At 37.8% G+C, this 266,800-nt stretch overlaps 1 protein-coding gene and 2 long non-coding RNA genes across 18 annotated transcripts; 1 reads left to right on the top strand and 2 right to left on the bottom strand.

Moving 5' to 3' along the window:
• Positions 1-564: 564 nt before the first annotated feature.
• Positions 565-7,342, bottom strand: LOC124510589 (uncharacterized). Its single transcript, XR_006961760.1, has 3 exons — positions 7,279-7,342; positions 2,932-2,993; positions 565-587 (listed from the first exon to the last, which is right to left on the bottom strand). It is a non-coding gene; the product is annotated as an uncharacterized LOC124510589 (long non-coding RNA).
• Positions 7,343-23,805: 16,463 nt separating this feature from the next.
• MEF2C (myocyte enhancer factor 2C) lies at positions 23,806-176,087 on the top strand. Of its 16 annotated transcripts, XM_047088862.1 has the most exons (11): positions 23,806-24,156; positions 79,980-80,175; positions 99,362-99,565; positions 133,843-133,986; positions 134,046-134,183; positions 143,189-143,375; positions 145,445-145,492; positions 162,291-162,463; positions 164,930-165,059; positions 165,654-165,789; positions 171,346-176,087. In XM_047088862.1, the coding sequence occupies exons 2-11, from the start codon at positions 80,122-80,124 to the stop codon at positions 171,665-171,667; spliced, it is 1,536 nt and encodes a 511-aa protein (XP_046944818.1). In that variant the 5' UTR covers positions 23,806-24,156; positions 79,980-80,121; the 3' UTR covers positions 171,668-176,087. The 16 variants fall into 16 exon arrangements, with proteins under 16 accessions (XP_046944818.1, XP_046944791.1, XP_046944812.1 ...); XM_047088835.1 differs by lacking the exon at positions 133,843-133,986 and having other exon boundaries at positions 23,807-24,156; XM_047088856.1 differs by lacking the exon at positions 133,843-133,986 and having other exon boundaries at positions 23,813-24,156; positions 171,442-176,087.
• Positions 60,221-73,997, bottom strand: LOC124518991 (uncharacterized). The gene is made up of 3 exons (XR_006963962.1): positions 73,881-73,997; positions 65,057-65,096; positions 60,221-60,489 (listed from the first exon to the last, which is right to left on the bottom strand). It is a non-coding gene; the product is annotated as an uncharacterized LOC124518991 (long non-coding RNA).
• Positions 176,088-266,800: the final 90,713 nt, after the last annotated feature.

Raw genomic sequence — 266,800 nt, 5'->3', positions numbered from 1 at the left:
CTCTCTCTCACACACAAAATAAATGTTTTATTTTAAATCGCTGTAAACTTTAAATTCTTGGTATATTTTTAGCTAATAATTCTGTCTATAATGTTACTGTACTAGTAATATTATTAAAATATCATGATGCATCCTAATGTTCACTTTTACTAAATGCTGAAAAAGCCATGGGAGCATGGCTTTAAGATATGATTTAAAATCTGATGTGTGCTTTGAAAGCACAATCAGCTTTGGGGACACAAGGCTAGTGAGCATTTTTGTAGACTGGTTACGTTTTGTACTGCAAGATGTATTACAGAAATTGTAACTGAACTTTTGGAAATACTTACCACCATTGTTAGAATGTTCATTAGAGTGTTCTTCTTTTTAGACACAGTCTTGCTTATAATGTCCATTTTAAAAGTTGCTAGGGGCGCCTGGGTGGCGCAGTCGGTTAAGCGTCCGACTTCAGCCAGGTCACGATCTCGCGGTCCGTGAGTTCGAGCCCCGCGTCAGGCTCTGGGCTGATGGCTCAGAGCCTGGAGCCTGTTTCCGATTCTGTGTCTCCTTCTCTCTCTGCCCCTCCCCCGTTCATGCTCTGTCTCTCTCTGTCCCAAAAATAAATAAACGTTGAAAAAAAAATAAAAAAAAAAAAAGTTGCTACCCAGGCTTATAAAACAAAGTTATAATGTCTTCCCATCAACAGTATTAAAAACATTCATCTCTCAGAAAGTGTTATAAAGAAATTCCACTGCAATGATAATTCAAATATTAAAGTAAATATAAAAAGTGATATATTGTATGATAGGATACCAAAAGATTAGAAATTCTTCACAGGACTCTATTTTAATTTCTGATAAAAGCAAAATACCAGTATAGTAACCAGCCACTAGTCATTATGTCACCACTAGTCACTAAGTAAATTTAAATCAATTAAATTTAAATTATGTTTAAAATTCAGTTTTTCCATTGTACTAGCCACATTTCAAACACTGCTACTGGTTACCATACTGGACAGTGCAGATATAGAGCAATGTCCGTCATCTCAAAAAGTTCTTAATGAGTAATGAGAACTCACTCATTGTTAGAGTTTGTTGGAGAAAACATTACTGAGGAAAGGATGTGCATGTATCAATTTATTTCTACCAAGTCATTTCTCCTTTGGTATAGGAGGCTGAATTAAACCTGTAACATTTAAACAGTTTTTCTGAAAATCTATATTCTCATGCAAATACTTAAAATTGTGCCACAAGCAGTGCAATATAGATTTTTTTTTCTACTCTTGCTATATAAGGAGAATGGAATTTCAAAAGATTCCACTTGCTCAAGATAGGGAATTATGGCATTAGCCAGTGTTCTTCCCTTCTGATTCACATTTTCTTTCTTTATAAAGATCTATTCTAACCCTGCTCTGCTTCCAAGTTTACCCAGCAATAGCCGAGCCTTTATTTTGTGGCAAGGAATTCCTGTTTAGAGGGCAATACCTAATGCCTCAAACTACACACTTGTAGAGTTTGTTATCTAGCGTAAGAAAACTCATTTCCTAGCCAGGTCCTCCTACCAGGAGAAGAGGCTCTTACACCCTTCCAAAGTACCAGCAAATTCCTTAGTCTAACACAACTTCTCATCTGTCAGTTCAGAAAGATGCATTTCGTAACATATGTAAGCAGACAGGAACATAGAAAGGCTAACTAATACCACACTGTCATGTGGGAAAGTGAAATGCTCCTGCAGGTAGATATTGAATAGGAAGGGTCTGTCTAATTCAGCAGAGAAACTGAGTGAGATCATCTCTACCATTTACGCTTAGTAAAGAACCATGCTGCAAAGGAAAGACAGAAATACAAGAGGAACAAAAATACATGAAAATAGTATGAAAAACTTCCAAACAACAGAGCTAAACTTGAAACATTTAAATGCAACTCCTGAAAACCTTGATGAAAAGAAGTATGTCTATACTTAAAGGACTAGATGGAAAAGAAAAAAAAAAAAAAGACTAGATAAACCACATAGCTAATCCAGATGGTAAAAAAAAAAAAGCAGTCGATAATTACATAAGTATAGAGTTTTAAGTATTTTCACAAAACTAAATGAAAATGAATAATTATTTAGTATTGAAAATAATTTGACTTTAAAAGTACAGAGTGCAAAAAAGAAAAAAAAATAATAAAGTCCAAGTAAAGAAATACTTAGTAGAATATTCCAAATATTTATAAAGTGGATCTTTGTCCAGAATAGTGTGTTGTTTGGAAACAATTTCTACAGTAGATTCAGTAGATTCCATGGTTCTGAAAATTAATTAGAACGCTAAAATTAGCTACAGAAATTAGCTACAAACTAATGAGTTAGGGGAAACAAAAATAAAGAACACAATATGCCAACTTTCCAACCCTTTCTGCAAACAGATTTTTCACATTTTAAAAATTACACTTGTTGTCAGGATTCCTTACATTGTTTAAATCTGTAACTTCACCTTTTTGCTCAGTTGCTCGCTCCCTAAGGAAGTCTAAAACCGAATCAACTGTTACAAATGTTTACCAATAAACTACTATTTTCCAATCAGTTTTTTCTTAATTTGTAAAATTTAAAAAGTGTTTATTACAATTAGGTCACTACTCCTGGCACAAGGCCTCTGAAACATTGTTTCTCAGACACTAATGGGTCTTGGAAAAGTTTGAAACTCTCAATTCATTACGACTTTGAGTAGCTGTTTTGTACCTAAGAATGAGAATTGATGGAGAGATTGCGACTAAACACATAATTTTATGAAACATGATGAAAAACATAAGGGTTTTGTTATGACGCACATAACAATCAAGAACCTGTTTCTTTTTAGCAAGCTCCTAAAAAGTACCTCCCGTATAATTATTAAATAAAAACACTCACTTATTCAGTACTCAGCTAGCTTTTAAACTCTGAATAAGAGAAGTACACAGTGAGAGAGGTACTTACATGGTTTCCTTGGATACTGGATGATGCCATTCAGGTCTATGTTTTTATCTGAAAGTGGTGCCCTGCGGAGAAATGAGGCTTGGTGAGTGGCTGTTTATACATAGTAAGTAAATAGGAACTTTGTTTATTTTACAAAGCATTTTTTATTTTGACCCAGATTTCTTTTTCTCATCACACCCAGCCCTTGTAAACAGCAATAATATGGTAGAACAGGTACTTTGCACAATTCTTTTTAACACCACTTAAGAAATCATAATTATTAAAGAGAAGCTCAGAATGCTTTGGCTAAACACAATACTCTTTGGGCTACTTTATATATGTTAACTACTGTATTTATGCCGGACATAGCAATGAACACTGCCTGCCTCTCCATTTTCCTTCAAAAGGAATTGTTCTCAAACTGTCAGTACAGCAATTAATCTAAAAAATTTACATAAACGATAAATGTCCTTACCTTAATCAAAGAGTAAGAGACCTCTAGCTTTACCAGTTCCTAAACGTCCACGGTTTTCCACAAACATGAACAGTCATTTTAAATGTAGTAGTGGGGTCCTAGATTCTCAGTAGTTTAAGGGCTACGAGCACACAATTTGACATTCAGTCTTTCAGAGCTACATGCTGTCTAATTTTGGTAGGATGATTAAACCGTCCTATGTGATAAGTTTTAACGTTCTAATATTTCTCTGGATTGAAAAGAACAAATGAGCTACAGCAAAGAATGGCAACTAACTTTAAGGCTTAACACAATTTAATAATCTGAAATGAAGTAAGTGTGTGCTATGTTTCCATTAAAAAGTTTCCAGCCACAATTAATTGAACAAAAACTTGTCTTGTTCCAAGATTATTCTTGGAAATGTAATTTTAAAGTCTGCGTGAAATGAGGAAACTTACTTTTTTACCATATGAAAGCAATCTCATTTTTTAGGAATGATTTTTGGATAGACTTCCAATTTGATATTTTCCATTTGAACTAGCAGCATTGGGGCTTGGAAGGGGGAGGGGAGCGAAGCAATTCTGTGTTCTTTTGCCAACACTGACAAAGGTCTGGTTGTCAGTGATACCTTTACAGCTAAATTTACCCCAGAGTGACAGGAACAGGTGCACCTCGGCCTGCCAGACACTTGTGCACAGGGATCACGCATCTTACGGCTTGACGATCAAGGGGGGAAAGCCTGGGTCTTCATAGAAAAGGAGAAGAGACAAGCGCAGCCCAAACTGGGGGGTTTCTCTTCAAAGCCAGCTGGTCTGGCTTTATTCTACAGGAATTTTTTTACCTGTCAGAGTTTGGACAACAAAGCCCTCAGCAGGTGCTGAAGGGTACAACTTCCTGGAGAAGCAGAAAGGCACTGGTGAGTTTCAATTGCCAAAATATATTTTTTAATCTTTAAAAGTTGATTTTGTTATCTTGGAAGAGGCACTGCTGAGGAACCTACATTCAGAAAGCTGATGAGACCCACTGGAATCAGAGCCAACTAACTCAACAGTGGGTTTGCCTGGTGTAGAAAGTAGAGCTGTTACCATTTGACAATTTTTTACATTCAAAAAAAGTTTTATAGGAAATACTTTATATTTTGAATGTCGGTCTCTTTCATTACTATCTCCAATATCTGAAAGATGCAAAAGTAATTACACATATGCTATTGGACTATTAAAACAAACACATAAATAACATTTCATCTCTTTTTTATCTAATTCTGTCATAATCTATTCCGAATAAAATGTTATTTTTCAATAAATCAAATAAAAATGTGAAATGGTACATGCTCTTTTCAAACGTTTCATGCGCTACTATTTTTTATGGGTGCATGTGACAGGAATATGATTAAAGAGAATATGAAATGAATTTTATTTATAATACAATTTAAAAACATGTATTGAATAGAATATTTAATAATTAAAAGTGGCAACATCTTCTCATTACTTTACAAAGAGTTTCTTTGGAGAAAAATCTTTGGAATAAACATCGAAGACATTACTAAAGCATGTTTTTACGTCACTGATTTCCAAAATTAGTACATTTATATATTTGGTATTTTTATTTTGTGAATTCAAAAGTTTAGGCAAAAATATTTTTTTCAGAATAGGATTTTAATTAATACAAAACATGGAAAAATAAGACCACATGTCAGGATATATTTTTAAAAAATGATTCTATTTCAAGGACTCATTCTTTTAACTATGATTCACAGCATTTCTCTACAAATTGTTGTATTATACAAATTGAAAACATTTATTTAAGCAAGTAAGGAGCTCAAAGCTAAAGACTATACATAGTAAACATATGAAACCATTTTAACAACCAAATTCCATATTCACAAGCAACATGGGCTAATGAATGTAAACGACACACAGCATACACTGATCAAGAATGCTATAAATTATCAGCCATAAAATCAATTTTCTGGGCTGTGGGGGGTAGAATTGGTGCTTAAGAAGAGAAAGGCTCCTACCAGTATAAATTACTAATATTATGAGGCAATTGTTTTATTCTGATGATCTCATAATAATTTTCAATCTACATGCTTAATACATAGTTCTACAGTAGGAAAATAATAAGATCTGACTTTTTTTAATGACCACTTCATCTAAAACAATTTTCAAATCAATGATGATATGGATTAGCCACAAATTTATAAGTATCATACTCTTTTAGACTGACTTCGTTGCCGTTTTAAAATTATTAACTATTTGCGGTTTAAAAAATTACCGGAAATGATCCTCCCACCCAAAAAATCTAATATTTTTAAAACATAATTTAAAAAGTAAAACCCAAGTCTGATTTTCATTGTAAATTATTACATGCAGAATATGGTTCATAAAAGTAAAGTATATTTTATTTTTTAGAAAGGAATATAGTGTGGTGTCAAACTGCTATTTTTGTGTGATATTCTATCATCTTCATTATATTGATTCTGGCACCTAAGTAACTCCAGTCACTGCACTTTTTAGATAACTTCATTAGTCTCTTAAAAAATGAGTATGTACTGCGTGCACTTGATATTTCTGTTATTTATCTAGTCTGTTAAACTCTATATTCCTAAAGAATCAGAGCATTTGCTTTTAGAGACAACTACTGCAACACTGAATATACACTCTTAAGTCAACTTTAGAATTACATTTGTTAAGTGTTCATGTGCATTACTATATTGACTATAATTAATATATTGTTTGTCATGAACACTAAATATAAGCCATACAAAATCTTCTTCCAATCTCTTTTTTATGACTCTTGTGAATTATTTAAGTGTGACTGAACCTATTAGAAACAATATTAGGTATAGCCCAAATATTTCTAAATAGCCAAAACTTGTCATTTTAACCATGCCCTGAACTGTGAGCGTAATCTAAACTTCCATGTTTTTTTTTCCTGTAATTATGAAAAGAAGCTTTAATTCCTAGATCAACATGCAGGTACACGTTCGTCCTTTCTGGTAAACCCTCAACTCTTGTGTCACAAAAATACCTATACCAACCCCCTCAATGTAAGGAAATGGTTTCTTTTAATAAGTCTTAGTCAGAAATTATGACTGAAAGTTGCATTGACTCATATGTGTACTAAAAGTTTAATTAAAAAAAATTTTTTTTTAATTTTAAGCCTTATTTGCAATATATCTTCAAATCTTAAGGATGGCCTTTTCTATTTATAGTAGAGAAAAATTAATTATTCTCCTGTTTCAGAAAGACATTTGAAAAACATTTTGTTTACCCATATATTCGCAGGGAAAATTTTGATTTTCCCAGCAACTAACTTCAACAAATTATATTGTGAATATCAATCTATTTAATTTCAGGACAATGAAGCTTCCAACTAAAATGGTTTACTTATAAGTATTTAAAGAAACAAAAATACTTTGGCAGCTTTACATGTATCTCCTCATTGACCAGCCACCTGACTGACAGCTGTCAACTGTCTGTGGGCCAAATGTAACCCAGTAAAGATAAAAATTACATATTACTCATCCCTGTTGATAATACCTGGTGCCAGTAAGGTTTTCAAACAGGAATAACTAGACCATAGATATAAAGAAGTAAAAAGGGAATCATTTCCACCACCTATCATTCTGTCTTTGTCATTAATTTATTTCCCCTTCTTTTTCTATTTACCCCACTTCTCTTGATGACCCTATCTCACACCTACAAAGAGTTAACTTCCTTAAAGGGACTTCAGATATACGGAACAAGTGTGTGACCATGAAAATACTGGGCAGTCAGGTAATGATGCCCACACATTTCTTTCAATCAAATCTTTTGAGCTCATGGAGTGTTTGAACTGTGGGAAAGACTCTTTGATGCTTTCAACTACTCGTTTTTAAAAAAATGAAATGGAAGCACAAAAATAAAATTTACCCAAGGTCACCAACATGAGGATGTAGATGTAGACTTGGATCTATCTCCCAACTTCATATCCAGAGATTTTTTTTTCTATTAGACTTTAAACATGCGGACAATGAAACTATAAGTAAAAGAGAGCACATGGAAAATTAATGTGAGTGACATTCCTTTGGGGAACTATTTTCAGCCACCAGACTTAATACCTTATTAGAGAAATACAGTTTTATCAGAGCATATTAAAATGTTGCTTTTAAAAAAAGAACATAAACACATTAAAATATCTATAGTACAAATTCTTTTTTAGATTCTCTTTGCTATTTAAACTGATTTCCAAACTGAAAATATTTATGGTGTATATGAAACAGCAGAAATAAAAAATAATCAATGACAGTGTATATGTTTAGAAAATGAACACAGAAATCAGAAGTTCAGGTTGAAAATTTTTTGAAATATTAGAAAATAATTAAAAATACAAAATGTACCAAAGCATAAGCATACGCACATTACCTACGTACAGAACATATTAAACAGTTCATATAAGTGACTCAACAATGAACTAGCACACGTGTGTGTGTGTGTGTGTGTGTGTGTGTGTGTGTGGTGTATGTGTGTTAATTACAAAACCTTCTAGACCCCAGAGGGCTCATCAGCAAGTGTTTCCAAACAGCTTAGAAATTCTATGACTCAATAATCCTATATTAATATAAGTATCTGATATTTATTCAAATAATTATTATATTAATATCTTATATTGCTATAATATATTGTGTTGACAATGCTGCCCATCATACGGATTCGATCAAGGTCATGAAAATATATTCACACTAAATACTTTATTCTTTTCTGACCCTCTAGAAAAGAAATCATTTAGGAGATAACTACCATGTTCTGAATTTAAAAGGATTTATTTTAACCCAGAGCTTTGGAGCTGTATCTGCCTGTGACAAGTGTTTGCTTTAAAGCCCGGACAAGCAAATGAATTTTTTTAAACGGGGGAGGGGGTCTTAAAACATTGCTACAGGATATGGGAGGAAATCGTGGACAGGATTTCCCTGCAAGGGATTGGTCTAAAATAACCTCCAACAGCTCTATGATACCAATTAGCAACTAAATTATACAATATATCTAATTTTACAAATGTATTTGCTTATTCCATTACATTTAGTCCAAATCAACGTTAGTTATTAATCAGCAAATCATTTAACAATATGCAACAACAGTATGCAAAGCAAAATAATCAGTAAATGATGTCCATTTCTAACAATTGTGAAAGGCAGGGGTGTCAAAGCAAAATATGCAAAATCATAAGACTTTTAAATAAATCCAGTCATCTCCCTACATCTCAAAGGGGTGTTAGTGAACGTGAACGACTTGTTTCTCGTTTGTCTTTGAAAGATCTTAAGTGTTTTCTTGTTAGAGCTGAAGAGTACTGTCCAAAGAACACCAGGGCAGAAGTAGGCAGCTGTGAGCTGTAATCTCTATTTCACTGCTCAGTAATTTTGTGACTGGAAACAAGTCATGTAATCTCGGGGAGGATACCAAATGGATGTGACTCTTTGCTGGGCTATGTGTAAATCATCGCAAAAACAGTTCTAGTTATCCAGTAAAAAGGTGTTACCGCTGCTTCATGTGAAGTCCCAAAAGGATTCTGCACAATATTCGTGGGTTTTTGTCTACACTGGCATGCCCTGCCCCCTCCCTACTGCTGAAGAAGCCCACCACATCGCTGCATTCCAAATAATTAAAACTAGCACCAGTTTTTAGCTTCTGAGATGAGTAGCGAAGACAAAATCACTTTATAATACATGACTGGTCAGCTAGCCATATTTTTTCCCACTTAGGTACCCCGGTAGCAAAATATGAAAGGCCTCACCCTCAAAATTATATTATCACACATAGCTTTGAAGTTTTCAGTACAATCTATAAGGCTGAGTTGACACAAACAAACTTAATCGCCATTTACATTTAATGTTTTTAGTTTTATAAAATGGGACATTTTAAAAAATGAAAAATAATATATATATATATATATATATATATATATATATATATATTCACCACACTTCGTGCTGTAAGCCAGCTTGAGAACATGTTTGTTCGTCTCAGAAAAATGCTGGAACAAGAAACAGGCTCATCAGAGAACCCCTAACCTGGAGTGTTAAAAATATCTGGATCCAAAAGAGGTTAATGGCAGCAGCTGGCTATGCAGAGAAGTTAAAAGGCTGGGAATAGGGATCCCCATGTTGCCTGGGATGGCAATGGTGTGAAGGCCCTACAAGATTGCATGGCAGGCAAAGGTACTTATCAAGATGATAAGGAATATTTGTTTTAGTTGAAAATCTTTTTAGTGAAAAGCCACATTTCTCACGTGATTGTGAACAGGGATTGTGATTGTGGTTGCAGGGAATCTAGGCTTATTGAAATAGGAATGGGCTCGCAGCTCAGGTGTCACTAACAGTAGAGGTCACTGGATCTGGAACCCATTTTACAGGTTTTGCTAAGATACCAGGATCTAAGAGCACAGTTCATCCAGAAAAGATAAACACTACCCCTCAGATATGTAAAGATGAAGAAAGGCACAGAAATTTGAAAGTATTAGGTCCCCATATTGCTTAATGGGTTTTCTAATCACAATGGGCAGAATATACATGGCATGTCTTTTTTGATTGTTTACAACATGAGCAAAGGGAGGCAAAAGAAAGAAAGATTCCTATAATTTTGACCTCTCATTGTTACTATTTTGAACGGTATTCACTAATTTAAAGGTTCCATAAAACTTAAGATTAGTTGAGAGTGTGGGAACAAATAATGGAGAAGGTTATGGAATTAGAAGACTTTGCAGATCTTATCATCACCCTCACCCTTAGGCAGTGGCTGCAAACAAAATAAATGTAAGAAACACCTGAGGAGCTAGTTACTATGCAGATTCCTGAGGTTCTTGCTCAGGGTATCTGAGGTGAAGCCTAGGAATCTGAGCAAATCTGAGGCCCTCTGAAAAGTTGTTCTCTAGAACAAGAAAATTGTGGTAGATTGTTCAGTCCTCATTAGAGCCTTCTTCAAGAGGGTTGGTTCTCTTGCTCTTCGGTAGCAAGAAAACCAGCACCTAGTGATCTCAGGTCCTGAGAGATCAAACGAAGCATATGGATACAGCCACAGAAGTTTTATGTCCATTTTTATTTACTGTCAGTTACATTTGCACTTAAATAGTTTAATTATTTTTATGTAGATTGGCAAACGATAAATTTCACCCAACACCAGAGATAAGCCAAAAATCATTCTCAAGTTCTACTTGAGTTTCAGGCACTAAATAAAACGACTTGAAATATGAAAAATGGCTTGAATTGACTCTTCAGAAAAGTCATTTAAAAATAGCACAGACAGTGCCTTTTATGAGAAGTATATAAGCAAATACATTCAAGTTTTAGAAAACTCAGATGATCATCCCTGACCCAGGGAGTTTAGAAGGCTAAGGCCCAGCAATAATGTAAGGGAACCCACAGGCTTTATTCTCCAGTGTGCAAACTGTTTCGTGGCCATACACTACCCAAACTAGAATCTCACAGGTACGCAAGGATGAGGTGAGAATGTGTGGAATGTGTAGATGGATGAACATAAATCCTTCAAAAATAGATAAAGAGCACAAGCACATACCTTATTCGCTGTGAGTTAATCATTATTGTAATCAGAGTAATTATAGTGATTAATAACAAAAAATCATAAAAACTCTTCTATGACCATATTATCTGTAGCACACATCATCAATTATTTAGAAATAAGTTCCCTTGTTAGCAGTTTTTTTTATTTTGAAGTTATTCAAATAAATAGGAAAGTATTATTAATAATATTCCATGATTCTGAAATAGAAAATGTAACTTTCCAAAGCACGAAAAAATTTTTTGATTGTTAATAACCAGTGGTGTGTGTTTATGTGAGTGTGTGTGTGTGTGTGTGTGTGTGTGTGTATGTTTATGGCTATACTGACTTTATAACTGAAAATAAAAAATTTACAACTGAAAATGAAAAGAAGGAGCCGAAAAGATGAAGGACAAAAGGGAACGACATGGAAAAGACAGAATTAAATCTATTGATTAGCTATTTCACTATTGCTAAAGGGGTCAAAGGGAATAAAAAAAGAAGATTGTAGAATGTTTCCTACTTACCCTTCTTTAAATAGTGCTCAAAATCTTTCACTTAGAATCAAATTTCTTCATTTATGAATTTCTTCAGAATACAATATAAAGTACATTTGATATGGATGTTCCATATTTACAGGTTTAATGCCATACAAAGTTGGGAAATATTTAATTTACATGATTCATCTCTGCCTATAGGAAGATGCTTTATCTGTGATTTCATAGAAGTGATAAAGGGTAGAATGTATGTTGTCCTCCAACCCTGAACCTCTCTCCACCCCTTCCAGATTCTAACCTTCATCCAGGGACCAAAACACATTCTCATCACAGGGTTCGTATATCCCTTTCAAGACATTTTTGGAGAAATAGTCACTAATTACACCTCTGATGACTTTTGGGGGCAGAAGGGAGTGCACAAAGGGTGAGACCAAGTGACAACATGGTAGCTATGGCACAAGGGACATGCAGCAACTGTGTGCCTCCTGTGCAAAGAGAGAATAGGAAAAGAGACTGGAACAACAGGTACTAAAGTGTTATTATATTTCTTAAAAAAAATAAGTAGACAAATTTTCAAGGAGCATCATGATACTTTGCTCATAGAGAATTCATCCTCCGATCACAATCTCTTCAAAAAAATAAAATTTTTCTTCAAGTAAGAGCCAGGCTTCCCACTTACCCCAGGGCTCACTTACATGTCAGCAAAGTGGGAGGGACTTGAGACACTCAGAAAGTCTCCTCTCTAGAGCATCTCCTGACCAGCTGGGCAGGGAATGTATGGAATTTGTGTAATCATGGATACTCCTTTGGATAATGAACTCCTTCCAGAAAACTTTTGAAGAGAAGTTCACGGAAAGGAGGAACACACTGAGAGTGTGTCATGAGGTGAACTGTTGGAGTGGCTGGCTTCTTGGATAGAACACAGTCCAGGAGAAGACTGGAGCATAAAGAGGCTGCTGAGGAATCAAAGGATCTTGTGGGTCACATCAGCGAAAAGCTGTGAGGAGACAGAGACACTCAATAAAGAGCTATTATTGATTTTAAAAATTGCTGCTGGGTGAATGGTGTATGCCAGAGTGAAAGAGGACAAGTTGAAGGTGAGTCTAGGGAGGCTGGTGACACAAAGACAAACTTCAGCGACCTTACAATTTTGCCTATACCACACACATAATATTGATCAAAAACACTTAAAAACTCAGATTTAATAAGAAGCTACTACTTCTGTGTATTTATGGGAAGCCTCTTTAAATTTAAGTGTAAGAATATGTCATCAATAAGCAGTCTAGAAGATGTCTGACATAACTAAAAAATAAAACCTTGGAGCCTTATTCTGAGCAAAGTCTGATAAAATCAAACATGTACACACACATATGTTTCTCTGAAAAGAATACCAAACAAGGCTAATATAAATTGGCAACCCCAAAATGTAAGGCTTCTTGGTATAAAATATATTGGTTTAATCAACATACTATCCTAAATGTTGTATATTTATTTCAAATATAAAAAGATGTATACTGAAATAAAAAATGCTTTAAGCATGTAAGCTGACAGAAAAGGAAACATCTTCTAAAACATCATTAGATAAATGAGACATTGAAATGTTTTTCAGGAACACGGAGCAGTCCTTGAAAGTGAAATAATATAACATTAGCTAACATTTATTGAGCAATTTCTACATGCCAGGCACTAGGTAGGACTACACCTCCTCTCAGCAAAATTATCATCCTGTGTAGATCCTGCCACTTTCCCTATTTAATAACAAGGGCACTTAGAAAATCGAGTCAAATGGTTATTAAGTGCCTGAGCCTGGATTCTAATCCAGGGTCTCAATTTACCCTTCTCTGCCTGTTGAACATTCCTTGAAAAGGTGTTTCCCAGGATGTTCATACATAACGTGTAACTTCGAATTAGTGTAACTAACTTTTTTAAAATGTATCTGATTTAATAGTGCTACTTGCCAAAATGTCTCCTTACAGGCTACACGTTCACATCAGAAATACCATTGTAAATCCCCTTTTGTATCTACAATTAGTGTCAATTTCTGTGCCAGATAACAAATAATCTGCTTTATAATCACATCATAGTTTCCATGAAGCCACCTTGTTCACCACTTTTGGTTTGGATTTAGTTTCACCAACAAATTCATCATTAATGATAATGATTTGCCAACAAGCAACTGTTAAGGCTGCATAGCAAACCCCTAGAGAGATTTCTATAGCGACTGATGCTAAAGACATCATTACTGAAATAAGCAAACAACCTCCTAAGCTGTCTACCTTAAAGAGAATGACATGTATTTGTGAAATATTTTCTGGTGGGAAAAAAAAATCGATTATATCACCCCCTGATATCATCATCCCCATAAATGAGCAAAGGTTATAAGTCTAAGGAAGCAGTACGGCATCATAGCTAAGGGCATCTAGTGGAAACAAACCAACCTAGGTTCATGTCCTTTGTCTGGCACTTATGACCTATTAGACCCTGAGCAAGTAATGTCACCTCCTTAAACTTAAGTTGTTAAAATATGTAAAATGGAGAAAACTGTAGTGTCTATCTGAGAGGTTGTTGTTTGGATAAAAAGAAAAAAGTTTATAAAACCATTAATACAATTAAATCAATTAAAGCAGTTAATACAAGACGAACAAATAGCGAATGGCCATTAAATCTTAGGCACTTTAAATTGATTTCTTTCAACTGTCATTCTAATAAGATAGTATTATTTTTGCACATATACTACAAATAGCATTGTATTACAAATATGAATATTATTCACATTGAAATACTTAACTATAGATTTAGTAAAAAAAAAAATATCTATAGGAAATCAGACCTCTTTGGTTTGGGTCTTTGTCACAGTGAAGTAGAATATACTGGTAAAACAAACTAGTGTTAAGCCCTGACTTAAATTTAAAAGTTCTATTGCATTTTACTTTTAATTTTCATCATAGTCCAAAATAATTTAGAGAGACTTCATTTCTAACGATAATTAATTCTCTTTTTTCCTAGTAAATTAGAATATGGATATAATTACGTATCTCCTTATTTTCAAAGCTAGTATGATTGGGAAGCATTTAATCTATGCATGATCTTGTCTTCTTGAAAAAAATTGTATTATTTTCCTTACATTAAAATTTTAGGTAAAAAAAAAAATATTTAAGAAGTAACTTTAAAAGCTCTCAACTAAGTAAAATACCATCTTTCAGAAAATTACCCAGAGAGATAAATAAAACAAGGTACATTTTGCAGTGAGGTGGCTTTATTCTCTCCTTTCGAGATTTCTTTGTCTTATTTTGGTGTTCTTAATAAGTAGAGTTAGCAGGAATAGGAAATACCAGATATAAATTGTTAACTGTTAACACTTTCTGAGTCCTTTTTTCTTCTTTAATACATATTTACACCAATTGAAATCAATAGAAATCATACACATCCCAAGTGGGATTTTATTTAAAACCAAAAATGCAAAATGTCTATGGCGTCCGTTTTGCCAGAAGCAGCAAACAGGCCTCTAGACATAGCTGTAATGTTGACCATGCATCCAAGAGAGAACAACCTCTAGGTCTCTCTTGAACAGAATGCTCCATTAGGCATTCCATGGGCCCCCCCTTCCCGGAAGGCCTCGGCCCAGCCCCGTTGCCATAGATGGCCATCAGACATTTGGAATGACATCAGGAGATAATCTGAGCAGGCTCTGCCCTAAAGAATTCAAGCTAGCAGGAGACTGAAGATATCAATGTCTTCTTGGCTGACAACAGCATTCCAAAGGTCAACCAGGGTGAAAGAGGATGGACTTGGAGTTTCTAGTGCCTTTTCAACAACCAAGCAGCTAACAAGTAGAAAGAAGCATCCCTTAAGACAAAAAAATAATAATAATAATAAAATAAGACAATGCAAGTCTGGAAGTATACTAAAGACACCATGCCTATGAAAGGGAAATAAGAACGTATACCCCTTTGGTCAGGGAATTTTAGGACTGAAGAGATCTCTACCTCTTAAAAATAACACTGATGAAGTTCTCATCCTGAACTTGATGGTGTAGAAGTTGAAATTCTTCACAGGAGAGTAAGAATGGCTTTTAGTACAGTTTGCCAATTTCCAGTCTTGTGCTGTATGTTGGGTGGCTCATTGAATCCTCATAACGAAGTTTAAGACTATGTTCCACATTTTATACATGGGGAAACTGAAGCAAAGGGAGGTTCCATAACTTGCACCTGATAATATCTTCATCGAACTTGAGGAAGCTATGCTTTGGTAACAACCCTCACCTGACACTTCCCCCCCCCGACCTTAAGAGTGCTTTTTAGCTCATACTTTAAAAGGATAATTCCATTTCCTCAGAATTTTTTAAGTATAAATAAGAACGTTAATCCAACTAGTCTCTTTTAGAAGACGTCATATGAAACTATGACGCTACCAAGAATATATTTTTAGTTTGGGTGACAGTGCTATTCCCTCACACACTTTATTCTTACTAGAATTTCTTCCTAGAGGCGTGCTTAGAAGTATTTTCTCTTCTAAAAGGGTACTGCTGTGGAAAATCTTCCATCAGGCCCCTTTTCTGTAGGGTTCATTTGCCTTAGCCAACCCCAGGCAAGGTGCCCTCGTCTGGCGCTAAGTGTACTAGATAGACCCGCTCTGGTGACCTTATCTTTTTTCTAAATTTATGGCATCGTTTGGGGGTGCATCTCTTAACTTCTCCGGGCCCCACTTGTTTTCCCTGTGAAAAATTAGGTGCTTGTGTTAAATGTTCCCTAGACCTCTTTCAGCAAGAAGATACGGAAATTCTGACTTTAAAACTTTCCACACTGGTGCCAGGAAATGCAAATGCCAAGAGTGTCCTAAAATTTGGCTGGTATCATAAAGCAGATTCTTTCTTTCTTTTTTTTTAACCAGCATTCATTTAAAACTCTAGAGCAGCACATTCCAATAGAACTTTATGCAATGATGGCAATGTTCAACATCTCGCAGTCAAATAAGGTAGCCGCTAGCTGCCTGTGGCTACCGAGCACTTAAAACGTGGCCAGTATAACTGAGGGACTGAATTTTAAATTTTATGTAATTCTGATAAGCTTAAAGAGCCATAGGCGGCTAGCGGCTACCATATTGGTAGCAGCTTACAGCTTCAAGAGCAGGACAATATAAACACTTCACACCTTTGATTTATTCAGCTGAGTACTTGACAATGCCTTTGGAGCATTGATCTTTCCACCACTCTTGCTGCCCTTGATACAGCTCCACAGGCAGATCAAAGGACAGCCGAGACATTTGCATTTCGTGATGGCATTTCTGCAAGAGTCCCCGGCACTGCTCTCACGTGCTAACAAATAAAGGGGACGGCAACGGAAAGGAAGTTTAGGGGGTTTCGTGTCTTTTCTCCCTAGACTCCCATTTGTCGTGTAGCTTGCGGCCTTTCCCTAGCCAAGACGCGCACAGACCAACGAGGCAGCTGAACTACCAGAGCCAGCAGTTGGCTGTTAGTTTTTTTTTTTTTTTTTTTTTTTAAATAATCGTGTAGACCCTGAGAGATTGGGCTATAAAATCCAGCTCTGAGACCGCGTCCTTTCCTATTGGTCCGTCAGGTGAAAAACCGGGCTGACTGGCGGGCCAGGGGCGGCGGCCGGACCCGCGCCTGCCGCGCTCCCTCTCCCCCAGGCGCGCACACCACTCAGAGCACGCGGGGCGGCCAGGGCCGCCGGACGCCGACCGCGTGCCACCGCTTTGTGCACCGTGCGTAGGTGGGTTTCCTGGGCGCCAGGCTCGGGACTCAGCCCCAGCTCTCCGGGGTCGTCTTTCTCCAACCTGGGGGAAACAGCCCCACGATCCCCAAACCAGATGAGCGCGGCAACTCCCCAACACCGCCACCGAGCGTTTCTAGGGCCCACCCACCACCGTGGCGCCCTCCTCCCATTCTCCACAGCCCACCACGCGGCCTCGCCGCCAAACCAGCAGCCGCCTTCCCCCGAGCCATGACATCCCCCTCAAGACACAAGCCGGCACGCTCCCCGCCGAGACAGCCCGCCCCCGCTCCGCGCACCCAGGCCCACAGGCCCCCGGAGGGCCCGGAGCCCGCCTCCTCCTCGCCCGTGGCGCACGCACGTGGCGCACTCACCCCCTACTAGCTGCCTCGGAGCTCTAGAAACACTCCCGGGAGGGAGCCCCCGCCCCCTCGGCTCCGTCCGCTCGGAGGAAAGTGGGTGGGGGGAAGCGGAGACGGGCTGAGCTGGAGTAGGTAGGTCGGTCCGCTCCAGAGAAAAGTGGGTGGGGGGAAGCGGCGATGGGCAGAGAAAGGAGTATATAGGTGGAGAGCGGTGTTGGAGGGGACGACCGACAATAATTGGATGGCGTTGCGGCTGTTGCGCCCCTGTGAACGCCCAGCCAGCGCGGATTCACTTTCCACACAAATCACCCGGAGGGATTGTTGCTGCCTGCAATCAATAACTCAGCGGAGTGAGCTGCTGAAACCAGAGGCGTCCTCTGTCTGGGTCTTTAAGGGGCCGTCCGAACTGAATTCCAGCCCTCTGCTTCCCAGACAAAGAAGGGGGCACCAAAACGCAAGACGAGATTTTTAACCCCCACCCCCACCCCGATCCTGGATAAAAATCTTTAAAAATTAAAGGGCACACACACACACACACACACACACACACACACACACCGAAGTATCTAGAAAAAATAGTTAAAGGGGGAAGTGTGACAATCCATTCTTTGAAGGTTTCTGTGATATTTCGAGAGATGGGATAGAATCAATGTTCCGATGAACATTTAACGATTTTGTAAGTGAAGGTAAAGTCCATTAAATTTAACCATGCATATGGATACTTTTTAATCTGCCACACATTTGCAAGGAAATGACTGATCTAGCCTTATTTGGGCATACTGTTCTAGGAAAAGGAAGAAATGTATCATAATTTGTAGTGGCATTGTTAAAAGCCTTAGCATATCTTTCGGACATTATTCCTTGAAGATTGCATTTCTGTAAGACGAAAAGGCCCTGGGAGATGTGTATTATGATTCCCACTTAGCAGACTGTAAAACCAAGCAGAGCTGGGAGAAAGGGTATTCGGCAGGTCACCAGAATCTCACTACCAGTCACTAAATTTAAATTAACTCACTGTGGGCCTGAGTCTTAAAAGACTAAACTCGGCTAACACCCCTAAAATAAAAGTAGCCAAAATTCATTTTTCCTTCACTGAAGCAATTTAAAAATAAAAATAAATCTTAGGGATGTCAACCCAAATATAGAGGCTTTATAAATCTTAATGAGTTTTCACTATGAAAAGTCTTCTTACTAATACAAATGGGTAAATGAATATCGACCATCGTGGTCTGATATGTCTCAAGGTTGGGAGGAGTAGACCCACTCTGAAGCCAAGGAGAAGTTCATTTGTGCACTCTAAGTCATAGAAAGCTAGTTTCAAGCAGAGACTAGAACACAGGAGTATTTGTCTGCGCTCAGTATAGTCAAACTGCTGGGAAGGAAAAGGTATTATTGGTAATAGAATTCATAAAGGCGACTGAATCCACACCACTATTCCCAAAGTATTTAAAATTGGCCTTTAGGCGACATATACAATAAGCCCTTTCAGCAACTTCAGCTGCAACTTCATTATCCCAACTTGACAAATTTGGTTAGCTTGGGATATGATGGATTTGAGTTTCTCCTTTGTAATTCTTAATCAGATACAAAATTAAAGGTACAAAAATAAAGATAAATATAGGCTCTTTAGATATGAGATAAAGGATATGATTAAACCTTGGCTTGGAATAACAAATCCTTTGCATATTGCAGATTCTCAATCACAAGCAGTCCATATGGTGTATACTGTGCATAGGCTAAAGCTGTACCTAAAGAATTTCTGAAATTTAGATATTTGGCACTATTTATGTTAAAGGCTATAAGTATTTTCACAATTAATGGTAATTTTAATAATTTTGTGTTTAATATACATTCATGTGGTTTAAAATCAGAATTAACACTAATGTTACTTCAGATTAGAAGTTTTAGAAATACAGTTATTTGGATGTACTTTAATATCAACACTCTTAAAAAAAGATTTTTTTTTAATTATGTACCTTGTTGTACTTACACATTTTAAGGTGCCAAAGAAGAGTTGCAAACTGTGAAGTAACTTCTATGAAGAGATGAAGTAAAGAATGGAAGGCAAATGACTGTATGTGTATGTGGTGAGTGCTTAACATTTGTTATATCATTTACCACCAAGTTAATTCGTAAAGGTAAAATTGCCAGACTCTTGGCCATTAGGTATTTGTAATGTAGGCACCTATAAAAGTGATAAAGAGTCATGTGACCATTGTATGCTTTACATTATAAGCAATAGCATGTCATTTTGTTTAAAGCTCACATGTCACCTTTCAGGGCCTACCTTTGCAAGTCTTTTTTACAATTAATCCATTTCAGGGGAAGTTATGTGTGTCATCTGTACTGTAGCTATAAAAAGATATAACATTTTTAATGCTATTGGAATTTGTATCTTACTACTTTTTATATTTTTCTGAACTTCTATGTTCAATTATGTTTGTGTTGAAAGCATTCTGGCTGAAGAACAAATACTACACAGTTGAATAATCTTGAGGGGTAGATTAATCTATAGCCTCTCTTCATCTTAGGGTGGGTTGCTGTGGCAACCGCCCCAGCTTACTTTAAAATAATTTTTTAAAGCTCACTTCAAGAGCTACACCCAGCGTGGGCCAAGCTTAAAAGCAGGCATACCCAGTGAACAGGGTTTTGGTAGACTGCTGATTTAATGTAGGGAAGTAGTAAAGAGAGGAGGGTGGAGTAAGATGGTACACAACCTTGAACAGAAATTAGAAATTAGCTTTCCTCAGATTCAAGACCTCAGGATTATGCTCTCTGGAACTTCTGTGGCACTTAATGAAATAGATTGCTAAACAATTCTTTTTTGGGGGGAACGAGTTACTATATATTTACATATATAATAAAACACAATAGTGATTTCATGAAGGAAATATCCGATGATTGGGGAAAAAACCTTATTTAAATAGTACATCAATCTCAGACATCATTTTATCTTAAATTATTTGTCACCTTTTATTTAACATGATAGGCCACTAGCATCCAATTGACTTACAAGGTATAAGAATTTTTTACTTACCAATCATAGAACTGGAATAGATCGAAGAACTCACTTAACTCACTTAATGAATAAGCAAACTGAAGCCCAGAAAGGACACACTCATTAGTTAGGCACAAATCTTGAACCAGAGAGTATGGGCCTCCTAACACCTAGCACAAGCTCTTCCCTACACCAAAAAAAACACTATGATACTAGCCAAGTACCATTAGGTGGCAAAGATCAGGGTGATTTTAGTAAAAAACAAACAAAAAACAAACAGAAAACCCGCAGAGTATTAAAGAAGAATACAAAGCACATTTTGGATTAACCACTTTATGGATTACCAATGAATAATTTTAAATCTCTGTGACTTTCCATTGTATATTTCTGCACAACCTCTTTTGTTCTGCTTCAACTATAAAGGCTCATGGGAAGGAAACTAATGCTAATATTAACTTAGGTCACACATAATTAAGAAGCTAAATCTGCTGAGGGGAATATCTTATATTTTAAAAGGCCAACTGTGATACCTTCCAGATCCAAATTATTTCCAAATTATCCACAGTGAGGGGTTATACGTATTTTTCAATGCTTGTACTACCATTGATAATGATGGGTTTATTATAATGTTTATTATTAAATAATTTCTTAGGATGTTAAAAGGTAAAATAGTTTCTTTTTGAAGGAAAACCATCAAAATCTGAAGGGCACTGTGGTAAATACAAATAATCTATAATCCATCAAAAATAGTATGGTGGAAAGTCATGTATCACCTATGTCCATTTGCTCATGTAAAATAGGCTGTGGCAATTCATTGCATTAATTTCAGGCCTTATGAAAATACACTTAGATGTTCCTATAAATGTTTTGCTTTGTCAACGCATTTGTGAATCTGGAAAAAAATAAATTAATTTCATTTTTACCACCATATATAGACATATCTTATTATTTAAAATGACTATGCCCTTTAAATTTTGGGATTCTTTTTTTAGAAATTGTACCTTAAATAAAAACCTGATATAGATTATCTCTGCCATATTATTAAAATGAATTCATGATAGTAGTATGAAAAACAAACAGGCAAATAAATATACTGTAGATACTAATCTGCAAGAAATAATACTATTTCAGATGGCTTTTGCTTTGTAACAGTATGCCATGCTTTCCTATAATAAAAGCAAGAGACTCATCTTAGCTGTGCTGATAGTCACAATGCTGATGAGCCAGAAGCCTGAAGATTGTTCAGATCTGGTTGTACTTGCCTGTAAAATCAGCCTTCTCCTTTCAAGTGAAGCCTTGGGGCAGACACCTGAATGTTGAGCCTGCTCTTCTGAGAAAAGCTACTCACATCAAATAGCCCTTACAATGAAGCAGGAGGCTTTTTGAATCACACTGTCCTCATGCATTAAAATAGTCTAGAGGCATAGTGCAGAACTTAACAGGAAATGCAACTAGTCATTGGGTTAAACACATAGTGCTAAAAGGAATTTTTTAAAGTGAGGAATTATCTTTAATTAGTTACAGTATACTCCTATTGTCTACCTCTGTATGTTGTGTTATTTCCCCAATTTCTTTTCTTCCTTTCACATTAAAAAATTTTAATTTGGTTTAAACATTTTATATGATCTATATAGTTGTACTGGCATGCAATCTTGTATTTTCATGGTTTGTGTACTAGTTGGTGTATTTTGATTTTTTGGGGTGTGGTGTAATTGGCTAGAAGGGAAGTGCCCAACCCCTAGTAGCCTTTCCTAAATCTTGAATATTAACCTTTTTTTTTTCCTTTTTGTCTTTTTTTTTTTTTTTTTTGGTAAGGTCAAGTATTTACTGTGCTTCAACCTTAACATAAGTATCTTCCTTATCAGTCTCTATTTCTGCTTCCTGTGCAGCTGAAACTCTTCAGGATAAGTGAAGTCATCAGCTATCGGGATAGGGAAGCCTAATGCATTTGGGAAGTTGGTTTGGTTTACATGCTAATGCTCTGGATAAAATCCAGTAAGGTGTGGAAGAGATAGAAGTAGGCGTTGGGAGGGGGGAAATCTCCGAGGAAGCTGCCGCCTCGGTAAATATTTCCAAACTGATTAGAAAGTTCATGGCCCCGCGATGAAGTCGAGATTTCAAATACTGGTAATTATTTTATTATTTTTTACATTACTAACACATGAGAAGTATTTCGGCACGCTTTTTAGCCCTCCAGCCTTTCAGGGCCGAAAACCGCCTATTCTGGGCGTGCAGGAAAAGCGCGCTGGAATCGAGTGCTGCAGACATCCTGGACGGTGGCTTCTACGCGTGAGTAACAGAGGAGCGCTCGGACCGGTGGAAGAAAGAAGTGGTTAACACGTCTCCAAACCGGGGAAAAGTCACGAGAGCAACTATTAGGGTCGCGCTCCTATTGGTCAGAGGAAAGATTCCGACTTTAGAAGGACTTTCCTGCTGGCTGGCTCGCAGAGTCCCCGGGGAGCGAGCGCGCGGCAGCCGGAGATGGTTCTCCGAGCGTTCTCAGCGGCAGCGTGGGGAGAGCGGGGAGCCGCCGCTCGCGATGTTGTCTTCATTTCGTGCAATAAAGAATTGTCATTAGGTTTGCGTATGGCATGTGCCATTACCCCACCGTAAAACTAAAATTAGCAAAATGTCAGGAATGGAAAGATTGATTCACCAAGATGCAATTATCATTTAAAAGTGCTTGATTGAGGTACTGATGTTCAGTGATTTATTCTGCATACCATATACATAATTAAAGTAGTGTAGTGGAGTAATTTATCAATCTAGTTGAGACTGGAGGGGTGAGGAGGGAACTGCTGTATGTTTGTTTTATTAAAATGCTCCGAGGTCTAGTCCCGCCCCCCTTTTGAGAGAGTGAAACTGATGATTTCTCTAGCTCGCGAGGAGAGAGTCAACGGTTTGGGATTGTGAGGGAGAGAGAGACGGAGAGGAAAAGGCAGCGCGAGGCAAAGGCAAGGGCAAGGACAAAATAAAGGGGAAAAAAGAAGCAAGAAGCACTTCTTAGGACGTGCTGCTTAGAACCCCAAGCCCGTCTGCTCCGTTTTCCCTGCCACCCCCGTCTCCCCTCCCAATATCCTTCCACCACTCCCCTCTGCGCCCCCCCCCCCCGCCTTTTTTACGCGATGTTTCAAAGGCTGCGAGCGGCTCTCCTTTTCCCATTCGTCTTCTGTCACTTCCTTCCTGGACGCAGTTTTCTGGACGAGTCTGGTTACTTTTAATCCGGCCGGCTGCTGAGAGCTACTTTCTCCTCCTCCTCCTCTTCCTCCTCCTCCTCCTCTTCCTCCTTCTTTTCCTCCTCCTCTTCCTCCACCTCCTTCTCCTCCTCCTCCTCTTCCGAGCGGCCTCGGAACGCGCGAATGCGCGACCCCGCGCGCGCCTCCCCCGCGCGCGCTCCCCCCGCGCGCGCACACACTTCGTCTCCAGCTCTCTGCTCGCTCTGCTCGCAGTCACAGACACTTGAGCACACGCGTACACCCAGACATCTTCAGGCTGCTATTGGATTGACTTTGAAGGTTCTGTGTGGGTCGCCGTGGCTGCATGTTTGAATCAGGTGGAGAAACACTTCAAGGCTGGACGAAGTAAAGATTATTGTTATTTTTTTTTCTCTCTCTCTCTCTCTTAAGAAAGGAAAATATCCCAAGGACTAATCTGATCGGGGCTTCCTTCATGTAAGTACCCCTGACATTTCTCGAGGAAATAGAAATAGCCTGGGTATTGTCTCTCAAATCTGCATCAGTATATTCCACGGCATTGAGTCTGTTCCTCTTTGAAGGCTGAAGTTGAGGCTTGTTGTGCATTCTCTTTTTTAGATTATGTGATTTCCTTGTCTGTTGCTAAAAGTAACTTTTTAGATAGTCTTATCCGTTTGCCATCAGTTATTGAAATCACTCCTGACTCGTTCTTGTCACACCAGTGTGTTTAAAGTTTCATGAAGTTAGTTCACGTCATTAGCATGTTTGATATGGTGGAGCGTGTGGAGCCTGGTGGATTTTAATATTTCACAGAATGTTCTGTGACCTTGAAGTACATACCTTAAGATTTAGCCGCTAGTTTACTGTGGAAAGATGCTCCTGTGAGTCCCCCCAAAGACTCTGATTTGCTTTGGGTTATGCTTCTGAGCCACTAATTCTTGGGATTAGTTTCAGCTAAAGCATGGCTGTCTGTCAGAGTATACCTTTGTGCATCTCCTTCTCTTACCAAAGTGCTGGCTTAATAGAGGGCTTCTCAGTTGGTGTGGACAAAAAGTAATACCCTGGCCATGGTAGTCTATACATTTCATAATTTGTATTGGGGTTTCAAGTATATGCATTGCTGTTCAGGTCAAGCCAAATGCATAGCTATTTAAAACAGAAACAAGGTTAAGTCACTTTAATTGCCTTCTGTCTGGACTTTGGATGAAAGTTACCAAACTCAGTGATAAAGTTTGGCACAAAGGCAGTATATATGTAGGCATAACACATTGTTTATTGTATTATTAAATACTATGCAAGGATTTAAATTTAATACTAATGTTATCTTCTTACCAGAATACGGCTATTAATTCTTAAAGGAAAATTTACATCTGAAACATTTCGGACTATTCTAGGTCCAGTGGGTACCATGTTTTGGAAAAAGCTCTTTTCTTCACATTGTAGGAATGTGTGTCTTTTGTATAAAATACCTTTATATGTAAATGCTGACAGTATAATAGGTAGAATCAGGCTCTCTGCCAGTTCTTTAACTGGTCCTCAGTAGAGAATTGCTTTGACATAAAGTGCATTTTACTATTGTGAATCTGATACTAACTCTAATAGTCACTGTCTTGTGAAATGGTTAGTGACTGCATATATTTTCTAAGTGCTGTAAAGGGAACTCCAGCCACCTCATTATACCAGTCAAAAAAAAGTGACCAGCCTCTTTTTCACTGGCACCTTGCAGTGGAATTGTGGTTGCAGAGTAAAGATGTTTATGTAGGGTATAATAACTCCAATCCCTAGAGACTTGGAAGGACATGGAAATGTGACCACCTGTGAACCCCGCTTAACCTCTGTATTGCATACTAAGTTTAGCTTTAAATAAATTAACAATCTCCATTTCTCCAATTTGAAAGTAAAACATCGTATTTAATTTTTAAAATAATACCAGTTTGGGCTAGTCTTTGAAAATGTTCAGCATATACCAATAAGACACAAGCAGTATTTTTGTTTTTCCATCAGTTTCAATTAAATATAATGCAATTAATAAACCATATTATTGTCTCCCAGTGTATGCATAAAATTATTAAGTTAAAAGAAGTAGTTATAAAGCAAGGGGATTCAGAAATTGACAGGTAAAATGAAATATGCCTATCTAATATACTATCTCAAGAGAAAAAATATCTTTAAATCAAAATTCTCAATCTATTTGTAGGAAAGTACATTTGGCTGTATAGCAGACTACAAACTCAATTCGGAAAGTTTTCATCAAAGCACACTTTAAACTCAGTATTTAAAATATGGTTCCCCAGTCATGTTAAGGAGACAATAGTTGGCAGTTATCTTTAAGTTTTACTAAACTTTATAAAAATCTATTGTTATTTGCTACTGTAGTTCACAAAGCTTTGGCATATGTGTGACATATTTTCCAGACTTCTTACTAAAGACAGTATTTTCCTTCACTCATTAATTATGCTATTTACATTCTGATTGCTGTGTGTCACATCAAAGACAATATTAAAGACCTAACTTTTAATAAATATTCATTTGTTTCTTTGGTTTAAATAAGAAATAAATACCTTATAATAAAAAGTCAATTTTCCACCTTTTGTGAGCTGTTCATACTTTAAAAGTATGCAATCACATATAATGTTAACTTTTCAGACCAGGAACACATAACATTAAATACATGAAATTTAAATAACAAGGACTCTATTGTACCTTGCCTCTTTTCTTCTATATATATATATATATATATATATATATATATATATATAACTCAGTTTTTTAAATTTGGTGGAAATGGTTTATTCCAATAGTGAAAAAGACTGTCTAATGATTCAAAGTTGAATCCTGAAAAAACATCATGTTTTATATTTTTCAGATTTCTGTGTATTTCTTCCCTGGCCCTCACTCTTACACCGAATCAATAAATTGAATAACACTACAACCATATCTTTGTAATAAATGACCTATTGTATTCAATTTATATTATAAAAAGCTGAGCTAAATAACTCCTTGGCATATGTTAACATTATATTTCAAAACTTTCTTCTGTTTATTGTAGTATGTTTCGTGGTTTTATTTCCCAACACTACGTGCGGTATATTTTGAGTCTATGAAATCTCAGAAAGTGACAAAAATAGGGAAATATCTGTGCAGAAACACTTGTGCTACATAATAACAAAAAAAAATAGTTATTAAACAGAGAACCCTGGCTTCAGGGACAACATGGGAGAATTTCATGTGTAATTAGGGGTTACAGAGTGGACTTTAACGAGATTATTGCTAAAGTTCTACTTGTTTCAAAAGCACATCCTCAGAGAACACACCAGGCAGATTAATATCTAAAATTTATAAAAATGCACATATTCATTTTATGACTATAGCGATTGCCTGGGCACAATGAAAATATTTAATCACTGATGTTCACTCTGTGTGCTGCCTGTGGAAGGATAGGTGATTAAGATCCCCGACCTCAGCACTGTACCTTAATCTCATGGGCGCGTGGACTGCCCTGCACTCAGTAAAGCCTGACTGTTCACCGAGATCTGTCATCTTTAGGAAATCAAACCAGATTACAGAGGCGATTCACAAAACCAGGAGCAACAACAGAATCTGTGCACCTTACAAAAGGCGGATTACGCAGTTCACATGTTATTTTGATAGGTCAAAGATAAAAGCTGATTGTTGAGGAATAGCAAGACACTCCAATTTCCAATGATTGCTAGATAAGTATACCACAACCCTGTTGCTTCACCATTATGAACAACGATTCAAACAATAGAAAACTCAGTTTTCAAATGACAGGCTTCCAGTGGTGAAATAAGAGAAAACATCCTTCACTTATATACCTTCATTGCTTAAATTTTAAGTTCCGTCACTTCTTTATGAACAGACATCAAGTTGTGGCTGCTTATGTGAAGCAGTTATCATAAGACTTAATTGCAGTAGACATTTTCAGAGGCGTTGTAGAGAGCACAAAACAGAATTTGCCAGAAATAAAACATACACTCATGGTATTGAATAACTGAGCAGAAAATGCATAGTAGTCAATAGCCACTATGTTATTCTGTTACCAAATATATTCCTCATAAAAATGTGTAATTACATAGTTATGAATCAATACATTTGAAATATATCTTGATAGGTGTTTATTGGTCAAATTACATGTATTTCATGAATGTTATATAGAGATTATTCTTTACAACAAAATATGATGTTTTGAGAGTTTATTTCAGAGAATAAAGTTTTGGTTTACATAATAACATTTTGAAAACCCCAACTTCTTACACATCCACTCTACAGTAATTTCTTGCTTCTTTAAAAATTGAAGTCCTTTTTTACCCAACTGATGCCTCCTAGTGTTTCACACAATAAAACACTAATGAGTCACCCATAAATGTAAACATTGCATTTTCATTGCCTACATTTTCTGTGATACATAAAATTAATATTTATGTGTTTAATTTTCTGTGCATTATTATAAGATAGGAAGTTCTATTGAATGAGATGTTTCATCTGAGTGGATTTGTGGCACACACTTGCAGCTTTTCTTTGACCATAACAATATCTTACTAAGTTTTAATAAGTTTATTATCTTCAGTTCCAGTTTATATATTCACTGTTTATATTCACTCTTATTCCAAGTGAAAAACATAGGCAGAATAGCAAAGCTTCCATTTTCTAGGCCTGGAAACTGGATAGCTGAGTTTATCGGGGAATGCCTGGTGAACAGATTGCAAAGGGACTGACCATTTTATTTAAACATGAAATGCTTGAAAAGATATAAAATTTTGCCTACTTGTGTCTTTATACTTGCAAATTTCTATGTGCAATGGAATAAAGAAAAAGAGCATTTAGAAAAAATAAAAGTAAAGATAAATGCACAGATTTTCCACAAATACGGAGTATATCACTTTATTAGAAAATAACCAAAAAACGTGCCTGGGGAGTGTAGTATTCTACATAATAGAAGGAAGACTTGTTAGAACATAACTTCTCATGATCAGCAGATTGTCTTAATGAGGTCGAAGTTAGTGGATACCAACTTTGGTGTGAGTTTTCTGTCATTATGATGAGTATAGACTTTTGATACTCTTACACTCCTGAGATTTCAAACAGCTTTCTGATTGTACTCACTAAGATTAATACATTAGTTTCTGAATATTTTTTCTTTAAAATATTTATGAAAGGGAGGGGGCATTCCCCAAATGGGTCTAAAATACAAAGGATACACTCAAAAACCTGTAACATTTATGGGCCTCTTCCTGAGTTGTCATACAACATACATGTGCACAAAAACATTGGCAGATTTCTTCCCCTGACACTTACAAGTGTTTTGAGCATCCAGATGTAGATACTAGAGTGAACATAGTTCATTTCTGTTACCTATGTATGTGTCATTAGTTCTCGTGATTCAAAACACATAGCATTTTAACAATATTTGACTCTCATTTAAGATTTTCTAATTTGGTCAATAATACAGTGCTATTACAATTCTGTGCATGTTGGACACATTTCAAAGAATGTAAGGGGGTGTGTTCCTTTCGTTTAAGGAAGCAAACATGTAGAAAGGGGTGGACTTTTCCCACAAGAGCCAGACTTCTTCCCTTGGAGAATTGAAGCAAATATGCAGTGTGTAAGTGAATAACAGCATGAGAAAGAAAATAATTTCTAATGGTTTGCTATAGTTACTGAGCAAAGAAACTGTCAGATTTTTTTAAAGCAGTTCTTATTGATAAACCTTTCTCACACTGAATGCTGAAAAAAGGCTATGAAAGTTTTGTAATTTTAACACTAAATAACTTCTGTAAAGTGCACTAGAATCAATTTTGCTCAAAACAAGAATTCAGTAGTACCTATTGCACAGATATATTGAGGCATAAAGAAATAACGGGAGATAGAAGTACCTACCCCTCTCAAGAACAAGTAGTTAACATCAGAGTTCTTATGTTAGTTGTTTTTGTCTGTGTAAGAAAAATAATTAAAATTCTACAACAAAGAATACTGTTGTAAAAATAAGAGATAATATCTCTTATCTCTTATTTCTTTGATATTATTTTAACATTAACTGCAAAAAGGGAAGTTATGTTACTATTAAGCATGGAAATTATATACCCTTTATATAAATTTGTGTTTTGGTTTCAGATGATAATATCAATAACATTCATTTGTCATCACCATAATGCATTTTTTGTACGATGTCACATTGTCATTATATTACTGAAGTTAAATCTCTGTATTTATTTTTACAATATAGCCAATGTAAACAAAATTCAAAGTACACATGAAGAGAATCTTTTGAGGGCATTATAAAGAAAATTGGTGATATTACAAGCAATAAAAACAGTAAACCTATTACAGGCAGATTTTTGCAGGAATCATTACTCTTTAATAATGCAGACGTTATAGAAACTTTATTAATTCTTAATGCGGTAAATTTTAAATGAATGGAGCAATGTTGTTCATCCTGCAAGTGGTTGCGATTCATGTAGAATGACAGTGCAAATCTCGTAATGATTTAAATGAAGTACCTTAAACTTGTTTTTAGAGAAGCTGTAGAAACTGATCTCGGAGGCAGTCCCTGGTGAGAACCTGCTTTTTCCAAAAAACATCCTGAGCGTAGTCTGGTTTTCCTCTTGTATCTTGTTGTCATAGATAAGATGTACATGAAGAATTCATAAAAATTGTTCTCAGATACTATGGATCTCTAGCATACCGGATTTAAAAGGCGATGGATATGGTCTCATTCTATCACTAAGAAGTGGTTTTTAAAACAGCTAACAACTACCTCTCTTTTTTTTCCCACACATCTGTGATTCTTTTAGCAAGTTAACAATGATAGCAAGAGAATGCATCTTTCTCCGAACCCCAAAGATAGGCAGCTTGGGCTTAGATATGCTTATTTATCTGCAAAATTAGAAAGTCGACTTACTAATGTAAATAAGTAGGGACAAACAGGAAAATTAGTCTACTATTTAATGCAGTAAACATGACTTTTTAGCCTCCTAATTAATTGTTGACCATGCATAAGGTGTGCAACCAAGGTTTATTATGGAAGGCTGGTATTATTGCTTAATGTAACATGAAGCATTGGGATTTCTTTAAAGTAATTTTGAAGATGTGATTATTTAGCAGAAATATTCACCAGAGCATTTTATTTTTAGAAATCATGGTCACACAAGGAAGCCTTTATAGGACCGACTACCTAATTGCAGTAAAAAATCTCTTTAATGAATGAACACACACTCACACACACACACACATACACACACACACACAGGGAGAAGAACACAAATTTTAAGAAAATAATGGCCCTATATTTTTCAGTTATTTTGCCACATTCTTTATATCTGAACAGAATGTATGTCTAAGCAGATGTTTTAGGTTATATCCTTCATGTAGGTGAGTCTGTAAATGTACCATTTAACTTAAATGGCTTTGTGGGAAGGTAGTTTGAGGAGTTTAAAAAGGAAAAAAAAAAAACCTCCAGTTACTATAGTTTCAGCTCTTTCTTTTTAAAAACAGTAATTACACTCAGGATAAGGAAAGAAAAATAAACTCTTTTAATTCTTTGTAACATCCCCAGTTTCTGAGGCAGAGCCCTGGTGTATTTTTATTTCTGAATATGCAGGCAGGTACTGGCAGCAGAGATACAAAATGAAAACTTCCTGGCTACAGACCAGATACAGTGCACAGTGCCACATCATAAACTTCCCCTCTTCTGTCTCGGAGTGATTTCAGCCCGAAGTAATGTCCTTTTTTCCCCTTGCGTAGGCTAAGGAGCAGAGGGCCTTCTTCCTGGGCAATCGCTTTGGGAAAGGAAAAGCATAATGTTTCCCCTCTTTAACTTGAAAATTCTGCCTCTTAAATCACTAAGACATTAACTGCAAAGTGGATTCAGTATGTTTCCTTTTTCTTCCCATATAACAGTTTAGAATGCACAAAACAATAGGTGTAAGATAGAAAATGAGACCTCTTCCCCAATCCCCTCTTGCAGCACATGCAGGCCCAGTCAGATATCAGTATTTTTTTGTTTTGCAGAGAAAAATATAATGGTTTCTTTTCAGTAAGCCCTGTGCATTATATTCCAGATATGTTAGGTCATTTTGTGATGCAAATTAATGTTGAGTGGTTTTTTTGTACTTATCTCGGGAAATAGCAATGTTCTGCCACAATACATGGCACTACAGTAATTTTTATTGATAAACATTCACGCTTTTAATGATTACTAGGTCAAAATACAAAGTACAAAGAGAGAAAATACGGGCTTTAGTTTTCAGATTTGGTTTATGTCCTTCATTTGAAAAGTACAGTGTAAGTAATGTGCTTATTACCATACAACATAAATCAACCCCCAAATATCTGCATGAATATTCTCTGCATTTGAAACTTCAGTCTGAAAACTCATACTTCTCCTTGTAAAAATAAACAGTCGTTAAAACCAGTCTTTAATCCTGGCTACATTTTCAACCAATACCAATGTGATTTTAAAAAATCTTATTAAAAAATCATTTCTAACAGCCATGGCTCCTTTCAGTTAGTAGCCTAATTCTCATTTGTGTAAAGTAGACAAATTATTGCCAGAACACATCCCTAAAACTAGCCTCCTCTTGTAGAAATGTATTAAGTGGGAGTCTTCAGTAGAAAATGTAACCATGTAAGAAAAAATTTTTCCAACTTTATTTTTAAACTAAATTATTAATTTAACAGTATACAAATAGTGCATAAATGTTAGTTTGGTCATTAAGCCACTTAACGAATTATTAATTGACTATATAACATTTACCAAGTCAGACCAACAGTTAAATGTAGTTTAATTTTATTTCTGTTTAAAGTAAAATAGATAAGAGATCATTTTAATTATCTTTAAATACCTAGAAACTATCTTTCTGTGGCTGCAAGTGTTTCCTTAAAAAGTAGCAAGAAATTATCTTAAAATGTAAAAAGTAGCTCATAAGAGCATGATGACAATGACCTATTCTTGCCAAAGGTGTTATGAGCAAAGGTCCTGTACCTGGCACACTTTCAAGGCCCCTTGGCAAGGGGAAAAGATGTTAAACTTTTTTTTGCATATAGTAATATACATAGGAGTCAGTAATTTTCTGACATTTATTTCTTACAGAATTAGGCATTCTATTTAAAAATCCGCTTTCAGTCCAATTTAGGACATGGTATGAGACTTCTTTATCTCCTTAGAATTATCCCGGACCATAGGATAATTTGAATCATCACCACTTGATAAATATTGTTAGACACATTGTAAAGTTTCAGTTGTTTAATATGTGTACTGAATAAAATTTTTTAAATAGAAAATGAATTATTTTGCTCTTTAAATAATAAAACTATGCCTGATTAAAACGTGAATCTCTTGGAGGTAATTTTCTGATCAAAAATTTTTAAAATTTTAAACTGCCAACCAATAAATTACCAAGTACTTTGTTAAGATATCTGATTTCTATTCACATTTGAAGAGCCTCATTAAGTTTTGGGTGGCCTTTAAGTAAAGGTTCAATGGTTCAGAAAGTAGGTCTTTTCACCCTTCTTCTGTAACAGCTAAAATGTTAAAAAGTTATAAATCCAGTCCTAATTCCATCAGGATAGTCTAAGTGAAGACTAACAACCTGGCTATTTTTTTTTTAAGTGTGTCCATTTAATCATTTCTAGTATTTATCAAAAGACTACTCAGGGTCTTGTATAGGTTATAGGTAAAGGAAAAAAAAAATTTGACTATCTTTTTCTTTTCTTTCACATTTGAGTTTTTCTCCCCTTACATAAACCAAAAAGAAATCTATGACATTAATATATTTGCAAAGGGCTGGGCAAGGTACTCAGTCCCATTGTTTATTTTCCTACAGCCCTTTGGTTGAAATGAATGGTCAGTGTCCCCTTTAGGACTGTTCAATCTTTCTTGAGTTAGTGTGAGCTCTATGTGATTCTTTTTTTTCCTTCTCTCATTTCATAGCTGAAAAACTTAAAGAATTCTTGACTTCACCCTTTTTTCCTTCATTTTTTTTTGAATCCTCTCCTGAGTTCCCTTCTTACTTCAAAACATTTGGTATTGTAATAAAGTATACTTTCAACTGAATTTGACTATACATGTGAGATCGTAGAATGTCTTCTTACACTTGAGAGATTGATGTGGTTCATCAAGCCCAATGCCGTGTCATGAAAGAGCTCTAGACACTGATCTTGAAACAGTGAAGGCCACAGAATGGTATCTTTGTAAGGAGCCACCGACAGACTTAGAGCCAATGGATGGTGTATCCACAACAAAAACGCACAGTATTGTGAAGTCTCAGGATGTGGTAAGGTTATCGAACTAGTTGAACCAAATTATGGCTTTCCTCATATTTGTGATGTGTTGGGCCAAAACCCTAAGATGTGAGTGTGTGTGTAAAGGGAAGGGTAGATGGAGGAGAGCAGAGAGAGTGAGAGACAAAAAGCATGGGAGAGTGAGGATGAACGCAGGAGAAAGAGAATATCGATTCTCTTGATTTGCAAGCCTAAAAAGTTTGAAGACCCAGTACCATATTCATATCATTTGTTTAATTTTACACATCTGAGCTCTTAGGTAAACGGGTCCTTAAGCAATAGAGAGTAATGGTTAAGAGAAAAAACCAAACTGAGTTAAAAATCCAGCCTCCCATTTACTTGTTAGTGGCTTTAGGCAGGTTATTTAACCACCAAAAATCCTCATTTGCAGCGTCTGTAAAATGGGGATAATAATACCACCCACTTCTTAGAGTTGTAAGAATTAAACAGGATGTTACATATAAAAGCACAATGTTAGCGATCAGTAATTCGTGAATTATCATAGCGCTACACTATATTTTAATCATTTTATTTTCCTCCCAATGATGAGCACTTAGAAATGCTTAATGGGATCATTATTTTGAACTTTTTTTTTTTCAAGAATACTTTCATACCACTATAATTGGGTCACTTTCAGGGCAAAGCACATTCCAGTGCTTTGTTAGGTCAATGCTAATAATGACTGCTAAGAACAATATACTTTTTCTCCAAGAAATTCAGAACCCTTCACAGATCACAGATATTTATGTTCAATAAATACCATATTATTTTTAGAACCAGAAATGGGACCAAAGAAACAAAATAATTCATCTGTGAGTTTTAAGTCACTTATTGAAAGTTCTGAATTCCAGATAGATCATGGCTTAGTTTTGATAGAAGTTCAGTTTGGAGGAAGTGTTTGTTAGGTGGTTTTAATTGAAAAGATGCTCTTACCAAGAATTCTAAACTTTTTTTTTTCTTAGCATTATTAGTATTATCCACTTTTGGAGGATACATTAGTATTCTTTACTTTTTTATTAACCATTTTTGATTGCATGTGGAGATAGAATTAATTTATGAGGGTCATTTTACTCATCTTTCTATTCCTTCACAGTGACTCTTGCCTATGATAGGTGTTCTGTAGACATTTGTTGAATAAATTAATGAATTGTCTTTATTTGTAAAAACAAAATGCATTCTTTATCTGAATAGTTAAAAAATTTTAAGTAAATGATATTCCTACCATGCTTTTTTGTTCCAGATTTAAGGGATCATTTATTTTAATTACAGTTTGTCAACTTTGAGATAATGAACAAATGAACTTTTCGTAATTTGGGTAATTTTCTACATGTGAGAAGAAATATAAAGTAGTAGAGAAATGCAGAATTTTACCTGAGGATTACACCTTTTGATAACACAAGTAAACAGGTTTCGGTTGGATGTGGATGAAAATGGAAATGTTTCTGGTCTCAGAGTCTGTCTACCACCTTTTTGTTTAGCTTTTGTATTCACTTAATTTCTCAAAGAAATTCATATTTTGGATGACAGGTAATGTCGATGAGGCCTGCCCACTTAGGGAGCCTGTGGAGTTGCAACCACTTGGAATTATTTTCACGCTCTTGAATAATGCCCCTCTAGTGTGCACCTTGCATTTCAGCTTTCTTTTCTAGCCCTGTTATAATGTAGGGCTAAAGAGGGCTCAGTGCAAGGAATACTTACAGAGTGGACTTCCCTATGGTAAAACAGCATGGACAGCTCCCAACACTGCAATCAAGGATGCCTCTAAAAGCTTTAATTTAAAAATAATAATAATAATAATAAGTCTGCATGAAGATGATGGAGCCCTCTAAGGCACATGGGCTTAGAGAATTATTCCCATCTGCAACCCCCTCCCCCTGCTTAGTAGCCCTTTCCAGGGTTATGATTACTGGAAAATGGCTGTTAATCACCAGATTTTTTTTTTTTTGACTGCAGCTGCTTCAGTCAGACTACTAATCTATTAACTTCGTCTCCAGTTTAAAATGTGCATTGTATACTGTATAGAATAAATTTTCATTGTAATCAGAGCATCCAAGAGAACTTCCTGATATGATTTATAGAAGCACATTTGTTTTTATGGATGGACTTCTAGTGTCATTGAACCGACTGTTTAAACAATACCGTGGTTGGTCAGCATAAAATAAAATATTATAGCACTAGTGAGTATCAGCAGCATTTACAGTAGTCACATTTGCAGAAATTTGAATTGTGGCATCTCTAGCACTTGGCAGTGTAATTCCCACATAATTCAAAACTTAACCTAGATATTTAAAATTTGACTTCAACCTGAAAGTGTTTTTAGAAGTTTAACATTCTTGTACCAGACTGTGGTAGAGTGGTTTGGCCTCTTTTTCTACCCTAATGCTTATTACATTTGCCATAATTTGAAGAAATAATCTAAAACCTGAGTCAATATTTAGTGCTAAAAAAGGACAAAACAGCTCTAACATACAAAAGACCCTTTCAAAACACATTCTTCTATGTAAAATTGACAAGCTACAAGAGGTGGTTGGATGAAGTTCATCATGTTGGAAAGAATGTTTCAATTAAAGTTGAGCACTTTCTCTTCCAGGTCTTTTTTTCTCCGTTTTTTATTTGCTGTGCCAAGGTATCCATGTGCGTTTTTCCACTGTCATCTGGCTCATTCCCAGCAGATGCACACAATCTGTTCTGCTGTCACTAACAGGGTTCGGTTTATGAAAAGAATGTGTCAGAACATGCCACTATAGTCACTTTTACAGGTTTTTTTTAAGAGTAACTGAGAATATATGCATTGCCCTAGTTTTATTGTACTCAGCCTTTAAGAGATTTCTAAGAAACTTTTATAATACTCATAGACCTTAAAAGCTTTCTTCCAAACATATTTTGATCACGTATTTACTTTTTCTTAAAAATAAAATTTCTAAAGTTCAGAAACATCTTTAATGATGAACTGAATGTATTGTATTTAAATTAAAGAGTAGATTTTTTGGAATGTGTAAAATAAAACAAATATTTTTACAAAAAATCAAATTTCCAATTACCAAATTTATTTCATAAATTATTACATACGTACCTTATACTAAAAGCAAACCTACTTCCCTAGTCTAATCAAGCTTTATTTTAAAAATATTGTGATACATTATTTAGGGTATGGTCATAAATACCAATTATTTGACTCGATAGATAATCCTCGTTTTCATAAGTCTTTGAAATCATTAAATTATACCAAAGGAGTTAAACTATCAAATAATTCTTATTCTGTACAGAGACACATTAAACTGTAGTATCTCAACATAATGTGACATTTTTGTTTCGTAGATGTTCACATCATTCTAAAAGCATGGTAGGTAAATATTTCCAAACTTAATTTTTATTTATTAAGGTGTCTCTATTCCTATTAATGATTCTAAATAAAAATTCATTTTTTTATTGTCTTCATAGAAAGCCATCTCTCTGCTTTTATGCAAATAAAAAAAATTCTGAGCAATGGAAACCTGCATTCATTCCTGATATAAAGAGCTTAGTAAGTTAGCAGAATTTGAAATTTTAGGTATATATGTGTAGAAAGTACATATTGCATATATATGTACATGCAGGTACATAATGGACACATTTACTTTTTGTATACAGATCATGGTATTTAAATATCTCCCAGAATAATATTTTAAAAATGAACTTAAATGATAGTTTTAGATTTTTTAAATAATTTTTGATATGAAAAGCAACTCAAAGTTCAGGAGAATTAAACATTTTTTAATCAAAGTTATAATTCACTTGAGCTACAGATCAAAATACAGAAAACGATATTAATGAATGATCACTTATACAAATTAAGCATTAATCATATGTATTTATATAGGAAAACTAGTTCTTAGATTTCTGCATGCATAAAGAAAATTTATGAAATACATTTTAAGACATACTTTCTGTCAGAAAATCTTCTGAGTATGAAACTGATACATTGTCACATGGACAACTCAAGCAATATAAATTAAGAGACTTTTTTGCAAACACTTTACACATTTAGCAAGAAAATAATTTACTTGGAACTCATTGGCTCTCTTGTCACATCCTCTTGATTAATTGCTAAATAAATTGTCTTTCTAGAGTTGTATTAAATGATTGTTATAGAAAATTTTCATAAACCTAAAGAAAGAAGAATCTTTGTTCATTATATTTCAAATATAGCGATGTATACATATGTATCATAAGTTGATTTTGTAATGTGTTTGAAATGTGAACAGGGCACACATATTTAAGATGAGTGATAAAGGACAGTTCTGCAGTTCCTGCCAACATTTTAATTTATCCATGACTTTATGTGTCAGATAACTTTACTTTTTACCTAGTCTAGGTACTTGAATGGTTTTGTTTTGGTAATTCTGAATATTTGCCCTTGGGATAAAAATGCTACTTGACCCCAAGAATCACAGGTGGTGAACTAAAAGAATGTTTGGTCAATTCCCATGGGATGTCAGAGCCTCTTCTCTTCCCAGAGCCATCAGCAGTGGGGCTGGGGAAGAACTGCTGTTGCGTATTACAAAATGGTAGACTTGGCCTTGCTGATAACTATCTACTGGTATTAGGAAAAAAGTCACAGTGATTAGAAAACGACCAGAATCTTTTCTTTTGCTACAATTTGATTGTATGTAAGATTTTTTTGAAACAAAACTCCATGGACAAACTTAATTCTACTCATCCTGAATGACTAATCTTTAAAATCCTCTGTTTATCGCTCAAAGTGTAAATATAATCCTGAATTTCATTAGGAATGAAAAAAACTTGCTCCTCTTAGTGAGAGTCACAGAACTTAAAGACTATTTGGAAATAATGTTTGCCTTGTGAAATACTTTAAAATACCAGATCTTCTAAAAAGGTAGGCTCTTTTACTTAATGATGACTTATAAAGAAATCTGGGGGCGCCTGGCTGCTCAGTCAATAGAGCATGTGACTCTTGTTCTCAGGGTTGTGGGTTCTAGCCCCACCTTGGGTGTAGAGATTACTTAAAAATAAAATCTTAAAAAAGAAAAACAAAAAAAAAAAAACAAAAGAACCTGATTTTTTCCCTAATTTTATTTTTAAAAATTAAGAGAAAAAATGGTTTTGAAACTTAAAATTTCCCTAGTTCTCTAGGACATGAACTATGGGGCCAATTTATCTCAACAAAATTTTTTTTTTCTTAATTTTACCAGTTGCCTCAATTTCTGACATGGGTGCGACCCTCCTTTGTGGTTGGGAGGTAATGCTTTCTTTGCATTTGCTTAGTCATAGGTCTTTTTGGAGCAAAGACAGATTATTTTTGTGAAGTTGTCCCCAAAATATGTATTATTCATAGACTAAGAAACCCATCAAAGAGTTTCACTGCACGGGTAATGATAGGTTGGACTGCAGTGACCAGAAGGCTCTCCACTCTGCTTTCTTTAGGGAATTTAAAGACAGTTGTATCCTTTTTCCATCTGCATCAACATATGTTGACCAGTTGGTTTTCAATTCTTGCTGGCTTGGTGGTTGGAAGTAAGACTGATCTTCTATAAATATAATTGATACTTTCAACTATGACTTAGGAATTCCACTTTTAGCCACATCACTACTAAAGGTATCACTAATAATTCTAATAACTTTTATGATATGTGTAAAAAGCTGTATTATTAATTTGAAAGTAATATTAATGACAACTATTTGTAGGGAGTAACGATCACGGCTAACATGTTTTCAGAGTTTATTGTATATTTGGGCACTGTGCTAAGGGCTTGAGGCTTTAGATACATTAACTCATTTATGAGATAGGCGCTGTTACTATCCTTGTTTTATAGATGAAGAAACTAAGGCAAAAAAAAAAAAAAAAACGAAAAACTAAGCAGCTTGCCTCAAGTTACCACTTTGTTAATGGCAGAGCTAGAACCTCCCCCATATAGTCAGCCTCCAGAGTCCACTCTTTTACCTACTAAGCCAAAATGTCACATACATGATCTCAGCAGTTAGATAAGAAAAAGAAAATGACTCAACTATGGAAAGCTAATTTTGCATGGCATCTTGGGGGAAAGGTTTCAGTAATCCTAGAATGAAATGTTCATAAACTATGTTTATATGACATGTTAGTACTGTTTTTAAAAAGAAGTGAATTATCGGTCTGTGGTATAGTTTTGTATTGTTAACCTGGAAGAGAAAAAAAATGTACTTTATCAACCATTTGGTAGATCTTCTTTTGACAAACATTGTCTTATTCCTGTTTGTGAAAATCTATTTTTCCAGTTACAATAATAGTTTTCAACTGTAATGTGGATATCTAATTTCACGTTATCAACCTCCAGTTTGCTTCTCACTTTTTAAGCTGTTTTAATTTTTAATCTTTACTTTCAGGAACCATAGTAATTTGTATAGTTTTAATTTAAGAATGTGAGGTGTATGACAGAGTCTATAAATGGATTTTAAATGGATTTTAGGAGTTATCCAGCTAATTAGTGCAGATAGGTATTTTGGAGAATGTGAATTAAAGCACATCTTTTAATTTCTTCTTTGTAGTTAAAAAAGAGAACAAAAAACAAAATCAGAGATAGATGTAAAATAAATACTGACAAGCTAGAACAACTTGCATTATATTCGAAAACTAAGAAATGTTATACCAAGCTTATTTATGTAATGCACGGCTTTGAGTTTTTGACAATATTTTTGTGTTCAGTAAAAGGCATTTTGAAAAAGGAAAAGGGATCACTTTTACAATTTTTACTATGAAGAATAGTACTAACTTTTTTTAAACAGTTTTCTTATTTTTTTTTTCATAAAAGCATTACCATGCTCTTGACTAGATGTGAGGACACAGAGGCTGTTCAGAGGTCAAACTAGATTCACATTTCTGAATTACCAAACGTATATGCTTTAGACTTCAAAATGAATAGCTACCATAGTTTTACAGGCATAGATTCCTTGCCAAATTTCCAGTGCATTTTAGTAACTACATTCGGTACTGCTTTATTTCACTGTTAAAGAGAATCAAATGCTTATTTGGAGTACAGTATAAACCAGTACAAACACCAAAATAACCTGTGTTTTCTGTATTTAAAATGCTTTCATTAGCAATGTGACTTGAAGATTTGGGAATTAGGTGTGTAATTTGGAATTAATTGGTTACAGTGATACATAGCCTTCATGTCATTTTATGGTGCCCGCTGATAAGGGGAGGTTTGCGTGCTTTATGCAATATTAAGTGCCACTGGTAACGCTCCGTGTTCATTCCTGCCTTACTAATGAAACCACTGAGGCTAGTTATGCCTACTTCCTAATGTTATTTTGACTACAGTTGTTTGAATTCCCTCTTTGGAACCTTCTAACTGTAAAGCACACTCTTAAGACTTCATGAAACACCAGATTTATATTTAGTATCCATTTGAGTTCTAAATATACAGGAAACAAGTAGTCGCTATAAAGGCCTGCATTACCCAAACACTGAGGAGGAAGTCATAGCTGTTGGTTAATTCTATAAAAGATAATTACATAAGGTTGTTAGCAATATTTCCGGAAGAAGATTGTGATATAACTAATATTGCATTTCAAAAGCCTTTAATTTTTTTTTGATCAACCAAGGACTAATATCAACTAATAATTTCTTACAAACAGAATCCACTCAAAAACTGGGAGAGTTTGGGTATAGTAAAGTGGCAGAGTCATGGTGTAAAACATTGGTTGTCCCTTGTACCGTTAATTTAGAACAGTAGTTCTCAATCCTCTGAGCTTTTGAGAAGATGTTTTTTTTTAATGTTTTTAATGTTTATTTTTGAGAGAGAGAGAGAGAGAGAGAGAGACAGAGCATGAGTGGGGGAGGATCAGAGAGAGAGAAAGACACAGAAACCGAAGCAGGCTCCATGGTCCAGGCTGTCAGCACAGAGCCCAACATGGGGCTCAAACCCACAAACCGTGAGATCATGACCTGAGCCGAAGTTGGGCACCTAACCGACTGAGCCACCCAGGCGCTCCGAGAAGATGTTTTTGTAAATACTGATGCCTGAGTCCCATCTCCAGGTTTGGATTACATTGGGATGCTGTTTGGTCATTGCTGTTTTTCAGAACTGCCAGGGTGATTTTATTTTTTATTATTTTTTTATTTTTTAAGTTTATTTATTTTGAGAGAGAAAGAGAATGAGTGAGTGAGGGAGAGGCAGGCAGAGAAGAAGAGAGAGAGAGAGAGAATCTGACTGCACTGCCAGCTCAGAGCCCAACTCCGGGCTCGAACCAACGAACCATAAGATCATGACCTGAGCTGAAACCGAGAGTTGAACACTTAACTGTCTGCGCCACCCAGAAGCCCCTGGGTGATTTTAAGTGAGGCCTGGGTAAGAACCACTATTTAGAAGAAGACAAATGTGAATCTTGAGCTTAGTCATAAAACTACATGCATTCTGAAAGTTTAAGAAACAAATAAGCATATAACTCTGTCTATAAAATGTCTACTGCTATTTCTCAACATTTCCCGTTGCACATCAACTACAAATTTATTATTCCACCGGTGCATTCAGCAAGTGTTTAATGGGAGGTGGCTTGCTAGGTATTAGGAATACAAAAGCGAAAGATGGAGTCCCTGACCCTGAGAAATTCAGTCTGATGAGGGAGATGAACATGCCAAGCTGCAATTATGAATGTAATGTGATAAACACTACACTGCTGGTATGTTGAAAGTAAAGTGGGTGCTAGAGTAATGGAATATTCAATGGAATATTGGGAGATCTCTGGTCAGGCCAGTCTTTAGTAGAAGAGAGGACACCTAAGGTGAGACTTAAATGATGAGTCAAATCCCGGCAATATCCTGGAAAAGGGAATTTTCTTGATTCATCTCCCCTCTCAAAGCGTAACAGACCTTTATGGGTCTTTTATATGGCCTGAAAGATTCTCAATTTTGCCTCCCCATTTGGAGAAGCTGCCCAGGTGATGTCCAGGAATTTAGGTTCTGTTGATATTGGGAGCAGCTGATGAAGCTACAAGGATGGTACCAGACGTAGGAAGAACCTCGCTAATCCCCTTTCCATTCTCTGGCATGACAGAAAAACCTCACTGTTACGGATCTCGAGGTAACTTGGAGGACCTGCTCCTCCTCCACTCCCACTCATGCCCTATTTCCTAGACACAGCTGAAAGGAAGGATGGCCTGATCCATGTCCTCCCCTGCAATTCACTGTTTTGACAAGGGATGTTAAAGAGCACCAACGGTGAGGTACCACCACAAGGATACTTCATATAGTGGAGACTCAACTTGTATCAACTATTTTACAAAAAGTAATTTAAAAAGAGAAACTTCAGGTGGTATTTATCTTTATTTCCCCTTATTCTGAAAAAGCAAAAGTAGGTAAATAAAAGTACTTCAGGGATATCATACCCTTAGAAAAAAATCTTATGTACTTTAAAAGCACTTCTATTAAAAGTATCCTAATAGAAGGGAAATAAGTATGTAAATCATAGCAAACCATGGCCTTGGAGGAAATACAGAATCCAAGAAATTGGACTTGGTTTTTCTATATTGCCAAAGAGACATAACACACGCACACACACACGCACACACACGCACACACACACATGCATGCACACATACACACACACCAGTTTCTCTGTGTATGTCAGAAGACAGAACTAAGGGAAGACAGGGTGAGAAAATAAATATTCTGGTTTCATAAGTTACATAGAAAAATGTTGCGTTATTTTCATAAGAAGCTTTACTGTAAAGTGAGACACATGCAGTTTTATGTAAGGAAGGTTGGATGGTGGTCTTGGTTATATAATGGAATAAAATTCCAAATCTATAAACAAACTTCTCATTCCAGCTATTAAGACCACATTACCTCCGCAAACCAGATTCTTCATGAAACAAGCCCAATTTCATATTGGGAGGAACGAGGGGGGACAGGGCTGCACTGCTTGATTGTATTATTTCCCATTGACTGGAGTAGAGAATTAAATTAGTTATGCAAAATGAGAACTTTGATCTAAGGACTTGACTTTTTGAAAGTCATAAAATGTACTGAATTTGATCTCAGATATTACATTAACATCACATGTACAGTTAGAAAATTATCACCTTGCGTAAATTAAGCATACAACATTGAGTTCAATTTGCGTATTATTAGAGATTTACAAGTCAGTAAATATCATAAGGTAAGATTAATTTTTTTAAATGCAATTGGAAACCCTGGAAAGACTCAGCAGCATCTAGGTGAAAAGGAGTGATTTTAAGCCTTTGAAAGTCGCCAACGTTGGTTTTGCAGGAGAACTCTTATCTCAGAAGGGCAGAGTGTTCTATGATTGCAGGTTACAAACCTGCTGAGAATCAGTGACGTTATCCAGATGAGTTTTTCTCTCATACCGTGATATAGCTGAGAAGCTCATAAATGGATAAACTAGTAAACTTCAAGAACATAGTACATTCCAATTAGAGAATACCACAACATATCTGTAATGCACAACATATCTGTAAATTCTAAAAGAATTTTACACTGTGGATTTCAGATCTGGCTTCACATTTGACTTCTTAGAGCAACTTTTAAAAAAATACTGGGTAACCTGCTACAATGATTACGATTTCATTGGTCTGGGATGGGGATCCCAGGTACCAGTATTTAAAAAATACTTAAAATGATTCGAATGTGCAGTCAGGATTAAGGACTACTGTTAACATTCAAAATCTTTAGAACTTTAAATCATCATTAAATGCTAAGGTAAAGTAAATATGGAACATTAGCATTATTTCCTTCAACTATAAAATTGAGAAGAGAATAAATTGATTTCTTAAGTTACGGCAGGAAAATGGTCTCTTCCATAGAATCTTCCCTTTCCCAGTTTCTGAGACCAGCTGTATCATTCCAGTTTTTAAATTATTGGCATTTCTGAAGATGAAGTAACAGGGGAAGTGATCAACTTTATAAATAGATTGTCTAAACTATTTGGCAGGAGGGGTCAAGATGTAGGCGAAGCTGGAAAAAGACTTTAGTGTGTGTATCAGCCAGAGGCCAGCAGTTGTTGAATTCCCTAAATTTCCTTAAGAAAGGAAAGAGCAAGAATACCTTTAAGAACATAATTTTTTTTTCCTCCAGTGTGTAGTCAGTAAAACCCAGAGGGGGAAAAAATGTACCTTTCAAGCCAAAATTAGGTCATGCCAACCACAGCAAATTGGAAGCTCTACTTAACATGTAGTCTTTCAGGATTGCTGTGGATCATCTTAATGTCATGCACGTGGTGGGGCTGATGCTTCCAGATCATGGCTGCAGGGCTCTGCTAAGCAAGCCAACTCTGCTGACTGAGTCTGACCACCCCATTCAGGCTGCCATTGGCATACACACGTGACCTAAAGTTGTGTCTGAAAGGTGTGCTCTGGAATATGGCATTTTTTTTTTAAGATTAAAAAGTTTGCACTTCCTAAAAAACAACGAATCACAATTTATTTTGCTTTATGATTCTGGGGTTGGAGGGAATGTTCAAGGAAACAAGGAATGTACCAATCCAGCCTAGTGGCCAGCAGGTATGACTTCCTGGTAATTAGGAGAAGGTTGCCAAAGAACTACCTTACCATTAAAAGAAGAAAGGGAAAAAAACCCCTACAAAGTAATAGTTTCATTCATTTATTCACCTGTTCACATTAGAAGTGTCAGGATTGTTCTTTTTCCAGCCTTGAGGGATGTGGAAGAAAACCAGAAGGCACTTCATTCATTTCATTGGTACTTATCATTATTAGAATGTTGAATATACTGTAAAATGCAATATATTTCCGTTATGTAGAAGAAACTGCTGCTTTTTTTCCTACTTTCACAGCATAGTATTACATTGGTGTTTCTATTCATTATTTGAGTGTTGAATTGGCCGTAAAATGTAACTTATTTCCATTACATAAAGGAAATTTATACTTTTTCCTTCTTGGAGAAAGTATTTAATGAAATGATAAGACCTGTAAGGTTAAAAAAAACTTTATTGTGGAATGTACTCGAAAACTTGATCAAGTTGTGTAAGGGGAGTATTAATGTCTGTTATAGTGTCCCACACATTTGTTCTGTTCTCAAAAAAACTGAAGTATAATCTTTTGTTGAACCCGACTAAATTTATTCCCACCCAAAATAATCCTCAAATTTTTGGACTTGTTCCTAAATACCATTTCCAGCCAAGGCCTTTGTAGCCATGAGCTTTACATCTATGTCATTATCTATCTGCAAAAAGTTTTCCTCTTCCAGCCTAGCTTTGCAATTGTATCAGCCTAGTTTCCAAATTACTGGTATCTTTTAGGATGAAGAAGCAGTGGATATGTAATATTCTATCTTCTCTGAACTTAACTGGGATATTATTCAGGAGAGTGAAAAAACAAACATTTTCTTCTATAGAATATTGCATTCATATAGGGACTTTCATGCATTAAACAACGTTGTCCTTGGTTTTTCTTGTATGCTGGTTTTACATTTTCTGGTAACACAGGAAATAAAAGACTCAATTGTTACTGCATAAGGATTCTGGAAATAATTCACAGAGGAGAAAACACTTGAGCTGGATCTTTAAGTAAGACCTTGAATATGTCATGTCTTGTCACTAATGCCGTGCCTTTTGAGTATAGACTGTAGCATACTATGCACCCAATAATACAGTCACATCCCCAACTTATGCAGAATTTGCTTCCCAAAACTCTGCTTTAATACTGGGAAACCCAGAATTTATTTTTCATGGAAATGTTTTTTAATGGTGATTAGCTTCTCACATGAGCCCACAAAAACCCCTGTACAGTTACAATAAAATTTTTAAAAATAGTAAGAATCCATACAGGTAGTACAGATAACTAAATTATATTGTTCACGTTGTCCTTAACCAGTAATGCTTAGCCAAAGCACTCTTTAACAAGCAGGAATTTATGTGGAAATAATGAAAACAATTTCTAGGTTGGCTAGAAAATGTCGTTGGCTATGTACAGACCTCAGAATCCCATGCACTGTTCCTTCAAAATGCAGATTTACCACCACCACCTTCCTGGAGAGACCTTTCAACATGGTACTTAAATGGTTAGAATATTCATTGCCGTTTCAAGATTACTGCATTAAGACTGCAAGTATTCTTAGTTTATAATTTCTTCTTAAAATAACTTTTTCTGTTCCTTAGTGCAGGTATATAGTGCATTCTAAATATTTATTAGTTATGGTTAGTTAACATGTGGAACATATAAGAAAGAGAAATCCCCAAGGGTAATTTTGAAGAAACTAAAGAAGAGGACACAAGGGGATTAACAAGGATGTGCACGTACATGAGAGTGACTGAGGAGGATTTGACTAAACAAGCCTTGGGACGCAGGCACTCAGTTGGGCTCCAGACTCCATACCTTATCTGCTGTGCTATGCTGCCTGCAATGTTCTCTGATAAACTCTTACTGGACTGCCTCTTCCAGGAATGCCTCGGGCTGACGCTGAGTTTTAGTGCCCGTATGTCCAAAATCTAGACTCTGCCGGGCATATGGTTAATAGACATTTGTTAAATGAATGAGCAAATGGATTCAGCTACTCATTTCCTTCTGAATTATAATCTCTGTGGAGTCTTGTTCGTTTTAGGGTCCCCTGGTATGACTAGGAGAGTGCCTCCAACATATTGTAGGTGGACACTACACATGAATTGACTTGAATTGAGGGGAAAAAATGGTGGAACTTGAATTTAGAATCTCTTTTAAGCCTTGGTCATGAGGTGATTTGCGTATCTAGGCAAGTGGAAATGTGTGCATTAAGTTTATTTGAATTAGACATTCACAAGATGGTTCATAATTAGGAAATTCATAAGTTTGTGGAAATTGAGTTTATAGAGAGTACTTTGCTAAATAGTTTTATGAGTCTAAAAACAATACTTCCAAGTATTTAATGGAAAGAGTTTTTGTTGGTAATAATTAACTTCGTTGTTTTTAAAATCTTCCTTTGGATTTTTCTGTGCACTATCTAGACTTGGACCATAATTTGTATACACATTCAACTACTTTATAGGAAATATGAAGGAAGGGAATGAAATGAAAATTCATACAACATGAAGTGCATTATTTTATTCACTGCCTTTTTATGTTATTTATCAACTCTACTAAGTGTTATATTTTATATTAGGAAAAGAGTCTGAGGGGTGCCTGGGTGGCTCAGTTAGGTAAGCGTCCGACTTCAGCTCAGGTTATCACTTCACGGTTCATGAGTTCAAGCCCCACATCGGGCTCTGTGCTGACAGCTCAGAGCCCAGAGCCTCCTGCAGATTCTGTGTCTCCCTCTCTGTCTGCCCCTCCCCAACTTGCGCACATGCATGCACACATGTGCGCTCTCTCTCTCTCATAAATAAACATAAAAAAAAAAAAAGAAAAAGAGTCTGTGAAGAGCTAAGGAAAAAAATCCAACATTATTAAAAAGAGACGTGTCATCTCATTTCTATATGTAGTACTGTCCTTAAAATTTTAATAATGCTCTTCTAAAAAATGAAGTAATTTGTTTTCAGGACAAAAATATGGTCAGATTATTTAACGAAATAAACTTGATATTTTAAATGTTTCTCCAAGTATTCTATATAGCATTTAGTAAGACTCTTTCAAATCCCAAAATATTAATAATGGCGATTAAAAATAGGGGCGCCTGGGTGGCTCAGTCAGTTAAGCATCCGACTTTGGCTCAGGTTATGATCTCACGGTTTATGAGTTCGAGCCCTGCCTCAGGCTTTGTGCTGATAGTTCAGAGCTTGGAGGCTCCTTTGGATTCTGTGTCTCCCTCTCTCTCCCCACCACCCCCCGCCCCCGCTCATGCTGTGTCTCTCTCTGTCTCAAAAATAAATGACTATTTAAAAAATTAAAATAATATGTAAGTCCTTTATAAATATAAACTCCTTTATAAATTTTTGTCTATTCTTCAGGTTTCTTCACCTTCTAGGGTGCTCCCCCTGCTTGCCCATCTCCCTTTCTATTCATAGAGCCATTTTAGAAAGTAAACCACACATAAACTGTTCTAGAATGGGTCATTCCATTTACATAAATACTAAAATTAGAATGTGTTCCCAGAAACAGAAAAGTGAAACCCTAAAGACTCTGCTGAAGACAATTATGGTTCATTGTGGTCCTTTTTTCTTATCAAAATAGAAAGAATGTCAACCTTTTTGTCTTCAGTAACCGTGGTTCTCACAGGTTTATGAAGTGGCATCATAAAATGGAAATACTGTACAACTGTAACTTAACCTTAACCCACAATGGATTATAAACTCTTTGAGCTTGGGGATTGCACCACTTTCAAATATCATTGTCTTCTATTTTGTGTAAATGAATCTGTTACGCATAATATATATCCTATAAATATTTGTCAAATTAAATTGGAACAAGTGAATGAAGTGTAATAATTGTCAAATGAAAAAGACTTAACTTTGAGAAGTAAAAACCCTTCCTTAAGTGCTTTCACCATGAGGCTTTTCATGTTGGGAGTTACCTTGCCAAATCTGACTTGTGGAGGACTTTATGTATACCTATGTTATGGTATTTATTAATTTCTGTCTTGTGCTAAAGCTAATATTTAAAGTATCTTTCCCAGTTTGGTAAAATTTAAGTTCTTTGGAAGGCAGAGTTTAGGTTTTATTGACTTTTGTATTCAGGATAATACTGCCTAATGGATTTTATAATCTCTCAATTAACAAATTACTTTTTGCACCAGATTTGCTATACCACCTGACTGACTAAGCAAGTTGATCTTTATTTGAGATCTTTCCTTTGGGGAGACATTCAGTTCCTGTTGTAAGATGCTATTGCCCACTATTCTGTGATCCCATAGTAATAATATCTATTTATTGTATACTACACACATTTTATAGGTGGGAAGACTCAAGTTTAGAAGTCACATAGATTAAAACTTTTGTCCCTGATTAGAAAATATGGTTCTAATAGCCACAAAAAGCTGCTATCAGTGGCCTTTATTTAATTTCATTTCATTTGCCAGTAATAGGTGAAGAATGATTTTGTATCATTCTTAATTTATAATATTATGGGTCTTTCTCAGCCCCCCCCATGTAAAATTATGAATTTTGTGGTTCTTTTTTATGTCATGAGTGAAAGTCATGAGATAATACTGTTGTAACTGATAAAACAACGTTGAAAGACACATTTAGGATTCATTAAAAGACATAGTGTATCTTATTGGCCCTGTTTGGAGTTTAAGTTTTATTTAATCCATTCATGAAACTTGAATTTTTTTTGTTTTGTGTTAAGCATCTGACTAGGTTGATCTCTTATTCCTTTAAATATATGAAGAACAAAGTACATTTAAAAGGGTTTATATCTTTTATAAATCCATTGTGCAGACATCTAACAAAAGCTAACTCAAGTCTTTTATCTATTCCACTAGTTAGTATCAGTATATGAATAAGAAAATAAGAATTTTAATAAATAAGAAAAACAGTATGAGAGTCTAATCATCATGTTTTACTATTCACTAGCCAATCTCAATAGTATATTTGTTTCAATATTATCTAAAATGATAGTTCTTTTTATTTTGCACAAATTTCATTTCATCAGTTTCTGATTACCCAAATTCTTTTAAGTGTAGTGATTTATTACTCTTTTTAATTTATTGAATGTCTAGGCATTATGTAGCTAACAGAACATTTCTTGTTAGTGGTCCTAGTGGAAGATCCTGGCTACCAAGTGTACCCAGCTGTTTGATAATTGACTCTTTTTCAAGGGTACACTGGTCCAGCCTCACCCTCCTTATCCCTTAGGTACCCACCTCAGCTAGAGCTACATTTTTAATACTACATTCTTAGGAGCCACATCTGTAACATTTTAATTATCACTTGGAAAATATAATAATTAATGACAAAAATCCTTGTTAAAATTGTTTTCTTGTTGTACAAGACACTTATTTCAAAAGATGGTTAATACAACCAGAAGCCAGTGCTTAAATAAATTAAATGTTGCCTTGAATGTTCTTCTATATGAATTCACTTCAGAATATATCCTGACTACCTTCTCTCATATTTCATGTGCTTCTTCAACTCAAATTTCATCTCTACCATTGGTATTTTTAGATATATAGACTTCTATATTTATTAATAGAAATAAAAATAGCCTTAAAATTAACTTTTCAATTATACATATTTAGAATACATAGTAATGTAGGTAAACGATGAATCATGGGAATCTACCCCTGAAGCCAAGAACACACTGTATACACTATATGTTAGCTAACTTGACAATAAATTATAAAAACATAAATAAATAAAGTAGAATACATAGTAAAAAGGTGCACATTTTTATTTATTTTATTATTTATTTTATTTCTAAATTTTATTTAATTTATTTTTTTAATTTACATCCAAGTTATCATATAGTGCAACAATGATTTTTGGAGTAGATTCCTTAATGCCCCTTAACCCATTTAAACCATCCCCCCTCCCACAATCCCTCCAGCAACCTTCTGTTTGTTCTCCATACTTAAGAGTCTCTTATGTTTTTGTGCCCCTCCCTGTTGTTGTATTATTTTTGCTTCCCTTCCCTTATGTTCATCTCTTCTGTGTTTTAAAGTCCTCCTCATATGAGTGAAGTCATGATATTTGTCTTTCTCTGACTAATTTCACCTAGCATAATACCCTCTAGTTCCATCCACATAGCTGCGAATGGCAAGATTTCATTCTTTTTGATTGCCAAGTAATACTCCATTGTGTATATATACCACATCTTCTTTATCCATTAATCCATCGATGGACATCTGGGCTCTTTCCATACTTTGGCTATTGTTGATAGTGCTGCTATAAACATTGGGGTATTTGAAACAGCATACCTGTATCCCTTGGGTAAATACCTAGTAGTGCAATTGTGGGGTCATAGGTTAGTTCTATTTTTAATTTTTTGAGGACCCTCCATACTGTTTTCCAGAGTGGCTGCACCAGTTTGCATTCCCACCAGCAGCGCCAAAGAGATCCTCTTTCTTCACATCCTCACCAACATCTGTTGTTGCCTGAGTTGTTAATGTGAGCCATTCTGACAGGTGTGAGGTGGTATCTCATTGTGGTTTTGATTTGTATTTCCCTGATGATGAGTGATGTTGAGCATTTTTTCATGTGTCGGTTGGGCATCTGGATGTCTTCTTTGGAGAAGTGTCTATTCATGTTTTTTGCCCATTTCTTCACTGGATTATTTGTTTTTTGGGGTATTGAGTTTGATAAGTTCTTTATAGTTTGTGGATACTAACCCTTTATCAGATACGTCGTTTACAAATATCTTCTCCCATTCCTTCGGTTGCCTTTTAGTATTGCTGATTATTTCCTTCACTGAGGTGCACTTTTTTTAAATACAAATTTTGACTTTTGCTAGAGAATATTGAACACACACTTTAGTATATAGTTCTAAAATTGTTTAAATTGTGTTATCATACCTAAGAAGGTACCAGTAAACCTTTTGTTTGCCACTGTAGTGCTAAAGAATGTAGACAATTCTGCATAAATCACTTCCATATACACTTGTAGTCATTTAAATTTCTATTCGTCATTATGGAGATGTTTCAACCTAAAATATACAGTTTGATAGTTTGCTTGTATTTTATGTATCTGAAATACTTATGGATTGAGTCTGATTGTATCAGTTACATTATAAAGCTTCAAGTAATTATCATTCCCAGTACATTTGTAGTATAATTAGAATGCTTCAATCTTTTTGAGATGCTGAAAATTGATTTCATAATTTCAAGAACTTAGGATAAATATTATAGCCTATTTATATAACTATAAATATATAAATTATTTTAATATATATAGAGAAGTATACATTATTAAATATTGAATTTTTAAAGTTTTTTTTTTACCATTTATTTATTTCGAGAGACAGAGACAGAGTGTGAGCAGGGGAGGGGCAGAGAGAGAGGAAGACACAGAGTCTCATGCAGGCTCCAGGCACAGAGCCTGAAATGGGGCTCAGACCTACAAACCGTGAGATTATGACCTGAGCCAAAGTCAGATGCTTACTCGACTGAGCCACCCAGGCATCCCACTAAATATTGAATTTTTACAACTTAAGTTAACTAACTGGCCAGTCAGAATGTGAAATAATTAGCATAGCTAGTTTATAGAATGTTAGCATGTAGAAGTAAAAGTTAGCCAAATCTTAGCAGATCGGTATTCACTAAATCTATATCCAATACTTGTTAAGACAGGTAATAATATCAAAATGTGTGAATGTTACTGGAAGACAGAGCACAAAGTCTTGGCATTATTCTAATAATGAAATAAAGTGAAGTTTTTCATTTAAAAATATATGTATTATTTTAAAATTCATTATGTGTAAGTTCTTAATGATATTTGGTTACATACATACACATATATACACATATGTGTGTGTGTGTGTGTATCAGTGTATGTTAAAGAGATCAACAAAGTCAGGGTGAGTGCTTGAGGTCTAGAAGTTTTATTTGCTGCTCCTTGTTAAGATGAAGGGCATCCTGGACATCATGGTTCTCCTAAAGTTCAGTGGCCTTCTAAGGTCTGTGTCAACTCTGTATTCCTCCATTTTCTCACCTACCTTGTCAGTTACCATTCAGTAGTTGTGTTCTTAAAATAATAAATCATTTTTTATTAAAATGCTGTTATTCTTTACTATGACGTGAAGAGTAGACATTGGAGTCAGATTGTGTAGGTTTCAATCGTAAAGCCATCATTTACCATGGTAAGAGAAGTCCACTTTGCCTACATTTCCCATATGTAAAATGTATGTAATAATGCTGTAATAAGGTTATTATGAGAATCAAATGAGTTAATATATATCAAGTAAATAGAACAGTACTGGCACAGAATGAGGATTAACAATCATTAGCCTTTTTCAACTTTCACAATCAAGAAATTTTGCATTGAAAGGTTTTTGGCTGGGGTACGTTGGTGGCTCAGTGGCTTGAGCGTCCATTTTCCACTCAGGTCAGATCTTGAGGTTCGAGAGTGCAAGCCCCACATCAGGCTGTCAGCACAGAGCCCGCTTCAGATTCTTTGTCCCCCTCTCTCTCTCTGCCCCTCCCCTGCTTGTGCTGTATCAAAAATAAATAAATAAATAACATTAAAATTAAAAATAAAATAATTTTAAAAAGAAGGGGTTTTGGTTTTTGCCTTTTGTGGAGAAAGTCTAGGAAATAAATTTTGTAATCACAAATGTTCCCCTCAAACTAAAGTCATTAAAGGTGACTTCACTATGTGATTGTATCTTGGCATTAAAAAAAATTCTTATGGTGGAATTTTAATACTTCCGGTTCATAGTAAATTAAAAATAGAACTAGGGAATACCAGATTTACCAAATTCTGGAATTCTCTGACTTTTGAAATATTGATTAACAATAGATAATTTCCTGAAGGAATTTGCAGATTCATCTCCCTGAAACATCAGAGAAAACGGAATCTTAATAGTGGTCAACCACTAATCCTATTGATATAAAGCTAAACATTTAGACACAAATCAAATGGATAAATGTGATCAAATTCCTATTGTACATTTTTAAATTAAGCCCTAGGCAGCTTTGTACTAGCCAAATATCACACTTGTTTTTAGTGTATTTTATCATATGTGTATAACCTTTTTTTTTTAACAAACAAGTCTCACAATCCTTGTAGAATAAATGAGAGGTTTTCCATAGAATTCAGTAGAATAGCCAAAAATCATGTGGGGCTGGCTGTTAGATATGTGCATCTTAAGGTTTGGGCAGGTGGAGCATGTGAATTTATGAATGCCTTTTATTTTCAGAATAAATGAAACAAGTAAACTAAATATATTTAAAGTGCTTGGAACCATCATTCTTTTTAAAGAAATACTGTACTTTACTACACTGAAGAATTTTTTTATCTATCTGAGGAAACAAAATACACTCATGTGGTCCACCTAGAATTCTAAATAACCAGTCCATTGACATAGGACTGGTCTTACCCAGCTCTTGCACAGAGAACAGTGACATTAGTAAACAGAATTTTTATCCCCAAGTATGTCAGTTTTTGACCAAAATGTGAACTTTGTTTTTTCTCATCTGCCCCAACCATCAGCGTGGGGGATGAACTCATAGCTTTTTTTTTTAATGGGTTTACCCAAGTGGCAAATAACTAAACAGCATGGAGTAAGTTACACTGCTTGTTTTTAAAATATGTCTCAGTTTATCTACCCTATTGTGACTAAAATAATTACAAGGATTAAATAATAAATGTAAAGCACTTAGTATTGCCTATTATTATTACTATGTAGAAAGAGGTAAACGTGTGTAAATTTTTATCTTAAGGAGATGGTTTTCGTCCACATAAGGCTACCCAGTATTCTGCAAAGTAAAAGATATTACATCATTGGAAAGTTGTATCCATTCAGTCACACTTCTGGAAGTAGGTTTGTTATTTTCTACTCAACTGTTTTTGGCCACAATAGCTTTGGATTTGCAAATACAAGTCATTATTAGGTTTTTAAATCATGCAGATTCTCTTCACTACCTCCTTCTGCTATTTGCCTTTGGGGAATTTTTTTTAAATAGCGAATTATTCTACATCATCTTTATAAAAGTTTTAATAATACAATTATAAATCTCAGCTCAAGTATTATATATGAATTTTAGTTACATCACCCTGTGCCAAATTACTGGTTATAATTGTTAAGTTTGCAGAATGGAATTTATTTGCATTTTGTGTATTGCCGTTTTTACTCATGTACCTTATAAATGCAATATATTTGAATCTAATTTTTCTAATTTAGATAATATTTGTATTCAGCTTCAGATTTGAGAAACTCCCTTGTAATGCGTTTATGATCCAAGTCACTACCAAAAATAAAAATGACACAAACAAAATAGAAATAATGATCTTTAGTGAAAGCTAGATTGGTGTCCGATCTGGTCTCCTAACTAATTATGCATCTAACCAGCCTATTAAAATTCTATCTAGAGGTCCTGGAATTATTCTCTCTCTCTTTTTTTTAATGTCATTGTTTTATAGATGAGTTACTAAATGAAAAAAAGAAAAGTGGTAATAGAGGAAGTTGGCATGGAGAATTGTAGCTGTATTCAGCTCTTTTTATCTTTTTCTAAATATAGTTATAAAATATTGTTCAAGTCAGCTGATGTAAGCAGTGAAGTGCTTCTTCATGTCTTCTTTCTTTCCCAATTATTTCAATAATGTTTTGATGAATTAAAATATATAAGTGAAACAAGGAAATCAGCGCCAAGTTCTAATATCAAATTGGGAATTGAAATTGCTAATTCCCCAGATATTTTTAATATATTGCTAATCTCAAGACCAGGACTAAATTGGTATTCCAGGACTAAAGTGGTAAATTTTTAATAGAGATGTCTCTTACGAGCAAGTCTTATTATAACATACTAGAATATCATTTATTCTTTGGAGGATGTGATTTATTCTATTTAAATATAAGCCCTGTAAAGGAGATGTGTTAATCTATTTTTACTCTAAGTACATAAATATGTCTGCTACACTCTAGTCAGTAGATGTATTCAGAAGCCAATATGCCTACACTCTCACATTTCTTCTGTAAATGATGAATAATATTGATAAATGAAAATTACAAATCTGCAATAGAGCTTAACTATTGAATACTAAATCATTCTGTTACTAACTCTGTGTTCCAATGACATTTTCTAGATTAAAAAAATGTCATTCCTACATTTAAAAAATATTTTGTGCTTTTACAGCAAAGTAAGCAAATGTGCATTTGAAAGAAAATTCACAATGCAGCCACAAATAATTCCCTGAGAGACTCAAAGTGCCATTTTCAAAAATGGTTCAATTTTCAGAATAGAATATTTAAAACCTCTTTCCTGCCAGACTTTACATTCCACATGTTTGGTACAATTAAAATGGGAGAGTGGTGGAATGGAACTCTTCCATCTATATTTTGGAAAAACATATTCACTCACCTCAATTTGTCAGTGTGCATTAAGAGGTAGGTCATTATGCAGTAGAAAAAGAAGAAGAAGGCAGCTCTAACTCATGTGACTGACATATACTGAACATGGCCATTAATACAACTTGGCAGTGACCTTGGCAGCATTTACAGGTAATCTCTTAGCAGGGATAAACTATTTGAATGATATTTCTACTATGTTAAGCACAAAGAGAGTTCTCTTTGGAACTTTACCACTTAATTTTCTTATATCCTAACAAAAATATTTTTTAATTGGTCCCTTAATGATTTTCTTTTTACCTTTGCACTCTCAAATGACAGTTTACTCCAAGGCATTGTTGCTGTCATTTTTCTGTCATCATGGGGACTGCTATATATTTGGTAGCACTTTCATAAAGAGTTGAAGTCTGTTTTATTTTTTATTATAGGTATAAATCTGTAGTCAAATTTTATTATACCGCTCATAACCCAAGTTCTAAAAAGCAGAAAGTATATGTAGAGAAGATAATAGGTTGAAAACTCAATGTTGAAGAAAATTCTTTATTATATATTTCATAAAAACTCTCAGCACCACAATTATTATTATTACCATTTAGCATTTATTTAGAGTATATAAATAAAACATATGTTTTTACCATAACTTATTAGATTTTGTAGTAGAAGATTCAAGTGCATAATTGCTTATTCCCTACTTCAGATGAGTTTTTCACATAAGAAGTGAACTGTGGTGCATAGAAGATTCAGGTAAATGAATGGAGAAGATCATGACAAATAGTTAAGTTGTTATCTTATTAAAACATTCTACTGCTATTGTAATCTCATATTTAGTCGTAATTTGTACTGAAATGCCTATAATAAAGAAGTTTCACATAATGGAGATTGGGCTTACTAAAAAGCCTCTAAGAAGGTCTTAATTTCTTACACTTCCTTCTACGTCATATTTCAATACAGAAAATGGACAATGACTATAAAGGAAGGGCATTTTTTTTCCATAATGGGGACCCATTTTTAAAAACTGTTCCTTCCTGAATTGTTTCTGGGGTGGTTTTTGCACTTTAAACCCGCTGTTGATGGCAGCATTTATAGGAGCCATTGACACTGGAGGACATGGCAGTTTCGATTCAGTGTTCATTATTTATGATGTTCATTCTAGTTTAAACTTTTACAAGCAGTCCAAATTAGTTAATTTCTGGAATTAAAGCAAATTCACTGGTTATTAACATTTTGAGTATCACAAGTATATAGAGTATTAGAAAACTGCTTCCAATTAATAGGTCATTTTAGGTGTAGAAGGTGAATTATTTTCATACGTAGAACCTCAAGAATCATTTGATAAGAAGGACACAGAAATTTATGAGGTAAGGCATGTTCAGTAAATTACAGCATACTGCATTTCTCATCAGTTCACCTATAAATTTAATCTTTACCAGTGCCTATGTCCAATTTATTGTCAAGTTGATCTATATAATCAAAATCACTTATTGTGTTTATGTTATTAAATAGATTACACTAGTAAATGCATTACACCAAACAGAAAATTAGAGGTATCTTATCTCTGGCTATAAATTATAAGTATAAATTATTGCTAGTAGCCTATAACACTATTTGAGTTATCCTTGAAATAACTTTAAATAGAAGCATATTAAGGAATATAATTTAAATCAGAGAAAAACTTAGTATTGGGGGTGTATTATATTCAAACTACAAATAACAATATATCTTAAGCCCGATTTTTTTTTTAATTTTTTTTAACATTTATTTATTTTTTAAAAAAAATTTTTTTTTCAACGTTTATTTATTTTTGGGACAGAGAGAGACAGAGCATGAACGGGGGAGGGGCAGAGAGAGAGGGAGACGCAGAATCAGAAACAGGCTCCAGGCTCTGAGCCATCAGCCCAGAGCCCGACGCGGGGCTCGAACTCACGGACGGTGAGATCGTGACCTGGCTGAAGTCGGACGCTTAACCGACTGCGCCACCCAGGCGCCCCAAGCCCGATTTTTAAGAACAAAGTGGAAAAGCCAAAAGAAACAAAATGAAACACTCTAATCTAGTAAGAATCAAATTTTGAGGTTTGTTTTTAGGAAAAGCTCAGATCATTAATGCATTGAATTATATATATTTATTCTCAGGTGATTTATGACTTTAACATAAAATTTAAAAATTAGATGGTGAAAATAGTTCCTTAAATTTCATCAGGCTTCCTAACACGTGTGTCAGTATAACAGAGGAATGAGAACCTGGAATCTGGAGTCAGGCTTCCTTGTCTCAAAACCTAGTTTTACTACGTATGTGCAGTAAAAAGTTGGGCAAGTTTCATATATTTTCTCTACCTTGGTTTTTTACCTGAACTGAAATGTAATATGACACATGATTACAACCTTATCCAAGAATAACATCCAATTGAAATAATAGAAATAATATTCCTGGGACATGTTCATTCAATGTTAACATCCTCGCTAGGATGATTAAAAATTGTTTCACAGAAATAAAATAGCAGGGGCACCTAGGTGGCTCAGTTGGTAAGTGTCCGACTTAGGCTCAGGTCATGATCTCGCAGTTTGTGGGTTTGAGTCCCACGTTGGGCTCTGTGCTGACAGCTCAGAGCCTGGAGCCTGCTTCGGATTCTATGTCTGTCTGTCTCTCTCTCTCTCTCTCTCTTTTTCTCTTGATGCCCCTCCCCCACTTGTTTTTCTCTCTCTCTCTTCAAAATAAATAAACATTTTTTAAAAAGAAACAAAATATCAAACATAAATTAAGACTCCTTTACCAAAATTCCAAATTTTATTATACAAATCTTTTTTTCTCCAAGTTTCCAACCTGAAATAGAATCTCCCAATATGATAGTTTTCTGGATTAAAGAAAATCACAGATATTAGTTTCAATAGATCATAGATCATAAAATATGTTATTAGACATAGAAGAAATATGTATATTACCTAGTTAATACAGCTTAGTTGGTAGAAACGGAGTCTTAGAAAAAACTGAATTAAATACAAAAATTGAATTTCACAAATACTAATATTATTTAAATGTGATCATGTAGCATGCATTGCCTACCTAGCAGTTGGTATCGTTTTTGTACAATGTCTCAGTAGAATTCTAAACTTTGATTTTTTTAAAACTTAATTCTAATTCCAAAAATTTGTGGTTCACCATTGATTTTTCAAATAGAATTTAAATAACACACACACACACAATATTTTAAGTGATGGAACATGTCTATGTTTCAGTGTTTAAGCTTCAAATACAGTTTTGAGGAAAGGCAAATGGCTAATGGAACAAACAGACCCAAATACGAAATGCTTTTCATGGCATGATTTAAAAAAACCTTAACAAAAACACACAAAAAGCAATAAAGAGACATTTTACAAAGTCCTGAATTCAAAAAAGAAATGAGATAGAGGAAACATTAAGGTAAACCAGGCACCACTGCCCAATATATTAGAATCTTCTAAAATAACCCTGTCTGTTGTATCTCTTAGCCACTTGCAATGGTGTGCCTCTCTCTGCACCATACCTTTTTCCAGTTTCTAGGGCGGGGTTAGGAGAGGGGTGAAAGTCTCTATGGGTAGATGGCTGAGCATTGTCTTGTGCCTTCTCAGTTCAAACATTACACTGTAGGATGACACCCATTCCTAATTTCAAGCCTCCTACAAAAGGAAAAGTTGCCTTTCTTCAGAAGCTAGTGACATCCTAATCCAATATATTACCTTTGAAAATATTATTATTATTCAGGTTCTCATAAATACATGTAAAATTTCCCTAGGAGCTGACATATTGGCATATATCCAGCTGCATATCAGAGCTGTTTTCTTTTTTTATCTATTTTCTCCTCCTGAGAACTTTTTTCAACATATTTAATGAAAACTAAAATAGTGACAAATAAATCATCACCATATCTCCCACTTCTTTATTTACTATAATTCTGATGCCTGATGCTATATTCATAAATTCTTAGGAAAGGATTTTCCTCACCATGTATCTTCATATTTTCCGTGTGGTTTATTTTTGTAATTGCACTCTATTTCTAATCTGTTATCTTTTATTATACAATAGGGAATCATGGATCACTTGCTTTCATCCTAGTATAATAGAAATATCTAAATATTACACTCACAGATTACCCAGGCATATAGTTAAGAAACAGGAAAGTGACTTGGCTTTCTTGATTTACTAGGATTTTTTGTCTTTCAATAACACTAAGACAATGTTATTCATTAATTAATGCTGTATCAAACCTAGTGATTGGCCAAAAATTCATAATCTCTTAGGATCTAGTCACAAGCAAGAATTAAAGATCTGAAGAATTCTTCAGTATAAAAAGGTGATTATTAATGGAGCATATTTCAAAGGACTTGGAAATACTTTTAAAGTATTCTTAGAAAATTTTAAATGAGGGATTGCACAAGTGATCAAATACCACTTCATCTTGTATCACAAGCATTAAAGAGGAAAGAAAGTATCTGGTTGGCTGAAGAAAGGCCCATATGAGGAATGGAAATTATAAAAATATTATGAGTAAAGAAGAAATTAAAAACAGTATGGAAGTGAAAGTTCTAAGAAATAGTAAAGGCTTAAAATTTGATAAGGAGAATCACAAAGTATGATATTTACAAATTCATTCAGTTTAACCAATAAGAACAACGACAGCAAAGGATAAAATCAATGGTAGCCCATTTTTCCACGTGGAGGTGAAAGTAAATATAGATAATACCAGGAATATTGTAAGTTCCACAAAGGCATGAATTTTTATCTGTTTTATTCTTTGGTATATCCCTTAAAATTGTTCCAAAACACAGTAAGTACTAAATCACACACACACACACACACACACACACACGCACAAAACAACAACAAAAAAACCCTACTGAATGAAGGAATGAATGAAATGTTTCTTTGCAGCAAAATGAGCTCATGTTTGTGGTCACATACACGTGAAATGTAACATACGTACCTACGACCTCTGGAATCAAGATACTAAGGAACAAAGAAAATATCATGGAATGCCTGGACAGGTCTACCTAAAGCTAAGATAATTTTAGTAACAGGAATTCTTATAATGCAATTGCAGGGCTACAAGATACTAGTCCTAAGAATTTTTCATTATTTTTCTTATTCTGAGAGAAAGAAAGCACAAGTAGGGGAGAGACACAGGGAAAGAGAGAGAGAGAGAGAGAGAGAGAGACAGAATCCCAAGCAGGCTCCATGTTCTCAGTGCAGAGCCGGATGTGGGGCTCCATCTCACGAATCATGAGATCATGACCTGAGCCAAAATCAAGAGTCAGACTCTCAACCGACCCAGCCAGCCAGGTGCCCCCTAAGAATTTCTAATTTTTTATTTATTTATTTATTTTATTTAGAAGTTTTAAATAAAGACTATAAGGTAACTATCAGGGATGATATTTTTAAAAGAAAGCAAAGGAAGCCACTGTTAGTAACTCTCTTATTTGCAAACTTAAAATAGATTAGGAAAAATCACAGATTTGTTGTACATTTTGTATACATTCTCTAACACCCTGGTGTCAGTATGAGCCAACACAGCGTCATTAAAAACGGGTCCTATGAGGACTTTTAACCTGCAGTATAGAGTGTGAAGGAGACGAATTAGGTATAATCTCAACTTTCCAAGGCTTTTGATTTTGTTCTGTGTGACATTCTCATTCATAAATTGGAAAAATATCCTCTAAACCACACATATTTGAATGGTTGCTGAAGGAATAGTGAAATAATTTATTCACTAAATTTAAAAATATTAAGGGCGCATGGGTGCTTCAGTCGATTAAGCATCTGACTCTTGATTTTGGCTCAGGTCATGACCTCAAGGTTCTTGAGATGGAGCCCCTTGTCAGGCTCTGCTCTGACTTTGCAGAGCCTGCTTGGGACTCTCTCTCCCCCTCTGTCTCTGCCCCTCCCCCACAAGTGTGTGTTGTCTCTCTCTCTCTCTCTCAAATAAACATTAAAAAAAATTACACATTAACGAGTCCTATGTAAACGGTGTAAAGTCTGACCCTTGGAAGATAGGATCGGAAGTCAGCATGTCCTTGATAAACTGAAGAAGTGGTCAGAAATCATGAAGCTAAGGAGAAACAAATAACCTCTTCACATACAAAATGTGGAAGAGTTGGCTAGAAACAAATCTGGCAAGGGAAAACAATGCACAATTGAAATAAATGCAAAGATAAACTTTGGCTTTACATTTTATGCAGTGTGTGGATAATTAAAAATATGTATTTGATAGGAATATACAAGAGCCTGTTTTGAGTACTATGTGTATTTTTAGACTACAGAGTTAAAGACAGATATGACTTGAAATGAAGATCTGCGAATATGGTGGGGGCGGGGAGTAAGGATAACAAAAACAGATATAATTGGGGCGCCTGGGTGGCGCAGTCGGTTAAGCGTCCGACTTCAGCCAGGTCACGATCTCGGGGTCCGTGGGTTCGAGCCCCGCATCAGGCTCTGGGCTGATGGCTCGGAGCCTGGAGCCTGTTTCCGATTCTGTGTCTCCCTCTCTCTCTGCCCCTCCCCCGTTCATGCTCTGTCTCTCTCTGTCCCAAAAATAAATAAATGTTGAAAAAAAAAATTTAAAAAAAAAAAAAACAGATATAATTCAGTATACAGTCTTGAAGTGTATAAAATGAGGCCATGATCATCAAATGTTGTTCTCTGTCCAGAGGGTAGAACAAGAGGAGTGGGCATAAAGTATTCTGTGAGGGATTAGCTATAAGTCAGAATTTCCTGAGTGAGAGTTGTGAAATATCAAAATAGGTTACTGAGGAAGGTTATGTTGCTCCTTTTCCGGAAGGCCTTAAAAATAGGAGAGGTGGAATCTTTGTGAAATAATTTGGGGATGGTATTATCTGAAGGAGGAGAAAACGGTATGACCTTGCATGGCCTCTGCCAGCATTAATATCTGGCATGTCTACTCTTGCCTTGGTTGAGTGGAAATACAGATACATATTTCAACCAAAAAAATTGATTATTTTGAACTTCTCTAACATGGCAAAATTTAGATAAATTTTAAAGTGGATCTCCTAAAGATCCAGTTTAAGGAAATTAAAATTTCTAATCCCATCCTGAAATTCTCCATAATAAGTTTAGAGAAACATTTATTAAGTATTTATCCTACCTTTTTAAAAGGAAATGAATAGAAATTGCTATATTCATTGTTTTCCAATTCATAAGATATATAAGAGAAGCATTGTTGTATAATTTTTAATTTCAGAATTCTCAGAAGAGTAGGCAAATAATGATTTGGTATGTTAACTAGTTACTTGATGGTAATGTTCATTTTTCTAGCATCTAAAAGTGATGTCACCTCTACACTTATCAGAACTCTTTTATTACCAGACCCACCTACAAGCATGAGTGACCCTGATATAAAATTTATTCCAGACATCTCTTCACTGTGACAGGCAATATTTGCCAACAGGCGCTTTCTTAACGGATTAGAAATTTCAGAGATTTCCTGTTTACCGTCTTTAAGTGCATGGGCTATAGAAGCAGCCATGTTGAGCTTTCACTTTGCCTAATCAGCAGCTCAGCATCTTAAATTGAATTCAGGCTTGAAATAATGGGTCATTGTGGATTGTGAAGTTTTTGAATGGCTCTGGCCCAGTTTGCTCATCAACCGGTAAAATAACATATGTGAATACATAAATGAATATATATGTACCTCTGTACCACAGTGCTCTCCCTATGAAAGTAGGAGAAAAGTCTGATACACTAAAAATATACAAACTATTACTTCCTCATACTCTGTAGGCTGTGACAAAGCCAGGCTATATGATACATTGTGGAAAAACTGATGTGAACTTCTGTAATACACCAAAGTGTATTATTTTTCTTCAACAATTATAAATATATTGCCAATTATGTCAACTGTTTTTATACAATTAATAGTAAATTTTATTAGGTGTGTGACTTATAAAGCTGATCTACATAAAACTACTTCTAAAATAATGTATTTAAAGAGTGTGAATTGCATAGTTATAGCCAGAAGTCTCAAACACAAAGAGTTCTAAAGAAGTAGGTAAATGTATAAAATTCTGAAGTGGGAGCTCCACTGCATAAAGAAGAATATTGTGAGAGGCTATAATTTGAGGAGATGAAGGAGAAGCACAACGGGAAGGAAGAACAAGAGGAGGAACAGAAAGGGGGTTGGGAGTAATGATCAAGGTAAAACCAGAGTTAATTAGATCTGGGTTACAAACTTACCCAAGGTCCTTTGAAGAAGAGCAAGGTGACTGTCTCAAACCTAGAGACAAAACAAAAACAAAACAAACTCTAATACTCTTTGTAATTCTCATCTTAATAATCAATGAAGTTGATGCTCCTGACCCATCCTCAGGAAGGCTCCTGTTTTCACATTTTTCCCAGGAGTTCATGGTGAATGTATGCTGATTCATAGACATTCACCTGATTTCCCTTGTGAGCAACCAATTCGTTTGTAGAAAAGAAGGGGGAAACCCAAGGATGCTGATGAGCCAGTAAATCCTGGTACTCTAATAACAAATATCTAACTCAGGTTTCATTCCCTTCCCCTACGTGGCACAGTGAAGTGAGTTCTTTTTTGCCATCAAGAATAAGAGAATGTTAGATCAACTAAAGAACTCTCTTTTAAAAAGTGCTTCTTAGATTACAGGGTGCCTGGGTGGCTCAGTTGGTTAAGCATCCAACCCTTGATTTTGGCTCTGGTCATGATCTCACGGTTCATGGGATCGAGCCCCACATCAGGCTCTGCTGACAGCATGGACCCTGCTTGGGATTCATCCTCAATCTCTCTCTCTCTCTCTCTCTCTCTCTCTCTCTCTCAATCTGTCTCCCTCCCTTGCCCTCCCTCTGCCCCTCCCCCACTCATGCTCGCACATGCTCTTTCTCAAAATAAACTTTAAAAAAATACTTCTTAGATTTCACTAAAACCTTCTGAACGTAATTTTCTGCATAGAATTTTAACTTGAAAGCCCTCTCGTGAATAGTACCTTGCTGCGTGGAGAATTAGCAGAGTATGCAGTTCGAGTAGAGTCTGGGACTAGATTTATATATTTTATAACTATATATATTCTAACACTAGCTTTGTGACCTTGGGCAAGTAACTTAACCTCTCTGTCCTGCAGCTTTTTTTCTGTAAATTGGAAGTGATGAAATAGTCTTTCTCATAGGCTGTTGTGAAGATTGGAGTTAACATATGTAAAGCTTTTAGTGTCATAGTATTTTATAATTCATAGCTGTTATTTATTAAATTTCTAAATGTGATTAGTGGTCCAAAGTGCATAATGTAACCTTAGTCTTAACTGCTTATATTGCTTGAGGCTGAGGTGCACCAACTTTTCAAAGCAAGAAGTGTGGGGAAAAAACAATGTATATATCTAAGGACAATGAGACTCAAAGCAGTTGACTGGCAGCTCATGGGTAGCAGAGCCCAACCAAGAGTCTGGTTACAAATACAGCCTTCTTTTCACTCCACTCCAGCACTTCTTGGTGCTTTAGAACTATGTTGCACTAATTGCTAAATATTTTATTCATATTTTTACTTTAAAAGAACAGCAATTTTCTGCACTTGATATCATATTTATACCTCTTTGTAAAGGTGAAGTATAGTTTTCCTTTGTTTTATCAATTATTCAACAATACTATTATGTTTTCCTTGAGCCAGGCACTAAGCAAAGTGTTGGTTTAGGGCATTTCAGCAGTGCAATGTATTCAGTAGTCAGAAAAAGCTTATTCCTTTCTTTAAAGCTAGCATTTCCCAAAACATATTCTGGATACATTTGGAAATACTCCAGATTTTGGCATCTAGCATACTGAAGAATATGAAAAGTCCTGCAGCAAAGAATTTGCTTTCCTAATTTTTTTTTAATTTCCTGACTTTTTTTTTTTTTTTTTTTTTTTTTTTTTTTTTTTGAGGAATAGCTTGTCATAATCCTTAGGAACCACTAATCTTTGGAATCCACTCTGGGGTTTCTGATGAGAGTCATGAGCTTGCTTCCACCAGTGGGTGCTTTCTTTTAAATCTTTTAGAGAATGGGGATTAAAAAAAAACTTCATTTCAGTAAATTTCTGATCTGCAATAGCATAGTCTTTTTTACAGGGGAAGTACTGTAATACTTTCCATGTATTAGTATCTGCCAAGGATGACTTGGGCTCTCCTTGAAAATAGCCTGGGACAGGGGCGCCTGGGTGGCGCAGTCGGTTAAGCGTCCGACTTCAGCCAGGTCACGATCTCGCGGTCCGTGAGTTCGAGCCCCGCGTCAGACTCTGGGCTGATGGCTCAGAGCCTGGAGCCTGTTTCCGATTCTGTGTCTCCCTCTCTCTCTGCCCCTCCCCCGTTCATGCTCTGTCTCTCTCTGTCCCAAAAAGTAAATAAATGTTGAAAAAAAAAATTAAAAAAAAAAAAGAAAATAGCCTGGGACAGAATGTGTAGACAAGCTGAGATAAGGAGCCTCCTGCCAGGCCTTCAGCGTAGGAACCGACTTAGTTTACCCTAGGCCCATGGCGGGTATGCTCTGAAACAAACTTGCTCTGTCCGGGTATATGGAGGAAACATTCTCTTCATCTGAGAACACCTCTATTCCTAGCTCTTTGACAGTTTCACTTTCCATATCCCCTCAGTTCTCAACATGTGGAAGAAGAGATAAAGAAAGGTGATGAAATGAAAAAATGGAGCAGGCAGCGCTACAAAGAGAGAGAAGAGACTCAGATTTACATGCCTGCTTTGCATGCAATTATGACGGGGTTTTGGAGGGGGAGGCAAGCGTCCTTCGAAGGTCACTTTACAATATAGGCAGGGAGGGAGAGGAGTTTGCAATGTGAAATACTGGTTATCATTGAGAAGAGTCAAACACTATGCTGATTTTTATTAGAATAAATATCTATAACATGATTCACAAAGGAGAGGAAAGAAGACTCTTTTGATTCCAAGAAGAAAAAAAAAAGAAAACCTTTTCCAACTTACGATTCTTTTTCAGGGCACTAGATCCATTATAAATGAAAATAGATTAGTGTAAATTTAGGCTTCATGGTAAATTATACAACTTACCCTATTTTAAAATTGGTAAAGTATGTTCACCAAATAGGAAATAAAAAGAAATTAGTACAATAAAGGATCAAATTTATACTACTCCCCGAGAAAGTGGCCGGGTAGGGAGAATTGAAAGTGTATACCTGTCATTTCTTAAAGTTTTGTTGCATAGAAAATTTTGACCCTCTCCTTACTTAAAATACTAGTTTTTCATTAGACATTTCTGTTTAACAAATTTTAAGATTAAAATGTGTCTATTGCTTTTTACTCCAATTTTTATTTATTAAAATTTGTAATCCTTAATTTTTTTATTTTTTCTTCTTAAAATGCTTTAATTTAAAAAATACTCGATGATTCAATTTGTCTATTCATTCCAAGTTGGAAATTAATCTGTTTGGCTGGAGGCTACATAGCTTACTCTCATTAGATGGGTATGTCCAAAGATACGTGAACATTTCCCATTCGGTGAGACACTGGGATTTTCAAATATCACTGAGATCTTAATCAAAACTGTTCTGATTGCTTGGGAGTTGGGTCCTGTGAGAGAGGAAATAAATCAACCTACCCTAGTGACTCAGGTACATCAGTAATGTTGTAAGATTGTTTATTTCTAGAAGAAAAGAGGCATGATTTTAAAAATATAATTCTGTATTTCACACTTGCAGAAGTTTTTCATTGTATTTGTCAGATAGCTCATGGTGCTGTGCATATTTAACACCGTGAAAAGAACTTCTTTGCCCCAGAACTAGTTCAGTCAGTGGACACTGATTTAATGAAACACCCACATTTCAAGGGAAGAAGCACCTTTGGATTCACTTCATATCAGTTTAGAAACCGTTTGCATTATACTATATTGTCAGTGCTTCAAAGTGTTTATAATTTTTATGAAATTATACAATATTGAAGTGAAGGAAACAAGTTGACACAATTAATTTATGAAATTGAGTTGCATCTAACTGAATTTTTACAAATGAATGTGGTGCTGTTTTTTATTTGAGCCTCACAGCCTTATCATAGAATATATATATAATTATTCCTATTCTGTAGATGAGGAAACTGAGGTTTGGGAAACTATGGATTAGCCGAGTTTGTAGCAATAGTGACAGGCAGAGTATTCATGGAGTGTTCAGGCTGGAGTAGGCATCCTCCAAATACTGCCTGCCTCCATCTGTATTTTAGATCTGTCCTCAGATGTCATCTGCTCAGATATCATCTTCCCTGAGAGCACTGTCCAGCTCTGCTCTTTCCTGTTTAGTCACCCCCTCGCCTGTCCTAGTGTGGTATTTTCTTTCCAGCACTTCTCTATCTAAAATCATCATACTGGTGTACCTGTTGATTGCCTCTCTCTTTCACACTTTAAAGTGTAAGTTTCCTCAACACCAGGACCTTGTTTGTTCTGTTCACAGTGGTGTCCCTAGGACCTAGCATCATGCTTGACATATTTATGTCTCTGTAACTAAAGATCAAACTTTTTCATTGATATCTGTAATATCAAGCATCATGATTTTGGTGCACGGTCTCCGATGATATCAATTTAGCCAAGATTTGATTTGCTCGCTTGGTCCACGCTAAAGTTTCATTTAAATCTCCGAGGAGAGTACCCCCCGTACATTGAGTTACGTGTAGTTCATCTGCTCCGAAGCTGTGGCAGGTGGCCTGCACTACGTCATGTTAGAGGATCTGTACTACACACATGCACCATAGTCTCATTTCTCACATTGACGCGTTGTCTTTCCTGACCACCAACCCTGACAAAAGTTCTCAAGTGTCGAAACCTTGAGTCACACAGCCCCAGTGTGTTCTACAGCAAGCAGGACTGTCATGTCGAGTCCTCTTGTCCTGGAGTTCTGCACAGATAAAGGGAGGATATAGTTTTGAGAGGAATGCTATAACTACAAAGTGCATCCTGAAGGCTATTTAGCTCACAATGAAGGTCTGTGTTTTAAAATAGCACTATAACAAAGTAACTACAGAGTTTTGGCAAGGGCTTCAACTATTTATAGAACTAAGTAAGGCATAGTAAATAATACCACAGTACCCAGTTCTCCCTTGCCATAACCCCAAACTTATGAGAAGCACTGTAATTATATTTTTCTCCTTTAAAAAAAAATCATAGTAGCCATTATCAGTTTAACCGTACGGAAGCTCAGGCTGAGATTTCTTTTTTAAATGCATAGTTTTGATTTTCAACAGCTGCACTGGGTCTTTAATCATATATTATCTTTATGAAGCCTTTTTCTAACATATGTTAATTGGCTGTTTTCTGTGACAAATTATGAGCTCTTACTTTGATGAGGTTCAATTGCAATCATGTTGAAGTCGAGTACGTAGAGTTTCCACCCCTGCTGGCTCCTCAAACCACTACAAACATCCGCACGTCACTGCAGTGCTGAGTAATGGCAGGATTTGGGCTGGCTGATTTCACTACAGATTTTTTTTTTCCACAGGATATTTTCAGCTTCTTTGTACTAAATCTGTTGCAGGGTTTGCCCTTTTTAGCAGAAGCGTGCTCTAAAATTAACATCAAACCTTATTGGAGATTACTATAATACAGTGAGAAATATTTCATAATGCAACACCCGAGCATCTTGTTTTGCTTTGCCAAAATTTTAGTACATTTATTATACATTTTTTAAGGTCAATCAGCTGTTAGGCTGTTAGTATTTTCTAAATCATCAGCATTTTGTAGTAAATATTTTGAATTTTCCTCTTCTGAGGAGAACTTTTATTGAGTAGACAATTATCTATTTAGCTATCATAAAGAAAACACGCATAACTATTTTTCTAGGTGTTTCCAAATGTCAATATGTTAAAGATTCTATTATATTTTCCTTTTTCTTTGTAGTTACATCTGTTGGTCAAGGAATAAAAAGAATTGCCATGCTCCATCAAGGTTAATGTCCAATAAGATGCATAGCATCCATTTCAGTTTTCTATCCTAATGTCAGTTTTTAATGTATGATTAGGATGAACAGATATGTTCTAATCCATCTGCTCTGAGAACTGTGACAGATAGCCTGCATCAGATACCAACAGATGATCAGTGATAGCTATAATTAGAATAGATGTAAAAATACAGCACATTTGTTTTTATTCTCAGAAAAGTAGTCAGGATAATTGATTAAGGCCTTCAGAAACTGTGTCAAACACCAGTCATACTGAGATTAATCTAACTGTGTTTCTGCCCTGACGTCGAAGGTAAAGGACTCTGAAAAGTGCGGTGCTCCAAAGCCAGAGCTAGGGGTCAAATTTCCATACAGGTATGAGAGTTTAGAACAAGATGAGCCAGATGTGAATAGGAGCTACTCCTCCTCACGAGGCTGTTTTTAATCAGCCATCTCCCTGGAGTAGCACACAATCAATGAGCTCTAAATCCTGAGGCTACCTGCATTCATAGGAAGGCCTGCGAACATCATTACAGAACTTACAATTGAGCATATGTGAAAAAAATTAGAGCAGAAATTAAGGGTAAGAAAGGTTAACTTCAGAAGTCTTACTTTGGAACTACTCTTTTAGCAGCTCTTAAAGAGACAAATGCTTTAAAAAAAAAAAAAAAGGATGTTGAGCTCTACCAAATGCAGATACTACTCTATTAAAACATCATTGTAAATAAGCCAGATAGAAAGTTGTTGTTGATTTATGTTAGCCACAAGTGTTTGAATATGTGTATTATTTGATAAGGTACATGTATCACTTTCAGCATGGGTAAGTAAATTTAAAGTGTTGTGTTTTTTTGTTTTGTTTTGTTTTATTTTCATTAATAGCACTACAGCTAGAGAGAATGGCTTTAGGAGCCCTGTGTGATACTTCAGTGTGACTGCAAAGTCAATTGATGCACTGTATCTTAAGCTAATGTACACAAGGAAATTTAGTTCCACTTGATAAGACACATACTTAATTGGCTTTAAGAAAATAAACCAAGGTAAAGAATGATGTGCGAATGGAGCAGAGAACTTGGCACTTGACTGTATGGAAGCCCGTGAGCCATGTGGCTTAATTGGGGCCAGTTGGGATCATTTAATGATTGCTGTCAGAAGATCAGATTTAATTCTCCTTATAAGAAGACCACAGTGGGATAGAGTTAAACAAATTGTCATCAGAGGTTTCAGATGAACAAAGCCTTAATTAGGTTGATTAGGATGCTGTAAAAGAGATGAAGAGAATAGAAAAATTGATGAATCACTGGTTTCCATGTTGAGCCACATAGAACAGCAATATCAAATATCTATATTTTGAGAGACATTATTATGGCATTTTGGCTATTATGTATATTAGATGAAAGGCTTTTATGTAAACTTTATAAATTCCTGAGGTTCGACCAAAGACAAAAAAAGTAAATGACATTCAGTGTAAATAGTGGGTGATTTGTCAAGCTTATTCTCCTTAATGTATAACAAAAACATTGGCAGGAGGACAGTAGTTATTTCTTTCTATTTCAAGGTCATCTTTAAATATTAACTAAATTAGGAAAATAAAAACAGAAGCAAATTATTTTTAGGACATAATTTTCAATTGTTTAATGTAATATTTGAATACAGAATAATTACCTAGACTGCCTTTTAACCAGTTATATCACTTTCTTAGTAATATTGTGATTATTTATTGTGATTATTTGGTGATATTGTGATTCTTTGATTATTTGGTGTGATTATTTAGTAATATTGTGATTTCTTAGTAATATTGTGATTATTTAAGACTACTCAGGTGTCTTAGAATGTACTCTTACTGTTTTATCTTCACATTATGAAAGACTGAAATGGAGCTTTTCCATTTGCTGCAGGTTTGCACGAAAATGTTCTCCCCACACACACCCAGACACACACACCAATGTATCAGTAAGGCTGAACATGGTGTCTGGTACATATAGGCTTTTGAGAAAGAAATTTATAGAGTTTTTCCACTTTAGTGATGAAATATGATATGAAATTCATATGAATGAATTCATATGAATATGAATTTCATATGATGAAATATGATAAAAGATTAAGAAAATAATGAACATAAAATGTTTTTCTGAAAGGATTATGAGATGCCCAGGAACTCAGATTTTGTTATAGTAACACGAAAACGTATAACAACATCTCCCTCTTCAATCCTAGCTTGCTTTGAAGGCTGGCAATTTTGTTTCACCGATACTGGTGTTGTGTGGTGCTTTACTTGCTTTGTTCAGTAAGAGCGACACAAAATCCAGCTGCGTGTTCTTACTGAGAGGTTACAGCTGGGGAACAGAACGTAATCTGTGATGCCAAATAGTAGCTGTTGCTTTGTGATGACGCAACGCAGGGGTTACCTTTGTGGTAAGCCCTGGCACATCACTAAGTGGCTTTTGAAAGAAAAGGTGGTGGCTGTACTGTTGGGAAAAATTAGGAAAACAAAGACATGATAGAACCCTGAATTAATTACTTAATATGATGTGGAAAGGCAAAAAAAAAAAAAAACTGTGATGTGGTTCAACAGCATGAGGCTCTTGACATATTTAGACCATTTGGAGTTTATTTTGGAACGGGGAATTAAGAAGGCTGTTTAAGCTGCAGTGTGAAAAAAATGTTCAAGACAGAATATACCATGGAAAACCGTGACGGGGAAGGTATGCTTCCCTCGTGTTTATTAAATTGTTTATAATGCAACACGGTTGTTTGAAGGTATGCGTGTCTCCTAAATTCTAGAACTGTGTAAATAAAATGATTTATGTCAGTGATAACGGCAGGTTAGGCCCACTTATTAAATTAATTGCAGAGGTTTTCAAAACGAGTTCCTTTTTAGCCTTATTATATTTCTGACATACATTTCATCTCCTTTTGTCCTTGGGGAAAGATATTAAAGTAGGACTAGAAGCATTAATGTAGAGTTTTCAGCAGCCATGGTCATTGGGAAAATTGATATATTTCCCTAGTTATTTCTGCTTTTGCAGCCTGAAGCTCTTCCATGACTGATACTTAAGAGAAACTTCTTAATTTTTATAACACTGTAAATTTTTTTCTTCATATAATGATTATTGTTAAGGAATAAATGAAGCATTACCTGTTAGAACTTGCTCATCATTAGCTCTGGAAAGTGAAGTCTTCACGGTGTACGTAAGGACTATGATTCGCTTGGTAGCCTCGTTGTATAACACGACTTTTGTTTTATGCCTCAAAACTGAAGCAATCTTACAAGTAGTAGGTCATGTCTGCAGTGCTGCTGTGTACCCACTTTGCATACAGTACCACACCTAGTGCTCGTAGCCATCCTGCACGTCAAGAAGTTTGTTCCCAGCTTGTTGTAGGCAAGAGCAAACAACAAGCTCAAGTTCAGACCTGAGCCTCCTGACTCCAAAATTCTTTCCACTTCGACTTCGGGTTGTGAGTTACTCTTATTCCATATATGAGATGCTATATAAATATGACAGAGGATTAAATGAGGTTGTCAACTTGCTTCTGTATAAGCAGAAATATGAAAATATTCTCAGGAATAGTCATTAAAACTAGCAACTGAAGAAGATACATACCTGAGAGGTGAAAATCTTAAATTCATTAATCAACTGAGTTACCGGCTCCTCTGATGTGCCTGGCAGTGGGGTAGATAATGTGATTACGAAAGTGACGCAAAACAGAGTTGGCCCACAGATGTTGAAGAAGACAGGCAATTTCAGTTGTGACAAGTGCTACAAAGAAAGGCATGGTGCTGTGAGTCCTAACGGGGGATTTGTTGTGATCGTGAAAGGATGGAGTGCTTCCTGAGGAGGTGAAATTAGAGCTAAGACAGAAAGGAGAGGAAGAAGTTAAGGGGGCACAGAGGGGAAGGTGGAGCATTCCAGGCAGGGGGGATTGCATATTCAAAGGCCCTGTGGTAGGAAGGAGTGTGGCATGTATGAGGAACTGACAGATGACATTATTATTTGTATGTGACACTATGTTACTGAGACTTGGTGACAATTCCAAATTCCATCATATTGCCACTAAATTGAAATAAATTGAGAAGATAACTTTGTATTTGGCATGATGGTATGTATCCAGAGGTAAATAATAGTGGTTTTTTAAGTACCCTTAGGAAGGTAAGTTTTGACTATGTGTCTTTAAAATGAAATCAGCTAGCATTCATAGCTAGGGTAATACAACATCATAAATTTACTTCAAGAGACATAGAATGACTTTCAGGACCAAGGAAGTATTCCCCAACTCTTAGGATATAACATAGTTGAGTAACAATGAGAATAATAATAATTGTTATGTCTTTCGAAGTTCAAAATACCTCTTAAGCAGAAAAAAAAAGTAAAAGTTCTACTTGTTCATTTTAACCAAAATATAGTTACATGCCTCATATGTCTTTCAAATATGTCCTAAAGGAGAAAGTTAAATGTATCTCTATGTACCATAATAAGCAAAGTTTTCCACTTCAAATAATAATGAATCATTTACTTATTTGAATTACTAATACCAGGCTTGCAGCAACTGGGCTTAAGATCATTTTCGTCTCCTACTAAGCATCCGGTTTGTGTTTATATGACAGTATCATTTTTTGTTGGACATAGTGTGCTTGGTTTTCAGCCTTTAGTTTTTATAAAACTCTGTATGAAGATGCTAGTATTAGTGAAAATGTAAGACAGCGAAGAAGTTATTTGCTAATATGAGTAAAAGAAAACCAGAATTCTTTCTTTGCAGATTGACATCACATATTTTAATGTTTGATCATTTTTCATAGGTTGTTTTTATTTAAGTGACTGCATTGTGCTTATTGTAGCAAAATACATGCTTTGCAAAGATAAGTTTAGCAGAAGAGAATTAATTTCTTCCCACATCTTTTAATGTGGCATGGCAGTCTCACTCTACGATCAAAACACATAACTGAAGGTTGTGTTTAATTTCTAAATCAAAGTGTTGTGGGAAGATGATTGAAATCTGAAGATGACTCAGATCCACTTGATATGTGGTTTTCTTCCTACAGAAACCTTATGGTAGACTGCCATTTCCATGTTAGAAGGAACCTAATAGCGATGAGATTAAAATAAATAGTTTCATTATATACTGAAAGTTTATGTTAGTTTCTTTGGTTCTTTGAATTTTTTGGACAACTTTGAGAACTGCAATAACATAGTCATCTATTCCCCCCACTCACTATATCTTTTTTTAAACTATGGTTGCAAAGAAGTAATGTGTTTTACTAACAAACATTGATTTTTTTTTGTTTTTTGGACAGCTTTTGTGATTCTATTTTTTACCAAAAATATAATTTATCCAATTGGCTCTTTGTCTGTATAGAATTCTTCATTTGCCTCGAAGGGTAAATTAAGATTATACGGCTGTGTTAGCTGTGTCAGATGACTTCTGCGAGACATAGTAAATGGTAATTGTGATGTATCTCCTCCTTGACCAAAGTGAATTCGTTTTCTTGTTCTTATTCCTTAAAGCAATCATACAAAAGATGAAACTAGACCTGAAATGGATTTTTCTTAGGTGCTTTAAAAATAGAAATACAAAATTGTGTCGCCATGTCTGCGTTTCTGTCATTGTCCCTTATCTGAACCTCTCAAAGGCCTCTCTGTGTGTGGCATGCAGCACGGCACACTCAGACAGTTCTGCTCAGAGAAGGAAGTGAAGAGTTTTGGTTCCCATTTTACACTTCTGGAACAGTTTAGGGAAGGAAGCACCTTTACACCTTTTATTGTTCGTGGTTGCTGACATCATATCCTTCCCCGACCAGTCTGTGCGTGTTTCCTGCCATTCTGTCAAGATTCTTCTGTGTGAAGGGGAGGGATTTTGTGGGAGGGAGGGAGAGAGGGAGGAAGAGCGCAAAAAAGAGTGAGGCTGGGAAGGGGGGAGGCGGTGTGTGTCACTCAAGGGAACTTGTTTGTAAATGAGAGAGCTGGGGTGGGAGAAGGATCTTTAGCATCTGTCCACAAGATATTCTTCTCTACTTGGGTCTCAAAACCACTCTGCCTTCATCTGTCTGCTTATGCCAAACTCAAAGTGAACAGAAGCCTGCCATAATGAAGTTCCCCTTTTTAGTAAGCAGCTTGATTTTATTTTTCTTATATTTAGGTTGACGAAAAGAAAAAAAAATGCAGAAGACTGTAACTCCATAGAGTGTAACTGTGGTAGAGCGTTTCTTTTTCTTCTTCTTTTTTTAATTACTGATTGTTTCTCTGTGGCTCTGTCATTTTCCAAGAATGCTTCTTTCATGTGGAGAGAAGTTAGCAGCAGGGCTGCTGGAATTATTTTAAGCTTATGGTTGATTGTATGTAATGAAAGTTCTCAGCATAACTTGAAATTCTGCTACACAGAGTTTAGCGTTTAGCGATTCTCTTCTTCGTATACATACAAAACAGTTTTAAAAGCTACTAAACTTACATAATCTCTTTCTCAGCCTCTCTAGTCCTCCTACAAATTAATACTCGAAACCGACTTTGCAAAATAATTTTTGCGTAAAAATCAGCTTAGAAAAATAGTTATGCTAAGAAAACAACTCCTGAGCTATTGTTGACCTTCCTAACTCTGAATTTTTACTGGCAGCCCTGAAACGTGGTGATCCATAATCAAATGTTCTAAGCCACATCTCGTGACATATTTTACTTCATGAAAACGTCGCATCATCACTGCGTAGTAGTCTGCATGTGTACATAATAATATCAGATTTCGTATTTTAAAAATGTTCAGCAGGCAAGACTTCAAGAAATACTCATTTTTATGGAAAGCAGGAAAATATCTTAATTTTTACTGAAATTTAAGCTTGTTTGTCTTTACCTTGCGTATTTCAAAAGGGAAAACATATCCGGTGGTGTTCTGACCATTTTATATACATGTTTGATATATACATATAAATTTTCTCAGGCAAAATATTTCCCATCCTTTTTCACTAATTAAAATCCCTGCCCTGCTCTTTTTCAAAAGTGTCTCTCGTTTCAAAGTTGTGAAATATGGGGTGGTGATATGTAGGAACTCTTCTAAGTTTGGCTCTGGAGGAGCGCTCCCTCTGCCTTTCTGAAGAGACTTTTCTCCTGGGATGTTTCTCTACTTGTTTGGTTATTTGTATTTTGAAACCAGGATCTGTAGAAGTTCTCGTCTTCCCCGCCTTGTCACCACACTCTAATCTGTTCACCCTGACCTTCCACCTTAAAGTGAATAAGCGCTTAGGCAGGCATAGTCCTGTAAGCCGATAGTGCCACCGGCCTCAGCTAAACGAAAAGAAAGGAAATTGTCCCATATGCATTTGCTGTGGATTCATGGGTTGGCTTTTCTGTGATAGAGGAAGCCTGTTTGTCTCTTTGGGGTCTTGCACATGCAAGGGAAATATCAATCTAACGTGCCGCTGGCTTCTAAGGTAAGACTATGGGAAACACAGGAAAGTTGCCCAGTTGAGTGATATTTAAGACTGTTTCTAAAAATAGATAGATGGACAGTGTTTGGCAACAGCGAATATATAATGCAATTGTGCTTCAAGAATGTTTTCTATTGTAATGTGATTTTAATGTGTTATTATAGCTAATTTTTTCATGTGTATTTGTCAAATGTGTGTTGTTTATATAACTCTTTAAAACTTTTGAACTACTTCCAACATTTAAAATTACCACTGGAGTTTTTGATGAGCACTGTGTGGTCATGATGTTACTCAACATATATAGTATTCTCAGAGGCACAACTGAGCCGCAGTTTCGTAGAAAGGCATTGGGCAAAGGAGAATGGATGGTCTTAGTATTTAAGCAGCGCTTAATCCACCAGAACTAATTATATCATAATAGCTTCTGCAATTAGATAACCACAGAAAATTTTAATTTAAAGAAATTTACTCAAGGTGATAAAGAATTTAGAAATTAAATTAAAGAAATCAAAAGACAGCTGATGATCAGACCAAGTGTATAACAGCTTTCCTGTTCCGATAACTTTGAATTGGAGCCAAATAATCTATTAAATAGCCAGGACATTGGCTTAGCATTACATAATACATGTGGGAATTTTTCAGGTCCCTTGTCAGACACCAACTAAAACAGGGAAATTCTGAGCCATGTGTAAAGTAGTTGCATTCTCTGACATAAGACTGGATAGGATAATTGGAGCTGTTGCTTGCAAATGAAGAATCCATTGTGGAATGCTTTCTGGTTAACTTCCACATTTCACGGCAATTTATTTTCATTACTTTCAAATATTTTCAGGTATAATTTAAAACAAAGTAAAATACATACTTTTAATTCTCGGGTTCTCTGGGTTTATTTTATATTATGGATGATCCTTTCTTTAATTTTAATTCATGACCTAAAGATATCTAGTATATATAGAGTATCAGGCTTCTGTAATTTTGTATCTTACTCCCCAAGGACATATGATATGTCTTTTTAACATATTTAAATTTTGAGAACTGATGGCTTATTATAAAAAGTGTAGTTATAAAAAAAAAGTATCATTATAAATGGAGTAATACTCTAATTTTTTCCCACCATTTCTTTTCTGTGAATGATTATCTTTTTTGATTCTTGTGTTCAATATATAGCTTAAGGGCTTTCAAGAGGAAAAGGGGATCTCAGTGCTGATAGCTGCTTATTATGTAAGATTAAATATCCCATATTATTTTTACAGTGTTCTCATAGCAGTGACTTTTTAAAAATAAGATTAAAGGATTTAGATTTAAATTAGTTGACATTTACATATATCAAATAGCACTTTCATAATAGTCCATCCTATTTGCATAACGAGGGACGTTATCACCTCTGCTGTCAAAACACGAGATTGTTTTCCCTTCAGAAATGAATTAGCTGCCCTACTTAGCATACACAGGTACATAGAGGTTCATTAACTCTCTGATTCAGGTAATTTTTCATAATAGAAGGGTGAAAATAGTCACCTAATTTCATTAAAAAATATTAAGAAACTCGTTGCAAAAGATACATTTCAAGTGTTGGGCTTTAAAGTACAGTTTTTGTCATTTAAATGACTTGTTATATTACTTATGAGATTATTTTAACTGTAAAAACAAACTGTTCCTATTTGATATGCTCCTGCATGGGATATACCATGTGCTTTGAGTACATATTTTCATTCATTTGATTGGCTTACTTCCATATAGTTTTCTTTTTTAAAAAATTAGAATACGATAGTTCTTATGAAACTGACTTTCAGTTAAAGTGGCATTTAATTTTTCTTTTTTGTCCAGCAGGAACGAATGCAGGAATTTGGGAACTGAGCAGTGCAAGTGCTGAAGAAGGAGATTTGTTTGGAGGAAACAGGAAAGAGAAAGAAAAGGAAGGAAAAAATACATAATTTCAGGGACGAGAGAGAGAAGAAAAACGGGGACTATGGGGAGAAAAAAGATTCAGATTACGAGGATTATGGATGAACGTAACAGACAGGTGAGTGGGTAGACTTTTTCTTGTATCATTATTTACATGGACTATTTATTACATTTCCCCAGGTATATTAAAGGTACCCTGAAAACATTCCAAACTTGTGAGCATACATTAAGAGAAGTCTTAGTGAATTAAATGTGGCCAGTTTAAATGCTAATATTCTATCATATGTCAAGGGGGAAGAATCACCTTATCTGTTAGACAAGTAGCTTACATGATTATTCACTTTTTATTTCACAATAAATTTTGAACGGGAGCTATCCCTGTATAACATGAATAGCTTAATAATTAAGAGTTAATAAGCATAACATTGCTGCACTGCACGCATCATCAAACAAAGATATTCCTATATTCATGGGAACGAGGACTTTTGTGGTCATGCACTTAAAGTTTTAGGATATAGGCTTATAAAAATGGCTTTATTTGTGTTCACACTAAAAGAGACTTTGAAATGTCTCTAAAATATTTAGCATTGTGCTGACAACAACAAACACCCTCACGAAATATTAGTAACTTAAAACACGTAGGCAAAAACTATTCATTAATTCATAGCATTTTCTTTAAACCACGAATTTTGTAAACAAAGAGGCAGATGATGTTACCATTTTTTTCTGCGAGTGCAATGATAATACTGTATGATACCATCAATTTGTTCTAAAGATTTTATATCTCTAAATGTTCTATTCGACAAAGACTTGTATATCATGAATATTTGTGATTTGACTATTTTCCTTCACACTTGGGGAGAGTGCATTTGGTTAGGTGATACAAGGATAGTTGGGTGGTTTGTATCCATTCTAATGTTAACTAACAAATTGTAGTACTGCCAGATCCCAACCATTACAAATGGATGATGGAACTTGCAAAACTGGCATTCATTCCTTGACCATGGGAGAGAGGAATGTTTTGCCTGTTGCTCATTTATTCTGGGGAAAGTTAAGAGGATAGCCTTTGGAGATGCCCTCACCAGACTAATTTCCTCCAAATAAAGACACTCTGGTCTGTCTCCCCTTCTGTCTTCTTGGAACTGCAAGTGAGACTAGAACTGATTTCTGGTTTAAGTTTTTTCCTATGTTTTTTTTTCCAGTTTTATTGAGACGTAATTGACATACATCACTCTATAATTTTAAGGCGTCCAGTGTGTTGGTTTGATTTACATGTATTGTGAAATGATTGCCACAATCAGTTCAGCTAACATCCATCATCTCATATAGATATAATAAAAGGAAAAGAATAAGGAAACAAAGGACTTACTCTTAGCAACCTTTCTGTGTATCACACAGCAGTGGTAGCTGTAGTCATCGTGTTGTACGTTACAACCCTAGTACTTATTTATCTTGTAACTGGAAGTTTGTACCTTTTGACCACCTTCCTCCATTTCTTCTTCCCCCAACCCTCCACCTCTGGTAATCACAAGTCTGATCTCTTTGGGTGAGTTTGTTTGTTTTTTAGATTCTACATATAAATGAGATCACACAGTCTTTGTCTTTCTCTTTCTGACTTATTTCACTTAGCATAATGCCCTCAAGATCCCTCCATGGTGTTGCAAATAGTAAGATTTCCTCTTTTTTATGGCTGAATAACGTTCCATTGTGTGTATATGTGTGTGTAACAACTTATTTATTCATTCATCCATTGATGGACACTTAAGTTGTTATATGTGTAAATGATAATGAATACAAGTTGTTATTTATGCCATCAAAGCCAGTATGTCATTAAGAGATAAAGAAACTTTAGATTTCCAAGTTTATACTCCCTTAAATTATTATATTTAAGGTACATACACATGACTTGAACTATTTTTGGCTGAAAATTGAGTTAAAGGATAAATAAAGATTTTTGATGGATTTCTTCATTGTTTTCCTACACATTGTTTATTGCTATCGGTCAAGCCAAAAAGTAATAATTCTGTCAATATAAACCACAGTATTTTTTTGTTGGCTTACAGCTTGAAATTGAAATTAAGACTGAAATATTGAACACCATGTACCATTGACTGTTTAGACCCAGTTATTTGTTCTAGAATCTATTTTGAGTGCTGTCAAAAATTTTAGGAATTAGCACCTAAGTTCGTTGATAATACCAGGTAATTTTTAGGTTCATGAAATTCATAGTATCTTCCTTTTGCCTACAAAGAAAGGAGAAAATTTCTGCAGGTTGAATTCATGAGCTTTCATTATGCTTTATAAAGGAACATAAAACTCACACAGGATGGAAGAATTTTAACACATACTTTTGAGCTAATAATCGAACATCTTATCTTAATTTATATATGCTGCATCTATAGTTACTGTTATTCTCATCCATGTTAGAAGTCATGATAATTGTAGGAGAAGAAAAATTGTTTAAATTCACTTCAATTTAGATGACTTTTTTAATCCTGAAGATGAATTCCTTGGTTTTATTCTACAGAATTTCAGATCTGTGTAGTCCTCTCCAACCTTTAGGTATAGCAGGTCCTTCACTCATACTCTTGAATTGGTAGAAGTGAAAACTGCCACGTTTTAATGCATATTTCAGTGATTATTTTAGTGGCTATTGACAATCTCAGACATCCATCTTATTTATAAATGTTTGTTATGTGCACCACTCACCTACTACGAGAGTGGACATGAAAGCTTACAAGATGTAGGTCACTTCTAATAATCACCACCACTAGCGAATCTGCAGGAGCCAATCATCCCAAGTGCGGAGGCTCCCCCAGCCTGGGCTTCCTTTAAACTTGGTGTTCACATGTGGAAAAGAAAAATGTTAACTGCTTTGCCCTTTTTGAAGCTTACCCCACTGCAGACTCCATAATAGAACCTCACACAATGGCTCACTGTCATCTTTTCTTAAAAGTAGTAAAAGCCCACTCTGCCATTGCAGGTGTTTATTTGGCTATACAGAGAACACGGTGTGTTTTTACAGAATAAGAAGTAGAGACTTAAAAGTGTGAAATGAAATATTACAAAGCTGATGTATAAGTTGAATATCATTAGGAACTAACACTGCTGTAAAACAGCAGCTAACTGTTTAAATTTAATTTTGCCCTTACTCTACCTTTCATGATGGAAGTAAGGAGAACAGCTAACACTCAGAAACTCCAGTTGTATACATAAAATAGTTTAGAGGAGGAAAAAAATGAACAGCTCATTTTATTTTTAAAAATTTGTCCAGCTTTTCTGAGTTTATGAAAACTACTTATTTCTCAATTTCTTACTTAAACTACATACATTACTTAAGCGAGTATGTAAAAATAAATAAAATCATGAATTGTTAATTTGTCTTATAGAAATTTCCAGATAACTTAATAAAAGTAGCAACATGTACCAAGAATTACGTATGTGTTATTTCATTTAATTCTTATTAACCCCACTTACAGGGGAATAATTCACTTATTTACTAAATCAACAAATATTATTAGATTGCAATATGCTTAACATTAAGAATTCAGTGGTAAACCAGACGAATCTCATACAGCTTATCATCTGCCACAGAGGTCAGCAAAGTTTTTCTGTAAAGGGCCAGATAGCAAATATTTTTGGCCTTGTGAGCCATACAGTCTTCATCTCAACTACTCAGCTCTGCCCTAGTTGTGAAAGCAACCTTGGACAAATGTGTAAATGAATGAATGTGTCTATGAATAAAACTTTGCTGACAAAAATGAGATGGGCTGTATATGGCCTGTGGGCCAGAGTTTGTAGATCCCTGGCTTAGTAGGATGAAGCAGACATGAGATTTGCAAATATATAATAAAAATGTTATAAATATGTGTGAATGAAATTATCAAAGCGCTATCAAAGTATAACAAGAGGTGCTTTATTTAGATTGGGGATTGGATGAAAGGCCTCTCTGAGGAAATGCTAAAAGATGAGAACTAAAACATGAGTCAGAGTTAGGCAGGTGACAACATTCCAGATGGAACAATATTTGCAAAGCTCCTTAAGAACGGAAAGAGCTTGCTAAGGAGCCAAGGGAAAGCTTGTGGAACTTGAGTCTGGTATGTATGACTTTGGAGAGATGAGAGAAAAGATTAAATGCTAGACAGGGCCCAGATCATGCAAAGCTTTCAAGTCAGAGAGTTAATACTAAGTGGTGGCCAAAATTTGGAGCCCACACCTTTCAGATTAAAAAAACAAAACAACGCATGCTTTTCTCAACCATGTCAGGCTACATCCTGTATAATATAATGGCTAAGAGCATGGTTTTATGTGTTTGCTTTTCCCAATTACATCATACTGCATCCAGTGTAACATAATGGTGAAAAGCATGGGTTTTAGACACAACGAACCTAGCTGTGATCCCAATTCTGCCACATACTAGCCCCTCTGAGCCTTATCGGTTTCCTCATCAATAGACTGAGGTTTAAAAAATAGTACCCACCTCAAGTCATTGAGATAATTAAATTAGGGCATAAATTTAAAGCATCTAACATATAATAAGTGCCCAATGAATGTACGTATTAGCTGTTCCTATTAAGACTCATGCTTTTCAAACCATTAGCTTTTATAAGTTAATGTGACATCCATTAAAACAACTCCTGAGCTGTGTAGAACACTAAAGAGTGGTACCTGAACCTCATTTCAAGAAGGTTCTACCTTTTAAAGGCTATAAGGGAGCTGGAAGAAAAATGGAATAGAGCAGAGCAGGAGCACAAAAGGAGCCTTTGGAATCTCACAAGGGGTGAGAGAATCCTTTCAGAGCAGGAGTGGCTGATAGCAGAGGATGGCTTGTGGGCTGGAAGGAAAATCACAGACATTTGCAGGGCAGGGCTTGTGACAAGGATGAGAAGGAGTAGTTTTCTAAGTTCTATGCTTGCAGCTCTTATTTTCAAATATATGTTACTGACCAAGTTATTTTGAACTACTTGTCACCATTTTTATCAACTTCCAGCATCCACTTTATTCTAACACTACGATTTCAGTGTCTCCTTCTGCATTTCTTATTTTTACCCCCAAAGTACCTTCAGTAATCAGGCAATAATCTTACCCTACTTCATATGGTACCAGTAAATATGCTCCTGAAAAAAAAAAAAACAGATTTTTAAAGTGAGTTTTACCCTTGTCTCACTCTTTTTACAAAAGCAGAATATACTTAGAAATCTGTTATATCTGTTGTATCAAGAAGAAAGATATACAAAACATAAGCTTGTTTAACCTAAACCTGTTTATACTTGTATGTTTGTATTTTAAATTTTCAGTTTCCCCACTTTGAAATGATAGGGGAGGTAAATCCAAATGTATTTGTGTGACTTGTTATAAAAGGACATTTAAATATTTGAATAACTGTAAGGGAAAAATATTTGCCAAATAACACAGTCAGGACCTAATATAGTAAGCTAAGGGAAGAAGATTTTTAAAAGTCTTAAGTTCTCTTCCATCAGGTCTGGCACACTAATAGTTTTTGCCAGCAAACAAAATTTCATGTAATTATCAGTGCAATAACTGGAGCACAAATTAAAGACAATTAGCAACATTCTGCTCTTAATAGAACAAGAGAATCCCCTTATGACTAAAAGGAATTCAGAGATCATAGTTGTTAAATTTTCTAACTTTTTCTCTTTTCTTAGGTCCCTATGTCAGTTTCTTTTTTTTTTATGTTTTTAATGTTTATTTGCCTATTTTGAGAGAGAGAGAAAGAGAGAGTGTGAGCAGGGGAGGGTCAGAGAGAGAGCTAGAGAGAATCCCAAGCAGGCACCAGGCTGTCAGCACACAGCTGGACAAGGGTCTCTGTCCCACAAACTGTGAGATCATGAGCTGAGCTGAAATCAAGAGTCTGATGCTTAACCATCTGAGCCACCCAGTCAGTTTCTTTATATAACTTATAAATTATTTTAAATAGGCTCAGAAAAAAAGAACTCGGAGAAATATGTTCAGTGTTGATGCAACCTGTGAACAGTTTCTACATAAGGATGTTTTTAAACGAAATCTAATCTTTTTTAAAGTGAATAAAAGAGGGGCGCCTGGGTGGCTCAGTCGGTTGAGTGTCTGGCTTCAGCTCAGGTCATGATCTCACGGTTCATGAGTTCAAGCCCCACATCGGGCTCGGTGCTGACAGCTCAGAGCCTGGAGCCTGCTTCAGATTCTGCGTCTCCCTCTCTCTCTGCTCCTCCCCTGCTCACTCACTGTCTCTATCTCTCAAAAATAAATAAAGATTAAAAAAATTAAAAAAAAATAATAAAGTGAATAAAAGAGATTTATTGATTTCATCAAATGACTCTCAAAAGAAACAAGCATTATTCCTTACGTTCTGCTACTTTCCACTATTTTAAGCTGTTCTTAGAATTTTAGCTAAAATTTCAGTGAAAATTGTACTGTAATGTTCCTTCAAGGTGATATCCAGAATGCCAGTAAATAAAAGGCTAATTACAGTTCTAAACCTGAGGGTAAAAACCTACTAACCTACTCTTTAAATGTGAGGAACTTGATAATTTAGAAAGACAAATAAATGGCTTCAGGAAGATAACTTTGTAATTAATTCTAAACCATGAGTTGAACAGATTATTCCAGTCATACTTTTTCTTTTGTCATCTGCACGAACAGAACTTACAGATTTGTCCATTGCCTGTATGCATACCAAGCAAGTATATAGTATCTGAGAGGAAATTATACTTAAATTGCTATCGAAGAGTTATACATGTTAGTCCATGAATATCTGGAAGCTTGTTTTAAATCAAGTGAATCAAAAGGTTAAATAGGGATGCCTGGGTGGCTCAGTCAGTTGAGCATCTAACTTTGGTTCAGGTCATGATCTCCCAGTTGGTGAGTTCGAGCCCCACATGGGGCTTGCTGTTATCAGTGCAGAGCCTGCTTCAGATCATCTGTCCCCCTCTCTCTGCCGCTCCCCCGCCTTGCATGAGCACATGGCACAGTCTCTCTCTCTCACAAAAATAAATAAAAGCATTTTTTTTAAGTTTTAAAAAATCACAGAAATGTTGATTTAAATCTAAAATAAATTCACAGATAACTGATATTGGTGATTATTAAGCCTTTTTTACTCTCAGTATCATTTCTTAACAGCTAAACTGCCTCCCTAAACTTGGTATCAATAAATAATTAGAGTGTATCATAGTAATGAATTAGGGCATAAAACATTTCAGAATTGAATTATAAGTATATTGATGCATCCTGTGGGCTCCTACTTAAAGGTTCCCCAGCATTTAAGTTAAATCATTCTTTCATTAATCTTAAAATCACCAGGGGGAAAAGTTTTTGTTCAGAGAGCTGGAATTACTGGTGATTGAAGATACTGAAAAAGGAAACCAGAAGGAAAAAAAATGTATTTTGTGAGTTTCCAAATCAAAGAGGTAGCTAGAGTGTTCCGATGTACATTGAGCAGCTATGACATCAGGCCACTCATTTCTGTTCTGTTCCTAGCAATTTAAAAACAGTTCACAAATGGTCTCCCCAGTATATGGGTGAAACAGAAATAGTGCGCCACACATTTACTATACATCCCATACGTGTGAGCTATTTTATATTTATATCCACTAACTCTATTCCTTGACTACCAGAGAAGTATTGTCTCAACTGCCATCAAATTCATTCATTAGGTTTCCTTTGATAGGGAATCCAAGAGGTGCCAAAATTTTCACAAGGAATACAGTAACAATCTGCACAAACTGGAGGGCTTCAAGACGTCTTGTTGTTTCAGTTCTAGTTTGTATATCTCATTCAATTTTCATTTAAAACTATAATTTAGAGAAATTACCACGTTTGTGTTCATTGTATCTTCATCGGTTTGTGTAGAGAGTTGGCACTGAGTGGCACCTTCCACCTCTGTGAATGCATGCACACCCCATTCTGTTTGCAATAAGTCACCTTTTGTTTTGCAAATGCACAAACCAAAGTGTGTGACATTGTATTACTAAGAAACCAACCCTAAAAATATTAACATTATAAATAGACCACATAAACCCAGAGGTTTCTTCCAAACTGTAGATTAAAGAACGTGTTGCTAATTTTCTCAAAAGCTCTGTCCTTTGCAGTCTAGACTTCCTCTAACATTATAATTTATTCGTTTAAAATAAGCTCTTTCAAAAATTTGATGCAAGTATTTTTAAAGTTTACATCCCCCACATACTCTTATTGAAGACAATATGGCAACTCTCCATCCCCACCCCCAGAATAATAACTTTGGTCTAAAAAGAAAAATAACGTAATTAACTTGAAGTAAATGAAATTGCATAATATGGAATATATATTTGCATTTCTTTTGAAATATGTTGAACCACTAATAGGAATAAGAGATCCACTCTAAATGTTTGGAAATTTGACTTTTAATTTTAAGTTGGAACAGTTTAGCTTAAGAAATCACTAACATTTAAATAACATTTCAACAAACGCAACTGTTTGGAAACTACAACGGAGACAGCCTCCTGCCTTCTGTCTTGTGAGGATTGATTTGGAAGGCCCTGAGGGAGAAAATATTGGAGTTAGGAGGTAAAACTGAAGCCATCGTGGAAAGGAAGAAGTTACACTCTTCCTGTTATGACAGGAAACGTAGACAAATGTGCTTCCTGAGCATTTGCTCAGCAGGGAATGAAGTAGTCTTTGACCTTTACCTTAGGTACATTTTGGCTTTGTTAAACTAGTAAACATGTTTTTGCCCCCAAAATATTAATCTGGTTTATTTAATTTGTCTCATATTCAAATATTTTGTACATATATGGGGTATAGAGAAATAGATAGAGGTATTTATTTTATGGCTGCATTTACAGATTGAATTTAGAACATAAATCAGCCTTTTAATGAACCAAGGAGACCTGAATAGCACATATAAAAAATTAAAAACATACTGTGTTATAGTCATCTCTTTAAAATCCAGAACATTTTTAGGCTTAAAAATGGACTACAACAAAATCTTTTAAATCCTGGTAATTTTAATAATTATAGATCATCTTTCTTCCTTTTCCTCCTGGAGACAGATGTATCAGAAATTAGCTATCACAGTTTTAAAACCCAGACCCTGTGAGTCTGTGAATAAACATTCAAGTTTATTCATATACATTCAACTATTTAACTGTGATCTAACCCATTGTTAATTATTTTTCCTCAAAACAGAGTGCAGTGCACAAAATTTTAAATTTTATTTTGGGGCTTGGGGGTTGGCTTAGGGTGAGGAGATGGTAGAGTTCTAAATTCCACACTCTCAAACCCCTGTTTTCATTCTTTTATTCTGTTCAGAATTTTAGGAACTACTCCTTGCAAACCCTTTGGAAATCCTGCTACACTGCAGTGAAACGCGGCTCAATGCGCTTGAGGCCAACGAGGACAATAGTCCTCTTTGCAGCAGAACACATTGCTGTCTCATCCTCGCAAGTTGTGCTGGAGGGTTACAAGCACATGGTAGCAGTCTGCTTAAAAGAGTCCCTCACTGCTCTTTAAAGAGCCTTTCATTTACGATGGCAGGCCCCGTCATTGTATAAAGGAGCGCTTGTCTAACACGAGTCTGCAGTGGCATTACTTCCTCCCACCGAGAGTAATCATCAAGCCTAAAGCTCGCAAGCCTTTCTAATGACAGACTGAATTAAACAAAATAAAATTGAAGAGGAATAGTGTAGAACAGTTGTACCATTACTTACTGTCAGAACAAGCCAGGGGAAGAAAAAGAGCATTTAAGAGGGCATTTCCCTTTTTTTCAATTAGAGATTGTCGTTGCAGACTCTTGACTCCATCCCTAACCCATTAAACACATAGGAAGACTTCGTGGCTCTGGATTAGAGAGGGCATTGTATCTATGAACTGTCCGTCTTGTCCTTCATTAGTCGCTCCATTTCCTTAACCAGGAGGAAACTGAGAAACTATGTTGGGAGTAAGGCGGAATGGATCTAAATCTAAAATATTTTCATAGGATGCGGGTTATATTTCTCGTGACTCTTATTGGACAACAACAACAACAAAAAGATAAAGCCTCAAAACTTTGAAAGTAGAATTAGTTGGGTATATTAGTCCCAAATATGTTGTAAAACAAAGAAACTAATGTCACTTTATGAATTAAAGAATTGAACAAAAAGTTTTCCACTCATTGAGCAGTTCAATTAAGATTCAGCTGACAGTGTTCTGGGTGGTGGAAAGAAGTATCAGGGACCCATAGATAAAGTTATTGTTGCTTTCCTTAGCAATGCATCGAAGGTTCTAGAGTTCAGGACTCAGTTATTCTCAGAGATGTGAATAGCTGCTGTTTCCAAAGGTCTTTTCTTTCAATTTTTCAGAACTCCTGTAAGATACGAGGACTCTCACAGTTTATATGGCAGGAAAGTTCTCCTGAGGTAACTTTATGTGAACAGAGCCCAGATTGGGAGGGTGAACGGAACAGGCACACATGTGGCCGGGAGACTCATTATTAAATGCCCCTTCCATTACACAGTAGTCACACTAATATCCCTACCCTGTAGGAAATGATACAGGTCTTGTCCTCTGTTTTTAGAACTTGATATTTACATTGCTGTGTGTAAATCAGAGTCCTACCTTTTTTATTCTGGCTGTAAACAGAGCTGTATTTGCTACCAACCAAAATATTTCTCATTTTGTGAAATTTAAATAAACATCCATAAATATAGAACTAGTGTGTGCCCACTGGTGCATGCATGTGGTTCTCACTGGCTTTAGTGGGAATGGCTGGAGGTCCTGAGGGCAGAAGTGGCTGAAGCACCCACACAAAAGGAGCTTTGGTTTATTGTGAGAACATAGAAGCCAACTTCTTCTTAATTTCTGTATTATTATTATTTTTTACTTTAACCTAGAAAGCTATCCTTACATGAATTAATAGTTCATGCACTATTCTGCTTGTACTCATCAGAATTGCTGACAATTCTTAATGTGCCTGTACACTGCTCAGTGAACAGTTGATGGGATTCATACTGTGCCGCCCGTCAGCCCCTGAAATGCATGGCCAGCTAGAAGAGGGAAAAACAACTAGAGGAAAGAAGGATGAATTTTGTGTGAAAGGGTTGTATTTCTAGCTCATCCAAGGACTAGTTTTTTGACGCTTTATGTCTTCATTTACAAAAGTATCATCTGAGAAATGGGGATGGTAAGCTGTGCCGTATGGTAACTTAAAAGCGATACCGTCAAATGTGGTGAGATAACTTACTATAAAGTCTTTAACTTCTTAGAAAAAAAGTCGCCAAATGAAGTCAACACTTAACAAAAAAACAATCATAAGAAATATGATAATTTCACCAACAAACCCATACACAAAATTTGGCCCACTCCAATTTCTGTCCTGAATTTCAGTTTTACCAAAAGCATATTTTCCCCATAAGTTAATATGGCAAAAAAGAAAAAGAACTATGTGAAATTTTCCTCTCGGTGGCAAATTTCCTATGTCCTATTAACATAGTTTGAGCATGCACTGAAATTCATTTTTAGCCATTCATTTTGGGTGGCAAAAAAGGTGTAATTGCTCCATGCATCTATCCTTTCATTCATTCAACAAATATTTAGCCAAGTTTTGTTCTGGGACTTCAGGACATAAGATTGGAAAAGAGAAGTTCTGAGCTTCCACGGAAAGTTCAAGGTCTAGTTGAGAGAGAAACTCTAGCCTAGACATAATAATGTTAACCCAAGTTGAAAGGTTCTAGGACAGCAGTCTTTTACCATATGTAACAAGAACTAACTGAGCCTGATGCATCAGAGAAAAAATACTACCTGCCTTGTAAAGTGTTTCACAGTCAACAAGTCACTTACACTTTTATTATGGCCCTCGGTGAACTCTCATGACTCTGCAAGATGTCCATTATAACCTCCACTTTGTGGTTGAAGAAACCAGGACTCAGATAAGTTAAACAATTTACCCAAGAGCACACAGCTCATAAATGGCAGAGCTCCGACTTGATTTTCAATTCCTATATTTTTGCTTCTATACCACACTGCCCCAGTAATGATGCATATATACTACTTCTTTAAAAATATCTTAATAGTGTGAATTTTCTATTTTATCAATCTGGACAATTATTTTTCTGTGCATTTTCAGCACTGGCCATAATTTAATATTGTAACTCAAATTCTTTACAGTCTTTGTATCTCATCTAACTATAAAAAGAAAGTGACCCTGTTTTACTTCTTGGAATATGGAAATTAGAGGTGATTATGATAATATATTGATGAGATTGGATAACCAAAACACAGGCATTTTATAGAATGAAATTACAGAAATAGATTCTTGTTTTCAACCATATTACCATTCAGTCAAATTTTCCCCTTGACCTAGAAGCGTGTGCTATCTAGGCATAGAATCTGAACATCTAAAATCTGAAATAAATATTTTAAAGGTCTCTGGTCCAGCTTCTGCTTAATTCAGGAATACCTTCTGTACCTTCCTTGGTATGCAGCTCTACTTAAACATTCTCAGGAATGAACTGCTTCCTACTTTGTCAGACTAGATCCACTCTTTGATAGTTCTCCTCCCTAGATGTTCTATTTTGAGCCTCTTTAAAAGATTTTCAGCAATGCTTTCTAATATGTAGAGTAAAACAGAATAACTCATCTGCCTCTTTACATGGCCAGAAATCTTCAGATCTTGGAAAGTGTTTAGCAAATCACTTTTAACTCTATTTCTCTGGATTGAACATTCCAGATTCCCTTAATGATTTCTAATGCAAAATTATTCTTACATCCTACATCAACCTATTTGCCATCCAATAGACACTGATTTTGTCAGTGTCATGGTAAAATGTAATTCTCAGAACTGAATACAGTGCCAAAGATTAATTAGTACTAACAAAAAGATCATTAGAATAATTAATTCCCACTCTGGAACACTACAACTTTAGATCCTTTCCCCCATATCAGCCACCACATTAATTTTCCACAGAATTGTTTTTTTAAAAAATATGAACAAAGACTTTAAAATTAACTTTTTCATCGTATTGTTTGTGACCAGCTTTCTAGTCTGTAGAGGCGGCTATGGATAGACACTCTACCAGATTTATTTTTATATGCAGATCTTATAAGCATGCCTTCTACATCTTCATCTAATCCAATGATAAAAATTACTACCAGCTAGTATCAATTCTATAATACCGTGATGAGGACTTCGTTGAATACTTTCTTTGCCAAATACATGTTTTTTGAAAATCTTAGCTCATTGGAAAGTTCAGTGAATTTTTGCTCAAAGAATGCATTTTGCAGATCCTCTCCCTTTATCTCTGTATCTTGTGACTATAAAATTAAATTTTTATCTTCACACTTTTCCATCCTTCATGATGAATCATCTAGGAAAGGAATAAAGACCATTTTTCTCTGAACTTTTTGATATATATTTTTTCTTGAAATCTAGAGCATATGTACACGTGTATTTCTCTCTAGACACTCTCTAGCTTCTCTAAGATTCCAAAGTGGTGTAAGTCTTTGTCTCAAGATTCCTGTCACTAACAGGTGAACTTTTTAGTAAAACAAATACATATATCCAAAATCTATTATTTTTGAGAGATTAAATTGTCAAAAAGTCAAGTAAAAAAAGGTATATACTTTTAGCAGAAAATTATATTGACACGTTTAGACTTTATTATTTTTCTCTCGGGAGCAAATTTTTATTGAAATCTTATAAAAACAAGCTTTATAAGAAACCAACATAATTGAAAGTTGGTTTCTTCCTCTAAAACCTTGAGTGTTCAAACCTTCAAGTGGTTAATTTGAAAGGTAGCAAACAAAACAATAAAACCCCTGTAGCAGATCCTGTTGAAATACTTTTTTAAAAATCTAAATGAGCTTAATCTTTGCAAAAGCTATTTTAGCTCAAAAGCTATAAAACAAAGTTATCTTATTTCTAAAAAAAAGGGAGAGGGTCTTTGACTTCATGCCACAATTTCTTTAGAACCTCATCTTTTTCATCAAATTTGGCCACACACCAAACATTCAGACTTTAAAATCGACTATTTCCATTCCATAATCCACCAGCTCAGCAAATGTTCTTTGAGTGTCCACTGCCTAGTTTGTATGAAGCCCAAGACAGGATCTTTGGAGAACTCAAAGCCAATAGGAGAGGCAGACTCCTAAACAACAAACTCTATAATATTAGAATAAGTCTCATGGTAAAGGTTTGTAAAAAGTTCTAGAGGACCACCATGAGGGAAAAATGAGTTCTATCTGAATGTAACAATGAAAGCTTCGTAGAAGAAATTGACATTTACACTAATTGAAACCTTGCAGCTTGATGGGAGCCTGCCAGCAACCAGATGGAAATGGGGAGGGGCATAATGCCACAATCATCTTTCACTAAGAACAAGATAAGAAATAACCAATATGGTAGGCTTCATTTCATATTCACCTGGTTGGGTTAACATCTACTGTTATCTTTCTTGTTCGGTCTAGAGAAAAGGTTGGTCAGAAAACACAAACTGAATTCACCCAACTCTAGATAAAAATGTGAAATCATTACACATGACTGAAAAGATAATGCTATTAGCTAAGTAGTGCATTTTTTTTTCAAATAAAGAAAATCGCTTTTAAGCATTAATGAAGTAAATGACTATTTTTCTCCAGCCGTGAGGAAGAGACGTGAACTCTTCAGGAAGATATATATGTAATAGAAGGCCCAGCATCTAGCACAAATGTCTGACATGGAGAATAGTCAATAAATATTACTTCACATCTGGCATATAGAAAATGTTCATTCAAAATTGCTTGAATTATTTTTGTTTCTGTGAATAGATTTACCAAATTTCTTTATAACTGAGTTGTATGGATCTGTATGTTTAATGAATGTGACTTTTCTCAATTTCAAATTCTAATTTCAATTCCTGATTCATACCTAGTAAGTTCTAAAGTAATTGTAAATGTAAGATGTGTGATGCTTGCCCATATGCTAGGATTTAAAACTCGAGGTTACTGAAACCTCTTACTACAACATCATCATTATATTTGAGGCTGTTTCCAGAAGTAAAGAAAAAAAACATAAAATGGTCATTGCTTACAGACTAATTTTGTTTTCCATGCATATATTACATATTAAATCTCTTTAATTCTGAAAACTAAATGCCGAGTTACAATGTCCACTAAACACTACTGGCTTTATTCTCTTGTCAGTGCACCTTGATTGATGTAGAACACTGGAAAAGAGCATCTCTTTGCCTAACCACTTATAAAAACAGTTTTCCATCTCACCTAAGGTTACAAATATGTTATTTAAATAGAAACGGACTTGTCCCCGTCACAAATTATTGTCAAGTTATGAAAATGTAATCATTACAATACATTATTATATTTAAGTATAAAAGCTCTGAATTGCAATCTTTGTCACTGAGTGGCATATTTTAAACGAAGAGTAATATCCCGGGTCTCTTTAGAAAGCTTAGTGCTTAAAAAACAGTTTTATCTAACTATGCACAATGAGAAAAAGCATTATAAAATACATTTTGAGTATGCTATGAAGAGCATGAACATAATACAGAATTAAATTTAGAGCAATTAAGAGTAGATTTTGAAGATATTTTCTTAAATGCTTTAATACAGTCAGCACCATTTCAGTTTGCAGTTTTAATGAAAAGAAGCTATATGCACTGACTCTTTTGATAGGTATTATTAAATAAGTATGCATTATCCACTAGCCTACTTGCTTACACAAAAGTTGAGGAGTAACTCAAAGTAAACACAAATAGTAGCTTTAGTGATATTTCTGTGCTGAAACGTACTTTGATGGCGAGTGTTGTAACGTGCTAAATTCTGAGGTTTGAGTACAACAGAAACCATACTGTATTGAGACATTCCACCTACAGTTTGTGGTTATGAAAGTCTGATTAAAAGTGGTTTTAGATATATGAAAGTATTTTGGGCCAGTGCCGTCTGCATTGAACCTACTCTGTACACTGTTTCACTAAATAAAATACCCATGTGCAAGTACATTTGCACAACCGAATTTCATCTAAAATAAATGTTAAAAGATATTTTGTATGTCTATGTAATTAATTATTATGATTCTTTATCCATTCCAAAAAGATAGCCTTTTTTTTGAGAGATAGAGAGAGAGAGAGAGAGAGAGACTGACAGAGAGCGAGGGAGGGGCAGAGAGAGAGGGAAAGACAGAATTCCAAGCAGACTCCACACTGTCCGTGCAGAGCCCAACGCAGGGCTCGAACTCACAAACTGTGAGATCATGACCTGAGCCAAAACCAAAAGTCCAATACTTAATGAACTGAGCTACCCAGGTGCCCCTCAAAGAAATAGTCTTTATTTACCTCATTATTAATATGAATCATGACTCATCTGAATGTACTAGAATAAAAGTATCTAAAGTAGTATAACTAGATATGAAATAAAACACTAGCTATATTTTATTAGAAGCGCTTTAGAAAGACAGTCAATAAACATAAAACAAAAGGTGAGACATTGGCAATTTTTACAAAGAAAAATTGTCCCAAGTTGAAATGTAAATAACATACCTGAGTAGATAATTGACTAGCTGATGTGGGCTGATAAATACCGTATTTTCCAAAGAAAGATCAGTATGGATTCCATAGTTCAGCTTTATCTTTGTATTAGGCATAATAAGATCTTCAAATAGCCTTAATCAGTAGACTCTTCTAGTCACCAACATAGACATACTTCGTAAGCTCTTCTTCTTCTTGTGTAAATCAACCAAGTGAGGAATGAGAAGTAGTTCTTTTGAGCTTCAGTGTTAAGTACTGTGCTTAATACTGAACATGTGTTTATTTTATACAGTCCTCACAGCAACTCTTAAGAGTAGGCATTCTCTCCGTTTTGCAGATGAAAAATCAAACTCAGAGAAAAATTCAACTGAAAGAAATTAAGAGAATTTCTCATGACTAGTAAATAGCAAGTTCCACATTCAAATCCGGGTCCTCTGAATCCAAGCCCCATGTTCTTCCCTTTCTACCATGCTGCCTTTAATGCAAATGTGATAAAAACAATATAATCATTAAGTATAGATTTTTTTTTTAAATTCTGCTTATGAGTTGCCAAAAATATTTCATGGGAAAAGCTATCACATAATTTTAGATAGCGTCCATCAATTTGATATTTCTAAAAACTTCACATAGAGTTTTCCTTGTTTGAGTTTTATACTGTAGATTTTTACCATGAGCCCATATGTGTCTGCTGTTCCAAGCACTGGGCATTCAACAGTGAACAAATACAAATGGCATATGGCCTTGTGGAACATGCACGGTAGAGAAGGAGACAGACATTAAATAAATGATCACACACAAAAATAAACAAATTATAAAATGTGATAAATGCTATTAAGGAAAATATAAAGGGTAATAGGTAAAACAGTTAGTATTAACAAAGTGTGGAGGACTGAGGAGACCAGGTCAGGTTTTCTGTCTGCTCACCCACAGTTCCTGTCAACACATTTATTTAGGTGTGTGGGATGGAGCAGGATTCAAAGTTCACTCTGAGGTCTCTAGTTTGGGTGATTGAGTTTATTGTGAGATGGCCAGTCCAAAACGGGGAGCAGATTCGAGGATGAAGATAATGGGCTTAAGCTTTGGAGGTTTGAGAGATTACTATGACGTTCAGATAGACGTAGGACTGGAGGAGATCCACTGGGTGTCTGCAGATGGAAAAAAAAAAAGCGAGGATTGGGAATCTAAATTTGGGAATTACACACAAATAGGTATTAGATAGAACTGAGCTGGCCTCTGCAAGATGGGTTGGATTAGAAAGCAAGAAAAAAACTTAAATAGTCCCTTTAAAAATCAGCTGAATTAGGTACACCTGGGTGAGTCAATTCAGTGTTTGAATCTCCATCTTAGCTCAGGCCTTGATCTCAGGGCCATGAGTTCCAGCACTATGTTGGGCTCCACACTAAGCATGGAGCATACATAAATGCATACATACATCAATGCATACAAGAAAAATAAATAAAAATAAGCTAAGTTAATTTATTCAGCATTTCCTGGAGCATATGCCTCAAAAACCTAGCTTTAAAAAATGATAAGAAGTGCCCCTGTAAATAAATAAATAAATAAATAAATAAATAAATAAATAAATAAGCAGAGAAACAAACATTCTGTCAGCAATAGGTTTGGGCAGCAGATTAAATAGTTTAAAAGACATTTTCAGCCTTTAATCTTTCAGTGTGCTTCATTTCCCAAATGCATTGGGCCACTAAACGTTTTGTCTTATGGGGTATCTTATGGGGTATTTTGTAGAAATGATATTCCACAGAAGACTTGCTGGGAAATGCTGGACCATATAAAGTCTTACAGTGAAGAATGTCCATGGTTTTTGGTGGGCAGACTGGAGTGTAATCAAGAGAGGAATGAAATTGGGAATACTGAAATTTTTATTTACGTTTGGTAGCCCTGCCAGGTAGGAAATAATTCGAAGTCAGAAAAAGGGAGCTGTTGCAGAGGGCACATCAGGAGAGAAAGGCAGTGTAAAGAGTGGGGTTTTGAAGACCGGGGATGAATTGAGGAGGGAATGATTTCAGACAGGGAGATCATCTAGGACAGGAAACCGATAAGGACAGGAATGATAGAGCCGCCTGGGAAATAGACAAGAAAGTGTGAACCTGAGAAACATTTCAAGGGAAGGAATTGTGGGACTTGGTAATAGATTAGATTAAAAGAAGAAAAAGGCAAAGATAACAATACAGTTTCTGGCCTGAGAGAGGAAGAAAGATACACAAAAGATTGAAAACAGACCCCTAACAGTATTATGGCTAACATACTTCCCAACTTTCTGCTGTAGTTCTAGAAAACAGAATACAATACTGTCTGAAAGCATAGTCCTATCCCTTCGAATGTTTTCAATTAAATGGCAAGAAACTAAACAATTTTAAGAATTTTTGAACACACACACACAAAGACTTTCTCAACACACATCTAAAATGCTATGTTCAGTCTTTAAGTGGTCAAAAATAAGCTCCAGACTTATAATTGGGAATGATGTTAACCATGCTGAAATTAATTTTCTTAAATCTTAAATTGCTCCAAAAAACATGAATAGTTCTCTGGTCACTTTCATTAAAATCCCCTACATTAAATCTGGCATTTACAGTTTCACATTCAGCAACAAGCTAGAAATCACACTTTTCAAATTCTAAGCAGAAATTAGTTTTAGATTTATTTGCTTTCTTTCCAAATGTGTTAGTGCCCAAGGGCTCTGACAATGACACACTTTGTTTCACAAAGGAAAAGAAGACTGTTAAAAAAAAAAAAAAAGAAAAAAAAAAACCTATGTGTTTTCTTTTCCCAAAAAAAAAAAAAAAAAAAAATCCCTGCCTGCTTTCTATTTTCCAGGTGACATTTACAAAGAGGAAATTTGGGTTGATGAAGAAGGCGTACGAGCTGAGCGTGCTCTGTGACTGTGAGATCGCGCTGATCATCTTCAACAGCACCAACAAGCTGTTCCAGTATGCCAGCACCGACATGGACAAGGTGCTGCTGAAGTACACGGAGTACAACGAGCCGCACGAGAGCCGGACAAACTCCGACATCGTGGAGGTGAGAGCGCATGCGTGGTTGACGAACCAATAATAATGGCGGAGCCGCGTGGTCCTTGAACCTCTTGAGCACACCCCTTCCTTTTCTTAAGTTGTTTGTATCTCCACAGATGTCCCCGTGGTTATCATCCCAACATTACCCCACCCTTTCTATCCCCACAAAACGGAAGTTAGAATGATAGGTGATAGGGACAATGTAAACCTGGTCCCTTCTAGAAATCAGGCACCAGTGTCAGTGTATTGACCTCATCCTCCATAAGTCATCATTGCCCACGGCCGTGTGGGGACAAAGAAATTGTCCTGTCCCAGACTTGGGAACTGTGGCCAACAGAGGGCTTTAGAATACTTTTGATCATTTCTTTCAGATATAGACTAGTTTTACAACACAGTCAAAAGAAAAAAGTGATCTCACCCCAGCCTTACACTTCAATTTTTAACTTTGTCTCTTCTTTCTAATTCATTCTTCCTAATGCATTCTTACTGCAAAAGTAAAGACAGTTATTATGCTAGAAATGTTTTCCCCCAATTATATGATTTAGTGTAGCATTGTTCATGTACAGGGAATCAGAAATCTGATGAAATGAATTTCTAAATGTTAGCATGGTGTTTTAGCAAAGTCAGATTTAAAACGTTTTATTGTGCCAAAAGTAAATAAGCATCACATTAAAACTCAAAAATGTTGTTTATGTTTTTGATTCATATTAGCATAAGTAGCATTGCCATACAGTTTTAAACACTTCTTGCTTTAAACACAGTGTTTAAATCGCCTTAGAGTACACTTCATAAGCACTGAATACTAAACCAAAAAGGACACATAATGAAGACTGTCCCCATCTGTCTGTTTTCCTCCCCTGTCTCCCCATGGTTTCTTAGACTGTGATTGCTTTTCCAGAATTAAGAGAAAATTAATAAGTGTTACAAAAGTATGTATTCAGAGTCAGTTTGCCAGAGGACAAGTTATTCTTGCCATTACTTGGACCGTTCTATATTATAAAAAAATCTAGCACTAATCTTGACCAAATTAATCAACCTATCACCTATCTTCTCTTTACCTGTTATAATTCCTGAAACTGATTCTGGTTTCTTTGCCTTTATTGGGAGTTTTTTAAAAGTGTTGAGCTCATCAATTTTTTTAGTGTTTTGCCTAATAGGTTAAGCAAATAATTTCAGAGAAGCAAAAGTGAATAAGTAGACTTCATGTGGTATATGTTTAAAATACTTGCACATTTGCTTTACTGAACATCACTTTGGTTTCTCATTGACATGATTTTAATTGTGTGCTTGCCTTGATTCTGAAATTTAAGGTTATTTATAAAACTTACCTACTGTTATTTCAGATAGTATTTTATCCATGTGTACATGTAACTGTGAAAATACATAAACAAACATTAATATGAACAGAACTAGTTGACTGTCAAATCTCATAGGTGCTTTTGTGTGTGTGTGTGCATGTGTGTTCACACACACTTAACATAAGTCCCAAACACAAAACAACTCTATACTCAAGACTCATCTCATTACCAAAACCATCACAACAGACATTTCAGGGTAACACAGAGTTGAGTTGGAATTTGTCGTTAGATCTAAACTGCTCCAGTCCTTAACATGCTGTGAAATGCAGTAGAAATATAGTAAAGTAGTTGAAAATTTTGTTGACTTTTAAAATTTGCTTTCTTAAAGGAGTTTAAAAATCTAGAAAATTCATCTTCTGAGAGCATTAGTCAGGATGATTTGATGGTGACTGAGAACTTCACATTCTCGAGACTTTCATATTCTTGGACAGATGGGTATCTGAGCCAGACTTTTTTTTTAATGTTTATTTGTTTTTGAGAAAGATAGACACAGCACGAGAAGGGGAGAGAGTCTAGGACAATAGAGAGAGAGGGAGACACGGACTCTGAAGCAGGCTCCAGGCTGAGCTATCAGCACAGAACCTATCATGGAACTTGAACTCGTGAACTGCAAAATCATGATCTGAGCAGAAGTCAGATGCCTAACTGACTGAGCCACCCAGGCGCCCCATGAGCCAGAGATCGTTAAAGGCCATGAGAAGTGCACTGGATTGGAAGTCAGAGGGCTTGCATTTGAATGCTTGTCATGCACAATCTTGCTATGTGACAAGTTAGCTATTTCTCTAAAGTTTTCTCATCTTAAAAATGAAGGCATTGAATTTCAAAGTCCTTTGTAGCACAATTCTTTTTTTTTTTTTTCAGCGTTTATTTATTTTTGGGACAGAGAGAGACAGAGCATGAACGGGGGAGGGGCAGAGAGAGAGGGAGACACAGAATCGGAAACAGGCTCCAGGCTCCGAGCCATCAGCCCAGAGCCCGACACGGGGCTCGAACTCACGGACCGCGAGATCGTGACCTGGCTGAAGTCGGACGCTTAACCGACTGCGCCACCCAGGCGCCCCATGTAGCACAATTCTTTTAAAAGCAATACTTTTAGGGGCACATGGGTGGCTCAGTCCATTAAGCGTTCGACTCTTGATTTTGGCTCAGGTCATGATCTCACAGTTCAGGAGCTCTAGCCCCATATTGGGCTCCATGCTGATGGCACAGAGCCTGCTTGGGATTCTCACTCTCCCTCCCCCTCTACTCCTCCCCCCCACCTCAAAAATAAATAAACTTAAAAAAGAAAGCAATACTTTTAAAAGAGAGTGAAGCAGCAGCTCCATTATCTTGCATTTAATATCAGTAAATTAAAGCTCTGAATCTCTCGAAAAGGCATTCTGGGGCTCCTAGACCAAAACTAGGGAAGGCTTGATTCTTTGAATGAAGAGAATATAAGTCAGTCCTGCTCAACTACCTGAATCACACATTCTTCACCTATTTGGCTTTTCCAGTTTAGTAATAACAGATAATGGAAGAAGAAGTAAAGTGGGATCCCTAAGCTTGATAAAATTTACATTACCCCCAAATAGAATATTTTTGAAAGTGCAGCTCATTGAAATCACTATGCTTGAAATACTTGGTGGAGAAGAAGGAATCTGGATGGAGAGCTGCATTTATAACTGGTTTCACAAGTAATTCTTATACACACTAAGTTTGAAAACCTCTGCAGCACTAAGACATAAATCGTGTTGGAAGTTAAGAACCTGGGATACATCAGGGACTTGAGGAATCCATTCTAAGAATGAATCTAACACAAAGTTGGGAGTTAAGGTAGTTTACCACTTCTGGGTAAAATTTTAAATCCTATTTATTTTAATTTAATGGAATACATTTAACTGAGTAAGTTTAATGAGGAGCATAATATGTTTCATGAAGGGTCATTAGTTTTATATTTCCCATTTGGACTATTACCTCTCTCCCTTAACCCTCCAAAAACAGTTTACTCACAAGAAAAAAAGATTGGCACTGAGAGAGAAATAATATGATTCCCAGCATTTAGACCAAAATATAAATTTGAGGCCATACCAGAGTAGTGTTACAGGGTCATAGGAAATTGTGCAGTGCGTGGGTGCTGTAAAAGATTCCTTCTTTTAGCAAAAAAGCTCTGTGTAATTATCATGTCTTTGCTTGATAATTAGCCCTACAGTTACAATGGCACAAAGACTTACAAAGACTTAATAGACAGACTGAGATAGGTTTTTTTAATTGTTATATTATAATGCAGCTTGAATATCTGTTTAGATACAATATATAAATATGCCAGATTTAGTAAATGTGTTAAATTTTTAATCCATTGGTTTAAAACAACAAAACCAGTTACTGTATTAAAAGTGCTTCCTTTGAAGAAAGTGCATTTTATTTAACTATGTGACAAGTATACTGGACATTTACTCAAAATAGTAGCTTATGAGGTCATTGAAATTCAGCAGGGATTCTGATGATATTAAAGAACTGTCCATTTCATCTCTTCAACTGTCTTAGCTCCTCCACTTCTGGTTCTCTTAGCTGCTTTCCTCCCCTCCCAGTTGATGTTGGGCTCTATTCCTGGAAGAAGATGTGGTGTTGAGCACTTCAAGATGACCTGAAGAATTCAAGTCCCACAGGACATGCTTACAGGCTGTCTTTCTGTTAGCAATAATTTAGCACATATCAGCTTACAGTCAGCACTGTGCAAGGGATTCTGAAACAGCAGAAGACAGGCATTCTTGTTAAGGATGTAGAACATATAGAAAAATCAGTGTGGGAACAGTTGGAGGGCAGGGGAATAATAACCTCATTAACGTAATAGAAGCTACTGAAAGGAAAACATAAGCTAAACAGTTTAACAAAACTCATTCAAACAGGTCAGTGATCACCAGACCATTTCAGGTGGCCTTTGGAGTGACAGAAGTCCCAGACAGGTTACCTCCATATCCAACACATGTTTTCTAACCACAAAACCCATATGAGAGTGTCACTTAGCACCTGGCCAGGAGGGAATGTGTCACCCTTCAGTGATTCAGTGATTCTCTTGAGCTGCTCATCCAGTCTGGGACAATAGTCAAGTAACTAAGTGTAGAAGGGGAATGGAACATGGCGTCCTCTGCTGCTCCCTAGGAAATCAAAAAGGTGGACCTAACTCCCGCAGAAGAAACATTTGATTCACAACTGACTCAGTGGAGCATTACTGGTTTGTTTTTTAGATGTGCAAATGGGCAAGATAGTGTGTGTGTGTGTGTGTGTGTGCGCGCGCGCACGCGTGTGTGTGTGCGTGTGTAAGAGAGAGAAAGAGAGAGTAAAGTTAGAGATAATGTTTACATAAAATTTTATTTTCTGTTATCTGAATCTTGTTTGGATTTAAAGACTTCTAAGAACAGTTGTCCACAAAAATGTTTCCTTTAACAGTAGTAATTAAGGGCTGAATTAGGACTGGAAAGATGTTAATAGGTTATAAACTTTATTGTTTCGCAGTGCTCCTGGAGGTTATCAATAAACTAACTACCTTTACATAGTATGGTAGAACTTCGTGAGTGTAATTTTTGTTGAAAAACAAATGCAGCAAATAGTAGAAATGGACTTTTTTACAAACTGTATGATCAAATTCGGGAATAGATATAAAATATGAAAATATGTTTATTTTACCTGAGCTTTCATGATGTCTAATTAAATAGGTTCCAATTTTTATTATAAAATATAGATATATGAAGTTATTTTTATGCATACCTGTAGGTATCTATTATACAGGCGTACTTTTTCCTTTTTATTATTTTTTTTAGTTTTTTGCAATGAGGTAGCGTGTGGCTCTTTCCATAGGCTTCTTTTTGTTTGTTTCAAGTCTTTATTTAAATTCCAGTTAGTTAAAAAATAAATACATAAATGAATTTAATTAGTTAGTTAAAATTCCAGTTAGTTAACGTATAGTGTACTATTAGTTTCAGGAGTAGAATTTAGTGACTCACATATAACACCCAGTGCTCATCATAACAAGTATATTCCTTAATATACATCATAGGTACTTTTCGTAAGAATAAAAGCACATTCTCTTATTTGTTTGGTCATTTGTTGTATTTTTATTTTTTCATGCATTCACTGAATAAAGATTGGTTGAATTTTTGTATGTGCTTTGGAATGCCCAGAGATACAAACATAAACCAGGCCCTCAAGGACTATTGGTTTTTAAGATTGCTCACAAGGCTATACATGATCTGGCCCCTGTTTATATGTTCCTCTCCAGCCAATCGCCTTTGCTGTTTCCCTCCCCCCACCGCTGCCATCCTGTATTCGGGCCACCAAAACATGTTTATATTCCTCAGCTTTTCCAATCCTGATTTGTTTTGTCTTTAACACCCCTTACTAGGCCTTTTCTTGGCCTTTATTTATCCTTCATTCAGGTCAAGTCCCAATTTATACTTTTGGAAAGCCATCCTTGTGTTTTTTCTGTATTAGAGTTAGAATTGTATTTTCTCCATCAAAGCACCGTGTTATCCAATTACCTGTTGCACACTGGATTTTAAACTCCTGGAGGGAAGGGACTATGCATATGTTGTTTACCAGAACTATCCTATCTCTGTTGTTTACCTACAGAATATTTGGCCCTCAGAATATATTTGTAGAATAAATAAACAGGGGGAAACAATTATAACAGGATATATACCAGTGATTATCATGCAGCATAATGTTACTCACTTAAAGTATAAAAAAATGTTTTTATAGCTCCAATGAAACAGTTCGTTAAAATTTGGTTTTCTCAAAGCACAATCAAGAAACTAAAATAATCCAAATCTGTGTTAATACAGTAACCACTGGCCACATAATGACTATTCACATTTTTTAATTTTTTTTTTTTTTTTTGAGAGAGAACACATGAGCAGGGAAGGGGCAGAGGAATAAAGAGAGCGAGAATCCCAAGCAGGCTCCATGCTGTCAGCACAGAGCCTGGCATGGGGCTCAATCTCATGAACCGTGAGATCATGACCTGAGCTGAAATTAGGAGTCAGACACTTAACCAACTGAGTCCCCTCGGCCCCCCATGACTATTCACATTTAAATGAATTAAAATTAGGTGAGATGTCCAGTTCGCTTCCCCATTGGCACTAGCCACATTGCAAGGGCTCAGTAGCCACATGCAACTAGTGACTGCTGAATGGGACATGGAAGATGTAAAATGCAGTGATCATCACGGAAAGTTCCATGCATCAGCCCTGGTCTAGGTTAAAATGTGAAAAGGAGGCATTTAATCTAACAGTGTTCTCAAATTCACACCAAGATTAGTTTTTCAATATAAAATCTGAGAAGTGCATTTCAAAAGTAAAGAACCGTGGAACCGTGGATTTTAGAATCCAGAGCATAAATGTTCACTATGAGAGACACCAGTTGAGAACTAAACATTCAGCCTAAAACTAAAAACATATTTTACCCCTAAACCAATAACCACAGAGTCGATCAGTAAACTTATTACCTAGTCAGAAAGCACTTGCAAGTTGTCCAGACTGACAGAGAGCTAGGCAATGTGTGCTGGGTTTTTTTTGTTGTTGTTTTTTTTTTTTTTTTTTAAGTGCAAAGCTTGTGAACGGAAAGGGGGTAGATCTTTCTTGTTACTATTTTAAAATTACTTGAAGCAACATGAGCCAGTATTTAACTTTATAATTAGTAATTTCATTTCTTCAGAAAAGCAGGGTTTTTCTTTATGAAGGAGCTCAGAAAAATAATATTCTTGAAATACATTAAAAATTCTTCTTAGGTTACTATAAAATATAATTAAAATAGTTCTTACTGTGATTAGCTCAGTAACTCTGCCCAGTCCTCTGTTAAACCAAGTATATAATTGCTTTTCAATAGATAATACTGAAAAATGAAGAAAGAATTAGTATATTCCAGACAGATTTAAACTTTCATTGTTGAGGCTTCCAAGGAAAAGGGGAAAAAATGATTTTATGAAAAAAAGGTTTAGTAAATTTCTGCTTAATTTTAATGTTCATTTTTGCTTATGTATCTTTAAAAGACTTCTACTAGTCCCTATAAATCACACTTATATTTATTCCCCAAAGTCTAAAAGAAGAAATGGGCCTAAAAATGTATTCATATTTGTCATAACTACCACAGTGGATTTTTACATATCAAATTTGAAGATTCGTTTCTTTTTTAAAAATAATGCTCTTGCTTAATTTACATGTATTTTGTTAACATGAAAAGATGCTTCACATCTCATTTATTGAACAGATCATTGTTGAGCACATAAAGTGCATGTTAGAGCACTAAAGTTATATGCACAAGGCAATAAAATGGAATTTCCTCTCACCTGTTACTACACAGCTCTAATGGCTTATAGGCAGTAGTACTAACACAGAGTCGACAGAAAATTATTTAATAATAGTAGAAAAGACAAGAGGTTTCAAAATACAGCCTTTTTCTCACTGATGTAACCGTTTTGTCATTATTAATTACCACCACTTTATCATCATCATTTTGCATGATCGTTCTTGACCTAGTAGAAACCAATGTCTTCACTTTTTGTTTTTTCTCCCCAGTATATGAAAGGGAAAGGGGGAAAATATTTAGCCTGGATCATTATAGTCACTTTTTAATGATATTTACAGATTTCATGGCATATGGAACTTGGTGCTGGACAGCATATTTGAACCATTTGTTAGCCGTTGATAACACCTCAGTAAAAGTAGTATTGTTTGGCTTTAAAGTATCTGGCTTTAAAGTATCAAATTAGATACCAAAGAGTAGAACATCTTTATGTCCTCAGGACTGGTTACTGAATAGCACTGTGGAATATTCAAAAGTGAAGTTTTAGGAACAATTCCAGAGTCCTGCCTAGAGTAGAATAAAAGATGATAAATCTTTTAATGAAATGATATTATTTCACTTACCTCACTGAATTTTTAAAAAGTTATTATAAATCTGTTTCCCTTCCCTGAAAGACATAATGATGTTTTATCTACAGCTCTAACTCCAACTGCCATCTCAATGAATGGGACATTGTAGACATTCAATAAATATTACATATATATATATATATATATATATATATACACACATACACACATGTATTTATGCATATATGCTTATGTGTATATACATACATAAATTAAAAGAACTTATCATTATAGTATAAATAAAATTAAACCTTGTCAAGTTTTCTTTGTTGAAGTCAGATATGTTCTAATAGTAATAAAGGTGAGAATCTTTCAAGTGAACCTGAGATGAATAAAGTTGTTGCTGTGTAAGAAACAAATAGGCACAGCAGACCACATAGAAATATTACCTGTAGTAATGGTGGAAAGTAAAAAACCAATATATGTAGGTTTCCTAGGGAAGAGAGAAGCAACCTGTTGGTACTTTGGCCAGGATGTGACAAGAGGGATCAGTGGGTCTCAAACTTCATCATTTCTGTCCTGTGAATTCTCTTTGGGCAATTGAACCAGGTTTCAGATTCTAGTCCAGTCTGAGTCACTGGGGCTCTTGCTGAGAGGCTGATTGGGACTCACTGGTACGGGGCAGAGCCCAAGACTACATTTCCGACCAGTTCCCAGGTGCTGCTGATGCTGCTAGTTTGTGGACTGAACTTTGAGTAGCAAAGACTCAGACTTCCCTTTCCAAACATCTGTTTTCCCCAGCATGGAGTTTGAAAGTACATTTTTAAAAGAGAGAGAGAGAGAGAGAGAGAGAGAGAGAGAGAATCCCAAGCAGGCTCCAAGCTCAGTGCAGAGCCTGATGTAGGGCTTGGTCTCATGACCGTGAAATCATGACCTGAGCTGAAGTCAAGTGTCAGATGCTTAGCCAACTGAGCCATCCAGGCACCCCAGAAGTATATTTTTAAACACTTATTCTTTATAGCTTTACTGAGGTCTAGAATCATACCATAAAATAGATTTTTTAAAAGTAATATTTGGTAAAACTAACTCTTGAAAGCAAGTGTGTTAGGTTTCCAGAAGCATGATGTAAAAGGCCTGTGACTACTCAGTAAGGTGAGTGACCCTGTCTGTGGTGAACACGCATCTCCTGACCTGGTCTCTGCCCTTGTGAGTGCCTGTCAGTTGGCAGTGGCTGCCTGTAGCACGTGTTGAGGAAGATTCTGAGCCTGAAAGCAGACTCGGCAGGCACGTGTGATGTGATTGGGTAGGCATGTGTGCCAGGGTGCACAGAGAAGTGGAAGCTCTGTGCTTTCCTCCTTAACTTCCTGGTCAAATAATCCATAGGACATTCTGGGAGAAGACTCCAGACTTGATCACTAAAAGGACTGGAATTAGGCAAGTGCTGCATATGTGTACAACAGATTGGGTGGGTAGATTATATTATTGGAAATATATCTCATTTTACTAATAGCTACTTTGCATATTATCCAGTCATGTCTCAATGGCATTTAGCGTATTCTCTGTTACCCTGAAATTTAGCCACCCAATGGAAGTTTCTGAATAAGGGGAAAAAAATTTCCTGTCAATTATTTCTAAAGGTCATAAAGTTAATGACTAGCTGGGAGGTTAATTAGATTCTCAAAGCCTCTTCATATCAATTAAATCTCTTATCTTTATGTTTTAGTAAATAAACTCGATAACTATTTAGAGCTACTGTTTTAAGATAAGAAACACTGTAAACAGTAAACTGTACAACTGGTATTTGGGGTTTTTTCCTCACATCTAAGAAAGCATGGTTACAAAATAAACTAATACATGAATTAATGGTAGTATCTCTTATTCTAGAATTTCTGAATTAAATAATTTACTTTTCAAAATTACATGCAAATGACTCCTTAATCATAAACAAATACCATCTCTATGACCTTGAGAAAACTGTTTCAGAGACGAAAAACTAAGGTCAGAGTTACCCTGAAAATGAGCTACTAGTAAAAAATCAACTGCACTCTCAGTGGTTCCAAACACCAAACTCCTTTCAGAGTTACTGTACACATTTATAAATAAGTGATATATTTAGTGCCTATAGCCTAACAATTACAAACTCAATCACTTCTGTCATGTAATTTCTCTTTGGATAATAGAAGCAGATTTCAGAATGAAATGATATTGATGTGCATTAATCAGTAAGGTAGCCACTAGCTCTATGTGACTATTTAAATTTAAGTTAAATAAAATAAAATTGAAATGAGCTCTTAGTCTCACTAGCCACAAGCAAGTACTTGATAGCCACATGTGACTCGTGAATTCCGTATTGGTGAGACCAGTAGAGAAATACCCATCACCCTGGAAAAGTTCTATTGGGCAGCACTGATGTAGGAAGTGAAACTGGTGAATCCAGTGCTCTTGTTCATGAACTAACTAGCAGGACAGTTGATGGATACACCTAATAAAGAGCTTGTCAACTGGAGGGGATGCAGGCGGCCATTTCACCTTTTGCTCCTAAGCATCTACTCCATGCTCATAGAGTGTCAGGGTCTGGGTCAGGGCACAGAAACCAAAGCGGGAAAGCTGAGCCACTCAGTCAGTGTTTCCTCCCAGGAGTAGAGTATTTGTTAAAATAAATGTGACTTGGTGGAGTGAAGGGAGAGGATAGAGGGAACACTAAGGCTTGAATTGCCCCAAGGAAGAAGAGAAAATGGAGGAAGGGATAGGTAAGAAGAGTCATAGGGAAGCAGAAACAAGGTAGGTCAATTCTGGACGTTCCCACGAGGAAGGAAAGAGCACACGTGCACACAATTTCTGATTTTTCCTCATTGGAAATGTGAGAATTCTGTCTTCATCCAGGGTTCATGACTGGGATCTCCTTAAATTTAGTGGTTCTGAATTAATACTGGGGGGGAGGGGGCGGGGAGCAAAGCTGCAGAGTGATTTTCCCAAAGAATGTTGTTGAAGCATTATCATGAGAGTTTACCTTTAAATTTTTACATTTAGGAAATAGAACTTCAAAAGCCCCACAGATTTGGAGAGAAATTAACTTCTAGTTATAGCAACATCACACACTAGCTCTCTAACCTGGGGCAAGTTATTTAACCATCTTGTCTTCGGGTTCCTGCTCTGAGTCAGATATTGTCCACCCTGACCCAGCCTTCTTCACAGGCTGTTGTGATGATTACAGGCTATAAAAGATGTCAGAGTCTATTGTAAACTGTTAAATCATATAAGATGTTTTCATTTTCAACATCAAGGGGAAAGTTTAAGTAATAAAAGTTGTTTAATCAAAAGAGAGAGAAGAAGCAAGTTCTTAATTTGGAAATAAATCTATAATATTTTATATTAATAAGTATATTAAGTATACTATTCTTATATAAATAATGATAGTATTTTATATAAATTAAGATCTGAAAAAGCCACTGAGTTTTCTTTTCCCCAAGCATTTGTGAAATATTCTCTTTGTGCAAGATGAGTGGGACAATGATGATGTGTCCACCACTCTCCAGGGCTGATAGTCCAATGTAAATGAAACATACACAGGACTTGTTGTTTCATTCCGCAGATATTGATGAACATGAAGACCATGTGCCAAACATTGTGCTAGTTATTGGTGACACATCTGTGACAGTCCTACCCAATGGTCCAAACCATAAGACTTAGAGTACAGTGGGATATCTGAGGCAAAAGAAAATAATTGCAACTGAGAGCACCTGAAAACATCTCATAGTGGTTATAGATGAAAGCATGACTTTGAATGATAAGTAAAAAAGTTGATGGGCTAAGCCAATCTGCAAGTCATTTATTCCCATTTAAAATAAAAGCAAGACTAATAAAGGTAGTGGTGTGTAGACATATAAACGCATAGATACATATATTATACACACACACATATACACACACATTTATGTGTATATGTATATTATGTAGCAGCCTTGATTCTGGTTTCTGGTTGGCATTGGATTTTTTAATATATGGTTTCTCTGTAAACATGTGGTTATGATTTTTAGAGAAAGTCTAGAAAATACAAATGTTAGAAAAATGCACTGAATATAATTGCCTTTAAGTTTGATAAAAGGTTCTCTGGTGCTAAGAATGGAAACCTCCGGTTTACATCCCACCTCCCTGGTATAACTTTACAATGAGGTTTCCCCTCATCTCTCTGAATTCTAAAACATGATACAGCTGGCTGAGAGGCTGGAAAATTGTTACATGCCTGTGTTACATTCTTATAACCTAATTGTTCTACAACTTTTCTGCAGTTTAATCATTGGAGAATGTTCTTTGTTTTTGTAGTCACTGTTTCACATAGTAACAGCTTGTTGTATTTTGGTCTGTTTGCCAGAGGGTAGGTTTATTTTTAAAACCCTGAACTCTGAATTTTTCTTTATTTTTCCAAGATTGAAAGCAGCTGAAATGCCTGGAGTTACAGGTTGAAGGCTGCTTTACAATATGTGAAGGGAAGCTTCTTTCCCTCCTCCCTTTGTGTGTGTGTGTGTGTGTGTGTGTGTGTGTGTGTGTGTTTAAATTTTTTCCTAACAAATGTCTTCTAACTGGTAGTTGTCTAAAAATAGAACACTGCCTAACTAAAAATAGCCTGGCTCTCAGTCGTGCCAAGGAAAATGGAGAGGAATAGGCGTGGAATAGAAGGCTGAGTAATCCAGTTCTATTCATTCAGAGAAACCTTTGAGAATGCGGGCGATGATAAAGTGCCCTCAAAAAACCACAGGCTTGACTCTCTCTTCAGACTTCTAGGTGCCAATAAACATTCTAGCCCCAGGATACATTTTTTTCTCATAGGTTGTAAACATTTTCTGAAAGACAAGGCTTTGTTTCACAGGACCTGACAAACTGCCATAGCTAACTAACTTTCCTAAGGTCTTAAAAATTCATAATTGTAAGAGATATTTTAAAAGAGCATCTTAAATGAAAGTATTGTAAAATAATGTACATCATGTAATAATTAGGAGAAAACTGTTACAATAAAAACTGCGTACTGCTTGCAGTTAAACTCAGAACTTTAAAGTTTTGTAGAAAGTTATTCCTGTGACTCACTATAGCTAAAGAGAACAGCTGACTTAGTTTAACTCCATTAGACACAAAATTTTCTTAAGTGTAGATCCCCTTGATGTGCCAGTATTTAGTGTCTTTCCCACAATTATAATTTTCACTCAGGCAGATTTTCTGTTTTAATTTTTTAATTGGAGTAGAAACTACTTTGAAAAATAACATTTCAAGAGTAGGATGACTTGAAGTTTAGAGAAAGGGAATTTTGAGTAAGTCACAAAAAAAAAGACCAGTTTCACAATAGTAACTCCTTTTTTTTTTTCAATTTTGTTTTGCTTAAGTAATCTGAATAATCAGGTCAAACATAGCAACAGGGTGTGGAAATGTCAGCGCAGTTCACGGGGTTATACGGGACTGAGCATTGTTATGTTCAGTTCCTGTAATGATGCTGGTGATAAGACTCTTGAGACAAAGGACTATAATTGATGGAAAGAGCCTTAAATCATTGCTAGAAGAATCAAGGTCCTTGTATCTGTGTACATCGACTCTTCTGGTCTCCTTCCGTCTTGTAAAGCATTTTGTCGTCTTGCATGGTGGCCCCCTGCTGCTCTTTGTAATAGATGCAGACCACAAGTGATTCCTTCATGCAGCATACAGGGTGTAATTGTGTCTGTGTGGTGTATTAGTAATTACCAAGCTGAATTCCCATATTGTATCTTTACTGCAGGCATGGAAAAATAGGACATACAATCCTGCATAGACATTTTCAACCTAGATAGTGAACCACTTAGAGCTACATTCCAGGGACAAAGCCTTTTACATGCACACTTTTTGAACAAAATTTTCATTGTTGAGTCATTTGTGCTATGCAGGATAAATTCAGTTTTGGAAATAATTACCTCTGATATAGTCATTTCTGATTCTTCAGCAAAACCTTTGTAATACGGAAAATATTTGCTATTTTTCATTGCTAAAAAATCATTTTAATATTGCTAGATAAAGTAGTGATATGAGATGTAATAATTATTATGCTAGACCACCTTGTACAAAGAATAGTGCATGGATCACTACATATAACAGATTATATAGCATTCATAAACATTACATAATTGTTTTAACAGCATTTTTAACATCAAATGGATATTTTCATACAATTCATTGATTTTGGCTCAAGCATTGTTAAACTTCAGAAAAAGCTGACAACGAATTTTTGTTACAGTAAACAGATATAAATTAATAATTAATTTCTTTTCTATAAAATTTGCATCCATCCTTTATGTATTATGTAGCTAATATTGATTTGACTACCTCCTAATCATTGGGGATTTGAAATGTTTACAGTATTATTTATCTATAATAGAAGCTAAAATAAGGCAAGCAGGTTGGTTTAAACAAGAGAAGGTATATTTTTTTTCAAATAAAATCAAATGCTTATAATGACAGCTAAAAACTATTAAATGCAATAACAGAGAAATGAATATGGCCATTTCATTAGCAATAACAAATGACATTAGATTTATTTTGTGAATTTTTAATTAAAGCATGTAAGATTTTGATTCCATTTTTACCTTCAAATTCAAAAATGACCTGCCAATATGTATATTTTACAAATTTACTTCCACTTTTGTCTATGGATAGTTTTATTCTAGCAATAATTATTAGATTTCTAGGATGTACAGAACTTTATAATGATGCTAGAAGAAATAGAACTTTGAAAAATACCATCAGTGACATCACAAAACTTAACAGTCTCGGTAAGATAGAAAATATACACGCGCATCAAAAGGACAAAACAACATAAGAGGTACTGTAAGATATTTGAGGGATAGCATAGCATAGTTAGAACATCATTCTGGAGCAAGTCTGCATGAGTTTTTATCCCATCTCCCCTGCTTATTGGTTGTATGTTTCCAGACAAGTTACTTAGGCTGTCTGTTTCTTACATCGTCATTTGTAAACGGGGTTAATAATAGCACCTAGTATCTAGTTATCATGAGAATTAAATTATTGAACATTTATAAAATGCTTGGAACAGGGTCTGGTGCATAGTAAGGTTGTTGGTGATGATGATGATGATGATACCCCGATACTTATAATCAAATAATAACCTCTAGGAGGTTGAATTTAAAAAGTCAGGAGTGGGGCATCTGGGTGGCTCAGTCGGTTAAGTGCCTGACTCTTGATTTCAGCTCAGGTCATCATCTTATGGTTTGTTTGTGAGGTTGAGCCCGATGATGGGCTCTATGCTGACAGGATGGAGCCTGCTTGGGATTCTCTCTCTCCCTCTCTCACTCTCTGTCCCTTCCAGGCTCATGTGCATGCTGTCTCTCTGTCTCTCTGTCTCTGTCTCTCTCTTTCTCAAAATAAACTTTAAAAAATAGTAAAAAAAAAAAAGTCAAGGGGCAGTGCCAGGATGACTCAGTTGGTTCATAGTCCAACTCTTGATTCAGGCTCAGGCCATGATCTCACAGTTAGTGAGTTCAAGTGCCACATTGGGCTCCATGCTAACAGTGCAGAGCCTGCTTAGGATTCTCTCTCTCCTTGTCTTTCTGCCTCTCTCTCAAAAATAAATAAATAAACTTTATATAAAAAATAATACATATATTTTTTTTCAGGAGAGGTGAATGTTGAGTAATCATTTTTAGTTTCATACAAATGAAGTTCAGAAATATGGATATAAGTTGATGAACAGGATGTGGGCAAATTTTTCAAAAGACCAATTATGCAAAGATCGACAAGAAGAAATGAGCAAGGGCATGATATGAATAGAATATTCACATACAGAAGGAGCTTTAACAAAGATGGCAAGGTAAATGGAGAGAAGGGAGACAGACAAATCAAGTGCTTAAATGTTTGGTGTAGAATTAGATGCAATACAATAGGTATGAGAAAGATACTTCATGGCCTCAAGCAGTAGAATAGCGAATGACAGTCAATTCTTGAGAAAAATTCTAGTGGAAAATATAACTCTCTAGATAGAAGCAATTTAGTTGTAAAAAGTGGAAATGCCAGGATATTTAATTTTTATAAGTAACATGTATATGTGTGCATGCTAAAAAGCCTAAAACCTTTCATTATATTTTTAAACTATTTATATCTGTAAACATCTAGGATTATATTAAAAAACAAGTTGTTTTTGGAATATTGCATACAGGGGCATCTGGATGGCTCAGTCAGTTAAGCACTCCACTTTTGACTTCGGCTCAGGTCATGATTTCACAGTTCATGAGATGGAGCCCCACATGGGGCTCTGCAGTGACAGGCGAGAGAAACCTGCTTGGGTTTCTCTCTCTCTCCTTCTGTCTCTCCGCCCCTCCCCCTGCTCGCTCGCGCTCTCTCTCTCTCTCTCTCTCTCTCTCTCTCACACACACACACACACACACACACACACACACTAAATAAACTTAAAAATGTTTAAAAAAATATGCATACAATTTCACTTTGCTCTGATAATATGCACATGCATTTTTCTGGCTAAGGACTATTTGTCATATATAGTGTGTTAAAGGAAGAAATTATGGAGACCTCGGGAGGTATATATAATAAACTATATAACATTCTCTAGATTAAATTGAAGAAGAAATCAAAATCTATAAATTTAGAAGTTCCTAATGAAGTCTGTGTGTTTTCAATGACCACATAAATGGTCAGGATTCTGGATACAGTACTTCAAATTATAAAATCTCTACCCTCACACTTTCAGGTTTATAATCTAAAAGTCCGGGCTTTTCACTGTAAGACAGTCTGGTATAAGAAAAGAGGCAGACAAGTTTTAGACTCTGCCAAGCCTGCTTTCTACAATCTTCATAAACTCCGTGCTTTGGGGCAAGTTTCTAAACCTCCACAAAATCTCCGCTTTCTAAGCAGTAAAATAGTGATAATAAATCTCACTTTTGGTCTTTTTGTAAGAATTAACTTACACCACGTACGTATATATCCACTAGCACATGTTGGGCACATGTGCTCATAAACATGTTATTTCCCTGCTTCTCCTTCCTACAGGTGTAAATTTAGGCAAAATTTTCATTTTTTACTCTTTCTCACACACATACATACATACACACCTTGGACATTGAAATCTTTGGCTTGTTTTGTGATCACATTCAAACAAAATGTCACATTTTATAAATTGTTACATATATGTGTAACTGTATCTTGCGTAATGAGGTTATGAAATTCTTTAGAGGTAAAATTTTGACTATACAGATTTTAAAGCTACAGAAAAGGTAGAGAGAGGTAAAAATTTGGACTCTATTAAGTAAAGTCAAAACAGAATTGATAAAAATAGGTGGAACCCTGTCAGAGGAGCTTGCCCAAGTTCTGCTGGTGAACTCTGGTATATAGTTAGGATATAATTTATTCCCTGGTGTTCCCTTTGAACTACTATGTATCCAGGGAAGAGCCCAGTTAGACAATGAAAGGGAGGGCTTGGGAGAAAGAGGGAGGGGGGAGGGGGAAGTTGATTAAGATTTTAAAGCAGTGAAAGTAATTAGCAAAGCAAAGATAAGAGTGTCCCTACACTGCCAGTTCTTCTCTGATCAAAAACAAATAATTGATTTTATTAAAATACTAGCCAGCCAACAGTGTCTAGTATGATGATATTGTTAACAATAAAATATATCTATCTTACATTTCTTCTAACTTGTATCTTTGCCCTAGCTCCCTGCAGTATTTTGATGGCAGTAAGGATACATGCTCTTGGAAATGAGCCAAGCACATACTAACGCATTATACATTTGGCTTGGTTCCAAGTGAACAGGTGTTTTAAATATTCCAGTCACATACCCACAATGTATATTGCTACTGAGGAAAGGATATCATTTCTGAACCACTGATACTTGTTTGACTCTGTTCTGAACCACACCTATTTTACACCCTGAAGATGTAGCAAAGATGAACTGTGGTTTGAGAAAAGATGACCATCAGAGCCCTACTTTTACTGATAGTAAGTGCAACAAATTTATAGTTCTGAACTCTGCACCCGATGTCTGGCTATGGAGATCAAAGCACTTGCTGATCAACATTAGGAGGGAAACATTTTAGTGCTCTCCACAACTGAGTTCCTGAAAACATGAGAGATTTTATTCATATTAGACAAAACATAATAAACTATATGATAGAAATTGTGTGTTATATTATGATGAGGGGAAGAAATTTCTTTTCCTTTAGAAGCCAGGATTCAGTTTGCAGACATACCGCAATAAAACAACCTGACTTTTCTGGGGTCTAAATTACAAAACTGAAATACTTCCTTATGGAGAAAAAAGATAAAAATAGCTATGCAGAAACATATCTACCCAGAAATAATTCTGAAGATCCTTTCAAAATTAGCTTCATGCTGTGCACGTGCCTGCACACACACACACACACACACACGCACACATACACACAGATATGTACACATACAGATGTAGTTAATGTGAGATTGGCAGTTTCCAGAGATGAACTCAGATATATAACTTCCATCTCACTCTGAACAAGTTCCTGTGTCCAATCAACAAAACTTTCATTGCTTTCTGTCCCTTTGGCTTCAGCAATAAAATAATTCAAGAAGGTGGAGGCGGGGGTTGCCGGTGGAGGGATTCTAACTTCTCCCAGCCACCTGCTTTAACTTCATATTTCATCTCGATATAGATTGGATTCCTCTGGCCATTAGTCAACAGTATGCATTACCTCATGGAAACAGTCTTTGAACTATGTTTTGCTTCCTCTTTTAATGGTACTGTTTCCCCTCATCTTTTAACCATGGTCTTTAAAAAGAAGTGGGATTCTATTCAGAATGATGGTGATGGCTGTTTGGGGCATTTTAAAACTATTAGGTGGTTAATGTGTGGTTCATATTATTTATTCAACAGAAAATTGACTTTAAACCCATGTAAAAAGCCAAGTATCATAACTGTAAACTTCTTTTAAATGTTATACAACTTTGTTTAATTTCCATTTTCAAAAACTTCAGTTTCCCATCTGAGAGATTCATGTATTGGCCAGGCTGGGGAAGCCTCCAGAGAAAACAGGGCAACTCAGCCACTGCGGAAGCCGCGTCGGTGACTGTGGGTGGCATTTCTCTGCTGAGTCACGTTTGTGCCAGGCCTTCCCTTGGTTTTTACCAACAGTGCGGATTTTCTGACAAGATGCAAAAACCCAAGTCTTGTGGTTCTTGAAGCTCTCCTACAGTTCTCCCCTGTTCCTTGGGACTCGGGAAATTTTCCCTTTAGAAGATTCCCATCCTTTTGTGTCTTCCTTGTAGCTGTTGAAAACCTTGGGAACTTTTGCAGTCATTTCCTTCACCTCTCCTCCCTTCTGGCCTGTAAAGTAATACAGTATTATCAATCTCATTTTGAAAACAAAAGAAAGGGAAGAGCTTCTGTACCTATGTTTTAAAAGTGGAAATTTTATAGTTCATACATGATTTCTCCATGGTCCCACAGTATCGGCCAAAAAGAAACAATAGTTTCTCCATCAAAGTGTATGTTTCTTCTCTTTTTTCCCCCACCTACCCCCACAACCCCAGCAAAATGTTACCAGCATTGGTATCCCTTATCTGCCAAAACAAATTGGAGAGCTGAGCAGTTAGCTTGTGAATCTGAAGAATATAGGCACTGAACAATAGAAAGCAAACGTTTTCTATTAATAGAGAGTTAAAATTCTTGCTAGTATTATTTTAATAATTGTGACAAACATACACTTCATTTTACCCAGATATACAAAATGTTATTGCAGAGGACTTCCTTCCTTGTCCTAAAAACGTAGGAATGGAAAAACTTAAGCAGCCTTTCTTTTCAACAACTTACACCTCATTTTAACTCCATAGCTACCAACTAAATATTGAAGAGGCCTTCCCCTCTCTTCAGTGGATATTACAATAACACAATAGGAAAAACATTTTAGATAAAATTATTCATCAGAGGGGCGCCTGGGTGGCTCAGTTGGTTAAGCGTCCAACTTCAACTCAGGTCATGACCTCGCAGTTTGTGAGTTAGAGCCCTGCGTCGGGCTCCGTGCTGACAGCTCGGAGCCTGGAGTCTGCTTCAGATTCTCTCTCAATCTCTCTCTCTCTCTCTCTCTCTCTCTCTCTCTCTCTCTCTCTTTCTCTCTCTCTCTCTCTCTGCCTCTCTCTGCCCCTCCCCTGCTTGTGCTCTCTGTCTCTCAAAAACAGATAAACATTGAAAATAAAATTATTCATCAGAAGGTGAATTGTATTGCAAATATATCCCTTCATGAAAAAAATAAGATTTGTCAAACATTTCACCAATTTCAGCTGGGAGTAAGTACTCAAAGAAAACATTGGCTGGATTTAGGCAATCTTTATAATTGGACGACTTGCAGAGGGAGAATAGTGAAACAGCTGTGACAGGGTAAACCCTGGAGCTCCTATGTAGTTTATTAACTTGGTTCTACCATTTACTATAACTTTGTAAACCTCCGCAAGTGCTTGGACTGACCACCTTGCACCCCCTTTTCTTCATCTGTAGAATGCCAATCATGGGGAAGAGTAGTTACGAGGGCTTTAAAAAAAATCCATGCAAAGCTGCAGACTCAGTTCCTGGCACATAGGAAATACTCGATTAATGGGAGGTGTTACTGCTGAGGAACAGATTCAGTTAAGGGGAAAATTAATATTTTGATAGTGCGGGAAGACTGGTTTAATTTCCTTTTCATGCCATAGAAGAGGAAATGTTGTTTTTATAATTACCTAATGAATAATATGGAAGAAATTATTGTGCAAATGAAAAATCTAAGTTTGCCACTGAGCTAACAAAATCACTGGGAATTCATAAGGTATGGAAATTGAAATACCAAACTTAGAAGTCAGGTTGCAGTACATTTTCAGTGATAATGCCTGAAATTATTAAAGCCCTGGTGACTACCAAAGCCGATAGCTAACGCCACGGGGACCGGGAAGCCAAGGCCACAGAGCCTCCCCAGAGAAGGCTGTGTGGGGCTGGAGGACAGAGCAGTCTGTGGGACTGGCAGCCACCACTTGGCCTCATTGAGTTAGACAATGGGTGCCCAGCTGCCGCCAGAGTTGGATTTCAGGATGAGCAAGACTGCTGATGGCCCCGTGAGAAAGCTCTATGTAAGATCATAAAGTGCTGAATCCAGGCACAAAGAGAGGCCAGCTTACCTGCTGGGGGATCAGTTGATGTGCTCACTGAATTATTTTTCCCTCTCCCCTTCAAAAGACCCTCAACTTCTCTCTCATTCTCATTCCCTTCCTCCCTCCCCATCCATCTATCTATCTATCTACCACCGTCTTATCCTCTCTTTCTCTCTCTCCTTCTTGTCCTTCCTTTTCTTTAACATATACTCTCCATACCTCTCTGTTTTTCACTTCTCAGTGCTCTCTAGGTTTTGTAGCATCGTATGAAATCCAAAGTGACAATGCAAAAACCGAAGAATGTTACTTATCTGTGTAATGTATGAAGTCATGGGAAATGTGATTTTGTGAAGGAGTTGCTCCAAGATTCAGGGACCATGGATTCATCATATATGCATAACATTCACAGCATAAGGAAAATAAATTAAAATGAGTTTGATTTTAATTATTAGTTAATTTGATTTGGAAACATAAATTTAGAAAAATTTAAACCTACACATAAAATAATAAGGTAGCTTAGCCTACGTAGGCTTTGATCAGCATTTGACATTGATAATACTAGCCTTTCCAAAACATTTCTAATGAATTACATTTTATTTGAAAGTATTTCATCTAAGAGACAGGATCTCAGTTTGCCAAAACGGACTGCATAGTAGGTGTTTTCAGAATCTCCTTTGTAGATAGTTTGTGTCCTATTTATTTTCAGTGATTATGTTCAATTCAGTATTGCCTGTGCTAATGAGAAAGGACCTTTTATTCCTTTTAACTCCAGCATAGTTAACATACAGTCTTATATTAGTTTCAAGTGTATAGTCTGCTGACTCAACAATTCTATACATTACTCAGTACTCATCATAAGTGTATTCTCAATCCCCTTCATCTATCCACCCACCCCTCCACCCACCTTATTTCTGGAAACCATCAGTTCTGTATAGTTAAGAGTCTGTTTTTTTGGTGTGTCTCTTTTTTTCTTTGTTTTGTTTCTCAAATTCCACAAATGAGTGAAATCATATGGTGTTTGTCTTTCTTTGATTGGCTTATTTCACTTAACATTATACCCTCTTTATCCATTCATGTTGTGGCAAATGGCAAAGTCTCATTCTTTTTTATGGCTGAGCAATTTTCTATCAGACTGGCCTCTGACCAGTGACCATCTCATTCATTGTATCTTGGGCACTCTTTATTAAACAGGAAGTTTTCCAGTGGGGGGCGCCTGGATGGTTCAATCGGTTAAGCGTCTGACTTTGGCTCAGGTCAAGATCTCATGGTTAGTGAGTTTGAGCCTTGCATTGGGCTGTCTGCTGTCAGTGCAGAGCCTGCTTCGGATCCTCTGTCCCCCTCTCTCTCTGCGCTTCCCCCACCCTCTCTCTCTCAAAAATAAATATTTTAAAAAATTTAAAAATCTTTAACAAAAAAGTTTTCCAGTGTACAACCAATAAAATGAAAATCCCAGGGGATTTTACATCAAAAGACACAAGTAATAAGGCTAGAAACCAAGGCTGCTAGCCTTTGGCAGACCTAGCAAACATTACTGATGTTGAAAGAAGAGAGAAAAGGTGCAATGTTAAAGGAAAGGTAAAGCTTGGATCCCCACTAACTTTGGCTTAATATTTCTGAGCCTCCTTATTATATGTCATCAGGCTCTCCTTGGCTGTCCAGAAGAGTCAACCGAATTGTTGCAGCATTCTACCATCAGATACTGCCCTAGTTGCTAAGGATAGAAAGCTCTCAAGAGATACTTCTTGTCTACAGGGATCTTATAATCTAGAAAATGAGACAAGAAACAAGAATGCAGAGAGCAACATTATGAAATGTGAATTACAAAGCTCTGGAGAAACACCAAAGAGCGACACATTAATTCTCTTAACTCTGTAGTCCACAGGATTCTTTCCTTTTATAATTTAACTTTATGTGTGAGGCTGGGAGAAGTGGCATTAAAGAGAGTGGGTGGTGGAGGCAAAAACTGCCTATACTCTGAGCACAAGTCCAGCAGCTGCTGTCTGTGGCTTTTCAGCCTCCATTGTGATTCCATCTTAAATAAGAATCTCTGTCACTGCAGCCTTGTTTTTTTTATGCTTTACTTTATATTTGAAAGACAAGACAGAGAGAGACAGCATGAGTGCGGGGAGCAGAGGGAGAGGAAGACACAGAATCCAAAGCAGGCTCCAGGCTCTGAGCTGTCAGCACAGAGCCCAACTCAAGGCTTGAACTCACAAGCTGTGAGATCATGACCCGAGCCGAAGTTATACACTTAACCAACTGAGCCACCCAGGTGCCCCTCTTTTACTCTTTTATTAGCAACAGCAGTTTTGGTTGGGTGTCATTCATGGGTGGGACACAGCTTTCAAGTTGCTGTAGATAAAAAGGAAAAAGACAATGTTTCTGCTCTTGTGGAGATTTATTCTAAAGCACCGAGGCTCTCCCTTCATCTGGTAGCCACAGTAGCTGTGATGTACATATTGTTCTCACACAATCCCTTCAATGCTCTGGGGCCCTGATCCCTCATGGTCACACGTCAGAGCAGTATGTGCCTTGAGCAGTGTGTGCTAACACAGTTGTGGATGTCACTCTCTCGGATGGCTCATCCTTCAGAATTAGCTTGTAGGCTAGTTTTCTCAGGGCATACTCACAGGGTGTGCTAGCTGGGAAGGCAAAGGCTAAGAGGCCCTTTCCCATCATTACTATCCAATCATTCTAGAATAACCAAAATCAAAACTTTTCCATCTGAAAGTGTCTATATAGAATGGCGTATAGCCACTCATTGGTGAGCCAGCTGGTTTATCAGGAGAGAGATAAATCAATTAGAAAAAAAATTGTTTGAATGTCTGGTACTATGGGGAAGGAGTTGAAGATTCCATAAATAAAATCTGTGTTCACAATCTAGAATTGGTCCCTAAAAATCTCTCTGCCATTTAATAAACAGAGGGATAGAACAGAACTTGGGGAAGTATTTTCAGTCATATCCCAGGCTGAAATCTATTATTGGTGCATATAAGACCTGGAAACTACAACAGCAGGAGTGAATGGCAAACAGGAGTTTCCCCCATCAGTCCAAGGGCCAACCCAAGAGAGAAGTGGACCAGGGTCAAGCCCGCTGGAACTCTTTACTCTCTTCAGCCTGGCAGAGGCCTAGGGTAGGAGATTGGTGTTAGGAAAAGAAGCAATTTAACCTTCATCTGGGAGTCCCTCGCTATCTCAGAAATGAGAATTTGGGTATCTCAAGTACAATTCTCAGGTGTGATCAAAACTGTCATGACACAAGTCAGTCAGTTGTGAACCTCACATCTTCTGTGTTCCCTTATTGAATGCTCTGTGTACACTCTGCTTTTCACATAATCTAGTGATAAACTGCAGATCCCAACTAACAGATTCTTCAAATCACATCAAAGGTAATGCCCTTTCTCCTAAAGGAGAACCTAGAAATAGAGAAGACAATCCCCAAAAGCACCTCTTGCAGTACTTTCTCAATATGTTATGTCTTCCTGGTGGTGACTGAGAGTACCGGGAGCTGGAAAGGAACAGCCCGTCCTACACAGAACTCTGAGCAATCGTAAACACACACACACACAAACATGACCATTTGCACCCCCTATAAAATAGTCTCTGTGTCACCTCCACTGTTTCCACTGCCAAAAGGATATTCTATTGCCACAATCATGAAGTGATTTTAGAACTTGCTTTAACTTACCAGAACTTGTGTTCTGTGCATTTTTCACTTAATGTTATTAAAACAAATAAATAACCCTGCCATCTTAGGAGACTACCCAACTCATTTCAGCAAGTCTGACAGTGTTAGAAAGTATGACTGTCAGGCTTGTTTGCTTGTTCATTTATGTGGTAAACAGTTACGAGAACATTTACTGAGCCCACATGTATTACCTCAGCCCTCTAGCAGGAACCAGAGATACCCAACTCTTACAGAACTCACTACCTAGTGGTGAAGCAGACATGTCAGTAGATAACATGAGAAGAGGGTCCCCAAGTGCCTAGACAGAGCTTCACGGGGCAAGTGATGGCATTAGGTAACAGGTGGCCTAGGATGACTAAGGTTCGTATATCAGAGAGCAGAAGTAAACATATTCTAGACAGGAATGAATGACATATCAAAACAGTGTTATTACAAGACCTACCTGACTTGGGAAATGGTAGGAAGTTCCCCATTGATGAAACCCAGAGTGCTAAGGGAGAAGAGAAGGAATGAGGCTGGAGAAGAAGGGGAGGACTTGCTGTGAAAACTAGTGGTTGTGGCCATTGGGAGCCACCATGGTTTATAAGGAAAGCACTGCTACAATTAGATTTGCCTTGTCAGGAGACCCTGCCAAAAGTAGGATGAAGGATTGACTGGAAAGTGGGATCAGAGGACAGACTGAGGATGGGAGACCAAACAGAAAAAATAGTAATTGTTGAGTCAAGAGATGGTGGAGTTAAGGGTGGCTTCTGGATTTCCAGCTTGGGATAACTAGGTTGTGAGGTTTTCCAGGAAAAGAAAGATGGGAGGGGAATGGATGAAGGGATAGGTTATACTCAACAACATAAGTGGGGAAATAAATGAGAAGAAGAGATCGTGGGAATCCTGTAGAAATGAGGAAGTATGGTGACTGAAAATGGCAGTCCTGAGCTGATGATAAATATAGGCAGTAGGGGCTACTCCCACATCATGACTAATCATGCACTGACCCAACTTGAATAAAAAGGCATTTACAGCTAGATAAGAGCCAGCTTGGAAGCAAAAATAATGATTTAACTTATGTATATACATATACATCTTCTTTTGTTAAAATAAGTCATTAATGGTTTTTAAAAGATGCTTCAACGTGTTATTTTTAAAGAATCAGTGCTCCCAATATTCTTCCTTTTTTGTCCCCGTAACCTATTTGCAAGTAAAATGCCATAGTTGAAAAAGGTTAGTAGGTGAAGTTACATTTATATTTTAGACTTTCAAAAATCCTCCTTCCCAATCTTTGTTAATTTACTCCTCTCATCTCTTTCCCAACCTTTGTTTAATTTGTTAGTTCTGTCCTATCTTTTCCTTCCTTATTTAAGAAGTCAGTAACATCATTCATTCTTCAAACCCACTTCCAATTTAATTCTTCATATGCCAGCCTTTTATTTTTTTATCCCATCTTTTATTTTTTTAGCTTGCTTTTAGAAAGACTATTAAGATTAACTGCATATTTTAGCATGCATTTCAATCATTATATATTAAATGTTCCCTGCTTAGTACTTTACTTCAGATCTCTCTTGGATTCAGAATATCAGGGAGCATTTCATAGCTAAGTGTGCCAAACTTCTCCATCTCAATCCTTTTCCCGTCCAGCCTCATGATGCATGCCTTGTCCAGGTTCCAGAAGAGGTGTGGTGGAAGAATTCCTAACAAAAACATCAACCCACTGACCTATCCTGAGGCAGCCTGAATCATCTGATTGGCCCTAAAATCACCCTGATTTTCCATGAATCCTCCAGGCTAAGGTTGGCCCAGAATAAGATGAATGTCAAAGCCCGGGAGAATAGTGGAGCAGTAGACCAACATCCAAAAATGGGGGAAAAAGATGAACTTTGCCCAAGAATTTTAAAACATGCTTATTTCAAATTTATAGGATCTGATTCACATTCACAAAAGTTTCCCCATGCTCTTCACTATAAAGTTTCTGTTTTTGTTTTTCTACCCTTACACATTCTGCCTAGAATACCACTCCCTTTTTTTCTTCCATGCTGAATTCTGTGCCCTCTCTTCTGCTACTCGTTTCAAGGGCTGAGATTATATGATTATGGCTTTTTTACCTTAAAGCTTTCGTGAATGCATAGTTCTTTCTGACACTCTGTATTCAGACCAGTACTCTAATTTTTAAGTGTTTAATGATATAAATCTCCTGAGTTATAATCAGCTTCATACTGCATTGTTTTCTCACTTAAAAATGATACTTTTCAGGTGGCGTGTGGGTGGTTAAGCATCCAACTGCAACTCAGGTCATGATCTCACGGTTTGTGGGTTTGAGCCCCAGGTCCGGCTCTGTGCTGACAGCTCAGAGCCTGGAGGCTGCTTCAGATTCTGTGTCTCCCTCTCTCTACCCCTCCGCTGCTCATACTCTGTCTCTCTCTCTCAAAAGTAAATAAACATTAAAAAAAATTTACAAAAGTGATACATTTCAAAAAGTAGTCGATTTATAATAGTTACTTTAAAAGAGCAAAATAATAATGGAGTTTTAACATAATGTGAAATAGTAATATAAAATGGTGAAAAAGAAATGACAGTTGAAAAAATACACACTGAGACTCCTCTGCCTCTAGTATCTGAGCATTCTTTCCTGTTGTGTTCGTCCATCCATTCAGTCTCTCATTAATGCTGCAAACATTTATTAAGCTTCTCCCATGTGCCAGGCCTTTGCTAAGTCCTGGTGATACAAAATGACTCGTAAACAATCCCTAAGCTCCAGGAGTTCACTTATGGAAAGAAAACCATGTAAACAGAAATTCTTAATCATATCTTCAGGAATGCATCTCTGTATCCAGAAGACCTCACGTAACACCGGACACATAGTAGCACTTAGTAAATATATATCAAGAGGTCTGGATCCCACTGCCATTTCTGCCTCTGGCCGGACAGACAGCTTTGGTCCAGTCTTGAAATATCTGCATACACTAACATTAAAGTGGAAATGTGTGTTCTGTTCATTCAACAAGCATTTCTTAAGCATCTACAAGTGTGTCAGTCTCTGTTCTATATTGAAACTCCAAAAGTGAAGAAAGGAAGGCACTTTGTTAATTGCTTCATGAGCTAGCAAGGGAGACAAAACATAAGTAATAATATGCGATAAAGGCTCTAATAGGAAAATGTATACAATGAGTGAGTACATGAATGAGGGAGAAATCCATTCAGCTCTGGTGATCAGAGAAGTCTACAAAGAGGAGCTAATGTGTTAGCTCTGCCTTGAAGGAGGACTGTCCAAATCCAAGGAACAATAGTGGGGGGCTCATTCCAGAATTAGAGTACCAGTAGTTCTAGGAACTATCACCGTCTGATTGTTTTTATGAAACAATTTGTGGTTATTAAAAGGCATGGGTGGGTGTTTATGTTGTATACATTAAAAGTCTTCAAATCTTTAATTAGTCCCTTTTATTTCTATTATTTAAAGATGAAGAATTGTTCAGTGAAAAAAATTTCAAGTCCAATATTACGATTATCTTTTCAGGAAAGGAATAAAACGAAGCAATGAAAATCTCCAGTGCTTCCCAGCCTTTCCTCAGTAGGAGTTAATATCTAGTTAGAATGAGCATTAATTACCTAGAGGAAATATACTGTTAAGGTTTATATTTTCAATTTTTTATTAATATTTCACCACTAATGAATAAGTTGGGATAAATTTTAGTTTTTTATAGTCTGTACTAGATATGATTTGCTTGTCTAATTAAAGTCTACCTAGTGATTGTAGTAACTTTGCAGTATTTTAATGTGTCTTTTCATTTCTATATTAAGAACAAAGAAGAACTATGGAACAGGAAAGATAGTGCAGACAATGCTTACAGTTTTGGTAATTAAAACCTATGGAGAAATTTCTTTCTATCTGATCTTTCCCCTGTCTAAGTAATCTGTGCTAGAAATCACACACACACACACACACACACACACACAGCACATATTATAGGACAGTTCAAAGATTTTTAATTTAAATTTGTGCTGCCTGCTTCTCTAAAACATAAGTGCACCAAACAGTGTCTGTGTGTAATAGGTTTTCACTAATTGCTGACGGTATTTTAAGTGAAGGAAGTCCGTGCGCACAGATCGCCCTGATGGCCACTCCCCACGGGGCTCAGGGCTGCTGGGACTAACAAGGCACTTGGGAGCAGCACACAGCTGTGCTGCTGAAGCTCAGAAACTTCACTTACAGGCAGTGTCCACTTCAGCTGCACCTCCTTTTCCTATATGGATTTACTACTTTCTACAGATTATTCTGCTTGCTAAGAGCGGATGCTTATTTTCATAAAGCTATGAAAGACAAGCGCGAAAATGATTTAGAATGAAAGAAAAGGAAACTACCTTTTCTAAGTTGATGCCTTTTTTTTTTCTTGGCTTTTGTGTGAACATGACATTCATGCAACTAGCAGAGATAATTCCTGACACATCAACCCTCTGAAGTAAGGGTAATGCTAGCTGTACAAGAAAGGTTGATTATTTGGCTTTTAAGAAAATTAATGAGTATTTTGGGGCTTTTAGCAAAAGGATTTGAAATGCTGCTGTAGAGCAGGTAGGTACAAAGAAAGGAAGATGATGAAGATATATATTCTTGAGGACTAATACTGCAGGCATGGAAAGAAGTTGAACGATTGGAAGCTTTAATCTGTGATGGTGGCTCTAAAAGAAACTTAATTTTATGTAGATAGCAAAAATATAAAATATATAGCTTCATTTAATTGAAAAAGACCAATAACTTAGTTATTTCTGTATTACTAACAAGAAACAATTAAAAAAAGGGAAATCAGTTTTAACCATTGTATACAGAAGGGATTTGATAACATAATGCCTAAGATGAGAAATGAGAGCTCCATGTGGCATTCTTTTTCATTTACATTCCTTTCAGTAACGAAATGGAATCTGTTCCCTACATCTATTTCATTAGAATTTTTGAAGCACCTGTCACCTATCATCATCAGTTTATATGTATTTCAAGTTGTCTTGATGAACAAATGTACTAATGCAGGGTCCATATGTCCACATGTCTGGGAGGGGAGATTCCACGTGGTTTTTGGATTACCTGTCTGGACTCCTTTTCCCGTTTATTGTTTGGAGTATGTCACCTTCTGTCAATCTAATTACTTCTCTAAGAAACGGCTGTTCTCAGCTCACTGCATGACAATCTCTGCCTTGTGAAAACATCCCAGAAGCCTCTGCAGTCAATTGATCTACCCCAAAAGTGTCACTCTCACATGGAAAGTTGAATTCAGTGTACAGACTCACTCAAGATTTACAGAGTTCTCTGAGGGAAGATTTTCTTTAGATACGTAGCCAGAGAAGCTGGTTTCAGTAGATCTCTTGCCTTCTCTTGACATACAGAATAAATCTTTTCAAAACGTAGTCAGCTGACACAATATATACAGCCAAGACTTCTAGCCCCTGTAATAATAATGATGATGATGGTGATGATGATTTAAGTACCTACATTACCTGACCAATAACATTTGTAAAAGATCAGAGAAGCTTTCAAAGACCAGAGGCAGAGATTTTGATTAAAAAAAAAAAAAAAAAAAAAAAGCCTGAAGAATAATGCTTATTTACCCAGTTAGCAGTCCCTTTAGTTTATACTGACTGTTTATTACTGTGATAAAGACAGACTTGGCTGAATCTAACAGTAATTCTTTTGCCATCCCCAAACAGCTATAGATTTTTAATATAATAAAGATAAGACTGCCCATACAGTTCCACATTCACATGATAGTATTTAAGTTTGTGCCATCGCATCCATTTTCAGAGCTTTGTAATTCTACCATAATCATCTGTTCTTGGCAGAAATGTGGTCTACAAGCTCTCAGTTGAGGATAATATTTTTGAACAATTTTTTCAGTGTTCTAGTTATGTGATTATGGGAACTTGGAACTCAGCATTAATTTGCTCTTGGATTTTGTATTTCTATATCTCAGAATGCCCCCCTGTTTAAATAATGCAATTTAACTTGAAATAAGACTGCAATACACCTTTCCCTCTTAGAGATATTTCATTACTTAAATACTGGTGATATTCAATGAAAGATAATGTAATTAGATACAAAAAGAATTTATTAAGAGAAAAGGAGCCGCTGTTACCCTTCTCCCTTACCGTTGTTTCCTTTGTGACTTCATGGCATTAGCTTTGTTTGCTTAACAGTTTATGTAATTCTTTAGGTACAAAATGAGCTCTTGATCTAATTGATTTTTTAATCCAAAAAACTGATAAGTGCTTTATTGAGTAATAAGCATTCCCACTCTAAAATTTGACATCTAAGAAATACCAATATTTTAGCAATATTCTCATTCTTAAAGTTTTCCCACAGCCTAATTTTTAAATTTTTCTGCCTTGGGGTGCCTGGGTGGCTCAGTTGGTTGAGCGACCGACTTCGGCTCAGGTCATGATCTCACAGTTTGTGGGTTCAAGCCCCGCGTCGGGCTCTGTGCTGACTGCTTGCTCGGAGCCTGGAGCCTGCTTCAGATTCTGTGTCTCCTTCCCTCTCTGCCCCTCCCCTGCTCACGCTTTGTCTCACTCTGTTTCTCAAAAATAAATAAAATGTAAAAAAAAAAAAAAAAAAATTTAAATAAAAAAATAAAAATAAATTTTTCTGCCTAATTTATTTCAGCGTTCACTCTACTGCTATAGTCACATATGAGTGGGAGACATCTATTCCACATCCCTCACTTTACGAGTGTGGGAAAGGCTGGGCAGGGGAAGGTGGCCCCACGTCGCTCACGGCAGGAGGCTGAAAGGCCAGTCATGCTTGGCCATGCTGGTTTGAGACCCGGCATGAGGTTTCCCTAAACTCTTCATGAAGCACTTGTGAGAGATAATGAGTTAACATTTGTGGAGATCTTTCAATGAACTGTAATTGATGTTTGAATTTTTATAAACCGAATGCAGTATCTCCCCTCAAAAGCTTCATAAGAATATTTAGCACACATGTATGTGCCAGATGGATAGTAATGACAGTTGATAGGCCTCTCCTAGCCCTTGCGTTCTGTTGTCAAAAATCTGCACATCAAAACAACTATAATTTTTACAATAAGATTTATTGGGTAATTTTTTAGGGTGCACATTGAAGAATCTACCGTCTAGATAAGACTATAAATTAATGTTCTATAAGATAAGATTTTAAACTGAAGGTTTATATAAGAATATTCCTATTATGCCTTATAGAAATATAGGCAGATTTTAAAAATTCTCAGATAATATTTTCTTGACCTGACATCTTTCCCTACAAAGGTGAATTTTTATGAAAAATATGTGGAGTATGATGCAAAGCACTGCAAAATTATTCTTAAAAGCTCAAGGATATATGGAGATCAAAGCAGAAACATCACAATATAACAAATAGTTATCACCCAGAAGAATATGCTTGTGGTTGAGATAATGCTAACAAAACAGCCTAAAACAGGAAATTAAGTTAGTGAATAAAACTATTATTGTAATGTATTGTGACATTCTTTGTAATATTATTTTAAGAACTCTCCAGAGGTATTTATTCTGGATAAAAATGATGGCTGTAGATCTGTGGTAGGGGGACAGGTGGCCCCACCAATTATAAATTCCCAAAGATTATAAATGTATATATATATATTATCATCTTGTGTCAAAATACTCATTTTAATATTCAAACATTATACCACATAATAAGCTGTAACCATATGTTTATTTGTTATATTATACCACAATAACATTAATAAATATTTACAGAGCTGCAGTGTCTCATAGATGTATTAGAAATTGTAGCTCTCTTAGTTTGATTTTAAGTGAAACTCTTTAGTGCCTCAGAAAAAAACTAATTTTAAGTGTTACATTTGTTACACATTGATAAGAGCCAAGGAGTTTAAATTGTTAAGACTGACACTCCCTTTATAACTCATGTTGTTTTATTTATTTTCCCCAATTGCATGAATTAAAGATGGAGTGTTATCTCAGCTTTGAATTCCTTAGCTTGATGTCACAGCTTTTGCTTTATTTGTATGTGAATTCTGTCTTTAATAAAGATGAGCTCCACTGAACTTTCCATTAATGAGAGACACTTACGTACCCAACTCTTTAAAAACGATTTTGGTAGTACCAGGAAAATTCAGAAATGTTGCCAGTCTATTAATAATTGACACGGCATGCTGTGTGATTAATCAGAAGTTTTATGATCTCTAAAAACATAACATTTTCTTTGTAAATCAGATGATGTACAATTAACTTGACAACCATCAGTTAAAAGGAAAGAGAGAGAGAGAGAGAGAGAGAGAGAGAGAGAGAGAAAGAGAGAGAAAGTAAAACTCAGGACTCCTGACTCATACTTTTTCCATGTTACATACGTATTTATCCTTCTGTGACAGCTGAGACTAGACCAGACCTACATTCAGGAGACAGGAGGTTCAGGATAAGGCACCGACTTTTCACTTTCATGTGTCAGGAGACAGTCTCAGGGTGACCTTACTCAGCTGGAACCAGGAAGAAGTTTTGCTAGTTTGATAGTTGTTGACTTAGGTACCTACTTTCAGCATTCTCTGGCTTCCTTATCCAGCTGATGGTAAGCTAAGCTCAGGTGTTGCGACTTTTCTTTCAGCCTATGTTTAGGCAGGTAACTTCTCAGCATTACCACCCTCAATACATATTTTCACAAGTATAGAACTCTAAACAAACTACACAGAGGTAATTCTCCTTACAATCACAGCGTCTGAACATTCTCACTGGGTACTTCGTGAGAATATGAGCTGGGTTCTCTTACGGCATTTTGCTGTCAAGTGCATATCCTAAGGGGGTGGCAGGACACCATGAGTACCAACAATTACGCTAAACCCGAACTAGAGCTCTGTTTCTGACATTTCTGCTTTTGTCGTGATCACAGATTCTGAAATCATTGTGTAATGCCCTAATTTCTAGTTTTCCTGTGGGAAGATAGTGTTGCAATTTGCCACCTTACTCGTATTCTTCTGTAATTGTCTCTCACTGGATGTTTGAAGCGTGTATGAATTCTGTACCATGAAATTTCAGCCCTCATGCCATCTTTGTTTATTGACTGAATTTGGTTGTAAGCGGAATATTGCCCTTTTATTTTTCTGTAACTAGCAATGAGTGCACTTTTGAAATCACTCATGGGTTCTCTCTATGGTTTCTTTAATGTAAAAAAGTGTATGTAATAAAAACCCGAAATACTGGACAGCTTGAACTTCTATAACACCCCTGAATGTCTCTTACAGCCTCTGTCTAGGTTTGAACTTTCCAAATTATGTATTTCAGACGTTGAGAAAGAAGGGCCTTAATGGCTGTGACAGCCCAGATCCCGATGCAGACGATTCAGTAGGTCACAGCCCTGAGTCTGAGGACAAGTACAGGAAAATTAACGAAGATATTGATCTAATGATCAGCAGGCAAAGATTGTGTGTAAGTACTCGGAACACCCTTCATTTTTTTTACTCTTGATATTTCTCTGAACCTGGCAGGCCTTGAACAAGAAAGAGAACAAAGGCTGTGAAAGCCCCGATCCCGACTCCTCTTATGCACTCACCCCACGCACTGAAGAAAAATACAAAAAAATTAATGAAGAATTTGATAATATGATCAAGAGTCATAAAATTCCTGTAAGTACCAAAGGTAGATGGCTGGTCTGCTGATAACCGCTGCAGTAACATACCTTAACCCTTTCAGTGATGACTTTCTGTAAGAAGCATTGGAAAGTCAAACCAATAAAATAGCCATCTCACCCCACAGGGCAGTGCATTTAGAAAGCAAACCCCGAGGGATGCTGAAATTATGTAATCTAAAAGAGTTGCCATCCAGAAGTTCATTCAGAGGTAGAATATTTTCAGGAAGAAGAGAAAGATCTATGCAACATGCCCTGAATTTACACAATCTTTTAAACACACAGCTCACACAAATCACAGTGCACTAGTAAAATGCTGGAATGTCCTTCTGAACAAGCTTGAGGATTTACTATAGAACATACGTATATTTGTACTGAGACCAGATACATGATGGGAGCCACAGTTCTCTCATGTAAACTGGCCATCAGCCCCCCAAAGAAAAGCTTGGTTCCAAATAAAGCTTCTTCAGCCCCTCTCCCTAAACATGAGATTCAGCAACAGCACTGAAGGGTTAAAGCTAATGCTCGCTGCAGGGAAACAGACTGCATGAAAACCTAATGGTAAGATTTCAACATGTTTGTGTGCTGGGGTGATTTTAAAGCTTTATCAGAATATTCGCTTTGCCTACACCAACATTTTCCATGCTTTAACATTTGGCTAAATTTTGTCTTAACCAAGTCAAAAAATTTCTAACAATCAATCATATGCCTTGCCAGATATTTAAGAGAAATAACTCTGCATGTATTATTTTGTTTGCCCACAGAATGAGGGGAAACGTACATACCTTTTATTATATTCTGTCATCAATCAAATGATGTTAATTTTATGACATAAAAGTGATGAAACTCAGAGGCTCACATGCTTTCTGAATAACCAATGTTAGTGTCTGAAACCCTCATTTTATACGAGCTCTTCAGTGGGTAATTAATTGCTTTCTCAAAAAAAGAACATTTTTTGTAAGTTAGCAAGATACCCTAAACTTGAGGGTTGGGAAAGATTCGGCAGTGAAAATATGCCTCAGCAATTATAAGTGCAGATATTTGGGGACAAGAGCTCTAGGCTAAGTCCACAACTACACTCACAGGATAAATTAATGCCTTACACATAGTAGGTGTACAACCAACCTGTGTTGAATTAAAAGGAACACTTTAAAAGTTATTTATAAAATGTATGAACATTAAACTTTCTATCTTCATCAGTATGTCTGCTTCTTTTGTTAAGTGAAATAATGTCAGCGGAAGAGATTTTGTTGAATCATTATTAATACATTGTATCATGAAAGAAAGCTTAAGTGCCTTAAATTCTTAAAGGTTTCATAAAACCGACTACTGTATACAACACACCCACAGTGGGCACTTTATTCAAAAATAACCTATTTCCCATCAGATGCAGTCATGCATACCTGTCATACCCAGAATTCTTATGTGATAAAATACCCATTGAGATTTTATTTTGCCCAGAAGAAGGAAGAAAGCAGTTCCCTTGAGCCAGTTTTTTAAATGTTTACTTATTTACTTTTGAGAGAGAGCACAAGCGAGGGAGGGACAGAGAGAGAGAGAGAGAGAGAGAGACCTAGAATCTGAAGCCGGCTCCAGGTTCCCAGCGGCCAGCTCCGTGCCTGACATGGGGCTCGAACCCATGAACCGTGAGATCATGACCTGAGCCAAAGTCGGACACTCAACTGACTGAGCCACCCAGGTGCCCCTCCTTTGGGCCAATTTTTAGTTCTTACAGGCTGAGTTTCTCCAGCTATACAATACACTGTTTAGAGCTGCCAGGCACAAAGGTTTGTGAATAGAAGATTGTTGGTGTCTGCGACAGGAGGAATCCCCTGCACAGCTAGGAAAGAGCAGTAGTATGTGTATTACAGCGGATCACTCTCCCTGGCCATGTTCTTAAATGAGTATGAGGCTTTAACCCCCGAAGCTCTGGGAGAATGCCCATATTTGCACACTGGATCCTTTTTCCCATGCTTTAGGAGTAAGAGGTGTGATGCATACCTCAGCTCCCTTGCAGTATTTCATCCCGTCCTGTAAAGAGTTCAAAATCAGGATACATGATTTCTTAAGAGGTGCAGTGGTGTGTGGTGGGGGATGAAAACCACATGAGAGTTTAGAGGTCGGGCTGTGAGAAGGACTACACAGCTCCTAGCTGTGCCGCTGAGTCTTCCTCTCTGTAGTAAGTGCTTCAGCCTCCACGATGAAAAGCGCAGTTTTCGCACATCGCTTTCAGTTGCTGGAAGTAAATTTTGTTGAAAGTTTCCACAGCTGCTAAAACATTTACAGCAGGGCAAGGACACTCTGCCCTTTGTATGTAGGGAGTGTCTCCACCTCTTTAAAAACATTACAAGTCTGTTTTTCTATTTCAAAGACCCGGTTTGAAGAGTTTCCCTTTTAAAATAGAAAATTTAATATTGCAAGCGCCTGTTACGATATAATTTATGCCCATATTCCTCAATTACATGAAATAATCCATGGATGATTTGGAATCTTGTTGACCAGCATTTCCTCACGCGGGGCTTGCCACGGTTCATGCTGGGCATCACAGCAAGAAAGAACAGTTCCATTTGAGGAACCAGGAATTAGGAAATGGGCTGAAGGAAGGAGGGGTGGTTGCAAGATTGGTTGAGAGAGAACAGGAAGGGAGGAAGTGGAAGGAGTATGTGTTTTCTTCAAATAGCAGACTGTGAAGACCAGGAAACACTGCTGTAAGTAGGAGCAAGGAAAGAGTTAAAGGCCTGGAGATTATCTGCAAAGGAGGAATGCTCCAGGGAAGGAAAAGATCAGAGGTATCAGCGATGGAGGTAAAATGGCAAAGCTACTCCAGGAAGGGGAGGATGGGATCAGAACAGGAAGAGCACAGAGTTACAGGTAGACCCGTGACCTAGTTAAGGGGGTAGATGGGCAGAGTGAAGCTGACTGTACCACCACCTGGTGACTTCTCTGTTTTGTATTGAATTTAGCGTCTATAGATAGTGAGGTGGGGCACTAAGTGCTGAGAAGAGGACCAAGAACGATGAAGGTGTAGACATTGCGAGAAAGCGAGAATGAGAAGGGAATGAGCAAGTACAGGCCAGAGTCGTCAGGCAACCTTGCGGAGATTTGGATATCAGCAATTAGTAGTCACTAGTCAGCAGAGTTGTGTGATTTGTTTTTCTCCCCCCAGTTCTCAGCAGCGTGGGAATGGTTGATCGAAAGGTAAGGGAGTGTCATTCATGGCCCAGTAAAGGGATTCAGTTTAGCCATTCACATTAAATAAAAAAGGGCCTGTTAACTAAAAATATTTTATTAAAAATATTTTATTTGACTTTTTATTGGACTTTTCCTTGTGGTAAGTTTGGGAAAATAGTGGGTTTTGGGTAAGAGTTCAGATACCTTTCTGACCACGATGACTCACTTCAGCAACCATGATCAGTTTGCTCAGGGATAGACACTAAAAGCTTTTTTTGCTGTCATGCCTGTGTCTCTTATGCAGGACTGGCATTGTGGGCATGTGACCTGTGCAGTTACACAGGGCCCTGCCCTCAGAGGCTTTGCCATCACCATCTTGAAATTCTTCATAATTTTTTAACAGGAGCCCTTCATTTTCATTTTGCCCTGAGCCCTGCAAAGTACATAGCAGTCCTGCCTACAGCATTTTATTTAATCACCCCAAATTCCCTCTTCCTTCCTGTCTCAAGTATTGTAAAATTTGGAGCCTGGCCCTGAGATATTTGTAAGTTTGGAGTTCTTAACTATAGTCTAGCTTTCAATTTTTAGACAAAAATATTTTAAATAGATGCTTCTAATTTCCCTAATTTTGAAAAGTCAAGAAGAAAACAAGTAATGACAAATTCCTGTAAACATTTATGCATTATTGTTGCCTTTGCATTCCCTAAAACATTTAGAGCTCGTTCATCTCTTTATGTTTGTTAACACTTCATGTCTCAGATCAGGTCAAGGGAGATTAAATGACTTGCCTGGTTCAATGGCAATTTATTACACAACTAGACTACAACTGAGATTTCTGATAGAAAGTAAGTTGTTCTTTCTGAGTCTCTGCATTGTCTCCTTAGTGTGCTCATTTTTAAGCTTATAATTCTACTTTAAAACTGTGTAACCAGTTCCTAATACAGATAAAGAAGCAAAAGAAACAAAGCAAAAGGTTTAATGCAAAAGGTGTTAGCATGTTATTATGAAGTGTGATTTTTTGAAGTATGCTTTGATATCAGAGCTCTACTGACCACTGTGTAGCTATTCACAAGAGAATTTTATACTTATCATCGAAATTGTTTACAGTTCAGAATGCTGGAAACTGAGTAATTCTTTGGGATGATGGTCAGAGGAAGAGAGGAGTAAAGAGATTTTCACTGAACTGGTTATTAGAGTGGTTCAGAATTTATTAAATAATTATTAAGAATCCTTTTTATTTTGGATGTGCATGTAGTGAGGGGAAATGGGCTTTGCTCTCTACAGAGATGCAGTCAACACTCTGTAGAATGTTCAGGGGAGTAGTTTGATAGCAGATCCTTAAGTACCCAGCAATAGATAAACACTTAGAAACACTAATAGTGAATACAAATTAAAACACTCGTAACTAAAAAACAGCTTTAAAATACCAAACCTGTGGGGCGCCTGGGTAGCTCAGTCAGTTGAACGTCTAACTCTTGATTTCAGCTCAGGTCATGATACCAGGGTCTCAGGATCAAGCCCCACATTAGGCTCTGCACTGGGTGCGGAGCCTGCTTAAGATTCTTTCTCTGTCCCTCTGCCCCTCTCCCCTGCTCACATGCTCGCTCTCTCTCTCTCTTTCTCTAAAATAAAAATTAAAAAATAAAACTAAAATAAAATACCAAACCTGAGTAAATATGGAAGAGGAGGAGTCTTTAAGGTTTATTTTTTCCTAAGCACAGAGCTCACTCCAACAGGGATGCTCACCCACATTTCATAAGAACCCCATTTTAGCTCATTATTTTCATGGTACACAAATAAGCTGTTAACATGAAGCCCATACTCACTTCACAGTATCATTTCTGACTGCAATATTTTATTTCTCTCCAAAAACTTACACTGTGTTACACAATGATTTAATTGAAAAAGCAATAGGCTCAGTCACTTACTAGTTAGATGATCTTGGGCCACTTAATCTCATCTATTTAAAAAGGAAAGGATTATATCTTACAGTGAAGGGATGTTGAAAGTGTTGGATCATATAATGTGTGTGACTTATATAGTCCAGTGTCTGCTTGGTAATAATACACAGTAAATTGTAAGCTTGTATTTTCATATTAGTATAGTGTCTTCCTAAAAACCCTCCTTTAATGAAAAATAGTCAATTCATATAACAAATATTAGACTAGGCTCTGCATTACCTTGCAGCAAAAGAGCTTTAAGAGCTTGATGAAAGGGGACATTATTTGGCCAACATCATAAGTAATGTTACAAGGGAAAGAAAAGCAAGAGAAAGAGATCAAGAGATGGATGGTTGGTTGGTAGGGCAAGCTGTATGATTAAATAAGGTGGTCAGGGTGGGCTTCCTTGAGAAGGCCAGATTTTGAGCAGAAAACTGAAGAGGTGATGGAGTTAGCCATGTACATGAGGCAAAAATGAAGGAGGGAGGAAGAGGACAATAGGAAACCAGATAATGAAGCCTAGCGAAAGCTGGAATTTATAGGTCCTTATAGAACATTGGAAGAACCTGGGCTTTACTACGAGTAAGGTGGGAGCTTCTCAGGGTTTGAAACAGAGGGGTGTTATGATCTTACTTGTGCTTTAAGGGATCTATTCAATTGCTAGATCAAAAATAAAAAGGAGAGCAAGGATAGAAGCAGGCAACTCTTAAGGAAGCAACTGCAGTGATCAAGGCAACAGGGGATGATGCTGGAGACTTTAGAATGAGAGGTGGTTGGAAAGTGGGTATGTTGGAAGTTAAGCCAATAGGATTTCCAGATGAACTGGGTGATGGGGAGAAAGTGAAGATTCACGGGTAACTCCAAGGATTTTATTCTGTGCCTTTGGAAGCATTGAGCTGTCATCAGCTGGAGATGAAGAGAGGTGTGAGTGGAGGTAGGTTGGAGTTGGTTTTGAGATGTCTATTAGACTAGACATGAGACAAGTAGAAATATTGAGGTTGTTGTTGGATATGCAAGGCTGAATCAGGAGAGAGAGCTGAACTGCAGATAGATAAAGGACCATGCTACTCTTAAATTCAGAGAGCAGGGAGAAGAGAAAGAACCAGCAACAAAAACAGAGAAGGAGAGCCATCGAGGTCAGTAGGAGGGAAAGTTCAGGGTCTTGAAAGGAAAGGAAGTTTGTCAAGAAGGAGTGACCAGCTGTGTCCCAAGTTGAGGCCTGAGGACTTACCATTGGAAAGTCAATAATGACTATGACAAGAGCATTTTCAGTGAAGGGGCAGAGGAAAACATTTTAATGGAATGAGCTGAGAGAACACACTGCTGTATTTCAACCCAAATTATAAAAACAGAACTGCCATTGGTGACATGAGTTTTCAAGATGGTGAACAATTCTTAATGAAGTTCTTTACAAAACGAAGTTAAATATTCCCTCAATGCACACAGTAATTGCATTTCTGGAAATTTCAGAGTGTAATAAAATCTGTGTTTCACTGTATAGAAATACCTTGTGTTCGTAGAACAAAGTTACTTCTGACTCACATCATTGGAAATGGGTTTTTTTTCACACATGAATGTGCAGAGGGGCTTTGGAAAGTTGAATGGGGTAAGAGATGTTGTGTTGAACTGTCCCACATATAATAGGATATACATCATATCTGCCTACCTACCCAGAAAATACCAGCCACACCCCCCCAATCATTGTGACACCCAGAAATTGTCTCAAAGATTTCCAAAGTGCTCCCTAAGGAGATAGTCCACCCCTGAAGAGTACCACTATTCTAGATCTAGAGAGTCACTATTGTGGCTCTGGTGGGAAAGGTGGTAATTGAAGGGAGTTTAGTAAAAGGATTATTTGTCGATAGGTAGCGTTCCGTGAAACCCAAAGGAATAGTGAAGTATATTAGGGCTTACAACCTGGAAGCTATTAACACATCTAGGCCTGAAGAAGAAAGAGGAGAGAAAAGAAACCAGAGCACACAGAGCAACACCTAAGTCTATGAAGATGGGACCCAAAAAGAGGCATGACCTTCACTAGTCCACCCATGGCTCAGCAGGGAGGGAGCTACAGTAGAAAAACACCATGATTGCTCTCCTATTCTCCGCACTTCTGCTGGTCCCTCCACTGGTCCAGCTGAAGCCAGAGGGCGAGAAGAGCCAGGCAGATGCAGGCTGGAGAGTCAGCCTCCTGGGCCCACAGCAGTGAAGAGGGTGGAGAGTGCTTCTGGAGGGGCAAATGGAGAAGACCTAGCACAGTACTTATCTTTGTTTCCTTAGGTATTCTAAGTAATTCCTATGTGGCCTTTGACTATAGGAATACAGTATTTCATTCATTGTCAGACATATATTTTACAGCATACACCAATAGTTTTTGTTGTTTAAAAGGCTCTAGAAATTTGGGGATATATTCATTCTTTGATGTGTTATCAAATGTTTATATTTCATTATATGACAATGTTTATCCAAAAGTATTTTTGTTACTCTCTTTAAGATAGTGTCTTAATAAAGAATGACTGTTTTAATAAAGCATGTGAACATTTTTATTTTCCTCTAAAATAGTGAGGAATCAAAGACATGTAAAAGAGTTATGAAACATTTGCTTCTGTCAATATTGACATGTCCAGATCATGGAAAAAAAGAAAATAGGACAAATAAAGTATAAGAGAACATAAGCATAAATAGAAAGTAGTAGTGAATTCACCATCAGGATAAACAGCTTCTGCAGAGTATGCCATATGATGCAGGCCAGCCAATGAACCAGTAAAAGAAAGTTGATTTTAAGATTACTGAAAAAAAAGGTAAAAAAATAAATAAAAATAAAAACCTTTCAGTCACATGCACATGTGCTTTTAAACTGACACAGTGGCTTATTTGAGAATACTGAGGGAATGTTCTATATAAACCCTGTCTCTAATATATATATTAGATACACACATAAACACGCACATAAATCCATTTTTTAGTAAGAATGCTGTATGCTCTGACACCATGAGTCCTCTGGCAATATATTCAAACAGTGTTTTCATTTATAATGTTAATTTTTCTTTTAGAAAAAAGGATGTAGGGAGTTGTAAGTATGATTATCTAGTACAAGCAGAAAAATAAGCAAGATTTTGCTTAAATTGCTAAAATAATACCAAAATATCAATAATTAGGACCTGATTACTCTAATTAGGTACCCACACAACTTCAGGTCCCTAAATATTTGCTCACTTTCTCACTTGAGATAGAGGTCTTTCCATTTGTCAGTGTCAGTATATCCCAAAATGTGAAGTGTAACATACATTATGAACTATCATTTTAAAATATGGATCATTGAATGATACATGCTCTGTTGAATTCTGGATCTTAAAATGTCTATTATCTTTAGAGTTACTATCAAAAGACAGACTTCTAAAAATAATAATTAAAGTATATGTGCTATTCACATGCCTGGAGATGATTTTATATCATTAAACTTCTGCATAAATATGCTTCAATAAGCAATTAAACTGAAGACTCTGGTTTGCATTTTAATCCTCCTTTTTCTCTGTGAAGTCATCACAATCATGTACCTTTGATCTTGCAGTCATTTCTGGCACCAGATTCAGACATCACAAATGAACAATTATTACTTAATAGAATGGAATTCAAAGACAATGGGGTCTAATGAAATGGGGCTTTGTTTTAAACAAAAGTGAAACGTTTTCTAATAGTTGCAAAGAAAGAGTTCTAAGCCCATTAAAGAAATCAATTTATGATCTGAACATGTTGAGAGCTCTTCTTAATGGTCTTCTAGACACCAAGCAGCTTGGAATTTAAAAATTTTCTAGGAAAAGTAAAGGCTGCCTGTCCTTGAGGGCTTCTGTTTCTCTTCTTTCCTTTTACACATATTTTTTTTCTGCTCCTACAGGCTGTTCCACCTCCCAACTTTGAGATGCCAGTCTCCATCCCAGTGTCCAGCCACAACAGTTTGGTATACAGCAACCCCGTCAGCTCACTGGGAAACCCCAACCTTTTGCCACTGGCCCACCCTTCTCTGCAGAGAAATAGTATGTCTCCTGGTGTAACACATCGACCTCCAAGTGCAGGTAACACAGGTAGGTCCTCATGAGGACACAATGTTAGCAAATCAGTAGAAGGAGCCACTCTAGGCAAGATGTTGACTTTTTCAGTTTTCCATTTGTTATGTTCCTTCGTTGCTTAATAGCCCTATTTTAGGTCTTTAACCTCGTTAGCCTGTCTTGTGAGATCTTTCATAATCTGCTGTTTATCTGTTCAGACTATCTATCACCAACCTCTCATGTGGCTATATTTTAACCACATGCTTTCTCAAACAGAAAGTAGAATATCCTGTCTCCCGTCTTTTGCTTCTGCTCTTCTCCAACCTAAAATGCCATTTTCCCTTTTCCTCTTAGCCAGATATCACCCCATTCTGTGAAATCTTCCCCTCTGTCCTCTGATAACATTTGTGCCATTTAGTTATTTATTATTTTGATCAATTTTTATTACTTATACAGAAACTTATACCACAAAGCATTTAAAATGGAAAAGAAATGTGATAAAATAGCGTAACTTCTAAGAACTGTGAAATAAAAATAAAAAGAAATGAAATTAAGAGCCCATCATAAGAATATATACACCTGCCACAAATTCGTCTCAGTGCTTCTAAGAAGTCCCTACTGTTGTGCAATTCACAGTGTTCCAGAGAAAAGAAATCAGTGCTCAGAAAAAGTTCAACCATTCTTCATACTCAGATCAAGCAAAACACACTATGATGTGCTATATTGAATATGTGTCTGTTTCCCCACTGGATTTAAAGAACCTTCTTGAAGGGAAGAAAGTCTTCCTGATTTGCCAGCTTCACAGTTGGAACTAATTAGATGCATATTAAATACAACCAAACAATTCCTTCACATTTCCAAAAGAAGCACCAAAAATAATTGTATTTCTAAATCATACATAGCAAACCATTATACATTACATGTTATTTTTTAAAAAGCACTCTGTAGGAGAAGTTTAATATGTCTCAGGCACACATAACTCTATTAAAAGCAGTTTATTCACAGAAGACTTTTTCCTTGAGAAAACTTCCATATCTGCCTTATAATTAAAACTAAACATGTATTACTACTTAGTACGGAAACCTTATATAGAAAATGTAACCAAAATAGCCAAATAATAAAATCTTGTTAAATCTTGAGTCTGAGAGATATGTATAAAGGACTTCATTATGCCATTCTCTCTACTTTTGACTGTGATTGAAGTTTTTCATAAGAATTTTCAATAACTGTATGTTATTCCTTTCACGTCATACTCAAATGCAGTTGAATTTCCTGTTTGATAAACTCATGCTCATTTTTTTTTGAAATTTCATACTTTATTTCCAAAATATTATTTGTTTGGAAATAATAAACATTTCTTAAAACATAATGAACATTTTCTTCAAATTCCAAAAAAAGAACCAACAAATAATTATGGAGTATCTCTTAGAATCCATTAGAAAATAACCTAGTTGATACTCTGTTCTTTTGGCTAAATCTTGTTCCTTAAAAACTAACAGTAATTATTATTTTCAATATCTTACTGAAACTTCCCAGCTCTTATATTTTAACACAGCCAAATGTTAATGTACTTTTTTAAGTTAGCAGTGAATAAGCATACCTTTCTAACTTTTTAGCCAATGAAACCTATTTTATGGTGTCAGTAAGGAAAATTCAGGCAGTAAATGAGGTCATTCACTGTGGGTAGGTTCATGAAATGACCAAAGTTCTGGACAATTAGCATTTTACAAAACTAATTATAGAAAATATATTTACAAAGAATTAAACATCAAATATATGGTTATTTAAATATATAGTAAACCTTACTCTTTTTTTTTTTACTTTCAGTAAAACATCCAAAAATAAAATTTCAGAGACCATTAAACACTGGATTTTTAAAATGTAACCTTTGTTAGAAAGAAAGATTCTGCAAAATGTCAGTGATTGAATGTAGGTTTAATGTTTGAGCACAGCATGTCATAATAAAACAAATGTCAGCCTTCCACCTTATTTTACAAATTTAGGACTCTTGGGAGAGCCAAAATACTGTGGTTGCTAAAAGTAAAGTGTGTTGTTTTGTGGGCCTTTAGCCTTTTCTCCTTTTGATCTTCCCCTTTAATCCATAGGTGGTCTGATGGGTGGAGACCTCACATCCGGTGCGGGCACCAGTGCAGGTGAGTAGACTTCTGTATTACAGCAAGTATCATTGTTCAGGGTTCCTTTACTGGGTGATTTGCAGGAAGTAAGTCTTTTGAACAAAGTAGAGAGATCTGTGAGATGCATGGAAAAATGGCCCCAAAAATTTCTAAAGCATTTTTATGAAGCAGGAGGGGATGGATAGTAACTTAGAAGAATACTGTTAACCAGAACTTTTCTTAATCAAACTTCAGCTAGTCAACATAATCAGAATTGAAAGCTCTGATCAAACCAATTTAATCCTGGATGCCATCTCTGGATGCAGAAGTACCTTCAGCAAGCCTTGCCAATTGAATTCTGTGTTAATCATTTCACATTTAATGTGAATCTCTCTCCACCCAAAGAAATACCAAACTCCTGTACGTTTACTTCTAAAGGAGAATACATTTTTAAAAGGAGAAAGTGAGATTATAACCATTCAACAATATTGTTAATAAAATAAAGCCAGTTTTGGCATTAAAATGAGCTCCTAGAGAATAGGAATACAGTGTGCCCCAAAAAAAGCTCTTTAAATATATTATACTCTTAAGAACTTCTTCCACTAGGGCCAGTCACACTTCTCCACAGTTCCATATTAATTCATACTATTGTGATTATTGAGATTGATGTCATTTTCAGTGCAGAGATAAGACAGCACAGTAGTTTTTAATGCTCACTGCAGCTCACTATTGGCATAACAAGTAACCATGGTAATTCCTGCAGCTGTAACATGCTGTACATTTAAAATAGTACAAGACAGGCATGAATGACACAAGGTTATGTTTGAAATGTCAAAAACATCCAAGCTTATTGAAATATCCATGGACAACCTAATTAAAATATTTTGCCAGGGTCAAATTTACTAGCCTGCTAATTTTAAGAAAGAAGATAAAGAAAATCAGCATACAAAAACATTTTTATAAATATATCCACTTGGGGGTAATGTTTCTCCCTTCTGATATTGGCTCTGCATTAATTCAGTGACTAATGAAGAAAAAGTACTAGAACTACACAGTGAATTAACAAACAGAATCAATGGCACTAGCCTCCTATTTTATCTATCTTTTAAAAATTAAGTAGAGGCAAATTAATGAATAAACTCCATATACTATCTTGCTGAACAGTGAAATGAAGTACTCATTTTTCCCCTGAAAAATACTTTGAGGTTTGTAGCCTCAAAATTACAAAACCAGATCAAAGCCAGACCAGTGTTTCTTGGATTCAAGCCTCTGCCAAAACTATGGTTAGAGAGAATGTTGGGGACTAAGAATTGGGGCTGTCACAAAGACCAAGAAAAAAGATAAATTTAAAAAATGGTTTAGATGTTATGATATTTTATCCAGTATCTCGATGCTTTTATAGGAACAGCCAATAGTGGTGATTAAAGTTATTAGAAGTAGTAAAAAAATATATGGGGGGGATGGGTTACTTCACCTTAATGGAAATAGACTCTTGTTTCTACTTAATAGCTAAAATGCTTTAGGATTCTCTATTGAAAATAAGAAGTGTTTGGTTGTTCAATTATGCTGTCATTGTCAATTCTCTGACAGCCCACTAAGTTTAATGGCCCTCCAGGGAGAGAGAAGATACTCAATCCTGTACGTGTAAAAGTTAGCCACATGTATGGCTATAGCGTCATTGAACTAAAAAAATCTTACGAGCTTAGCAGATTTATCTTCCTACTTCAGGACCTCTGCCATAGACAGAAGAATCTTCTGCTTCAAAAATAGAAGGAAACAAGAAGGATTGCTCCATCCTGATATAATAAACATTATATCTGGATGAGTGTATCTCGTAGGCATGAGCATGTAACTTTCCCAGTTACTATAGACTTCTGAAAAGGTTATTTCCCCACTTTTCAAAAATAGAGGAAGCAGCCCTTTGTAGCTCTGGTTCCACAAACACCTGTTGCAGATGCCATTTAGTAGGCTTCAGCTTAGCTGTCATGTCCTGCTACAGGCTCAACCATCTTCCCCTTCTTTCTCAAACCCGCCAGTATCATGTGTCAAAGCTGAATATATCTGTGCTGATGTCAGAGAATCACATAACACCAGGGGAAGCAAGGCCAGCCAGAATGTCTCTGCATTTTCAGAAAAGAAAACTAAAGCAAAATGACCAAAAGGTATCTTCCAAATTTTGAATATTGTCATTGAAATTCAAGGTCTCAGATAAAGTTAGAAACTCTGAAGCCAAGTGTACATAATTACTTTTCAGTCTTTGAAATTTTTATTCAAAATCAAATCATCTCAACCTGTAAAGAGGAGAAAATACCATGCAAAAAACTCTGAAGCCAAGTGTACATAATTACTTTTCAGTCTTTGTAATTTTTATTCAAAATCAAATCATCTCAACCTGTAAAGAGGAGAAAATACCATGCAAAAAAGAAGTAAATTTAACATTTAGTGTGTGCTTATAAATACCAAGAGACCAAAAAGATAAGCATTCTCTTTTTTCAGCTCAGCTTGATGATAAAGTATAACATCTTTCCCATCCAATCCCCGAGCTATACCTCTCTCTCATTCCATCATCCAGTGAATCAAGTCTTACAAACTCAGCCTCCAAGGTATTTCCTAAGTCTATTCTTTTCTCTCCATTCCTGTCCCAATGCCTTGGTTCATGTTCATAGCAACATTCCAGGGCTGTTTCCAGAGCCCCCTAATTTGTCTCTCTGCTTCACATTGTACCCCACTCCAGTCTCCCCATGACTGATTAGCCTTTCTCATCATTCATGTGCCTAAAATCCAGCAATGCCATCCCATCTCTTTCAGAATTAACCATGGGCCTCTTATCTCTGGCCTAGCCCTCATCTCCATTCTTAAACTTTTCATTCTGCCACGGCCAGCAAGAACCCTGCACTCTAATAATAGCAGACATTTAAATTGCTCTTACTATGTGCTTTATAAAAAGTAACTCATTTTTTCTCATTATGGCTCTTTAATGCAGATACGCATATTATACCCTTTCTATAGATGGGGACACTGAGACACAGAGAGGTCAAAATAATTGCCCAATATGGAACCCAGGCAGTCTGTCTCCAGAGTCCATACTCTTAACCACTTCATTGTGCTGCTGCTTTCCAAATAGCGTGGAGGCCACCTGCCTTCATGTGTGCATTCTTGTGCTCCTTCCCCTCAACTTCCTCTTGATCCTGAGCATTCCTTGTCATCCCTCAGAATTCAGTCCAGCCATTCAGGAAATTTTTTCTTCTGGAAGGAATTATGCCTCTCTTTTCTTCCATGGCAGCCTGTGACCACATCACTTACCTCATTGCATTGCAGTTGCATGTCTGGGCATACATCTTCTTCTTTTTGTTTTAATGTTTATTTTTGAGAGAAAGAGACAGAGCATGAGTAGGGGAGGGACAGAGAGAGAGGGAGACACAGAGTCTGAAGCAGGTTCCAAGCTCTGAGCTGTCAGCACAGAGCTTTACCTGGGGCTCAAACCCACAAACCGCAAGATCATGACCTGAGCCAAAGTCAGACGCTTAACAGACTGAGCCACCCAGGTGCTCCTGGGCACACATCTTTCCCTGGATTCTCAGCCCTCAAGGGCAAACTGTGTCTTTCTTACTCAGTTTGGATTCCCAACACAACACATAAGACATAGTCTATGGCAGATGCTCCATTAATGGTTGTTAGCTGAATAAAGGAAAAAAATGATCTACTGGTTATAAATTGTAATCATGTTGATGCAAAAAAATGGAAGAATACTTCAAAGAAATGTTAATTTTAAATATGAAAAGATAGACCCTTGATCTGTAGTTTACAAAAATAATGTATTCTTCTGATACTTATACAATGAATAGTGAATTGTTTGATTAAATGGATGAGCAACATTGACCAATAAGGTTTTACTCACTTTTCTATCATGCTAGAAATCTAAAGAAATGATATGCTGCAGTAAATGAAATGTGTGTTGGTACCTCAGACCATCACAAATCACCTCTTAAAAAAATTAACCTCTTATCTCTTAAATTGAAGCAATTTCAAAGATAAAGGCAAATGGTAATTAAGAAGTAACAGGATAGGTTTGCACTCTTGGTATAGGGGAAGTATACAGCAGGTCACTATATAATACATTAGTAGTAGTGGCATTTCTAGGTTTCAGTTCAATTATTCATCCACTACTTAGTCCTTTCCTCTCAACAACCAAAATCGGAAGACGCTGCTTTTCAAATTATATTTTGTCATATCTCTGTGTATTAAAACCTTTAACATGCTAATCTTAGTGGTTATTGAGGATTGTTAAAATCGAGCTCAGTTGAGGTTTTATAATCATTAGATTTGGGAGAAATAAGAGGTAAGCATTCTCTTTTTCAGCTCAACTCGATGATAAAGTATGGCATCTTTCCCACTCAGTCTGTGAGCTACATCGTGTGTTGGCTCCGCCTCAGGGCCTCTTGTGCACGTACAGACTGATGTGGTACACACACAATAATGCCTTGTGTTGGATTATTCACTATCCTATTAGTACCCTTTGTTTTCACTTTGATAACATAGTTGCTTTTTATTGTGTAGGAAGTACCAGTATGCTCAAGGATTCATGATTGAGACAAAAGAAAGAGAGAAAGAGAGAAGGGGAGGGATAGAGAGAGAAAGAAAGGAGAACCCTTTAGGAATCTCTTTGAAAATTTAGAATTTTACAATTTACATAGCTATTTGACAATAAGGCAAAGGAGATTTATGTATATTGGTTAATAATTTTAATTGGCATTTATTGTAAATTAGATATAATTTTATAAAAAAGAAACTAACAGCTGTTTCCTTATTTTGATTGTTAATTGTTTACTATTTTATGCATTTGGTTGTCAAGCGTTGTCACTTCTGGAATGCTTAATTTATATCAGCTAAATACATGGAGACTCGATGGTGACAGTGTACTGCTGTGGATGAAACACTGAGCAGTGAATAAGGAGCCCCGGCTTCCAGGCTTTGAAAAGACTCCATCTAGCACGATCTTACGCTGTGACTTTGAACCTTTGAACTCAGTACACATATTGGGGATAAGATACAGATATCTTTAGCGCCTTCTTACACCCAATGTTTTATGATTATATGATCATAGAACTTCACTTACATGACTTTCTTTGTAATTCATTTAGTATTGAAAAAGAAAAATTTAGCATCTTATAAAATAGAACTCAGAAAAGGAAAAAAATCATACAATGTTTTAATTATCCTGTACCAGTACCATTGTTTTGCAAGTATTTGTTTTTTGAGAATACTTATCAAAAATTTCTTGGCTGACTTTCTTATCAGCCAAAAAGACTTCTCTGCAATTCTTACTCAGTGATTTAAAATATCAGTAAAGTAGTTAAAAATTCAGTCTAAAAGAATTGGCTTTAACAAGTTTACATTTTTGTAATCTAACAATACACAGATTCAGACTGTAATATTCAAGAAAGAGAGATGGATGCCATTTAATTGCTTTCAAACAAGAAAACTACTTTTGTTAGTATAAAATACAACTTTATATTACTTTTTTTAAATACTGTTAAGCAGCATGTGAAAAAAATCCAAATTAATAGTTGGATTCTTGTTTTGAAAGTATTATTCTGTTAGTTTGAATTATTCTGAATAAAAATTCTAAATTCATTTGCAGTTTTACCTTGGGAGTTCACCCAAAACATAAAGATCCAACAGCATTGCTTTATTATTATCTGTGAAATTAACTAACAACGATATTTTTAATCCAAACCAAGGTTATCTAGAATTATTGAAAAAAAAATACTTAGTCCCCTAGTTGGATAATCTACATCAGGTGATACTTAGCCATCGCCAAGAAAATCAGTAGTCACTTTCCATATACAGGACCTGGAAAATTATAAACTGTACCTTGACACCATTCCTTAGGGGCCAATGTTGAAGTGGGAGAGGCAAGTCAAAGAGACAACAAATGAATGTTACAGGCAAGGTTAGGATATCATAAAATCTGCTTTCAACCCCTTTAGTTTAACTTAGTTCCTTGTTTTAAATTTTTTAAAGTTTGTCTATTATTGAGAGAGAGAGAGAGAGAGAGCAGGGGGCAGAGAGAGGGAGACACAGAATCCAAGGCAGGCTGTAGGGTCTAAGCTGTCAGCACAGAGCCCGATGTGGGGCTGGCACCCACAAATTGTGAGATGGTGATCTGAGCCAATGTTGGACGCTTAACCAACTGAGCCACCCAGGCACCCCTAGTTTAACTTAATTCTTAAGGAGTTTGATTTCTGCAGAGAAAAACAAAATTTCAAATTATAGCTCCCTAGATGAGTGTTTAGCAGATTTTAGAGCCCTTAGGGTATCATGATTTCTGTCCTCACAATTTGTATATTTTTTATCCCCATCTTTCTATTATATTCAGTAAAGCAACGTAAAAATTTGTCTCTTCACTAATATCCCATTGATTTAACCTGATAGTGTGACTAATAATAAAACTTTGGTCATTTGTAATATTAATACAAGCGGTTTAATATTTCCCCCTAAAATACTACTTTACTCAGCATTTGTCTTTCTTTCTTTTAACAGTTCTTTTTCCTCACACACGGTTGGTTTTTCTTCTCCTTGTTTTTGGCATCATCGTAAGATTTTATTTGGGGATACTACAGAAAGGAAAGCTCTTTTCAAAATCATTAGTGATATGAAATTGTGCATCCATGGAGGGGAGATGCTGAAGAAGGGATGTGGTTAAAAAAGCCCCTCTTTTGGAAATCAGTTTTTTACCTACCAGGGACTTTCTGGGGCTTCAAGGCTGTTGGCCAAGAGTGTAATTTGCTGTTTTTAGACAAACTTTTGCCAGTCACTTAAATTTTAAGTTTAAAATTCGAGTGTGTTCACTGGACTCTCAATTCAAAGAGTGTTATAGTCATGATACAGTCTCGTTTAAAAGAGTAAATCAAATACATTCCTTTAGTTTACTTTTTTTTTTTTTGCTTTTTTTTTTTTTAATTTTTTTTTTTCAACGTTTATTTATTATTTTTGGGACAGAGAGAGAGACAGAGCATGAACGGGGGAGGGGCAGAGAGAGAGGGAGACACAGAATCGGAAACAGGCTCCAGGCTCTGAGCCATCAGCCCAGAGCCTGACGCGGGGCTCGAACTCACGGACTGCGAGATCGTGACCTGGCTGAAGTCGGACGCTTAACCGACTGCGCCACCCAGGCGCCCCTCCTTTAGTTTACTTTAAAGGAAACTGTATTGTACCAAAACCTGGACAATTTCAATTGATAACCTATGGAAGTGTCCACAGGATGCTTTACTATTCACTGTGTTTATTTATTATTGTTCCATTTTAATTGTTTTAACTGAATTTTTTACTCGTTAACTGTTTACTGAACACTGTGCCCTCCTGTCACAATTTCTTGACCTTGCCCTCCATTTACAACCTCCAATTATGACGAAGAACTGATTATGCTGTATTGGTAGTGTAGGGAGAAAACAACCTGTGATACTATTATAGGTTATTATAATGTAGTAATAATGGCAAATCTAAATCTGTGGTCAATTTCCATATTCAAAGATCATAACATTAATTTTCATAACAATCATGAAAAAGGACCCGGGTTAGTTTAACCTTAAGCAGCTCAGAGAAATCTACAAGATGGTGGAGCAAATTCTTGCGCAAGCAGTAATTGGGGGAAATATTCCTGAGGCAGATATTCCAAGAAATAAAATAACCAATGAAAATACACGATATGCCTAGGATGACGTTACTGCCCTTGGGAAGTCTGTGAACTCCCATTTTATAGGATTGTTGTGAAAATCAAATGAGGTAATGATGCAAGGCAGCACCTAGCACAGTTTGCGCACCAGAGTAAGTGCTTGTTAATAAATGTGAGCACTGTCAGTATTACAATTATCTATGTTCTCGATTTCCTAAGCAAAAACTAAAGGTTAGTTTAATGTATTCGCAGTAATAGTAAATGTTCAGTAAGTGAGTAATGCACCAGTAGGCTTCACAGAGATGTCTGCCACGGCCCCTACCCTCAAGGGTGGGAATAAATAAGATATATTAATAAACCAAAGGCAGAATCAGAGTGCAGTGCAACATACTTCCCTTTGAACATTATCATCTTCTGATGTGTTTGTAGCAGTTGTGTAAATGTTAAAACCACAAGTAATTATTCTTTCTCTTCTGTCACATTCTCTCTAATTTGTACTGTCTCAATATTTTTGTTTATAAAAATGACTGAAAGAATGAGCGATTGTGTCAATAATGAAGACACCCCCTCATTTTTAGCAAAGAGACAGCCCCAAAATCTCAAGAAGTGAACAATTAAGTGAGTCATAAATCTATCATTCATTGTTAAGTGCAATTTTTTTAAGATAGCAAGGTTCAGTATCATTTTTATGGTGCAATTAAAAACTATCCCTTCAATAAATCAGTAGTCAAAGTAGAATGATATTTTGAGTGCCTTTGTGCATTGAAAACATCAGGTTGTCAGATTCTTCCTTATTTGCAAATGGAGCTTTTATCCCGAGAAATACAAGGATGCGTTCTAAATCTGAAACATCTGGGTTTTGTAATAATGTAGTAGAATCAGCTTGTGTTCTGGATTCAAATAAAAACTGTCCCACTTACCGACAAGTCACAGAAGCTCCCTGAACCTCAGTTTCCTTATCTGTCAAAAATTGAGAAGATATTGTCTGACCCACATGACTGTTAGGACAAAGGAGAGAGTGGTTCGCCAAAACAGACCTGCTTTGTGACAACAGACTCTCAATCTTTGGAAAAACAACTCAGTGAGAAATAAAATTTCTTTACTTCTGCCTCACAATCCAGAGCCTATTGTATGTGCTAAATGTTCAGTGCTCAGTATCTAGTTGGCCGATAGACTGTTAATTTCACAAAAGATACTAAACAATACACATCCAAGAGACATCAAGGACAAGTGGGGTAGATATGAAACCCGTGAAGGTCTGGTTCAGCATCAGGGTGACATGGTCAAGCAGAAGAGGCAAGCTCTTTTTAGAATGTCTACTGCCCTCTAACTGGTACAGCCAAGAATAGTCTTGGCTTTTGTGTATTCTTGGAGTATTTTTCTAAGAATACACCACAAAAGACACTGAGGTTTTACAGGAGTTTCTTCATAGTCTAACATTATGCATTATTATATTATTTCCCTAAGAAACCCTCAGATAGAGTGGAGACTTTATTTTATGTTTAAAAATCTGTAATCAGGAGTCTTTACCAGGATAAGAATCAGAAAATTTGCTTTGCCCCTATTCCACAGGAGGCATATTGAAATTTTCATCATTCCCAGATTTCTGACCTCCAAATGTTTTGTGGTTGCCTTTTGCCTTAGAGCCATCCCATGAAAAAGATCTCCTTTTCCCTCAAAAAAAAAAAAAAAAAGATTGTGATTCACAATAGCTGAATAACATAGTTTCTAGCACTTTTAACAGGGTTTCAGGCATTCAGGGCACAGTGAGTGTAAGACTGAAGTCTAGAAGGTCATAATATTTTTCTACTAAACTATTTTAAGTGTATAGCTTCCAGTAGAGCAGTGGGTTGTATGAGCAAGTTTACTGTATACAATTTAAGGTAATTGTATACAGTAGAAAGATGTATGTTTGAGATATAAAACAATGTCCTGATATTGGAAACTAACTTATCTTAAAACCCTTAAAAACTCAGATATAAAATTAATTGATTGTAGTGAGCATTATTATCTATGTGGCACCTTTAGTTTAACGAGACTGTATGCTGTAAATGTTTTTAAATTGTTCTAATGCAAACAAACAAACAAAAAACAAAAACCCATGTTGATAAACAAAAACTTTTGCTGAAGTAAAAGCAGAAAATAAATATCAGAGGTTCAACTTAATGCTTTTCTATGGCGGTTTGCCCAAAATTCCAAAAAAACAAAAACAAAATCAAAGATACCATTAACAAATTACTAAACAAAGTCAGTTTGATACACCTATGTATTAGAAATTATTTTCTAGGTAACAACTAATAACAGATACTATAAAATACTGAGCATTTCACTATCGTGTTAAGTGGTTCTGATGGAAGCTGGTCTCTTAAATTGACAATAGGTACATAAATGTCTCTATCCTCCATTTCAGGGAGATTATTGACTAAAATATTACAAAATCTGCCTTTAAGAGCATATTTAATCATCCACTTGAAATAGCACACTGAAAGTTAAACAGTTGTTCTGGCATTTAGTGTTGCTAAACCCAATATTTCCTATTTGTAAATATTTATTTATCCAGGAGACCAGAAATGCGGTTCGGAACATCACCATTCTGTGCCTCTTTGTATAAGTTCAGCATTTTCTGAACCAGCAATGCCATTTATGATGGCCAAGTTGACCATGTTCCTGAAGTTCTCACATCACCTCTGGCTTAGGAAGACCCTGTAGGTCTCACCTCCCAGGTCTCAGACTTGACTTGTTTCCTCTCTTCCTTTGTATTCCTGTAATTATAGGGTGAGATTTGACACAGAAGGGTTTTCAAAATCCCAGAATGTGACCAATTCTCAGGGAACAGGGCTCTGCTGTGCTTCAGAGCTTGGACTCTGGACACACTTCTGGTTCAGTCAGGGCTCCACCAGTTAATAGCTGTTTGACATTGGGCAACTTGCTGGACCTCTCTGTTGTCATGTGTTCTCATTATGTAACACAGGGATACTATTAGTACCTGAGGGGGTTGTCATTGCAAGGATTAAAGGTGTTTTATATCCATGTAGAATTAACAAACAATTATATAGCAGTTACTAGGTGCCTGGTACTATTCTGGGTCCTCAATGTGTATGCTTGATGTTGTTGATACTATTGGTAAATAATACTCTATGAAGTATTTAATATTGTTAATATTATTGCATGGTCATATTGGCACTGGCTGCCTCAGGCAAGTGTGTGAGAGTCTCTGATTCAGATTACTTTTATGCTTCTCTCACACTAATGGAATCATTACCTAGGGCTAAGAAAACTAAGGCTCAGTATGGTTGAAGGAATTCTAAATCCAGAACCTGGGTTTATCTACTTTATCCTCTTTTGTCCTTGACTCCTGTCTGCCTTGCAGATCTTTCCAACCTGGCTGCCTTACTCCTCATGTGTTCTGTGGCAGATGAATCCTAACTAGCATCCCTATAATAGTCTAATCTCTAATCTACCCCTTCCGTGGACACTATTTCCCTGTCACACGGTTAAGGATGTCATTTACCACTCACAAACTAACTTCTCCATAGTATAAAGTTTAGTAAAAGTTTAGTGTAAAGTCTAGAGTATAAAGTTTAAAGTGTAAAGTATAGAGTATAAAGTATAAAGTTAACATGATCTGAGAGGTTTGTGTTAGTCAAGCCTACTTTTCCAGCTTCTGAAGGCTACATACTCTAAAACCACCAATATTGTGTCCTCATGGGAACACTCATCTCTCTCCAATACAGTTGTGACTGGGAGATCTGTTATGCATTCTCTCTCTCCAGAAAGTCTCTCTCTGGACCATCTAATAAAATTCTATTCACTCTTACTTACGACCCTTCCACCGTTTTTTCCTAGGATATCATGCAGTCCATCTTTTGGAGGAAAGCTCTGTATGAGTAAATTATTTTTGAGAGTTATAGAGACAACCTATGGCAGTAAACATAAGCACTCATCAGTATAGAAGAAAAGATGCAGGGCCTCAGAGTTCCCTTTTTCATCAGGGAAAATTTCTACTTTATTTGAGTCTACCACTTGCGTTTAGCTAAGGTAATGTCCTGTGAAATGATTAACAGGTGCAACAAGTGAAGACACAGCTTTCAATTAACTCTCTATAAACAAATTTAGTAGTTGGGCACTTGCATGACTTCTTGACTTCAATATTACATGGTTGATGAACAGTTTGTCTCAATGGTGTCCTTGGTCATCAGCGTGCAATCATTACCTCAAATAAGAAATGTTCTCAAGTAGTGCATAGAGGAGACACCCTCGATATTTGAAATTAGCAAGTTACATATTACATTTTCAGTTCTCTTGTCACATTCCCTCAGTAACTTAACTTTAAGTGCCATTCCTGAATAATTCCTAATTTTTCCAGCATAGTCTGTGTATATGTTTTGCAGGCATCTGAAACACTTAAAGAACTAGTCTTCTGTGTGTATCACTGAAGATTTCACACTACACTACTACTAATTGCAGTAGTGTAGAAGGGAATGCATTCAAGGTGGGCTGCATTGTCTGAAAGGCTGTCTGAACTCTCATGAAAGAGTTCAAATTCATTTAAGATGAATTTGAATTCAATGGGAGAGCAAACACTGCTAGAGCAAAGACTCAGGCATATCCAGAGGACTGCGAGCTTGGCTGTGGACAGTGGAAATTAGGTGAGATAGAAGGGGTCAAACTATGCGTAGTTCTGAGAGTCAAGCAGGGCCCTGGCCCAACAGTGTTAAGTATGGACGGAAAAAGTAACATGATAGAAGCAGCACTTTAAAAACATTTTTAGAGAAAATCTTGAGATCATACATCAGATTCATTATCACACATATGCACAAAAGTTGGCATACAGATTTAGAGGAGCTTACAGTGTGAAGCTCATCTTAAGTCCTGGCGAAGAACCTTTCAACTGGAGACCAGGGACCCTGATCAAAGACTTAGTCAAATGGTGATGAAAGCCTTACCGAGGATGGTGGCAGTGGAGATGGAGAGAGGCGTTTCTCAAGAAAATTTAACAAGATTTGGTATCTGATTGGGTAGGGAGCTGAGAGATGAAGCTAGTCAGACATGACAATTTGGGAGACTGAAAAAAAAGATTTTGCCAATGAAAAAATTAGCCTCGGTCCATAAAGACTAGTTTCTGTTTTGTGCTTATTAGTTTTTCATGCTTGTATTTATAACTGAAAGTCCTGGGAGGAAAAAGAAAAGATTCATGTCTAAACATCCAAGTAAGAGAAAGTTTTAGAACTTTGGGCTCAAAGAGAGCTACATACTCAATTGAGCTCTGTGAGACAAGGCAAAATGTCCTCCTCACAACATCTTAAGCCAGGAATATGTTCTTTGAATTTACAACTTCTTAAAATAGGAGTCAATAAAAAAAAAAGCAGCAAGTGTTTTCAAGTTAACTGGAGAGAAAAAAATTTTTTTCTCCTAACACCACATTTCAAGTTTTGTATATTTACACTAGTTTTAATATGCATGTTTAGAAACGTGTAACCAATCGAGGTAGATTCTGTTATCCTTCATACAAATTATATTGTGCTTAACTTGTTTCATTTTATGTGAAACAATATTTTTAATCAAATCAAACTATAAAACGAACGGACTCTAAAGTTGGTCTGTTCTTCATTTTCTTATAATCTATAATCAGGAAATCCATTCACTCACGCTTTATAATTTTTGTGCTTTTAAAGTGGTCAGGAGAATGTGACATCTGCATACAGTCACATCTGAATTGATCATTGTCCAGGCAGAAGGTAATTTTAAAACATGGCATGAGGAAAGGTTGAATCTGAATATTAGAACATTACCGAGAAATTAACTTGAGTAATTTGCCACCTCCCTGACCCCCGACTTTGAATGAGACCGTTCTCTTTGGTGAATTTATCTTAAGGGAGGACAACAGCCTCAACGCAGGCCACAGCGTTCTGAGCGAGGAGGCCCGTGGTTTCCAAGCCAGTTTAAATGCAGGCTCTTCTTAGCAGTAAACCACACGCATGTATTCATCATTGATTTTCAAATGATAGGTTTCTATATCGCTGGTTTAGGATCCACAGTCTTGCATTCCTGAATCTATATTATGCCAAAAGAATAACAACTTGGTGGCTGGAAACAGAAATGGTTATTATACGGCTCCAAAATGCTAGCTGGCACAATATGCTAAAAACAGCAGAAATTCACCGGTAAAAGGCAGAATTTATTTGTTCTTAAAAATAACTTTGTGCTCTAAAAATATGGATTTAAGAAGTGTCATCGTGGTTCAAAATATTTTATATTCAAAATGTAAACACCTTAAAATATGTGACTAATCTTCTAAAATGGTATAATTTCCAAATAACAGGAAATATTCCAAGAGAAAAATAGAATGCTTTTCAAATCCATTTTTGAGGCATTTATTGGATGAAAAACTATAATATATGTTTACTTTTTTTTTCCTGCTGCCCTAAGTCATTGTTTAAAAATGTGGGCAGAAAGATGTAGGCTTTGTTGGAATTTCTCAGAGTTTACTGTAGAAAAAAAATTTTTTTTTAATTTTCAAAAAAGAAACCTTTTCTCAGAGCCTCTGTGAAGCATTTCCATTTTCACACACTGGCCCAGTGTTTGTCATATCACAGGACAACACATTTCACAAAGCGGTTTTACTTCCTTTTAGCAAAATAACTCCTCCATGCAAACCAGTATTGGCATCTACCAAGCCAGGGTTTTAGTTTCTTCTGATCTATTCAAGCTTCATTGCACTGCTTAACTGACTTTTTCCCCCCTTCTTTTGAAATTACCCACCTAATTTTCCATTTAATTGTTTATTTAAACCAGATCTCACGCAGGCTTAACAGATAAGTGACATATGTATTGAGTGTATCAGACTGAACTTCAGCTGACAGGAAAGTGTAGTGCACATTTTGTCTTCGTTCTCTCAGTCTCTTTTTATCCAGTAGAATATCTTAATTAAAACTAGAGCCTTAACATATTTGCAAGAATGATTCAATTAAGACACATTAAATATAAACTATTTTGTCAAGAATTTTTGTAAGTGAACATGTTCTTTGTATCTCTCCTAGTGAAATAAGGTAAATGTAGTTGTTTCATATGATAACTTTTGCCACCAAAAACTATCCAAATTAACTGGAAAAGAAAATTTTGGCTGTTGACATATTTAGCTGGCTATAGAGGATTTAGCTTCTTTCAATGAAGTTTTCTTATAGAAGTAATTTATATTCAAATTCAACCAACATTTCCTAAGCAACTTCTGTGTACTTGACACGTGTTGGGGGGGGGGTTCATTTATTTTTAATCCCCCCCCCCCAGTAACTTGGAGAATTTTACGGATGATCCGATTGACAGATTTAATCTTGTAGTTATTTGTTATATATTCAGCCTGTTTATTCATGCATAAAATGAGACAGGTAAATGAATGGGATATGAAGAACAAATGTGCTCTACACAGTATGCCTCAAATGTATTCTAATTCAAAAAATGTTTCCCTAAATATTTCCTGAAATATGCCTGTGCTTTGCCTTCCCAGTCCCTCATCACCTCTAGCTCACACCATCAGTGCCCCATACTCCCAGGCCTTTCTAATTACAGGATACGCCAGGGCCAGTAGATCTCTCTGTCCACTTAGAGGCCTTTGTCCTACTTCTGCTCTGTGACCTTCACGGATCTGCATTGCCACCATTTACAACCAAGGTGTGTCGGGCTGGAATCCAAGATCTCCACGTCCCTCCAAGGTCTTCGACACTCCTCTCTTTTTAGGAGTTCCCTTCTAGCCAGATTGCTCACAGTGCCCCCCGACTCGTGCTCTGTAATTTCCCACCTCAACCCTTTCCCACAGCCCAGTCACAAGCCCAGTGTGTCTTACTGTCCCTTCTCTTTTTTCAAGGCCCATATCAGTTCCTGCCTCTTAGGTGAATCTTTATTGGATAATCTCTTCCCTCCTGGGAACTCAATAACACTTAATCTGGATTACTCTGTGGGCATCTCTCCCTAGGCTGCCTTGTCTTGGTTTGTACATCTCACACATGTGCGTATTGGATTACCATAAAGGAATTGCAAGGCCTTTGAGGACTGGGGCCACGTCCTTGCCTTCTCATGGGGTAGCACACAGTATCATTCATCCTGGAGTAATAGACACTTGTGTTTTAGGATAATGATAATGATGACCAACCGTAACAGCGAGGTTTGATTGTCTCCTTTAAAGTGCTTCAGAAAACAAACATCTAGTTTTACAGCCAAGGATTGTAGAGTCGGGTAGTGGGTTTCTCTTATTCCCCAATCAGAGGCCATGAATGAAGCCAACAGATGACATTCTGCCTCAGTTAATGTTGCCTCAACTCCTTCCGTAGCTTTTCCTGTCATGGAGCAGTATATTTTGAATTATGAGAAATGGCATCCTTCAGATATCCGTTTCTGTTAGTAGGGCGTTGAGCATCAGAGATCTAAGAAAACCCCTTCACTGTTCACATCAGATGACTATCCCTGTGCCTTGGTGAAGCAGTACTTTTGGAGGCATCAACCCTTCATTTCAGCTCCTAAGTAGGAGTCCTGCATTTTGAAATTCTGTGTGAACAGGAAAGCAAGCTGTCAGGGTCATACACGGAACTTGTGAGGAGAGCAAACCCGACATAAGAGGACCAGAGGGAGAAACCACTCAAAGAAAAGGGGAAGTCAACAGCAAACTGTGGAAGAGCCTACTGTCCCTGCATGTCCTCGAAATGATAGTCTTACTGGTATGCCCTCTCTTCACTTAAGGACACACAGACACACAAAATAAAACCCAAACCACTGAACTGAAAGAGTGAGTCACGCCAGCCCAGGCCTTTGCCAAGCTAGTCAATTAAAGTGCAGGGCAGATTCTGTGCTTTTCTTAGACCCTGAACGAAGACGGTCTGACTTTCTTCCCAAATTTTTTTAATGGAAAAAAAGTATATGCTGATTTCTGAGCAAGTTGGTATAGATTAGCTGTCTTCTCGTTAAACATTTTTAATCTTCCTTTAGAGAATGTTTAAAAAAAAAAAACTAACTGGGTTACCTTCACGTGGAGGCTAAGTTGGTCATCCCACAGACTATTTTATAAGTCATACCTTGTTAAACTTTTATTTTTCATCTCATATAGTGTATCCTGTAGAAACATTCTTGAGTCTAGATTTCTCCCTGAGGGCTTTCATTGTTTTGTGTTAACAGGGAACGGATATGGCAATCCCCGAAACTCACCAGGTCTGCTGGTCTCACCTGGTAACTTGAACAAGAATATGCAAGCAAAATCTCCTCCCCCCATGAATTTAGGGATGAATAACCGTAAACCAGATCTCCGAGTTCTTATTCCACCAGGCAGCAAGAATACGATGCCATCAGTGGTAATGCGAAACTACATTTTAAATAAATGTTGATAATGTTTTGTATATGTTTTGCTGTTTTTGTATTTGTCTAACATTTTGAATTACTTAAGTGCTCCTAGAAAATTAACATATCAATGCTATTGCTGGAGCCCTGTTTGTATTTAGCCATTATTTCTGGTAACTGGTTCGCATTTCCCTTTTCCATGTTAAAAAAAAACAAAAAAAAAAAAACCAACATCCAATAAACTTCACTATAAAACTGGTGTTCTGAGGCAAAGAAACCATTTCCTTTTAAGCTCTCCAATTTATAATTAGAAAAAAATCATTGCTTATTACTCTGCTTATGTTGCATACAATTTGACCAATGGTAGAATCAAACTCACAGAATAGGGAGTTTCATAACAGATTTTATAATGTTGATCTAGTTATGTCCTCAAGGTACTGACAACCAAAAATCTTTTCCATAATTTCTACATGAACATTCTCCTGTGAATTGGCCATTCTTTTCTTAGGTATATTGCAGTGATAATGCTTAATACATCATGTGCCTGTGCTCTGCCTCAATTCATATTTCCATATATGTGCTTCATGCAAATAGCTACCTCTCAAAAGCAAATTGTTTTAAAATCCTACGCATTATGAGAACAAAGGTTATATTTTACAACAACAAAAAAAGTTGACACTGTAAGAAAAAATTAAATAAGAAATAAATAAATAAGAAATACAAGCAACATCCCCGGACTCCATCATTTGTCTTTCTCCTGGGTCTGCAGGCTAAGATGAAGATAATGATTGTGGGGCCAAATTCAACAACAAAGAGACTTACATCAGTGTTCTCCAAATTAGCTTTGCTTAAGAGCGAGAACATTTAAAACCAAGATTCGGTAGACAAATTTAGACCATTCTGCAAACACATTTCTCTTTTTTTCCTTTCTGTGCTCTGTGGCAGGCTTCACGGTAAAACAGTCCTGCAAGCTGATTAGTTTATTATGGCACAGTGCAGATTAATTTTGAATATCAACCCCCCCCCAAAAATCACATAATATGCAACATTCCCTTCGGAAAGGACTGAGTCTAATAAATAAAACCTCCCACGGGGCCATAGCCAAGCAGTGTGGGCCATACGGGGCAGGCTGTCTCTATCAGCAGGTTTATTCCAAGTTCCTTAAAACTGATGTTCTCCCAGGAATCCTGTGAGTGGTCAGTACAGCCTCTCACTGGTGGCCAGGTGCAGGTCCCCCCCACCCCCGCCTCCAGTGCTCCATGAGTGGAGTCTCAAAATACAAGCTTTTTTTTTTTTTTTTTTTTCCAAAACGTGGTACTGAAATAATGAAGTTTGAGACACTGACCTGTGCGGAAAACTAGATAGATTGTCTTCACATTTGAGACAAACCGCTCATTAAGTGAAACAAAGAATGTCTTTGTAAGGAGTTATCTTTAGAGTCTGGGTTTTAAAAGTGTTTAAACTGTTGTGTCTATCAGAAGATGCTTTGCCTTTTGTTGAAAAGGTTTTGCCCAGTTATAAATATTTACAGACACTAATTAATAAAACTCCTTCCCCATGCTCTCAGTCTGAGGATGTCGACCTGCTTTTGGTAAGTAGAAAGAGAACTTCCCTTAAATGATACATGTAAGGAGAAACCCAAGGTGACTTTTAGGTGGAGTGGCTCTAGCAAAATGGGAAGATATCGGAAGTTACCATAATATGTCAACATTAATTCTGTTTCGGGGCCATTAATTTCAAGTACCACACACAGGTGAAAAGAATATCAGGGTATTTATTTTTCTGTCTCAACCTTTGTAAGTGAAGACCATGTTTTCAGTTTATTTTAAGACCTGATTTATAGTAAAATTCAAACGAAAATAATTTCCTTAGTTATTTAAACCACGAAGATACTTATTTTTCTAAGAATTAAAGTCTCATGATCTTTAAATGTATGTGAATCTTTAATCTTCTTGCTGTAAGTAGTTAAATACACATGATAGCTGGTTTGCCATGTAGTTCTGAGGGAAGTTTAGAAGAATCTGAAAAAAGTGGTCAGAGCACCACCTGCTGGTCAGAGTATAGCATGAAATGTGCCCATCTGCTCTGCTGTATATAGAACTGAACATAAAAACTACCATGGTTGATTTTAATTTTTTTTTAATTTGCATTTGAATAAAAACTGAAACAATGGAAGTACAGTATACATATTTCATCAGTTTTCAACATAGTCTGTTTTTACTCATAATAAAGCTTATGGTACTTGTTACTAGTTCAGTTGCCTAGGAGATACTGATGTAATGGGTTACTATGGCAACAACTGGTCTCTTGAAGGATTGTAAATGATAGGGTTGGCAGAGTTCATAGAGACACATGTTAAACGATTAATTTCAGGAGATTTGTACCAAGTTATCTCGTTATGTGCAAAACTAATACTGAAATCTAACATTTTTAACTTTTAAAAAATTCTGTCAATAATGTCTCTTTATTTACTTTAAAAGAATCAAAGGATAAATAACTCCCAGTCTGCTCAGTCATTGGCTACCCCAGTGGTTTCCGTAGCAACTCCTACTTTACCAGGACAAGGGATGGGAGGATATCCATCAGCCATTTCAACAACATATGGTACCGGTGAGTAGCTTTGCCATGTTCAAATAGTACATTAAATACTTTTTATTAAAAAGCAAGATGAAAAAAGATACTACCTTTCAGTCTGTTAGGAAGCTTCAGGTAGTACCTGTGGCATCCAGAGACTGTATGTTACCTATTTCTTGCTCAGACAAAATAAATATCCATGTTTTTCTTTCTTAAGTGAAAGTTTTTATTAACCCAACCTGAATTCAATATAAAAGACCAATTTCAAGGAAAATGAGCCATTATTTCTTGATGTAATAGAAAGCTCACTTTCTTAGAATTGTTTAAAACAACATTTCTAGATCATCAAATATGTGTATGCTGTAATGCCGGATTGTACTTCTAATAAATTAAAATTTCAGGCGGTTGTCCTTCAAAGCTCTCGTGGAATACTTATTTTTCAGTATATGATATGTATCTCTTTTAAATCAAAATTGCTCCTGATGCTCTATCTCCTTCTCCCCCCCAAAATGAGAGAATTTATAATGATCATTAAATAGCACTAATAGAATATTTTTAATTGGAAATGTTTATTTACCATTTTATAATTTCCAAATTAAGTCTTTTCCCTTATTTTATTTGTTCATCTAGAGTACTCTCTGAGTAGTGCAGACCTGTCATCTCTGTCTGGGTTCAACACCGCCAGCGCCCTTCATCTTGGGTCAGTAACTGGCTGGCAACAGCAACACCTACATAACATGCCGCCATCCGCCCTCAGTCAGCTGGGGTAAGCAATATTATTTCTCTCATAAAACACTTTCAGAAGGCATTTTTAAGTGACAAATGGCAATCTCTAAATACTGCGCTCTAAGGTCCCATTAAAGGAGGTACAATCCTACTTTATCGAAATCGGAAAGCAATGATCAGATAGGTATCTTTCAAGCAGGTTTAATATTACTTGGCTTATTTTTTAAGAGGAGGGGAGCCCTGTGATAATGAGGTAAATTATTTCCCTATTGTTTTAGGCTATACTGATTTCCACTTGGGTCAATGACAAAATTTCATTTAGTTAACTTTTCATGTAGCTCATGTGGGACATAAGAAGGCACTTAAAAGTTCTTAACATTTTTGAGATATTTGGGAATCCTTATCACTTAACGTAAACCATATAGTCATGCTAACATTAACCTAGTGCTCACAGGATCTATTATTCTATTGATATACAGATTTCATAGAGTTATAATAATGCATTCATAGTATGGTTGTATATTTGTAGACATTGTATAAATAAAAATGTATATGTATGTGTACATATATATACTAATTACCTAAATTTGGGTATAAAAATAATTTCTGTTGTTTTCTGAAATCAGAATATGTGTATTTCTGCCCCCTTGTGGTAACTTTGAGAAATGTCTTTATCATAGAAATGACTCCTGTCATTTATCTGTAGAAATGTGCAAACCTTTAAAAAGCACTGACTTCATAATTCACACTTTGTGTCAAACAAATAGCTTTCTTAAGTTTAAAACATGAATCAAAGATCTGCCTTTCAGTTGACATAATAACTCCAAAACTGCAGTTCATCTTCAGAAGAAAAATACTAGGAAGATATAAAATATTGAAAGATAAATCTTTGTATTTTAGAAACATTCTGTGTGTCTACCTCACTTTTTCCTGCTGAGCCATTTGGTTAGAAGATCTAGTTAGTTCTATACTTCTGTTTCTAAAGAGATAATGAGTCTAAAAACACTGATTACAATAAAAATCACTGATTGACATCACAACCGCATCTCTTACCCCTCGCTGCCCTCCTAGCTTTCATATGGAATCTATTTCACATAGATTAGTGCTCTAGTAATGGAGTCTTCCCCCATTCACTGCCTGTCTGTATCCTGCCCACTAATCACTATTGTTGAAAATCTAAACTTTCATGTAAACCATAAAATAAATTCACACGACATTGTTGCTGTGCTTTCTTAAAAGATTGTTAGCTTTGAAGATATATTAAATATTGATATAGGGTTTCTCTTTTAAATTAAATATTGCTAAAGGGTTTCTCTTTTTAGGACTTTTTAAGTTTTCTCAGAAATGTTAACTATGCAAGTAGACATTTATTGCAATAACTTTTTAAGGTAATTATCCCTAAGTACATCGTACCATCATGGCAATCTTAAAATACATACAGGTGACATTGCTCTGCTATGGCTAAGCAGTGAGTCCACTGTATGTGCTTCTTGACAAAAATCAGGGTAGTTGTTTACTTCTCACTTTTCACAAAATTCATCCATTAGAGGATTGGATTTCCTTAGAAATTATCAATGTTAAGAGCCACAGTATTTGCTTTGAATGTGGCTTTCTTTTGTTATTAGTAACACCTGAAAATTTGCATTTTATATATAAAACACACTTATGTGTTTTAACTATACCATAATTTTAAAAGTCCCTTTTTTTGCATGTGAAGAGTCTGATTCTCTGCTGCCCTTAATAAAGGCTTTAGTAAATGAGAAAGGAGAGGACTGGCCTAGAGAGGAACCGAATGGCAACAGCCAAGGATGAAGCATTTTGTTTAGTTCCGGTTTCTTTCAGCAACGGTTATCATGGTGCATAATTAGGCTATGAGTTTTTATTGTATTTAATCACTTCCCTTATTCCTCAGATAGAATACCCCCTTCAGCCCTTCTAATCTTGGATGGCCCTCCTTCTTTCCTTCCTTCTTTCCTTCCTTCTTTCCTTCCTTCTTTCCTTCCTTCCTTCCTTCCTTCCTTTCTTCCTCTTTCTCCCTCTCTCTCTCTCTCTCTCTCTCTCTGTCTCTCTCTGTCATAACACATACACACACACAGGGTAGCTTTTTAAAAATGGGTCCCTTCAAATGGACTAGCCCATGTTTACACAATTAAATGTTAAACTGTTTTAAAAAAAAAACTCCCAAGTTGTAATATTTATATTAATAAATTATATGGGGTGCCTTAATTCCTTACAGTGTTAATTAATTTAAAAAATAAGTATCTTTTTAGGCTAAAGTAGCCTCATGCTCTTGTGTGGTGAGTTCACATTCCTTTGGACAGATAACAGTGTTCAAAGTAGATACTGCCTCCAGAGTGGCTTGGCTATTCCCAACAGCCCAAGATGGTCACCACAATTCTTTCCCAAAATTAAGAGTATAAAAGGACTCTTCTGTTTTGTTGATGGAAATGCCTTTAACTCCGAAACTGTACTTCTAACACTGTCTAGCATCTGATTTTATCTAACCAAGGCAGATAAATGGCATACATTGATTTGATGTAGGAAGCAGAGATGATTGGCCGAAGGAACTTGGCCCTCAAGGGTTAAGTGTCATTTGAATATGGAGATTTGAGAAAATGACCCTCAAATTTTTAAGTACTTTTCTCATATCACCTATAAAAAGGAGCAACGTGTTTTCTGGAAACATTTCTTTACATCATCGTTGTTGATGTGGGTGTTTACAGACGACTTTTAAAAGGTTAGGTTAAATATAGTTCGATAGTTTAATTTCTGGGCGGAGGCAGTACAAAATTTGAACAAAACTATCCGGTTCTGTTTCACTTCTGAACAATCGTGGGGAAGGGTAGGTGTTTTCCCAGTTGGAAGGCATCTGTAATAGATGTAAACTTGCAGCAGGATTTGATATGGGCAACTTGCACATCAGGCTTCTGTCTCCCACCCACCTCTTTCTCACCCACACACATGGAGCATTTCACGATTATCTGGGCCTATAAAGATTTTGTTCTCAAGAGCAAGCAGACCAACATGCTTGTATCTGAATCTAGCATGCGTACCACTAAGTGATTTTTTAATGCATTTTCTTTTCAAGATAATACTTTGGTAACAGACAATAGCCAATTACATTTCATGCTATTTGGAATCCTATACCACAGTATACTAAAGCTGAATCGAAGTTACCACGTACATTTCGTTACTGTGGGTTGAGTGTCCCCAGAACTACTCAAAATGCTTCATATATGCGTTCAGTGTCAAATGAAATGCCACCAAAAAGTAAACTTAGGGACTAGCCTATTTGTCTACGGAAGGCATAAACAATCAGTATTACATCTCTTACGGGGAAGGCCTGCAGCAGAACCCATCTGAGCCAGTTCACAATGGGAGATATAGTAAATAAGTAGGTAATGCAGCTTCCAAAAGCTGTGTTAAAGAAGCAGCATTTTGATTATACTATTTTTTGCTTAATTTTTCCAGATTAACTGCTTATACTAACTAGTCCAACTCACCGAATTTTTTTTTCTAATTGTCCATGTTTCTCTCCCTGTGAAGAAGCTATCTAAATGTCAGAGGGCAGTCAAAAGCATTTGTTGATATGCCACTTTGTTTTCAGACTCCTAATTGACATTCATTATTAAAGAGTTGTGTGACTCGTAGTAGAAGCATTTAATTAAATTTTAGTGAAATAGTCTTTCTTATCCAGAGCCAGGAAAATTCTTTCTTCCAGAAATCAAAAGATGATTTCCTCTGACATCAAAATGAATCACTAAGTAACTTTGAATCAAGATAAAATAGTCCACCATTACAGATCCTTTTGAAATACAGGTGTCACCCCCCACTTTAATATCTTCTTGATTTGAAGATTATTTAATTAAAACTCTTAGAAAATTAATATGCTAATATCGACTGTAAAAGAAAACCTACAAATAAATAATGACAAGTATAAACAGATGATTGAAAATCATATACACTCAATGTTGGTAACTTCATGTAAATGCTAAGACTGTTTTAATTCTAACACATAAAAGCCAGAGAAAGAAAGGCTTACTAAGGAAACAAATAATTCTCCTTTATGTTATTCTCGACATTAGCTCATCTATTAATAAGAGAAGGAAAGTAGTTCTTTGCCAGTAGGTGGTGCTTTTGTATAAAACATCACTCAAAGATAAACTCATTTTGACTAATTTTATATCTCTATACATTTTGAGCCTGAATCACATCTCCCAAAAAGCCGGCCCCAAGTTATTCCACTTTTTCCTCTGAAACATATACCCATTTTCTCCCTGCTCATAATGACTTTTTAATGTCCTCTAATTCTCTCCATTTGAAAGTAACGTAATCACATACAGGAGTAGGTAGCCTGGCTTTCCTTTGTTTAGAATGGGCGTATCTGGATAGATTATTCTTTCCTGCAGCTCCTCCTCCTCACTAAAAAAGGTATCTGCACTCCCTTGACAACATGGGCAAGTAATGCTGACTCTAGCCATGAATGTCCGTGCAATCAGAATGTGAGAACAGTATGAGCATCTTAAAATTGATGTCAGCAATGTTCTTCTGGTTTATCCTGATCAAAGTCATTGTGATTGCTAATCTACACTAAGGGCTTAATGCTTTTCCCTCCAGAGTTTCAAGTATCTAAATTCTTCCACATTTTGGAAGATCTCCTGGAATAAATGAGGATTAAGGCATATAAACACGATAAAATCACACTAGATCGTTCTTTACAACAACGTTTCCTTAGACAAATCCAGATTCCTCAACTCATGCCAATTATAAATATGAGTGATACCCTACTAAGCACCCCAGCAGGGAGAGATTCACAATAATAAAGCTGAAGCAGTTGTGGAAAATAGACAGCAGTTTCATCCCATGTAACTGACAAACAATGGAGAAAGTCCTACTGTTGATCAGTTTTAGTAGGGTAGGAAGTCTCAGTGTTTTTAAGCCAATAAACTGTTCTGCAGATAACTTTCAACCTCCTTCCCCTCCTTCTCTCCCCTCTTCCAATCTTTTCACCAGATACAGTTATAATTACATTTACATCATTTACAGCTATAAATGTAGCATTTTGTGCATTTATTCATTTGAAATGTGAACTTTCTTCACTTTGTCTGAAGACTATACAACTTAACGTGCATGTGCTTATTACACAGAGGGAAACATTTATATCTATAACTAGCTTTTTACAGCACACACACATTAGTAAATCAAAGGCGTCTAATTCAAAGGCTAAACACTGTATCTTAAATCTTAGCTTATATTTTGGAAGTAGTCTAGGGAGAAATTCCATGGACACAGAAAATGCTTTTTCCAGCATGTCATGTTAAGCCTTTCTGAGCCAGTCACCTGTATGTTTAGGGAGCCTGTCAGAGACTAGAGGTATGATTCATGAGGCCCAGACCAGTGAAATGCTGTAATTACTACCGTGCATCCTAAATGGCTCTGAGAAGGCAATGCCCCTAAGTGCTTCGAGCACGCTCTCCTCCCTCTGGGCATGCTCTGGTGTCTATGCGAGTCTTGAAGCTGATGTGTTATGTAATTGTGAGTTCCTGGGGGCTCCAGGCCTCCTCCATCTGTAACTGGGTTTCCTTTCCTCCTACAGAGCTTGCACTAGCACTCATTTATCTCAGAGTTCAAATCTCTCCCTGCCTTCTACTCAAAGCCTCAACATCAAGTCAGAACCTGTTTCTCCTCCTAGAGACCGTACCACCACCCCTTCGAGATACCCACAACACACGCGCCACGAGGCGGGGAGATCTCCTGTTGACAGCTTGAGCAGCTGTAGCAGTTCGTACGACGGGAGCGACCGAGAGGATCACCGGAATGAATTCCACTCCCCCATTGGACTCACCAGACCTTCGCCGGACGAAAGGGAAAGTCCCTCAGTCAAGCGCATGCGACTCTCGGAAGGATGGGCAACATGATCAGATTATTACTTAATAGTTTTTTTTTTTTTTTCTTGCAGTGTGTGTGTGTGCTATACCTTAATGGGGAAGGGGGGTCGATATGCATTATATGTGCTGTGTGTGGAAAAAAAAAAGTCAGGTACTCTGTTTTGTAAAAGTACTTTTAAATTGCCTCAGTGATACAGTATAAAGATAAACAGAAATGCTGAGATAAGCTTAGCACTTGAGTTGTACAACAGAACACTTGTACAAAATAGATTTTAAGGCTAACTTCTTTTCACTGTTGTGCTCCTTTGCAAAATGTATGTTACAATAGATAGTGTCATGTTGCAGGTTCAACGTTATTTACATGTAAATAGACAAAAGGAAACATTTGCCAAAAGCGGCAGATCTTTACTGAAAGAGAGAGCAGCTGTTATGCAACATATAGAAAAATGTATAGATGTTTTGGACAGACCCGGCAAAGGGTGGCCATTGGTAAATGTTAGGAACACACCAGGTCACCTAACATCCCGAGAACGCGCTCACAAACCTGCACGCATATCATTGGCGTATGGCACTCATTAAAAAGGATCAACGACCATTAAACGAGGACCATACCTATTTAAAAAAAAAAAAAATGTGGAGTTTGAGGGCTAACGTATTTAATTAAATAAATAAATAAATCTGGGTCTGCATCTCTTATTAAATAAAAATATAAAAATATGTACATTACATTTTGCTTATTTTCATATAAAAGGTAAGACAGAGTTTGCAAAGCATTTGTGGCTTTTTGTAGTTTACTTAAGCCAAAATGTGTTTTTTCCCCCTTGATAGCTTCGCTAATATTTTAAACAGTCCTGTAAAAAACCAAAAAGGACTTTTTGTATAGAAAGCACTACCCTAAGCCATGAGGAACTCCATGCTTTGCTAACCAAGATAACTGTTTTCTCTTTGTAGAAGTTTTGTTTTTGAAATGTGTATTTCTAATTATATAAAATATTAAGAATCTTTTAAAAAATCTGTGAAATTAACATGCTTGTGTATAGCTTTCTAATATATATAATATTATGGTAATAGCAGAAGTTTTGTTATCTTAATAGCGGGAGGGGGGTATATTTGTGCAGTTGCACATTTGAGTAACTATTTTCTTTCTGTTTTCTTTTACTCTGCATACATTTTATAAGTTCAAGGTCAGCTGTCAAAAGGATAACCTGTGGGATTAGAACATATCACGTTGCAACACCCTAAATTGTTTTTAATACATTAGCAATCTTTTGGGTCAACTGACATCCATTGTATATACTAATGAGTTTCTTTCATGCTATTTTTTGTTTTGTTTTTGCATTATTATCAAATGCAGGGCCCCTTTCTGATCTCACCATTTCACCATGCGTCTTGGAATTCAGTAAGTGCGTACCCTAACTTGCCCGTATCTTAAATTATCTGGTTGGTTTTCAGCCTAGAATTTGATACACTTTTTAGAAATATGCCCAGAATAGAGAAGCTATGTTGGGGCACATGTCCTGCAAATATGGCCCTAGAAACAAGTGATATGGCGTTTACTCAACGCATAAGTTATAAATTCCCACAGAAGAAAAATGTGAAAGACTGGGTGCTAGACAAGAAGGAAGCAGGTAAAGGGATAGTTGCTTTGTCATCCATTTTTAATTATTTTAACTGACCCTCAACAATCTTGTCAGCAATATAGGACTGTTGAACAATCCCGGTGTGTCAGGACCCCCAAATGTCACTTCTGCATAAAGCATGTATGTCATCTATTTTTTCTTCAATAAAGAGATTTAATAGCCATTTCGAGAAATCCCATTAAAGAACCTCTCTATGTCCCTTTTTTTAAATTTTACAAGAAATAATGATGACTCTTGTCTGATACTCGTCTATAAGGGATTAATTTTCAGACCCTTTAAAAAGTGAGTGCCATAAAAAAAAAAAAGTTGATATATATTGTTTAAAAGAGATTTCAATCCAGGAATGATTTTCCTTCTCTTGGAATGTGAAGATCTGTCGATTCATCTCCAATCATGTGCATTGACATACACAGCCACGAAGATCCAGACAGGAAGAGCGACACTGCTATAGCACGTGTAGGACATTTCTTATCCATTCTTTTCTTTCACTTGCATAGTTGCTGTGTGTTTCTCACTATAAAAGGCTGCCGCTGGGTGGCAAAAGCCGAGACCTTACTAACTAGGCTGTATTTTCTTAACTTGATCTGAAATCCACAATTAGACCACAGTGCACCTTTGGTGGTATCCATATAGGATGCCAGCCTGCCTTGTACTAATGTTTTATATACTGAAAACAAACAAAAAAATCTGTCAACCTTTTCCTATATCCCACTACTCCAGGTATCCATGGAACATGAAAGAAAAACATTTACGCAGAGGAAAAACAGAAAATCATCCCTGAACATAAAACAGACACACACAAACACACACACACACGCACACACACACGTTGACACATGGGAGGAAAAACTAAGAAAGTCATTTTCCTCACCGTATACTTGATCCCATCCTTACAACCATCCTTGTAACTTGATGTGTATAAAATATGCAAACATGTCACAAATGTTGTTGTCATTTCAAAACACTTTACCAATATCAGCAGAGATTTATCAGTGGGTGGGAAAGGGTCATTATGTGAAAATACGAAAAAATAGCCATATTAATTTTTTACCTGCAATTTGCCTCCGCAACAAAGGAAAAGTGAATTTATAATGCTGAACAGAGAGTAAGCTAAAGTACCAGCAGAAGCCTTGGCTATTTATAGCAGATCTGACAATAGTTTTATAAGAACATGAAAAGAACAGAATCACTTGAAAACGGATGCCAGTCATCTCTTGTTCCCACTACTGAATTCATATAAAGTGGTAGCAAGATAGCAAAGGGATAATCTGAGAATTTTTTTAAGACGACTTAATGAGAAGAAGCACAATTTTTATTGTGATGAGTCACTTTCTGTAAACAATCACTGTCTATCTTTACCCTTCTACCTTATCTGTAATTTACCATTTATTGTATTTGCAAAGCTAGTATGGTTTTGGGTTTTTATCACAGTAAATCCTTTGTATTCAGGAGTCTAGGGCAGAGCCCTGAGGGAGTTATTTTACATACCCCATCCTAGGGTAACATTTTAGGCAACATTCTTCATTGCGAGCAAAAGAACCATAAACAGCGTTTTACACAGCTACAAATATTGTTATAGCTAATCCTATTTTAAAAGATTTTTGGTAATATTAAGCTTCAGTACTGGTAACACATGCAAGATACGCAAGCTGCACCACCTGTATATTGTATGCATTGGTGAGTGGAAGGCTGTTCATTTCAACCTTTTTTAAAATTGTGTTTTTTAGTAAAATGGCTTATTTTTTCCCAAAGGTGGAATTTAGCATTTTATAATGATGAATATGAAGATACCTGTCATCCTCAGATCGTTTTCAGGGTGACTAAAACAAAAAAGTTCCAATACACTTTTTAAAAGAATGTCTGCCCTCTCACACTTTGATGTGTTTGTTTTTCTTACATACCCATCTTTGAATTTAGAGATAGCATTTTTTTTTTTTTTTGCCCCTTATCATGAGCTTTTGTTTGTTTTTCCGGAGGGTAAATGTTTTGTATTTTCTTTCTTTAAAAAAAAGTTTTTTTTTTTAAAGAAGCAGCCACTTGAACCCTCAATAAAGGCTGTTGCCTAAGCATGGCATACTTCATCTGTTCCCATTTGTGCCATCTGCTGTGATGTCACTTACATGGCGTTAATTTCCTGCCACTACAGATCTTTTGAAGATTGATGGAATACTGGTGTCTGTTAGAACACTTCAGACTACAGATGTAATTAAAGGCTTTTCTTAATATGTTTTTAACCAAAGATGTGGAGCAATCCAAGCCACAGATCTTCTACATTCAATTTGTCCATTTGGGTTATTTTCATAATCGGGTATTGCATTTTGCCTTCCCTATTCATACCTCAAATTGATTCATACCTCAGTTGAATTCAGAGAGGTCGGCTAAGTGACAGATTCTGTTGTGGTGTGAACGCAGTACCAAGTGTTCTCGCGGAGCAAAGTAGACCTGGGTCACTGTAGGCATAGGACTTGGATTGCTTCAGATGGTTTGCTGTATCATTTTTCTTCTTTTTCTTTTCCTGGGGACTTGTTTCCATTACATGACAGTAATTAAAATAGCTTGTAAATGAGGGCATACAAGCATTTGCAACAAATATTCAAATAGAGGCTCACAGCGGCATAAGCTGGACTTTGTCGCCACTAGATGACAAGATGTTATAACTAAGTTAAACCACATCTGTGTATCTCAAGGGACTTAATTCAGCTGTCTGTAGTGAATAAAAGTGGGGAATTTTCAAAAGTTTCTCCTGCTGGAAATAAGGTATAATTTGTATTTTGCAGACAATTCAGTAAAGTTACTGGCTTTCTTAGTGATGCAGTGTCCGTGGTGCGTTTTTTTAATCAATGTTTTGCTGTTTAAATTTATTCCACTTAATCATGTTTCTTAAAAAGCAGCTTCTCCCACAAATGCAAGTGAGCATTCTGAATTTTCGGCTCAAAATACTTAAAAAAAGGGGGGGGGAAGGGTATAAACTGGATCACCTTTCTTGGAGTGATATTTGTACTCAGCCAGTGTGAGAAGTTCAAGGTTCTTACCAAGGGGTTCCACTTCTTTATCACGATCTTGAATAACTTGCCTCAACACAGAGAATTTTCCAAAAGTCATTCTGAGAAGCACTGCCACAACAAGTTAAATTATTTTTTAAACTAAAATGTGTAGGAAGCATTTTCAGATTCATTTATTTTTTTCATCGAAATAGTTTCTTTACCCAAAACAAAACAAAAACAGGAAAGCATAGGCTTTTATCTAAATACTTGAAAAAACTAGTAAATTCATACATTTTTAGAAACTAAAAAATCTATTACCAAAATTCAATAATAATTACTAAAGGGAATGTCTTTAGAGACACCAACGTAAAGACTAATGTCGGAACTGAAAAGGGAAACGAAGGCACTGGCCAGCCACCTGGAGAACTTGGACTATTGTGCTGACAGTCATTTCCACTCTGCTGGGAAAAGAATGCAGCTTGGGGAAACATTACATGTGGCTTGAAGATAGCAGTGCTTTTCTGTCTATTCTTTTTATTTGTTGTTGGCAAACGTTTATTATGTGCAGTTCACGTAGTGCGTTCTAGGATGAATGAAGATGTAGCCCTTGCTCTTAAGAAACTTACAAACTAATGGGAGATTAAAAGATTAGTGGCATGTAGAAACTGCTCTCAGAAACTTCTGCAAAGTGCTAGGAAGGAACCACTTGAGTCATCTTTGGAGCAGAGCAGAGCATGAACACTTCTTAATTTGCCGAGCAGAGACAGGCTTGGACTTGTCTTTGGAGGGTGGGTAGGAGGGAGAAAGGCCCAGATGGATGAGGGCAGGACTGACTTGTGGACATGTGACTCTGCAGTCACACATGACACTACACTTAGTTTCATGTTCTACTGTCACCATCTTGATAATTTCTTTTTTATGTTTATGTACTTGGGGGTGGGGGGGTGGGGCAGAGGGAGAGGAAGAGAGAGGAATTCCAAGCAGCCTCCAGGCTGTCAGTGCAGAGCCCAACGTGGGGCTCAAACTCACGAACCATGAGATCATGACCAGAGCTGAAATTAAGGGTTGGACACAATCAGGCACCCCCATCATCTTGATAATTTCATCTTTGAACCTGTGTTTTGTAAGTGAAGTTTGTGCGTGTACAGAGGAGATACACAGAAAAAAGTGCAAAGCTTTGATTTTAGTGACTTCAGGGGCATCTTTTTGCTGCTCTTTTAAAAAAAGTACATTTTCTTGTCACACTGAGTCCCACAAATTATGGCTCTGGATGAGGGCATTCTACAAGGAGGAAAATAGGTATACAGGCACAGAGATGGGAAAACGAGAAAAATGGACAGGAATGGTGGCCCATCCTGTTTAAATAAAGTATAGCCATGTATAGGTGTTGGAGGAGGTCATCAAGAGGACATGACTGCCCGTTGACCTGCAGGTTGGACCCGGGCATTTGGAGCCTCCTCACCCTCACCCCTGTCCTTGGAAGTACACTCCCTGTCCCTCAACCAATCCCACAGTAGGAGCCATTTTCAAGGATACAGCCTACAGCCTGGAGAAAGCAATGTGTTGTTGAGACCCACTGGATGGTATATATGACTGCACCCAGTTAAGGCCTCTATATAGACTCTTAAGAATCTGGCAGGCTGGTGTGGAGATGTACTAGTCTTGGAACCACCAAAGACCAGACTCACACTTAAATTCCCTTCCTTAAACCTGCCACCTACCAGTCTGGAGTCATCTGCCTCTTTCTTCAGTCTCTTCTTGCCTGTGTGTATGGAAACCAGTTTCAGATTGCACCCAGGAAGGTCCCAAGGTTTCAAACCAACAGCAGAGGAACAATAAGAGATAAGACTGGAAGAGTTGGTTGGGATCTGATTATATAATTGCAAGTGAAGAAGTCTGGAGTTTGAGCTGTCAAAATTCAGCAAAAGATTATATTAATAATGGTAGGAGTGATGATAGAAATTGTTAGCATTTACAGTTTTGAGCTTAAATAATTAGGATCATAGTAATGTCTAGATAGGAAATGGAGAGGTCACTGCTGTGTGAGGAAGGTAATTAATTCACTTTTCAGCATGTTGGGCTTGACTTCTATCCAAGTAGAGTATGAGCATGTTGTAAATGTAGGCTTGAACTCAGGATACCATTTGATGTTGAAGATAAAGTTTTGGATGTTCCTGACAGAGAAGTAATAATAGTGAACACCATGACCGTGAAATAAACTTGTCAAGGGGAAGGTCATGGGTGAGTGAAATAGTAGATTTAGAAGACAGTGTTGAAGAGGGCAGACCTAGAGAAGAAAGGACCCGTGAAGAAGTCAAGGGGCTTTTAGACAGAAGGAAATCCAAAGTGTGCTGTCAAGGTAAGAGGTTCCAAGGTAAAAAAAAAAAAAAAAAATGCAACAGTGTCAAATGTTTTACTGAAGTCACAAAGGAGGAGATTGGAGGAAGGGACTTTTTCTGTGGGTGTTATCTGAGAATCAATTCAGTAACAGGGTGTGGCAGAAAGAGGTTGTCTAGCAGATGTTGTGAAATTTCAGGCAGCAAGTGTGAACAAACCTTTCACAATGTTTGTGATTAAAAGAAGAGTGCTGGGGGCGCCTGGGTGGCGCAGCCAGTTGAGCGTCCGACTTCAGCCAGGTCACCATCTCGCGGTCCATGAGTTCGAGCCCCGCGTCAGGCTCTGGGCTGATGGCTCGGAGCCTGGAGCCTGTTTCCGATTCTGTGTCTCCCTCTCCTCTGCCCCTCCCCCGTTCATGCTCTGTCTCTCTCTGTCCCAAAAATAAATAAAAACGTAGAAAAAAAAATTAAAAAAAAAAAAAAAAAGAAGAGTGCTGGTGTGAGGGGCCAGCAGAGTCAAGGATAAAGGGAAAGGTGGTTAAAAGACCAGGTAGTCCCGGAGCATGTTTATGGGTCAGGAAAGACCTAAGGGAGCAGAACACAGACGTGAACCATCGTAACCAAAGGGCAGACAATTACATTTTGTGCCCCTCGGCCCCATTCCTATGTGGTTCTTTCATTTCAGTGATGTTTGGGAGTCTGATTAGAGTTCTTGAATCTAGTAAAGGAAAATTATTCAGGCAGAGTGTCTGAGTTTTCATTTTGTGAATTAAGTCCTTCTTCCATTTTGTTTGCCTATTCCTACGGCATCTTTCCGGTACATTACCCTTACCGATCAACTACTAAACAAGATTCAGATGAAAGAGGAAAGCCAAGTTTGCTCCCCTACTGTTGTCTCCCTTGGATGCCCACTGTTCTTATTTCCTGAGAGAAAATGTCTCTATCAGCAAAAATAAAGCTATTCCCTTAACCTCTCCTCTCCCAGGCAGAGGTTACAGTTAGAAAAACACATGGGAAATGTTCAGTTTCTGGCCCTAGAGTGGTATTTCCTGGTTTTTGAGGGCCAGCTCCATCACACTCAGTCTTGACCAGCTTAGAATTAGAGAAGAATCTCTAGTCCTGAAATTCTCATGTCTAGCAGCCAACTTCTACTGTAGGCCAAATGGAGATGACAATCACCCTTTGACTCAGGTAACTCATGCAAGGGCTGGGCTGAAAGGAAGGAAACATGAACTACCAGGGGGACAATTCCACACTGAGCAGAAAGTACTTTAAAAAGTACTTTACCCAACACTCTACCATTAGAAATGTGGGATCCATATGAGTTCCCATGCCCCGCCTCCCCTCCATGAAAACAGCACCAATGCCCTGAAGGTTGGAATGGCCCAGGGAACCTGAGAAAACAGAAGCTGAAGCTGGTGTGTGAGGGAAGGCAAGATGCTAACATACATCGAGTTCCTTTCTGCAATGGGCTTGACCTACATTATCTACCTGCTCGATGACACTGGATGCAGTTTTTCCAGAGGTCATCCAGTCTCTTGGTTGCGAATCAGCCCAACTTTATCCCACCCAAGTAAAGAAGCATGTGTCAAGTTATCTAAGTATCGATTTTGTCACCTATCACTAAACTCACAGGGTTGCTCCGAAGCCCAGTTAAGATGTGTATAGTTGCTAACCACTAAAAATATCAGATCTCTACTCCCCCACAAGTTACTCAAAATAAACATGACTCTGCTCTCTAAAATAATGGTAAAAGAAGGCAACAAAGTTCTGATTTTTCCTATGATGACTACAATGTGCTTTTTTATTTCTTAGCAATTATCACATTCTTTCCCAAAAGACAGTGTGGTGTGCTCCCGCTTTGCTGATGCCCAAAGCACATTTTCTCCTTACAAAGAAAGCTGTGCTTGGGGCACCTGGGTGGCTCAATTGGTTAAGCATCTGACTTTGGCTCAGGTCATGATCTCACTGCTCCTGAGTTGGAGCCCCACATCGGGCTCTGTGCTGACAGCCCAGAGCCTGGAGCCTGCTTCAGATTCTGTGTCTCCCTCTCTCTCTGCCCCTCCCCTGCTCATGCTTTCTCTCTCTCTCTCTCTCTCTCTCTCTCTCTCTTTCTCTCTGTCTCTCTCAAAAATAAATAAACATTTAAAACAAAAAACAAAAAAAAAAAAAACAAAGAAAGCTGTGCTTTGCAGTATTCATCCTAAAGCTTCCTACTAATGGTGCTAAGTATATCAACACAGAGAAACTTTTCTAGAAGCAGTAGTTACAATAAGAGACCATATCCTCAAGCATTTATTCCATAAATATTTGATATGGTATGTATTTGCTTCTCTTTATAAAAAAAAGAGTGCTTCTCAGATTGGCAAACCTATTTGTATGCAAAAGTTTATATGTGTAGTATTTATGATTAAAACATTGAGAAGGTGCCCATTCATAAAGGAATATTTAAAAATCTTGGGGTGCCTGGGTGGCTCAGTCGGTTAAGCATCCGACTTCGGCTCAGGTCACGATCTCATGGTCCCTGAGTTTGAGCCCCGCCTCGGGCTCTGTGCTGACAGCTCAGGGCCTGGAGCCTGCTTTGGATTCTGTGTCTCCCTCTCCCTCTCTGCTCCTCCCCCGTTCATGCTCTGTCTCTCTCTGTCTCAAAAATAAATAAACATTTAAATTTTTTTTTTACGTTTATTCATTTTTGAGACAGAGAGAGACAGAGCATGAATGGGGGAAGGTCAGAGAGAGAGGGAGACACAGAATCCGAAACAGGCTCCAGGCCCTGAGCTGTCAGCACAGAGCCCGACACGGGGCTCCAACCCAAGGACCGCGAGATCGTGACCTGAGCCGAAGTCGGACGCCCAACCGACTGAGCCACCCAGGCACCCCTAAATAAACATTTTAAAAAAAATTTTTTTAAATAAAAATCTTGTGATGCATCGACACAATGAAATACTATGCAACAGTATAAAAGAAACAAAACAGAACACAACACAACACCCTCTACATCCTGATATGGAAATTTTCCAAATGTATTATGAGATAAAAAAGCAATAATGAAAAAGTGTATATAGTATGCTATCTTTCTGGTAAAAATATGGGAAGCAAAAACATTTGTGTAAAGAAACACTGGAAGCATACACAAAGAAACCAACAAAGGTACCAAAATAACAAGGGGTTGGGAAGAGGGGCCAACAAGATGGAAGCAAGACTTGACAGAATATACCTATTAATATTGTTTTGATTCTTGAACTATATGGATATGCTTACTTATTGAGAAGAAGAAAAGTTTTAGTAGAGAAGAAAAGGCCTCCAAACAAATAGAAATGCCACATAGAACAGACTTTTAGAAATCTCTCCTAAAAAGGCCTTTGGGAAATGCTAGCAAGTAGAGCAAACCTCGGGACTGGTGAGATTGCCTTGAGGATTCTTCAGCTGTCACTTTCTGCTGGATGACAAGAATGAAACCTTAGAGTTAGGACTTCGCTTCTGCAATTGACCACACTGGCCAGGAAAAAGCCTTACTAAAGCAAACAGTCTCCTGTGGTTAAATCGCAAATATTCTTTTCTTAGAATATTTCCATTTTCTTTGCCATTTTCCAAGTCATTACCTACCTCTATTTTAATTCGTTCCATAATATTTAACTTACTCTGCCTAATCAGAATATGTATATCCTATCTAGCCACCTAATTTTAAGACTGCAAAAATCAGAAGGCTTTGGTTGGATTTCCACTGAACTGACAGCTGCCTCATTCATTGTCACTATACACTGTCCCCACATGTAAACAATTCAGCTAGAGTACTAGAACACACAAAACGTGTCATCCTAACCAACTTCTGCATCCATAACAACCAGCTGAAATAGCATGGATATTATGTGATTTTCTAATTCATCAGCTAGATTTCCAAGTAAGATTTAGAAGGCTCAAAATAATATAACTTTTTCACAATTCCCTACCTTCTTTTTCTCTGCATTTACTATCTTGGTTTATGTTCTTTGCGTGCATAAAACTCTACCATTAAAACATGTTAAATAAACGATTTGGCCAAGTCAAAAAACACATCCCCTACTTCAGAGTTCTACTGACAACAAAGGGTAAGACTTTCTACTACCTCTCCCCCTGAAGTCTCAATGAGTGATGTCCTAACTTTGAGTCCTTTGAGTTCAGTTATTAAGAAAGGATTCAGAAGAATGGTTTACTTCATCTACACGGTGCAGCCTCTCCAGGATTCTCTTTAAAGATACTGACAACCACATGAGAACATATACAACAGCCCTTTTAAGTTCACCTACCTTGATAAAGCCCAGTTTTCTTCTGCCTTTAACAACGTGTTTTGTAAAATCTGGGAATAGAAAAGAAAGTTACTGTGAAATACAGAATCAAGAAATATGAGATAAAATAAACTGAATGTCTGAATTAAGAAATTTTTACATGACTAGTTATTAGATAAACCAGAATGCAATCCATGTTGGTGCTAATTGTAATAATTATTAAAACATCACTCATTAAAATGTGTGCAAAGATTATATTGAGCACAAAAGAGAGCATGTTGTATAATTCTATTTATACTGCACCCTGAGAACAGAAAGAACTCATGTACAGTAAGAGAAATCAGAACAGCAGTTGACTGTGGAGGTAGAGATTGACTGAAGGGGCAATATCACTGGGGTGATAGAAATGCTGTATATCTTGATTGGAATACTTTGTCAAAATTCATCTCCTTGCACATTTAAGATCTGTGCAAAAAAAAAAAAAAGATTTGTGCATTCTATTCTATAAATTTTACCTCAATTTTTAAAAACTCCTCATGTGAGGGACCCCTGGGTGGCTCAGTTGGTTAAGCGTCCGACGTCGGCTCAGGTCATGATCCCACATTTCGTGAGTGTGAGCCCTGCATCGGCCTCTCTCTTGTCAGTGCAGAGCCCGCTTCGGATCCTGTGTGTCCCTCTCTCCCCGCCCCTCCCCTGCTCTCTTTCTCAAAAATAAAATAAACATTTAAAAAATGCTATGTGAAGAGAAATCTCTAACTCAGAATATGATGTGGGAAAGAGTAGTAAGAGAAGTCACCCCACAGTGCCTCCTATTGAGGTGTAGTGGGGCCTCCTTCACTACAGATAACCCTCACACTTGCATCAAGCCTCAGTTCAAACCAAGATGAGCTGGTCAAAATTGTTTATTCTCTTAAGTACCTTCAGCACACCCCCCCCCACCCCCCGCCCCGGTGACAGTCATTGACAAAGATTCACAATGTTCCTAGATAAAGGGAGATAAGCTTCAGTTCAGTCAAGACCAAATGATCACAAATGCTAAAGGAGTCAGGGTAAATTAATATGATTACACTGTGACTGATGATGTAATACAACAGTGCACATCAAATAAATTGACTACTTCAAGGATGAAGGCATTATGTATTCCAGACTATTAAAGGACTTGACTCTTTTGCTGTCCAGGGTCTTTATACCACATTCTTACCAAGTCTTGCTCAATATAATGTTAAACCTCAGAAAAGAGAGTAAGAAAGCTGGGATGTTCACCTTCTGTCTCTAGACTGTCCAAAAAGAGACTTCATTTGTTTTTCCCCCAGGGAAACTATTTGAAGCCGCAGTACGTGTAGAAACCAAAACTGATAGTCAACGCAACTAGTAATATTAAACCACTTTTCCATAAAATTGATCATCCACCTACCTACCCAGCCCTTGAGGGTTAAATAAAGGACAACACAAATGAAAATTAAAGGCCCAGGTGCATTTGGAGCTGCACTTAGTGAAATTAAGTGCAAGGCTTATTTGCTTAAGTACTCTGGAGCTATAGAGGGGAGGACATTGCCTTCTTCTCCTAATTATAAAAAAAAAAAAGATTTTTGGGGTGTGTGACTGGCTCGGTCAGTGGAACATTCTATACTCTTGAGCTTGCGGTTATAAGTTCAAGCCCCACAGTGGATGTTGAGATTCCTTAAAGTAACATCTGGAAAAAAAAAAAAAAGATCCTACAACATGAAAACATAAAATATTTTTCATAAAGTATTAGGGGCTATTTGTTTTTATGCATTTAACCAAATTCATATGTATAACTGATTAACATTCAGGATTTACACACACAGACACACACCTGCATATATACACACATAAATAATGTAGAAATAGTTCATGCACATGAATCAGAATGATACAATAAAATAACAGAAAACAGGCCTTGATTTGATCTACATGAATATCTTTCTAAGAATATAAACTCTATGAGAGCAAATATTCCCCACCCAGGCCTTTGCTCACCCTCCTCGGTCTGTCTCCACCACAGAGCTGCGCACACCCAGGCAGCCTGTCCTTGTTGGAGGGCAAGCAGAGGCATAAGAAATCTGCATTCTGCAAAGTAGGTATTTGGACCTAAATTATAAGGTCACTGGCTTCCTGCTCTGTTTTTCCTGGGTAACATCAAAGAATGATTCTTGTATTACTTCCCAGTGTTCCTTCATACTGAAAAAGAGGATGTGGAAAAAGTGCACTGTAAAAGTGCACATGTGGAAAACGGTGAGCAAGCAAGGATCCCACAGAAATACAAAACCACCAACTTTCATCTTATTATAAACTGTCATATAGATTAAAATAGTCTCCAGTGTCGGTGTTATGCTATTTGAAAAATCCTTATACATATAACTGGGTAAATACAAATACACATTTATATTGTTTTTATACACAATTATATGTGTATATATTATGTATGTGAGTATATAAATGTATATGTGTATGTATATATGTCATGGATGTGTATTTGAGTATATATACACATCAATCAGGCACTCAGTATTTATTTGATTAGTTTAGTGAACTATGTAATATATATATTCACAGCATCTTAGTGAAAAATAAATATACCTCCAACTGAGCTGAAAGGTTCCAGAAAGCAACTGGACACAGTAAATGAAAATTTTCCTTATCTGGAACCAGCCACTAACAGTAATTAACTAAACATTAAAGCTTAAATTAATTATTCATGGTTTTTAAATTAAGGTCACTCAGCAATGGGGCCAAAGGTCCAAGTATTCAATGGCTAGTCCATGCACCTAACCATTCATAAACATTTGGTTTGTAAAGGCTTTTCAAAAGTCAATCCAAAAAGATTTCTAAAAAAACCTTTATTTTTTAAGTTTATTTTGAGATAGAAAGAGAGAGAGCATAAGTTTGGGAGGGTCAGAAAGATATAGAGACAGAATCCCAAGTAGACACTGCAACATCAGTGCAGAGACCGATGTGGGGCTTGAACTCACAAACGTGAGACCTTGGCCTCTGCCAAGATCAAGACTCGGATGCTTAACCGACTGCACCACCCAGGTGCCCCAACCCAAATAGATTTCTGACTCCATCACATTCACTTCATTATACGTTAGTCAGCCAGTGTGATCGAGCTGCTCACAGAAAGTTTTCATCTTCTTCTGGCTGGCTCTTGGAAAATGACCAGAACAATTTGAGAGGCTATAGGATACCTATTTGGGAAATTTAGAATTCCACCCTGACCATTACTGGGTACGATACTACTTTCTTTCCCCTAATACCAACCCCAGGCTGACCTAACTGGTACATCCTCCACGTGGCAACCTAGCCAAATCGGGGCTTTATCTGTTTTGTTCACTGTGACATCCTAAACTGCTAAACAGGAACTTGACATAGAATCACCTCTCGAGAAATAATTATTGAATTAGGGAACAAGTGATATGAGTAACAAACTATTCCATAACTTTTTAGTTATTTAAAATAGGTAAGAATACTTTATATGTTTGTACATGCAGATCTAGTTTATTCATTTTAACTCCTAATACCATTTCGTGTAAGAACAAATGGCAATCTTTAATTCCCTCTACTGATGGATAGTTTGCATGGATCAGCATGGAAAAATCTTAAAAACATAATTTTTGGAGAAAAAAGCATATTTCTGGAAATATAAATATGTAGTAAAAGATTTTCATGATGCACAGAAGAAATACACACTAACTGCTGGATAGTGGTTACTTCTGGAAAGAAAGGCAAGGAAAAAGGATTAGTAGATGGAGGGACAGCTAATTTATAATTTTGTTTTCTTTTCTTAAAAAAAGAGAAATTAAACAAAAAATTAAGATCTTTCATATATGGATGGTGGTTATAAGGATCTGTTATTTTGTTTGCATTTTTCTGTACATTTGAAATATTTCATACTCAAAACTAAAAAATAATTTTAAGAAGATGATAGGGGCACTGGGCTGGCTCAGTCGGTAGAGCAGGAGACTCTTGATGTTGGGGTTGTGAGTTCAAGCCCCATGTTGGGCATATAGCTTCCTTTAAAAAAAAAAATTAAATAAGTAAATAAATAAATAACAAAAAGATGATAATATTTTCTGCCTCTAACAAACTCTTTGAAACATAAAGACTTAAGTTCAAACAAAGAGTACACTAACATAATTAATGCTCAAAATGAATAATTTCTAATAAAACAAACAGTTTTATTTTTATATGCATAGAGGTAAAATTAAATTAAAATTTTTAAGGAGAAGGGAGCCAGGGTGGCTCAGTCGGTTAATAGTCCAGCTGTTGGTTTTGGCTCAGGTCATGATCTCATGGTTTGTGAGTTCTAGACCCGCATCTGGGTCTGTACTGACAGTGCAGAACCTGCTTGGAATTCTCTCTGTGTCCCTCTCTTTCTGCCCCTCCCTTGTTTTCTGTGTCTGTCTCTCAAAAATAAATAAATAAGTAAAACTTAAATTTTTTTTTAATTTTTAAGGAGAATTACCATCACATTCTCCCATTATATTTATAATCTTGTATTCTTTTTTTTCTTTAAAAAAATTTTTTTTAATGTTTATTTATTTCTGAGACAGAAACAGAGCATAAGCGGGGAAGGGGCACAGAGAGAGAGAGACACAAAATCCGAAGCAGGGTCCAGGCTCCTAGCTGTCAGCACAGAGCCCGACGTGGGGCTCGAATCCACAAACTGTGAGATCATGACGTGAGCCGAAGTCAGTCGCGCAACTGACTGAGCCACCTAGGCGCCACTATAATCTTGTATTCTTATAAATGCACTGTTAGTATAATTTCTCATATCCATTATTTGAGTGGCTAAGAGTGACCCATTCCTAGTTAATTTATGCAGAATTTCCAAATAAACTTTATTATACAGAGGTATTTAAGGGTTATATAATTTTTGTGTCTTTGTGACATCTAGTTTCTCCACTCATACTTCCACACTCATAATTCCACAGAAACAATTTCCTCCTTACTACCACTATACTTGTAACCTAAATCATTTAGACACCAGGATTGCATTTTATGTACAAATCCAGTATGCTTTTTTTTTTTTAAGATTTTTATCTTTAAGGAATCGTTACATCCAATGTGGGACTTGAACTCACTACCCCAAGATCAAGAGTCGCATCACTCTACCAACTGAGCCAGCCAGGCTCCCCTGAGTCTCCTGTATATTGTATCTTGTTTTACCTAAACCCCTCTGGAGACTTGACTTATCTGAAAGAATTCTAGCTAATTTAATAATGTAAGTCTGCTATACCAGCAAGAAGTTACATCTATAAGCAGAAAGAAGTCAGAGTTCTTTAAGTTGGCTAAAAAGAAACTTAACCAAAGCAAGTTTGAATCTTCAATAATCTTAAATTGAAAAACCAGGTACTATGTAGACAGCTTATAATTTTGTACACTATCATGCCAAAGAAATGTGAAGATGAAGTAAGAATAAGAGGAAGAAACAATTATACGTCATCATGTGCTTTTGCATTTTTTCCCACAGATCAACATCCCGCAATAGTGAATTTTAAGGAATTTTTTTACCTTATTTTTTTTCTTTTTCTCTTTCTTTAAATTCTAGTTAGTTAACATGCAGTGCAATATTTGTTTCAGGAGTAGAATTCAGTGATTCATCACTTATACACAACACCCAGTGCTCATCACAACAAGTGCCCTCCTTAGTATCCATCACCCATCTAGCCCATTTCCCAGCCCACCTCTCTCCATCAGCCCTCAATTTGTTCTCTATTATTAAGAGTCTCTTGGGGTTTGTTTCCCTCTCTTTGCTTTTTTTTTTCCTACCTTTCCCATATGTTCATCTGTTCAGTTTCTTAAATTACACATATGAGTGAAATCATATGGTATTTGTCTTTCTCTGGTTGACTTATTTCCCTAGCAAAATACATTCTAGCTCCATCCACATCATTGCAAATGGCAAGATTTTGTTCCTTTTAATGGTTGAGTAAAATTCCATTGTGTATATATACCACACCTTCTTTATCCATTCATCAATCAATGGACATTTGGATTCTTTCTATTATTTGGCTATTGTTGATAGTGCTGCTATAAACATTGGGGTGCTTGTACCCTTTTGAAATTGTATCTTTGTACCATTTGGGTAAATACCTAATAGTGCAATTTCTGGATCACAGGGTAGTTCTATTTTTAGTTTTTTGAAGAACCTCCATACTGTTTTCCAGAGTGGCAGCACCAGTGTGCATTCCTATGAACAGTGCACAAGATTCCCCTTTCTCTGCATTCTTGCCAACACCTGTAGTGTCTTGTGTTGTTAATTTTAGCCATTCTGACAGGTGTGAGGTGATATCTCATTGTGGTTTTAATTTGCATTTCCCTGATGATAAGTGATATTGAGCATCTTTTCATGAATCTGTTAGCCATCTGGAGGTCTTCCTTGGAAAAGTGTCTGTTCGTGTCTTCTGCCCATTTCATAACTGGGTTACTTGTTTTTTTGGGTGTTGAGTTTGAAAGTACTTTATAGATTTTGGATTATCATATATATCGTTTGCAAATATCTTCCCCATTCCATAGGTTTCCTTTTAGTTTTATCGATTGTTTCCTTCACTGTGCAGAAGCTTTTTATCTTGATTAGGTCTCAATAGTTCATGTTTGCTTTCATTTTCCTTGCCTCTGGTGACACATCTAGTAAGAAGTTGCTACAACCGAGGTTGAATAGGTTGCTGCCTGTGTTATCCTCTAGGATTTTGATGGTTTCCTGCCTCACATTTAGGTGTTTCATCCATTTTGAGTTTACGTTTGTGTATGACGTAAGAAAGCTGTCCAGTTTCATTCTTCTGCATGGTGCTGTCCAGTTTTCCCAACACGATTTGCTGAAGAGACTTTTTTCCATCGAACATTCATTCCTGCTTTGTCAAAGATCAGTTGATCATATTTTGAATAGTGAGCTGATGAATTTCTCATTCGTCCATTATAAAATACATATATTCAGGAAATAGGACCAATATAATGACAAGTTTGATAAAACATGTACAAAGTTCTCAAGTAACCAAGCATGTAAATTCATTTAGACTTTGACAATGTGTTTTTCTTCATTGAGGAAGATGGTGACTGAGCAAGGAAGGATAGTCTTTTCAGTCATTTGTGACCAAAGGACACAACTGAAAGATGGCTGTGATATTCTCTGTTTTTCCCTTCACTAAGCAAATAGTTATTAAATCTTGGGTTCAGACCAGTGGCATTTTAGGTGCTTTGGATAATAAAATAATTTTTCTAAAGTATAAGCCTTGTTTTCAAAGTAATTTGAAACTAGAATGTCCTTAAGAGTTGAAAATATCATCTGTTGCTGTGGCAAAGAGCCAAGCCAACCAGTCCCTAATGGACAGAAATCCAACCAAATATCTTGGCTTGTGTACTCCCATCCTCTGCCAGCTGAACCAAGTGGTTTGGTGACAGGAGTAGTAACACGTGGATTATAACATAAGCAGTATAATCAAAGTGGATCTCTAGATAAAGTTAAAATATATAGTACTACAAAACTAAATGAGAAAGGCAACATGATAACTACAAAAAACTTATCATCAAGGAAATACAGGTCAAAAGCACACTGAGATACCACCTTACACCAGTCAGAGTGGCTAAAATCAACAACTCAGGAAACTACAGATGCTTGGGAGGACGTGGAGAAACAGGAACCCTCTTGCACTGTTGGTGGGAATGCAAACTGGTGCAGCAGCTCTGGAAAACAGTGTGGAGGTTCCTCAAAATATTAAAAATAGATCTACTCTATGACCCAGCAATAGCACTGCTAGGAATTTATCCAAGGAATACAGGAGTGCTGATTCAAAGGGGCACATGTACCCCAATGTTTATAGCAGAGCTTTCAACAATAGCCAAATGATGGAAAGAACACAAATGTCCATCAACTGATGAATGGATAAAGATGATGTGGTTTATATATACAATGCAATACTACTTGGCAAAGAGAAAGAATGAAATCATGCCATTTGCAACAATGCGGATGGAACTGGAAGGTATTATGCTAAGTGAAATAAGTCAGTCAGAGAAAGACAGATATCATATGTTTTCACTCATATGTAGATCTTGAGAAACTTAACAGAAGACCATAGAGGAAGGAAAGGGAAGGGAAAAAAATAGTTACAAACAGAGAAGGAGGGAGGCAAACCATAAGAGGCTCTTAAACACAGACAACAAACTGAGGGTGGATGGGAGGGTGGGGAGAGGGGAAAATGGGTGATATGCACTGAGAAGGGCACTTGTTGGGATGAGCAGTGGGTGTTGTAGGGAAACAATGAACCACAGGAATCTACTCCAAAAACCAAGAGCACACTTTATACACTGTATGTTAGGCAATTTGACAATAAATTATATTTTTAAAAAAGCAGGCTTTTTAGTGAAAAATACTACAAGCTATTTTCTTTTGCTTCAACTAAATAAGTAACATTTTTTTCAAGAATAAAGGCATCAGTTAAGGAAAACTTACCTGCTGTAAATTAATGATTATATTATTATTTCTCATGTTTGGAATTGTATTTATATATCTCTTCTAACTAGTTGTTTCCAGTGTTTTGTTTTGTTTTTTTTCAGTTCAGAATGCTAGAATTGAATTTTAAATTGTGACAGTGATGATTTTAGGGGGTCTGGGAAACACTGCAGTCCTGGAAGGATATGTTTTTCTGCTGTGTTTATTTTACATAGAAATAATGAGTGTGCCAAGTGGAGAAGTTATTTTAACCCCACTTTGTGAATCTCTCTGGGCAAATCTCATGTATGTTCCCCTCCTTCAGTGCCTGGGTGAGCAGCGGGAGCTCCCTTTCCTCTTAAGAAATGTCAAAAGGAGGAGGGGCAGGCTGGATATTGTGACACTATTGTACAATGATGTAATAGTGAGTCCCTAGGCTTAGTGTTTCTGGAAGCTCCATAACAATGTGGAATGTTATGCTGTGTTTGTCTCTGCCGGTATTTCTGAAGTCTGTGTGTGTGCGCACACGCATTGTGTGGTGACACAGATAACTGTTTGGATAGGTCTTGATGTTAAAACCCTCACTTTACCTTCTCTGCATCACTAATCTTGCAGCTACCTCTCTCTCTTGAGGAATAAAATTGTATTTTATGTAGACACCATCAAGACCGTGTAGTAGCATTGCAATTACGTCTTCAGACCAAAAGGACGAGACTCAACAGTAAGCTGGAATACAGGCTTAATATATTAAAAAAAAACAATGTGGCAGGCAAGAGGTAACCAGCCTTGAAGTAAAAGCCAGAAGTGGGAGACAGTACTTTTTTAGGGTAGGACGTCAACTGGAGATGTCCATATATAATGTGGAATTACAGCATTGGTTCCAATGAAAAGCATAGCTCCGTTAAGGCCACAAAATGTCTTTTAGTAAAAGTCACTAAACCCTTCACTAAACCTCCCTCTCTTCAGAGTCGTTAATAGGCAGTGCTTCATGGGAGAGTTTAGTCAGAACATTTGTCCTGAACACTTGTCAAGGGCAGGGCACAAAGCACTTGGCAGTGAGGATATCATGAGGTTGAGGCCACACAGCACTTTCTTTTGGAGATTCTCACCTAGGCCTTAGGAAATGCTGTGCGTCAGGCCGTTCTTACCCGACTTCTGGGGATAAAAGCCAACACATGCGTGTCCATTTCCCTCTAACGTCCAAAGAAACAAATTCATGCCACCAAAATAATAACAGCTGACACTATACAAGTGCTTATTGTATGCCAGAAACTAAGTGCTTTACGTGTGTTAACCCAGTGAATCTTCACAACAGTCTTGTGAGGTAGGCACAATCGTTAAACGTTTTCTACAGGTAGGAAAAATTGAGGCACAGAGTAGTTCGGTAAATTGCCACAGAGTCACCCAGTAGGTAAATCGGGAAGCCAGAATGTGAATAACACAGTCTGAGCATATCACCCTTAACCTGTAAATGCTGAGAATTAATGCACCAACCCTTTCTAGGTGCCTGCCCATCCCCTTATCAGTGTAATGAGGTTCATTCTAAAGGTAAGAATTTCAGCTATTATATCACATCAGGGTGGAGCTTTACCAGCTAGTGGAATTATAAACTCCATCATTCCTTCATGAGTCAGCCAAGGGACAATGTTGTCATGAATTAGCTAATTCAAGAACTCTTTCTGAAGTTCATTTAAAAATTGAATCTAGGAGATTTGAAATAAATGTTACAAAGAATGATAATTCTTTGCAAGTCATTAAGTCCCAGAACCCACATAATTGTAATAAAAGAGAGAAACAGGAAAATATCCAAGATGTTTTACAGGATTTGAAGGGGAAGTCCGTATGGCAAATGTACTGATTCAAGGCAAGTGTTTAGGCAAAGCCTGTGTCAGTTTCGGTCTTTGTGACAAGGCATGGACAACTAGTAAAAGTAGTTAAAGTGTCAAATATGGTGCACAATGAAAATCAAAGAGGGGAAAATGTGAGAGTCAATGTTTGGACAATTTATATAAAAAAAATATGGGTACAATATGGCAGAAGGTGAAAGAAGGTGGCCTCCCCTACAAATGCAATATGCTCAATGAAAGAATGTTTTATTTGGGCATGTCAACAGTCAGCCTAATCTGAAAACCCAACCATCAAGTGCCAGATGAGGGGTGCAAAAATGCCAAGAAACATATCAAGAGGTAAAGAGAGCCAATAAAAAAAACTTCCATCTTGTGTCAGTTTTATGAAAGGGATTTACATAGAAATCAAGGGCTAATAATGAGAGCACACAAATTACTGTGGAAAATGATGATTAGTGATAATAATTGTTCTAGAAAACATGTGTGTCACCTGCCTCTAAATGGTAATTTACGTTTGACTAATGAATAATTCAAGTTCCTAGGCTTAGGACAGGCCCTGCTGTTGTTACTAACCAGTTTCCTAGTCAGGCTAAGGGGAGAGGGCGGCAACTGAATAGACCCCCAGAATTACCTATCCCTCACAGGCAATTTCTTCATTGCCTCTGACTGCCTGGTCAGGCTGGCTGAGGCCTGAGCACCTTTCTCTCCCTCCCTCTCCAGCCCCCTCCTATGCCTGCTTGTTCATCTTGTTCATCTTCAAAGTCTGAATAAAACAAAGAGCTTATAACCTCCAAGTTTCCAGACACCTAAGAGGCTTTGTGTATATAGCATGTAAGACTTTGAAAGAAAACATACAAAGGGATAATCTGCTTGGCAAATTAGAGGAAGACATTGTCTGAATATTGACCCCAGTGCTCAGAAAGATGTTTCATTCAGTTTCTCTGCAAACTCATGTTCTAAAATATAAAATGTATCAGGAGTGTTGTTACAGATACTATTTAAAGATTGAAGAGACATTAATGGAACAAAGAAGTTACTATCAACAATCTTCCCAAAGGAGAGGTATCAGGATATGACCCTCAAAGGAAGAGGGCTATTATTTAAAGAAAAAGGGGAATAGGCCTGCTACAGTCCTAATGTTTGTATCCTCCCAGAATTCATATGTTGAAACCTATTCCTCAGCATGATGGAATTTGGTGGGGGCCTGCAGGAGGTGAAGAGCTCATGAGGCAGAACTCTCGTGAATGAAGTTAGTGCTCATATGAGAGAGACCCCAGAGAGATTCCTTGCCTCTTCTGCCTTCTAGCAAAAAGACCAGAATCTATGAACCAGAAAATGGGCTCTCACAAGACGTTGAATCTGCCTTGATCTTGGGCTCCTCATCCTCCAGAACTGTGAAGAGTAAATTTCTGTTATTTATAAACCACATAGCCTATGGTATTTTCTTATAGCAGCCTGAAGGGGCTAAAACAAGGCTCAAAGTTATAATTTTAAATATATTTGGGTGGTGTTTCCATACCTCTTATTGTCCTCAATGAAGGGTCTATATGAAATTTTTAATTACCTGAACACAAGTTAATTTAGTAAAAATTAGCTATTAATTCTCCATAAAATATCTTTGCTCAAGGTATAGAAATATTCAGAAAGCATTTCACTGTTTATATGTATGTTTTTGCGGTGATGTTTTTGCAGATGCAACTTTTTTACAACACTTCCTGCGTCTTCTAGATTTCTAGGGAAGAGAGAGATCAAGAATGAAGAAGGAGAAAGAGAAGGAAGAGGAGAAGGATCAGGAAGAGAAGGGTGAGAAGAAAGGAGGAAGAGAGGAAGAAAAGGAGAAAAAGGGAAGAAAAAGAAGAAAATACACTAAAAATATCCTCCCTCCATGTGTTAAAAGCATTGCAGAAACTTTTACTTGGTTGTAGAAACACCCATGCAGTCTTACCTGTTAGATCTTGCAGAAAAATCCTTTTGTTGTTCAATGCCAAGTTCTCAAAGTTTACAAATAAGCAGAGTAAGCAGTATCCTAGGTAGAGTGATTTCGAAGACACTGACTTTAAAAATAATTTTCTTGGGGCACCTGGGTGGCTCAGTCAGTTGGGTGTCTGACTTTGGCTCAGGTCATGATCTTACAGTTCATGAGTTTAAGCCGTGCATCGGGCTCTGTGCTCACAGTTCAGAGCCTGGAACCTGCTTTGGATTCTGTGTCTCCCTCTCTCTGTGTCCCTCCCCTGCTCCTCTCTCTATCTCTCTCTCTCAAAAATAAATAGACATTAAAAAATTTAAATAATTTTCCCTCCGTTCTGGTTTAGAAAGTCCACAATTAGAGAGGTGTTCTATTTTGTTTACTTTGTAATTGGATACAATGTAAATATCTCTAGGAGACAGCAATGTAGATCCTTTACAGTTTAGTATGAAACTTTCTAAGATATTTTTCTACAAATGATTAAAGAACAAGGAGAGCCTGATACAAAGGGTGTCCTAAGAAGGGGAAGGAAGTGAACGCAAATGAAGAAAGGATTAGACGCAATACAGTTAGTTTTCCCTGACTTGGCAGTTTTGCCTAAAAGGATGGTGACCAGCAGTATGTTGCTCTAACCTCAGGAAGGAACCATGTCAACTGTCTTTACATGCAGAGCACCAGCCATAGAGTAGCCATTCTATGGATGTTTACTGAATTAATGAATAAATGAATGCAAGTATTTAATGGTTAACATATTCTTGATATTTTTGTATAGTCTATACACATGATCGCTAGCCTCTAGAAAATTGCTTCCGGAGACAATGGCATACATAGCAAGTATTTTTTCCAAGCACCTACTCCTCTGCATTAATTTCTAAACCAGGTTCTGCCTTCCCCCACACCATTTTAGTTCCCAATATGGAAATACCTTATATTTTCAATTAGCAAAGCAGAGCAGGTACTTTTGCATAGATATTATAGCGAAAGATGGATAATGATAGGGATGTCCAAAAGATGATCTATATTACAAACAGATATATTTCATAATTTACTTAATATTTACTGAGTTACCACGTGTCATGTGAGTAAGGGGGGCAAAATCTCTGACCTCTTGGAGTTTATATCCTTGTAAAGGGAACCAGACCAAAAAAGTTGTCAACAAATATAGAACATGTTTTTGTTCAGAATGCTATGGGTTCTATTTTAAAAAGAGAATAAGGCAGGGGTGCCTGGGTGGCTCAGTTGGTTAAGCGTCCGACTCCGGCTCAGGTCATGATCTCACAGCTCATGAGTTTGAGCCCCGCATCAGGCTCTGTGCTGACAGCTCAGAACCTGGAACCTGTTTCAGATTCCGTGTCTCCCTCTCTCTGCCCCATCCCACTTGCATTCTGTGTCTGTGTCTCTCAAAAATAAATGAACATTAAAAAGATTTTTTTAAAGAGAATAAGGCAGAGAAAGACTGGTAGGGTAGTAGAGTTGGCCTGGAAATGCTACCTGAGAATGCATTCAGAAAGCTGGAGCCATGTTAATTTCTGGGAGAAGTATCCAGTGTGGAGAATAACAAAGGCAAAGTCTCTAGGGACAGAAGGGTGAGTATGGTTTTAACATAGGAAGAGAGGAGTCTTCTTTTTAACCCAAGTCCAATTAAATTGTGATTGAATGCTCTTTAAAAATTAATGCGTGGGTTAGTATCCAAAATCTGTAAAGAACTTAGCAAACTCAACACCCGAAAAACGAATAATCCAGTGAAGAAATGGGCAGAAGACATCCAGATGGCCAACAGACACATGAAAAGATGCTCAACATCACTCATCATCAGGGAAATAGAAACCAAAACCACACTGAGATACCACCTTACACCAGTCAGAGTGGCTAAAATGAACAACTCAGGAAACTACAGATGCTGGTAAGGATGTGGCAAAATGGGGAACCCTCTTGCACTGTTGGTGGGAATGCAAACTGGTGCAGCCACTCTGGAAAACGGTGTGAAGGTTCCTCAAAAAATTAAAAATAGAACTACCCTATGATCATCAATAGCACTACTGGGAATTTATCCAGAAGATATAGGAGTGCTGATTCACAGGGGCACATGCATCCCCAATATTTATAGCAGCACTTTCAACAATAGCCAAATTATGGAAAGAGCCCAAATGTCCATCGATTGATGAATGGATAAAGAAGATGTGGTATATATATATATATATATATATATATATATATATACAATGGAGTATTACTCCACAATGAAAAAGAATGAAATCTTGCCACTTGCAACAACATGGATGGAACTGGAGGGTATTACGCTAAGTGAAGTAAGTCAGTCAAAGAAAGACATATCATGACTTCATTCATATGTGGAATTTGAGAAACTTAAGAGAAGACCATGAGGGAAGGGAAGGGGAAAAAATAGTTACAGAAAGGGAGGGAGGCAAACCATAGAGACTCTTAAATACAGAGAAAAAACTGAGGGTTGGTGGGAGAGGGGAGGAAACACAGGAAAGTGGGTGATGGGCATTGAGGAGGGCACTTGTTAGGATGAGCACTGGGTGTTGTATGTAAGTGATGAATCATGGGAACCTACTCCCAAAGCCAAGACTACACTGTATGTTAGCTAACTTGACAATAAATAAATAAATAAATAAATAAATAAATAAATAAAATTTGCATTAAAAATTAATGCTTAAAAGTTAGAAACGGATCTTCTAAACCAGTTTCTAAATTCTATTTTTGTCTTTGCCATTTTTTTACTCAAAAGTCTTATGTTCCAGAGAGGTATGTTCTTTCCTGGGCTTTCTTCATCATTGCACTGATGAGTTTAAGCATGAAGACGGGCCAGAATTTAAAACTTGAGCTTATGTGGTGTGATTATGCAGCCATGACTTGAAGTTAGAAAAGAAGAGTGAGTGCATCCCCTGCAAATACACTCATCAGAATTTACATGTGAACTAGGGCACATGAAGGGACTGTGGCCTGAGATTTGGACATTCACACATTTATAATCATCAGTACATGAGCATGGGTTCATTTTACCATGTGATCTAATCATTGCCTTGGAAGGGAAAAGGTAGGACCCTGAAAGACTAGAAGAAAGAGCTAAATTTGGTTGATGAAGGAGAAAGGCAGAAAAGGCTCAATACATGAAGACAAAGTTATTTTATGCTCCTAGATAGTGGTTTTTGAGTATTATTTTATGTGAGAGTATAAACGTTTCCTTGATGCAATAGAATATGTGAGACAACAAAGCAAATGAACATTTTTTTTCCTACACCTATGACGAATTGCATCATCTTTGTGTGTGTGTACGTGTGTGTGTGTGCGCGCGCGCTACAGTTGTGGCCACTGCTGTGTCTCACGAGATGTGCTTTATCTTTAATTTTTAAAATGGTTGCAGTTCTAAATACATGACAGTGGTAGCTTGAAAGTGTTAATTTCTAATATTATGGTGTCTATTTTAATTTACCATTACCCTAATAGTATATCCACTGTAGCTGTAAAGCAACATCTTTAAAAACAGCTACCACAGAAGACCTTCTCTGGAATTGCACTTGTTGTTCTGAGTGTCTGCAACAGTCAGAAATGGTTCCTAAACTGGCATATCAGGGGATAATTTTTCTTTCTTTTTTTTTTTTAAATACCATTGGAAGGAAAAATAAAGAAGCTCATTTTCTTGTGTGTCTCAGAAGTTGATTCCAAGGACAAAATGGGTGTTAGGAAGTAGAGGGGAAGAGAAGAAGGAAGAGAAAAAAAAGGACAAAAAAGAGAGGAGAAGAAAAAAGAGAAGGAGGAGGAAAAAAAACAAATCCAAATATATTGTAGGAAGTGACTTTATTCAAATAAGCACATAATCTCCCCAAGAGGAATACTTTGCGTGCATATTTTGACACATTTATTTAAAATTTTTAAAATTTACTTTATCATATGTCATAATGAATAGAGAATAATCTCATAATTTTATCTCATTTTTCTTAAATGAGGTACATAAAAATACAGATACATTAAATACCAAAATTTTTTTGAATACAAAGATTCTCCATATCAGAACTAATAAAATTAAAAGTAACTTGTTTAAAAACCATGAAATTTTTTAAACTATCATTTAATTTTCTCTATGTGTTGGCATTATCACCTCAAACATCGAGGGACTAGCTCCTTTATAATCTTTATTCCTGGTGTTTGTTTTCCTTCTTTATATCATTCCAACACATCTTCTACAACTCTCACCACAAGTTGTAAAACTAACCCACCAAGGAAAGTGGCAAAATGTTTGAGTTTCTTGCAGACGTCTGTGGGAATGACCAAGAAGAGATCCAGAGTGCCAGAATTAACACCCCTCAAGGTTTGACTCTGCCCCTGTGAAGAACACTGACTGAATGGAGTGGGAATGTAAGCCTGTTACAAGCTTTCTTTCCTAGAAGGCAAGCCAGCTTCGCCTTCCACAGCTTCTAGTCCTGCTTTTTCACCACAGCTTTTCCTTTTAAATGGGCAACCAAGGACCACAGGTTGGAGGGTACTAGAGAGTAGCGGGGAGGGGGGGATGTGGCTCCCCTGAAAACCTTGCTGACTTCACCTAAGACCTTCCGTCTAGGGTCCCATAGATGTGTCCAAACTCCCTCTGCCACTTGCGAGCTCTGCATCTGTGTGAAAGTCATGTAACTGTCTCTGCACTGCAGTTTTCAAACTGGAAGGAAAGGAAGGGACGAAGAGAGGGAAGCAAAACTACCTTATGTGGTTGTTGTCAGACTTCCTGAGAGAAAAATCTATAAAGCATTTAGCTCAATTCCTAATGCTCTAAAATTATTAAATAAGTGGTAAGTACATTACTTAGCTCATCAGCCACATACTTTCCAGATATGCTTTTTTAAAAATCAACAGAAATAAAAATAAAGTTAAAAAACACGGTTTTCCCCCCATCCAGAGAAATATATGAGCAGGTAAATTCTGTTTTATGTATAGTTTTGTGAGTCTTTTAAATTAACCCTGAAGAGAGAGAGAGAGAGAGAGAGAGAGAGAAAGGGAGAGATTTCCCATGTTTTGGACGGTGCAAGGGTCCAAGACGTAGCGAGGGTAAGGGGAATCACTTTAAAAACAATAAGGCTCCTTTAAGTTCTTCTAAAGCAGATGGGAAACTGAGGCCAGGAGGAGATTACCCCTCGGCCACGTTCACGGCGGCGGTGGAGCGATCCTTCGGACGTCGCCTCTGCTGGAGACCCACCCCACCCTTCTCTCAACGCTCGAGGGGGTCTGCGAGAGTACTCGGCTCCCCGCCCAGGCTCCACGGTCCTCAGATGCCCCGAGGCTCAGCCCAAGGCTCACCCTCCCCGGGCGCGTCTTTGAACCGCCTTTGAACCGTTCCATTCCGGGTGTTCGCCTGCTTGAACAGCTCCAGGGACGGGCTTGGGAAAACGCACGTAGAGGAAATGGAACGGGACGAAGTCGGAGGGTCAGGGAAGGTGGCTGCGCCAGGACGGGGGTGAAATGCTCTCTGGAACTTTCTGAGGCGGCTCACAGGGGTTCCAAAGGTGCCATTCCCGAAGGCAGAGCGAGAGGCACCGCTTTCCTCCCTCCTTCAAAAGTTTCAGGACAGGAATCCAAGTTCAAGCTGTTGGATTCCCACGATTTCCCCAAACTGCGCGGAGGACCAGCAAAATGGACTTCTATTATCATCATCGTGGTGGTCGTCATTTAAGGTGGAATGAGACATTGAGGGTAGAATAGGTAGTGAAAAATTCACTTGCAGACCTTGGGTCCCACACCTCATTCTCCCGGCGGATCTCCCTCCCTCTTCCCTACTCTTCGCCCAGGCGCTAACATTTTGCAATTTGAGAAAAAGGAAAAATAGGAAAAATACAGGAGAAAAAAGAGCGCGACGCTCTTCAGGTTCTTAAAAAATATGTAGAATGGCTTCAATAGCTCAGATTTATTTTCTAAATTGTTTCACACATAAAGCCTATAGCCAAAAAAGAAGGTAATAGCCGGGATGCGGGAGAAAGACCCAGCACGGTCCTTGAGCAGAGCTCCCGCGCGGCTGCGGGCTGGGGGCCACCCGTCGCCCACCCTCTCTGGTCCCAGAACTCACTAGGCCTTGGACGCCCTGAACTTGCGACACCGACTCCAGGGCCGCACGTCACCAATCATCTCGAACGCCAGATTTATTTTTATTTCTGCAAATTTTCCAAATGCGCTGTTTGGGAAAGGTCGTCGCTCCGACTCGCAGCGAGGCAGCCGGAGGACGCCCGAGAATTGGGTGGGAAGGGATTGCCCGGCCTTTGAGTCTTTACACCCCCACTAGGGGCCGGGGTCGGGTGTGGGGGCGAGGTGAGGAGGAAGACGGTGGCCACTCGCTGGCCAAGTTCTCAGAAGTTCTAAGGGCCAACTCTTCCAGTCCAGTCTTTTCTAAATCTTACTGGGGAAGAAAGGTCCTGCACGTGCACCATACGAAAAGAGGGCGACCTCTTTCATAGCAGTACCAGGTTGCTGGTTATTCTAACTTGGGAAACAAGGTCTGTCGCCGCTACCCTGGTGGAGACGTGCCAGAGTTGGGACAGTGGCCTGGGGCTCCAGGGCCTGCCAAGCGCCGGAAGCTCGCTGTTTTGACTCTCCTGGATCAGTGTGGGGCTAGTCCTCACCGCTGCCCACTTGGCAGTTGGCTGAGGAAAGTGCTGTGAGCGCCGCCAACAAGACCTGAGACCGGGTCCCTGGGGGCCTGATGAGCTCAGGTATGCCCTTGGTAAGTCCCAGTTTACAGGGAGGAGAGCGCTCATTGTGTCTTTGATAACAGGGCAAAGAAGGGTGCTACGTGGCCAAAGGTAAGTCAAGTTCCCATGGGCCCCAAACAGGCAAGACTCCAGTTTGGAAACTACTCTAACCTAGGCATAGACCCCCACCTCTGGCCCCAGGTGTGCAGTCGCCCCAAGTGGTGCCAAGAATGATTTGTGCCATTTCCTGGGGGCACGCAGCTTAAGCAAGGAAGGCAGGAACGCGAGTCTATCCATGCTTGGAGCGCTGCAAGTTTTTTTGTTTTGTTCTGTTCTGTTTTTTACTCCGAAGTTGATGGGGTTTTCTATCCCTTGGTTAGAGGGAAGCCTTGCGGTGAGGTGAGGGGAGGTCGAGGAAAATGTCTACCACCAGATGCCCTGCTGCTATGCGGGTCACGTCTGGGCATTTTAAAATTGAAAATTGTTGTTTCCTGGTCAGTTTACTGATGAGAGCACTTGAAAAACTATTACAACTCGCTTTTACCTATTAAAATCTATTATTTTATTATTGCATTTTTGTTGCAACTGATATTTTATATTTGGGACTTTAAACGCTCATACTTCACTTAAGCAGCTCTCGATCCTGCCTCTTGGGTCTGCAATGAAATACAGCCCTTTGAAACCTTCGGTCTCCATGGGTTCATTCTCATCGCGTATTCCACACCCTGATGGGGTACCGTCCACCCCACGCCAGCCCACCCCACGCCCGCACTGCACTCTGAGAGTCTTGCCCTGAGGGCAACCACCGCACACCCTGTGGCTTCCTTCCGGCTCTGGACGGCCCCATTCACAGGGGCCCGTTCACAGGGGACCCTCAACGTCTCTGGCCGGAAAAGGAGGGGATGGGAGCTCCCTCTCTCGGCGGTGCTGAACCCCCCATGCCCAGGGTCCACTCGGAAACTCGGCCACCACCCAGGGCGGGGCGGAAGGTGGGGTGGGGGTGGGGGGGAGGCGAGGCCTTGCTCCTTCCTCAGCCTTCCGGCCTCTGCGCCTTACTTCCAGGACATCTCCGAACGCGCAAAGGGGAGAGGGGGAAATTCGGCGAAATAACACTGCCCTCCTCCCCCGCCCAACCCCCAGTCCTGCTCTTCCTTCCCCTGAGGTCCCAACTTTATTCTGCCACCAGAGGAGACTGCTCCCCGACCCCTCTGTCCCTCCCAAAGGTTGTTGTCCCCAGCTATAAGGCCCCAGTCGCGTTTCTAACGGTACGTGCGGGCGCAACCCGACTACTGTTCTCTGGGCGCAGATCCCCAGTCCAGGGCGGTGTGAAACCAGCCCCGAGCCGGTTGCGCTCACGGTGTGAGGAGAGAAAAATGCCTCGGCTTCCCCATATCAGCACCCCCCCCAACCCTTAACGACAGATTCGAACACCTGCAGACCAGCCTGGCACAAAGGGAGGAGGGCCCGCGACCGGCTGGAAGCAACCCCGGGGACGGGGTCCCCGCCACGTTCCTGTGGCGAGCAGCTCACCATTCGAGCTTCGGCCGGCCCTCGGGGGAATAGTGCCTGTAAGGAAGGAAGACTACGAAATCCTTAAATGCCCTGAGGGCAGGACCTGGGAGGCAGGGTCCAGGCCAGTCCTCTGGGTCCGCAAGGTTCCCTCACTCACTGCCAGGGGGCGGAACCCTGAGCTCCGAAGTGGCCGGTCGTGGGATTTTACCAAGGCCTCACCAGCTCCTGCGTTCTACTGAGGTGTGCACATGGGGAAAGCTAAAATGCAGAAATATATTTATTCCCCCCAAATGAGCGTTCGGTCTAAATTACTACGGTCCATGCTTTGCCTTTGACTCGTACAGTCCTGGAACGATCTTCTCCGAAACTTCTACACTAGTTTAGCTAACTGATTAAATAAATGGAGGTGAGACAAAACCAGGTCATTTCATTCTCCTCGCCTTTCTCTTTATTTCTAAGATGTGAAAAGGCTTTTTTGTGTTACCGTTACTAGTATTTTGGTGGCGTTTGTCTTCTAATTTGCCTGAGGAGTGTGAACTCAGAGGCATCTGGACTGTTCAACACGTCATTTGCTCTTTTGCTTTCCCCTTGTTAGCCAAATAAGCATCTTTTTAAAAAATTTTTAATAGCAAAAACAGGTCACGGGAGTGCTGAGGAACTTTGGTTACAGAAACACATTCTGATTCCTCTCCCCGACTGGATAAAGGCCCCCTGAGCTTCGAAAGCTCTGCTTTCCTGTAGGTTCGGAAACCAAAGTTCTTGAAGCTCACTTCTCAAACCCCTTCCGCAGGATCTCCCTCCCTTGCTGAAAGGAACTGTAAACAATGACTTGTGTTTAGAAATAAAAACACGTTAGGTTTAGAGTTCAGATGCATCGGAAGGGGGAAAGCCCTGGATCGGCATCCCTTGCTGTGGGTTCTCTTCTCCTTAAACTGGAGACCCGTGTACCTCCCTGTCGCTGGGTTCAGAGGAAACGCCAGGCGTCCGCGCACGCAGAAGTTTTCTCCGCTAAGGAGCCCCAAGTGCAGACTCGCTGGAGCTGCATATCCCCTCGTGTCCACTAGAGGTCACTGGCCCCTCGCAGCTCACAGCGCCGCCGGCCGCCCCCCGCTCCTTAAGCTCAAATTAGCCGCGCGTTAATTAACACCCGAGTCCATCAAGGCGCGTTCTTCGGTACAGTACTCCGTCAGGGCTTATATAGGCAACCCAAACCCAGCCAAAGCAAACCTCCCCAAACCCAACACTTCCAGCATGTCCAAAATGGGAGACAGGCGCCTGAGTAACCCGGGGCAAGGTATAGTGCCATCACGCTTTAACTTTTGTTCTGTGGGGCTTGCTAAATTGCTGTAAAGATAACATTCTCTGCTAGCGCAGGTTCGGCGGGGCAGGCTCTGCGCTCCAGCTTTCGGAGGCTGGGCAGCGTGCGTTCTGGCCCCTTTAGCACACAGGTCCTCCGGGCGGATTTTTCCAACTCGGTAGCCACGGGGGGAAAGGGGTCCAGGTCCACACCGTCCTAGGCGCACACGAATATAAAAGAATGTTTATTTAGGGCGCGGAGTACATAAAAATGCCCAGATGTCTTTGAAATTGGTAGAGCAAAGAAAAGGAAACGACGCCGTTTCTCATGCGTATTGACGCGGTCTGGGGGAAGGGGTGGGGTGGGGTGGTTGAGAGGGACACTAGGAAAGCGACCCTGGTGATTTTAACCTGCGAGGAACCGGGTGCCTGCAAATGTCCAGGGAAGGTCCCTGTCTCTTGCTGAGTGTTCGTGGGGTTTTTTTGGTTGTTGTTGTTTTGTTTTGTTTTAAAGATACACACAGAGCTTGAGACCTAGCTTTTTTTCTTTCTTTCTTTCTCTTTCTTTCTTTCTTTCTTTCTTTCTTTCTTTCTTTCTTTCTTTCTTTCTTTCTTTCTTTCCCAACTAAAGCCCCCAGAATATTTCCCACTATGGACTGAGGAGACTGAGTCATGTCTTCAGGGCCTCAGCTAAATCCCTAAGAACGGCATGAAACGAAGCTCAGGTTTATTCCAGTAGCGCTGTCCAAGTTTATGATATTTGTAAACCGCCACGACAAGTGCCTTTGCTACGGTGTTCTGGTGGGCGGAAGGGTCACCTGAGGAGCTCATAATTCTTTTGGAGAAAAATTTGGGGGACATTAATACTGGTTTTGATAGGAGTTTACGCGGTCGGAGGTCTTTCGCTTTAGCGGGGAAACAGGAGGCTTGGGAAGGAGGACTGTGGATATCCTAGCAGTTTGGGGACCGACCTTTTGCACGGAGTCATTGGTGCAGACCCCAAAAATCTGGACATTCAGGTCTTTGGGAGAGCGAGATTCAGTGCATTAGCCACGGTTTATCCAAACTGCTCAGTTACAGGCAAAAGATACCTGCCGTGCCCTCATTGTGGATAGGGCTTCTCTTGGGTTGGTTTAATGATGGCCGATTAATAAAGCCAGTAGTCCGCTTTCAGTGGGAAGGGACCTCCCATTAGGCCACGCCGTAGCTACCTCCAAGGTCAGCATCAATAGCACCCAGGGGGCGGGTGCAGGCCAGTAGAGAGGGCTCTCGGAGGCCCCGCAGCAGGTGAGTATCCCGCCCTTACAAAGGTCTGAGGGGGCGCCTCAGGTAGCTCACTCTAGCCTGGAGCAGCGAGGGACAACAGATGTCCCTGGAGAGAACTCTGGAACCTAGAAACTGCGGCTTCGATTTTGTGTGTGTGTGTGTGTGTGTGTGTGTGTGTGTGTGTGTGTGTGTGTGTCTGCGAGGTACTGAGAAGCCACCCTTGACACCTCTCCTCCAGGATACAGTTCCCACCTCCCTCCCCAGGCCGAGGCGCCGCCCCCCAGCCCGAAATTCGTTCCTCTTCTCCTTGGCCTTTGGCCCGGGCGCTGCCAAGCCAACGTTCCAGGCCCGATCCGCCACCAGAACCCGATCCAGCTCAGCACCCACACAGGTGTCAGCTTGAGCTGACATTATATAATGGATTTGGCAGCCCGGGCTCTTACCAAACGGAATTAAGGAGGGTAGGGTTTTCTCTTTTCTTTTCCTTTTTCTTTTGACTACATCTGGTGTCAGGTGTACTTGATCCTCGGCAGCAGGTGTTTTTTTGCAGGAAAAGACCAAGCGGAATGGCGGCTCAGGTCAAAGCACTCCCGGAGAAGGGCCAGAGACAGGCCTGGGAGCCCTGTGACCAGCCTCCAAGCTCCCCTCCCGGAGCCGCTCACCTGAGGTTGTCCGGCGGCCGCAGCCTCAGCGAAGGGTGGCCTGAAGTCCAGGCGGGAGGGGCGTGAAGGAGGCACCCCCCACCCCCGGCTCGCTCTGTTTTCTGGCGAAAGCATATGACTCTTTGCCTTTTATTAGCCTACATAGCCCCCTGCGAGCCTGGTTGAGTGTAAGATAGGACGCAAAATCAGGAGATTCGAGGTAAACTACCTTCGCAGGTGACAAGGAGCCCAGCCTTCATCTCGGTAGTTTCGCCTGAAAGCAACCTCGGGCAGGCACAGGTCTCTAAAAGTCAACCAGAGAGCCAGTTCGAGACTCTTTATAAGACGCCAAGATTACGAGACTCTTGCCCAATTAGAATTTTAAAAATATTTTACCAATTTTGGTGTGCTGTAGAAGTATATTTCATAAACCGCCAGCCCCCATTTTATAAGACAGACACGAAAGAAAATTTAGGAATGGGGAGCATCTCCCTCTCCAAACCTTCAGTTTACTTGTGGGCACCAAATAGTTGTCTTCATGGATTTCAATGTCAAGGGCTGGTTCGAACTATTAAAGACCCAAGGAAGGGTTTGTGCTTTAAAGAGCCAAATGCTCAATTTCGGGTAATGGGTTTAATTTGGAATGATAACATAGGAAATAATGTTTAAATGACCAACTGAAAGGCTAAATTTAAGTCTCCGTGTTCAGTCACCAATATCATATCATTAAAGGTGAAGTGAAGGCTAAAAAACAAAGGCTGGGAGAGTTATGACAGTAACTGTAAGACAATGGCCAGGGGCTGGGTGTCCAAGTGGTTATTTACAGATTTGGACATGTATCCCAACTCCTTAATTTGGACTGGTGAGTTCAATTGAAAACTCACACTTACAAAGACTTGAGTTGCAAACGACACAAATAAAAAGCTCTCTCCCTCTAAAGTAGCTCTCATATACAGAGGTAAAGCTGGCAAACCTTTAACACTGATATTTTCATGACCCTGAAGTGTCCTGTACCCCTATGTTAATTGTAGCACCAATGATTACCAATAAATAATTTTTTTAATCTTGTGAAGATAAGCAGGGAGAAGAGTAATATCTGCAGAAAAAAATTAAAACAAAGTTTAAACTAGCTCCATTGATATGCACTGGTCAAAAATGTTTAGTCGTGAATTATTGCTTCCTTGGTGCTGTGGAAGCCATGGATGTTATCACAGGAGCTCTTAGCAAAAAGAATCAGGAAGCAGCACCCCACCCCCACCCCCACCCCCCACCCTGTTTTGAAATGCACAGGAGTTTCTTCACGAATTCTGTTTGCTGGATCTCATCTTCCAGCTGAAGATCCTGTAGTGATCTGGGAAGGGACCAGCCCTGACATGCAGCCGTCTGTTCCTGGGAGGAACTTGGAGATAGAGCTATACTTTCATGCCAAAAGGACAAAATGATTTTGCCCAGAAGCAGGTTGTGTTTTCAAGTTACCTTTCCGGTCTAATCACATGGTGCTTAAAAGACTGATACACATAGAGCACACTCATCAGTGCAGTCACGAGTGAACCAGTTTCCATTTGGGGTTTTCCTCGAGTCCTCCTAAAGGGTCCCAAACCTTCCAAAGGGGCAAGCTGTACATCGTTGGGGCATCAGTGGCTATTGGGTGTCGAATTCAGACATTTCAGGGCATTTTGCTAGTAAAGAAGATGAAATCTCTGAGGTCATCATAGACAATTCAGTAGGGGTAAAAAGGAATGCAATTCATAAAGTTGACTGTTTAAAATACAAAGAAAAGTTTTGCACAATGTTAAGCCTTTTTAAATATAACCGAAATTTCTTTTGTCATCTTCTACCTATCAGATAATCCATTAGTTTCTTTTACCTTAATTGTTCTGTATTTCAGAGCTGCACCTTGTTGAGCCCCCTCCCCTTCCTCTGGGGACCCTAATCCTGAGGCCTCAGGATTAGAAGCAAACAGCAGCTAATAATTTCAAAGAAAGAAGCACGTTCTGTAAAAGTGTATTCAATAAGCAGAGCAGTTTAATTATTAAGCAATTGTTAAATAATGAAAAAATGACTTCTTTCTCCATCATACCATTGTACTCTAGCCTGAACGTTGCCCTTATACAATTGCCCCCTTGTAAATGTGCTACTGATCCACGGAGACTGCACTCTCACCCTCAGAAAACAAGCTCCAAACCGCGCGGGTGCGCGAGGACCGGGGTGCTGATGCGCGCGGTGTGCGCTCGTAGCGTAGCGACCCAGTGGGGCAGGCTGGGCTGGGGTCTGCGTGCTTCCTACTTTCTCTCCTATCACGGCTCTCCAAAAGAATTTTTCCAACTCCACTTTGGATTGGTAAAATACGGTCCGTAATTAACAGACTGCACACCGGCTCCTTTTGCTGAGGGGAAGTAATTTCATTTGCCTACAACGAACAATTTTTAAAGAACAACTTCGTTTGTTCCATTTTCCTTCAAAACTGGGGTGGGCACACACTAGCGATATTTTACCATTCTTATTCTTGAATGATATCCGGCAGGTAAATGGGTTCTAAAACATGCCAGATGTTGAGCAGTTTAACATTCAGGGACTTTTTTATGCCACAGAATAGGTCTACAAGTCTATGGCAATACTAATCCCTTAACTAAATATACAAATGCATCGCTCACCAAACCATCCACTGCAGTGGGAGAAGGAGGATGGTTACCGTGACATCATTGCTGTTATTTAAATTAAACTGCTATGGCAGAATATAATTGTTAATAAAAGCCTTCTTCTCCCCGCCCCTCAAGGTTTCCCCTCCCCCTCTGGCATTTTATGACGTGCCACCCACGATAAATGTAAGCAGAATTATGTCGATCCCGGTAGCTATTCTATAACTGTAACGTCGCAGCTACAGGTCAGCAAGGAAATGCAGAGGATAATTACCTTATCTGAGGAATAGTTTGAGAAAATATACTTTTTCATGAGTTTGGGCTGCTGGTGTTTAAACTTTTCTCTTTAAGTGTGTGTGTGTGTGTGTACCCAGAGAATTCTAGGAACGCTTGTGCGCACCTCTGTACTAACCCCATATTTGTACATTAAAGGCTGCCATGTAATCATTCCATTGGGCTGGCTTAATGCATTTAACAGAACTAATGGGTCGTCTGTGCCGAAAAAGCATGCTCCTATTTTTTAATCCCGTCACGTAATAAAACGGTTTTGTACCAGTCTGAGCCTTCCACCTTTATCCATTATAGATGCTCTTATCCAAGAAAACCATTTCAACAACTTTTGGATCCTGATAATTGCTAAAATGTCCCCCTTCCTTCTATGCAACTTTTTTTTTTATTTTTAAAGCTTATTTTCGTGTTTAATAATAACAACAACAACCAATCCTTGCTACATAGAAACTCGGTTGAAATGATCCGGTGAGCTCCCGCCTTGGTCCTTGCTGCTGAATCTCAAATACTGGATATGATCGGACTTGGTCGTGGTCTCCAAGCTGCAGGAGACCGAAGCTACTTTTTCGTGCCAGGATTTCACCTTCTTTCTAGCCTGGAGTGTGCGCGCGCTAAACACACACACACACACACACACACACACACACACACACACACACGCCCCTCCGTAAAAATAAGCTGAGGGGGATGCCCCAGTTGTGAACAGAGACGCAGGACTGAGGCTGAGCCTGGGCGGTGGGGAAGCCGCCCGTGTGAGCGTCGCCCGCACCAGGGGCTATGGCTAAGGTGGGCGCCGGAGATCAGGGTGAGGACGCGCGGGGACTGCGCGGGCTTCCATTTCTTGTCTGAGACGCAGGCGAAGATGGCTAGGCGCCCGAGAATGAAATCAAAGTTCCGTGGAGCTTGGAGCCCCTAGACAGCCACCCCTGTCCGGGCGAAGGAGAGCCCTCCGCGGTCCGAGCTTAAGCGTGGAGCGGCCTCCGGCGCTCAGTCGGCTTGGGTAGAAGCCTGCGAAGGGGGTCCCGCGGCGCTTTTGTACTGCCCCGCCTCGGCCAGCCGCGATCTGACGCACCGGCTCCCCCGGGACGCTGGGGGCGTCGCACTGCAGCTGGGTGGGGAGCAATTTATCCCTCGCGTCCCATCCCAGCCCATCTTCGGTTACTCCACCCTACCCCTCCCATCCCTCCACCTCCTCCTCTTCCTCCTCCTCCTCCTCTACCTACGCCTTCACTACCTCTGATTCTCCACCTCCTCTTCATCCTCCATCCTATTTCTCTCTCCCCCTCTCCTCCCTCCCGCCTCCCTTCCGTCTCCCCCCTCCCTTTCTCTTCTGAATAAGCAAGCTTTTGCCTCTAAAAGTCACAAGTAATCCTCGTGTGTGACAGAGAGAGAGAGAGAGAGAGAGGGAGAGAGAGAGAGGGAGGGAGAGACCAGCCTGCCGAGAGGAGCGGCAGGCAGGAGGGGAATCTGGCACAACGGCTGGGAGAGGAAACTTGACGCTTCTGGGCCACCATTTGCCAGGGCCTCGCTCGAGGTAAGTACCCTGGGAACAGCGGAGTTCGATTCCAGGCAGGGTCCAGCCTTCCCCCGTAGCCCAGGCCCGAGAGACGGGCACAATTACCTGGGGCTACCCAAATAATGATGAAAATGGAGGTGGGGTGAGGGCAGGCGGGCGAGGGTGGGGGCGCGGGCAGGGTTCCAGTCCGAGGGCGGGAGCCAAGAGGATGCGGTGCGCGCCTGGGAGGTTGGACGCCGGCTTCTTGCCCTGGGGCACCCCGTGCGTCCTGCCAGGGTTCCAGGCGACCACGGGAGGTTTCCAGCTACCCGATTTCCCACTCTGTGCTGCGCGGTCCCACAGCTCCTTCTTTTACACATTTGCGTGCAAATGAGATCCTGCTCTGTCATGAAGTGACAATCTGCGCCTCGTTCAAACCTCAGAAAGGGAAAGTTTGGCAAGGAGGGGACTGCGCAGCTCTGCGGTTCCCTGGAACCTAAATTGGGAACCATAGATTTGCGCAAGGAATTGATAGTTTTCTTTTTTTCCTTTAAAAAAATTACCCTTAACGAAAAATTGTATGTATTCAAAAATATTATTGGATTACTATGTCTGATCAGCTGCTGATTACCTACCAATAAGCGTTTTAAACACACACGCACATTCGCGCTCGCTCGCGCGCGCACACACACACACATACATATACACACCAGGGGCTATGTGCAGTCGGGAAGGCTATCATAAGTAACCAAGAATTCATAGTCGCGAGGGCTTTTAAATGTGTAAAGAGTGTGTACGTGTCCTCCCTGTGTACAGAGAGCAGAGGGAGGGGACAGAGGGAGCGCGCGTTGGCTCGGCGTTTTCTCTGTGCCTGTGTGTTTCGTGTGTTGTCAGCTGGCTCTGGTTTCTAAGCGCTGAACGCTGCCAGGGGCGGGGGCCGGCATCCACCATCCACCTCGGCACCCTAGTGGCGAAACAGGACTCATTTGTTTGGTGCAGAGCGGTGACGACCTAGAAGAGACTGAAGTGTGGTTAGGTCGGCACCCTGCCATCCATTACACCTGCGGCAGATGGCTCAAGTGGTAGAATGGTTTTGTTTGCGGGGAAGAAGAAGGGAGGAGGGGGAAGCTAGAGCCTCGCCCCACTCTAAGGAAGTACCATAAAGAACCAAAGACATGAAAGAAGCCATATTCGTACCATCAAAAGCAATAATGTCGCGGTCCATGAGTGAACCTGGGACATGTTAGTGACCTTGGTGCCTGACACCAATTGATGACATGGCAGAATTTTAGGATCAATATATTTTAAAGGTATTTGTGATGAAGCACCTGCTTCTTCCCTACACACACACACACACACACACACACACACACACACGTCTCCAACCAGATGCACACAGGTGTCCTTGGAGCTATACTCCCTGTAACCAAACGTCATTGAGCCCCTGTGGATTTCACCGAAGCTAAAAAGGGAGGCCACTCCCAAGGCAGGGAGCCTCTCCTCTCCCGAAAACAATTTTTTGCAATCAGCCTGCCAGCTACCACACACAAGCCTCCCCTCCCCAGATAACCAAATAGCTGGGATTTAGTGGGGTTTCTAATGTAACTGTCTCTTTTTCACAGGCAATGATGTGCCTTTCTGAACAATATTCTCATCCTTGCATCCCTTTCTTCCTTCATGCTCCTTAACAAGCAGGGAAGGAAGTACACACACACACACACACACACACACACACCTCCTCCCAGGCGAGCCCTGAGGAGGGCAGGTGTGACAAAGGAACACAGATACAGTCTAATGATAGCTTAGCCTGTCTTCATTCCTTAATTTTCTTGCTAAGAAAGAGGAATTAAAAGAGAAATATATTAAGGAAGACCTAAATAGAATGAGAAGCCTCATCTCCACCTTTAGTTCACATACACATCACTGTAAAACCCATGGATATATATCTGTATATATCTGTATACTACATTACATATAATATAATGGTATGCATATATTCACATTTCTTGTGGAATAAGAAACAATTTCGCTGGCCTAATTTTCTGTTCCGAATTTAATTGGGGTTTAACATGATTATGCTTTGGGGGTGATTAGGTATACAGAGAAATTCCACCATTTTGACACATAAGTTCTATTTCTTTTATTTTCTTTAATAATAAATTAACAATTTTTAGATGTCAATAAAACCAAAGAATATCAAGCAACAATGAAAAATTATTCTAGCTAAGATTTTCAAGTCACAAATGAAGCTACATTCTAGAAACCTAATGCTTCCCAAGAAAGGAAAACATTTCAATCCCTGAATTTGCCAAAGTGCTTTCAATACACAGAGACCTCTGAACTGGGTTTGGTTGATGGGTGCTTGTCGTGTGCCCATGTAATTTAATTTTCCTGTAATCATTTTCTTTTTTTGGTGAAGGTTTCCATTTACAATGAGAAAGTTGACTTTGATACGCAGTGGGGTGCAGGACTCATTGAGAGAAATGCCATTAAGATATAGCTCTATTTTATTCATTATTAGTAATACAGGTTTTATTATACATCATACAAACTGCTAAGGGCCTGCTCTGAGATGTGAATTCACATATTATCAGAATATATTCAGAGAGACTTGCAGGATAATTTTTAAAAAGAAGAAGAAAATACTTGCAAATAGTTGAGGGGCAGACTTCTAGAGCATTTTAGACTTTTTTAATAAAAAAAAAGGAAGGAATTGGTTCTAAGACTCTTGACTCTAGGGGCACTAAGAGATTCCAACCTTATTTAAACAAAACAGAATTAGCAAAACGTTGCAATTGTAGATAATGCAGACAAAAATTTAGCCCTAACAAGAGTCCTTTCCCCCTTTTCCTCAAAACACTTTATTCTTAATTTCACCTTATTCAACTTTGCTTGCTTGCTTATTTATTTATTTATTTATTTATGTATTTATTAAAGTAGTCTCCGTTCCCAATATGGGGCTTGAACTCACCACCCTGAGATTCAAGAGTCCCATGCTCTACCTGCTGAACCATCCAGGCACCCCTCAAATCACTTTAGACCCTAGTTTCAATCAGTATCTAAAGCTAAGTAAAATAATTTCCAAGATGAACTCGAACTTTCTATGAAAAGTTTTTTTTTTTAATTCTGGGATTTTAATGAGTAGTATTTTAAATGGAAAAATCTCAAGGATTCATATTAGTTCAGATACTCCAATCTTTCAGGAGAAGAAATATATATTTTTAATACTCAAGCAAGTTAACACCCGAATCACACGAAATCAGGTTTCTTAGGCCCAGGTGAGACTCAGAACCAAACACGGGAAATAGGAGGTATCTGAGGGAGAAAAGGAGCCTAAGATCCCTCTTTCCTCCACCCATTGCTGGGACCCCCTGCTTTTCACAGGAAATGGCTTTTCTGCTTGAACAGAAAAGACTGATAAGAGAAAGTAAGTCTGGAATACGTGAATTGGTTTCTTTCTGGCCTCCTACTTCCTAGGTTTTCCTCAGGCCTCGCCATCCCGTGGCACCCTCTCCCAACCTTCCCAACCAAAGCCAACAATCGAAGCATTTACATTTACATTTTTAGAATCTGTATGTGCCCTTAGGTCTCGAAATATCGCCATCACCCCAAATTTGCCTTTACTTCCGGCGTAATTAAGAAGATCATAATCCTTAAAGAAAAACCACCCAATCTCTATCCCCGGCAACGGTGACAGCGCGCTTAAGGTGCGCGGGGCTGGCGAGCATGAAGGCTAGGCTGGTCTGCGTGCCAGCCACTGACTGTGAGCCTATGTCCTTGACTCGCACATTTCTCCTCTTAGGGGAGGATAATGAACTCTCCTAGGTTCCTCATTTGCAAAGATATCATCTTTAGTCAGCACTGAAATGGAGGTGGTGGAGAAGAGGCCTGGGTCATGAACCCGAAGAGGTCAGGGTTCCAACCTCAGTCTGAATCTCTCATAAAACTAGGAAACGGTGGCCAACTGCACTGCGGGTCCCTTCGGTACTCAGAAGAAAGAACCTCGGGCTGGGAAGCGTGTGTGCCCGCGTGATTGTTCAGTCTCATCCTACAACCCCCCGAGGAGTCTCTAGAAGCTGAGGCTTTGTCTTCCTGGGGGCAGGCGAGGCCTAGAGGGGCAGGACGAGCCCTGGGCGCAGATTCCTGTGGCCTCCCAAGCCCACGCAGACGAGCACCCCCAGCCCAGGGCCGCCCCGACGGCCACGACGCGGTGCCCGCGTAGCCAGTAGGTGTCGCTGTTCCCCTGCTGGCCCGAGCCAGGAGCCCCGCGCTGGCCCCCCGCGCCACTCAGCCTGCCGCGCCAGGCAGGTTCACAGACCTACCAGAGCTCCCGAGAGAGGGCCGCTACCCACCTGGGACTCTCCTCTCGCTCACCTGGTCACGACCGCAGCGACACTGGCCGGCCTAAGGGAGCGCCTTGGGGGAGAGAAAGAGGAGAGTGGGGGGTTGTTGGGGAGCAACGCGGGGCCCCGACGGAAGCGGCTTGAAGCCACCAATTCTCCCTCCTTTCTCTTCTCTTCACGTGCTGTGGGCAGCGACCGGGCATAGGGAGCATCTTGGTAGAATCCTGAGCCGGGAGATTCAACCGGGGCTCTACAGTGGCTTTAAAAATAAGAGGTTGAAATCCCAGCTTCGTGGGAGCTAGCCACACAAAGAGTGGATTGGTTTCAACTTCTTGCCTCAAAAAAGAAGAAAAAGAAAGAAACCTGGGCCTGGCCACATGCGCGATCTGCATACCATCTTGTACACACATCTGCACGCAGAAATGCCGGGTAATCGCGACCGCCCCCCTCCCCTGGCCCAGGAAGGAGTCAGTATTTGTATGTGGTTGTCTTCTCCCAAAGCATCGCTTGCCAAATATTATTCCCCTTCGGAAACCTAGTAGTTAGCACGTCTCTGGGCTCTGTATTGAAATTCTAGGTATTGAGAATTCTGCGCCCTTCTCTGGCGTCCTGCGGTTCCCTGCCTTCGTCCTCGGCCTCGGTGTGCCGCGTAAGAGATTATTAATCAGAAGCGTTCTTTTTGTGTGTGTCTCAAAAGGAGAAGGTTTGGCTTATGAATACTGAAAGGGATATTTACACTGGGTACATCCTATAGGTAAATGGAGATTTTCTTATGATTCTGATTGTTTTATACAGGAAAATCACTGTTCTGATTTGTAGATAGTAAGGGGGAACCGCACTGAAAACGCCAAATTCAGAACTTCGAGTTATTGAGTTAGCATTCAAAATGGAACTGGCTATGTATTTAAACTAACGTTTAAAAGCCCTATCTTCTTTTAAAATGTGGGAACATTTTGCGGTAAAAAATTTTAAAATCCCACACTTGATCTATATTTTTTGATAAACACAATCAGTTGGTGAAGAGGAAAAATGTATCAATCAAATATCAAAGAGGATGAAAGAAAAATTCTTATTTAAAGCCCAAAATATTTTGGAACACGTCTTCTTCCTGACTCTGGGCCTTGGTCTTACTATCTTGGAGGACAAGGCTGGGCAGGTGTCTAAGTATTCAAGGGAAGCCTTAATTTTTTAACAAGAGGTGGCCAACATCATCTTTAAATGTCATGCCTTTTGCTATGTTTCACAAAATTGGCTCCTTTATGTTAAATCTATATCTGTTATACAATTCTAAACAATTATTTCTGATACTGAGAGGGCAAATTAATCATTTGGTTATGTGGGAGGGGGGAGAAACACGTGTCTAATTGGAGGTTCTGAAGTTCAGTGAGGTGATATTTTTAGCTTGGAAAGTCCAAAATCAGATATTTGGGTATCTTCCCCCCCTCCCATCTTTTCCCCACTGCCTCCTCATTTTACTTTTATTCACCCAACCCTTTGGGCTCTCTTTTCTGTTTTCTCCCACTTTCCTTTGCCTCTGTCTTCCTTTCTGTCCTTATCATCCCACCCCCCACCCTCACCACCACAGCTCCTTTCCTCTTTCCTCTCCCTTCCCTTCTTTTCTCCACCCCCCCCCCATTCCGCTCCCTTTCTTCTATGTTGTGTGTATCTCTCTCGGTTTCCGCGCCCCCCCCCGCACACACACCCCCCATTTATCGCCTGATCCTATCAGTCAAGTTAATATAAAAGTAGCAAGTGGGAGGCCTGGACACTTTGGGGAGGTGTCGGCCGCTGCCAGGTTACCGGACGGAGTGGTGGCCCTAGATGCAGGGCACGCAGCTTGTGGAGGAGTTGGGGTCTGCCCGAGGTTGCGGGGCTTATTCAAATGCCGCCCGCTGCTGCTGTGATTCGCAGGGACTCGGCCTCCATATGGTAATGCGGGGCGGAGTGGGGGGAGGCGCAGAGGGTAGAGGAGGGGAGGATGGGGGTGAGGGCGGGGTGGGAGGGGGCTCCGGCACCGCGCGCTCGGCTGCCGGGCTGGGACAGAGCACCCGGACCCGCGGCGGCGGCGGCAGCGGCGCTACCCACCCTCCGCCACAACACCCACTGAACCAGCGAGCCACCGAGCCACCGGCCCCCGGGGTAAGCCACAGCGCGCGCACGGCAGTGACGGTGACGGTTCAGATGCTTCAGGTTACTACCATGAGCCAATAAGGGAGATTAGAAACAGAAAAGGAGATTACTGAGAGATCAGAGATAAGAGGTGTACCTCTCTGTGTCCCTTGTCACACAGCGCGCGCGCGCACGCACACACACGTCTGTACACACATGCATGCACAGACATCCGTACATGCACACATTCCTTGCTAGTACCATCTAAATATATGCACCGCCACTCTACGCCCTGAAACGTGGCGGTGTATTTGTCCTGTTCCCTGCATAAAGGCAGGCAGGTATGTTAGAGAGTCTAGGCAGGAACAAACCGCCACGCACGATTGAACTGCAGCCAAACTGGAAGAGACATTTAACCTGCCGAATTGTTTCGCTCAGCCAGGTGCCCCCCAGAAACCGGCAATTCTGCAACCAGTTGTGAAATTCTGCAACTATTCATAAAATGTGCTGAAAACGTACTTTAGGAAAGGCAATCTTGCTATGTATGGCAAGGTAAGGGCAAACCTAAAGGATGAGTGTGTTTCCGTTTTTTAATGTTTTACGTGTAGCCATCTGACCACTTTTTATTGGGTGACATATCATATGAGCACTTTGGTGTAGGGTTGGAAAAACTACAGCCAGAGGTAAGGCTGGAAATGCCATAAGAATTAAGCGTGCTAAAAATGGATGCTGGATAGTCCAGCATGAAAGATGGCATACAGCTGTAGGTTTAAAATGGGAGAAAATACATCTGAATATTTATACATGAAAGCCATTGGGGAGGGCCGAGTCTTGCCCTGAGTATCTGTGCAGGTAAGTTATTCATAAGAAAACTAATTACCTGTGCATGTACTTGGATTTGTTTAATTGAATAAGCTGCATGTGTGCATACTTGCTGTTCTTGGTGGCTATGCAATTATGGATTCAGTCTTTTAAAAATGATAGCTTTGGGGGAATCTTAAAAGTGGACTTCATACATTTTTATTTCCAAAAGCCATTGTGCTGAATAGATACGTTGCCAGGAAGGAAAATCTGACCCTATGAACGAGATTACCATTGCTTGAAATCTAACTCAAGGCCTGTATATTTTAGGGTAAATCAACTGACTTAATATAGTCAGTTGTTTTGTTCATTTGTTTTCATTTCAAAATCAGGAATTAAGGATGCTTTTCAATCGAGATAATGTGCCTGTTTCCAGTCATATGAGATAAAAATGAAACTCAGTAAATTTTGAGTGTAGCAGATAAGGTACAACATACAACATGGTTGAAAATGTCTTCCTTGCAGAAGGCTGTCCGTTGCTGTGTCTACACATTTTAAAATAATTTTTTTTTTACAGTAAGAAATGCTATAAGGCTATAGGGTAGCGAATGCCGCAACTCTCAGGCAATCAGCACAAAAATTCTTTAGAATCTTTGGAGTCACTTCCCTTTTTACATACATTATCCCAAACACACTGGCCCGAACTGTGTTTTTGCTAATATGAAGTTAATTAGATAATCAAACTTAGAGCCTTCAGCGATGGACATTACAGCCGACCAAGGGGGTATGTCAGGAAAGAAAAAAAAAAAATGTGTCTTTTCTTTTATGACCAAAGCAGGAGGTTATACAGCTGGCATTACATACATGACAGATGTGCATATTTGGAGCCTTAAATACACAGAAGCAGAGAGGCAACTGTGCATATTATCTACCAAGAGACAGCAGCAGACACTCGCCAAAAAATACAGACAGAAAGGGACAAGAAAGACAGATAGACATAGTAAGATAGCAAAAAAAGGAACGGAGGGGAGAATCAATAAAACGATACAATCTGAACTTTTCGCGAATTAAAAAATGCAAATATATCTTTACATATGCATCAGTATTAAAAATAATACACGCTGGAACCAACAGGAGCGGGAGCAGGAGGAGGAGGAGGAGAGGTGGAGGAGGAGGAGGAGAGGAGGAGGAGGAGGAGGAGGAAAGAATGGAGGCGCCGCGGAGCCCTGATTATGCATGGGCTGGAGCTGCCTCCTCTAACCTGTTCTTCTCCGAGCCCGGCAGCCGGCGGTCCTCAGCCGCCCACAGAACAGGAACCGAAACAACCGTTCCCGAAGGCTACAGCGTTTATTTTTCTCTTTTGGGGGTTTTGGCGGTTGTTTCAGGGGCTCGCCAACTGGCCCCTTTAATTAAAAGCTTCAATAAAAGGCGATCGCGCCAGGAATGCACCGGCTCCTCTCCGCGCAGGATTTGCATATTTTTTTAATGCCCTAATTTCCTTGATGTATGTAAATGTAGCCGGACGTAGAGGGAGACAGGGAGCTGACGTCAATGGACGTGACCTCGCAGCTAAACCTTGAACGTGAAGCCGGGATGGGGGAAAACACGGAGCGGCAGCCGGCGGAGCCCGCTAGTGCGGGCGGCGGCAGCGGCAGTAGCCAAGCCCAGGCCGGAGGAGGCCAACGGGCCCCGTCCCGACCCCGGGGAGGACGAGACTCCGTCTTCTTTCGCCACTGCCTGGCTTCCAGACTCTCCAGCCTTCCGGCCGCACACACAAGCTCTTGTCTTGCGCCTCCAACCCCACCAAATACACGTTCTTTTGCTTCCCTCAGAAAAACAGCACACTCAAAAACAACAAACCAAAATCAACAGATAACAAACCAGATCAGATCCCCAAATGTTATAAGACCAATGCTCAGGTAGCTTATTAGAAAGAAGACTGACAATGGAACATAATTTTTTGTTTTTTTTCGTTTCTTTTTGTGGGTTTTTTTTTTTTTTGGCTTCTCTCCACAACAAGAAGAGGGGGCGACCTCAGACAACAGCAAATCATTCCTAAAACATGATAAGCTACACGTGTTTCCAGTAGGGAGAGGTAAATCGCCCAGCCGACTGGTGGGAGCTTCTCTTTTTGGTACCTATTTACCTGTGCACTCATTAAGCGCGTCAGCTTCATTAACAGGCATGCTGTTAGCCTGCGTTGTAATGTGATGAAGTGTGCGTGCGTGTGCGTGTGTGTGTGTTTTAAAGGGGTGCTTGGGCTGGTGAGCACCAAGGCAGGGGCTGCGAGCGAGATGAGAGAGAGATTGGTGATTCTCCGAGACCGCCTCTGGGATTTATCTGCGGGGCCATCTCAGCCAGAGATCCTGGGCTGGAGTTCGAGTTTCACCCATTTGGGGAGGCAGGGTGTGCTGGTCAGAGAAGGCTCTCTCTCTGAACAGCCAGGCCTTTCCTATTACATTGTGTGGGAGGAGGGCTTTTGAGGTGTAAGCCGTTCCGTGGTCGCAGCCCGGGGCGCTGCCTCGCTGGATTCAGCCTGGTGTGTTTTTATCTTGGAGCTCAGCAGCCTCGGCGAGGAGGTAGCGACTCTCGGCTACCCGGCAGGGAGGCCTTCACACTACTCCCCACCCCCGCCCCTCACCCAGCACCGCGCGCCGGCGTGTGCGTGCCTGCGCACCGGGCGGGAGCCACTGGCACCTCCCAGTGCACATCCGCCCCCGCTTCTGCTCGCTCCCCATTCCTAGGCAGCTAAGAAACGATCCTCGGCCTTCTCTGGGCTGGGGCCGTGTGAAGCCCCGGGCTGAGGGCAGAGCCGCTGGCTGGCGAGGAAGGGGCGCCGGAGGACGCGGTGTCGGCTTCCCAGTCCTGCCCTTGGCCGCCACAGCTGCCGTTTCTTCGTTTCACCTCGCAACCTTAGCTTTGTTTTCCTGACACGCTCGTGGCTACCGGGCCCCACGCCTTCGAGGGGAGTGTATGCGTGTGCGCGGGGGGCGGGCGCGCGCGGCGGGCGGGGGCCCTCCCGCCAAGGACACGCATGGCTGTCTGTCCTCCGGCTGCACTTGGCGGGAAAGCTGGGGGCAGCCGGCGGGTCTTTGCGCCGGCGGCTCTCATTACCACCTCCTTTCTGCCCCCCCCCCCGGCCGCATTTACATACGGGCCACTCGCCTGAATTTTTATAGCCCCCGTTCCGCCCCCGGTCGCACGCGCGCAGGCTCGGACCAAGTGCCCGCGCGCGCAGACACCCGCGCCCAGGCTGCGGCCGGCTGGGAGCGCAAGCAGGCCCAGGGGTGCAAGCCGCCCTCGGCGAGACGGATTCTTGCACCCTCCCTCTCGTGCCTACACCCCTGACAGCCTCCCGGCTCGTGTTCCAGGAAGCCCACTTTGCCCCCACCCTTCTCTCCCTGCACACTCCCACCCACACCCTCCCACATCTCTTTGCCTCTTTTCCTGGAACACACACACACACACACACACACACACACACACACACACACGCTTTTTCTTCCCCCTCAAATAGATAACCCCTATGGCGCGTCCCTGGTACCTTTTGAATAGCTCTGGAGTTTAAAGAATAAAAATCCTTATAATGTATTGCTTGTCTTCAGCCAAACACATTTGACGACCACAACAAAAAGAGAAGGAGGAGTGAGGAAAGGGGACTTGAACCAAAAGACCTTTCTTTTTTTTTTTTTTTTAAGTCCGCAAGTCAAAAGGTCATTCTCCAAGTTTGTAAATAAAATTGCAAAGGGAGTCCTTAAAAAAAAGAAAGGAGAGGAAAGAAGGAAGGTAGAAAAGATCCACAAGTTACATAAAATGGTGCATTGGAAAAACAAGACAGGCCTATTCTTTAAAAAGAGAGAGAGAGGGAGAGAAGGTCTAAAGAAATCAAGAGGAAAATAGAAACTGGGGGGGGGGGAGAGAGAGAGGAGAAAATAAAAGATAGAAAAGGCAAAAGAAGTTTCCAAAGAAATGTGTGCTTTGCATCCTACAATAGGAAAATGTAGCCATTGCCCTCCTTCAGACGAGACATTTCTAATTTGTTCCGTCTGTCAGGAGGGGACTATGAGAGGTTTGGGTGCAAATTCATTATCTCTGGCAACGCAGAACGTAGTGTGGGGACTGAAAAAGACCGTGGCAATGGATGAACAATAGGGCTTCAGTTCATCAGTAACAAAAGCAGTGGGGAAATTGGTTGAGTTTCAGAGCACGTCCTCCTCGGCAGAGGGGGCTGGACTAGACCTTGGACAGCCCCCCCAAAAACTTGCCGAGCCTCGCACACACCACTTCACTCTCCACTCCGAGGCTCAGGGAGCAAGTGCCTGGAGTGGGGGGGAAAAGTTGGCTTTTTTCTTCCTTCGTCTTTTGCGTCCTTCTCTCTCTCCCAAGAAGGGAAGATCCGTTTAAACTATTTTAGACGCAATCAAGCAAGAATCACCGTGTGGAATTGAGCGGCAGTTTTAAATGTGCTAAGGAGAGGAATGATCTGAAAAAAAATTTTTTTTCTTTTTTTGAGACGCCGAAAGGAGCATGCTTTTGCACTGCGGCCGCCCTGTGTGTGACTGACTCTGGATCTTGTCTTCTGGCCAGCGCCTCGATTCCTGCTCAGCTGGATTTGGGGGGCAACACTGCCTCGCGCAGGGAGGAGAGCAAGTGAGTACCGTCGCGGCCCGCAGGCGGCAACTCGGTCGGCGGCACAGGGCCAACAGCCCGCTGCAGCCCGGCGCCCGCGCTCCTCACCTCGTCCTCCAGCCGGTGACCGCAGAGCCCCGCTGCGGGTCGCTCCGCGGGCCAGTCCGGGGCTTTGCTTCAGCTAATTGATTGTGAGTCTCGGATGCTAAACCTGTTGATCTCTTGAGTTGTCTGAGCCAGAACTGTTAATTATCCAGCGGTCTGACCCCCAATTGCAGAGAGATGCCAGGAAAATTTCACATGGGAAAGAGGAATTTTGTATGTAATTTTGTGTTGTTGGTGGGGGGACTTTTTTCTTATAAACCTAGAGCTAAGTACAATCGTATTTTGCGTTCCTGGATTCAGGATTTGCATTTTGTTGAATAAATCTTTTAACCACCTCAAAGTTGCAATCACCTGGCAACGAAGTGAGGCTCTGACTGGATTCTGGTGTAAACTTTATGTACACTAGCTAACTAGACCTAATGGATTTCCACTTTCTCTTTCTCTTGCCTTTTGAATTCTGGGAGCCGAGAGGCCGCTTTACAGGGTTATCCTAAGTTCAGATTCATCAAGATAACAGCCACCATGGTTAGTTATTGGGACTTGGAGCATTTCAGCTTCAGATGCTTCTGGTATCTGAGCGGATCCCGGTCCCTGCAGTTTGCCTGGAGCCCAGACCCCGCGGAGGGAGGCAAGACCTTCCTTCGGTGGCCTGGAATTGTCTGAGGGAACACGGGGAGGTGGGAACTGTATTTGCATAGGTGTCTGCGGCGTTTTCTCTTGCAAATGTACCGGCGCTGCTTGAATGGGGGACTGTCTTACGGGGTCAGGGCAGCAGTGGTATTGATCAGAAGTTAGACCGGAGGCCCTGTCAAGTCACGGCCATGGCCGGAGGCTCTTTTGGAGCCGTGGCTGCCGTGGGCCCAGAATGGCAGGGTCGGATCCAGTTTCCTCCCTCTTCTGGTGCCCAACTCTTCCCAGCACCCTTCTTTCCCACCTTGCCACAAGTAATTAGGGCCCTGTCTCGGGAAAGGAGCTCTCATAGTCAGCATAATTGAACCAGTGGAGTACTTTCATTTTGCAAAACCAGTAGCCCCACCCCACTACTCCAAAATAACAATAAGCATTAAAAAAAATCATAAAAGAAACGCAACCTATTTTCGAGAGAGTAAGACTTCTTTAATATATTGAGTCATGGAGGAATGGGGGAAGGGAATAAAAAAATCCACCACTTTACAGCAATCAGGTTTTACATTATTCATTGATTTACTGAAGGAAATAGCCAATCAGGAGCCATAGATATGAATGCACATCTCACCGTGCAGTGGCCTTACAGTAAACTATTTGCATCTTTCTAATGGATTAGATATTTATCTAGGGATTCCCATTGTTTGAAAGGCCTGGAAATCTAGTTCCTTAAACATTTAGAAAATATGACTTTGTTCCAGTCTTGAAATTCTTACATGGAAGAACTCTCCTTCGTCTTTTGTATGGCAGGTTATAGTGTTCAAATCCCTAATGTTTTTTAAGAGTCCCACTTCTTCCAAGCTAAAAATAAAAGAAAAGAAGAAAGAAAAAAATTAATTTCCTAAACCCCTCCAGATTCTGCATATTTTGCATTCCCATTATCATGCATGTCTCCATTTAAATGCAAATTAGCATATTTAACCCTGTGGGTGCTGAAGCCCAGCATACATTGTACTGAGGTTTTTTGGAATCTCTTGGCATTTAAAGGGATCATGGTAATTGTGATACTTTAAAATGAAGCCAAATCTAAACATGATTGTATAGATATATGTATATATTAAAACTGTGATTATTTGTTTTCTTGACTGTTTTTCAGAAGAGACTACAAAGAAGCATAAAATGAATAGACAATACAACCAGCCAAAGGTAATTTAAATTTTTACATTTGGTAAAATAAAAATGACGTACAAAGTCCAAATAGAATATCATTTGCTGGGTGGTAGGTCTGTAGTGTATTGCATATGTCCCAGTTCATGTAATAGGTACAGTTCCAGAAAAATCTAAGTTTCCATATGTGCAGTTTTTTCCCCTGTATGTAGCCTTTGTATACTATATATCAAGGATAATGCAAACATAACCTGTAACTGCCTATAAAAAATGAAATTCGGGATACAGAAGACATAATAGGACACTTTTTTTAGAAAGTAAGCCAGACAAGTACCTTGCCTGAACTATACAAATCACTGTAAATTAAATGGCTTTTATGTAGAAAATGGTAGTGTTGACTGTATTAGTGGACTGTGGTTTACACACATAAGAATCTACAAACTCAGTGTTAAAAAGGGATTTCAGTAATAGGCCAATTTTTTATATACCATGCAGTAGTCTGAATAGGATTCAGAGAGGTATTATAAATATTAGTAGCAAACCTGATTATTTGCATTTATGGGATAGCATGAGTCTGATACAAATATGTGGAAAATCATAACTTTTCACTTCTGACTTAAGCAGAGATTGTTTATTCCCAAGAAAACCAGGATGTTTCAATTCATGTTTCAGCCATCTGGAGACCTATAAAAAGATGAGAAAACAAGCATGACAATCATGTCCTAATCTACTGGCCATTAATGGGAATTTATTAGAGAATGAGCAAGCAAGCCATTTGAATTCAGTACATCCTTCAATATGCAGATTTCAAAAAGGGTATTCTGTAGCTCAGATAAATAGCTTTCTGAAAAACAGAAATATCTGAAATATAAACATGTAGGTGTTAATAGTTGCTCATAACAATGCATGGCAGGCATTTCTGGGAATCAGCACAATTGTTTCAACTGTTTCAAATCCCAAGTAATAATAGAGTCCTTGAACTGTATATGATAAACCATGGTATGGACGTTGGCAATGTTCAAAATAATCAGGTGTTCAGTACTAAGCCTTGCTATATATCTTTTATTTCTCCATACCTTGAAAGAGGATAGAGAGGTAAAATATTTGATTGGCTATATGGCTAATGAGCACACTGCCCATAATCATTATGTTAGCCATTTTCACTTTTTGGAGCTCTCACAATGAATCTACAGTATATGTGGCATGCATGGGGGCCAGTCCTGGAGTCAGCTGATATGACTATGTGGCACTGCTTTAGAATATGCTATTTTAAGACAGTATTTTCTGTAGCTTCTAAGTGTAGAAGCACTTCAAATGGTCAGTGTCTTGGCTTTCATGATAGTTACTTGGGTTCAAAAATGCATTTAATTTTTAAATGTGGAAATGTAGCCACACTAATTTGTGAATTCACACAAATATGGACTGACACACAGAGACATACATGTATCACATCTCTACTTTCACCACCCCCCACCCAGACATATGTAAAGCAAAAAGATATTCTAAAAATATCTGGCATTCCTTAGGGTTTTGACTTAAAGAATTGAATTCATCTGATCATATGCTTGCTTTATGTAGTACATGCCAAATCACTAATGATTCTGCTTCGAAGTCTTGGAAAGCAAAGCCAAAATACTCTCAATCTTCCAAGGCAGCAAAGCTCATTATGGTTTTACATAATGTCAAAGTGGCATGTGCCTCAGTGATGTGTTCAATTCTATCCATTAGTTTATGTTGTGACCTCGTAGTTCTAGAAGGAGCAGTAACTCTATGGGAGTGTGTTTCTCTGAATTACTTTGTAGTTTGCATGTACGTTTTATATGTAACCCAATGCAGCCATTTCTGATCATACTTCTTGTACCAAGATTTGATAAGAAAGATACATATACTATTTCCCCAACTTAGACTTTTCTAGATAATAAGAACATGAATGCTCACCAAAAAAAAAAAAGTAAATAAAAATCTAAGGGAAATTGGCATCCATGTTTCTAAATTGTATCTTTAATTGGTGTAATATTATTGTTTGAACTCTAGATTGGGGCTTAGCAATTTTGGTTTTCTTTACTTGTCAGTCTTTTCTCTGGATTTATATATGTGTGCTCTGTATGTAATTTGGTAAGCATATTCACACTCATGTCTTAACATGAATAAATTTCTGAATTAATGGAAGAGTATATATTAATGCTGAAAGTGTTTTAGTCATTGGGGAAAATAGTCAACCTAAAGAAATGAGAGTATTGTGATAAACTAGTGATGTGTGAAATGAATATGAAGGTTTATAACATTCGCTTGTAGCATATATTTTAAAGAACAGTAACACCACCAAACAGGACTCCTAATTTTGGAAAACAATCAGTAAAGTTCACCCAGGGTGGATATGCACCTTATGTGGGTTGCACCTTAGATATTCTGTTGTGGGGCATCTGACTCTTAGAACTGTACATATTATAGATGCATTAAACATAGATTACCCATTACGAAGGAGGAGAAGAAAAGAGCTTTTTTAAGTGACCATATTTACACTTTGAAAAGTCCTAAGAGAGGAAGGAGGCTAATTAATTAATAAAACAATAGTCCCCTCTAGATAGAAGAAAGGTGGGGGTGGGGAAGGGGAAGGAGGGGTGGAATTATGCTCTTACCACCCAGGTGTTTTGTCTTTTTCATGAGGTAACAATACTTTTTTCATAATTTCATAAGGAATACTAGTGTATTTTGTCCTTCTGTACGAACATTGATGTTTGAAACTATAAACAAAGGCTCAGCATTTTTATTACAGCAGAGTTGTGTACAACAGTAGAAACTAATGCTGCAGTGCTTACCTGTGCCAGATTCTAAGGCACACACCCTATACAGTCATTAAAACAAACAAACCAAACAAACAAACAAACAAAACAGGATGAAGTCGGCCTGCTTAGAGCATTCCGTTTGAACTTACAGAGCAAAATATGCTGCCCTATCGCCATGGTACATAGATACAAAACATGACTGAGCTGTGAAGCCATTAAAAACACACCACCAGAGCAAATTGTCAATGTAATCACACATCGACTCACTGCGTAATACAGATCTGATTCCCAGCCCCAGAAAGCAAGGCCCTGCTTTAAGCAATAGCAAAGTGCCTTCCATCTGTCTGCCCATGCAATCTGCCAGAAGAGAAACGCAGGCAAAGACGTTCCCCAGATCTGAAATGCTTTTATCTGTCCTTAGAGAGAGATTTCTTCCAGTCTTTGGATATTAGAGCGATCTACAGTAGCACCGAAGAGGTAAAAGGCCGCGGGTTGCTTTTCCTGGAGCAGTCGGTAGTGCTAGCGGAAGAGATGTTGATTGAGAAAATAGGGCTTGTAGCGATGCTGCCGCTGCTGCTGCTGCCGCTGCCGCTGCTCGGGCAGGAGGCGTGGGGCAGTTGGCTGATCACTGATGCATATCAATAACCATGTACTTGAGATTTCTCATGACATCATCATTACCTTGGTCTCCCGCGGTCTCGAACCTTTGACCTTGCCGGGCTGGTCCACGTTTTGGCTGTGAAAGCCCCTCCAATGATGGCCCTTTTCTCCTTCTTTCAGACCGGGGGCAGCAGCACACCAGCAAGACGGCATCTTCTCTTCCCCAGCCTAGAAGCCCTGTGAAATCGAGGATCTTCCCCCTAAAACACACACACACAAGATATGTGCAATCAAGCTGCCACCGCTTGGTAAAAAGCTCATGGTGCCTAACCCAAAAGGATCAGGAGCAGATCCCTGAATCAGCTGTCACCTCTTCTATAGAATGGGATGTTTTTTTTCCTTCCTCCTTAACCTGCGCTGGAAATTGCCGTTGGCTTTATACATCTCTATAGAGGGAGGCTAAAGAGTCTTGCGTGAGAATGAAGCAATTTACAATGCAAATAGAGGCCTGTGGAGGGACGGATGCTGCTGCACACTCCTAACCGCCCGCTGCATCTTAATAGCTGGTTTTATTTTCTGATATTAATAGATGAATTGTTGGCTAACGCTGCCGGAGATTACTTGCTGAAAGGAAAAAAAAAAGTTCGGAATAAACTTTGAAAGCAACAGATCTCGTTTGGATGTTTTAGCCGCACACACAAACAGAAACCAGGTCATATTCACATACAAGAAGGAATCTTGTGCACGGCAAGTGTCCTGGAGGACTGCTCTTCGGTACTGCCAGAGAGAGCGGGATCTGGAATCTGGCCAGAGGAAGACAGAGGCGTGTGAGGGAAGCGAGTTGTTATCTTTGGTTATCTAGCTGTATGAGTGTATTGGTCTTCATAAAGCTAGATAACCGAAAGTAAAAACTCCTTCAAGATCGCCGGGGAGCGTGTGAGAATGAAAGACTACAACCAAGAGACAGTAAAAACCAGAAAGGTCAGGAATACTTATTGAATCTAACTTTGCTTTTGTTTTTGTTTTTGTTCTTTTTCCTTATGTTAGAGGTGGGATTAGAAGAAATTAAGTGACACACAGATGCCAAAATAGAAAGGTGCCAGCTACTTTGAGAGGTGTTGTTACAGCTGCCGAGGAGAATTGTATAGTGCTAATCAGTAAAGATGCATGTATAGTTTTTAAGGCCAAAGTTTATACGAGGTCCCCCCCCCCTTAGAAAGCTGTTGTAGAGACGTCTGGTATCTAGTTTAAGAATGATTTCATAATACATAGACTTAGGCTATTTACTTCTGAGGTCTCCCTCCCCTGAAAAATTTGAAGACTGTGTTTGGAAACTACATGTACTGGGGTTGTATATCAAATTATATTAAATTAGACTTTCAGAAAAGTTTATAATGGAAGGTTAATAATTTGTAACTACTGAGGACATACAGCTAGCAGAGAAAATGCAAAACACACACACACACACACACACACACACACAGCAAAGGCTGATTTTTTATTCTTCTATTCAAAATACAAGGACAGATGCTTCTCTGTTCCAAGAGGGTTTCCTTGAGGAAGCTACTGAAGCAGAAAGACATGATGGAGACGAGATCGCCTCCCCTCTTGTCAAAGTGTTAAAAAAATGTTCTGTCTTACTCTGCGCCTAGCATTGGAAATGAAAGTGACATTTACGCCACAACCCACGTGTGCGCCTCCTCTCTTTTTGTTTAAGGATGATCAGGTCTATCCAGGAAACAGCTCTGGCATCCCAAACTGAAATAATTAGGACGTATATAGACCTGACAAAAATGGAAAGGGGGTGGGGAATCTGAGGGTCTGTCTTGCCTAATTGATTCCGATAAACGGAATGCAGGAGATGTGAACGGCAGGACGCTCCGATTCCCACGCTCGGGGGCAAGTGGTAAAGCGGGCCGGCAGCCTATGACAGACAGCCCTGTTGGGGGGTGGGGGTATGAAAAAAACATCAAGCGCACACACCATACTCATCTCCATCGCTTAAGAAAGTAGAGGCATTTCCCACCCACAGCCATCTGCAGCCTCCCAAATGGTAGCACCAACTGGTCTGTAGCTGCTGCATACATGCTGTCTGTTTCTGTTAATTCTGTAACCACTGTTTAATTTGGCCATAATTAAGTTCAAGTTTCTTCTTTGGTTAAGATTTTCAATATTTAAGGAAAGCTAGTAGAAAGCAGTTCCAAAAAGTTTCCGCCTGCCCTTCGTGTCAAATTCTCAGTCTGTACTTTTGGCCTTGTGACTGCCTTTTGACTTGTTTGGGGTGGATTATATTTAAAAATGCAACTTTATATAACAGACATTATTATTGCGTCATCAGGCTGTTTACCCCTTGACATGATCTATGTAGGAACTTGGCCTGATTATGCCAGTAGACACAGTGGAAGTAAAACTATAAAATCATCAGCCTATAGAAAGTTAATTACAATAATAATACGATAAAATGTTGTTTTCATATAGTTCCAGTGAGATGCATTCTAAACAGCCATTTTTATTTACTCTAAAAATGACTATACTTAGCAGAAACTTTGGGACTTTGGAGGTCCCCACTGTAATCTTTTCATAAAAGTTCTTACATTGTTCCACGTGTCAACAAGCAAACATTTGTATAGGCATTAAACGTAAATACAAACATTGCAATAAGAAAATGCCTAACATGGCCTGTTATCTTCCATGTGGCCTAGATTACTGACAATCCCAAATCCCAAATATATACAGTTTTTCTTGAAAAGCATTACATTTTTCTTTGTAGCTTCAGCACCTTATAAGACTTCAGACTGGAAAAGCGTGTAAAACTACTGTTAGTTTCAGTTAGAAACTCTGAGAGACTTTATTAACGTAAATTCTCATTATGGCTGCTGAACACGTGCCAAAGTTTTACTACAGTAGTGACCGTTGAGAAGACCCTTGTTTATTTACATTTGAAGCACTGTTTGTGCAAACAACCTTTCATTGTTAAGTGCCTGTATTCCTTTCATTTACTTCATGTCCAGGGGTGCTATTTACCTAGAACCATTGTCTACTACAATTAACATTTACATTACAAAGTGTGTGGTTTTCTTTCTCAAGGAGGTTCAATTAAGGCAATAAGATGTTTGCTAGGGAAACCTATTGTTTACTGAAAGCACTCAATGGAGTCAAATTACTGAAGCTTTTGCTTACATCTTGGTCTTTTATGTAAATGTGTTAAATATAACATCTAAGGAAAATAAACAATATTATAATTATGTGTTTGCCATTGTCATATCAAACTTGCTTTGTACCATACTAATGTTACATGACTTATCAATCAATAAAAATACATTTCAATGTTATTATTTTCATTTTATTTTTTGCTGTTCCACTATTCTTGATGCAACATGTCCCAATTTTTCTTTTTTCTATTGCACATCAAATTTCTGACATTTTGTTTTATTTGTGTGTGTTGAAGAGAGGTAATGTATCTGAGCATGGGTCTGAAGGATGTCCAAGGTAATCTCTACAATGACCTTATAATAAGGTGATATTTCTTTGAAATCTGAAATATTCCAAAGGCATGTACATATAAGTCAAAGGAAGTGTAAATATCAGTTAAGTAGTTCTTTGAAAGCTAGTTTTAACATTGGCAGAAACCGGATCAAGTTTATTTAGCATACCACTGCATTGTAAAACAGTTGGAGTGAAGTTGCAGGTTGCGTGAGTATGCATGTTAACTAGTGGGAACCAAGCTCAGTCTTTGTGAAAGGGGAGCAGCAGATTGCTGTGCAAGGCCAATGTTAAAAAGGCAGCTGAATTTAACACCATCTGGAAGAAAAGATCCCTTCACGACTTTCTCACACCGTCAGACAAAACTAGTGTCTCTTGTTCCGAGCCCTTGTCTATGCAACCATACAATACTGAGTCATTATACTTTTGCTGAGAGAAAATTTGAGAACACAATATGGGTAACCAGTGAATGACCAAGTTTCATTGTGCCCGCTTAAGTCGATTGAAATCTACGTCTAGAGCTATGAATGGTAGTATTGTTTTCCTCACCAGGGCTGTACTAAATGTCAGCACAGTGTAAAGAAAAACTTGAAGTCTGCAAATAACTTACCAGATCTCAATTATAATATTTTCCCACACTAGAACTAATATCATTGCGAGGGGCTACATTGCAGAAAATACAAAAAGAAACGAAAAGAAATAGAGAGTTCATTTAGAAGTTATTTTATCCAGACAAACATTTTAATTTTCTGATGGGAACTTCAATTCAGGCTGCAGGCTGGGTTGAGAAGCGGAATTCCTTACTGGGAAGTTCAAGTTACAAAAATGCTTCTTGTGCAATTAAAATAGAATAAAACAAACAACTACTCCCACCTGAAACCCTCCCTTCCTAGCTATAAGGAGCCTTTACTCAGGTTTTATTGGCTTTAGCTCTGCTTAGAATTATTACTGTGAATCTAACCTAAATTTTGCTTTAAGTTTTGGCAGACACTGCTCTTTCAGAGTTTGCCACTATGATTGACATTGCAAAAGAACATCATAGATGTAAATTTCCAAAAATACACAACACTCTGGCACCTCCCTAGGTGGATTCTGGTACCCTCAGGAATACACCTCCCTTTGTGTTACACCTCCTCCCCATTTTCTAACTTTTCTTTTCTCATGATGTGTGTGAATCAGTTATTATACTTAGATTTAACATTCACATAATCTATTTAACTGTAAACAGTCAGAAAAAGAAGCAAAACAGTTCAAAAAGAGTAAAAGGAGTTGGTTGCGTATGTTTTATTAGGTTGTCTCTTTTAAATATAATTGACTTTGCAATTTTGTTATTGTGTCACCAAGTGTCGCATGGTTCTTAACATGTAAGTGCAAAACAATGAGTAATTGCTGTTTTGCTGAATAATACATCTGAGTTGCCAACGTCAAAGGTATTATTTTGTGTATTTCTAAACAGGAGCTTTAACTGCAGGTTTTGACATCTAGAATCTTTTCATGAAATACTTAAAAAAATTGGCCAATAGAATGACACCTGTAAAAGGAAATATAAGGATATAGCCAACTGATTTTCCTTGCCCTACTTTATACTAGAAAATTAACAATAAAAGGTCACTTAATAATAGAATTATAAAGGATATAACATAAAAACACAGTCATTCAGAAAAATCCAAACAACAACAAAAGTGGAAATTGGGTGGAGGTAAAAAAGATATACAGGAAAACTGCAATATCCTTGCAAGCTGTGAGTGGATATATCCACCAGTATCAGCCCCCTAGTGAAGTTGCTATTAATGTGCATAGTAATGAGATAAAAACATTTACATTCAAAATGAATTATGTTTTCAAAGTGGCCTTTAAGTCTTCTTAAACATTTCTACTAGTATTCTGTTTAATTTTTAAATTAAAATGATTTTCTTATTTGGAAAAATGTGAATTCTAATTTGATGTTGTATAGTCTTTGATGAAAATTAAGAAACCACTAGAATAAGAGATAAGGATAAGTACATTTCACGTTCATAGAAGTTCTTCCTATTTATAGATTACATATACATAGTTCAAGGCAGTTTGGCATTTTAAGAATTTTCAATTTTTAGAAATGAGGAGATAGAGCCAAAGGTTTTATTTTCTTATGTGGCTAGAATATGTATGAAAACAGTGTATACCTGTATACCCAGTTTTCTCTATGGATCTGTACCTCTGGAAATACCCTTGTGGCTTAAGAATATTGATACCCTTTTTCCACTCTGTCTTGCTATGATTTAGCTTTCCCTTAATAATTTAGGGTAAGTAAAACATATACTATATATTGCTGCATTTGGATGGATGCTCTGGTGGAGAGGTAGTGAGATGGGGAACAGAGACAAGGTGTCCTTTAGGAGTTAATGAGTAAAAAGACATCTATAATACTGGGCCGATTGTTTTAACGTTAGTACTTCGAGACAGTTATACAGGTCCTACAGTGATGGGGCATGTAAGCTAGTTCTTCAGTGTCTCCAGATTTTAACGGATGGCTTTGTTTCCCTGTTTATGTGTTCATCGGTTTCTTAGCACAAGTTAAACCTAGTACAGAAATCAGCAGGAACCTCCATTCTCATCTACTCATCTACTTGGAGAACCCATTTCACCCCTTTTGGGAATCGTTTGACTTTATTGTGGAATTAACTCTAAAGATGGTGAATGGAAATGAAAAGTATATAGTTATATTTGCTGCTAAAGAATGTTTGCCCTCAATCAGGGCCGCGAGAGTTAGTACACTTCCTTTGAAAGGTGATGACCATCTTTGAGATGGGAGCATGTGGCTTTCCGCTTTGCAGCCAACTGCCAGACCACAGGGGGTAGGACTTTAAAAAGTGAAGATAATTGACTTTATTCAGGGAAATATGGAGTTCAGAGCCATATTTGTTCAAAGAGAAGCACATCACTGTGTTTGGTGGTTTTTGACTGGGGTTTAGCTGAGATCGGGCTTAACGCATTCTTGAGATCTAAAAATAGCCAGGCTTAGCAGCCGCATTGCAAGGTGCTTGGCGTGGGCGGTGCACAGAGGAGACAGCCGACTCTGTGACTGGCTGCGGAACTGGCTGGGCTAGGCAGTGGCAGCAGCGAAGGCGGCCGGCTTGCCGCCGGGCAGCACGACGCCTCCCGGTGACCGCCAACAGCCAGAGTCCTCCTGCAGCTGCGGCTGCTTACGGCCCTTTCCAGAAGCGGGCGTCTGATTGGTGTTTCCCGGGAGACGGGCTGCCAGAGCGGCCAGAGCTACTGGAGCTGGTGCGCCGGCGCGCGCGCTCCCGGCGCTGGCGCGCGCTCCTGGCTGGCGCGCGGCAGGGCGGCGGGTGGCGCGCTGCGGCCCAGGTAGCGGGCTGGGAGGCCTCCCAAGTTCCCGCGAGCTCAAGTTTCAGCGCCCTCCCTCCAAGGTTTGAGAACCTTAGAGGGGGGCCGGCAGCATTCCTCTGCCTGGCATGTTGAGTTGCATCCGCTAGGGCTGTTATGTTTTTTTTTTTTAATTTGCCCGCCCTCCGGCCCCTCACCAGCGACCTCGGACCTGTTTCTGCCCCAGCTCCGGAATGCGGTTTCTTAGGAATCTCTTAGGGCTTGTGGATGGGGGTGGCGTCGGGGTTTAGTCACTCCAAGACGTCGTTTGAAAGCAGGCATCTGGCTGCGGCTACCCCATCCCCGGGGTCCCTTCCTCAAGCTAGCAGGCAACTTGTGATTAAGGGGCTTTCTATACTGCTGGCGGTTTCTCTAGTTATGCCCAGGCATCTTTCCTGGATATGATCAATATCACTGATAAAGATATTATGTACTCCTCCCCTCATTTTTTATCTCGGTGAAAAGCTAACGGAAAGAGCACCCACCTTCCCCCACACATACCGGGGAGCTCTTGGAGAAGGAAGTTTTCTGAATTGGGAACCAGGGTTGGTGAGCTTCCTCCGCTCTGGGCCCTTCCCTGGATCAACTTCTACTTCTGTCCCATTGCCTTTTCGGGACTCAGCGCGCATCTTCCCCCTATCAGATTTGCAGGAAATATTAATCTCCCTGTTGGGTGGATACAGTAGAACTTGTTCAGAGATTACTTTAAAAAGAGATCTGGGTCTTAAGCACTTACTAAAGCCAGTTAATAACATCATGCATGGACATTTAAACTTGTTGTAAGTTGCAGAGAGGATTAGTGGGAAGTCACGCTGTGCGCAGCTAATGATACCATCTTAACTCTAACCGGGCTAAATCCACCTCGCCAGGCGCAGGTCCAGCTCTGTGGCCTCGGGTGAGGAAGGGAAAGAGGAGGGTCTTAGAAGAAAACAAGGAGAGCGAAACGGGAGGAGCCACTCCGGTCCTCGCTTCAGGTGATGGATGGTCACTCGTACTGGGAGGTGGCGGGCGGTCCTGCTGCTAGGTGGGCACGAGCAACCGGACGAGAGCACAGGCTTCCTGGTGTACAAGTACGTGCCACAGCCCACGGGGTGTGCTTTAGTGACACTAAAGGACACTTACCTACATGTTAAGCAGGTTTGATTCCATTCACCAAAGGGTTGCACCAAGGTCTGTAGCAAGCTCAGGTGAGAATGTGGGATTCCAAAGGCGGTGGCGTTTTGCTACTGATCGATTTGCATTACAAAGGCCGTTTACTTTCAGTTCTCTTACAAAAGTAGTCAAGCTCAGTATTTCACAGGTAAATTTCGAAGCATATTATTAATAACTTCCTGTCATAGGCTTGCTCAACTGGTTTCAAACTGATTACTGTTTTAAGGCAGTTTTCGACTACTTTATGACAGGGCCAATTAGAAATAATCTTGGGAAAATGCTTCGAAAATGCTGCGTTATTAAAACACTCACCTAACAATATTCATTTGGTTCTGTCACTAAGTAGCTGTGGGAGGGATATCTTGTGTTCTCAGAGTTTCTTTTAATAGTCACTGGCCCTGCCTGGGAAGCTATCTGGAGCTTGTTTAACTGCAATCTGGCTCTTAAAGTTGATTTATTTTTTATTATTTATTTATTTATTTTAGTTTTGAATTCAAATTTGACAAGGTTAAAATGTTTATGTCTTATATAACTGCTAGTGGGAGACTGGAAGTAACTACAGATGCTAATCACGGTAATAATTGGTGAAAACTTGCAAATGAACCACTTGGGAAAAGTAATGTGCAAAATCATCATCATCATCATCATCATCATCATCAACAACAACACTTTTTCTGAATCAGTCCACAAAAATGATTTACAGAATATTACCCAGGATATATTTCAAATTTTTGTCTTTGTGCTTTTAGGGGAAAAATATAATCTACCTATATAACCATTCACATGCATGTATAAATATAAGTGAAATTTACTGGAGTTGAAGGATTTCTAACAAGTATGATAAAGAAATATTTTCCCTGATAAATATCTCAATTATAATTAATTTATGCATTTATCAACCCTGGTCTAATGAAAAAAAACCTTACCATAATTTATTTGGAGGTAATGCTTCTGTGACGACAATATAAGATTTACTATCATTGAAGTTCAGGATCTATCCACTTAGTCCTGTCAGGACTAGATCTCTTGTATAGTAATAATAAAAGTGTACTTAGTCCTTATTTTTAAATCAGTGAGAATTAGGAAGTTACCTGAAATTGTCATATGAATTTAACAGTCTCTGAGAGGAGCTCAAATAATGGATTTCAGGCCTTACTTTTAAAAAGCACATAGTTTAGTTTGTACATAGTAGCTGCTCAATAGATATCATTGTAATGTATTGAATTAACCTTGAAATATATGATCTATATACAAAGTTAAGTTAGCATTGGCTAACAGGAATCTGAAGTTGAGGGTGTTGAACAGTCTGGAATAGTTTGAAAACTGTTTAGTAGCTTTAAATATGAAGTTATCACCATGACAAACTCATGAGAAGTGACTTTGAAAAGAAAGGAAGAAAATGAATTTGATAGGTCTTCATCTTTAGGGTCTGTAGTATGTGCCTCTTGAGTTATTCTGGTAGGGAAAATATCTAGATAGCCAGGAAATGGGGATTAACTGATGGATTTATATTTGCATTGTTTTATAAAGTAACTCTATGACAATTTGTAGGTACCAAGATTAATACAAGTAATAAGTTTAGTTGTCCCCAAATAAAGTTAGAAATTGCTGAGTAGCTTAGACTTTCACACTCAAGAATCATGCTCAATTATAGTCTAAAATCTGAGTTTGCAGATATGACATGGGACTCTAGTGATTCGAACAGCATAGTACAAATACTGCATATATTTCTGTCAAATTTGTCTCAGATGGACTAGCTGCTAAGGAAGAATCCATAGCATGACTGAGCTAACAGAAAGTGTGTTACCTTTCCGATAGGTAATCCCTCCATTTGCGAGCTGTGTTCACTGACAAGAGAGAGGACTTGAATTTCTGTCACTTTTCTGGACTTCAGCCTTAAGGTCTATATTGTCAATTCAAAATAAAATGAACAGAAATTTATGTTAACCAATAATTATTATTAAGACATAATTATTTTCTTGGCCAAAAGACATAGAAATTTGGCTTTATTTAAGTTCAGCTTAACTAGCTCCATTTTATCAGAGATTGTCTAATTTAATTTTTATTTTTCAAGTTGCTTTTTATACTATAAGGAGCCCTCCTATATAAAATGCAGTTTAAAAAGAGAAAAATATTTATGCTTTTATCATTTTAAGTGATCAAATACTGCAGTGCTAGATATTAGAATATCATGTGCATCAATATATTATTAACTTAATCTAATGCTCAGAGTCATTACCACATTCATGGGTGTCTTTCTGATATCTCTCCAGTCCACTGGATTTTGAAGTGTGATTATGTAAATTTTCTACTGATAAATAAATGACTATAATTGTACTTGAAATACCACTCAAATTCTTAAGACCATGGCATCTAAATAATATATTATGCATTCCTTAATTATTTATCAAGACTAATTCAAAATAACTGTAGGGTAAAGCATACATTTATTTTTAAATAGCCATCCCCTTCCCCAATTTTTTTTCTCCATCAGGTTAAAAAATATTCCAGATGGTGAAAATATGGACAGATGAGAAAAAGGTTGGTGAGTAGAGTAAACAAGTTTATTCCTCAAGGAAACATCTCTACTTTGGCCAATAATTCTATCACCCTGATGTAATTTTTATGGCATGTGATCTTAATGCCAGTTGGTGACAGAGGAAATCATATTTAAATGTTAAACATCAGTGTAGAAAATTCCTTACCATTACTTGACAAGGAAAAAGAGAAAAGTTAGCAAAAAAAAAATATGTCACCGATGGGTATTTTTTAAGGTTCTTTTATAATCATAGTAGGGAAAGTGCACAAAATTAAGTTACAAAATTTGAGTAAGGGTTATACAGTCAAATGACACTACATTTAAAGTATGGCATTCCTTCATTTAATTATAGCTACAGAAAATCACAATGATCAAATGATGCCTTTTCATTGTTTAACATCGCAAGGCTGTATTCAGAACTCTTGTACTGTGCCTTTAAAGAAGCGTGTGTGAGTATGTGTGTGTGTGTGTGTGTGTGTGTGTGTGCGCGGGCGTGTGTGTTTTACTTACATAAATTCTAATTGCAGAATCCACTCTAATCACCATGTAGAAATCATCTGAAGCCTCATAAGTTCATGAGCTACACACTTTTCTTTTTTATTCTGCAGACCACACCTTATCTGGTTGCTAATGAAATACAGGAGATTGATTGCAGAAAATCTTCAAGGGAATATTTGCTGTACCACATATAGTAAGCTCCATTTGGTGCATTAGCATTTAGCCATTTTATGCAAATTTAGAGAAAATGACTCATGTATATGATTTAATATGCATCAGCGATAACTCATACCACCCTTATAAGAAAAAAGAAATTAAAAATTCATTAGAAAACTAGACTAGTGTCACTACATGGTTAAAACATTATTAAAGCATATTTCAATGTTTTGCTTACACTAGTGTTCTCATCATGGTGCCACCATTTCATGACAAAGGCCGTAGAGGAGAAAACATTCAACTTAAAATGTCTGCTGGCACACATCGCTGGATTTGTGTGTCACTAAACAATGAGCGAGCATAGCCTTGAATACCAACTATTTAATTAGCACTTTTGGAAACCATGCATAGAAAATAGCTCATTTACATGCATCTGCTTAGCGATTAGTCCCATAAAAAGCTACCATTTTTTTTGTTGTTTAATATAGCGAGCATTTTACCATCGGCCATGAAAAAAATCAAAACATATGTTATTATTTTCAAATCCTGAAATTCAGAGATTTAATTAAAACAGGCAAAAGTCTTCATATTTCTCTTCAAGGTATATTTAAATTATTTAATTTAACCTTAAGTGTACCATAAAAGGCTGGATACAAGTAATAATTAAGAACTTCAAAGGGCAACGGAAACCCTCTAACAGTCCTTGGTTTAATTAAAGGCTATTATTAGAAAGCTCTCAAATATACAGTTACATTTAATGACAAGTGATGGCTAGTAAAAGCAGTGTTTGAAAGTTATGAGTATCTTATTCTACATACAATTGATAGGTTGTAGAAAGTATTGCTATCATTTCATTTTGAAAATAAATGACATGTATTTTTTGAAAAATCAAATTGATAACATTAAAAACATGTTAGTTTAAGATGCTTTGCTTTTCATTAATTCTCTAGTCTACACATATCTGTCATGATTACAAATTAATTGTATGCTTCTTAAAAAGCATTTCTGCCAATTTAAATGTCTTTGAGAGGGTATTTTTTTGAATACACTGGTGTATTTAGGAAGCCATGTATACAAATGTGTATGGATTAATTAACAATAAAAGTGGACTTTAGTAGTGCATTTTGAAATGTAACATTCTTTTTTGGAATGTGAACTGATATTTCATATAACAGTAAAAATTATTTTTTAGAAGTTTATATTACCTACCACATTTGTGTGAGTAGACAATTAGCCAAAAAACAGGTGATTCTAAATAGAGTTAGGAAAGTGCACAAACCATATAGAAAATCGGAATGGGTCAGTTATGTAAAATTTGCTGTTTATCATAAGTAATTATATTCATTGTAGTATTTTACTTTATATGTATTTATACAGGGAATTTAGTTGGAACTGGCATAAAATTCAGGGCAGATATACATGTATACATATACATATATATATGTATATATATACATATTCCAAGTGAAATTGAACAAATATTTGAAGAACTCATTTAGAACATTTTACTGATTCTGTTTGTTAATTATCTTTAGTAATTGGCTTATAAAGCATCTATAATAAAAATTGCCTATTAATTAAGCATATAAAATTTTAATTTTATGAGTAATCTATTATTTTGAAAATGTGATACTGTTTCCTTTGTTCACTGTGGACCAGTGAATACCATGAGATGTTTGGTCTTAGAAAGATTGTGTGGATTAAATATGTAGATATGAATCTATACCTGTGTGGTTTATTCACATAATGTAGTATATGTGCATAGTTCACTGTGTACAAAAAGTGTGTTCCTGATGTGCCTTTTGTATGGCATGTTTCTTTAATTAAAATTTTTTTTTTACTTAAGTTTATTTTATCCTCCTCATAACCAGTATTCTTCTCTATTTGTTTATTGTACTCACACTACTTCCCTCCTGCTGAGACACTCAGAACTTGAGGTTTGTAAGCAGAAAACCTACTTATCTTGTTCATTGCTGAAGATCTAGCACCTAGAATAGTGTTGGACCCATAGTAGATGCTCAATGATTGTTTGCTGATAAAAGAATGAATAGATTTAAATACAACATTGATCTTTCTGAGATAGCTGTTGCCCTATGGATCTAAGGAATTGATTTGGATAGACTGGTTCTCCCAACATGGAAGCCCTGTTGAAGCTGCCCAGCTATGATGAGATTATCCTTCCCGGATAGAGTAAGACCATTGTTTGGTTTTGGGGTAAGTGATGACTGGAAGCAACTTGCAAGCTAGATTTCAAAGTACATTTGTAGGAGAACTGCACATATATTTGAGATCTTATCTTTGATATGGGAAATACCAAGCATTTTAAAGAATAGGACCAAGTTAACTGGACACATGGGAACTGAAACCTAGAACACAGAATTACTGAAAACATATTACAAACAAATATTTTACAGGGTATTTTAATATTTTTATTTTACTTTGATTAAAATACCTTATTCATAAAAGCATTCTGTTTGTAAATAGCCTGAAATGCTTATAGTTTTAATGATAGAAGAAATAGATGTGATTCAATGTCTCCCTGGGGCCTGACCTTCTTCTTGACTACGTTAGGACCATTTTTGAAAGCTCCATTCATTTCCTTAGAATAGTAGGGAATTATGAATAAAGATATAGTTTGTTACTAAACAGTGCTCCTAGGATTTAAAAATTAACCTCTCTTGAGTGTCAAAACTGCAATCCAACAGTTACATGGCGAATTTAAATCATTGATTATAGTTTCGAGCAGAAATTGAAATATATCATTTGGTATAATCAGTGAAAATTTGTCTTTTCACGTTTTCACACAATATGGGTTCACAATAACAAATGCAATGAAATCAATGAAATGTTTATTGGGCTCTAATGTTCCCACCAATAATGTTCTACCATTCTTAGAAAATAACCAAGAATAAATTGTTAAGCAACAAGTAGATATATTCATAAGACCAGGTAGTTAGAAAAGTGAGTCATTGAAAAAGCACAGCCCTTTTCTATTTATGTACCATTGAGAAAGAATGTTCTTCCCCCCACCCCCCCTCCCTCCCTGCAAAAAGCTTTATTGTTTCCATTTGGTCCGCAGTTTGGGCAAAGACTCCTGGGTGGTTAAAAAGCTGCCTAGTGGCAAGGGCTCCAGGGTGGTTAAAAAGCTGCCTAGGGAGAGAGGCTCAGGCAGAGAAGCCCTGGTCTCAGCGGGTTGCTGGAGGGGCTCCTCAAAGGCTGCTGGGCTCCCGAGGCTCCTAGTCATGCTGAGAGCTTGAGAGCGAGGCTTTCGAAGACCTACTGGCCCGGCCCAGCCTGCGGGCCTGCCTGTCTGGGGGGCTAGCCAGGTGGTCGCCGAGTTTTTGACGAGGTTCATCTCCTGACCTAGGAAGTGGTTCTTTAGGAAGTCACAGGGAAGGACGTCTGTGCCTGCAGAACCAAAGGCACGAAGATCCCAAGGAACCTGGTTCAGGTTCCTCTGCAGAACCACCTCGGCCTCCGTGGTATAACAGGGTTTTACCCCACTCATCTTGGGAAAGCCTCTGCGCGACCTGGAAGAGGGTGCCGCAGCAGAGGCGAGCACGCTGGCTTTACGTCTTTATGAGACTCTTGGGCCGTCACGCTTACTCCTCAGACAACTCCGGAGAAGCCTCCGGAGCCACATCGTCGTGGTCGAAATAGAAGCCCAGAGAAAGGTAGGTATAGGAGGCCTGCACATGCATGTTGACCAGGCAGTTGACGGCAGCCTCCGCCTCCTTGGAATAATTGGGTCAAGTCTGGAAGCTGCTTGTGGTTGATTGGCAATAAGGAGCATAGCTTAAAAAATTGTGTTGGTTGGTCCTGGGGGCAGGGGATGGCTGAGAAGATGGATCCCAAAGTTGGAGCTGGAAAAGAGGTTGGAGGGTGACTGGAGGCTGGAGTAAAGGGCACCCCTGGGGCTGTTCTGTGCAAACATTGTTGAAGCAAGAGAAAGATCCATGGGCACACTGCCAAGAAAAAATGTTATTGGTTTGGGAGTTGGGTTAGGCTTTTGATTAACTCCATTAACTTTTTCACATTATTAAGGTATTGTTTTAGTCTTTGAATGCATTTTTGGAAGCTAAAGTAGATGTCATGTTAGTGCAAAAGGAACCAAATGATCCCTTGGGAGATATAACAGACTTCTCAAATCATTTGTCTTGAACATCGTGACTGTGGAATCTGGCAACATCTGCATCCAAAATGATGTTGTCAACAGACTTTATCAGAAAGCAAAGCAGAGAATTCAAAGTATATATTTTGTCTGGGTCATTTTCATGCTTCTGACTTTTAATTAGAAAAGAAGTGTCCACTGTGTAAGTGGCCATACTAAAGGTAGACCCTAATGTGAGGAAATCAATTAAGAATTTCTGGGCCAATAGAAAGTCTATTAACCAGAAAGTATTTATTGAGTACTTTATCAGAGTATACAGTGCTAAGGGCTAATTATATGTTTGGGAGGGTATGGTTGGGAGATGTAGAGATGGAAAACTTTGGAAGAGGACTTAGGAAAAGTGTAAGAAATGATGCTAATTTTGAGAAACCTAACATCTGGTTGAAGATTAGATTAATAAATATGAAAAATTAGTGAATAATGTAAGACTGTTGAATTCTGGGATACCCATTAATAATATTGTAGGAATATACAGTAAAGATAAATCATTGTGAATAGCTAAGGGAAGATGAGTAAAGAAAGTAATATTTGCAGCTTTGTATTTGAGATTTGAAAGAGTTGTAGAATTAAGACAGATAGAAGGGAAAGGATTCTGGCCCAAAAAATCAAAATGATTTATGATGATATGAACACATCAATGAACAAAGCATGTTTTTGAGAGTGAGAAAGGAGAAGATCTTTATACTCAGTAATGGTGATTAATATTTGTGGATAGGTATGATAAGGCCAAATTATTTATATTCTCGAAACTTGGCCATTAGAGAGAGACATGATGATGAAAATTGTGGAGTTATTCTGGGTTTCTCCTTTGATATGTTCGACAAATACTTATTGAACATCTACTATGTGCAAAGTACTGGTCAAGCACTGGGAGAACAGTGGTGAACCAAATCCAATTTTTGCCCAACATCATGAAATTGTATTCTAGCAGGAGTGCTAGACTTTAAATAACAAAATATACAGTTGACTGTTTAATTACGGCTATAATTAGTTCTACAACAGAGTAATAGAGTATCGTGAGAGTGTCACTAGTCTGAAACGGGGGGTGGTTTTGGGAAGCTTGCCTTAAGTATTGTTTGAATTGAATTAAGTAGTAGAGATGACTGAGCAAAGGGGAAGAAATATACACAGAGTTTGATAGTCAGAAGAGACAATACATGACAAGGTCGATAGGAGGAAGACTGCCATGTTTGAAGAACTTCAAGATCAGTGTGACTAGACTACAGAAATACACAGAAAATAAGACAGAACAGTCTAAGATGAGGTTAGAGAGGTAGGAGGACCAAATTATGCTGACCTTGTAGGGTTTTGGTTTTGAACTAAGTGTGGTGAAAAGCTACTGATTGATTTTAAGCAAGAGAGTGGCATGTTTGGATTTACATTTTTAAAAGATGATTCTGACTACAGTATGGATTGGAGAGGAAGGCAAGGGTAAGTGAGGGAAACTAGTTATGAAGCTGAAGTAATAGTTGAGTTAAAAGATGTTGATGGTTTAGACTAGGGTGGTTGTAGTGAAACTGGAGGGAGACAAATAGATTAAAGAGGTGTTTATGAGGCAAAATTGGCCAGATAAAACGAATAAAGTGGTTTTTAAATTTTTTTTGTAATGTTAATGTATTATTGAGAGAGAGAGAGGGACAGAGCATGAGCAGGGGAGAGGCAGAGAGGAGGAGACACAGAATCCGAAGCAGGCTCCAGGCTCCGAGCTGTCAGCACAGAGCCTGACGCGGGGCTCAAACTCACAAACCGCGAGATCATGACCTGAGCCGAAGTGGAAAGCTCAACGGACTGAGCCACCCAGGGGCCCAGAAAGTGGTTTTTACAAAATGGTTCACTGTCATCAATATTCATGCGGGCCCAAGTGGGCCTAGTATGGATATAGGGAAGCTACTTGGAGACTGTTGCAGTAATCTGCGAAGGTGATGAAACCTGAAACTGAGAATGGAGAAGAGAATGTGTTTAGAGACATTCTTATAGAGCAACATATACATTTTTTGACTCAAAAAGTTTAAGTCTTAGTGATTTTAGTGGCTTTGGTCGCTAGAAAAAGGAAGTTAGACAGGGAGGAAAGTATTGAGTTTGTGATATTAGATGGCTATATAGGCAGATGTAGGAGTATGCTTCTATTTGGGAAGGCATCAGTAGAGATTTGTGTTTGGATTAAAGTCATAAAGTATGTCAAGTTTGCCAAAGACAGAATATAGAGTAGAGAATAGCAAGCCAAGGCACTGATTTCTGACGTGGGTGGAAGAAATAAGCATGTATCACCCGTGGATGGGATAGCTTATGTCTGGAAACACAGTCATGCTCAGTAATACCCGTGTGAAGGCAACTTAGATTTTACTATTTAGTGTGTGTGCCATTATTGAAATAAGTAGAATCCTCCCCCAGATGCCTGCAATTTGCCACATTTAAAAATATGTTATCTTAAGGGTGCCTGGGTGGCTCGGTTGGATGAGCGTCCTACTCTTGATTTCAGCTCAGGTTATCATCTCATGGTTCGTGAGTTTGAGCCCCTCAGCAGGCTCTGTGCTGGCAGTGCAGTCTGCTTGGGAATTTCTCTCTTCCTCTCTGCCCCTCCCCCGCTTGTTCTCTCAGTGTCTCTTCAAAAATAAATGAATAAACTTAAAATAATTTAAAAAATAAAAAAAATATGTTGCATTGAAGTAGAGAAAGGGAGGAGAGACTAGTTGGAAAGTGTTCAAATAATTTTAGAAGTAATTGGAATTTAAGGAATGCTTCATAAATATTTAATTAAAGATTACCAAGTAATCCAGTATATGTTCAAGTTCATAGACATTTGTTTTAGAAAAATGTTAGCTTATTCTTTCATTCAGCAAATATTTACTGAGCGCTTACATGCTTTGTATTGTTCTTGCTCCTACTGATTTTATGTCTGATTATGGAAGCTACATTTTTTTTATTAGTTTAGTTTAGTTTTTAAAGTAACCTCTATGCCCAATAAGGGACTTACGCTCACAACTCTTGAGATCAAGGGTCGCATGCTCTACCAATTGAGCCAGCCAGGTGCCCCTGGAATTTACATTTTAAAGAGATGAGATAGTCAATAAACAAGTAAATAAAAGAAAATATGAGATAGCCATAAGTGCTATGATAAATAAAACAGGGCAATGGAAGCTTACTTTAGATTGGGTAGTCAGCTGAGGCTTGCTCGAGCAACAAGTGATGTTCAAAATGGCACATGAAAGCATAATACTGCACTGAAGTCTATAAAGAGGTGCATATACTTATCTCTGTGTACATGAGATTAATGAACCTATTTGGGTTTAATAGCAACAGAGACTTTGACATAATCTCTTTTGGGATCCAGAAAAAGATTAAGATCTTTTCCTATTTCAATGTATTACGAAGTTTTTAAGTTGTTGACGTTATCAAGTATAATTTTTCTTTTCAAGACATTCTTAATTGTCTACATCATAGTTTTGAGACATATTGTTTTCTAATTATGTGTCCTTAATGTACTTTTGGAAATTCACGTTCAGATTTGAGTTTATTGTTTATTAATTTTAATCAATTTTTGAAAATAGGCACACATATACATGCTTTTATTTTTTTTTAAATTTTTTTTTTCAACGTTTATTTATTTTTGGGACAGAGAGAGACAGAGCATGAACGGGGGAGGGGCAGAGAGAGAGGGAGACACAGAATCGGAAATAGGCTCCAGGCTCTGAGCCATCAGCCCAGAGCCTGACGCGGGGCTCGAACTAACGGACCGCGAGATCGTGACCTGGCTGAAGTCGGACGCTTAACCGACTGCGCCACCCAGGCGCCCCCATATACATGCTTTTAAAAAGATGAAAGTTCTAGCCATTTTCACAGGTGTAAGGTGACATCTCATTGTATTTTTGATTTGCATTTCCCTGATGATTAGTGATGTTGAGCATGTTTTTATGTGTCTGTTGGCCATCTGTGTGTCTTTGAAAAAATGTCTATTGCAGGCCCTCTGCCTCAAAAGATTAAAAATAGAAAAATCGTATGATCCAGCAATTCCACTACTGAGTATTTACCCAAAGAAAATAAAAACTCTAATTCGAAACGATACATACACCTCTTTGTTTATTGCAGCATTGTTTACAATAGCTGAGATATGAAAAAAACCCAAAAGTCCATCAATAGATGGATGAATAAAGATGATATGGTATATGTACAGTGGAATATTACTCAGCCATAAAAATGACAAGAGCCTGCCATTTGCCACAACAAGGATGGATTTAGATGGTATTATGCTAAGTGAAATAAGTCAGAGAAATATAAATAATACCACATGATTTCACTTATATGTGGAGTCTAAAGAAACAAGACAAATGAATAAACAAAGAAAAAAACAGACTCTTAAATGCAGAGAATGAATTGGTGGTTGCCAGAGGCGAGGAAGGTGAGGAAATAGGTGAAAAGGGGGATTAAGAGATACAAACTTTCAGTTATATAAAATAAGTCACAGAGACGAAAAGTAGAGCATAGGGAATATAGTCAATAATGTAATAATGTGGTTTGGAGACAGATGGTGACTAAATTTATAGAAAGCACTGAGTAATGGAGAGAATCGTTGAATCACTCCTGAAACTAATATACCACTGTGTTAATTATACTTCAAAAATACATATTAAAAAATAAATAAAAAGTTAAAAGTTGCACAGAGATCAATGGTAAAAACTAGGCTCCCAGTTCCCTGAGTTTCACTACCCAGAGATAATGAGCAGTTTCTCGAGGTTTGGAAACTGTTGTAAAATTAAAAATGACATTACTTTGCTTATATGAAAGTTCCTCAAATTATAGTTATATTGGACTTTGGAGATATATGTCTACTGTTTCACAACTTTCTCTCAAATATAATGTCAAGTGTATGCAAAGGTTGGATTTAAACATAAATCATTAAGGGTCTCATTTGTTGAGGTTATCTTTGGTGAAAGCTCGGCTTCAGTGAGTTCATATTGTTTATTCTTTTTAAAATTTATATTTCAGAGGCTTAAAGGAAAGTTATGGGCAGCCTCCCTCCAAAAGGTATTTATTTATGCCTGAAGGGAACTCGTGAACACTGACTGTTGTGAACACAGGGAGTTCACAATTATGGTTTAATTTATAAACGCTTTCCCTCACAACCTCATATACTTGACCAACTTTCAAAATGCTAAGATAATTAGTGATTCTCTACTCACTTCAAATTAGCTAGTCTCTAGACTTTAGCTTAAACCATCGTCAGTAACTTTGTTGTCAACTTTGACACCCTTATGAATCAGTTAAAAATTTCAGGATGGGGTGGTCTCCTGGAATCAGAAGAATACGCTGCTTGATCCCTAACCTCTGTCCAGTGGCCTCCTGCAACCACAAGAACAGGAACAGCAGCGGCCTGATGTCTAGTCAGTCACTCCTTTCATTAGCAGATTAGTAGTTGATGTGTCTGTTCTGCCGAAATCTCCTGAATTCTGTTTGCCCTTAATAACTTAATCAGAGTTTAAGTTATATTCAGATATTCTGTCTCTGTAGTCCTAAAACGGGCCCTTCAGTTCAGATCATTCGTCTTAGAGCCACTGTGGCTGCCAAAGGGAAATTTTACAGCAGTGTTAGCACAAAGCATTCCCTGGTTGAAAGGAGATGCAGCATTATGTAGTTAGGTGAATAAATAAATGTCTTTGGTTTTCTCGATAGCATATTATAAAGAAAACTTTGAACATCAAATATATTGTTAACCAGTGCCTAAATTGGGGAGCAAACCAAGGATGTAAGCAAACATTTCTTTCTCATCCATTACAATTATTCTGACTCTTCTAGAACTGACAAGGAAAGAGTGGTGGGAAGAAAAGAAACCTTATTGTATTTGACACTGTGCTGGGTACTTTACATACATTGTCTTATTTAATCTTCCTGAAAACTTTGTAGTTTATATTAGCCTCATTTTTCAGAGCCAGAAACTGAGGCTTGGGAGGTTACTTAAAGCAGGTAAAGAAAGGAAGGGACAAAAGGAAGAATGAACAGGTGCAGAATGAGGGTTAAGGTATATTTATATTTAAACAAACAAAAACTTGTTAGAGAATTTAATGATTTATTTATCCATCTTAAGAGTTAAGAAAAGCCTCATGTTAGTGAAAACTTAGCCTTTTGATTTCATAAATTATCAGGTAATTTAAGGGAAAGAAACAGCCCATGTGATGGGAAAAACCTCATATCTACCAAATGAATTGAATGTTTCATTTTGTGTTCAGTTGCTATGGTATCATGTAGGTATAATTTATAAATTATATAAATTTTACATATTTAGAAATTAAATCTATATGATTATTTTAGCACTTGTATTTATTAACAAAAATTATCCATTTTTATGTGTGAAAAAATTTCCAGCTTTATTGAGATATAATAGACAAATAAAAATTGTGTATATCTAAGTGTACAACATGAAGGTTTCATATACATATACACTGTGAAGTGATTACATCTTTTTTTAACGTTTATTTATTTTTGAGACAGAGAGAGACAGAGCATGAACAGGGGAGGGGCAGAGAGAGGGAGACACAGGATCTGAAACAGGCTCCAGGCTCTGAGCTGTCAGCACAGAGCCCGACACGGGGCTCGAACTCACGGACCGTGAGATCATGACCTGAGCCGGAGTCAGACGCTTAACCAACTGAGCCACCCAGGTGCCCCTGAAGTGATTGCATTTTTTTGCATCTTTGTGGTAAGAAGTTAAGATCTACTCTCTTAGCAAACTTCCAAATATATAGTATAGTATTATTAACTATACTCACCATGGCATGCATTAGATTCCAGGAACTTCTTCATCTTAACCTGAAAGTTTCTATCCTTTGACCCACATCCTGGTTTTCTAGACCCCAAGTCCTTGGCAATCACTGTTCTACCCTTTGGCTCAATTGAATTCAACTTTTTTAGATTCCACAAAATCATACAGTATTTGTCTTTTCTGTATCTGGCTTATTTGATTTAGCATAATCCCCTCGAGATTTATCCATATTGGCATAATTGGTAGGCTTTTCTTCTTTTTTTATGCTGAAGAATACTCCATTGAATATGTATATTACATTTTCTTTATCCATTTATCTGTCAACAGACACTTAGGTTATTTCATACCTTGGTTTTTGTAAATAATGCTGCAGTGAACTTGGGAGTGCATGTATCTCTTCAAGATCCTGATTTTATTTCCTTTGGATGTATACAGAAGTGGAATTGCGGGATCATATTGTAGTTCAATTTTTATTTTTTTTAATGTTTATTTATTTTTGAGAGAGGGAGAGAAAACGTGCGTGAGTGGGGGAGGGGCAGAGAGGGAGGACAGAGGATCCTAAGTGGGCTCTGTGCTGAGAGTAGATTGCCTCATGCAGGGCTCAAACTCAACAACTATGAGATGATGACCTGAGCCAAAGTATGACTCTCAACTGAGCCACCAAGGTGCCTTGTAGTTCTATTTTTAATTTTTTGAGGATCCTCCATACTGTTTTCCATAGCGACTGTACCAGTTTACATTCCCAGGAACAGTGTGCAAGGATTCCCTTTTCTCCACATCTGTGCCCAAACTTATCTCTTGTCTTTTTGATAATAACCATCCTAAAAGGTGTGAAGTGATAGCTTTTGTAGTTTTTCTCTGCATTTCCTTGATGATTAGTGATTTTGAGTACCTTTCCATGTACCTGTTGGCCGTATATATGTGTTCTTTGGGAAAATGTCTGTTTAGGACCTTTGTCTTTTTAAAAATTGTGTTATTAGTTTTTTTGCTATTGAGTTGTATGAGTTCCTTATATAGTTTGGATATTAGCCCCTTATCAGATATATGGTTTGCAAATATTTTCTCCCATTGTGTACATTACCTTTCATTTTATTGGTCATTACCAATACAGATGCTTTGTAGTCTGATGTAGTCCCTCTTGCTTAGTTTTGCTTTTGTTGCCTGAGTATGTGTGAGATTTTATCTTTAATTTCATGGAAAGAAAAGATGCATTGGGATTATATTTATCATATATGATATTATAACTATAAACATAATAACTGTAGTGTTAAATAAGTGACAATTTTGCTTTGCTTTATATCTAAGTGTGTGAGAAGAGGTGTCTTTGATGATCAGAAGAAAGTCAAAATTAACATAACCCACATTTGTCACTCAAGCATTGCTTGAATCAAATATATACTAACATTTTTCCCCTCTAAGCCTCTGAATTTAAACAACAGATGAATTGTTCTGCACGCTCTACAGAAGAATTGAGCAGGCTGTATTGCTGCGGTTTGATATTGCCACAATGCATGGAAGGCAAGTTGATACCAGGCGAAAAACATTGTAAAGTAAGGGGCGTTTGTACCTTATATTTTAGTAACAGATCGTCTTTGTTCTGAGCCTTTTCTCTTCACGTTGTTTTCTCTTTCCACACCCTCATTCTTTCTTAAAGAAAGATGGCCAATTCTTTCATGTCTTCTCCAACTTCATCCTATTAATTTTTGCTCTGGGGACAAGATTGGAAGAAATGAATTCCTGAGATGAAAATGACTGATAGGGTTTAATGTCTTATTTCTTAAAACACAGTGTAGATCAAAGGAATAAAAATTGTTTTATTAAACAAACATTCTTTCACTGTTCTGTGTGTTTCATAAACGTTAACTTGTTTAATTCTCATAGTCACCTCTTAGGTAGGTTTTTGATTCTGGAATGTCAGGTGGTCAGTAAGAGAAAGCTTGGGAAGCAGTTGATCATTTTATCTTTGAAATCATTTCATGAAATGAAATTCTTTTTGTATGGCCAGCCTCATTTGTTACTCCCATGATAGTGATCATGAACCAAGGCAGATCAAGCACAAATCTTATGGTCAGTCTTGTTCTATGTGGGGCAGTGATGACAGGGCCAATGATTGCATTTGGTCGGACCCTCGTGACAGGGGTTTTGTTGACTCATACTGCAGGTGGATACGTTCACATTTCAGTTTAAAAAGTTATATAGAGATTTGCTAACTGAAATTTTACTGTTGTTATATTTGAGACATAAGTTAATTTTTTGTTACATGTAATGTCACAGACCTTTTATATCTAATGTTTAAAAATGTTAAGAAGTTTATTTTTTGGCTTTTGGAGTATCTTCTTATAATCCCAATTTTAAAATGAATTATCCATAAACAATAGTTGCTTTCAGTTTTTAAAAACACACTTCTTAGAGGAGCCCTTCTTTATAAGGATGCGAATGAATTGTATTCTTTTTTTTTGTAACAGTGCTATACAGAGGTATAAACATGTTTTAAGGATATCATAAATTGTCACTTTAGTTATTTATCCCTGTTTCATGTGTGACAATATTTAAATGTGTAATACATTGTTGTTTTAACTACTGAATAATAATACTCTGTCAGGAATCTCTAAAAGCCCCTTCTAAATACAGGAAAGAATTAAAGGATTATAATTCACACAATACTCATTTAATTGAATTTCTGCCTAACTTGAGAATATATGGAAGAATCACCTAGAAATACTATGTAAACAGTGAAATCAACAAAGAGGAAAAAGTACTAACAACAGTATATTGATTTTATTTTTTTAGTTTTTAAAAACGTTTATTTATTTTGAGAGAGAGAGAGCAAATGAGCAGGGGAGGTGCAGAGAGGCGGGGGGAGTGAGAGAATCCCAAGAAGGCTCAGCATTGTCAGTGCAGAGGCCGAGGTGGGACTCGAACCCATGAACTGTGACGTCATGACCTGAGCTGAAACCAAAAGTCAAATGGTTAACCGACTGAGCCACCCAGGCACCCCAACAGTAGATTGATTTTAACTGAGAAGTATCAAATCTCAATTTTAATTGCCATCATTGTTTAAGTTTCTCAAATCTTATATGATAAATTGACTGATAGCAAATTTATCCACTCTGAAACTTATAATTTATGTAGTGATTCCAGTTGCCATTTGATTTCTCAACTGGTAATTTCTCAAAAAAGTCTTCGAAGAAATAAAACAACATTTTGACTAAAGTCAATACAGACGGCCTAAAACAGTAATTCTCTACCAATACCCTATAATGGTAGAATTGAGTCAGACCAAAATATTGTGCAGCAATATCACTACTCAACTTATCATTACTCATTTAAATGGTTAAGTCATATTCTGTGAAACATTTTGTTGATGCTGTGACATTAATAACCCTTAGGCAACTGAACCTCCCCACTATATAGAGGTAATATAGAGGTCACGCGATAAGCTGTACACGTTGTTTAGAGTTTAGCCTTCCTTATGAACATTGTTTAAATTAAAGAAAGGCAGTCATCTGTCTTGAAACATCACTTTGTGCTCAAGAGATGTAGTTCTGGAACTAGTTTTTGCTGTGTTGATGCTTGAAAACTTAATATTTAATGAAAATTGAGTTCTAGATAATTCATTTTCATCTCCCCACCTACCATGAGGCATTATGGTGAAGGAAAATAAAAATAAAAACTAGTTGCTATAACGTGATAACTAGGGAAAAGATTATAGGCCCTTTTATTTTCTCACAAATACCTATAAATTTAGGGCATTCAAAAGAATTCATGCAAAATCACAATTGAAATGAAAACATTCCCTTTTTGCTAGGGAATTTAGTTCAGTGTCTATCATGTGCCTTAATACATCTGAAATCACAACTGAGTAGGTCTGTAGTTTCACCATATACAAATTCCTTGAGATGCACCATACAATTTTTGGTCTGAGTAAGCATTAGATTTATTACCTAAATGTTTTCAATCACTATAATAGGTTTACTACACTGTAAGAAAGATACTTTTTCAGTGAGTCACATGAGTCCCTCATATTTCAAAATATTTTTGCAATTTGTGATTGGTCATCTTTTCCTACACAATTATTGGTACCAATTACATTTTATGGATTAGAAAATAACTTGGATACATACTAAATAAGGTTTGAATAAAGTAGAATGATTGCTTGGATACTTTACAAAGATGGGATTTGTGGCATGTCCTTGGACTCAAATGAAATGCTGAGATCTGTGCCACTAGAATATGAAATGCTGGTAATCCATGGTATGTGGTGGCATCACAGTTAAGCAAACTATCAACTATTAGTTGATTGTGATAAAATACCTTTGGAAAGAAGTACCTTGGGAAGTACTTCACTGGTTATCATACCATATTTTATCATCATGGCTGTATTCTAAAAGAACGTTGGTATGCGATGGATTCCTCTGAATGAACTGGAACATTTACATAAAAAAATTGAGAAGCACAGGTTTTTAATTCTTAGTTTAAGGCATGGTCAGAGAGCCGGAGAGCTTCAAATAATTTCTTGTCTCTTGTAGCAACAATATCAGTATTGCTGAAGATTAAAAAAAAACTAATTGTAAGGATTACAAAATTATAACATAAGTTGAATTCACAGTGTCACAAAATTGTAAAAGTTGGAGCAGTTGGAAGATATGGGACTCTGAAACTTGGAAGGAATGCATTGCAAATGGAGGCCGCTTCCTTGCGGTAAGACTAGCCTTCCCATGCTTACCCATAATAACCTTACCCAAGGCAACTACCTTAAAGAGGATGCCCCATCTCCTAAAGACTTACCTGAACCATTCTTTGTAGACTCATTAATAGGGTCATATCTTAGTGTGTTCTAAAATACAAAGTCTCACCCAAGAAGAAATAGCTTACATACCAAGAAAATTGCCACGTTTTGCTAATTTGTACATGCAGAAATTTGGGGAGTTCATGAGGGAACAAATTCTGAGGGTCTGGACCAAAAAGGATGGAATAGAATATTGGGTTGGGTAACATTTATGGATATGGGTGCACTTACTAAAGATATTGAATTCAGTGCATTAGCTCATGTAGCTGGAAGTGACTCTAACAGTTTACTTTTTGTTTACTGAAAGTGAGACTCAGTGGTGGCCTATATATAACGAGGAAGAGATGCCAGAAATTCCTTGGAATAGTAAAAGCTAAAGGCTAATGGAAATAGGAATGTTGGAGTGTATTTACCATGCATATCAGTATAGACATTCCTAACTACATCTCTTGAGACAGCCCAGAAGATAATCACTTTACAAAGCCTTGGAGAATACATTAGGGAGGGGAGTATTGGCGTTCTTAAATAGCTCTGTGGTGACTGTTTTTTGTAGATGAAATAGCACTTAATTTCCAAAAACAAGTTGGGCACATTTACTGTAATGGGTACCAGAGACATAGTGGCAATTAGTATGTTTTGATCTACCGGGATATTCAACAAGGGTAGTCCTCCCAGTGGGCAGACTTTCAGTTTGTCAGTTTGCTTGATTTGAGATACAGGTAGGAGTACATTGTACTAGTTTACTAGGACTGTCCTAACATACCACAGATTGGATGGCTTAAATGCCAGAAATGTATTTCCTTTCAGTTCTGGAGGCTAGAGTTCAAGATCAAGGTATGGGCAGCTTTGGTTTCTTCTGAGGTCTTTTTCTTTGGCTTGTAAATACCTGTCTTCTCCCTGTCTTCACATGGTCTTTCCTTTGTATATATCTTTGTCCTAATCTCTTCCTGTAAGGGCATCAGTCATTCTTGCTCTCCAAGGAAGGAATATTTCCACCTAGAGATCCACATGGTTCATTGAATTAGAATTTCACCTGGATATTCTGGGTTTCTCATTCCACTGAACCAAAAGGGCAGAGTAATTAATTTGAAATTACCAATGAGTACAATTATCCCTTGGAGGTAGGTACGTGTGCGCACAAGCACAAAGAAAGGAAGGAAATTTGTAGAACTGGTAGTGTCTTAATTTCTATAACTGGTCTTTTATATATATAAATTCTTTCTTCCAATACCCAATCCCTCTTTCCTTTGCCTTTCCTCACCCAGGAACTTAGCTAGTCAAAAGTCCATTCATTACCTGTCAAAGTGACCCCAAACTTTCATCTGTGATGGGTCTGTGTCCTCTTTGTTTGTTTGTTTTGTTGTAGTTTTTAATTAACTTTTACTATTGAACATGAAAGTCCTAAGAAGTGCTTAGAGAATCCCCTGAATTCAGACATGGTCTCCTAACCCTGTTGGGTAGTGTCACTGTAATTACAATCAAGAAAATGAACATATCTGTATCCTTATATTCCATTCTAATTTCTCCCTCTTCTCCCTCCTGTCTGCACCCTCACATAGCCTCACATAACAAAGGTTACTTTGAATTTTATATAAACTTGATCACACAGTATATACTCTTTTGTGGGTAGGGGTTGACTTCTTCAACTCAGCATGATCATCTAGGATTTACCCATGTTGAGTGCATCAGTACATCAGCCCTTTTTATTCCTAAGTAGTGTAACAGTATATGGATATGTCACAATTTGTTCATTCACTTATTGATGGATATTTGGATTATTTTTCACTTTTGATAATGAAAATAAAGCCACTATGAACAGATTTGTATCAATTCTTGTATGGACATATGCTTTAATTTCTCTTCGGTAAATGTGTAAGAGTGGAATGCCTGGATCAATGGTAGTTGTGTGTTTAACTTCTTAAGAAACTTGCAAACCTTTAAAAAAAATAGAAAGTTGTACCATTATTTATTTCCACCACGTGTTTATGAGAGTTCTAGGTCCCCATCCTCAAGAACACTTCATATGGCCAATCTTTTAAACTTTAGACATCGTAATAGGTATGTAGTACTATCATTGTGGTCTCCATTTGCATTTTCCTAACTGTTGGTGAAACCATCATCACAATCAACATAATGAGCATGTGCTAAGCATGTGCTAAGCATGTGCTTGTTTGCCATTCATCTGTCTTCTTCAGCAAAGGTGATTATTTAGATCTTTTGCCCATTTGTTTAATTAGATGGTTGGTTTTTATTGTTAATGAGTTTTGATTTTTGACTTGTGTACTCTGGATACAAGTTCTTTATCAAATATATAATTTACAAATATTTCTCCTACTTTGTGGCTTTTATTTGCATTAGAGAGTAAAAGTATCTTAATGTATCTTTTGGAGAGTAAAAGTCTAACTTTAAGGAGGTCCACTTTATCAGTTTTTTCTTCTATGGATCATGTTTTTGTATCTGAGAAATCTTTGCCTAACCCAATGACACAAACATTTTCTCTTGTGTTATTTCGAGAATTTTTAGTTTTATATTTAGGTCCATGATCCATTTTTCTTTTAATATTTATATATGGTATAAAGCAAGAATCAAAGGGGGGTTTTTTGTTTTGTTTTGTTTTGTTTTGTTTTGTTTTTTTGCCTATGGATACCTAATAGTATCAGGACCACGTGTTGATAGTTAACAGTTCTTCATATGAGATTTTCTCTTTTCCTATAACTAATGTGGTTTGTGTTTCCTGACTGGACTCTGACACAACCTGGCTATCTCTTGAATTGTCATCTGGATTTCTAGTATATGTGCTGCCAAAGCGAGCACTTGTCATCTGGATTTCTAAAGAGCTTTAGTTAACATTTTAATCTAGGTTGTTACAGCCTGATGCATAAATAGTGTTCAAATGGAATCCTCAAGACAGACATGTAGGTAATTATATTAATTTTGTTGTAAATAAGTTAAAAGTTCTGGTTACCAATACCTAGTAATAAAGTATTTTAGTTTTCTCAGTTAATAGTCCCACAGTTAAACATTAGAGTCTGAGTACATCCAAGAGTTTGGATTGGAGTGGGTGTTAAGTGTTAATACAGTACTTAAGTATTGAAAATAAATGACTCCCACTTTGTTTTTCTTAGAAATGTCTCTGGGTGGGGTTCAGTTGGTTAAGTGTCCATCTCTTGATTTCAGCTCAGGTCGTGATCTCACAGTTCATGAGATTGAGCCCCACCTCAGGTTCTGTGCTGACAGCATGGAGCCTGCTGGGGATTTCTCTCTTCCTCTCTCTCTCTCTGCCCACATCCCCCGCCCCCCCCAGCCCTCCCGCTCATACTTGCTCACTCTCTCTCTCTCTCTCAATACACTTAAAAAAAAATACAGCTAGGGATGCCTCGGTGGCTCAGTTGATTAAGCATCCAACTTTGGCTCAAGTCATCATCTCACAATTGGTGAGTTTGAGCCCTGCATCAGGCTCTGTGCTATGAATGCTTTGGATTCTCTGTCTCCCTCTCTTTCTGCCCCTCCCTTGCTCTCTCTTTCTCTCTCTCTCTCAAAAATAAACATTTATAAAAATACAGCTATAAGAAATACCTCTGGATATTTGGACTGAATGGATGGATAATTTGGGTTGGATGAAACCAACCAACCAACCAACCAACCAACCAACCAATAAATCCAAAATCAAAACAATGGAATCAGTGAAGCAAGCCGTGTCCAAAATGAAATGTTTTGTACTTTCATGGTGACCTAATCACTCATTTTATTTTTCTTTTCAACTATTTTTAGGCCATTATATAGATAAAATAATGATAAAAGTGAAGACTTAACAATTCCTCATGGAGTCCCATGAGAGTGTGAAGTTCCTTGTCATTAGAATCTTGACCCAGATTTTATTTAAGATCTTGGTAGGAAGCAGAATGTGGAGATCATAAAGCATAAAGTTTGTACTTTGAATCTACCTGCAGCCTGTGCATTCTCTTTTACAACAATCCCAGGTTTAGGGCATATTGTGAATTAATGAGTATCTATATAGTTATGACCAAGCCTATTATTTAATGAGAAAGACTACTCTCTAAGCTAATGGTTTGAAAATACACGTACCCTAAAAGTAATTCTTAAATTTTAAACATATAGAAAATAGCCAATTGTGCTGTTTCTTCAACTTGACTAAGCATTTGCTTGCTGTAATAAAATGAGTAGAAAAAAACGTTAGTAATATTCAGTGACTTTCTAATGAGGCCCAAAGAGCCAGAATACATTTAAAATATTGAGAGAGAATCTCATACCAATTTTTAGACCAAAGAATAAAGGAGGGGTTGGTTGATAAACTACTCAGAAAAAGCAACCATGTTAAAGGTGATGTTTTGGCTGTTAGGCTTTCTTCAGGCCATAATATATAAAACTAACATTTTTATATTTCTTCTTTTGCCCAAGGAAGCCCTCAAAGACAGAATGCTGCCTTTAACCTTATTTTATATTCCACAGAGTATTTTGAAGACTAGAAAAATATAGCTGGGGCAAAAATGATTGGGGCTCTGAAAGATCAGAAGAAATCTATCATTTTTTTTAAAAATAAGCAGGCACTGAGAACTTCATCTACAGAGTTATTCTGAATTCAGTGTTCTAGACAAGGACTTTTGTAGTAAATAAATAAGACTGACCTAGAGTTCACTGTATTTTTGGATCTGAGTGTTACCTTCTGTTAGATTGGTTTACTCAAAACATTACCTATATTTCTATAATAGTATTATTTATATTTGAATTTGAAGTCAAACATTGAATTCTAAAATGATTTTAATTTAGACTACTGAGTTGTTACAATACATTTTACTTATTTTTTCATAACAGCCTGAAAATATTAAATTATATGAAGATATTTTCTATAAATTATTAAAATCACAATATTTTATTGTTTTTCTCCTTGAATTTTGTTTATAGTGTTTTATTTATTTTTTTTTAATTTTTTTTTCAACGTTTATTTATTTTTGGGACAGAGAGAGACAGAGCATGAACGGGCGAGGGTCAGAGAGAGAGGGAGACACAGAATCGGAAACAGGCTCCAGGCTCTGAGCCATCAGCCCAGAGCCTGACGCGGGGCTCGAACTCACGGACCGCGAGATCGTGACCTGGCTGAAGTCGGACGCTTAACCGACTGCGCCACCCAGGCGCCCCGTTTATAGTGTTTTAAAAATCAGTTAACAGTTTGGAAAACATTAAGATGACGGAAGTCAAAGCATTAATTCCAAAAACTACTAGCAAGTATGTCTTCATATCTTTGTATTTGTCTGGTGAATAAACCATACATGCTCTGAAGAAAAATGTTTATCTTTGATAGATATGGCCAGGTATATGTATGGATTGTGATGTTCATTGAGGAACTCAGGATAGTGTTCTAAAAACTAGGTAGCTACCAATGTCACCAACTATGTTGGTCGGTTGTGAATATCTAAAAAATGGAACAAATACCTATTACAGCTTAAGGAAAGAGAATTAGAAAAATGAGAGGCACTATTGATCACTAAAAACCAACCCTGAACCTCATGTTTTGCACTCATTATCTCGTTTAATCCTCACAACCTCATAGGAATAAAACAATTTACCTGTTATTATACAGCCAGAAAGTGTGACATCCAATACTGAGGTATTTACTCTCAAAGCCTGCTTTCTCTCTGCTACAAGTAGTTCCTCTTTAAATATATACCAGGTAATATTCATTCATTAATTTGATGGGAAGCAACAACTTTATAACCAAATGGCATCTCATCTAATACTGTGGAATGTATTAAATACTCATGAAAACTTATATATCTTTGGTACTGACTTTCAGATATTCTATAAAAACTGTAGATTTCATGCCATGTTTTTAAATATAGTAGTAGTAGATATTTTTAAGTTCAAATTTCTGTCATAAAGTTTATTTTGGGTTTCATTTTTATAATTTTAAGTGCTGATATTTTATAATATTGATGAGCTTCAATTTGTCATATACTTTTCTGGGATAAAATAGATTAATATAGCCCAAATGACTACGTAAAATTACAAGTTCTTGTGCAATAAAGAAATCATTCAGAAAGTGGGTAGTCTGTTAAAACTAGCGTGTTTTGATGATGGTAATTATAGTCTCTTATTAATTAACTTTTTATTCTCTTTAGCATTTAGTGAAGTTCTTTTGAAAATGCCAAAGAATTGGGCATATTTTATATTTTACTCACTAATAAACTAAGTCAGTGGATGGATTCAATATCAAGTATGATTTTCAAAGGAATTGTAATGATTTAAAAAACCGGGAACTTTGTGTTATTTTTTACTGTCATAGTTTCTATAGAGCAGCACAAGTTTCACATCAGGGATGTATGTCTTAGTACTTTACTCTTTTTATTATCTAAATGTGATGTACTGATCAAACCCACCAGGGGATAGAAAATGATTTCCCACTCCTTGGGTTTAGAACACTTGCTGCGATTGACTATTTCTACTCAGCTGCAGGACATTCTACTGAGAATTTGTGGTATATAAAAAAAGTTTTTGTAATCTCTGAGGATGTTTGTAGTAATGGACATCTTGGGGGATAGATTCGTTTACTTTACCTGTGTCTTAATGATGGGACCAAGGTGGAGAGGCATTTCATTTTGAGTGAAGTTTGATGAACAGATCATTAGATGTGTTTTCAATTCTTTGGGTCAAAGCTAAATGACCAACACAAAGAAATGACATTCAGAACTCATCATCTGTCTAATTGGAAATGGTGCAAGCAATACTTGGAATAGTTGCATTCTTTCTGTTTAGAGTTAAAACATTCTATCTCTGTGGTCACAGTCCATGACTAAATGTGCCATATGTTTGTTGGTTTTTTCTTAATATGAACTAAAAGTTTGTTTGGAAATTTTAAGAAATTTTTGTAATACATTCTAACTAGGACATTTTAAAGAATTCAAACATAGGAGATTGGAATAAGTAGCTTAGAGTTACGCTGACAACAAAAATTGTGATGAATTGTTTCCTAGTGATTGGTTCCGAATATGACAATTCTGTTTCTGTTTGTGACTCAGTATATCCTAAGACTGTGTAAATGATTACTAAAAGGTGATTATAAGCTAACTTTATAGATGCTTTTTAAAAAGGTCTTTCTCATGGCTAGTACTAGAGCAAGTATAATTGTACTTGTAGGAGAAGAAAAAAAATGTTAGTATGCTCAAATACTTTTTTTGATTAGAAGAAAAATTATTTCGCTAAACTGATACTATTTTTAAATATTTCAGTGGTGTATTTAGTATTGCTCCTAAAAAATTAGTTTTTTCATGAATGCTTGTCTTCAATCATCCCTTTGACCCTGGGTAGTTTTACAACTTGGTAAAAGAATGCAAATATTGCACGTACTGAACTCCCTTGTCAGATTTATTTCCAAAATACTCGTTTTTTTTTTCTTTTTTTTTTTTTGCTAGGAAGGACTTCAGTTCATGACTATTTAACAAATACTGAGGAATTATCTAATAAATGTGGACTTCTAGGGTCCAAATTGATTATTATCTGAATTAACCTCATGATTGATTCCAAATTGAATTGCTGATTTTCCAACCCATAGTTCAGTTTTCTTTTCCTGCAGAGTCTGTCATAGCCCTTTTTATTTGTATCTTGACATTTTCATTGCATTTTTAAAAATAGAGAATTCTCCATTTTGTGTATGTCATTAACAAAATGAAATTCGTAATTAAAATTAAAACCACATATGGTGTGGCTAAAAAAGGGCTTATTTTTCCAAAAATGAAACAGAAATGAACAAACGACCCCAACAGTTTGGTAACTATCTATAGTGCTGAGACGTTGTGACAATACCTGTTCCTCAAGATATGCTCCCATTTCCCCCAACCCAATCTTCAGTGGCTGTGTGAACCTGTGGAGGCCAGGTAGGAGTGGGACCGAGGATATTTTATTTGAAGAGCAAATTAAGTAGGTCTAAACAGTGAAGCAGTGCTCTGAGGAATTGGTGAAGGCTTTTGCATGAAGAAGCAGCAAGGAAAAAATATGAAATGCATAAAAACTCTGCACAGCAGTTTTAGAGCTTTGATAAAATATAAAATGTCTTTAACCCCTTTGCTGTTCTTGCAAACGCCTGCAATTCAAGAATTTTATTATTCTGGGGCTAACGTAGTTTAAACCTCAATAACTGAATGTTTCCTTTGGGATACCTTCAGGCAAACTATATATTGATTTTCTCAGAATGCACTGTATTTTTCATTAGTACTAAGGTTTGGTGGATATCTAGTCATTTGTTCACCAAATTCCTCTGAAAATTAAAATGGACTATTCCATTTTGGCTGTGGCGTCTTCAGTGCATGGGCATTAATTTTTTTCTGTTGGACACTACCAGGATACACTATTTTGACATTCATCTTGTCCAGAGCATATGGTACCAAATCACCTCTTTAACTTGGTCTGCCATTTTCCTCTAAATACCATTCCCAATGGCCAGTTGGGTTTGATGGCACATTTGACATTGACAAAATCAAAATGTTTTTCTGATTTATACAGTTTTCAGCTATGAAGTTACAGATTTGCCTACATAATGTAAATAAAATAATATCTTGTCTTATCATCCTTTTATTTGAATTATCCAGAAAATTAGTTTTTTCAAAGGTAGTAAATCATCTTGAATTGGCTCAGTATTCACTGTTTCTTCTGTTGGTAGAAACTTAGTCTACAACGTGGGTAATGTGCTTTCACAGTTGCAAGTAGAATTACTGACGTAATTTTGGTGTACCTTCAGTCTTATCCTTTATGAACCACTTCTGTTTTCCTGAGTGAGGAGGTCCCCAGCTTTTCTTAAAGCCTATGCTGCTCACTAAGCCAGATGTGTATTCAAGACATCAGGTGTTAAAGAAAGCTTACTACTTATTTTGCCTTATGCTTCTTAGGGCCTAGCACAGTTTTGACTCTACTAGCCACCCCCAAATGTATGTAGTTTGAAATAATAGTTGATGCCTTTTTGTGGTATACATTTAAATCATGTAGTTTGCTAGTGAGTGAGAAAACTAAGCCTCCTGAATCCATGTATCAGCATGGATTTGTGGTTCTAATTTAATTTTTATTATAACCTTCTGAAGTCGGTGCATATTAATATGCCAGTCTTATAGATGAGGAAACTGATAAAATTGTATGCTCTGGTCTGATTGTAAATTCATAACGATTCCAGGAGGACTGAGGTGTATTCTTTGGAAATGTCAAACATCAACTGTAACAGGAATAATGCAAGGAAACTAGGAAGGGCTCAGTGCAGATATGTGTTTGCTATTTCATATTTACTATAATTCATCCTCAGTTTTGAATTTCCAATAGCAAAATTTTGGAATTTTGAATGCCTTCTAAGAGTAGATCACTATTCTAGGCACGGAGGATTCAAGAGAGAACTACACAGGCAAGTCTCTTGCTTTTAGAGAATTTACATCTAATCGGGGAGAAGGCAAGAGAGTCAGTACAAAATGAAACAGGTAAATGAACAAGGTAATTTCAGATAATGGGTAGTGCTTTGAAGATAGTGAGACAGGGTGATGTACAAAGAAGAACTGGTAAAGGCAGAGTTGGGCTGGGACTGATGAGAGCTACTTTTAATTGGTTGATCTTTACTGAGGCAGTGAAGTTTGTGTTTAGCCTTGAATGATATGAAGAGCCTAGCCTTGTGGAGATCTGGAATCCAGGGAAACAGGTGAAATGGCCCCACTGTGGTAATGAGCTTGGTGTGTGCAGGCAACAGGAAGAAGATGAGTGTGCCCGCGAATAGGGTGCAAGGTGGCAGCATCATTAGTATGAGGTGAAGTCTTTTATCCTCGATTAATCGAATTCATAATTTGGCTATAATGATGTAACTTCAGGATTCAGAATTTAAAACTTTTAGGTCAAGATCAGTGTTCACTTAAAATATAAGATTTTGGATCAAATATCCCTTTAAAAGAACTCATGTGAGAAGGAGATATAAAATTCAACTTAAAGTTGCAGGGAAAAATCCATTTAATGAAGTATTGAGCACTTCTATGTATCACACTCTGAGCTAGGTAGAAGTAGGTGTATGAATAAGACATAATCCTGACATTAAGGAAGTTCCTGAGAGGTAAAATGCAGGTTAAAACTATTACCTATCAGTCAAATATGTGAAAAATCAACCAAGCTCAAAAGTTATCCTTGTGTCTGAAACTTCACTTGAGTATCTTCTTAATTACAACTAGCCTCTCTTCTCCAGTGTCCATTGTGTTTGAAATCAAGTTTAAATTTCAGCAAAGTAGAGGTGCCTGGGTGGCTCAGTCAGTTAAGCGTCTGACTTAATTTTGGCTCAGGTCATGATCTCATGGTTTGTGAGATGGAGCCCCATATGGGGCTCTGTACTGACAGCATGGAGCCTGCTTAGGATTCTCTCTGTCCCGCTGTCTCTGCCCCTCCCCCACTCGCACACACACTCGCTCTCCTCTTTCTCAAAACAAATAATCATTAAAAAAATAAATTTAAGGGGCGCCTGGGTGGCGCAGTCGGTTAAGCGTCCGACTTCAGCCAGGTCACGATCTCGCGGTCTGTGAGTTCGAGCCCCGCGTCAGGCTCGGAGCTGATGGCTCGGAGCCTGGAGCCTGTTTCCGATTCTGTGTCTCCCTCTCTCTCTGCACCTCCCCCGTTCATGCTCTGTCTCTCTCTGTCCCAAAAATAAATAAAAAAAACATTGAAAAAAAAATTAAAAAAAAAATAAATAAATTTAAGCAAACTAAATTATAAACTATGTGTGCTTATTAACTAGTCATTTATTAGTTTTATTAACAACACCTGAAAGATTGTGTTCAGTTTATATTAACAATTACTACATCTATGCTGTAAGCTTAACAGAATAAGGTAGTAATGTAGAATTTTTAACCCACATCTTCAAACTGTTTCCACATATCCTATCCCTTGCAATGGTATATATTTTGTTTTCTGTATCTGACTGTAATCATTCTAAATTTTCATCTGAATTTCTAAAACTGGCCAGTTTTAGAACAAATGTGGGTTGATACAGTACTAGAGCCCCTTATTTTTTCTCCTTTTTATTATAAAATACCAAAAGTAATATATTTCCATTATAAAGAAAAAAATATTACAGACATTTATAAAAAGTCAAAATCCTGATAAGCTACCCTTTCTCCCCTCCAATCCCAAACCGCAGAGGGTCACCAGGAATAGCTCAGTGTGTATCCTCAAGATCTTTTTCTACAACTACCCCTCCTTCTCCACCCACAGGCTTTGCTTAGTTTTCTGTATATGTGAATCATACTCTACATGTTCTGTGACCCACTTAGTAGCCTATTACCAATATATTTTCAAGTTAATACACATAGATTTATACTACTCTTTTAGAATGGCATAGAAGTCTATAGAATAGGTATCTCATAATGTATTATTAATTTTTGCTTTTTAAGATGGTATATATTACAAAGTAGTCAACATCCAGATAAGAATAGAGAATAAAAAAATAGTGAACTCCTGTGTCCATAGCTCACTGCTCCGTCATTCATTTAGCAAAATGTGTACTGATGGGAATATATGTTATTTCTACATCTTCAGTGTTAGAAACAATGTTCCAATGAATAACATCTTTGTACACTTATCATTCATGCAAGTGTACAAACTATTTATGAAAAGTTACAAAAAGTGCATTAGGAAACTTGAGAGACTCAGCAAAATTGTTCTGCAAAATGGTTGTGCTTACATTACCATTACAATGAACACTGAATGTATGTGAGCATACTTGAACATGGTATACTTATACAATGAAGAATG

The sequence above is a fragment of the Lynx rufus genome, unplaced genomic scaffold, assembly GCF_022079265.1.
Source record: "Lynx rufus isolate CCGP_SWC_20201006 ecotype Redwood Valley unplaced genomic scaffold, mLynRuf1.p SCAF_1, whole genome shotgun sequence".
Lineage (NCBI taxonomy): Eukaryota > Metazoa > Chordata > Mammalia > Carnivora > Felidae > Lynx > Lynx rufus.
Note: the sequence above shows the minus strand (reverse complement) of the source record. Positions and strands in the feature narration are given on the sequence as shown.

Coding starts and splice junctions, on each gene's coding strand:
- MEF2C (XM_047088862.1), top strand. CDS start 80,122: ATGGGGAGAAAAAAGATTCAGATTACGAGGATTATGGATGAACGTAAC. Junction 133,987..134,045: donor TCAGCAGGCAAAGATTGTGT/GTAAGTACTCGG, acceptor TGAACCTGGCAG/GCCTTGAACAAGAAAGAGAA. Junction 145,493..162,290: donor CGGTGCGGGCACCAGTGCAG/GTGAGTAGACTT, acceptor TTGTGTTAACAG/GGAACGGATATGGCAATCCC.